This window comes from Nipponia nippon, unplaced genomic scaffold, assembly GCF_047370975.1.
Source record: "Nipponia nippon isolate SJK-2023a ecotype South Korea unplaced genomic scaffold, ASM4737097v1 scaffold_20, whole genome shotgun sequence".
In the NCBI taxonomy this organism is placed as follows: Eukaryota; Metazoa; Chordata; class Aves; order Pelecaniformes; family Threskiornithidae; genus Nipponia; species Nipponia nippon.
In genome coordinates, this window is record NW_028262337.1 from 2745675 (window position 1) to 3034032 (window position 288358).

Genomic DNA, 288358 nt, shown 5'->3' on the forward strand with positions numbered 1-288358 from the left:
TAGTTTGTTTTAATTTTAGTGAAGCTGACATACCGATATGTTCATTAATTCAGTTCTGGGGCTGTTAAAAAAGGCATGAAATATCAGAAGACTCACAGCAAACTAGTGAGAACTGGTAACATTGTATCATAAGACAACTATATCATTGTTTGTATAAAAATTTTATAAGAACTTTCATTAACTATGATGTGCTTCACATCCTTTCAGATTGTTTAAATTAAAAAGGGATCCATTTAGGTATAAAAACAAGGCATATTCAGTTGGCACTAATTCTCTACGAAGATTCAAGATAGGAAAAGGTTTTGACTGAGCATGTAAGTTTGTTGTTTGTTGGGGGTTTCTTTTAGGTAAGTAATTACTTAACAATTTTCTGAACAGCTACTTATTCTCTTGTTGAAATAATGCTTTTTATCTTACTCTTTGCCAAAACGTCTTGCAGAGTGTGACCTAAAATGGGAACTATAAAAGCAAGACACAGAAGGGAAGCAACATATGCCTGGATGCTGCTAATAGTTTTGACATACCAGTTTAAGCCTATGAGTGATTCTTTTACCTGCATGCTCAGCAGGTAGCCTAACACCACAGCAGAGGCACACAACTGACAAGTGACACAGCAGAGCACTGGTGTGTGACTGAAGTGACACAAGCAGCTGAAAGGCAAGGAGATGTTTTCCCTATGCTTTGTTCATGTGCTTTCCTTTCATGTTGCTAGATCTCAAACACAGTTGATATATTCTCTGGTTAACAAGGAATCCTTGTAAAAGGGTCTTCAAGCAGCCAAGTTAATTTCAGAGAAAATAAAATACTACCTCCTAGTTCTCTTTTCTTCTATGCCTTTTGCCTTTTGAGCTGATTTTGAGTGGAGTCTAGTATATAAATCCTGAGGAGCACCTGGGCCCAAGGAGTTTGTTTTACTGTTTGAAGCAGGCCCACGTATTCTGGGAGAAATATTAAAAGATATTCCTTCCACTTAGCATTACTCCATAAAATACAGGGCACAAGTTGTACCCAATTGACATCAGACTCTGAATTTTCTAACATAAACTTTCTAGTTACATGGGCCTTAGTTTGATTAGGGGTGCACAACCACATCCATGAAGATAATTCTGGCTGCGTTTAAGTACATGTGCTCTAACAGGCACTGGAAATTTATTTCTTTATTGCAGTTCATAATGTATGCGCATGCAGTGAGTTATTCTTCCTTGTAGTGAGTTCGTGGAGTCCGGTGACTTCAAATTGAAGTGGCTCACAAAGCCATTTCTTTGCTGCTCAAATGAACTAATTCTTTGTGAGAGACTCCAACTTTATTCTTATTTTGCATCTCTGGGGTTTTGTATATCACCATTGCAATAGGCAGAACAATATTCAGGATTTACACCACTTGGACTTTGTTTTGGACAACAGCCTGAGTTCATGGGAGGTGTGTGATAAGGGTTAGAAAGACTTACAGTAAAAGCTGCATACACTGTCTGAGGCAGAGTGAACTTGGGGCTCTTTTAAAAGCAAAGATATGGTTTGACTCCTGACTGGCAATAATTTCTAGTCCTGTTACTCTGTTCCCCATCTGTAAATTGAGGATAATGACATTTCCTTGTCTCGCAGATTATTCCAAGAACTGGTTAGAAATTGTTAATATATTTGTTATGTTGACTAGCTAGGAAAATATTAATGTTACCTCTAAGACAAAAAGGACGTTTACAAAATACAAACTGTCTACAAAGAACTGTAGGATGAATTTTAGATGGAGTGGGTTTTTTAATCATCAGATATGTGATGCTGTACTATGTTCTTTCAATAGGACGAGTTAAGGATAAAATCCCCTATACTAGTAAAGAGATCCAGCAGAAAATAGATCTGGTGGGTAAGGAAGATCCCTTTCAACTCCTTCTTAGTATGTATGTATCTCATCAGCTCTCTTCCCCTCAAATTTCTAGGGCTGTGTAATGCATACCTTATACTTTTCTGTGCATATTTTAAAAACTGTTGTGCTGGGTTTGGCTGGGGTAGAGTTAATTTTCTTCATAGTAGCTAGTATAAGGCTATGTTTTGGATTTCTGCTGGAAACAGTGTTGATAACACAAGGACGTTTTCATTACTGCTGAGCAGTGCCTACACAGAGTCAAGGCCTTTTCTGCTTCTCACCCCACCCCACCAGCGAGGAGGCTGGGGGTGCACAAGCAGCTGGGAGGGGACAGAGCTGGGACAGCTGACCCCAACTGACCAAAGGGCTGTTCCATACCATATGAGGTCATGCTCAGCATATAAAGCTGGGGGAAGAAGGAGGAAGAGGGGGAAGTTCAGAGTGATGACATTTGTCTGCCCAAGTAACCGTTATGCATGATGGAGCCCTGCTTTCCTGGAGATGGCTGAACACCTCCCAGCCAGTGGGAAGTAGTGAATGAATTCCTTGTTTTGCTTTGCTTGTGCGCGTGGCTTTTGCTTTACCTATTAAACTGTCTTTATCTCAGCCTTGAGTTCTCTCACTTTTACTCTTCCGATTCTCTCCCCCATCCCACTGTGAGGGGAGCGAGCAAGTGGCTGTGTGGGGCTTAGCTGCCAGCTGGGGTTAAACCATGACAACTGTATTTCAAGATAGCTGACTGTATATCCCTGAAAAGAACCCTGGTTGATTTTAAGCTAATAGCTAATAAAATATTTTCTGAATGTAAAGAAATGTCTTATAGAAACCACAGTGCACAGTGCACGCTTTTGGCACTGTTGTAAGCTCCCTAAAGCAGCAGTTACATGTGCTGTGAAAAAAAGAGTGACTCTAAGATGAATAAAAGAAAATTAGTACCATTTCCTGGATTTTTCTTGGGTATGCAAACTGGAAATTATATCAGAAGATATGTGTTTTTGTCACACAGAGATCTTAATCAACTTTTTCTTCTGTTACTCTTTTACAGAGAAAAAATTTACTAAGAACTGAAAATAAATTCAGTTATCTCATTTTAACTCAGGTCTTGTCAGTTTTAGAAACGCCAAATCTAAATGCTGTCTGTCGTATCACTAAAGCCAGTGCCCATACTTGCTCCTGTAACAAGACTTACGATGTTACAAAAAACTTTGCAGATATGATCCATCTGTAATTCACAGAGAGGGCAACTAAGAGAAAGGACAGCAATCTTTTCTGAGCTAATCACACCCAACTTCTCAGTTTCCATTACACTAACAGGTCTTCGCTGACGCCGCCTTTTCAACACTGAACTATTCTGTCACCGATATGAACTGTGCCTGATATGTAATTAATTCATTGCTTGACTTCTATTTCACCTAGAATGAACACAACCACTATAACAAACACTCTAAGTTTGCTTTATATCATTATTTCCCTTTCTTTACAAAGCTGTATACAATTCTTACAACAAAGATTTCCAAGCCAGAGAAAAATAAAGCCTGACTCTTTTGGAAACAGACTATGCACATCTTCAGATCACAGATTAGCTCAGGAAATATTTTCTGCTGGAAAGTTGTGGTTGACTTCAAATGGTTGACTGAATTCAATGGTTTCTTCAAATGGTTGACTGAATTCAAATGCAGTTGCTAAAGCTGCATGTAACATTTGTTTCTTGAGCTTACACTACAGGATTCTGCTGCAACAAGAATATATGTAGTCCCTAAACTGCAGGATCCCTTCTGGACAAAAAATTGACCAGCAAAACTCTACTGTTAGCAGAGTTGCTCATTTCATTTGGAGGATGAACACACTGCAGACTGTATAGAAACTGTATCTTTCCCACTTAGAGCACTTATCTGGGAAACCACATTTACATTTCAGTGCATACATAGACAGCATCCACTCACATTTGTGTTAGAAAAAAAGTGACATTAGTCACACATTTCCTATTGCCTCTCAATTTTAGGAACTGATGGTGATCTCATAGTCTTACTACAGGAAAAAACAACAGTCTCAGTCCCTACATCAGTATAATCCATAGGACTTTCTTTCATCACATTGCATATGATAGAAACTAGGGAAGCAAACGTTGCAAGGCAGCTCGCACATCACAGGACAAATTGTTTCCTGCACATCATCAGTTAATGCAATTGGCTTTCCTTCTTGAACTTGGGTATAGACTCCGATTGTCTGCACATGGGCCAGCAGAGCTATTAAGATGTCTCTGTTTCAGCGTCAGTGCTCTGGCAATGTATTTAAGGCTGAGTAGAATCAGTAAACCTGATGGCAATGAACAAAATTGCCAGATTGACTTTACACTTTAATTAATTACAAGGGCTTTAAAATTATCTTTACAGATGTAAGACTAGCCATAAATAAAGTCAATCATTCATTAAATGTTAAGAAAAAGAGAACTTAATAACCAAAAGCACAGGTTTACAACAAAATAAAGCAATTAAAAGCAATAAAAGGAGACATTATTACTAACTTACAGAGTGGAGAAAGAAATTAATGCAAGGAAGACAGGCCAAGGGAGCACGGAAAAAGAAATTTTAAATAAGAGAGTGGCAGTGGCAGACACATATGTTAGTACTTTAATTTTCAGATTTTCTTAGATTTTTTATTGCTCAGAATAAATGATGCTGACTACTGTGGATTCTATGAAATGAAGCATTCCTACCTGGGACCAGAGAGTGTAACGCAACACTTTGCAATTTTTTAAGTCCTATGATAAATACGGGTTCCACACAGTCCAAGATGTAACTAACTGGGCAAAACCATCATTCTTGGAAAAGTACTTCCACTCTAAAAAAGTGACTGTAAAAGCTCATCTGTCTAAGGCTCTGCATCTTATGTGTCTCAGTGGCTGTAAATCACATTTGTTCAAAGCACAAGTTGTTTTTTTCTCTTCCAAAAACATGGCCAGAAGGCTTCCCTTGGGATAAGAGACTTCTACTGTGTTTCTTTTGACTTATGCATCATCCTCAGCAAGATGATTCATTTGAATCCATATTTCTGAGTATGATATGTGAGCCAAAATGAAAGTAGCAGAAGTTTCTTGTAAAACTGACTACTTGCAGAAATCTTTAGATATGGTGCAATGACTCAGAGCTGACTCTGAACGGTAGTGGAGCACCTCACCTGGCTACCTAGATCTGCTGAAGGCTAGTGTTAAAATGGTCACAGAGTTACGATGGTTATCTGCTCAGTAACTGCATACAGCCTTGAATTTTGCAGCATGTACCTAAAAATGCCTAAAGCCTCCTTTGACGTGGAGAGTCTACCACCAAACTTGAGATACATAATAAACTTGCAGCAGTATGCAGTATACCACAGCTTCATGTTAATATTTAATCTCCTAATTAAATAAGATACTACCAAAAGCAATCTGCAACTGCATCGGGCAGTGGTTCCTCTCTGGGGTTCTTCTTAGCCAGCTCAGGTAACTACCATATGCTTCTGGCTGCAAGGTCTGAGGACTGGAAGGAAATGTTTCAAAATGCCACGAGTCTGTCCTCTGAAATGAGAAAACAAACTCAGTAACTAAGACTACTTTGGCCTGTATAAACCTCTAGGATGCCACTCAGCCAGCAAAGCCAGAGAGGCCTGTCTACTGCTCAGATTTCAACCAGAAAGCACCTTTTATCCTCAAAAATGAAACAAAGCTGATAACCAGTTTTTTGAAGCCTAATTGAAGTCACTGCCTGAATGAAGAGCAACGGCTGTAACACAGTCTAGGCATGTCTGGAAGAAACACACAACCAGCTGAAGATTTGTCTCCTCATATAACAGCATTCACAGGTGTTAGTTCTCCTTCCTATGTTTAATTTTTCAGTATTATTGGGCCATAAACAATTATTGCACACACACAAAATCAGTTTGATTTGTAGCTGAACAAAATAGTTAAGCCCCTTCAACACAGAGTGAGCATGCAGGACCATGTTCAGCTTGTGTGCAAACAGTGGCAGTGCAGACAAAGTAAGTATACCCTGGTTTCTATATTACAGATGAGGATGCTGGGCTAAAAGCCACACAGAAACATAAGAAAGATGCTTATATCAGCTTTAATTTTGCCTGTTCCACTGCTGCCACAAATGAAGACTGAGTTTTGGCTATATAACCACAAGTTTGCTGACAGTTTTTGTTCTGGTTTATAGCAGGAGACAGAAGGGAGTGCAGCCCAGCCTGCTGGCACCATAGTGTTAAGTGCGAGAGAGAGTAAAGATACTTCTCAGTTGAGTGAACAGAAAAGGCTTGAGTGCATGCAGAAGTAACACTGCCTGAGGAAAGAATTGGCAGTTTTACTTAAGCATTTTCCAGCAGTAAGGACAATGTATTACCTGAGATATTTTATTGCCGTTTCCTTTTCTCCACTCCTTTGCATCCTTCTCTTTACCCTTTCTTTTAACTAGAGAAGCAATTTCATGAAACTCTGCTTCTCCTAAAGCTCCTTGTACAAGGGCTGCTTTACCACCTCCATGCCAGGAAAAGGCTCCATATTAACAACAAAGAAGTGGCGGCTGTGACTTTTGGCATAGACTAAGCTTGTTCAAACTAAGTAGCTGGTGCTGAGGGGGCAGGAGTGTTGGGCACAGATGGTGACGTTGCAATCATACAGTCATAGAATAATTTAGGTTGGAAGTGATCTCTGGGGTCTATTCAGTACAACACCCTGCTCAGAACAGGTCTAATTAGATCAGGTTGCTCAGGGCCATTCCTGGCTAAGTCTTGAACACCTCAAAGGATGGAGATCCTACAGCCTCACTTGGCTCCTTTTCCAGTGTTTGTCCACTCTATCAGTAAAAAACATTTTTCCTTTCTATCTAATTGGAACTTCCTATGTTTCAACTTACGTTTATCACCTCTCAACCTATTGCTGTGCACCAGCAAGAACAGTCTGGCTCCACCTCGTCTGTATCCTCCGATCAGGTATTCATAGACAGCAATAAGGACTCCCCAAGGCCCCCACTTCATCTTAAGGCTAAACAAGCCCAGCTTGTCAGCCTTTCCTTGTACCTTACTTGCTGCAGCCCCCTGGATATCGTGCTGATCCTTTGCTGGACTTGCTCCAGTTTCTCAATGTTTTTCTTGCATTGGGAAGCAATTGGAAGCTGGACACAATACTCCTGATTCAGTCCCACAAGTGCTGAATTGAGGGAAAGGATCATTTCCCTCAGCCTGCTGACTGCTGCCTTGCTAATACAGCCTGGCATGCCTATCACTGCCTTTGCTGCCAGAGCACAACATTGGCTCTGGCACCAGTGTTCACCTTGTAGTCCACAGGATCCCCAGGTCCCCCAGCTCTTTTGCAAAGCTGTTTGCTACACAGCCATCCCCCAGCCTGTAATGTTGACTAAGGTTATTCCATGCCAGATGCAAGACTTCACACTTGCTTTTCTTGACCTTCATGTGATCAATGTCAGCCCATTTCTCCAGCCTGTTGAGGGCCCATTGAACACCCTTGTCCTCCAGTGTATTAATTGCTCCCCCCTGCGGCATCCCCTGTCAATTGGGGGTGTTGGCAAACTTGCTGAGAGTGCACTTTTTACCACCATCAATGTTAATGAAGACATTAAACAGTATTGGCTTGAATAGTGATCCCAGAGGGATGTTGCTAGTTACTGACTGCCAACTGGACTGTGCACCAGCCCCACAACCCATGCAACGGGTGTATGCACCATTTAAACAACCTTAAAAGGTAGGTAATCACAGTAAATTGCCTGTGTTTGTCCTGGAGAAGAGAGTGAAAATTCAAGCTGGACTTGGGAAGACTAGAAAAAAGTATAGTGGATGAAGTGCTAAATGAATAATCCTGTGCAGAATAGATGCACCAAAGCTGAAGGGCTGGTGCTGCAGTGAGACTGTGGGAGCAGAGCTGAAGAATTTTTGTTCATAATGCTTGGTAGAGTGTGAGATTTCTTCACTCTGGCCCTTAAAGAAATCCCTCTGTTCAGTTCTATTGGTTTAGGGTTTATTTTGTTGCATTCAAACACTATTCCCTATACCAACAGGAAATATAAGAAATAAAGGTAATAATCAAAACTCATGCCTACTGATGGAACTTTAATTTTAGTATATGGTATAATCTTAATATAGGATATAAGTGAGGGTTCTAGATACTACTTGCTGAAAAAATCTAAACTAAAATGTCTTAAGTATTATAGTTAATATTTTCATAATTCATTAACAGTTTAAGATTAGGAAATACTTTTGGCTAAAACATTTCCCTGCATCTAAAGTTTGAAAGCAATAGGTTTGATTCCCAACATTCTTCTGCTGGCTGAAAAACTGTCCCATCAGCCGCTGAGAATGGTATTGCATCCACTTAGCAATGGCTGGAGACCACAGATAGTTGTAACTAACTTAACAACCAACGTGTATTCTTTGGATTCAAGGTGTAGAAGGCTAGGCTGCATTGCTGTCTCCATTAAAGCCCATGCAGGAGGTTTAGATATACGTAGATAACTGAATATGTTTCAGTCTTGTTATACTTTTTATCATTTAATTTATTCCTTTTCCTTTATACATTACTGAATAGCTTTCCACCATTTTGCTGTAAGGGCATATCTTCAAAGTGCTAGCACCAATAAACTTTTAACAAATTTACATGATATTTATTGAGATAAGATGTTCCATCACAAAATACAATTTGTACGAGTATTATTAGATGTTAAAGATTAAATGAGTTACACTTCTTTTCCTCCCAATACTCATTTGTTGTAGGGAGGTAAGCATAGTTACTAGGTAGTATATTTATTTATCCTAGACTTGCTGTTACTGTCTATAATGAGCTCACATTTCCTCAACTGTAATGTTAAAACCAAACAATGTACAAATAGAATTCGGTCATATTCTGGATGTTTTCTTATAGATGGAGTTCAAAATAATGCATGCCTCTGTTTACCCCCAATGTTTGCAGGACATACTATGAAGCAAACAAGTAACCTTTTCTCATTATAGTCTCTGGCTGCCAAAGACAGGTTTATCATAGTTTTGTGGGGTACTGTCGTGATTTGTTGCCTTTCACCACCAGTACAGTGATGTTCTGGCTTCACTCCCAGAAGCCAACAAATGACTTACAGGATGTGCAAAAAAAGAAATGGGAGATAAGCCACAGCAGATTGGCCACAGCAGATAAGGAAGATAGGGGAATGTGTGGGAGGGTAAGACTTGGTCTAAGTTAGAACAAATCTTTGGAAGAAACATCTCTGGAAATCTTATATGCTGGTTTTGCTGTGTCGCAGCCGCCACCAAGTCCTGATCAGCAGTATTTTTTTGTGGTTTCTATCTAAGTTATTTGGACCCACTCATAGTAAGCTTGCTTCAGCCTATTATGAAGTTTAATTAGCAATGTTGATGAAGTTTGTGCATACTTTCCACATACATAAAAGTAATTGTTAGACACAAAGTGCAATGCTATTATAACAAGACAAAAAAACTACTACAGCATTTTTAAATATACAGAAAGTGCTAAAAGGGGGCATGGGATCAGTGACAAAAAGTGCCCAAAATACCTACCAGTTTTGTGATTTTCCAGATGCTCTCTCATCGACTCTTCTAGGAGGCCCAGCTCTGATATCAACAGAAGCAACCACCAAAGTGGGTCTATCTGCTTTGAGTTCTCAAAATAAATGAAATAAGTTACCTAAAAGAAGTCATGTATTTGTGACAGAAACAAGAGAGATATTGGTTTCTCTGGCTCCTCCTGCTTTATCGCTACGCTCATGACAGAGCTGCTTGGCAGCCTGAAATAGGGCGTGACATGTTGTCATCTTTCCTCCCCTATCCCTTTTATGTCCTTCAGGGAATCTCAACACAAATGCCTTATTTCAAGGAAATAATTTTTTTCTGCCTCTGCACTTCTCTTTGCCTTTCTTCTAGCCATTGTTATTGCCACTTTTGCTCTTTTCATTGCTCCTTGGCAATGACATCAACATGTCCCATTACTATTGAGAAGCTCCCCCAAACATCTGAGAAAAAAAGAAAGACCCAGAGAACAATCATTCCACTTGACACAATGTATTTTACTACCTATCACAGCTGAGATTATGAAAAAGCTGTTCTAGAAGACAGAAGAATTTCTTTATGTTCCAGATATTCAGTCTCTCTGTCTTGCACAGGACTATTAGGATAAGAGAGCAAAAAGTGACCCAGAAAGAGTGCAGCAATAAACAACACATGACCCCATTGACAACCACGGACTTGAAACAGCCAGCATAACCGGGACCATGACATATGGTGCTCTGTGCTCAGTGCTATCTTCTGTAATAACACTGCCTACACTATGGAGGTTCACCCTAGATACGTCAGTTTTTGCCAGCTATTAACAATGCCAACTCTCTTTTTCTTAGCAAGCTGTAAAATAAATGGCAAAAGACCAGCTGAACACGTCTCCTCTTTCACAGAACACTGGAGCACCATGGACCCAAGCAAGAAAATAAAGGCCATAAAGTATTCACCTTCTCAAATTCCAAATCTGAGAGATGTCTTATGTGAGACATTTTCATTCAGATTAATTCAGCTCACAAAGAAACTGTAATGCTTACTTATAGAGGATCAAAACCTAAGGGATTCGTAAAGTCACAGATCCTTTTTTTTTTTTTTCGTATTGGGATTTGTTATTCTGGGAGATTTAAATGTATACAAATAAAACAAGAGATTAAAAACCCAAAGACACAGTTTCTCACTTTCTGGCTCAGAGATTATCTTTGATCTAACTGACACGGTAGATTACACAGTGTTTAGGGGCACATACCATCTTTAGTCATGTATACAGTGGTGAACAAATGAATTTTTTTCCACTGTCTAAAAGCTTGCTTTCTGATGTTATATGCCAGTTGACGTGAGATTATCATATGCTGTGTAAAGGAAGTTAATTTCTGTAATTTTCAGTCAAGATTGTGACTAGGAGTTCTGAACTGTGTCCACATCTTTTTGTGGAAGCAGACACAAAAAAGAGCAAAAGCCTTGAGCTGTCCTATGTAGAATCTGATTTGTCTGGTGGATCTGATGAACAACTTCTTGCTACTGGAGAAAAGAAAGGAGATGTCCAAACCATTCTCTTGGATTTTTCCACAGCATTCACCATTTCTGCCCAGGGCACCATTATCTGTGATATAATATGAAAGGTCAAAGTGAATCATTAAAATTACTTGAGCCCTTCCTGGAGGAAGGCACTAGCATAATACCAGTTGGTAAAATGCACACAATGCACTTCCTTTATCAGTTTGTTTGGTTTTTTTTTAATATTTCTTAATCTTTTTTGCATATGAATATACAGGTATCAGCTAAACTGAAATACAGTTGAGATACATCACTGCCTCCAAATGTTGGTACACATTTCTGTTGCCAAGATGACTTAGCACAGGATGAAGGCAAACCATTGGCAGATAAAAAAAAAAAAGCAAAGTTTGCAATGGCAGTATAATCTATTTTATCATAGAGGATTCAGATGTGTATTGGTCAGTCCAGGTCATATTTATGAACACTTATGGTTCTTTGTAAGAGCACCTCTAATATTGTTGTCCATCTTCTCTCCTACCTAGAAGATTTGCCTGTTGTAGTGGACAATGACCTGACATCAGTTATTGCTCACATTGCCTCTTGAGTGGACTAGAGGAACTGATATAATTGGACATAAATCCTCCAGCACTTAAAAAAACTAATTAATATAAAATGCTGCAGGCATCTCCTCAACAATGCAGACTATACCGCTGGTGTAACAAGCAGAGCAAACTCAATTTTTATGTTGACTGTGCAGAGAAATCAAGAATCCAATTCAAAAAGAGCCTGGTCTAGAACCCCAAAATGCCTAACTGTCCACAATGAAGACCGAGATCTGCAGTTATTGCCCTCTGATACACAGGAATTTTTCTTACTTCAAAACCAGATGTCTCCATTTAAAACCCCTACACTGCAGTGACAAAACAGGACACAGACTGCACATATTTTGCTCTCTAAAGGTGTAAGTAAAACCATTAGCAATGGTGACACTCAGTGTACCACCCAGAGAACATCTCAGATTTTGTGATGTCAAGTGCAATATGAAACCTATAAATAGTAGAGTAGTCATTATGTAGAAGACAGATAAGATGCTTTGCTGATGTTATAGGAACTGTTGCCTGTGTCTATGTAAACTTCTCAGTAACTGTGGAGTCCAGAAGCAGCTGATATTGGAGATGCATTTTCAGATTCGACCCTGGTTTTGTTGAGACCTACAGTTCAGTATCAGAGTCCCTGCAGGTGCTTGCTGACTTTCCAGAGAAATGGTTCAAATACCTGTTTCCTTTTTGTGCACAGGCTCGTTTGGACTGGTTATAGACTTGGCATTTGGCATCTTCTCTTCTCTTTTGGTCTGTGGTTCTACTTGATCCAAATTTGCCAATGACCTTTCAGCAAGAACTAACTCAGCACTGCATGCTGTCTTCAAAGCAGAGCGTAGGGGGAACCATACTGCAAATCTGACATGTAAAACTGGAGAATGGTAAAAACATGGTATCTTCTGCAAGTAGGTGAAATAACATCCCATAACTGGAACAGTTTCAAGGATGGGGCAAAGTTTAGTTTCAGCTCAAATGTGCACTTGAGTCTGTCAATTCATAGGCCAAGAATCACCTGAGCCATGGTGTACTTCTTAAATAATCTAATGGAGTTGGTAAATGTGGTTTTCATTCTCAAAACATATATATTTTTAAACTGGTTGCACATACATGTAGCAGTATTTTAAAATATATATAGAAGGTACTCTGCTTGTCTGCTATCACTGTGTTTCTCTTTCTAATGTTCCTATATCTTGACCTGAAAAATTCAGTGCTACTGTAAGTAAGTTCTTAAGATATTGCATGTCTTCACAGAGGTGAAGAAAATGTAACCATGGACCAGAAATTTCGCTATTTGCCTGTATGACCCACCACACCAATCAAGCAGGTGATTCAAATTGCTAAGTATGCAAAGGAGCAACGGGTACTGACTGTTGGTAAAAATGTATAGATTCAAGATTCACAACGTGTTTCTCAGAGGATATGGTATAGGGCAATTTTAATGCTTCTACTCTTTCCTGATTAAAAAAAAAAGAAGGGAGGGGAAAGGCCAAATCCACTAAACAAATAAATTTGCACACCCAAAACTTATAGCATGTTTCAGACTACTAGATAATGCTTGTAGCTCAGACCCATGATTTCTAAACAAACACTTTCTGTTCCTATCTTGTAACATTTTGTGTGAACAGAGGACTTTGGAACAGCAGAAAGTACTAATGTCACTGTGTATTCCCAGACCAGTTGACTTGCAGACTTGTTTAAAAATCAAAAGTCTTATTTTTAAAACAAAACATTTTTCTTCACTGGACAATATAATCTATGCAGTAGAAAAGAACTCACATGGATAGACTCTGAAGTCAATGTGAGAATTTGTGAGAAATTTTGAAAATAGATTAACCTTAACTCTTAATGACATGCATCAAGACATGGAAGTTTGCTGTTTAAAATAAAATTTCCTTTGGTTCCAGTTCTGCTGCTGCTCTTTAAATTAAAATTAAGGTAAGGTAGGAAGTAAGCTAAGGTATTAGAAAAGGACAAGTTTTAAAAATATATACATTCATGTGTAGGTACATATCAATATCATATATAGTGATATGAAATATAACTTAAAAACACCACTTTCTTTCATTTGGTTCTGTACACAAACTTATGAAATAATAAGACTGGACCAAACAGCAAAGTATACCCTGTGCAGTGGTCAAATGCAGACAGGAGAACCAAATTTTCCTGCTAAACAAGAATTTTCTAGTACAATGCTGGTCCTTTTGGAAATCATTTCATTTACTACAGTTGGATTGGAGCTATATCTTAGTAATGCAAAATAAATAAAATAATTAAATACCACTAAAAAGAATTCACTTTAGGGTGCAATTTGAAAATGCAACTACTCATGCTTGCTTAAAATCACAGTTTATCAATCTAGGATTATACTGATCCTGCTGAAGTTAAGGCAAAAAAAAAAAAAATCTACTATTGGTTTGAATGGACTATGCTTTTTCATTTACAATGACCTGAAATGTAATTAATGAACACCACTTCCACATTGATATTCCCTTGAAATCTCAGCTATTATACACAAGTTCAGAGGTACATCATCTGGGATTGGCACACATAGGAAGATAAAGTGAAAATATGATAAAATACAGTTTCCTTAAGTTACACTAACAACTACTTGGGATTGTCCCTCAGGATATTTAAAATTTTATACATAAATAAACTTCAGTTTCAAATATTTGTACTCAAGAAATATTTCAGGTTAGTGGTAATGGCTTAAATGAGAGTTTTGTGGGGAAAATGTTTTTAGCACAATGAATTCCTCTAATCTACACAGGACATATAGCTTAGGAATTGCTTGAGTAAATCAGGTAGTACGCTCGAATTTCTAAGCCCTCTTTTTCCTACAGTACACGTAATTACTCAGGCAGTTTTCTCCCCACCTCCCCATACTTAGTGCATACCAATTCTGGGGCTCAGACTAAAGAAAAGAGAAAAGCAAACAGTTCTTTCATGGTAAAGCAAAACTTGCTCAGTTATAAAGATATTGAAACCAAAAAATATTCATGGCTTTATTTTTTATATTTTCTTCAATTTATTAATAATCTTTTATATATCTTTATTTATGGCTTTGAGCAAAGACAAAAGAAAAAATCTAACTCATCCCTGATCATACAGTTATTGTAAGAATCAGATCTATAGTCTCCCCAGCAGCAGTAAAATCCAACCGTTTTCATTAATACATTTCATCCTGTACAGATGTGAGATTTCATACTTATGGGCTTACTTATGTACAGAGAAAACAGGTCAGTTCTGAAACTAGCAATGGACCTTTATATTACAGGAATGTGAGTCATTTGTTTCTTAATCTAAGTATATATACATTCATACATACATATATATATACGTATATAATTTTATACCCTGTACCATTTTTTTTAATTAACATACAAATCCTAGATATTGTCCACTCTATTACAAAGTCATTAAAAATTATTTATGGTTTCACTGAAAGACCATGTGAATTAATATTTCTTCATAGTGCTTAAAATAAAATAAAAATATATATAAAAATATTTAGCTACTAACCCCATTTCTCCTGTTAAATGTAAACCTTAAACAGTTTGAAAGATCAGTATATGATCTTAATTAACTGACAGAATTTGTTAGTATTAAAACAATATAAGGGGTATTGTACTGATAAATAAATGGTCTTGCAGCGTATCCATAATGTTCCAAACACTTTTAAACAATCACTTCCCCATATACTACTCTGGGCCACTTAAGTTAATGGCAGCAGCATGTTAATGGGTTAATTACATCGATTTTTACCGGTTAGTGGGAGCCAGCAAAAACTGGAAGATTTTTTAAAATTTTTATTTGATGTACCACTTTAGTAAACGGGATAACAGGCAGTATGGATTCAAGCTCTGTTAGCTTTAGAATATTTACTTGGCTCTCAAGTACATCTGGATTCACTGCATTACGTAGTTTGTGATGTTCTTTAATTTTTCCATGCATCATTAAACTCAGCATTAATGGGAAAAGAAGAACTCCTTTGCATTCACATCCTTAACATAAGTTCAGTTGGGTTTTAAGGAATAGAATATATGCTTGTATCATATCCATAATGCTGATTTTTCAATGAGTTAAATTATGACACATTTAGTTTCAATCTCTATTTAATGTGACAAATCAGGCACAAATGATTACGAAAGAACTTTTTTTTGTGGATAACGTGAAGGTTTGAGCAAACAAAACACAACATTCACAAAACAGTATGCTTTAACCCTGCTTTCTGTCACCATTTCCTTTCTGTTTTGAAGACATAAAAAATAATAAACCTTGTACCTATGGGCTATGTTTGACACTACATGCCTTAGGATATACTATCCATTTAATTACAGTATACACAGAGCAAATCGTGCATTTCCAGACAGACTTGATGCTATATCATATTTATTTTTGTAAATTAACACCACAGTCAACTACAAAACTACAGTGAAGACACAGAAAGCACCTGAAAGCCTAAATCAAGCTGTGGTTTACAAATAATCCTTTAAATGAAAAAACTCACTTCTAGACTTAAACCAGAGATTCAAAGTCAGCATTATAGGAATTTTAAGGTAGACACAATTAATGAATGGTTATTATTTTCTAAGATACCGTAAAGCCTTTTCCTACAATGGCTGACCAAACCTATTTTTATCGTCTTTTTTTTTTTTTCCAAAGCATGCATGGAATATTCTCAGATGCTACTGAGGGCAAGGAGAAGAAAAGTGATGGTATTGGTGAAATACAAGCGGTTTGCAGGATCAAGCGTACAATTTTGCATAAAACATTGCATGTAAAAGTAACATTGTAGGTTTTAAGCCATTGCATTACAATTCAACAGTTGTGTTGCACTTAGCTTTAACAAATTTTAAAACTGTAAATTCTGAAGTGAAGAGCGGAACCTAAATTCCTAAACAAAGACCTTGCAATGGTACACCACACAGCAGCTATTTTTGTTTGGGTCTAAAAAGTTATTTACAATGGCAATATAGTCTTTGTAAAAGTCTTTTGCAATGTGAAGATCGAAGTCCACCCAGTTTTCTGAAACAACAGAAGGGTTGACATGTCGTGAGGTTACAACCTGTCCAGAGGAGCACTAGTGCCAGCCTTTCGACTGCAGGTTTTTGCAATTTTTGTCTTTTTCAGTCTAATCCCCAATGGAAAGTGCTAACATATGAAATGCAATCGGACATAACAATTGAATTCTTCACGAGAAAGTAACAACATGTATGCAATAAATGAAATAATAAAGGTTTAGAATATCACTCCGTCAGTGCTATGTGTTAGATTGATATTCCTCTTTTTTGTTTAATATACTTGTTTGAAGTTTGTTATTGTGTTAACAATTTTCCAATGAAAATAGCAAACCTCATAAACAGAGAAATCTGTTAGACTGATTTTAAAGCTGACACATTAAAAATAAGTAATATTACAGCTGAATTTAGACTTCTTTAATGGTTGCAAGAAAGGAAGACATGAATTCAAACAAGTTTTTTTAATTCTTTTTTCTTTTTTGATATATATATATTTTATATATATATATATAATTTTTACATTCGTTATGTAGGGCAAAGCTGTCTAAAGTATTTTTCTCATAGTAGACTGCTGGGATACATTAGGAAACAGGCTAAAACAGTTCCGGGAACGGTGACGGGTTTGTTAGAAGTCTGTTGCTTGCAGTTACCAGGGTTCATAAGTTTGACGCGAACCGTGGTTTGTCTCCCTCGGGCTCTGTGCTTAAGACTGTGGAAGAATCCCTTTGCAGGGGGGCTGGGGGTGGCATGGCCCCCCTGTTTGGGGGGATGGCTCCCGAGGACATTTGTCGGAAGAGCGAGACCCGCTGGGGGACAGTGGCCCGGCCAGCCGGGGGCACGCTGGGGCCGGGGGCAGGCTGCGGGAGGGAGGCGAGGGACTCCCCCACGGTGGGGTGAGGCCTGGCGATCAGCGTGGAGATCTCGTGGGGCAGGGAAGGCTGCGAGGCGGAGAGGGGCCGCACCTCCCGGGTCAGGTTGGTGTTGTGGAGGGCCTGGGTGCTCTTGTGGACCTCGTTCTTCTGCGCGGCCCCAGGGGGCTGCTGGGGCGCCTGCGGCTGCTGCTGCATGAGGGAGAGCTGCGAGGCCGTCGGCGAGGCGTACTGGAAAGTTCGGCCGGCCAGAGGGCTCTGTACAGGAGGGCTGCAGACGGCCGTGGTGTAGGAGCAGGGCGAGAGGATGACGGCCTGCTGGGGCGTCTGCGTGCTGGGCGAGGGGGAGTGCAGGTTTCCGTGGGACAGGCTGCTGGCAGTGTACACGGGAGGGGACTGTGTCCTGACGCGCGACGATGAGGTGGAGGTGCTGGAGTTCAAGGCGGGCATCTGCTGCAAGCTCACTGGGGCTATGGTCTGCACCATCTCCCTGTCGTGCTTCACGATCTGCTTCAGGATCTCATTCTCCTGGTTGTTGAAAACCCCAGTGTTGAGGTCCTTCTGGAACTTCTGCAGGAGGATCGAGTTCTTCTTCCCTTCACAGAGAGGCAGAAGAGTTAGTGAGCCTGACACACAGGGGCAGACCCCTGCTCTGACTTTGCTTTCCCCCCCCCACCCCTCCCCGCCACGGGCTGTATATTGTAAAAGCCTCAGCAAACATCAGGCTGAGCAGGGCCCATAGTTCGGTGGAGAGCCCACTGCCAGTAGGCTGTGCCACACCGGGCACTGCCAGAGTGACTCACACTGGCAGGCAGCTCCTGACGGCCAGCCTCCGCACACAGCCGGTCCCCCCTCTCTCTGTACCAGCACGGCAGGCTTTCATAACACCACTGTGCTCAAAGACACCTGGACTTTCTGTGCCTCTTCACTTGTAGTGTATTGCTATTACTACAATCATTCTGAAAATGTAACCATGGTAATACACTGAACAACAGGGTGGAAAAAGCCATTGGGCTCTGCATATATACCATCTTTCTCTTTTGTTACCAAACTGCCCTAATTTCCACTAAACTGTTACGTAAGTTACAAATACACCTGCCATTTAGCACATTCCCTGGAACTAATTATTACACATTAGTTACCAGTGAGCTCTAGCTTGCAAGAAATCATCTTTTTAAATGTTTGTGAATTAATATGAACTCATGGATAATGTGACAGCTGCTTGCACAATAAAGACTGCTGTACACTGTGTCCTGCTGTCTGCTTGGTGGCTCCCAGTGTCCGCAATATATAGACACTATTCTGTGTCATCAGATGCACAGGAACAGAACTGCACTCAATTGTCCCTTTTTTTGATAAAATGGTTCACATTTTATCTTTTGTCTTGTGTAGATTTCCTATTGTAAACACAGTACTTCAGACAGGTTTGCAAGACCAGACTGGACTTTACTACTAATATTTTTTAAGCACATATTACTTAGAGTTGGACTATATTTCCAGAGAGTCTTGAGAGACAAATTGTAAGAGTTTGAAAAGTCTTGACAAGATAAATTAATGCACTGAATGCTCACAATCTGCAAAATACTAAAACAGGTCTATTAAATACTAGAAACCTGTATACCTGCATTTCATTACTCTTGCTATATTAAAGAAAACATGCTTTCTTCCAAATTACATCTTCAGCTTAGAACAGACAGCACAATGACACTGCCCTGCAATTCCTCCTGTATTCACTCTGAAGAAACTGTAGACATAACTGTATTGAGAAATAGTAATGTGGGAAAATCCTTACACTGGAGTTTTCTTGTAAAGTTGAGGAAACACCGCCAGACATGATAAATGATTTTTTATGCATAGCTGCATTTTAAAAGCAACGTCAATAATAATGGTCAGAGTGCAATTCTCCCAACGAAAGACCATATATTTTATCTAATATGTTCTATTAGAGAGGTCCAGAATGTCTGGGTGCACAACAGCAGACTTTGCACACCCTATTTTGATAATCTGCCATATCCTTGTGCCTTTCACGTGGATATCATTGGCCTGCTTTTCTGATTGCAAGTGGATCTGAGTCATGCCAGTGTGCGGCCATCAATGCTAGCAGTGCCCATGTTGTGAGGAAAATGAGAGCCCTGCTGCACAGCATTAATTCACTTCAACAAACAAGGGTTTTGTGAGTGCTGAGAGGCTTCAGCTCTTCCCATAAACAATTTATGCAGGAAAATGTCATCTACTGCTCATGAAACAGCATAAACCCTATCAAGTGCTGAGGGCAGCAAAAGAAATATACAGGATTAATAAATAATACTAATGATAATTAAAGCATACAAAATAATCCTCAGAGGAGTATGAGAGCTTTCTAAAATTCAAAGTTTTCTAGTATTTAGAAGTGAGATGATTGCAGAATTTCTAGTACGGACACATGTCTTATTCATAGATCAACAGAACATATACTGCAGTGTAACAGGAATAAAACTTTTAAGAAGGGTTTAATCTGGGCAACTCAAGGAAAAGAAAAGGTAGAAAGGTTTTAGGAATTCCTAATATGGGAAAAAAAAAAATACCTATTCTGTCAAGTCTATCAATTGCCACCGTTTCAAAGGCCCTTCTCATCATGGGGTACTCTTCCAGAACCTCATTGAAGTTGTCCACTGAGAGGGAATACAGGCGACAGTACGTGTCTGCTCGTACACTGGCAGTTCGACGGCCTTTGGTCAAAAGGCAAATCTCTGGGAAGACAAAAATTCAACACACACAGAAAACAAAGTTAGTGAATTAGTATGTGAAACTAAAAAGCTAGGAAGTGACTCAGTGCTAACAAGTAATAATTTAGTACTCAGCAGCAATTTTTATATTGCTGTTTATGCAGGTTGCAGGGACAATTCTGAAGGTCTTTGATTCTATTTTTGCTACTCTGAAAAAATAACTAATGTCCTTTAAGAGCCCTGATTATAGGTTTTCTCAGTCTGGACACTGATTTTATCAAGTCTTTTTCAAAAAATTCTTCAAGTTGTAAGAAATGATCCATCAGCTGTCAAATACAACTTGCTGACTTAATTAACCCAAGTGATTCTATTGATTTTTTTAAAATATCCAGCCGACATAGAGGACTAATTCTTTTAATCATTCACCAGATTTACTAAACTAATTTACTACATGATATGATGGTATTTGAATATAAGAGCTGTTCTAAGAAAAAATTCTTCAAGCATGAAAATGCCTTCTGTTTCCTTGAGTTCCATGTCCTAGGCATTTTGGGAGAGTAAACTTATGATTTTAGACTTTTGTTTCTCATTGGGCTAAAAACCAGGACCTCTTTTAACCTCTGCTTACTCCGTTTGATTAGTCTAGTAGCCTTTCTCTGCAGGTGCCTCCAACAGGAATTCATCATTCTGGAACAGAGGAGACCAAAGCCATAGGCAGAGTCCCATGAAACAGCCCCAAACTTGCGACTGCTGATTCCCAAACCCACAGGAAGAGGGTTACTGGATAAAGGCCGAAGTCAATGTCTGAGGCTTGTAACAGCAAAACATGTGGGGTAGAATATTTATTTATTTATATTAAAATACAAAAAATTTAAAAGTCAATTGCAAAAAGAAGTGTTTGAGTTGACCCCATTTTCAAGCTGAGAAATAAGAACACACTTGGAAATATCATGAATTCTTGGGCTCAGGCAGGGTGAGTGGTAGTTTCCCTACCCAGTTCTAGCAGTCAAATGCAGTGAGTTCATATTTGTTCATATTTAAATACTAGCTAGGAAACTGTTTCCTACCCTACTTGTGTGTCATCACAAATGATCATTCTCAATCTCAATCAACTATCATTCTCAAGTGTGGAAAACCAAATATTCTTCATTAACAAAAATAAAGAATTCTTAAGGCTTTACTTCAGATCTATAAAGCACTAGCATAGTTCTTTTTTTTTTTTACGTCTTTAACAAAATACATATTTTATTAATCTGAAATGTAAAGAACCTTGAAGTTTTTTTGTCTCATACTTCTTGTTGAAGAATTTCCACATGCCACCTAATCCTGAAGGCTTAGGAGCTAAAATGCTTAAATAATAGTGGATAAATCAAAGCAAATTAACGTGGGACTAGTATTAGCATAGAATGTACTTAAAACCCAACAGCTTTGCAGAGAATTTATAGAGACTAATGGGTGTCGTAAGAGTCTTGACCTAATGTTCCTCACAAAACTTGATGGCCATGAAATAATGACAGTTTACTGTAAAAAACCAGCCAGGTCAAATAGAAGTCAGTCCTTTCCTCTTCTATCCCTTAGCTCACCCTAGCCCCATCTCCTTTGATTGAACCCACTGCATTTTAGTTACAAGAATGAGAAGAACATTTTGCCCAAAGGGAGCAGTTAAATGCAGTGAATGCCTGCTCCATTTCCTAAGATATTTTTTAGATCTCACACAGAATAAAGTTTTACAATACTTGGTTGAATTTAGAGATAACTTAACTAGCTGGAAAATCTGTGTGACTAATGATCACCTCCTGATTTTCAGCTTTCTTCACTTAAAATTGCTGCAAACAGTACTAGATACATAAGGAGGTGTCTTCTGCTACATGCAACAAATAAAAGTTCTTGAGTTTAAAAAACATGACATGCCCAAAACAAAACAAATGTTGACTATGGATCCCAACCATTCCGAAGAGTGTAAGAAAAAAAAATTGAGAAAGTACTGTTTTCAACATTATTAATTGAGAACACTGTATTTTAGATTACTTCAAAGAGACAGATGGGAAGAAACCATAAAAGACAATGTTAGATTTCATTACAGGACAATGGGACCATGGAATTAACGGATATTACTGCAATAAATATAATTATTTTTTCCCCTTCTTTCATCTTCTATTATTCTTGTCAAGTAAGGGGAATGGAAAGAATCACTGAAAACTGTACATTGTATTCTGCAAACCCTGTCAGCCCACAACTTCTGCTTGAAGAACATGTTTTTGGAAGGCTCTTAATAACCATAATAGAGTCTTCTAGTTAGATAAGATAATAAAGGATGGGACAGAAAATCATAGAATCGTAGAATACCAGGTTGGAAGGGACCTCAAGGATCATCTTTCTAGCACAATCTAGATGAGATGGCCCAGCACCATGTCCAGCCGAGTCTTAAATGTGTTCAGCGTAGCAGAGTCAACCACTTCCCTGGGGAGATTGTTCCAATGATTGACTGTTCTCATTGTGAAAAATTTTACTCTCATGTCCAGTCAGAATCTCCCTGGGAGTAACTTGTACCCACTACCCCTTGTCCTCACCATGTGACTCCTTGTAAAAAGGAAGTCTCCATCTTCTTTGTGTCTACCCTTTAAGTACTGGTACATGGTGATGAGATCACCTCTAAGCCTCCTTTTCTCAAGGCTGAACAAACCCAGCTCTCTCAGCCTATCCTCATATGGCAGGCTTCCCAGACCCTTGATCATCTTGGTGGCCCTTCTCTGGACCCACTCCAGCCTGTCCACATCTTTTTTGTATAACGGCGACCAGAACTGTAAACAGCATTCCAGGTGTGGCCTGACAAGTGCTGAGTAGAAAGGGATAATGACTTCTTTATCTCTGCTGGTGATGCCCTTTTTGATGCAACCCAGCATCTTATTGGCCTTCTTGGCCACAGCAGCACACTGTTCACTCATGTTGAGCTTCCTGTCCACCAGGACCCCAGGTCCCTTTCCACAGAGCTGCACTCCAGCCAGGTGGATCCCAGTCTGAGTTGCACTCCTGGATTATGTTTTCTCAGGTGCAAGACTTTACGCCTGTCTTTGTTAAACTTCATCAGGTTCTTGTTAGCCCACTCTTCCAGCCTATCCAGATCTTCCTGCAGGCTGGCTCTCCCTTCCAGAGTGTCTACTTCCCCACTCAATTTGGTGTCATCTGCAAACTTCATCAGGCTACACTTGATCCCGTTACCCAGATCACGTACGAAGATATTGAATAATGTTGGGCCCAATGTCAATCCCTGGGGGACCCCACTTGTGACAGGTTGCCAGTTTGAAAAAGAGCCATTTACCACCACCCTTTGGGTGCGGCCTGTCAACCAATTCCTCACCCACTGCACAGACCACTTGTCCAGGCCATAACGCATCAGTTTCCCCGGGAGAAGGCCGTGGGGAACAGTATCGAAGGCCTTGGAGACGTCCAAGTAGACAACGTCAACCGCGTGCCCCATGTCAACCGAGCAAGTCACTTTATCATAGAAGGCCACCAGATTTGTCAGACACAATCTGCCCTTAGTGAAGCCCTGTTGGCTTTTCCCAATCACGTGCTTCATTTGACCTGTGATGGCCCCCAGGAGGATCCGTTCCATGACTTTCCTGGGGATTGAAGTAAGACTGATGGGTCTATAATTACCCAGATCCTCTCTTGAGCCCTTCTTGTAGATACGGGTAACATTCACCTTCCTCCAGTCCTCTGGGTCATCCCCCGATCTCCACGACTTCTCGAAGATTATACAGAGTGGCCCCACAATGACACCAGCCAGCTCTCTCAAAACCCTCGGGTGGATGGCGTCAGGGCCCATTGATTTGTAGGGGTCAAAAGAAAAGATATGACAAATGTCCCAGCACCTAGAAACTGACCAGGGAGTGCCACCATGGAGCCTGCCTGCTCAGGAAGCAGGGAAAGCTTCGTGTTCTCAGCTCCAGTTGAGTGATCTCATTCAAAAGATGAACTACAGTCTTCTGAGAGAAAAAGTACCATGTGATGAATACCCATGTAATTCATTTTCAGCTATGTTTCTTGACTGATTACTGTTGTATTATAGTCACTGACACATCATCTATATTGCTTTGTTGTATGTACCAATAGCATCATTTGTACTCTGGCCGCAAGACTAATGTCCTTGTTAATTGTATGTGTTCTGCATTTAAGTTCATTTTATCTATTAGCTATTTGTTTGGAACAAACTCTCAAGCATAATAAAACATAATATATAAAATCTTATTTACTTGGACCGGAGAGGAAGAATACAGAATGTCAAAATGTGTTCCCATCAAACACTTGTGTTCTTTTAAATAAATCAAAGTAATTATGTATTTTTACAAATAAATAAACAATAGATTTCATGAAGAGAACAACATAATGAAAATATCCATGATATATTTAATGTGAGTCTTAGTGGCATCAAGTACACCAGGTGCCCTCAACAATTATGCTCTCCTTGATGTTCAATTGATTTGAACAGACTATGAAATACAAACAATAGCACAGGAGTGTGCAGTGAAACAAAAAGGGCACAGACTATTTTCAAACAGCTTGGACAAACAAGATTCTCTACTAGCATAAAAAGAAAGCAGCGGCAGCACATTACTTACTAATATTCCCATCTGCGGTTGGCATGGTGTATTGTCTTCATGCTGACACTTTCAAAGTGTCAAATACTTTTATCTTTCCTTTCCAAACAAAAGAATGTCTTCAATTCCAATTAATAATTATGTATTAGGCTACAATGAGCCTGTAATTCAACTCTTAATGCAAGTTTTACTTTAATTATTTAATCTCTTTGGACAACTGTTCCTCAGAACATTCTGAAACAACTGACTATTTGAAAGCACTAAACAATGTTAAAAACATTTATTTGTTCTTGCAGTCCATATTTAATACAAATGTAATTAATTTGTCTGTGAAAATCACAATTTGTGTTCTGCTAGCATCAGATCTTTCCCACAGAACAATGCAGCTCTCACAAGAACATGGAAATGGGCTCAAATACAATGTACTTTCTGCTGTTACGACATTGACTAAAAAGCCCAATGATAAAAATTTAAAGCTAAGCCTGTTCTGAAGGTTATAATGATAATAATCAAAACTGATCACCAATATATCAGTTGCACGCATACACGAGACATGGTTTAGTGGTGGACTTGGCAGTATTACATTACCGGTTGGACTCAGTGATCTTAAAGGTCTTTTCCAACCTAAATGATTCTATGATTCTGTGATTCTATGGCAGTATTTCAGCAAAAGAATCAGGTTCATTTTTTGGAATACCATGAATTTCTAAAGGAGCTTGCCCATATCTGTATCTCGTGAAACAGGGGATGTGTAGATCATATTTTATTATTGCATTAGTGTGACAGAACACTCTGGATAGGAAATTCTACATACCTGGAAGACAGCACTAAGGAAGACTGATTTGGGGAAACCCGAATGAATTAAGGTGAATGGCACAACCCATAGGATGACCTTTAAAGAATTAGGATTAGTAGGCCTTTTGTAAGGGCCACAGTTTTGATTCCAACTGAGATGAGGTTCATCGTTCTTGTGGACAGTATCAATATGTCACTGTAGGTGATAATTTTCCCCCTCCCCTGTTGCTATGTGATTCCTAAACATTTTTTTTCTTCAAGGAAATAACTGCTGGGGTTATGGGAGCGGTTCACCTCTAGCACTATTTGTGATGTTGCATTGCTTTCTTAGTCTTTGCTGGATGGGTACACAGACTGGCTACCCTAGCAATAATTTCCTGTTTCCACCCTATACAGACCTAGGAAAAACCTTTTTACTCTGAAAGGCAGTGCAGTTTATCTGACAGTGTGGCATCTATCCATTAACCATCAGTTCATTTTCCATATAAATTATACTCCAGATGTAATTACTCAACTTTCTATGTCATGTTAACATTTGACTAGAGATTGAAAAACTTCATAAATCAAAATAACAATATAAAGTTGCCTTGCAGACAAAATGTGTCCACCAACAGATAAACTGTGTTGATAAAGGAAAAAGTTATGACTCCAGCAATTAACTGGTTCATTAAAGGACAGTAAACTGGCCCTGTCTCTATGAAACATATTTCTTAGCTTAGGATGGTATATAGTAATATATAGAAAATTAACACAATGAATTATTGTTTTATGCACAGCTGTTTTGCAAGGACACAAAGAGCAGAATTAAAACAAAAGTTCACTTTACTAGGTGCAGGAATTAATTTTTTGTAGTTATGAATAAATGAGTTAACTAGTATTTTAGCCGTATAGTGCTCTCCATATTAAAATTAAGTAAAAATAATTAGCAGTTTCTATGCATTTCTGAACTACAGCAGTTTATTAAGTGCTCAGTCCCCTTCCAATGCTGTAACAAGTTTCTCATCATCTGTCAGATTTAACATTACAGGACCTAATGAAGTGTCCTTCCAGCTGAGGACAGCTGACTATTGCTTCAGTTCCTCAGCAGGAAACTTGTTTCGTCTTGTAGCAGGCATATACATTGCTGTGCAAATGGGCAAGTAGCTATTCAGACCATCTGGTTACTTTCAGCAGCAGAAGAAAGATGGAAAATCAAAGCAATTCAAAGGCTTGGGTCAGTCAGCTTAACGTATTTGGGAATATTTTATGAGAACAGGACAGTGGATTAGAATATTGTTTATTTTATAGAGAGCAATGAGTTACTAAACTATTATAGACAAAACTTGGATGTATAAAAGCTCTTTCCATCCACCCATATTGTAAGTCTTCAAAGTTTCCCAGATCTACCAGGTTTAGGTTATTCTTCTTTTCTAACATAAATCTTCGTAACAGCAACTCTTTGGCATGGTGCAAAGATCAATAGTTCTTCATTTCCTTCAAGCTACTTAAGTTATCCACTGACCAGAAACTAGGTAATGGGCACTTTCTTGGTGTGCCTGTCACAGGAAAGGACCTTCAGCTCGGGACACTGCTCCCAGCTTTACTACCGGTAATGTGAGTGATATTTTTTTCTTTAGGATAGGACTATATAAACATCAAGCAATTAAAAAAAAATCAGTTATCTTCTAGACACCCCATTCTTTCAGATATAGAGTGATTTCCCAGTTCCATGTTGACTTAACCATCTCTAATACAGAAAACAGGGAGAAGCTGTTTCATATGACAAAAATGTCATTGCTTTAACACATACTTTGGCATTTCTGTCTCCTTTTTCGTTATTAAACTCTGGAAAACATCAAATGCATCTATCTACAATTTTTTTTTCCTAACTTTGTAATGTATTCTTTTTATCTTTCAATATATTATCACTAGTGCACAAAATGGAAAACCCAGGGATACGCTGCTTTTTGTTATAGATACTAAAATGACAGGCACCGGGTCTCATGATTAGTCAGAATGTAGCTTACACCAATTAAATGAGTTTCAGTAATCTGTTTTCTAAAAAAAAAAAAAAAAAAAAAAGATTAAATGCTATGCCATATAGCAATGCAGATTTTATTTTGCAGTTGCTTTGTAAAACAGTATTTACATTCACATTAGTCACGACTGTGGAGGAAAATAAAAAAGGAAGTCACATACCCAAAATCCAGATCTATGGAGTGGATGGAAATGAAAAGGCTCAGGTAAAATTTAGCTCTGAATTCAGTCCTATATTTAAGAAACCTTAAAATATAGTCACTGCTCAACAGGAACATCCCTGCAGCAAAAGAGAGAACTTAAGGAGGAAGGAAATTGGAAACAATTACTGCCTTTTACAGCCAGGTTTGTAATCTAGACTGTGCAAAAGAAAGCTACACAAAAACTACACCTTTTCCCACCTTATTTACACTAAATGTGGCATTGCAGGCAAGGCAGTTTGAGTTCGCCAGAGTGAGCAATAGCAGACACTGCCTGCATGAGCTCTTCCTTTAAAAAATGCTAACAGTGATTGTCTGTAAAGTTGCTTTCAGATATCTGGGTTCATCAACTGGAGAGAAGATTCATGAAGGAGGCCTGGATACACTGCTGAGTAGTTAGAATTTTGAAGAGGGACTGAAAATGGCCAATTACAACTAAGGGTCCAAAACAACTTCCTTAATACCTCAGTTTCAATCTCCTGTCACTTTTTGAACTATTTACCTAAACCTAATTCAAATTTATCTATTTGTGGTATCTGTTGACCTTATATAGTCATCCTACTAAAAAGAAAAAAAAAAAAAAGAAACAAAAAAGCAACAGCAACAGGTTAGTTTATTTCACATTTTTATTGCCTGTTTGTAGTCATTTGAAATTTCTAGCTCTGAAGACCCTGACACATGAGCTCTCAGCATGATCATTGTTTATTTTATTTTATTTTATTTTATTTTATTTTATTTTATGGAATAAACAAAAGAAATAGAAAATGTGCCCTAACCAGCAAGGTTGAAATTGTCACTTTTTTAAATAGAAAAAGATTAGCAAAAAGTGAATTACACCTCTATTAATATAGCAATTAAAAATGCAGAAACATATTTCATTCAATAAGCTAGAGACTCATGCTTACTGACTTATGGAATTGTCCCCTCATTGCAAGTTAGGAACACAATTCTTGTTTGCAAATATCTGTCCCTGCTTGCCAGCACTCTTACCAGCTGAGATAATTTCTCCATCATGAAGATGTCCCACATGTATCATGTCATATATCTAAAGAGAGGAAGAGAATGCAATGGGGACTGAAAAGAATATTTGTTTCTATGTTTGAGGATGACATGATGCGATGGTGTAATAGATAATAATAATAATAATAATAATAATAATAATAATAATAATAATAATAATAATAATAATAATATGAGTTTTAGTCTTCTTGAGGCAGGAAATGGGCAGTAGGAAAAAGAAGCAGATGAAAAGGGATATCAGCACCCGCCACAAACAGTATTTTGCCAGTCCTTTTCATCCAGAATGTTAACCCTGGGACACATCCCCCACATTTGGAAAAACAAGGGTTTGTCTCCAAAGCTACTGCAAGACAAGAAGGAACCTTCAAAACAGACGCATTAGAAGCAGCTGCAGACAGGTACCCATGATGAGCATTTTATAATCATTTCCTGACCTAAAATACAGGTGAAAAATGATTAGTTCTTTTACTATATTTCTTTCCATTACTCTCTTTCTTAAATGTCTCCCTCCCAAGCCTTCATTTGCTTAAGGTTTGTGTATGTATGTCAAATGTTTGGTACAGTAAGTGGTCTAATTAGAGAGGTTCTAGTCTTATTTTTTTCTAATAGTATTTCTAATTGGCAGAGAGGTACATTTATTTCATTGGAGATAGCACAAATTTCCTAGGGGAAACATTTTTCTTCCAAAAATAATTGCCTAACTTTCATTGAGGCAAATTTGATAGGATTTATAGTGAAATATTTATTTTAAAAAAAATTTCATATTTATCTAGGGGTTGTCAACAAGCCTGAAAGTATGCTCCTTTCTTTAGTTTGCTCCAAATTTGTCTTTTATGCCACCTACCTATGAGAAGCCTGTTTCTTGAAACAACTCTTGTTCTTATCAGTCCATTTCCTTGAATAAAGCTTAATAACCTACTTTATAGAAGCTCTGAGAAAAGCAGTGTGATAACATGCTACTAATTCAGATGTTTGGAGACTTACTCAGAGCAGGTGTCTTATTGTTTCCATGTGAAATTCATTAAAACAACTTGGCAGAGCCTTTAAAATATTATCTACTGTGATATAAGTAAATGTTGATATGGAAAAAGACACTTTGGGCATATATTAATTTTCAAGGTACATTTGGATGCAACAAGCCAATCCATTTTAGCCATTGTCTAATGACTTTTGTCATTTTTTACAAGATTGATATATAACTGGATGTTTTTAAGTCCTCATATTTCCTGTAAAGTTAATGCTGATACACTATTAAGCATATTTCAATGTACTAGGCTTAATCTATATTGACATTATAATGTAATTCTTTTCAGAAAGGTTGTTAGTCATAATTGTTTTTACATCAACAAAGACAGCCAAAAACACATGGTTAGAATACAATTGCTGTTATAAAACATGGCATGTTATCTGACCAGAGACATTTTATGTTCCATCCTGACCTGTCTTTTCTTTTTTCTATCTGAAGGTACTAAAAAATAGCTGTGGCCAAGTTTTCACGACTAGAGCAAACAGAGGCCAGTACCATTTCTTACATCCTGCCTATTTTCTATTGTTAACTCAAATTCTTCTAAGAAAGCTCTGTTTGATAGAACAGAAGATTAGAATCATTATATAAAATAGAAATGCAAGTCCTTATTTTATCTTCAGTGCTATTTACAACAGAGCATCCATACATTTTTATTCTACTTTAATGAAGTGTTCTTTCTATCAGGGGAGATTAAGATAGTCTATTTATTATCTTTTAAAAGCTCATAATTTGACTGATATTAATTTTATTTTCTTAAAAAAACCCAATAATTAAGCTTAGATTCTAAGATAATGTGCCTAAGTACAGATTTAGCTTTCACACTGGCTGGGTGAAAGGCCAAAAGTGATTTTGTGTAATTCATTTATGCCTATTTTTGTTCAGATGGATGCGTATTCCCTGTTGAAAAAAGCCATTTCGTTCCTTATGCATTCAGTGTTTCGCTCTTGTCATCTTGAGTTTGGCAAACAATAACAGTTACAAATTAAACTATTCAACTTGAATTTAAGTGGACCGTAAAAATATTGCACTTCATTTTTTTCCCATTAAATTATTAAACAAATGATCAGAGACTGTCAGTTCTGAATTAAATATTTAGATTAAATATTTAATCTAAACTCAAATATTTAGTTTAAATTCTACTGTGTAAAATTGAAGGTACTTGTAAAATTTTCTTATGGTTTATCTGTGTTGGCCACCTCAGATTTCCAAGCTATGCTGATATGATATTTTGCTTGTGTCTAGCTCTTCTATGTATAAAGTCTAAATTAAAAATTCATACTGTTCATGAATTTGCAGAATTAGTATTATAATTTGTTTTGAAGACGATGTTATTTAGATAGTTAGAATTATTACTAGCACTACTATTATTATATTATTAAATTTATAGTTACATTTGCTAATTAGTAAAACTCCTAAAACCGAACCCACTTCTACCTTTTAGCATCACACAGTTATTTTCATTCTATCTTATTAAAAAGCCTCTTAGATTTTTAAAAATAATATTCTGTCTAAATAGCAAGAAGTTCTTCTGACTGCACAGTATTTTCTATATAAAATATGGTTTCAAAAGAAGAACATAATGCAGAACAGGAAATTATGCTATATCATGAGGAAATGTATCCTCAAAATGGCAGACCAGTCTGTACCAAAAAGTCATTTCATTTTTAGTATGTCTTGCAGACAACACTTTTAGAAAAATGTTCTATACTGTTCACCTGAAAAGTATTTTATGAATTAGTTGGTATGGAGATCTGGAGATCTTGCTCCCTTAAATCATTTAACTGTGTATTTGCCATTAAGAATGTGAATAATCACATCTCATGGAGGCTACTTACAATTAATTATTTGGATTGAAGTGCGAATACAGAGAGACTTAATTCACCACTACCTTGAATAAGGAGTAGTCATATGCAGTATTTTTGCAAAATGTAAAACTGTATATGATATCATATTGTCCAGGTGTAAAGAAGTGAGCAGTCAGGCACTTTAATAGCACTTTCTCTATTTATAATCAGTATTATACTGCAAATCTTTAAAAGTAGTCTATCAATCAAAAGGAAGCACCTAGAGTGCACCCAGAAAAAAAAAAAAAAAGTGGCAAAATATAATCTAAAGTGACTCAACATTTCCCATGGTATTATTTTCCACTACACTGGTCTAAAATATACTGACAGTTGCTGTTCTGAAATGGGGAAGAGCTCCATAAATAATAGGTAGGTCGAAGAAGTTCTGTCTAATTGGCCTACTACAAGCTGAAGCAAATGCAAGACACAATTTACTAGAATTTCAAGTGTGGAAGGATAACTGTTAAAACAGTATTAAATAATTTAAGTGAAATAAAACAGTTAAAAATATGAAGTATTCCATGAACGACGTTGTAAAAAAAAAAAAAAAAAAAAAGAAAAAGAAAAGATGCCATAACATGTCTCTGGGACATATCCTGGGAAGATGGGGATGAGAATCTGATTTATATACAATTTTGCTAGATGAATGATGATATTCAGCACAGTTAGTGATATCTGCCTTTGAATAAGTAAAATAAAACATGTATTTGTCTCTTATTACAACGCAAGAGGTAGACCATTACATTTTCATATTCATATTTACACACAGCAAGGCTCATAGATATATCATACAAAGAGCTTTAAAAAATCACATGCACTTCTTCATGTTCAACATACCTGGAAGCTCATAGCAAAAATTATTTTTAAGCAATACGAGTTTTAGTTAGTCTACAAATTGATTTATTGAATGACTCCAACTGGCATGATACCACTGGGATTCTCAATGGGGGAAAAAAGCAGAAAAAACAATGGGGAGGGGGAACTGCAATTGACACATGACAAATAGGGTACAATGAATTACTACACCCTTACCTACTGGAACTAGGAACTCCCAACTGCAAACACAATGAAACCTCCATGGGGCCCCCAGACCTAGTTCATAAAAATATACCTACACTTCCTACTCACTCAGTTTGGATTTCCCTAGCAATATCGGCATTCCTTCAGCTCTAACACAGTATCTGTTAAAAACAGAAAAAAAGGGTTATAATTTCCTGGAACATACGTCTGGGTTGCTGAAGGAAAGCCTGTGTAAACACAGGTGGGAAAACAGATGGAGAAAGGAAAAGATAGCAGGGACACAAGTCTTATCTTGTGTCCTTTGAGGTTGAGAGAAATTTTGCCAGTGACTACAGCAAGAGCAGGATGAGACCACAGTGAATAATCAGTCCTCTGTCCACCAGAAGAAAGCAAATGAAGTAACAGCAGAGTCCTGAATGTGTTCCAAGAAATCCTCCATTTAGTAAGCTGTGCTCAGCCCTACTGGTTGGGTAGTGCTGGGTTTATTCCTTTCTTTTTCTCTTCGCAGGCATGTCAGCCCCACTCTTAACACACCGGTTAAGCACAAAGACAGTTCAGCACGTGCTTAGCTGGATCAGGACTGCACATCCAGAGTATTTCCTCTGACTTCAGGGGGCTGGCAGCTGGAGGGGAACAGGACATCATGAAACCACTCCTGCTCATCAATGTGCTCTGCAGTAGCTTTGGGACGGCTTTAACCTTTATGTTTGCAGGGCTAACAACCTGAGGCGAGTTATAAAATGGCAAAATGGTGCTTTTCTCTTTTGTTCCCGAAGCAGGAGCTTGCAGTCCGTAGCGGAGTGCATGTGAACACCAGCAGACTGGGGCTGGGGTCAGAGGTATGCAGACAAGTGGAGGGTCACAAGGCATCAGGGAACAAAAGGCCTTTCCAGAAGCGAAAGAGAACTTGCAAAGCCACATCTTATTGTGATGACTAAAGGAGCCCTAAGAGCCACATGTGGAGACAACTGAGTAAGAGGAAGAAAATTGTTGGAAAGGAGTTCTTTTACTAAAGCAAACTTCTCTTTAGTTTATTACACTCCTGCATGTTTGTTGTTGTTATTAATCATGAGACATTTTGAATCACCAACATATATAATATTATTATGGAGTGATTCTGATATCATTTACTCCAGCAAAAATCAGAATTGCCTCGTAGCAATGGTATTACACTAGTTTTTACCAATGTATATTGGTATATTGTAAATTAAATTAGTGTTAGGCTCATGAGATACATTATTATTTCTGCTCTGTAAAGCCTCAGTAAATGATGAACTATGCTTCTCTATAAGCAAAATACTCATATTTTTGTGCTTCACTTGTAAAGACTTCAAAATCTTTGCTTTTTACGATTTTAAGAGTCTAGTGAGGAAGAAATATGCTATCTGTTCAGTAATTCTTTCTATCACAAGAAGCTTTTGAGTAATTTCTAATACAATCACCTGGTATCAGGAAAAAGTTTAGTAGGACTGAAACCTGACAATTTCATCCCCACTATTTACTACTGGGATTATAACATAAATGAGTTTGAACTACCGAAGTATTAAAGAAGAGAAACAAAAATATACACTGAGACAGACAAAAAAATCAGGGACCTCTCATTCTCCACTGCTGTGTACCTAAAAAAGACTTTACATTTTCAGTATTGTAAACTGCAGATACTCAAAAACACAGACAAGATGACAAAAAATTAGATAATTTAGCCATCATAACATCCTCAAAATACAATTGCTTAAATTTTTCACTTGCCTCCTGATTCTTATTCTCCATCCCAGGAAGGTTGAATTCAAGTGTGTGTGTCTCAAGCTTGCAGTTCAACTTAGGTGCAAACACAACTGCAGTCAGATTCTCCTACTTGCTGTTCAAAAGGCATAGGTGTAAGCACCTTCCTACTCCTTTCCAACTTCTGAAGGTTGCTTTAGTCTTGTTCAGATATGCTTTTGCCACTTGCATTTTCTTCCCTTTCCCATCAATCTTATGACCACGACATTCCCCTGCACTCAGAGTTCCTCCCTCTCATATTTCTTTGCACTACTCACAACCTGACTGCTACCCACACAGTCCTCTCTCTGTTGACCTCCACCTCACTCCTCACACTCTTCTGACTTCCCCTATGGTTTTGTCCTGCGTGTTAACACAGCCCTGACCATCCACTCTGTCCTGGCCTTCTTCATTCACATTTTACTCTCCCTGCCCATCTTACAGAAGCAGCTACAAGGAGAAGGTCATAATTTTCATTGAGGGCAACCTTGCTTACCCTCATATGAAAACTGTGTCAGTCTCAGTGGGAGAAGTTTCTCTTTTATTTGTTATGAGAAAAGATGCATTTACTGCTTTGCTGAAAGTAGCACCAATCCCATTCCTAATAACAGGGAACTGGAAGACATTTTAGAAAACAGGGGGAAGAAGTGAAGGAAGACATAAAAAATCCATAGACATTTAGGAAAAATCAGTATTGCTGTATTTCCTCAAAAATAACAAGATATGGTCCTGGAGAATCCAATGAAAGCAGCTATAGACTATTAAAATCCTGGAATTCTCCACTGGTAACTGTGGCTTACGTCATTTCACTGATGTACAAATTACTATATAACTGTGAAATATAGCAAAAATTATCTTCATGTATTCTTCATTGCCTAATTCCTATTCCTTCCATAAAAACTCACAGAAGCATGCCATGTGAGCACAGGGATTCTAAGTTAAGGCAATAAAAAGTTACTGTTTTCTTTAAATGTCAGTAAAAGGCAAATGAGAATGGATTGTCCAGAATCTTTATGAAACAATCCTTCCATTGATCCATGTCTGTTCAAGACATAATTTATGGCACTCTCTTTAAAACATTTCTTTTGTGGTCATTACTGAAAGGTTTGAAAGAACATAGTAAACCTCAAATCACACTTTTCACCTAATAATTGGGGGATATTGTTTTTTAGTATGCAGATCTGAGGGAGCATAGACCAGCCACCATTTCTTACCCACTCCCTTACACATTTTGTGTATTCCCTTGAAGGGGAACTGGGGGCGAGAGTGGAGGGGGTACATGGCCTAGGGAAAAGGATAGTACTAGAAATTACTTTCAAATTCCTACTAGTACTTGGACTAGATACATAGGACGATAATATCCTTCAATCAGCAGTCCAAAACAAGACTTTTGGGATGAAAATTAGGATCCTGTGTGCTGCTGGGCTAAGTAATGTTCCGGCACACAAAGTTCAAGAAGATGAGATTTATGAACACACATGAAGGTTAAGGAATAGGATGCTCTTCCCACGGGAATACCAATGAACGAATCACAAGATCTCTGTAGTTATTGTCTTGTACTTACTCTTGTCTTGCAGAAAGGAGAAACCAGTGAGCACAGATGAGGAAAGAGGCAGACAGTAATCAAGCCCAGATCTATGAATGGCTCTCTAGAGTCACCACTCTGCACCTCCCTCAAAAATCAACAAAGAATGTAAAGCAGAGGTGAAGTATAGTTTGACTAATCTATTCCATTGACAGTTATCCAGGCACACTCATTTTGAGAAGAATTTCCAAGCAATTGTAAGGTTTATCTATTTTCATGTGAGACTTACAACACCCAGACCCATAGGAAAACCTGTTTTTTAATTAAGAGCAAAGATCAGGCAAGAGAATTTAAATGTTCAACAGCATCTCAGTATTCAAACCTCCAGCTATTTCCTCTCTTTATTACTGCCACTTCTGGTGTTCCAGGCTCTCACTCTCCCAACAGTCTCCATTCAAGCCTCTCCCAAATACTGGTGAGATTGCTTTGACTCTTAAATATTGGCTTTCAAATTAACCTCCAGTTCTCCAACAACCCCAGGGTATCAGAAGCTTTCTACTGATACAATGTTGTCAATACCCAAACATTTAACATATTGTAAGTTTGATAAATGTTTTCCAAATCCAAGGTAGGATGTTGGTGAAACCCTCCATGAGTTCTGGAGGCAAGCCAGCCTCTCCAGGGACTCCTCCCAAATCTCCCCAGAGCCAGGGCGCACCGGAAACTCAGCTTTGGGACATAACCTGAAATCCAACAGTTAGTATCTCTGATCTGGGACTGGGAACTTCCAATTCATAAGACATGTAAAAATTGAAAAAGGATCCATTTAGGTATGGCACAACTCTCCCACCTGTGTGTCCTTCCCTTGCTTGTGAGAGCACAAGTGTTGATATTGATTTATTGTGTCAGACCTGGGAGCTATACAGTTGAAGTTATAAGTTGCAGCTTCTTAAATGATATCTCAGTCTCAGATTCTGCATGTCTCCATTAGGCAAAAAAGGGGTTATTGGTCTTAGGATTTGAACACAGGCTTATTCTTCCAGCTTGTTATTGTTCCACTGTACCACACTTCTTGTGTCTGCTTTGGTCAGGAAGCTTTACTCAGATTCTGATACACATTTCAGGGCAAGGGTGTCTTCTCCAAAGAGAATAGAATATTATAATTTTTTTTTTTCTGCTTTGACAAATCAAACCTTTTCAATTCACAGTTTTCCAATAAGCAGTTTGTTTCCTCTCTTTTCAGCTGCAGTCAAACAGGTCGTTCTTCTCCAGGGTCTGAAATCCCCTTCTGGGAATTCACAATGCTATATGATATTTTGTTAAAACTGATCTGAATCACAACACTTTGGATCTTAGGGCACTTCCTTTCTCAGGTTCAGGTTCTGTCTCCCTGTGTGCTTGCCCTTCCTCTTCTCTCCTCTCCAGGCTACATCCAGCAGCAGCTATTATCTCCCACTTGCCCCAACAGCTGTTAGGCTTTGGATGCATTTCCCCCATTTTTCCACCCTTGTCTCATCCCAGCTGCAGTTTGGATGATCAAAACTGCTTTGGTATGCAGTGTAATAAGTTCTTGCGGTGTCTGGATATTGCAAATAGCTTATTTTTTGTCTGCATTCCTGCTAAGAAGGGTAGCGGATGAACAGGATGAGCTAAGTAGTCGTTTGCACTGCAACAACAGGCTGACAGTTATGTAAAATACTTTCATGTGCAATCTCCTCTGATCCTCTGCTGGTTCAGAGAAGTATTATGGTCAGATCCAGCACGCAGGCTCTTGCAAACTCATTTTCATAAACTGGGGCACTGCTAAGCATAGAGAAGACCAAGACAAAGATTGCTCTGTTTCTTCATCCTCAGCATTTACCTTTTCTTTCTCCTTAATCTCCTGTCTTCAGCATCTACAGTTTAACCCCGTGGGATAAGCACAAGACCTCTTTACTGAAGTGCTTCTACAAATATAAAGGTACAAATCACCTTGCAGAGGCTACTGCAGAGTGACAAGGCCTGCTTGTCAGATCAGTAGGAGTTGCTTTAGCGTATTATTTTAAAATGGGATTAGTTAAGTAACTCTGTAGCCCAATTCAAACACTGAGCCCAATTCACTTTTCTAAGCTTCCCACTTCTATATACCAGCTAAATGCCACTGATTAGGCTTTCAGTTGAACATTTTCTGAAACGCTTTTGATTCATTTCTGGGATGATTCATGGGATTCCATAGAAAATTAATACAATGACTAACTAACTGTAACCATCATGGTCAGCAGTGCTACACACAAATATTCAATCAGCTTCTGGAAACCAGCCTTGCTGCTGCTCACAGAAGCAGACACCTATTCCATTGCACAAAGACAATTTACAGTCACAAGGAACCACATTTTCATACCAGTCAATTATTATATGTAAAAAAATAGATTGCTTTCATCCAAATATAAATATTCAGATGCCTTCATCAAAATGAAACCCTATTTTTCATTAGGATTACCAGATGAACTTAATTTGGATTAAAATTCATGTCTGGTTTTTATTAATATACATCTGTTAGAGAGCTATCTAGTCATATAGGGAATCCAGTTTCTCATGGTGTTTACTGGAAAGATAAACATTGCTGTGTGCTAAAATTCAGTGAAAAAGCACTAATAGCAGCTTGACATATTCAGGAATATCAAAATATCCCATATAAATAATGGTCTTTTATGCACTGCCCAATTTTGTAGTTCTTACAGTGATTTTTACCTTTTAGAAGTACTTTACATTTATGACTCAAAAATTGTATCCCTAGAACAAAACATGTTCAGATATCAGACACATAGAGACATCAGAATAAGTCTATGGAGTGTCTTTTGCCTAGATAATTTCACTCCAATGTTATCATTCATTTTTTTCCCACTCACCTCCAAAGTAAGAGCCATCTGTCAGCTTCAGCTCCTTGTTGGATTTGGTGATGACACCAGCAACACCGTGCTGAATGAAATACATCTTTTTACCCACAGCCCCTTCTCGGATAATATAATCTCCAGGTTGGAACACCTCAAATCGCAGTTTGCTTAGCATGGCAGTCACAAAATTTGGGTCTGCATTAGCAAAAAGAGGCATTGTAGCAACCAACTTCCGACAGTTGAAGTTGACAATCTCCTAAATGGGAAGAAAACATAATGACAATAATAGTCAGCAAATATATACAATATGATGGGCATTGAAAAAAAGACTTTTTGCTTTCTTCACAAAGAATTTCTTATGCTCATATTGGACTTTTCTGTGTTTCCTTCTGTGCCTAATTTTTTAATATTTGCATTATATTTTCCTGTGTTTCTAGTGAAGTGATTGAAACAACAGTGCAGTCTGATTCGTGTTTCTGAGGTGAAAGGTTGTCTTCTTCAGGCAATTTTTCACATGTTATTTATTCTTCCCTGTGGATTTTAAGGGGAAAAATATGACAGGAAGATAAAAATTAAATAGGAATTACACTACCTGACAACAAAATTAGCTGCTGCAATAACTGTATTAAGTGCTAAAATTATGCAAGCCCTGTGTTTTCCAATATTACACCAGTAACACCTTTCTGATCAGAACAACTCCAGTGGTAATATAAATGTACATTACAGTTAGCTGCAGGACTAGCTGAAGTCAACAGGAAAATTTCCTTCCCAGAATTTAATTCATTTTATAAACATAGAGGCATACATTCCTGCCCTTCAAAGAAATGCATATACAGTAGACCCCTATATGCAGAAAGCACTGCTATTTTCCTAAGACTGCTATAGGCCTTAAGGGCATCTCCCACCAAGAATATTTACATTTATAGACCCAACTATGAGCACATCTACATTAAAGTATTAGTACCAAAAAGCTACAAATGTCCTACTTGCTTCAAATTTTAAAAAATGAAAAATTTGTGAACGAGTTTCAAGCTTACTCTTGCAGACCTTACTTTGTCTTAGGAAAATTAACATGGTCAGTTGTCATACAGATTTAACAGTGTATTGAAGAGCTGAGACTAATCAGTATTACACATGGAGAGGGGCTCAGGCTGGCAACATCTACTGAGTTAGCAACCCAAACATGACATGAAGAGCAATATGATCATCTGTATATAAATGAACACAGAGCAAATAAAAGAAAAACACAACCAACAGTCACCTAACTGCTTTGGAAAACTAAATATAATTTCATTGTCAGTGGAGTATCCCTAGCATTTCTTATACTAAGCCAAGGCTTTGTGATTGATGTAAAAGAGACATCCCACCTACCAGTGCTCTCACCCCCTTGACTGAGGCCCATTGCACTCCTGCTGGAAGTTGCTTTTTCAACCTCCCATGCATCTACGATCTCATATTTATATATCATCTCACACATCTCATGCAGCCAGCTCTCTGGGCAGCAAGCTCAGATATTCTTGTCCACAGTTTAGACAAATTCCTTTCTTCTCCTCCCATCCTCACCATATGATATCCTGCTTGCAGACATGATGGGAAAGTTCAGCTAATTCCACAGTATAAGCAAAAAAAACATAATGGACTCTTCAAATCAGTCCCCTTGCATCTGGGAAGGAGGTGGGAATCTCCATCTGAAGGGAAGCCACTAGCTACTGAGGCAATTAAGAAGCACGGAAATGATCTAAAAGCAAAGAAACAAACACCTTTCCCGGAGAAATTACATCCTTTCAAAATAAATCCAGTGGAACTTGGAAAAATAATGTGAAACAAAATGTCTCACCAGGCACCTGGGAAGCAGAAAGCTGTTATTTCCAGCAATGTCTTATTTTCCATTAAAGAAAGAAAAAACAGGGCAAAATTACTTCCTAGTGCTACTCCTAGGATAGACTTATGATACTTTCTGACAATCCCACAAGAAAGTGTCATTATATAATGGGAAGGTGGAAATAGAAGTGTCTCTAAGCAGAAATGAACGTTGATTCTTAACAACAGGCAGCACAGTGATTCTCTTTACCCTGGTCTCAATAGCATCACATCTATATACTTAGATAAGCAGTATATAAGTCTTTTTTCCCCCTCCTCTTTCTTTCCTCTGGAATGGGCCAAGGAGATATAAAAAGTGTATAATTTTATATAATTATAATTTAATGCAGATTGAATTCCAGAATTATTGGGTTAAAGATAGAGTGAATGAAGAGTAAGATGCTACATCTTTGAAGTCAAACACTAAACTCCAATTGAATTCAGCGGGGATATGATTCCACCAAGAACATTTTATCTGAGAATTATTTATAAGTGATGGAAATAAAACAACACACCTCTTCCATCACCTTTTCTCTGTACTGCCTCACTCTCCTCCACCCTATCTGACTGCCATAACTTCCTCTTCTTATGAGTGTTTTGGCATGCCTGAAACACTGCATCATGTATGGACTCCATGGCTAAGCATAAACGGGCTGGATTAAGACAGGAGGAGACAGATCTGAGACCAAGAGCAGACTTCTTCATGGTTGCATTAAACTTCAAATCTAAAGGAATACATAGCAGGAATGGAAGCACTAAAGATGTGAGAAAAAGAGCACTGAGATTTGTAATGACTGGGGGACTCATACCTACAGAAAGGAACAGCAGTTTGGCTATGACTCCTACCCAGCACAAGCAAAAACATGGATGCTACTGGTGCAACACTATGGGACAATACTATCTATGCAACACTATGGGACATCAGAATCAGAGCTTAAAAAAACCCCACAAACTAGTCTTGCTTTTAAAAACACATGGAAAAGTTGATGCAAGATGTGGTTCAGTTTGCCTGAATCAGAAAATTATCTCAAGCAACAGCACTGCAAGGTGTGAACTACCAGATAGGTGTCATTGGCATTCAAGGTCAGTGAATCCTGCTGAGTCATTAAGTCAAGAGGAGTAATCCCAGGCTACTCCTTCCAGTATATTCTGTATGAGGGAATAAATATTTGAAAGAGATTCCAGCTGACTGTCTTTCTAAAGGATGAGAAAAAGCCTGTTTTCTTTCTTGTCTAAATACTTCTCAGTAAAGCTTCAGCCACCACGTCCCTCCCAAGGGAAAGTTATTCTCTGCTCCCACTGCTCACAGTATGGTGGCATCATGCAAGGAGTTCCAGACTACATCCTCAGCACAGTATGAAACTACCTTACTGCAATCTCAACTGATGCTGGAACACTGGCAATAACTATTGTCTTGCCTTGCTCAGGGACTTTTCAGTAGACTTGTTGCTTGTTTTCTGTTTCTGAAAGTGAATAGCTTGTCTTGCATGCCCAGGAGGCAGAGAAAGGAAATTACTACAGGAAGGAAAAATTGACGGGAAATTATATAGAAGCTGGTGGGGAAGCACAGAAAAGGCTAGGAGAGTGCAAAGTTCAACTCCAGTCATGATCAGGAAGAAAGAGTAAAACAGACCTAGATGGAGCAGTATTAAGAAACAGAGAATAGGAGGAAAAAAAAAAGAAGGAACACAGAGACCTAGAAGAAAGGGAAAAAAGAAGGCAGGAAGGTTGATTTTAAAAACAGATTATGAAACTGAGAATCCTGTAAAGTGAGAGCAAGGGAGCACAAAACCTGGAGAAAAGATGTCTAGAGTGAAAGCTGAGATGTAGGGCAGATGAAGTACACAAAAGGGAAATTGGAAAAAAAAGACAAGTGATCAGTAATGTATCTTAGTAGCATCATAGAAGAGCATGATATAGACAGAGGGGAGAATTCAGATCTGCATGATTCCTCAGCGCAGAGCCAGTCCAGCCCAACCAGAAAGGAATTCATCTCGCCTTGGGAACCCCAACAAAACACACCCTTGTCACATGATTTTCACCCTTGGAATGTCATGTCCTCTTATGGCTCCATCTTCTGCCCATCTTCCTCTCTCAATATGTGATTTATATCTGGGTGTATCCATGTATACACACACTTTACCTGCTCAGCCTGAGTTGCCTAATGAAGGTACAAACATAGCTACAAAACCACCCTGCTGTGGTAATTTCAGCCGTTATATCCTAGTAATACATTCATTTTGTTGATTATGTTTCTGTGAAAGTTTATGCTAAAGTACAAACTTTCCTTATTTAAGATGTTAGAAGGTGGAAAATTACTGAGGGAGAAAGAAATGTGTCATTTTTAAGTGCTTTGTTTTTCTTTAGTGCTCTTTTATTTAAATATGAGATCATTCAGAGCAAGTAAAAATACATTTCCCTGAGTCTTAATCACAGGCAGTGCTACAATTTCAGATTCTTGTGTATTACTTTAAATATCATCTTGGGGAGAAAGAAACAGTAAAGATTATGAACATGTTTTATGTAACTTGGAAAGTATTAGGAGAAATAGTTCTGAGTTTTAAAAGAAAGGTAAGAACAAACTGCCAAATTAAAAGCTGACATTTTGTGCAGAGAAAAATCTTTCACTCATATTTTCTGAGTTAATTCTTTGGAGTCAGTCTGGAAACAGATTATGCTGCCCAATATGATATCTTAATTAAATGAAATAATAATGATTTTGTCTCACCTCTACATGAAGAAAATAGCAAGTGAAGCCTGTGGAAAGGATTAGGAGTGTATTACAAACCTGAAGTGGTTAAAGGGCAAGACTGATTCAGACCTACACGGAGCAAGTGTTGATCTAGTTCAAATATTGGTCTCTGTTACACAAGAACTAAGCTGCAATGGTCTGCTTTATATAAGAGATTGGTTAGGTAATAATTACACTGTGTCCTGCTCCTTTATATTGTACTGGTGGTGTTACTCATCTTGGCCTTCCTGGCTATTTTTTCAAACTGATGTTAAAGCATCAGATATTATCATTTTGCATGGGTTCAATATTTCTGGATGACTGCTCCAATGCATCTCAAGATGTCACATCTACAGAGGCAGCTGCAAGGGTGTCCTATACGTGACCTGGGCACTACAGTGGCCAGCTTCTCCAATGGCATCTGTAAGAGTTTTTAGGACCTGTTCTCCAGGAGAAGATTTTTAGATAGAGGTAGTGCTTTTAGTTAGACTGACTGGAAAAAGCTGTTGCTTGAGTCAAAGTTCTTGAAAGACTTCTATGCCTGAAAGGTTCTTTGATTTTTCCCACTAATCCAATTGAGTTAATAAAAGGCACTACTTCCATCTACAAACTATGTCCTTCTTATGTGTAGGGCACCAAAGTCTGTTCATGACTACATCAAAAAACAGCTTAGTTTCATTAGGTCACTTCTACATACTATTGTAAAAATCTAATGCATAACTTTAACAATGCACATTTTTTTTCTGAGTGTCCCTCCTTTACACTCTGCTTTCAAAGGATGAAAAACTAAATTGGTCTTAATTTCCTGGCCATTGAAAGGAAGAAACCACTTTACCGAGAAAGCTATTTTTTCTCTTAGAAATAACTCACAGAAGAAAAACTACTCAACAAGTGATTAAGAGAGAACTATAGGAAAAAGCATGATATTTAGGGATTTGGGGGTGTATGAGCAGGTTAAATATATTTAAGCCGCATTTTAAGGAGTCGTATTCTATATGTGTTCATGATTTCCTGTTATTTTTTAACCCATTGGTCAATTATAGTCAACTTTGGCAGAAAGGAGGAATCTCACCAGTATTAAGTTCTCATAGGTTTTATGACAGCCGGCAATCAGGAGGAGTAGGATTAGTACCCCACTGAGGGAATGACTACATCATTAGCTCACAACTTGTTCAATGCCAGAAAATCTACATGTGGCAACGGGATGCAATATTCTTCATTTCTGGTCCACCTGAAATTGTTCAAATTGCTTTGACACATTCTGTTTAATCATCTGTACAGAGTGTATGACTTTTAAAAGTAAATTTTGCTCAGAGACTTCCTTATAAGTAATAATGACTATGTACATTTTTCTCTTTGAATGGGATTTCCATGATTTTCCATTTTTCAATTACATTGATCAATTTTAACACAGAGACTCTGCTTACTTACAAATAGGGTAACTCTTGGATGCCATCATTTATGTTTAGAGCTGCATTGAGAAACATAATTCTTTTTTCTTCAGGACTTTAATATTTTGCTATTCTGTTAACATAGCTGGATATCATGGGTGTGTGTGTTTTAGAAAACCTCACTGTCTAGCCCCTTTGACTATATATTTTAAAGCCCAAGAATGCTCTGATCTGATGTAACCTATGTTTTTGACCTACAGACAAAGCACAAAACCTGAAAAAACTCTGATTTCTAAGGCAAAGACAGTCCACATGATCTCAGTTGCCTTGAAAACCAGTGGCCAGCCTGTGTATTTACATTTTCAAAGCCCGCAGGTCCCCAAGACCTCCAGCATACCTGCATACACGTTGCTCAGATGCAGAAAATTTTCCAGCCAGCTGTGAGATAAGCTTAGGCAGGCAAAAAGAACGGAGGAATAAATATTCTTTCCAGTCAAATGATGAATGAAATCCCCTGCTTGGATTCTACCAGGACTGAGCTGAAGCAGTCTTGGGTTTTTTTTTGTCTAGCTCTGTTCAACTCAGTTTAAGACAAGTCAGTCTTAAAGAGTGCATATGGTAGCTAGTATTGCTGTCTCCTAAGAGAAAGAAATCTTTTTTATGCATTTGCAAGCAGAAGGGATATAGATTTGACCAATTATGATTTCCTGGCTTTGTTGATTAAGTGTTGGCCTTCTGCATACTTTTCTATCATTCCCTACTTGATTAGAATTTTCTATTAAACTCCTTATATGCATTTTTATGCTTCAGAATTATTATTGCATTAAATTCAAATGCAGACAGGATAATCCTTTTGAGGATGTATGGTTCAACCAAGACTCCAATAAAGTCAGTCTGATGAAGGATATCCATCTTTTTCCCAGCTTGCTAATTGATTTAATGGAGCTCAAGGGAGAGCAGTTCTGTGCATCTCATGCTTCTCTTCTAGATCTTCCATTATACTTAGAAGATTAAAAAAGAGCAAAAGAAAGTAGAAAACAAAGAAAAGACACTATCTATCTACCCTTTCGACTCACCCAACTGTTCATCCATTCCTTAACTGGGCTATTTTTAAAGGGAATTTAGCTTTCAGCTTCTTCAATGTTCTGAAATGTTCTATGCCTCTTAAGTTTCATTTCCAGCTGGCAAAAGGATGAGAAGCATCAAAATGAGAACAGTGATACAGACAATGTTTTAAGGCAGTCTGTAATTGTGAGATAGCCAGTCTAATTTCAAAAGCCTGAGAAGTCCTGATAATCCAGATAATTGGGCCAGTTGACCAATCTCTACTTCTTGCAGGTTTTCCCTTCTGAACTGTACTGCTGAACAAATTTCCTGAATGGTCTTAGTAAAAAAAAAACACTCATAGTTCATTACAGAAGGTAATATGGAATTAGTGCTGTACAATACAGCAGTTGCTGTAGAGACTGTTACCTTTTATTAACTGAATAAACAAACTGAAATTTGCAAATGTATTTAACAATCACTATTTCAGTTTTCTGCTCCTGAGTAACCAAATATCTTCATTCCCATTTGTGTGTGTGTGTATGTTTGCATGTTATACTCGCTAATACTATAGTATTTACGAAATAATGTCTTGGGCAGGGGGCACTTAAGACTGAAATCTTGGTTTAGTAAGGCATTTTAAATATTGAAGTTGTCCCATTATGCCAATGAGACTACACATTTAAACACATATATTGTCAAATTGTGGCAGAAAGGTGAATCCTAAGAGATGTGAAGTTTAAAAAATCCTATTGGTATCCATATCCTATTGGTACCCCTATCAGAATTTTGTGTTAGTACATGGAAGAGTGGCGTGAATTAGTCATCATGTTTATTGTACAAATGAATGAAGCACACGTCATGTTTTTCTAAAACAGTGATTAAGAAACGGGGGAAATCTGGTTTTGCTAGTAATTACAAAACTTTGTCTAGTCTGCTTGCTCACAGGTTCATATCTACTGTAGCGCTGCTTTTCCACTGTCTTTGGAGCATCCAGTCACCTCCTCTGTCTGATAATCTGATGATTCTGGAAACCATATTTGTTCTTGTGCATTTGTACTGAAACTCCAGTGATACCACTTGCTAACACCGATCAATCTGTGGTTGACCTTGTATGTGATCTGTGTGGCAGCTACTATATTTTTCTACTGTATCCTTCAAAAAAAAGCTCAAATGCTACTTAAAGCTTTTCTGAATGAAGAGTACTTCTTATATTCACCAAAGTCAGTAAGATTTCACCTGGTTGCCAGAAAAAAAAAATGTTTTTGTTTTAGAATAGTGTTGGAAAGAGAGCTGCTGTTCACAGGACAGTGCTTGATTCACCCGATTGCAAGGAAGAGTAGATGCACATGAGAGAAAGAAAAAGAGGAAGAGAGAGTGGAGTTTCACAAAGGCAACCTGAGTTACACTTACATCTGTGTGACTTATTAGGTAAAATATATTGATTTGGGTGCTTTGTTGTGTAAAATATGTAAGTCAGAATGCAGAACAGCATGTGATGCCTGAACAATACACTAAAGAAAGGGAAGGCCATGAAGAGAATAACTTGTGGATGAAAGCAGGAAGGAAAAAAATCTGTGTTTGAAGCTTGCATGGGGCTGACTGGGGGCTAAAACAAAACACTGAAGCTAAGAACTAGGCGGCAGGAAAAAATCAACATGCTTTAAGAGAAATAGAAAGCTATGGCTTGGATATAAATTTCTGTGTTAAATTATTTCTGATTTGCACCTGTTTGATCAAGATCAGAAATTGAAGCTAGGAATGCTTCCATGAAGAGTTTATTGTGAGCTCTGCAACAGGCAAGAAATTCCTTCTGCCATCCCATCACTCCCTCATTGTCCCCTCCTTCCATCTCTAGTCCCCTGTGTACTGCAACCCAAATGGCCAAAACAACTGAGTCAGCAAGGAGGTAGTTCTCAAGAGAATGTGTTTTATCTACAACCTATGTGTACGGTTTAGCTGACACAGTAACAACAACAACCAGGAAAACAGTTATTTAAAAATCAGTGGTGATTTTTTGACTGAGTTATTTTAAAGATCTCCAAGAGCTCTGGATCAGAAATACTGTTATCTTGTTAATTGCTAGGTTAACACTTACTTATTCTTATGAATTAAAAGCCCATTGGTTCAAAGCCTCTCTCTATAAAATTATTAAGTGGCTTAAATTAAATCTTACTGATTATACTGGATAAACCCCAGTTAGCTGAGCTTGAAATATCCACACTGAAATTATGTTTAGAGTTTTTAAGTACATTTCTGTTTGCATCTAATTTGATTTGTAACTATTCAGTGAAGGCCTACTCTATATTATGATATGGGAGAAACAGCAGATGCCTAACTTTATCTAACACACAAAATCTAAACATTGCCACATTATGTATAATCTGCACCTTAAAGTGGTGAAAAAGAGCATTTGTAAAAAATGAGGAGTTTTATTTAGATTTCTTAGACAAATGTGTGACAGAACCCTGAATGCCTGTGTGTGTATGTGCTAGAATATTTACAACGTCAGCTATAGATGTACACATCTATATATAACAGAAGAATATAAAAAGAAAGATAAGAATGCACAATCCGTTTCTAATTCTGAATCAGCCTTCATCACTGCTTTGCTATGTGAACTGGGACAACCTAATTATGAGACCATTTGAATTTGCCTTCTAAAGGAAACTACTGAAAAGGGTGCTGGAGTGGGATCAGGTGCAAGGGCTCAGTGATGTTATGTTGTGAGTAGCAACTTGCAACATGGGTGTAAGGAGACCATGACCCACATTCAGGTCGCTACACTGGAGTGCAAGCATGCAGAAGTAGAAAAATACTGAAGGCGCTGAGTCTAGAGCCCAGTGTTACAGTGAAACATGAGGACGATGCTCAGTTGTGAGGGTGAGACATGGAGAGCTGGCTCCAGAAGACATATCATCAGACAGTAAAAACGAAGTTGAAGTCTCCCGGAATAACTTAGTAGAGTGACAGCCAGACAGCCCTGAAGACAGAATTTGCTAGAGAGTGCCACTTAGGCTAATATTGGTAGTGGCAGGGGAAAGAGATGCATAAATGGCACAGGAGGTGTAAAGAGTGGAAGAAATTCTGAGGAGTGCAAGTAGTCATGGTGACAGCAAGAACAGCTTCGATAGCAGATCATGTGGAGGAAAGACAAGGCAAACTGGCAGGAGTAGACTAGTCAATGTGGATTAGTAATAACAGCTGGAGTAAAAGTAATGCATCAGCCTCTGAACATCCAGTAGGCAGACACGCTTAATAATGGCATGCTATTAGAGCAACAAAGAAAGAGTCACATTACAACTAGGAGCCAAATCATGGTCAAGACTTGACAGACAAAAGATGCATGGGACATCCTCAGCATTCGTACATCCTGAAAATTTTTGTTCTAGGGATCACGGGGAGGAAGCGGCTATGTAAATAATAAACAAGAAACCAGGGGAGATACCTGCAGCCTTCTGTCATCTACATTTAGTAATTATGCTGTGCTTGCTCTCTCCATGCAATCACTGAGGCCTTAAATATTTGTGCTTGTTCTTTCTTTCCAGGACTAGACATGTACTAAAAGCAATGGGGCCTGATGACAGCAGGGCACTTGAGAACTGCCATTAGCATCTGTGCGTGAGACCTGGCAGCCACAGGATGCAGGTACATAGGCAGTGCCATGTTCTTTACATCAGTTAAATATACTTTTTCAAAACAATTTCAGTTCATCTGCTTGTCCAAAGTTTTAAATTTATTTAACCATTAATAGCAGTTAAGCATGATTACATTACTCACTTAATGAATTAAATACAGGCTGAGGATTATTTCTGTAAGAAATATGTTCCTATAATTTATTCAGAAAGATTTTCAAATGATCTTAAGACTATATCTTAATCTCTACTTTTATGACTAAATTTATCTATATTGATTTTATATCATAGGAGAGCCCTTAAAACCCTTGTCATTACAGTTCATTTTAAGGTAATATATTATAAACATAGACTGGTGGCATAAGAAATATGTGTTGAGATATACTGTAACAGTGAGAAACACAAAAACCATATTGGAGCATATAATGCGATGTATGTACTTAGTACTATGCACAGATATCAACAGAGTATTATATAGTATTTTTCTCACACATACATCTTGGACACATGCATTTGCATGTATGTGCCTGAAAGTCTGTGTATGTGTGTATATATATGCATATATATGCTTTCCCACACATATATTTGTATGCGTACATGGACATATCTATATGTGTACAAATGTACATTTGTACATTTCATGTAAAAAAATCAAAGTTCAACTAATTTGTGTCCCATTAGAACTGTATTTCAAATTAGTTTTAGTTAAATATTTAGAGGTTAATATAATTCATGCAAGAGTGTAACTGAAGTTATAATCTACAAGCAAAAAGGTGAGAGGAAAGAAGATTCTGCCCCCAGTCCCAATTATGTTCTTTGGAAATGAAATGTCCTGATGTTCTATATTCTGCAAGGACACATGATCTGTACCTATTTTCAGCTAACATCTTCTCACATGGTGGCCTAAAAATAGGCCAGCCATGAACTTTAAACAATGGCTCAGGATGGGTATCAACCTCTTTCTCACATTCTAAGTTTATCCCATTGCTGCAAGTATCAACATTATGAAGAACGTATCTGGTGTTAGAGAATGACAAAGCAAGATACATACACCTCCATTTCTGCTTCTCTGCAGATGTCATTGCCTCTTAATTCCTCTCAAGGTCTGTTATATATTAGGCAGTCCACACATAATATTGACAGCATTTCTCTTCCTCTCAGTAATGAATCTATTTTGTGCCAGATGCTAAAAAGCATGAACTATTTCACTTCCAGCCCCTACTGATGGAAGACTTTCTGCTCTTGGTGAAATGTGGATGACTATGAAAGCTCACATTTTCATAAATACACAAGTGTTTATACAATGTATGGCAATGAGTGGTACAATGAGTAGCTAGATTTTTGTTTGGGGGAATGTGGATGTCTGTACTAGCTATTATATTTCCCAAATAATGTTACAACTCCCATAGCATAATGCTCTCATCAGGTATATTTTTCAAATGATTCTCAGTAGTTCTACTCTTTTCTTACTTTTTTAATAGACACAGACCCGTCTTTGCTTCCTGATTTTCAATTTATTACAAGAAAAAACTCTTGACTATGAAATAGACTTATTTTTAATACATGAGATCACAGAAATAAATACTAAGTAGTGTTCAGTTGCACAGTTAACTAATGACTGCAATCCAGGCTAAAATGAAAACTATTAATTAGAAAGAATGTGGCTTTTCTGTAAGATATATATAACCACACAGGTATTTATTTTATCTACAAAATAGTTTAGTCTTCTAGCAAGACACCATCCATTGCTTCAAATGTACTATAATGATCAGAGCACACAAACATGCAACGATCAGCTCATAAAACTTTCAACTGTATGTGCTTTAGGGCACCTTATTAGTATCCCTTCAACCAACCAGAGTTTTTGCTTTTCACAAATGAAGGAAAAGAAACATGGATTTATTCAGAAGAAAATTAACAAACATGGGTTCCACAGAACAAGCTGGGAGATTAAAATCCACTTAGGGGAACTTCTTGCCAGTCAGTGCTCTACTTCTGCTGAAGCTGGCTTAGGATCCAGTGCTACCACTGAGCAGGACTGTGTGAAGGTATCATGAAAGAGGCAAAGACAACAGATAAAATCCATTGCCTTGAACTCAGCCCAGGAGCTACTGGGAAGTCTGTACCTGTACTCACAGTGTCAGACTCCACATTTTGCACCAGCTTTTAACTCCACTCATGTCTAACAATCTTGTATCACAGTAGTTTTGTCCTAAGGGGAGGAAGACTCTTGTTAATCGCTACAAATATCAGACACTAAGTTCCTTCAGTACTAGACACTTATCTTTAAATTGAACAAGTGTAATTCAACACCTTGTGCATCCATATCTCTGCTAAATTTCATTAGCTGTCCATTTATAAGTAATTTCAGAAATTTGTTTTCAATTCCAATTTCCATTTAATATCTCATATAAAGGCTCTTCATCGAAAGAGATTATGCTTTTAAAAGATTATTTTGCAACTGAGGAGGAGACCCCTGATTTTTCAGGTACTAAGACTTTAGGAAAAAAAACAGTATTTCACCGTTGGCTTACCTGCAAGACAGTTTTTGAAGAAAAGATAATAAGTATTTGCTTATTGTGTTTGCTAGATAACAGCAACAGTCCAAAACTACAGATTAGACAGAGTTTTGTGCAGGTTTCAAAATAACATACTTTTTTTTTTGTTCGAGTGCACTAGAAAAAAGCAAAATAATGATCTAGCATTGCCATGATGTGCAGAGTTTAACTTGGATACTTCCCCCAGCTTTAACAAGATTTACCTTCTTAAATAACCAGTGTACCAACTGGAAATTAAGTTCACAAACGTGCATTCAGAATTTTGTGCTCTGTTGTTTTTTTTTCTCCTTATCTGTGCCTTTGAGATCCCATGTTTTTAAAAGGCATGGGAAATGCTGTGTACCCTTCTGTATGCTGTTCCTACCATAATCATAATGTGCAACTGAGTGCATAAAAATAGGCACACGCATTTGCTTCTGCATCAAACAGTTCATGGCATATTTATCTACTCTTGCTGGTGGTGAGTCACGACGCTAATATTTATTTGTAGTGACTTTCATGGACGCTGGCACATTTAAAGGGTGCCCAGTGAACACGGAAACTTTTGTATTACATGACCCCCAAAGTACTTTTACTGATTCCAAACAAATATGCTTCAAAAGACTTCAGCCTGCTTCTGGATCCAGAATTTAAATTCCACAGTGAAAACTGAAGGAAAAGATGCTCCTTTTTACCACCTCCAAGGATGAGATTTACAGGAAAGGGACATGGGCACGTCCATACCATGCATCCCTGTCTTGTCTGCACCACATTTTCTATTGGGATCAGGGCTGAATCCTGCCCTCTGCTTCCCCTCTTCCCCTTCCCATGCTCCCTTTATGTGAGTGCCATGACTTTTTACTGCAGAAGCCCATGATGGGAAAATGGAGAACACTGGCAGGCACTAGATTGCTTTTCTGTAGCCAGACACTGCATCTCCTATTCTTGAATTAAAACAGATTGTGTAGTTTCCCACACTGCATGAAGAATTTTAATTTATTTATTTTTCGCTTATCATCAGTTATTCTGTAAAAGGTTCAAAGGAACATGTGTTAACTTTTGCTGTTTTAATGTAAAGGACTCATAGCCACAATTCAGGGAATGAGGGCGAAAGATCATTTGGTTTTAGCTAAATAAACCAAAACTTTCCAAATCCTGCTAGAGAGGACACCAGCCAAGCCAAAGCAAGCACAGTGTTAAAAGAATGTGTTTACATAAGGAGAGCTAACTCAGAAGTCATCTGAAGTACTTTGTTATCATTTTTAACCTCCCAAAAATCATCAATGCCATCTATAATTGCAATAGCATGTTCAGACCTAGTAGGAACAAACATGCTGTGGTAAGCATTGTTTAATATATAGTAATCTTTCCTGGCTTTCAGCAGAAGTTGCATGAATTAAAAAAAAAAAAAAAATGCTTGATTCTTTTCACCCGCTGTCCCTAGCACTGCCTGGGTATCAGCTAGCTGAACAATCCTTCACTCCATTAAAAATTGAGACATGACAGACACTTGGAAGCATGATCTTGGACTGAGTAAGGCAGTAGTGCGAAATTCTCCTCTGCGGGACAGCACTCCTGTTGCATTAGCTGCTGTTCTTTCCATGCACTGGACATGGTGCCCACGAAAACCTTTCTAATTCTGCTCTTCCGATGCCTGAACAGCAGTTCAGACAGGAGCAGGCACAGACTGGATTTACTATTCTATAATGGGATTTGACATCTCTCACAGCATTTAGTTTGCATCTAGTCTGGTACTTTTCCCAAATAACTTATCTTTCTATGAAAGGCAACTACTGCACTAAAATTTGGGGATTTGATTTGGATTAGTATCTTTGAAGAGCTCACAAAAGAACTATCATGTCTGAAATATTTATTAAACAATTATGACAAAGGAATCTCATAGATGCAGTAACAAGACTGTTCAAGATCATAATTACTGAGAACTGCTGGTGTATTATTATCTGTATTATTGGAAGCAAATAGATCTTGGACTTGCCGAAGCATGTCTCAACTTAGGATGGATTTGCTAACAAATCATGTCAAACATAGGAGGGACTGTGATCAAAGTTTCTTGAGTATGTGCAACTACAATGAAAGTGGTTGACAATTCAAAAGCTGTGTCTCGACTGCAGCATGTACACTCGTGTATGTGCATACTTTGAGGAGCAAACATAGTTCCCCATAGTTCAGGAAATCAAACTACATTGTCTTAGGTCCCTGGGAAACAGATTTGAGTGTGCACACAGTTGGTTACCATGTCATACCTGCTGGGGAAAAGCATCTTAAAACACAATAATTCAATCACCTGGTGACTTTCTGCTCATTTCCAACATTAAAATGGCCCTTTGTTACTATTTTTAACTTTAAAAACTTAATTATAGCCCTTCCTAAGAGGTTTTCAGGGCTTTGCTTAAGCCTTTTATACTTAGACTAAAGCCTTGTATACTTAGACATTTAGGTATGCCTTACACAGATCTTTGAAAAATACCGATACTTTTTTTTTCAGCATTTGTCAAATAAATGATGCTGTGGTATATCAGCATTTATTCTGCAAGACTGACATGCTGCATAATTTATTCATGACTTCAGTACTCCAGAGTACCAACTAAAGTTATGTTTTATTTGTGTCTATGTGAAAAAATCCTTTAATGCACTAGATAAAGAGGTATTCACTCTCTCCATATAGCTATATAAGGAGATACTTAAATGAGTTGCAGTATGACTACATCTATAATTCTCATGCATTTTCCCTAGTTCCCCTCTTTAAGCTTCATACTAAGGTTCACTGCATATAAAAATGAATAAAAATACAGTGGATTATAATGAAAGAATTACCTCTCTGTCTTTTATGAACTACATTTATGGACCTAAGTTGTTATAGAAGCAAAATGTTTGGAATCTCCAATAATTTAATACTGACCCTGATACTTTATTGTTTTTTAATAAGCTCATTTGATTTTCTACCATTATTTTAATGTTTGATGGCCTGTATCCAAAAATCATAATAACTACACTATTAAAAAGGATTGAAACATACTGTGGTCTAATCACACCACATTTTGGCCTCATACTATTAACTCTAGAGATGTTTCATCCTTTGTGTATAGGATTATAGTATAGTTTAAATGAGAATATAATTTTTTGTGATTTCTAAAGACAAATATCAAATAGAAGGAAAGATATTATAAAAGGCAGTAAGTTTTAATGGGAAAAAGGAGAACGTTAACAACTGGGAAAAAAATAGTGAAGTTACTAAATTGATAATTTTAAAATTAATTTTGAAAGGATCAAATACTTTCTCTAAAAATATACTTAATTTGTCTACATGTACCAAACTGATCTGGTTTTAGTCCTGTTTTCACTTAGATACAATTACTATTATCAATTATAGATCCAGTAATGGAAGCTTTCCATTATTTTGTTGTGAGACTACCTCCAAGAACTGTCACAAAATGCCACCCTTGATGCAACACAACACCGTGCAGGATCTTTTTCAGAATCTTACACCTGACTCGTTAGCCTGTAATAGGTCCATAATGTACTTACACTCACTATCCCTATGGGAACAACAAAGGCCAAGGACTTCACACAGTTCTGCTCAATTTCAGAAACAGTACCGTGTAAAGATGAAGCAGCTTGTTAAAAAGAAACTAAAACCATCTTCTTACAGGCTGGTTAGAAATTACTGATGGAAAGCAATGTTAAGTGATACACCGAGACAAATACATAAACTAAGGTAGCCAATACCTCTTAGGAGTTAGCTCTTACAGTTATAATTAAAAAAACAGTAAACTCAATGCTAGGCAGTGATTAAGAGCAAATCAGTGTTAGGAATTATAAGGAAAGGAATTATTCGTATTACTATAACGTCAGTATGCTGGCAGCAGATCTGGTGCTTTCATCTCTGAAGGGCCAGGAAAAAATTTTGAGAATGGGAAGAAGGATGATCATGGGAGTTAGCTGGCTTCCATGCAGGAAAGAATTAAGTAGAATAGGTCTCTTTACCTTCAAAAAAATACAGTTTAAGGATGTTGTCATAGAAGTCTATAAATTTATAGCATGTGAAGGGTGGGTAGGGATTGACTGTACTATCACTTTTGCTACAAGAATTAATGGCCATCAAAACCAAAAGACAGTAGGAGCCAGGTTCAGTCCCAAAATGAGGAGGTGGTTTCTCATGCATCAGGGTATAGGTCTGTGCTCCTTGCCAAAAGATGGTGTGGTTGTACAGAAAGTATGTGGACTCAAGAGTGTAAATAAGTAATTGGAAGAGATATGTATTAAGGATTACCCAGTAGACAAATCACATCAGTCTCAGAGACTCCCTTGAACTGAAAATATTGAGTCTAAGCGAGTCATTAAGGGAAATACTGTACTTGCCCTGTTCTCATTCTTCTATGGGCATCCACCTACAGCCACTGCTGACAAGGCTGGTGGCTTAGATAAATGCCAGAGCTGAGCCACGTTGACATTTCTTACATTCTGTTCTTAGATGAAACTGCTTATGTATATGTCTTTAAACTTTCATAATTCAAATGTCCTTTTGGAAGAGACTTCTCTTTGCTGTGTTTTCTTTTTTTTTTTTTCCTTGTTGTCTCTACCATCTCCATTTCATGTCATGACAGTTATAAAGACCACTTTTGGGACTAGGGCCTTCTGATGCCAAGTGATGTATGGCAAGTATGTAGGTGGCAAGAACTCCGAGTTAAAAAAAGTGAACTTTAGAAAACTTCACAAGTATATCTGTCTGTTGAAGAACGAGACATCATATTTACATAAGGGAAACATGCTAATTGCTACCAATTGCTAATTACTACCTCAAGAAATGAGGAAGGGAGATAGTTAACTGCAAATGCTATTAAAGGCAGAATTTATTTCACATGTCAACTGCTGTTTGAAGATGTAGCTTTTTTTCTAAGCTAGTCAGCTAGGTTTTCTTTACAGAGACTCTGTGTGTGTATGGGGTGGGGGTGGTACGTGCAGAGAGATCCCGATGATTAGCTCAGTCTTGTTGCAGAACTTGTGCAGAGCTACAGATAGGTTTGATGAATCCAACCCTGCATGGCCTGGAAGAAGAAATTTAAAATCATCCATCTGTACTGAAATTGTACCTGCCAGGAGTCTCCTGACTATCTGATTCTCAGGAAGGCTGGACAGTTACAATCAGATAAGTCTAACTGTGAAAAAGGAGATATGCTGTTCAGTAAGAGTGAAATTTCTGAATTTAATGAAAAGAAACTTTTAATTCTTTGCTTTCATCAGAAAGCACCTTTCTTTACGAGCAGGTAGTAGCACACCACATATGGGAACACATGGTTAATTCAGTCTGAGTGTGTACAGCTGAGGATAACCACTTAACTACACTACTATGGGAGTAATATACCCAAACTGTGCAACTAACAACCGTGGAGAAGATAAAGTTTTTATCTCCCATTTTCTAATAAGTGTCTACCTTCATTTCCAGTTATTGAAAGGGATCTCTTTATTAATACAAGTTTATCCTTGAATGATACAGGTCAGCTACCAGTTGCTTTACTCAGCTATGAAGCACCAAGAGAGAACCTTGTAAAATTTAAAAATGTTCAGGATTCTTTTTTCCCTTTTTATTATGAAGCTCTAGTTAATTCCCCACAATAAACATGACTCTATTTCTGTTACCCAACAAAGTTAGCCACTCACACATATGCATCAAAGCTTTTCTTAGCTTTTCATTATTTTAATCATCCAAGCTACTATGAATGTTCCATATGTAATTTTCAGAAGCCCAGTAAAATGAACATCCATCCTCTTTTACCAAAAAAGTCTTACCTCTACTATAAGCACATACGGCTTTATTAGTAGTATTTATTATGTAAGAAATAATTTTACACCAGATTTTTACTGCTAATTCTATGTCCTTTAGCTATTGTTAATGGTTGAATGATCATATTCATATAATGCATAATAACTTTTCTGCTAAAAAAGTGAGCCAAAATTTTAAAGCATGGACCAAAAAAAGGTCATCACTCCTAAAGAGAGCCTAGTGGTGGAAAATTTCAGTCCATGCAGTAAACTTGAATGGCTGAGAACAAGGAGAACTGAAAACACTGCAATTTTCTTTATAACATTTGATGATATTAATGGTATAATTATGCAGTAGTTGGTGTGGTTTCTTTTGTTCTGCTTACTGTAAGTGAGGAAATAATGGTTTCAGTTGCATGTCTTCATCAGAAGTTTCTTTCATTAAGCTGAGTATGCCCTGTGGAGACGCTGAATGTTTAATTCTTACCCTATGCTAAACTCGAAGTATAATAAAATGCAGGATTCATTAAAAACTTAAGAAATGCAGTAAATATTTATTCTTGAATGATGCAGCTAGGGTATCTGTGCTATCACCTGGACATTTCAGCCTTGTGCAGTTATTGGCACTTAAGATGGTATATCCCATCCATTATACGAACAATTGTGTTCTGCCTTTAAACGACTCTAATATATAATCCATTAATAACATCAAAAAGTGACTACCTGCACTACCAAACTGCACATACTGAAGTGGTAGCTAAAATAGAATTTGAAACTGCTAAACTAAGCAAACACCCAAGTGGTGTTTTCAGGGCACAGTGTGTGAGCTGCCACTAGAATTCGGACAGATTCATTAGGAAACCTGTTCTGGCATTTCCACTGTCCAGTTCTCACTTTTTCTTTTTTTTAAATCTTTTTCTGGAACAACTACTATGTTGTCATCAGGGCAGTGTGCAACCTGATTGTAGCTGAGTAAATAAATTTTTCTTATATAATACAGAGAACAAAGAAGACATGCTAAGTACAGCATGATCATAGCAAAACCAGAAGCCACTCCTTCTGTGAAATTCTATTCTTGCTCCACATTTTTAGTGGCTCATTAATTTTTGAAATTTTCCATGCTTGAGCTCTCCCCAGAAGTGCTTTTTGTTTTTTGTGCTTGACTAAATTTGCCTTGCCGCTCTTAAGCAAGAAGAAAAAGGAAGGGAAGGGGACAGGACTAAGTGAGGGAGGGAGAAAGGAAGGAAACAATGAGGGAGGGAGGGAAGGAGGACAAGACAGGTAATTAGAGTGCCATAACTGCAAATTGTTATTATTAAAAGAAGATTTTGCAATGGAAGGGTATTAGACTTCATTTATGGAGAAATGCTTCTCTTAAAAGTGGAAATAGAAGAAACCATTTCTGATGTCAGTGACCGATGCATCTGTACATGCTTCTGTTCTTTTAACAAAACGAAAGCTCCATACTGGCCAAGATTCATGTTTTGATGGTGACCGTACTCTAGGGATAATTCCCACACTTTTCCTGTCCTATGTGATAGATTTTTATAGTACATTCTTTTCATGACATTTAAAAATCTACCAAGTGGAGCCACAGGGTAAACTGGCAGAGGCAGTGCAGAAGCCAGAGCCCTCCACCTGCCCTCCAAAACACTAACAAAGTCACAATATAAGGGAAGGACTCAGGCTACATCTATGTTAGGGAATTACATGGGCCCAGGCCCTGGAATTCAGTCATCTGTACCGTTAAATTTTTAGAACAATCATGGTTTGGCCTGATTTTGACTTGAACCATCTAGCAATGACCCAGCAATTTTGCGCACCGTTCACCATTTCCCAGTTGGCAGGAAGGAGGCCACTATCAGACTTTCATAACACAGATGTGGCGAAACTGCCAGCTGCCCTCAGAGCCCATGAACTGGCAAGGCATTGTTTCTTATAACTATTTTAAATATGGAACTTGATTGATTTTGGCAATGGGTTGTATGACATATTTTCCCTTCACAAAAAAGAGCAGGATTCAATGGTACAGACAATCCATCAAAGACCTATGCTCTTCTTATGCCACAAAACTTGTTAAAAAAAGCCAGCCTTCACAAATCTTTCCAAAAGTACATATGTCATCCTATTCTCTGTTAGGTGTTATATATACATTATATATACGCAGACATATATTCAGCACCAATCCTCCCATGCCAGAGGATACTAAAAGGCGTTACTTGGTATCACTGAAAATTACACAGGTTTCATCACGTTTCAGACTGCTCCTTCTTTATTCTCCCTTTTTCTTGTTTCTTTTCTTTTTTCCCCGTTTGTGCTTTCTTCTCTCTGAATTTTTCAACTTCATTCTTTTCCTCTGTTTTTTTTTTCCTCCTTTCAGTAGAGGGTATCAGCCAACTGATAACACAAACATCCTTGAGTAGGTCAGGCATGAGCACCACCCAACAGAAGACAGTCAGATTTATATTCCCATTAAGTAGCTACCTCTGTTACAGCAAGATGAATGCTGCCTTCTTCCCACACCAGCACCTTGCCAAACAAAATTCCAACTGCTTCCACACATATAACATAACATAACATTATAAAAACCCCAAAACTGGAATATTGACTAGAGTTTTAACAAAAGAGATTTTTTTAATGGCTTATATATCATATTCCAGCTTCCTTAGCTCAAGTAAAGACCATCTTAACCAAGGATGCTACTTCACAGGATGAAACAAAGCAGCCCTCCCTTTACTGATGGCTTTCAGTGGTTTCATCTGCACAGATGCATGGTTAGCAAGCAGGGAGAGCAGAAAAAAACTTTCACCCAGGACCATTCTAGTCCAGCCCCTCTCTATTTTAAAGAATGGCAGAAAACCATGAGTTTCTCTCAACAATTAAGGATGGGATTTTACTCTTTGACATCCATGTGTAGCAGTAACTCTGACTGACTGGTTCAGAATAGAGTATAAATCTTATTTCTTTGTGTTGATCTAATATAAAATTAATTCTCATGGTCATTCATTGACTAGGTCAAATGAGATTAAATGTTACAGAATAGAATCAGAAAGACCATTTCAACACAGAAACAGCAATGACAGGAAAGTTTTCCATACCATGAAGAACTACTCAAATACTTTTATCTTACCTCCCTGAGGGGATCATTGAGCTCATTCAAAATGTTTTCTTCATCAAAGATCTTGCCTTGGTAGCGGTGCTCATAGTAATCATGGATCTTCTGGCGCATTTCAGCAGGTAACTTGTGGAATGACATGTACTGTTCCACTTGTTTGTACTGTCAGGACGATAACAGGAAGAATCAGAAAAAAATAAACCCACATTTTTACTATCTAAAGGCATCTACAAAATGAAAATTCATTCATGTATCCATTTAAGCTTTACGTATTTTATAAAGATAAAATTTTATTCGTATGTCAGAGAACCCTCACACCAATATTAGTTAATTTAGTATTACTCACATGACAGCACAACTATAAATTACAGAAACTGCCTTTAGTTGCGATGCTAATATCCACATTAATATATAAATTTTAGAAGCCAAATCCTCACACTTGTCATGTGTTCCCTAAATTCCCAGCTATACAGAAGTTGTGAAAGTACACCAACACCATTTTTAGCTCATTCCATGCAAGAGACAAGGAAACTGTACAGAGTGTGCATCTACGTCTCTAGTGCTGCATTTGGAGAGAGTTTTAGGTGTGAAATTTCAGAAACTGGCTATGCTGTATTAATATACAACATATTAATGTTGTGTATGCTTATAAAATGACTGAAGAACAAAGTTAAAATCTGTGGAGATAATGAAGTAGAAAGCATTCCTCAGGAGGAATGAAGAGAAGAGAGAAATGAACTGGAAAAATAGGCATGGCATCAGAAATAGAAAGTGGGGGAAGAGAGAGATGCCAGGACTCAGAAGGCTCAGAGGACCTCACTTCATTTACCTTGTGCAGTTGGTTTCCGTGTTTCTACTAGTCCTCTGTCCTGTCTTCTGCTTTGTTTGCTTCCCTCCTTCAGAAGCCTTTTTGGATAGCATAACTTTCAGAAAAGAAAGTCCCAAACTAACATACTCAGAGTGGTACTGTACTAAACTGCACGATACATCTGAGACCCACAAAATGGAGAAGTTGAGTAAACTGCAAATGGACAAGTATCACCTGATCAAGGCTTTGCCCCTCAGAATCCCCCATCCTTGTCTCAGTTGAAGAGGACAAGGCACTGAGATACAGAAGGATAAAACGGCTCCAGGCTTATTGGTGAGTTAAAACTTGGCAGAAACTTAGTTTACTTATGTAAAGAGTCTTAATTTTTTTTTTTCATTTTTTCATGCTTAATTAGGCAATTTTAACTGTTTTCAATGAAAAAGCCAATGAAGCCTTAATTAGGATCAGCGTTACTGTAGAGCAATTAAATGAATTTATAATGTACGTGCACTCCTTATGAACTGCAGCACGTATCCTTTAACTTGTATAATTGAAGGCTGCTCCATCCTCTGGAATTAAAATTAGTTTTTGCTTTGCAAAGTGGCACAAGATTAGACGAGGCCACGTGTACAACATGCATTCCACAAGCAAGAGGAAAATAATTTTGCATGGGACTATTTAACAATGTATGATGAATATGTAAGAAGTCTGATTTAACCTCTGTACAGCTATTGTGCACCCCTGAAGCAAGAATTCTTCACCCTCATCCTTTAGAAGTGATATTTAAATTTGCATGCTCATCACTGGGTTCTGTTCTGATATGGAGAAATTTATCCATACATTGTGAGTTTGAATCAGAGTTCTGGGTCACCAGAAGACAGACATGCTCTAGCATAAACAAAGTATCGCTTCTAAAATTATCCTACTAATCAGCAACTAATCTAGGGAGATTTACTTAGAGGGAAGGGACATGAGATCGCCCAGTGTTCTATATATCTCACCAGGGCGGTCACACAGTCCTAGCTGTTGTGCAGAGCTCCAGCTTTTCTGCATCAAAGCCAAGGAGAAGATACTGCACTGCACAGTGTCCCCTTCGTGTGTGTGTCCAGCCTTCCATTGCTGTGGCCTCATGTAAGGATACGTAGCATGTGTCATAGCACACATGGACAGGGAAAGGACTTCACTATGCTTCCTAGCACAGTGGCTGCACCCCTGTACCCTATCTTATTTGCATACAAATGTGCTTGAGCAACGCTAATAAAGAGTAATCCTTGCTAATAAAAAACATACATTCATTGAGAGGTATAATGCAAGAGACCTGCAAAGGACTTCTGTACCAGAATGACCTTGAAGAAGAGAACATTCATGCTAAAAGCAATTTGCTTTGCCAGCAATTTACACTGCTCCCTTTCATTAGTGGTGTTATTTGAATAGGTGCTTTCTCCCACACAAGTGAGTTCTTTTCTCTGCCGGGGTTTATGCTTACACACGAGAATTTTAGGGAAACAGAAAAAATAAAACCAGTAGGAATGTAGTGCTTATCACTGGTGTGTCTCAAAATGTTTCCAAATTAATAACACATAGAATAATAGGGACAGCTGCATATTAGCAACATTTTCTTAAAAAAATCTACAACAAGGAAGTTAAAGTCTCCCACGATTCCCAGAAATACTTAAGCATCTAAAATACTGTCAAGGTCTCTTTCCATGTCAAAATATCTGACCCTGTGAGTGTACAGTATACTATCGCTATCAGCCTGTAACAAATCTTTCCCTAATCTTTCTCAGTGTGATTTTGACTCATATTCTGTATCATTCATACTGGTACTACTCCCTTCTTGACATTCTGTCATAGCACTCATGTGAAGTGTTCCCTCAAAACTTTTCACTTATTCTTTTCTTCAGCAACTGATATCTTTCACTAGCTCAGTCCAAGCAATGATTGTTTTGTTTCTTTTTTTCTCAGAAAAGCAAGTTCATTTTTTCAGCCTGCTACACATTATTGGCAATTTTGAGGGTTTCCCAGATTAGTTGTTGCTGTGGTGTGTCACATGCCAGTTGCAAAAAAGTGTGCTAAAATGAAGATACAAAGAGAGCAAAATTAATATAGTCTTGTTCATTCTTGTAGTAAAACACTAATTTGTCCAAGTTAATTTTGAAGAATGTTTTCTCTGTAGGTACCACAGATATCAATAATGGTTAAAAACTGAGACATTTTTCACTTTTAGATAAGTATACTGATTTTTGATGTTTTTTTTTATTCATGAAAAAATGCAAATAACTTAAAGAGACCAGAACTATTTTCTGCGAAAAAAATTACATGTCAAAAAGGTTTAAAAATTCTCATTAGCACTGTGAATCCCTTGAATGAATATGAAAATTCAGTAGCTTCTTCCTGTGATTTTACATATGAAGTTGATAAAATTGTCAGTGAAGCTAAATTCTGTCAAAACTTTGTATGTTAATCATATCTAAAAGAGCTGTAACTGATCGTGAGTCATCCATCAGACCTGACACTTGAACCTGCATCTTCATATGAGTGGAATCATTTTTCTCTAGTGACTCTTCTCATCACACTGTTTCCTGTATCTTTTCCCTTCTAGATTGAAAATTTTGGGTTGCTTGGGGGTTTGTTTGTTTGTTTGTTTGTGTGTTTTTTCTTGTTTGTTTTGGTTTATTCAGAAAAGACATGTCTTAATTCCGCATTCAGAATCTTACATCTGTGTGAAATAACTTTCAGAGCCACAGCATGTTCCCTGAAAACTGACCTTAATTTCTTTTTCTTTTTTTTCTCTTACGCCACATGAGAAGCATCAGATGCCATGTAAAATATAAATAAAAACTCTTCTTTTTAATTTCAAATTGCCTTTCCATCCTTGCTCCTGCCTGACACCAAGGAGCACTTGATTTTTCCAGGGAGGACTATTTAGTAACGGAATCCATGTGTGCTCATCTAGGGATGTCAGAGGCCTCTAAAGGCAACGGCAAACTAACTCAGATTCCAGGGTTCTGAGGAGAGAAAGAATAGGCATCCAGGCTATGCAGCAGAGCCTGTGCTGGATGAAGACACAGCAAGGCAAAGGAAAGCTAAGATAAACTTTTTAAAATGAGAATACTATTGTTTTGGTTAACATTACTACACCCAAGTAAGAGTTTATTTCCATAGAACCCTAAACATGGTCCAGTTAACCTCAATATGTTTTCTGATAATGAAATGCTTTCAAACTGCTTTAAAAAACTTCTTAATGTGTAATGCTCTAACTGACTGCAAATAAATAAAAAGATTGCAATCTTTCTTTCTTTACCTGGATCAGCTGGCTTATACTCTGAAATAAGAGTTCACAAGCCTTCTGATTCTACTTGATGCACTTTAAATACTTTTATTATCCATACAAATACCTATTTTTGTATCCTGCTGTGCTTCTGTACTATCTCCACTGGTTTTGGCCTGTACAAAGAATATATTCTTTTTGCATTTCAATTTTCCTCTCTCAAATTCTTTACATGTTGTCTTATATTTTCATAAAAGTAAACAGTATTTTGAATGCTGATGCTGTTTTTCATACCTGTTACAACTATGTATTCCTGGTCTTTTCAATATCTCACTGAATGGAAGAAATACTGTGTTACTGACCACTCCACACCTATCTCTTTTTTAAGATGAACATTGAATTGTTTGTCCTAACATGAGTATGTATATTAATGTGATTTATATATTGCACTGCCATAATTTCAGTAATTTCTATCCCAGTGTTTTATATTCATCACTTAAATGAAAATGCCCATAAATGCTACACAAATAAGGAAATAAAATTGCTGAAATAGGCAAGAGCTAAGTGGACTTCAAAGTTAAGTAATATTTCACAGATTTTCACTGCAAAGCACTGTCCAGTAATAACTGTTTCTTGTCATTTCAGCCATAATCTTATTCTTGGGTTCCTTGTATGTAGCAAAATTCTGCTGTGTTCCTCCAGCAAAAGGTGAATAGTATGACTTTGATCATATGACGTCCTTAGTAGAGTTGGTTAGGAAAATACAGTTATCCTTAAAAAAATAGGTATGGAAAAAGGAAAAGGAGAGGAGTGAGGATTTTTTCATAATGATTTGCAACTGAAGCAGGGAAAATATTTTAAAATTAAGACAGTATCCCAATACAGGCAATATTCCAATAAAACCAGTGAAACAGGAAACTGAATGTTGATCTCTCACAAGATATTTTAGTACATAAGTTGAGCCTACCAGGTCCTTTCCTCATAATATTTCATAACTAGCAAGTTGCCCTTTTTAGATGAAAAAATCCTCAGAGTCCTAACAATCTTTACAGCTCAACATTCAGTCCTTGATACAATAAACCATATAAACATATGAAATACATGAATAGTATCAGTTAAAAACCATGAAACTAATGACGTTCACATATGGCACCTGGACCTGGACCTGGTCACACCCAAACTATCTGAATACCTTTCCAGAACAAGTGGCAATATCAGATTTTTCCAAAATGTCAACACTCAACAACTTTGATTACTGACTAGTTTTTCAAAGGACCTAGGTCCCTGTACCTTCTCTTGAAAATCCAGCTTGAACAATATGTTTTTTGCACTTTGTACAATGATTTTGTCCTTGGCAATAGAGCCTCACTTCTAGGAAAGTTCCCCCAAAAAACTATAAGCATCTGTAAAAATCTTTATGTTCAAGTTCTCTTTCCTTTTACCACAGATGTAATCCTGACCCTTAAAGTACATTAATAAAATACTTTAATTGTATTTTTAATGTACTGTATAAGATGTTAATATAAAATTAATCACATATAGACAGGCTAGAAAAAAGAGGAAATAGCACTTAACTTTATTGGAGTTTTATATCCAGTGAAAGCCACAGCCTTACGAATACAAACTTTTCAATGAGATGTGTAAAAAAAATAAATCCTATGTACTGATTACAAATGTAAAAAGAAAGCAGAATCATTTGTAAAATCCTTCTGCTGAATTAAGCAAATTCTGTCCTACAATTTAGATGCAATAAATTCATCAGTATTCTTTAAATGGTTTGAAAACGCTTGCCTGTCATGTATAAAAGAAGAATCTAACCAGCATTATAATATGCAGGAGATTTAACTCACTGAGAAGGAGCAGCAAGTTGAGAGGAGGCAATTTGATCAAGATGAAGCCTTTCTAAATAATGAACATCAAGTGAAGAACCATCACAATTCTGCATGGTTTCTAATCTGTTAGGAAAAATAGGTCTCCTGAGTTACTGACTTCATTCCCCCGCTATTGCAAAACCTCACATCATGTAACTCCTTATAAAGAAATCAAGCCATCTCAAAAACAGTTAGATATTCTGTCTCCACCAATCCTTTAAGAATATTGTTTCAAGAAACTCACTGGTCCTATATATAGTTCTGAGCCATATTTTAAATTTCAGTCTAAATGTATGCAGATGCAGTTTAAATCAACTAATGCTTAGTAGAAAATTATCCAGCATCTCCAAAAGCTCCTGTCCCTTGGTATTTCTCTCTGGAGTGTTTACAGATGCAAATCAAAAGGCAGCAAACTTGACTATCACCAAAATTGGACTTTGAACAGAAACTTTTACCATTTTAAACTTAAGACTGCTCTTTTTCTGTGCTAAACAGTCTTGAAGAATATGAACTGCCAATAAAGACTGGAAAGTTATTAATGCGATACCTTAGTTCAGCTTTCTAAAAGTCAAATATCTAATTTAAACCAGTTATCCTGACTCTCTCGCTCTCTCATAACCAGAGAGAGATAACAAGGGGCAATTAATCTCATTCTAAAATTCATGTCTTGCATAGATGGAATAAACTTGCCTTGTCATCCTTATCTCTCTCCATTGTGCCTAGGAAAGGTCTAAATGACTATCACTGACCAATTAGCTAAACATCAACTGTACCCATGTATTTTAAAATAACGATTTATTTAAGGATTCTAAAATATAAACCTTTCTATTGTGATACAGATATATATAGCATTTGATCCAATAGGAAAATACTAAAGGATTACTTTTGAGTTCTATCATTTGCCCTTATAACTGTACTTCTAAAATTTTAGACTTAAAGGAAGAAATTTTATAAATTTGGTTATCAAAAGAAGAAAGTGAATGCTACAGGGAGGCACTGATGAATCTTTAGTTATCAAATGCCAGGTGAGGATTTTATATTCGTGTTTCAGATTCCTTATGGAAAAAAGCAGATGGGTGCTTTGCATTGGAAGGGCAATAAATGAGGTTCTCTCTGAATCAAAGTAAGGGAAAGGTAGGTATTATGCCAACACATCACTGAATAACAAGTGACAAAATGCACTGAACTACAGAACCATCTGATGTATAAAGGATTTAATTCTAATAAAACAATATAATTATAAAATTTCTCCCCTGTCTACCTTTTTAGCAATGACTAGACCCATGATTCAGGTGACCCATGACTGTCAGTTATCTTACCTGGCAGAGCATATGACATTTCAAAAACCAGCTCATCTTAATAGGTTTTCAAGTAAGTGTTGAATAAAAAGGCACAGCCCAAATATTTTCATATTATTCAAATAGCTTTTTCTTGGTAGAGTGTTTCTATAAACACACAGTTTACAATGTTATAAAACAATTTTCCAGTATTTTTTAATCACTTCGAAAGTTCACTGAGTTTACACCTCAGGACTCAATATGTAATTCCTGCACTTTCTACAAAATATAAGCAGGCATCATTGATGTCAAAATCCTTTTTCTGTGTGCTATTGTGCTGTAAGGCTCTAAAACAAGTGGAAGGAACCCAGGAGCTTTGCCTCTCCTCCTGTCCTTCACTTTCCTGGACATAAGATTTATTTTCTACTTACAGATTTTTTTTTTCCCCAGTGAAGAAAAGGGTGAAAAACTTTCTGAAATAGTTTGGGAAGGGGAGGGAAGGAGAGGGGAGAGGGAATTGTTTCAAAGCATCTAAACACTTAATGTTGTCTCAGTTTAACATTAATTTGCTTATTCATGGAGTTTTACACCCCTCACATCTCTGCAGGAGGTACCAGACAGACAACAGGAGAGGTTCAACAGGGATCCCGAGATACAGAACAGGAGGGATGGCATTAGCAATGGTTTTTTAAGCAAATATAGTTTATATTGAAGCTACCCAAAACAAAATGTAAAATGTTTTAAGCTAAAACAAAATTATGCATTTTGTTCTTCTTTTTTGATGGAAAATTGATATAATTTTCTTGGAGTGAGGAAAGGTTAATGGTTTTGGTGAAAAATTTTACTTTGTGGAAAGTGTGTTTGGCATTAAAAATACCCACCTCCCCCTCAGGCAGCACTAATACATAGCTCTGGAGAGCTGTATGGACATCGACAGAACTGAATGATGATCACACATTTGCAAAGAATCGCAGCTGGGGAGAGACTTTGCCACAATAACTACTTGAGAGGTTTTGTTGCCTCTTTCTCAAAATTATTCAAATGCATAAGTGGATTTGGAAAGCAAATAATCATGGATTTACACAAAATATTAAATATGCAGGAAACTTCAATTCCTAAAAAAATGAAACATATCAAAATAACTTTCTGGTTTACAATTCATGGAAATATCTGTAATGTCTACTATGCTTAAAATTGGTATTCAACTGAATGTTGACTTATGACTCAAATTACATTGGTGAAGGAATTTAAAAAATGCAAACTGAAGTTTCATCTGACCAAAAATTCACAGGCAATTAATTTTTAAGCAGTATATCTATATTTCATTTGTTGAGATTTCATTCTGCAGCAGAAGGATAACTGCAAGTGCAATGAATGAGTACTGAAAGAATACAAAGGGGAACAGTTTTTATCCTTATGGAAAAGGAGTAACATCACTTCTTAAAAACAATCTTTCAGCAAAATATACTTCTTAAGATTAAAGGGATAAGATTTGCAAAATTCTGTGCAAAGACCACATAATGTAAATACATAACTTCCATTTAAAGATACTATTTTGAATGAAAACATTATGTATTTTAAAGCAGCGACTTTGCTAAAACACTTCATAAACTGTTTTAATTAATTCCATATATTCTATTATGCAATGCTATCAAAATAGTATGTACAAATTACATGTCCGTCCTTCCCCCCCAAAAAGGAATGTGTAATTTCATATGGCACATTTCCCCCTTTTTATGATATCTATCTCCCTCTCATAAGAAATAAGAAATTAATTTGCTTTTTTCTCTCAATCATTTGATAAATTAGGTAATAATTGTTTACAAGCTTTTAAAATGATCTCTTAACCCAGTGTTCAATAGTTCCAATGCACTAGCTAGGCTGTGCAGTTTTATGTCTAAGTATCACATGATGTTGCTTCTGTTTGCTGAATGAATAATCTAATTTGTATAAATAAAAATAATGTCTGAAAAAAATCCCTGAGGCTTGATCCTTCCAGGAAGAATTTGAACAACATGAGACAATCATAGACAGCAGCCTACACTTTTTTTCCTTTTGCAAGAACTTCCAGTCTAAATTCATAAATGGGTTCTATGTTAAAATAATAACAAAAGACATTAAATTATAGATTAATGGGAAAGGAATGAGAAGAATTGTATAGCTTATATTTATTAATGGCTATTTAACAGATTTTTGATTCAATTTTCTCTTGTCACATTTATTCTGAGAACTTGGTATTTTTCCCCTCTTTAACTCCTTAATGTGTCACTAGCTGCAAGCATTACTCCTGACACACAGTAGTGTAAATGATGTAGATCCAGTATTCCAGCTCACAAAAGATGGGGAACCTCTATTTTTGGCCCAGCCATTATTTGACTGTGGTAGTCTGGGCAGGGCATGTAGGTACTGCAGGATACTGTTACGTGCATCTTTTCCATCTCAGACTGCAAACAATGCTATTTAATGAACCTGTCAGCTGGGTGACACTAATGAGTATTCCTCATTTCTGCAAGGCCCTCAAACACAGCATAGGTCTAAGCTTTTACCTACTGCCCTTGGTTGAGGACCTGAATGGTTTTTAGATTAGTGGAAGACAGAAAGGAAAGAAAGGTCAAAAACACCTTCCCAAGCTGTAAAGAACTCTGGATAAATATTCCTAAAGTGTTTAAACTCAACTTCTATTCAGTCTCACCCAATATTTAAAAGCATTATCTTCAGTGGCTGCTACTATGTATTTGCTATTTGGAGTGCTCATCCTCTTCCATATGGCAACAGTTTTTTAATCTGTATAGGAGTGGACTCATTGATTCTGTCCTAATATTAAAAATAATCTCTTTAGGCTTCTGCTTCATACTCACTAGAGGGCTGCAGCTGGTTTCCATGCGCTTTGCCAAAGGGGACTCTCGTCCTCCACTGGAAATTCAACCAGTGATCAAGAAACATTGCTGTACCCCTTGCAAGGGTTACTGTACATCTGGTGTTTGTACAGTTCATCCTTTTAAAAATCTTTTTCATCCTAGCTTTGGCTGGGATTATTAGGAAAAGAAAGAAAGGGTTTTCATGTTGAAATATCTGCATGTTTCAAATGGGGACAAGACTCAACTCCTTGTCCCTTTTTTTGTATATGATCCCCCACCCACACTGGAAAAAGGAATAACTTCCATTTCACAAACACCTCTCATTTACGTGTAGTCCTCTGGCCTACAATGGCAGGTTATTTCATGAGCCAGCTGAACTTTTGATCTGACTTTCAAGGCACCGAGGGACAATTTCTAAATGAATATTTGGTCAAACTTGAAGTTAGCACTAACCTTAACATTTAGTCATAGGATGATTATCTTTGATGGTAACTGTATATACCAAAAATGAGTAAGCACAGATGGTTCTCAAATGACTAGAGATCTGGTTGTATTCTGAAAAGACACCAAATAGTGAACCTGCCAATCAACCATCTGGTTATCTTATTTCAGTACTGGCAAAGTAATAAGCTCACCTGTCCATCCTACAGTCACTGAATGGCTGAATTCACTATGAATCCAGAGGTATTTCTAAAATCTGTTTTCTTCACTGCTACTCTGCTTAGCATAAAGATATTTTCACAGACAAAAAAAAAAAAAAACACCACAACAGTTTATAATCAACCATAGATCAAAATAAAAAGTTTCCTGCTGAATGGTGTGATAGGTTCACTTTTATAATTCTTTATCATGAGATGGAACTGAAGTGATTTGTTTAGCCCAAAAGCTATCATCTGTTTACTATCTATTTTTCACTAATTACCCCCCAAAGAGTACTGTTGCTTGAAAGAATGCTTTAAGCTGTCATTTTACTTACACACGGTAATTAAACATTTCCTTTCAATTGCCACAAAATACACAATCTCTTACTATTGTTCTTTTCAATTAGTGTAATTGAGAAATTAATTAAGTTATAGGGAATTTTCTGAATAGGATTTGTTTTCTTAGCTTGTTCTTTATCTTGTGCAAATTTGCTTTTTACCATTTTAAAAAGGGGAGGGGAGGGAAGGAGCATGAAAACCAGGCTCACTTCCTCTCTTCACAGAGGAAATGACAGAGCTCTGATTTAATGAAACAACTATCAAAGCCCCGAGGCATGAAAAGAAAAGCATCTCTTCTCCATGCTACTATAGGTGAAATAGTATCAAGTCTAAGGCAGGATGATTTTCTTTTTTAATGAGAAAAATACTGTGCAGATGACAGCTTATTTAAAAATATCAGATATGCTGTAACGGTCTCCTTAAAGTTGCCAGTTTCAAAATGAAATTTAATACCTATCCAGTCATCTTGTACAATTTCCCCTATCTTTTGAATGCTTTGGATTTCTTTTTTTTTTCTTTTCAATTTGCCTGTGCCAGTAAAAGAGAATATACATTTTAGAAAATGCCTGGAGTGGGAGGGGGAAAAGGCAGAAGGAGTTATTCCCTACCTGCACTCTAGGTGAAGCGCGGTTGAGGGAGATCAGCTTATCTCTGCTTGGTCACTCCTTCAGTTCCGTTCTGGGCATGAGCAGCAGCTTGTGCAGCTCAAGGACCTGTGATGGGGACATCTGTCCCTAGGCACTGAACGCACGCTACAGCTACCTTTGGCACTGACTCTGAATACAGAGTGACAAGTGTTAATCCCCTATTTTCTTTTGAATAAAATTTTTTAGAATGGGTGTTGGGTCTGCCTATCAGAAGCAGTGGTTTCCTGTGGCATGAGCTTCACCTTACCCCATTGATCCTGCAATACAGAAACATTGCATAATGCTAAATTTGGCACGTGCTACATTTCCTTTAGCTAAATGGGCATGCCTAGTTGTTAGCATCTCACCCACAGGAAATCCAGTTATTTCAAGGAGCAATTTGAAGTAGTAATTTAGAAAAGGAATATAGAAAAAGGTATAATTAGGTTGAAATTATGTTGCTTTATATCTATTGTTTAACAGTTGCAATGAGAAGAAGAAGAAAAAAAGTTTTGTTAGCGCCATAATTGTTACATCTGCTTGGTGTTATGCCAACATCTATACTACTAGCAGCACCAGCATAAGCAAGACAGAAACACTGGCACGACGCAGCTGCTGATCCTGGAAATTCTGGCTCTGATAAGACCTAATTACGGTTTGCCAGTTCTTTTTGTATTAATTAGTGGAAAATGCCAATTCATCGAAAAGAACTTGCTTTTTAAATGCATCTATTTCAAAGACACTTGCATGGCAATAAGTTTATCATTCATGGGAAGGTCTGTCCAAAGCTAAAGGGAGAGACAAAGAGATTCTTCAGTAAACAAAGATGGTCCAGTTGCTCATTTATAGGATGTATTGCTTTTCTTGACCTCTGATCAGAGACCTGAAACTGGCCTTCCCTCATTTCACAGCAGTGTCCTAAAGATGAGGAAATGTTTCTTCTACTCTGGGCATCTCCCAGTGTCTTTTCTGCTTTGCTTAATAAAAATGTATCAAGGTAGAGAGAGACAGAAAGGGATTTCTGTTTTTCATAGGGATAGAAATAGTGATGTAGAGGATCATATTTCACCTTGCTTTTCCAATAAAGTATAATCACTTACACAGAATTGAGGTGGTGGAAAACACTGACAAAGACTCATCCCATGCAGATGCTACTCATGGGAAAGAAGGATCTGCACAGGGCCCTTGGCTGCAATTAATCCACCTCCTTGTAGGCATTTCACATGTAAACACCTGAGTCAGTGTCAGACAGCTGCAGTACTAAGACTTTTTCAGAACTGCAGGAGCTTAGAGGACACCAGAAAACCTCTGCTCTGAGTAGGTAACCTCATTAATACTATTATTACTTTATGATCTATTGTTTAACATATACAGTCTGAAACCTTGCATATTCTATTTGACCACAGAGCTTGTCACTGCATGATGCAAAGAGCCTTTTCACTTATAAAAGAGACTTGGAGACGATAAATTTTTTTTTTTAGATAATCTAAAATTGTTTTTGTCAGACTGTTCAAATCTCCAACTTCACCTGAATCACTGAGGCTGACACACAACATCACACAATATTAATGATTCTGAGCCATCTGTACCAACAACTGCAACAGTCTGACAAACTGCTCCTCTTCTTCATGTTCCCAGCCATTGTGTTGCACTCATTCTTACAAAATACTCATAATCTTCTTATCTTCTTTTCCTCCTTACCTTGTCTTTATCTAGTCTTGAAGTATAAACACATCAGAGACACCCTTAGGGAAACTTAGGGAAAATTTATGGCACCTGGAGGCTTCTCTGATAAATGACAGCCATGACAGTAAAGTAATACTCCAAGCAACCTTTTGTACTCCCTTGAAAAGCATCATTATAGACCTCATGGTTCCAGAGGAATGCCTGTGAGCGACAGGATGTATCCGCTTGTATTCCAGAATTATGCAACTTATTCACTAGGTACAGAAAAAACTTTAAAAGTTTTAATAAGACTTAATGATAATTCTTTAATTACAATAAAAAATGAGATATAAGAGAGCTAGAGAGCCTATCAGGGATAGAAAAGCCAATGGAGCACATACTGCAAAGAACATATTTTAAGGCAATTTATAGCTTTCTTTGAACAAATAGACTAACAATTTTTGTGATATTTCTGGTTGCGAAAACAATCATCAAAATGCATTAAATAAAGAGTATGCCTTATTTTCTATTCTCCAAAAAGACAGACAAAAAGTTCTTAGTAATAGTGGACTACTTCCCACATCTCTATGGAGATTTAACTCTGAAACAAATGATGATACTCTATTTCTGTGTTGATCATTTCTGCAGAAACACTCAGGGAAAGTGTTTTATTCAATATAGCTGGGTTCATTCAAAGGTAAAGTCAAAAAGCTGTAACTGATAAAGAGAAATAATGGAACTTCTGTCAAAAATACTTTTATTTTCTTTTCTTCTTTCTTCCAGAAGAAGAAGGAGAAATATAGAGAGCTTTGGAGAAGTGGGAAAAACATCTATAAGAGACTATGAAAAAAAGTGAAGGTAGTGAAAGGCTAGAAAAGAGTTCTTAAAAAATTCTACAAACAATTCTAAATTTAGAAGACCTAAGGCTTACTTACATTTTCTTTGACTTAACGGAAATCAGATTTATAAAATATATATGTATTTCTTCCCATGTTAAGTATTTTTAGGAGCACTCTGTTCAGCATCTGAAATTTTAGCAAAATTTACCTTAGTTTTAGAGTAGAATAAAGCAGCCTTTGTTTCCATGGCAAGAGAAGCAATTTGCACTATAGTACCACTGGCTGTGAGTATGATAGCCTCCAATGGCTATTGTTTCACATGTGCAATTGATAATCTAAGTCCACTTTTATTTTGAACTAGTACTCCAAACACCATTACCAGCACCGACAATGGCAACCCATCAAAAGGCTGCAGTGCAGGATCCCTGGTGAAGCCAACCTGGAACCTGCATAGCCCTGTCAAGGAGGCTCCTTCCAGGTGGGCAATGCAAATTTAAATGTCACATGCAACGGGGCATACACCTAACGTTAATGGAAATGCCACAGTACAATGCTTGCATTATTCACTTTTTTCTCCTTTTTTTCTGCTTTGTCATATTATTCAATGTAATTACACTGCTGCAGCCTCCCTTGGGAAGCTCTCACTTTGTTGGCATAAGTGGCACAGCAGCCTTCAGAAAATGAAAGCTTTCTTTTCCTGTCACGACAAGACTGGTGGAAGGTTTAGGTGACAGTTTCTGTGGAGGGTTTTGAGGAAAAAGAGGATAAATGTTCTCTGCCAAATGGAGGGACTGCCTTGGACACGGGTGTAGGGATTGGGGAGCAGGTTGGTAGACCGAGAAACTATGAAAGAAAATAAAGCTGAGGTAAAACCAAGGAAGAGTTGAGGTTAATGTCTCACAAATAATTTCTGGGTTTGGCACTGTTTTGCAAGGTTACACTGTTCTTTGATATCTTCCCCAAACCATGAAGTCTGCAGAGGAAGAGCCAGTTTCTTAAATATTTTCAAAATAGAAATTCAAAACATGCTCTTTCAGCCATAAAGAATAACATTTTAATTCCCTGAGTCACATATACTAGTGGTTTTACTGTGCCATTGCTTTACAGTCATAGTCACTGATTTTTATAGTTTTGCTTTAAAATCAATGGCCTAAGATAGTCCATTAGAGTTTTTAATCTCTTTTTCCCTTTTTATAGTAGTTAGTTTACTTCCTTTCAGAATTTTTTTCTAGCAAAACTGTTTGAACAGTAATACTGTGTCTGCCTTACAGGTGTACCTGATGTAGCAGGGACTATCAGCTGCTATCTTCTCTCTGCCCATTCAACCCAGAATCTTGTGGCTGGCTGACCGGGTGATGTGAGATGGTGTCCAAGTAACTGCTACCATTGATCATTCTCACTTTGAGTCTCTTCTGTTATTTTATTTGCACTGTGCAGTTATAGAAGCTGCTGCTGCTCAAAGTAAGTGGGAGAAATGCAGGTGGAAATAAAAAGGCTCATCTCTATCCCTTTGCCCAAAAATCAGAGGGCATGCCAAATAATTTCTGAATTTCTTCCAGATAAGGTCATGTACTGCCCAATGGGAGGCTCTTCTCAGAAGATGAATTCAAGGGCCATCAAGAAATCCCCCATTATAAGCTCCTATGTCTATCACAGTTTTTCCCTAAAACAAGCCAACAGACTCTCCCCTGGTGCAGTCCTGGTTCTTTCTCCTCTTCATCCCTCCCTGCCTCCAACCTCACATATCCTTTGGCTCCTGCTACTTTCAGCTGCTTTTTTCCTTGCAGGCATACCACAGGAAAAAGTCACAGATCCCTTTCCACTAACTTTGTTACACTGCTCAGTCACCTTTTGGGGCTCTCTGCCTCAATTTTCCTTTGTGTTAGCCTTTTGGGCTGCCTCTGGTGTCGGTGGTACTCCTGGCTGAGGTGAGGCCATGTCCATCTTCTGATGCTGCCTGATGCTGCCCAAACAAGGGCTGAAAAACTCCTGAAGCTGTGCAGGGGTGAAGCAACAACAAAGAGAGCTAAACTCTTCTGCCAGGTGATCGCCCACTCCTGTCACTTATATTCTCTACAAAGTCAGGGGAAAAGAAAGGCCTATGCCAAAAAAAAGTTGTTGAAAAAGGAAAAAGGATAGGGAGCTATGTATCTTAATTAGGAGAATTAACTCCATTAAACTCTGGCTACTAGCTCCTATCAAATGTCTCATAAGAAACACCCAAAGGCTTGCCTTCACTTTTGATTTAAAAATTGCTCAGTGTTTTCTTCTAAACTTTATAAAATTCTTTTTACATTTACATCACATTCTGCAGTGAAGAAATACGTTGAGCCAGCTCTGCCTGAACATATGTAGGCATTCAGCACTGCCCATAACAAAAGGCAGCTGATGAACAAATATCTTGCCTAGAAAGAGATTGTATAGATGTTTATGTGAAAATTACATTTTCCTAACCCCAAACTGTACAATGTGAACACATAGCATTGTGCTTTTTATGAAAAAATTTGCTTTCATTATGCTTGTAGTAAATATTTAGTGTTTAGAAAAATGTGTTCTAAAAGTTTTGTTAATTTTTTTTTTCTTTGGTTGCAGAAATCTGCTGGAAAGGTAAGTCTAGCGCATTTTATGAAAACACATGGAGATAAAAACATTTTACTTCTATATTCATTACTGAATCTCTGTTCTAATAGAGGTTTCTGGAATTAGTGATACAATATTTTTTCAAGGTTAGTAACCACTTGGATGAAACTGTTAATTTAGCATACAATAAAACACAAAGGACTGTTTAAAACATTCTTTTGCAGAGAAAAGGTTTCAGTCCTACTGCTATCCTATGCATTCCAAAGCCTTTATAAATCTATATTGCATGTCTTAGTTATACAGATTATTATGTTTTCAAGACAGACATGCTTTAATTACTCAAACCTCAAGAACCAGGGTGAGGTTGGGAGAGAATTATGATTTAAAAGTCAAGATAAAACTAATCAATCCTTCTTTCTTCCCTTCCTCCCTAACAAGGCAAAGGAAACAAATGAATCTGCACAGCAAGGATTATTTTCTCACTCACAATATTATATTAGATAATATTGAGTGCTCTTTCCCTTTACACATGCAGGACACAAGCATAATCATTCTAGTGTAATGGGTATAATTGCTACCAGTTATATCTATCTGGTGTGAATCACAGAATTTTCTCTTGTTAAAAGGTAATTTGTGCTATATTCAAACAGAGATTTTGAAAAACAAAAGTTAGCTCCTTGTTGTTTCTTTCCTTTTCTTTTTTTTCTTTTTTTTATTATTGCCTTAATATGTAATCTATCCTATGATAATCACTGTGAAAAGAAAGCAGGTTGCTTGTAAAATCTGGCTCTGGTATAACTTCATGTCTTCACAGCTGATTTTATATAGTCATCATAAACATGGTTGAAATTGTAATGAGCTTGCTCTGCAATTTCATATGGAAAACTGTTAGAAACCTAATCCATAATGCAAGACAGCAGAACACTTTATAGGTAAATTACCCACAACACAGCAATAAATCAAAGTAAGTCCCATCTGTCATTTTAGAAGCAGTGGGAGTCTCTTACAATCTGGCACAGGTATGATGCAGCCAGGTGGATAGCACTTGGCTTGCACAGTACCTGCTACTGGGAGGAACCAATCGCCTTTTTAGAGATACAGGGCAAAAATAACCAACATGATTAACCCAGCAAGATCGACTGTAAGAAGAAGCTGAAACACAATAATGAAGTAGCAGGACAAAAGAGGAGGGCAATCTAGTGAGAACGTTCTGACTGATTTATATTCACCTCCTGAAGTCTTACCCTTGAACTGAGCGTACTGTTCAGTTCCTCTTGAAAAGAAACAAACACGTTTATTTTGTTATTGCTCTGTTGTTAAAGGTGAGTAACTTCTGATTTTTTTATTAGGAGGAGAGGGGAAATAGTTTTTGTCCTTACTTGTTGCAACAGTATCTGTCGTTCTTTCCCATTTCAAAACATGGGAAGATCAAGGTCAAAGTAAATACCACAAGTATGTGCAGCAAAAATTCAAGTAATTACAATATATGCAAATTGATAAAGATGAGCTTACAGAAAGAGAAAGTAAGTGATGCCAGTAGAGGCCCTATCCTGACACAACAAATATTTTCATGTTCAATGAATAAGTCTCTGTCAGTGCAGTCCACACTGGCTCTAGTGGCTGTATTTACATATTCATTTATATGTCTGAGGGTTGAGTTCACAATGGTCTTAATTATACCTGAAAATATTTAAAAGAAAGCACACAAATAAAAGAATTGACATTTCTACAAATTCTTTTATGTTCATGTTCTTTCAAATAACAGTATGCACCCTGTGAAACAGAATATCTGAAAAGTTTTTTCTGAGCTGCAGCCATGTGTTTTTTCCCTTTCAGAATGTTTTGTAATTCAGTTATACCAAATATCTTTTAATAACCTGCTTTATTATAAGAAATCTCAGTGCTTTCTACAAGGATCAGTAAGGTTTGCAGAAGACCGGAATACTACATCTATCTATTTAGCAGCCTGTCACCTGTTGTTTGCCAAAACAGCAGAAGATGGTAAGATGATTCAGAAATAATCCAAATGACAAGAATTCCAGACCCTTTTCTAACTATAAGACACCCTGGACTTCCAAATAAAATCACAAACCCAAGACATAACTACCAGAAACAATCCACAGATACTGGCTCAGGCAATGACTCTCAGTTATGCCTAAATATTTAGGGAATAATTAATTTCTACTTTGCAATGCTATGATGACTATAATGCTTTTGGCACAGTCAATACTCGGTCCTGAAGGTCCAGGACTGTACGAAACTTTTAGCAACTCTTGTACCTGATCATTCCTAACACATTTCAAAAGTTTGTTACTATTTAAAGTAATGCACTATGGAAAACCTAAAGAGGATATATATCTGTGCAAGCAGATAAGATTTTTATAAAAACTTGCAAAATTACAGGCTGATAGTCAGTGACAAGATTTTGCTTTATTTTCTTTTTTTTTTTCCTTGCGAGTAGATATAACTACAGCATAAGGTAAACCATCCCTCATTCTCTGTAATAAGTAATTCCTTTTCGGTGGCATATATACTGTAGCACAACTGCACAGAAAAGATAAGATTTATCTGCCAAGTGGCTCACCTCCTCCAGCAATCTGAACATGACATGACCTATTGCTGAAATTATGCTGTATAAGTGAAAATGGGCTATTGTTAAGAAAGGAAAAGGAGTTGAGACTAGTCACAGAACATTTTTGTGTTAAACTATTTTCAGCCTGTCTAAAAATCACTAGCAGCATCAGAAAAGCAAGAGGTCCATTTTTTAAAAGACTGTGAACACCATGAAAACCTACTGAACTTAGAAATCAGTATTTCATGAGAAACATTGCTGACCAGATCAGATCAGATCCAGGAATTACATGCTAAAATTCCAGTATTGCAAGTTCAGCTGGGTGTCTAAAACTCAAGTTCAAAATCTGTATTTTGAGCATCTGTCCAGTTTAAGCAAAAGAAGCCGGAACAACTAGATTTTTCAAAGATCTTTATGAATGGTATATATAATATGTAGGCAACAGAAACTCTTCTTTATCTGTATCACTCTGTCTCATCTGACTCTGGACTCCAGCAAGGACAAGCTGACAAAAATTTATATTTACATTTACATTTATATGGATATTTATATTGAGTTTAATAAAAAGTATACCACAAGTTGGTACAAGCCTAGTTAAACAGTGATGTCATCCTGAGCTTGCCATAGCTCTTCCTTTCCTACCCATTTGCATCATGACCAGAATTGCCATTTCCCAGACTCCTGTGGAAATACACAAGTCCCTGATACTTCCAGATATCTAAGATTTTCCAGAAAAGTCTCCTCGGCACCAAAGCTGTACTAACAAGCATGCCAGGAACTTGGTATCTGCCTTGTTGCACCTTTAGTTTAACAACGAAGTGCTTGAAACAGGAAAACATGGAAGAGCTGTCTCCTATTCCACAGAAGAAAATCCAGAGGCATCACTGGCTGAATGAGTGGCTACCAAGTCTTGATTTACTCTATGGCAGATACCCTTCACCACACCCTAAATTAACCGCTCAGAGAAAGAAGCACAAAGAGTTGGTCCCCCTTCCCAGTTTTTGAAGGAAGGACTTCTCTGAGAGATTTCTCACTGCACAAGGTGCTCGACTATGTACCGCAGCCTCGTGGAGGGGAAGGGAAATGGAAACACACTTCTGCCACTGCTGCCCCAAAACTGCCCGAGAGCTTGGTGCCTCTTGCAAGTGCATGTTGAGTGTCTCCCATGGACTACAGGGACAATGTAGATATCCAAACTGGAGCTGTGAAGAGCAGACTCGAAAAGCTGGTGCAAGGCCTCATGCTGGAAAATCTAGAGCTGTCCTCCTGCCCTAACCCCATTATTCATTTGTAAATATTTCTTTGCATGCTTAAATGAAAAATGAGCAATCTGTGCTTCAAATCCCGATGCTGTCTATGTAAAAATACCCAATGCCAATTAGTAAGTTGCTTTTAAATTATCTTTATATGCAATTATTGCTTTTTCTCTGTAGAAAAGTACGTTTAGGTCCTTTTCTCCCTTTGAACTAGCCTGATTTAACTGAAGATGTGCTAAAAGACCATAAATTAAGAGATAAGATAAAAGCAGAATATAGGGTTAGAAGATGTCCTTTGGGACATTTGAAGTTGATGTCAAGCCCAGAATTCTTTCACAGCTTTAATAATGCTTTAACATATCTTCCCATGACTAGGACAGCATCCACTGTATGGAGATAGTTGTCATTTTTTTTTCCATTTCCTATGATATGTATATGGTTGAATTAAATATATTTTATGCCTCTTTACTACTTGCAATTTTATCAATTGCAATTGGTAAAATTGCTTTGATTGCTTTTTCTATTTTTGAAACCTTGTGTAATTGAGAAAAACCAAAACATACAAAATGATAGCATAATGAAAATGAATCTAATAGTTGTCATTTTATCAAACCAATTTAAAAATCTTTATGAGCATGAAACAATCTGTATGGTAGTACAAATCTTGCCTCTATTAGCTTGTTGTGACTTTGTTCCTGGATGTTTCATGCCCACGACAGACTGGAACAGAGGAAATATCAACCTGTCTTCAATCAAGATTATTCAATGACATCCACAGCATTAGGTGAACATCTTCCTATTAAAAACTGCCAACATCTAAAGAAAGAAATATTTTACTAACTATCTTTAACTCCTGGTCAAGTGACTGTTAATTTGGCTGCTTTGTTTCACACTAGTTTGTTAACAAGTTCTGCATATGCATTTCTGGTTGCTTCAAATAAATGTTGCCTTTGCAAAGGCAAACATCTTTGAGGTGTGGTGACTTCCTAGATACTAGAAAATGTGAAAGCAGATATCACTTAAAATATTACTTTTATTTAGTACTGCATCCATCTTTGACTTATACCAAAGATGGGAAGGAGAGTGCTAATATGCCATTGATTCATTGATTTATGCTGTCCTTTTATAAGGTACAGTGGTTTGTAAGACTTTCTTACTGAAAAAGGAATATGGATTCGGTATACCTAGCTTGGATATGTCTTTCTCCTTTATCAGGTATTGGGCCTTCACTCACTGATACCGGGATCTGATGTATATATTCAATCTGAGAGGTATTTTTTCTTTGAGAACAGTTCCACTCACTTCAGCAGAAAAACATCCAAACTTCCTCAAAGTGACTAGAATGTACCAATGCATTCTTTTCTGTAGGATTTCTTGGTATATGATTTTATTATCCACCTTCTACATTTGACAGCTTATAATGACTGTTATTTTCCTCTGATAAATTATGTCTTCGGTCCATAACAGTAAACACATGGAGCAATATTTGCTTTCTTAACCATACTTTTTGATTTCTCTCAGCATGAAATGCTTGGCAGAGGTCAAATTCTTAGCTGTTTCTCTTAGATGGTGTTTGACGTATCTGGCTTAATGAAAGCTCTCTCTTGTCTTCCTGTGTTTATTTCTTCCATTTTGAATTATGCCTCTTCTACTTTTGCATACCCTGAGCTTTGGGAGGATCTGAATGAGGAAGATTCTGAATGAGGTGATTTCAGCAAATATGTCACTTCTGGCTGCTTTCAGTGTGAGAAGGACCAGAACTCTCCTTCTATTAGTTGCATTTCACAGATACATTTATTAAACATTATTTTAGCTACAGCAGAAAAAACAGTCAGAAAAAACAGGGGGATAAGATTTTGGCATGATGTTACTCAGAGAAGAACCAAAGAACAACCTCTTTCTTCATCTCTGCTACGTTGCCTAGCAATTCCTGTTAATTAAATTTTCCGTAACGCTTATAAAGAAAACAATGGAGCCAAGAAATACACAATCCCATATATGTAAGACTAAAAAAGGAAGTTGATCCTAGCATTTAAGCCCAAAAAATCAAACCAAGTCAGAGCCTCCTGATTTTTCCAATTTTTTAATTCCAGAAGAAAAAAAAAGCAATGCACTGGGCAAAAATAGATATTGCAGTCTATGTATTAAAACTCTGAAACCTGTGGGTGCAGATTTGATTTGGCCTTTTTCTCAAGTCTCAGTTAAGTGAAATATAAGCTATTTTTATCTGCTAATAATTTAGAAAATATGCTGACAAAATGGGTAGCACAAGCTGATCTTTGAAATACCCATTTATCTAGTTTGCAGAGTAAAGAAAAATATACAATATTCATTAGCAGTATATAGTAATGGCTTATAATTCTTATGCTATAAAAACCCAATTATTTTAAAATATATTATTAAACTACAATAAAGCAATGGGCAAGAATATACAAACATGTCAGTATAGTTGTTATAGCTGATAATATACGCATGATTTCAGGGTCTCAGAAATCAGTAGAAAAAAAATTCCTAAATTAAGGCATCCTTTAGCTCTAGCCCATAATAACTGGCATACAAATGGCTGCCAGAAAGAGAGAAACATTTTTCTAAAGCATAGAAACATGCAATTTCTGGCTCATTTCTTCCATTCCTGATTGTCAGTGCCATGCTATGCTTTTGCCTCTGATGTCAGGAAACAAATAAGAAGTAAAAACAAAAAGAATTAAAATATTGAGAACTGCAGGAACTGAAAAATGCCAGACATTTCTATGCTAATGTTTAATAAAGTGTGTGCATAAAAAACAGAGAAAAAAAAAAAAAAAAAGCTTTGTTTGCTGTTATGAGAAAACATGAGAAATGCAATACCACTTGACTGCTGCTGGGTTTTAATTTACACCAAAACTGCAAATGAAACTGGCTTTACTCAAAGCAGTTTGAAATATATGAATATCTTTACACATACACTCTATTTCTGATGCACAAAACATTGTGATATCATGCTGCAGCCAGCAAGGTCTGAGGATAATGATTAAGATGAGGTTTCAGGTGGATGGTGACATTTCTGCTGATTTCATACAATTGTGTATGTCTGTGTATATGGGTTGACCCTAACCTCTAATGAAACTGCAGTTATACCAGGTTTAGGGTTTACTTCTCTACGTCTTCCTTCATGTCCATGGTTAAGATGTTTGTGCCCCACAGCTCCCTACAAGTGTTCTATTTTGATAAAACAACTTCCCTTTCATCTGGCAGAACAGAGCCAACAACCCAGTTAGTTTGGGTTACATGACCTACCAGGATTAGCCCCATGACTTTATACTGAGATAGATTACGGGGTTTCACATGGTCACTAACAGAGCTCAAATTTTTAGAGGTTTTAATGCGCACTCTTCCTCTCCTTCTAAAACTCTCATTCTCACTTATGTTTCAAGATAACACTGTGTGGGCTTTCTTGCTTGCAACCTTCTGTTTTAAACAGCAGTGAGATTAAAGTGTCAGCCATTGGCTAATTTTTCTGTTACTGGACTTAGAACTCATCCCATACCTCTCCCCATTTCTGATATATTGAACCTATTGTCTTGTTGCAACTCGAGCTTAACAAAACTGAACATAAACTTTTTCTCCCACACACTCGTTTCCTCCCGCTTTGCCTACTTGTAAAGAAAACACCCCAGTCCTTCCTACTCAAATCTTTTTGGAGCACTTGGAGGTAGTTGCAAACAAAACTAATTGATTTGGTCTGGTCCTCATTTAAAGGCCATTCTTTTGACATGTTCAAGTTATCCCTAAACTGCAATCCAAAGGAATGACAGGAAATTGTAGCTTGGACTGGTCCAAGCTACAAGGCCCTTGTTCAAGCTACCTAGATCAAGTACCTACAAAGTCTAGCACAGGGGTACAAAGTACAGTGTCAACCAGGGAACGGAGGTTTCGCAGAAGATTTTACAGAGTTTAAAGCAAGTTTCACATCCAAGGTTTCATTCAATGCATGTAACATGCAGAACCGTCTGCTCCCTAAGGAAAGTGGGTTCACGTAGGAATATGTTGAGCCTATGGCATGTTCTGAATTCCTTCATGTTCAATGAAATCTGCTGCAGGATTCAGATGTTACTAGATTATTTCATGTAAAGTCATATGGCCTTTTCCACAATTAAAACATCCCATTAATTTATTTTAAAACTTAAGGAGTTATATTAAAATGAGTTACCTTTTCTTGATATTGTCGCCGTGAGGAATCGAGAGACTGAATGAGGGCAGTGGCATGACCAACAAACATGGCGTAACAAGTTGCCCCCACAATCATACTCAACATGGTTATCCAGAGGTCGGACATGCTGACGGGGGCACGGGCTCCATAACCAATGCAGAGCATATGGCTCATGGCTTTGAAGAGTGCATATGAGTACTGCTTTCCCCAGGAATCATTCTGCAAGAAAAGAGACAAGTGACTGAGCCAGCAAGCAGCTGAAGGGAAAAATACATTTGTACCTGTACAGTGGGATCATAGATTACTGGATCTGAAAGAGCAGTCTCCTAATGTATCCTCTGTGCATGAGAAGAGATTTTCCTTCTAAATTAATTGTTAGATAAAGCGTCAGAGATTCTGTCAGATAATACTTAGCACAGTGAGATGAAATAAAATTGACTATTTTTAATAAGTGATTGTATTCTTAAATGTGGTATTAACCTAATTACAAGCAGACTAAAGGTCAATTTTATTTTACAGTCCATGGCAGACAGATTAGAAAGAACTGAGCACACAGACTTATCAAGCGCAAGAAGGTAGTATTTTGTTTTAATATGCATGAACATACTCCTACAGCCTCATTTCTTTCTTTTCAGTGTTGTCCATTTTAACATATAACCACATTTCCTCTTACCAGCTGTTTCACTTCTCAAGGACAGAAAAAAACGTATTTGTTGTAATCATAGAATCATATCATAGAATCATATCATAGAATGCTTTGGGATGGAAGGGACCTTTAAAGGTCATCTAGTCCAACCCCCTGCAATGGGCAGGGACATCTTCAACTAGATCAGGTTGCTCAGAGCCCCATCCAGCCTGGCCTTGAATGTTTCCAAGGATGGGGCATCTACCACCTCTCTGGGCAACCCGTTCCAGTGTTTCACTACGCTCATTGCAAAAAATTTCTTCCTTATATCCAGTCTGAATCTTCCCTCTTTTAGTTTAAAACCATTACCCCTTGTCTTATCGCTACTGGCCCTGCTAAAAAGTCCCTCTCCATCTTTCTTATAAGCCCCCTTTAAGTACTGAGAGGCTGCAACAAGGTCACCCTGCAGCCTGCTCTTCTCCAGGCTGAACAGCCCCAGCTCTTTCAGCCTTTCCTCATAAGAGAGGTGCTACATCCCTCTGACCATTTTTGTGGCCCTTCGCTGGAACCTCTCCAACAGGTCTACATCCCCAGAGCTGGACGCAGTACTCCAGGTGGGGTCACACCAGAGCAGAGTAGAGGGGCAGAATCACCTCCCTCGACCTGCTGGCCACACTTCTTTTGATGTAGCCCAGGATACAGTTGGCCTTCTGGGCCGCGAGAGCACATTGCTGGCTCACGTCCAGCTTTTCGTCTATCGGTACCCCCAAGTCCTCGGCAGGGCTGCACACAATCCCTTCATCCCCCAGCCTGTACGATAACTGGGCATTACCCCGACCCTCGTGAGGACCCTGCACTTGTCCTTGTTGAACCTCATGAGGTTCACACAGGCCCACCTCTCCAGCCTGTCCAGATCCCTCTGGATGACATCCCGTCCCTCAGGCATGTCGACTGCAGCACACAGCTTGGTGTCATCTGCAAACTTGCTGAGGGTGCACTCGATCCCGCTATCTATGTCATTGATGAAGATATTGAACAGCACTGGCCCTAGTACAGACCCCTGAGGGACACCACTCATCACTCTTCTCCATCTGGACACCGAGCCATTGACCATTACCCTCTGGATGCGACCATCCAGCCAATTCCTTATCCACCGAACAGTTCACCCATCAAATCCGTACCCTTCCAATTTAGAGAAGAGGATATTGTGGGGGACCGTGTCAAAGGCCTTACAGAAGTCCAGATAGACGACATCCGTAGCTCGTCCCTCGTCCACTGATGTAGTTAGTTACTCCATCATGGAGGGCCACTAGGCTGGTCAGGCAGGACTTGCCCTTGGTGAAGCCGTGCTGGCTGTCCCGAATCACCTCCCTGTCTGCCATGTGCCTTAGCATAGATTCCAGGAGGGTCTGTTCCAGGATCTTCCCAGGCACAGAGGTGAGGCTGACAGGTCAGTAGTTCCCAGGGTCCTCCTTTTTACCCTTTTTAAAAACGGCTGCAATATTTCCCTTTTTCCAGTCCCCAGGGACTTCACCTGACTGTCACGACTTTTCGAATATCATGGAGAGTGTCTTGTCAACTACAACAGCCAACTCCCTCAGGACTCTGGGATGCATCTCATCAGGACCCATAGACTTATGTACGTTCAGGTTCCTCAGGTGGTCACGAACCTGATCTTCACTTACAGTGGGAGGACCTCTGTCCTCCCGATCCCCGTCAAGTGGCCCATTGACTTGGGAGGTGTGAGGAGAGAGATTGCCAGTGACGGCTGCGGCAAAAAAGTTGTTGAGTACCTCAGCCTTCTCCTCGTCTGTTGTTATCAGCTCGCCACAGCTGCTCATCAGAGGGGGTATGCTTTCCTTAACCTTCCTTTTCTGGCTGACGTACCTGTAGAAGCCCTTCTTCTTATTCTTTCCATCCCTCGCCAGGTTCAGCTCCAGCCAAGCCTTGGCCTTCCTGATCCCATCCTTACACAACCGGGCAGTGTCCCTGTACTCTTCCCAAGATACCAGTCCCTTCTTCCACTGCTTGTGCAGTCTCTTCTTGGCCTTTAGTTGGACCAACAGGTCATGGCTCAGCCATGCCGGCCCCTTCCCTTCCTTGCTTGATTTCTTGCGCCTGGTGATCGAGAGCTCTTGTGCCCTATGGAAAGCTTTCTTGAAGACCTGCCAGCTCTGTTCTGCTCCCTTGTTCCTGAGGGCCATTTCCCAGGAGGTCCTGTTGATTATCTCCTCCAAGAGCTGGAAGTTTGCTTTCCTAAAATTCAGGGTCCCGACTATACTCTTCACCTGATGCTTATCTCTCAGGACTGTGAACTCCACCAGTGTGTGATCACTGCAGCTGAGGCTGCCTCCAATCCTGACATCACCAATGAGATCACTTGCACTGGTGACCACCAGATCCAGTACTGCGTCCCCTCTGGTAGGGCTATCTATTACCTGACTTAAGAAGTTGTCCTCCATGCACTCCAGGAGTCTCCTAGATTGCCTACTGCCTGCCGTGTTACTTTCCCAGCAGATGTCAGGGTGGCTGAAATCCCCCAGCAGGACAAGAGCCTGTGAGTGCAAAACTTCCTGTAGCTGGAGAAAAAAGGCTTCATCAGCAGGCTCCCCTTGATCAGGCAGCCTGTAGTAGGGACACTTCTTCACACTCTACCCATTTCTTGACGTAGAGGGCAACGCCTCCACCCCTCCTACCTCTCCTGTCCCTTCTGAACAGCCTGTAGCCTTCGATAGCTGAACTCCCGTCATGGGATTCATCCCACCAAGTTTCAGTAATGGCATCTAGGTCATAACTTTCTAGCAGCACAGTGGCTTCCAGCTCCTCCTGTTTGTTGCCCATGCTGCGTGCGTTGGTATAGAGGCACTTCAGCCCCATCCCCCACTAATACCCTGTCCCACTAACCATGTCATGTCATCCCACCCCTTATCACAGGCAAGTCTGATATCGACCCTCCCACCCCCCTTCAAATCTACTTTAAAGCCCTGTCAATGAGCCCCGCAAGCTCCTGAGCAAGGACCCTCTTCCCCCTTTGAGAAAGGTGAATGGATGCCAGCAAGCCTGGTGCCATGTAGGCCATCCCATTGTTGAAAAACCCAAAACTGTGACAATGACACCAGCCACGGAGCCATGTATTAATGGACTGGATCCGTCTGTTCCTTTCAACGTTCCTGCCCACAGCTGGAAGCATGGAGGAAAAAATAACCTGTGCTCCCGATTCCTTCCCCAACCGTCCCAAGGCCCTGAAGTCTCTCTTGATAGCTTTTGGACTACGTGTTGCAGCTTGCTCTCCACCTACATGGAAGATCAATAACGGGTAATAGTCCGAGGGCCGTACCAGGCTGGGAAGTTTCCTGGTGACGTCCTTAACCCGGGCCCCAGGGAGGCAGCAGACTTCCCTATGAGGAGGGTTTGCCCAGCATATTGGGCCCTCTGTCCCCTTCAGAAGGGAGTCACCTGCAACTATAACCCTTCTTTCCTTCCTCGTGGAGGTCGTTGTGATACTGTGGGTAGGCCTTTCTGACCTTGGTGACACCTCTGGTGCAGATGGACTGTCAACCACATCATCCATGGACTGGCTTTTCACATCCAGAGCCTCATGCCTGTTGTACAGAGGCACCTGGGAAGGCAAGGTGGGCAAGGGAGGGGTTTGCCTGCCGCCCCGAGTGTGGACTTGCCTCCATTCACTTCTTTCCTTTAGGCTGCTGCCTTCAGCCTGGCAGTGGGAGGATACGATAAGCCGGATGCCTGCTTATCCTGTTTTTTCTTGTAAGCATCTCAATTCAAAAGAATTCGGCATTCATAACAAACCCATGTTCATAGCCACGGTCTGTGAAACACAGCTCAAAAGAAAAGGTGAATACCTCTGTCCTGCATTTCTGATGTGTAGCTACCCCTTCCCATTCTCTGTGGGAGATTAGGAGGACCCAACAGCTCACTCACAAGCTTTTAAAATTGCAAAGGTGTTGTCAGCATCCTCCCTTTAGCTTTACATAGAGACAGTTAAAGGGTCTGTTCCCAGAGAAAAACAGGCACTTTAACACATTCCAAAAAGCCCTGCAACTCCTTGTCAGATTTTTCTATTTTCCTTGCCAAAGGAATGAAACAAGAACAGTTTTATAGCTATTGATCATCCAGTGCCCAGGAAAACAAATTGTGCTTGGAGGCACACAGCATACATGAGAAAACACAGTATTTACCAGAAAGAACTGAGAATAATTTCAGAAACGAAGAAGTGAAGAAGGAAGAACTAGGATGACATTAGTATGATTAGGCAGTTATCCAGTATAGTGTCTAAGATACAGGACCAAAAACAATAATCTTGTTAATATAAACAAATCTCCAGTAGAATTTACATATAAAATTTACATATGAAATACCAATATTTCTGTCTCTCTTCCACACATACAAGCTTTGCTCAAATGCTCTTGTTTCTCAAAGAGCTTCAGACTTGCTCTCTTGCCATTTAAATGCCAAGGTTACTAACTACTCTTGTGCTTTTCATCTATTAAAATGCTTTTTCTAGACCCTCTATTCACTAATATAACTGGTAACAGGAAATAAGTGAACAATTCTTGGATTCCAGATAACAAAGGTACTATTTATTCACTAATGTAACAACTTACAAATTAATGGTTCATCTGTATTTACACTTATTTCACTTTCTAAGTTAAAGCTTTTCAGATTTGTGAGCTGTTTCTGTCTTCACAAGTGAAAATTTTGTGTTGTAAATACTGCTAAGGAATAGGTTTTCAATGTTTGTACTTAAAAAACACAACAAAAAAGAGCACTATCTTAGACTGCTGGAAATTGGGGGGGTTCACTGAGTAATGAGGAAATAAGTTTCCTTTTGTTTTGGGGCTTTAAAAAATACTTTAAAAATGGAAGAACTGAAGAAGCTTCCCTGAAAAATCTCCAGTTCAGCATTCAAATACCCAGCTGGAGAGCACAGAAACTCCTTCCTGTCTGAGTCAGTGCAGGTATTTTAATGCAAGTTCCCTGTCTCTCGAGAAAGCAACTTACAGCAATTAAGGCACTGTCTATTTTGAAGGACTTTCCTTCCAGCTGGTATCAATCTCCTTTGGGTGGAAATAATTAATAAGGGAATTGTTAGAGACCCATACCAAATTCTTTAGCAATTGCGGCTTTATATAGACTACATTGGGGAAACCAATAAACTGCTTTCTGGAAAAAAATATATCTGCTTTTTAAGGCTACAAGTAGCATTATTAAAGCCACAGTATTCAAGAGGATGTAAGATCAAAACTTCAGTTCTTGCGGGGCTCAATATAGTGGATCTTACTCCTAAGCTGTATTTTTTAGCATAACTATTATAAATATTAAATAAGAATAAAAGCTGATCTTGACCTTGTCTATGAATCTTTTCTATCATATCCTTGGTGTGATAAACCTCAATTAAAGTTCTTTCAGTAAAATGATATTTTTACATCAAAGTCTTTGAGTTAATCCAAAAGCTGGCTGATTTTATTTCTTGACTGAGATCCTTTCCAAGTTGGTGAATTACAGTTTTAAGTAAAATACCATTGTTTTTAAGAATAAGAAAATAGAAGTGACTAGAAGCAAGAAGAAAGAAAATACAAGGAGGGCTTTCTACTGAGTATCTAACTGTCCGAGTGAAAAATAAATTAAATACTACTTGAGAAGTAGTACCATGAGGGAATAAGTGACCTGTAATGACAGAAGAGAAATAACTAAAAATGTACAACAAAATAAACAAATATATATTTAACCACATATCTACCTTTATAAATAAGCCAAAGTAGTATCCAACACCTCAAACAGTCATGATTGCATCTGAATCCAGACTGGAGGTCAAGGCCATTTCAAATGGCCATTTTGTTATACAAGATATTATTATGTAGCTTGTGACAGACCTTGTTTACAGGCTAGGCACATTTCAGACATTTGTGAATGGATGGTCCTCAGGATCTGGTCCTCAGATGGGTAGAAAGAGTTTAGCAGAAGAAGAAAAAGACCTGGTGAAAAAGCCTGACAAAACATTTGAATTCAACTTGGATTTGTCTGAGGATTTTGTTGCTGAAAATACTTGCCAATGCTTTTTTATTTTTTTCTTTTCCTTAATAATCAATCAGTTCTTGTAGAATCAGTTGCAAATGTTGGTCTTTTTAGTTTTTGTGGGGATTTTTTTTTAAGACATATATAAATTCATGTTATATATAAATACATGTTAAATGTTTCCCTAAATGGTCATATTCTGTTTTTAATGTATAGATTTAAAAAATTCCAAAACATAAGTCTCTATAAGCTGAAAAAATCTCCTACCAATCAGTGAAAAAGGGCATTTAATTTCTTAGTTGACAATGAGTTGATCACTGTTTCCAGATTAGCTGTAATCGGTTTAAAATGTTTTAAATGAAATGACATTAATTTGGAAAAACTATTGAAGACTGTAATTGTGAGAAATACCAAAGCTGTTTATCCAAGGATTGATTACATAATCTAGCTTGATGACATTAGGAAATCCTCACATTTGTGAAAGGAATGATCACTGATCATTTGCAATTAGTTCTGTAAGTATATACATTAACTTAGCAGTTATCCTGAAGAATACATTAATCACAGGGCATTTCTGATTTTTAAAAGTCTGTTTCCAAGCCTCTTCCTTTGCCGCAGGATGCTATCCTTTGTCTCATAATTTCACATGAACCTGCTACAAATATCTTTTTGTAATATTAACTTTTCAGCTCATAAGAAATGAATTACAGAAAGGTCATACAGCACCTTCGAAGGGACAACAATAAAAGGCAAATTATTTTTTTCAGTGGATTAAGAAAGGGGTTCTATTTTACTGGAATGTATGGAGGTCTTCAACAGGAGATTTTTGTCATCAGACAAATCAATTCCACTCCCATATTGTAGTCATTCCCTCAGGCACACCTTATCTTCCCTCAGCCATACCCTTGCACTAAGATATAAATTGATTTAGAAATCTCGTGACAAGCAGACTATTGCACAGAAAGTAGTGGTTTCCACATTTTTTACTTCTTCCTTTCACATCATGGTCATTGCGTGAGTCACAGAAATGGTTCTTTCAGTTTGCAAGGGCACGCTTTACAATCATGGAACAAAGATTGACTTAGGAATTAAGTGAAATAGTTTCTACAAGGATCTTGAACTCACACTCCTGATTCTCCCTTTCAAAATTGCAGTAGGAGTGGGAAAGTAGCCTGTCCCTACCCCAGAGAGCTTGCCTTGTAATCAATCACACACACCCAGTCATGCTCACCACTGCCTTTAGGTTCTTCTGAAAGTAAGTGATATCTGAAGGAGGGAAGATGGATACAAATCTTGATAGGATATAGATGGTTCGTGTCTATCCCAGTAAATTAAAAATTATCAGAAAGCATTTCCAAGCTCTAGAACTTGGTTCACATGGGTATACTGTTAGAAATGCCCCCGGTGTGGCACTGGCCACATAGCACTCTCCCAAGCAATAGCAGGTCTACTTTGGAGCTGGTGTGGGTGAGGAAGCATTCCATCCAAGCAGCTGGCATGACATGGTCCTGTGCTGAAACCCAGATGAGATCAATACTATGGACACAGTAGGTAGCTCCTATTCCAGCCCTACCCCAGTGCCCATTAAAGGTGGGCACTTTTAATTTATGAGCATGGAGGCAGCTAGACAGTGCATAAGTAAGCCCTCTGGTTTTAGCGTTGTCACAGAAAGTTATTGCACAAAATGAATGTAAAGTTCAGGGTGGGACTTCAAAGGCTGAAAAAAGCACAAAGCATCCTTGCTCACATGGCAGAACATACTGTAATGCAGTAGCAGCCCCAAGGAAACATCTGCCTAAAATCAGAGGACATGAGCCACTGATGGTCAAAGTTACTGTAAAAATTACAGTATTTTCCAATGGGAATTCAGTTAAACTGTATTTGTGTCTTCTATAGCCATAATATCCATTTTTTGTATATATTTATTTGCAAGCCATTATTTCCAACAGTTTCTTAAAGACTTCTTAAATTTAAGAATTATTTAAAATATAATTTAACTAATCAAAAAGGTGTTCCAAGAAAGGCTATACCTGCATGTTAATCACATTTCTAATAGGTATGTCAGACGGAACTAGGAAAAAAGACACATTTCTTACCAAATCCTGCATCATCTAAATTCAATGGCCAAATCCTCCCAACTGTTAGACTTAACTTTCCATAAACGTTTTATTGTCCTCAAAAGTTTCTCACGCTTTCGATTCGGTATCTACACGTCTGCAAATTCTGGCTCTGCTTTCATATTTCTAGACTATAAGCTGTATCCATTAGCAGTAATTTCCTGGTGTCAACCAGTTATATACGCATAACGCTATGAGACTAGAATTGGGCCTCTATATGAAATCTAGCATTTCAACAGTAATCCATATATACATTTTGATGTAGGTATATAGCTTACATACTTGTCCATCAGTCAGTTGCATAATTTACTGCCTCTCGCTTCACACAGTACCTTAGAATGACACATTAGTTAAAATCTCAGACAGGAAATTACAGCGAAATACCATCTTAGGATTTCAGCTTTCAAAGAAATTAATTGAATACCTCAGTGAGTAACCAAGTTGGCCGATGGAAAAGTTGTGCAATATTTACTGTTTCAAAATGCACACAATGATGAATGTACTATCATGCAAAACCTCTACTTCTTATCACTGCTATTATTACTAAGAATCTGTTGTTTTCTAAAACTGTTAAATAAAGGCAAGGTGGGATCAGACTTGGACAACTAAAAATTCTGCTGTTATTCTAAAAATCTTAAGAAGCACAAGGAAGAAGAGTATATTTCAGGAAGCGTGTAAGTACATATGATTTAAGGAAAAAAGCCTGAACTGGTAAGCTTAATGGAACAAGCAGGTGTCTTCAGAAACTTCTCAACATTTTTCTCTGCTGATACGTATACACAGATAACAGATGGTGCAAATGACTCAGCAGATACTTTCAAGACCAATACTGGCAGAAAAATTTTAGAAAGTGTTTGGCATTGCATTCCACAGGAAAAGAGGTTTGACAGGAGGGGCAATGACTAAATATTATATATTTACTCTGTTCAGAGTCGTTACATGACTTTGCTGTCATTACAGCTTATTCATGTTTTGGTGCTATGTCTTTCTCACTAGCCATCAAACAAAAACAATGTAGCATAGCAGGTATTTCTTTTACTTTTGATTATTTTTCCTGATGCAGAAAGATTTGAATATTTATTGGCTAATACATTCTCCCATTAAAAGCAAGCAGCAGCCTCGTCGGCTAAGTTGCGTGGCTGAGCGTGAGACGACGAGGATAAGGGGGGGTTCCTGGAGCCCAGGAAACCCACAGACATGCTGAGAGACCTGCAGGGAGCCACCAGCTCTCGTGAGCGAAGCTGACGCAGCCAGGGCTGTAGCCAGGAGCCACCGCGGGAGATTTAAACAGTCCCTAGGGAGCGCGACGGACCAGGAGCGTGGCGAACAGGACGGGCAAACAGCGCGTGGCACAACAGCCGGGGTGTGGCACGGCAGTTCGCGCAGGCAGGATGTGCAGACAGGCTGCCAAAGCTCTGCCAGATCAAAAGGTAAGTTCATCCCATAGTCATCACCCTCTCAGAAGGAGCTCAGCTACGGTCTCCACCTGGCAGAAGGCCATGTCCTCTACAACATCAGAATGCATGTGGCAACCCAAACTGTGCTTCCAGCAAACCATGCAGCCATACAGGTCTCAGGCTGCAGGGAGTGCCAGAGCCTTTCACTGGTAACCGTTGGCAGCAGTGAGGACAGCTGTGTGAGGCATGAAGAGGTGGACGATCTGGTAAGCTCGGTGGCAGAGCTATGAGAGGAAGTAGAAAGGTTAAGGAGCATCAGGGAGGCTGAGCAAAAGATGGAGCCAAGCTCTGCTCTCCCTGGAACAGAAGCAGGACCACCAAGTAGAAAATACTCAAGATCAAGGGGAAACTGTACCCTCCCACTGCCAGGCTGAAGGCAGCAGCCTAAAGGAAAGAAGTGAATGGAGGCAAGTCCACACTCGGGGCGGCAGGCAAACCCCTCCCTTGCCCACCTTGCCTTCCCAGGTGCCTCTGTACAACAGGCATGAGGCTCTGGATGTGAAAAGCCAGTCCATGGATGATGTGGTTGACAATCCATCTGCACCAGAGGTGTCACCAAGGTCAGAAAGGCCTACCCACAGTATCACAACGACCTCCACGAGGAAGGAAAGAAGGGTTATAGTTGCAGGTGACTCCCTTCTGAAGGGGACAGAGGGCCCAATATGCTGGGCAAACCCTCCTCATAGGGAAGTCTGCTGCCTCCCTGGGGCCCGGGTTAAGGACGTCACCAGGAAACTTCCCAGCCTGGTACGGCCCTCGGACTATTACCCGTTATTGATCTTCCATGTAGGTGGAGAGCAAGCTGCAACACGTAGTCCAAAAGCTATCAAGAGAGACTTCAGGGCCTTGGGACGGTTGGGGAAGGAATCGGGAGCACAGGTTATTTTTTCCTCCATGCTTCCAGCTGTGGGCAGGAACGTTGAAAGGAACAGACGGATCCAGTCCATTAATACATGGCTCCGTGGCTGGTGTCATTGTCACAGTTTTGGGTTTTTCAACAATGGGATGGCCTACATGGCACCAGGCTTGCTGGCATCCATTCACCTTTCTCAAAGGGGGAAGAGGGTCCTTGCTCAGGAGCTTGCGGGGCTCATTGACAGGGCTTTAAAGTAGATTTGAAGGGGGGTGGGAGGGTCGATATCAGACTTGCCTGTGATAAGGGGTGGGATGACATGACATGGTTAGTGGGACAGGGTATTAGTGGGGGATGGGGCTGAAGTGCCTCTATACCAACGCACGCAGCATGGGCAACAAACAGGAGGAGCTGGAAGCCACTGTGCTGCTAGAAAGTTATGACCTAGATGCCATTACTGAAACTTGGTGGGATGAATCCCATGACGGGAGTTCAGCTATCGAAGGCTACAGGCTGTTCAGAAGGGACAGGAGAGGTAGGAGGGGTGGAGGCGTTGCCCTCTACGTCAAGAAATGGGTAGAGTGTGAAGAAGTGTCCCTACTACAGGCTGCCTGATCAAGGGGAGCCTGCTGATGAAGCCTTTTTTCTCCAGCTACAGGAAGTTTTGCACTCACAGGCTCTTGTCCTGCTGGGGGATTTCAGCCACCCTGACATCTGCTGGGAAAGTAACACGGCAGGCAGTAGGCAATCTAGGAGACTCCTGGAGTGCATGGAGGACAACTTCTTAAGTCAGGTAATAGATAGCCCTACCAGAGGGGACGCAGTACTGGATCTGGTGGTCACCAGTGCAAGTGATCTCATTGGTGATGTCAGGATTGGAGGCAGCCTCAGCTGCAGTGATCACACACTGGTGGAGTTCACAGTCCTGAGAGATAAGCATCAGGTGAAGAGTATAGTCGGGACCCTGAATTTTAGGAAAGCAAACTTCCAGCTCTTGGAGGAGATAATCAACAGGACCTCCTGGGAAATGGCCCTCAGGAACAAGGGAGCAGAACAGAGCTGGCAGGTCTTCAAGAAAGCTTTCCATAGGGCACAAGAGCTCTCGATCACCAGGCGCAAGAAATCAAGCAAGGAAGGGAAGGGGCCGGCATGGCTGAGCCATGACCTGTTGGTCCAACTAAAGGCCAAGAAGAGACTGCACAAGCAGTGGAAGAAGGGACTGGTATCTTGGGAAGAGTACAGGGACACTGCCCGGTTGTGTAAGGATGGGATCAGGAAGGCCAAGGCTTGGCTGGAGCTGAACCTGGCGAGGGATGGAAAGAATAAGAAGAAGGGCTTCTACAGGTACGTCAGCCAGAAAAGGAAGGTTAAGGAAAGCATACCCCCTCTGATGAGCAGCTGTGGCGAGCTGATAACAACAGACGAGGAGAAGGCTGAGGTACTCAACAACTTTTTTGCCGCAGCCGTCACTGGCAATCTCTCTCCTCACACCTCCCAAGTCAATGGGCCACTTGACGGGGATCGGGAGGACAGAGGTCCTCCCACTGTAAGTGAAGATCAGGTTCGTGACCACCTGAGGAACCTGAACGTACATAAGTCTATGGGTCCTGATGAGATGCATCCCAGAGTCCTGAGGGAGTTGGCTGTTGTAGTTGACAAGACACTCTCCATGATATTCGAAAAGTCGTGACAGTCAGGTGAAGTCCCTGGGGACTGGAAAAAGGGAAATATTGCAGCCGTTTTTAAAAAGGGTAAAAAGGAGGACCCTGGGAACTACTGACCTGTCAGCCTCACCTCTGTGCCTGGGAAGATCCTGGAACAGACCCTCCTGGAATCTATGCTAAGGCACATGGCAGACAGGGAGGTGATTCGGGACAGCCAGCACGGCTTCACCAAGGGCAAGTCCTGCCTGACCAGCCTAGTGGCCCTCCATGATGGAGTAACTAACTACATCAGTGGACGAGGGACGAGCTACGGATGTCGTCTATCTGGACTTCTGTAAGGCCTTTGACACGGTCCCCCACAATATCCTCTTCTCTAAATTGGAAGGGTACGGATTTGATGGGTGAACTGTTCGGTGGATAAGGAATTGGCTGGATGGTCGCATCCAGAGGGTAATGGTCAATGGCTCGGTGTCCAGATGGAGAAGAGTGATGAGTGGTGTCCCTCAGGGGTCTGTACTAGGGCCAGTGCTGTTCAATATCTTCATCAATGACATAGATAGCGGGATCGAGTGCACCCTCAGCAAGTTTGCAGATGACACCAAGCTGTGTGCTGCAGTCGACATGCCTGAGGGACGGGATGTCATCCAGAGGGATCTGGACAGGCTGGAGAGGTGGGCCTGTGTGAACCTCATGAGGTTCAACAAGGACAAGTGCAGGGTCCTCACGAGGGTCGGGGTAATGCCCAGTTATCGTACAGGCTGGGGGATGAAGGGATTGTGTGCAGCCCTGCCGAGGACTTGGGGGTACCGATAGACGAAAAGCTGGACGTGAGCCAGCAATGTGCTCTCGCGGCCCAGAAGGCCAACTGTATCCTGGGCTACATCAAAAGAAGTGTGGCCAGCAGGTCGAGGGAGGTGATTCTGCCCCTCTACTCTGCTCTGGTGTGACCCCACCTGGAGTACTGCGTCCAGCTCTGGGGATGTAGACCTGTTGGAGAGGTTCCAGCGAAGGGCCACAAAAATGGTCAGAGGGATGTAGCACCTCTCTTATGAGGAAAGGCTGAAAGAGCTGGGGCTGTTCAGCCTGGAGAAGAGCAGGCTGCAGGGTGACCTTGTTGCAGCCTCTCAGTACTTAAAGGGGGCTTATAAGAAAGATGGAGAGGGACTTTTTAGCAGGGCCAGTAGCGATAAGACAAGGGGTAATGGTTTTAAACTAAAAGAGGGAAGATTCAGACTGGATATAAGGAAGAAATTTTTTGCAATGAGCGTAGTGAAACACTGGAACGGGTTGCCCAGAGAGGTGGTAGATGCCCCATCCTTGGAAACATTCAAGGCCAGGCTGGATGGGGCTCTGAGCAACCTGATCTAGTTGAAGATGTCCCTGCCCATTGCAGGGGGTTGGACTAGATGACCTTTAAAGGTCCCTTCCATCCCAAAGCATTCTATGATTCTATGAATATCTACCTGTGATCACCTTTTCATGGTAAGGATGAATACTTTTCATTGTAGAATCAGTGTGGCAATTCATAAACTGCAACAAAAGTGCAGATATTTGGCTTATGCACACAGCCTGGTCTTTCACATATATTTGAGTTATTATGTTCATATGAATAGGCCCATTTCATTGAAAAGGATGGTTCACATAAGAAGATATGCTCACAATCTCAGAGAGGAGGCTTCCCTGTATGCAGCTCAGTACTGTTCTTTGTTCTGTGTATCTGTACCTAATCAGAGATACAATCATGAATTTCTACAGCTGTATATATAAAGTTACAAAATAATAAATTAAAGCTTATGGGAAAAATACTTTTTCTATTCTTTTGCCTATGAATCAGCCTGCTCTGACTCATCCTTTTATCTGGTCACTGTGCTCCTTTAACTGAACCCAGAAGACTGACGAAAGTTTGTAATGCATGAATCCCATTTAAAATAACATTCCATTCCAAAGGATTATTTAAAAAGAATTTTTAAGGAATTACAGCTTACAAAGTTGTTAAAAAGCTTTTTTAAAGTTTAGAGTAAAATGCTAAAAGTACAGACTGTCTATTTTTCCCATGTGAAAATTTAATGGTGCTAGGAAACATTCTCCCACCATGGAATTTGATTGTCTCTACTTGCAATTTTTCAGAAAGCGGTGGGTTTGGCTCATGCCAATTAATACTCTCCAAAACAACTTCTGAACACAGCCTGAGAGTCAGCACAAGTTCACTTGAGGTCACCTCACCCTGGTAATGAAGAAGTCCAGTTGTTTGGAAGCAGGCTGTTGACTTCCAGGAGAGAAAACAGACCTAAGCATGTTTAATCTACCAGTACTAATACAGCCCCCATGTCAATCAGTCAGTGACAAACTAAGAGACGAATACTGGTGAAGGAATTTTCCAAAATGTACCTGTTGCTTCATCTCATGCCCATCTGCTGGAAAAGCGAGATCAGAATGCAGTGAAGCAGTCAGGCATTTTTAAAAGGTTTGTGTTTCAGTTCCGTAAAGAACTCTCACAGGATGCAAACTTCTTCTGCAAGGGCAACATTGGGGGACTCTAGACTTTGCCTACCAGTTGTGACTATTCTTCTATACATCTGTTTTCAAACTTATTAGATGGTATCATCTTTAGTAACAATTACTACCACTGGAGAGCATTCCTTCTCCCCTCCTTTGAAATTAATTTCATTTTAATGAAAATGAATTAATAAAGTTTTTACAAATACATATCAGTGAAACTGCAGATGCTACCATGCCATTCTATGCTGAACTTTGTTCTTTGAAATCCTTTTATTGAAATTTATCAAATAATCTAAATATCTGATAAAGACATTTGGCTTTTGTTCTCCTTGCTCATAGTGCACTCGAAACTTGATGAACTTCAAATCACACTGGTTTTTGATCCTGAAATAAAATTAAGTGCCATTGTTTACAAGGGACTGACTGGAACAGATACACATTGTCCAACAAAGGGAAAATATGTTGTAATCACAGTCAGTATCGTGTGGCTACAATAAGTGATTACAACAGGTAAGTACATTTACAGGTTTTTAGTAAACATAATTTGACTGGGCAAAAAACGCATCCCAGAGAGAAATACTTTCTTACAAGAAAAGAAAAAAAAAGGGTCAAAACAATGGCATGTCTAATAAAAGAATACATAAATCCTGCAAGGAAGCATTTTCGATGAGAAACTGAAGTTCATGAAATAGCACTGTTCAGGAGACGTGAAAAATCTGAGTGCGTTAAAGACGTATCTTTTTTTCTGCTCTTTTCAGTTGGTGAAAGAAGCTGGATATGATGCAAAACAGTTTACTTAACATGCCTCAAGCATTGAATCAAACCATTTATGAAATGCTTTTATAGTGCAACCATCGAGAAAAGCTTTGAATTTTCAACAGTAGCTATCTGATAGTCAAGGACAGGCAGACGATAATACGGGCTTAATATAGTACAGTTCTGGGAGACGGCTGAAGGAGTGAAGTGACATAAACCTGACTCGTGACTCCACAGCGTACTGCTTTACTGAAAACTGTTGGGAAGAATCTCCACCATCATAGACAATATCTGCAACCAATTTAGAGAAGAGAACTTGGTAGAAGGAACTGTATCTCTCTATTCTGTCAACAACTCAGACTAGACAGCATATTATGTGAAGCATCTGATCCCAAATACAATGACAAATGAAAATGATATGTTTTTGGCAGTGGACATTTAGCTTTCTGAGTGCTATCTCCATTCTCTTTGAATTGAGCTGATTTTGAAGCTGCATAAAAACAAGGAAGGAAACAACTAACTTAGCAAGTGGTAGAAAAGGCTATTATTAGGAAAAGGCTAGGCAAACAATACATAAATTGAAAGGTACATAGACAGACATGCACAAAATCATAGTATCACAAAGCTTTCTGACTAAGAACATCTCAAAACATTCAAAGCTTCATTTTCCAAGAAATACTTTCATCCTTGTTCTATATATGTACATACTCTAGCAAAATATTTTTTCTTTGTGTTTGTAGGTATATGTCCTTAGGAAAAAAAAAATGCAGATTACAGTAGATTAAAACAGTCTAGTATAATCCACTCATAAAGGCAAATGTGTCTACATAGGGTCTGAATATGTTTTAATCTGGTTAAAAATGAATCCAGGTGAGCCAATGCTACTTTCACACAGACAATCAGCGTAAAGGTTGGGACTGGGATTCAGGGGTTCCAGTGCTTTATAAAACAGATTCTTTCCCTGTTAAGGTGATGCTTGGTACCACATAGGCAAATTCAAATATTTTTCTCCTTAGTGTAAAGATACAATTTTGTCATGTTCTATTTTCTCTTTAAGTAACATAGTTTTTAAGGCAGAGGTTCAGTGCTGGTTTTAAGCATTCTGCTTCACTAAGGTGGTATTGAAGGCAGCATTTTTCTTGTCAGTTTTTCGATTTATTCCCTAACCTGATGCCTTTGAGAGTTTAGGTTACATCTGGTTAGCTTACAGTTCTTCAGGAAACAAACTTACTAAATATCTGAGCCCTCAAGAGGCTGGTCTGCTTTTTTGGTAAATCACAGTCCTTCATCAAATACTATGTCCTACAAAAAGCTGTGCATTATTTTATTAGGCAGTGACAGCAGGAAGCAAAGGAGTTTTGCAGCTGAAATCCTATTTTGGCTCTATGAAAAGAACAAACCCCAGTGTCAAAGCAAGTATGCTGGATCTAGGTCAGAGGCTTTCCTTTTTCTGAGAACTCATCTGAGTTTTGCTGATGACCTGTTCTTAAATTCAGACACCCTAAAACTGCAGGTGCTTACCAGAGTCTGCAAGACTTTCAAGGTAATAAAGTCATACAAAGAAAAAATAATTTAGCAGCCTAAACGCTGCCCACAAAATAATGTCTAGGCATTAAAAAAAAAAATAAGACTGAGTGACTCATAAAAAATTCATTTCCCTCCTCTACCAGAGGGAGGTTAACTTAAATACCTAAACTGTAGAATAATGTCCTAACTTTTGGGGTACCAACTTCATATTCTGAGGGGAAAGAAGAGGAACATGCTCCTCTTCTCTTTTAATGCCCTTGAGGGAGTTGACAGAGCACCCAAGTGACCCTGTAGCATTCACCTAAGATGTGAGCAGCACCCAGGTCCCAGTTCCAGGTCTAAAGACAGGAATGCCCCTGTACAACAAGCACCCCATGCTCACTTGGTCACTCTGGGCCCTCTCAGGTAAAGTCATCCCAGCACGGGGTACAGCACCAAGGACAGCCAGCAAGGCCAGCTTCAAAACCTCAGCAGCATGGCAGAGTCACGATGCTATGACACCATGCCCATGCTTCTGGCCTAATCACAAAATTCACATGGACTCAAAAAGTGATTGGACAAACTACTGGAAGAAACACACAGCGATGGCTATTAAACACATGGGTACCAGCTCTGGATCCAGAAGTCCTTCAGACACATATTTCTTAAAGTTTGTAGGATATGTTAAAGGACCCATCACTCCTTGCTTGCTGTGGTTTGATCTTCCCTGGGCATCCTCTCCTTGCCACTCTTGGAAAGGGGCCAGACAGATCGTGGACTAGACTTCACACAGCTACTCTGTCGGTCCTGTGGTCCCACCTGAATGAACTCTCAACTGCTGAATCATTAACTTGGATGCAGCCATGCATTCATTTTGTCTTCAGTTTAATCTTCTCTTTCCTCTACCCACCTTCCTACCTCTTCTCCAAAACCTCTTTTATTCTTCACCTGAAAGTGAGGTGCACTAAAGCCATTGATGCATAATTCTAATTTCATGCTCAGTCTTTTGTATAGACTATTTCATTGCATTATTTTTACATGATCAGTGATCATGTGGCATATAACCTCTCTTACTATCACGTGCAGTTTTCAAACAAATAGATTTCTTGCTGATCAGATAAACAGCAGTTCAAAGATATTCATTCCTTCTTCTCAACTATCTACCTCCACTAAGATTTTTATTATCTAAAAAAGAGGGGAAAAAACATACTTTGAATAAGTCAAATTTGGAAAGACGTATGGCCAAATCATAAATAGGCTTCATTGTTCTATGCTTTGTTTCCCCAGACTACTGAATACAGAAAAGGACTGTCATAAATTACCTGCTTCTCATGGGTCCAACTTTTCTTTAGCCAACTTGGCTTCTCACAGCTCCATAGTACATATTTATGAGACACCCGTTCTGTCCATATAGCAATGGTAATGTCATTTAACCATACAGAAATGCTTGGAAAGCATATGGGATACTTTCATAGCTGCAACACAAAAAGTAAGAAAGTCTCTTGCTGCATTTAAGAATTAAATTGCCTGCTTTGATTACAGGAAGATCCACAAAATTGTCCTGCAGAGCAACTATAGCATCCACCTGCTGAGTAGTTTAAAGGAATTCAGGTTCCTCAGTCTAGATACCGAGGATGAAAATGCTCTGAGTCAAATTGGTAAGGCTGAGGTAGATGGCTCAGCCCAGAGGACAAACCTTCAGGAGAGGCCAGTCATGGGCGGTCTAGCATTGATGTTTGAGGGAGCGAGGAACAGGAGGAACACCATGATCCTGAGCGATGGAGGATGAACAAGTAACAGTGCATTTCATTTTGTATTATTTAGACATGGGTATCTACAATGACAAGTAGCCCAACTTGTCCTGAGTTTTGTTTGTGAGAATGGGCAAGAATGGAGGAAGGCATAATAAAATTTCACATCAGCTGATTTCAGGAACTTCAGTTTGATGGCTGAGTTGGCAGGTCTCCCTAGGCTCCCTACACAGTCAGCAAAAATCAAGCTCCTGCAGATGGTGATTCAGAGCAGAAGTTTAATGTAGGTGCTCTTTATCACCTCCAGGGGAGAGCTTCTGTCTCCATCAGTTGCAGCAGGATTCTATTCACCTAAAGCCACCTCCATTAGCTCCCTGAGCTACCCTGCTGAGTGGGCCTGTGTTTTGGTGGATGGACATGCCTTCCCATTTCTTCCTTGCTCCTATCCAGTGGAGAAAATAAAATTCCTAAGGACAGTCTCTTCTTTCAAGCTGTGATTTTATTTTATGATCCATGGTTTTAGTCTTGCAATTGAATCTGACATTCAGATTAGGATATGGGTTTGCCAATGCAAAGGCTGAGAAAAGTCAGTGGGGCTCTGTAAGGGGTGCTGGAGATCTGACTAGGTGAATTCAGTTCCAGCGCAGTGGCTTTAATGTAAGCATACTACAGCGAAATGGTATTATAAACCACAGATAGGAGCAAGAGAGAAACAAAAAAAAGATACCTAATGAGAACACAGGAATGCTCAGAATGCAAACTTCATAATTATTCAATTATATGGATAAAGCTATACAGCAGAGAGCACACAGTGAGAGTAAGAGTTCTTGGATTCAGGGCACATATTTGAATATCCACATTTTGAAAGCATGGCATTTACTTTACTTGAAAAAGGTTGTGAAGGCTGTTAAATTGGAAATATTTTAAAGGACTCAGATTCTAATGAAAATACCATGTATTTACCAAAACATTGTGGTATTTTACTTGCAGATGGTTGGACAACTTTCTCAACTAGAAGCTTCATATTTACTGGGCATGGGCTAAATGACAAGATTGATCTTAAAAATCTGATATCTATTATATGTTTAGTATAATCAAAAGAATAGGGTTTTTTACTATTAGTTGGTCCATCGAAACAAAGTAATCAAACCATTCACTTAAGAGAACTTCAGTTAAGTTTGCCTTGACACCAGTACCATGTCAATGTTTGATTATGTCAATAAATCTGGCCACCCACAGCATTATGTGTGGCACTAAGTATGAATATGTGATAAACAACAATCATTTACTTTTATTGCAACCATGTTTTACATCCTCCAAGCACATAGGTACAGACAATTTTTAGCTGACTTACAAACAGAAACAGTTTCATAATTCCCACCAAACAGTTACAGACTGAAGTTCTCATTTCATTGCAATTAGGTTTAAAATGGTCGGGAATCAAACCTAATTTCACAGAATCATAGAATCACAGAATAGTTTGGGTTGGAAGGGACTTCTAAAGGTCATCTAGTCCAACCCCCTGCAATGAACATCTTCAACTAGATCAGGTTGCTCAGAGCCCCATCCAGCCTGGCCTTGAATGTTTCCAGGGATGGGGCATCTACCACCTCTCTGGGCAACCTGTGCCAGTGTTTCACCACCCTCATTGTAAAAAAGTTTCTTCCTTATATCTAGTCTGAATCTACCCTCTTTTAGTTTAAAACCATTACCCCTTGTCCTATCTCTACAGGCCCTAAAAAGTCTGTCCCCATCTTTCTTATAAGCCCCCTTTAAGTATTGAAAGACCACAATAAGGTCTCCCCACAGCCTTCTCCAGGCTGAACAACCCCAACTCTCTCAGCCTTTCCTCATAGCAGAGGTGTTCCATCCCTCTGATCATTTTTGTGGCCCTCCTCTGGACCTGCTCCAACAGGTCCATGCCTTTCCTGAACTGAGGACCCCAGAGCTGGACGCAGTACTCCAGGTGGGGTCACACCAGAGCAGAGTAGAGGGGCAGAATCACCTCCCTAGACCTGCTGGCCCTGCGTCTTTTTTCAGATCACATGGCTATTTCTTCCTTCTGAAGTTTACATTAAAAATACCAGAATCCTTGATAAAAAAAGAAAATATATTAAAATATGTTTCAGATCCAACCTTTAGATTAAACCTGAGAAAAGGAACAAAATCACTTTACGGGAGAAAGTCCATCAGAGGAAGTATATCAAAGGAGCTTTCATTCTTCAAAACTGCAAAATGCCATGTTTTTCCAGTATCTTTTAAAATAAAATTGAGAGTAGTTATTAATTACAAATATGGGTTTTATTGTATTTGGGTGAGTTTTCACTGATACCATACATATTTAGTTGTTCATTTAGATTATGGATTCAGTGTCACCACCGTAAGTCAATAATTTAAGTAGTATTTTTTCTGTCTTGAAGTCTGAAAGATTTTAAAGGCAAATGAGTAAAACCAACAAGGTTTTTTAAACCCTAGAAATCCTTCATCATTTATTTATTTGTACACATGCCAACTTTATGTTTCCTCAAATCATATTGAGATGGATGAGTGCACTGGCTCCTACTTTTTCTAAAAAAAAAGAGACTTCATCTTCAGATGTTATATTTCTATTTAAACTGCCTCATTCCTTCTTTCTCCTCTCCACGTTATTTTTGTGTGTGTGTGTGTGTGTTTTGCCTTCACAATTCAACTAAGCTGGTTTAGAGTTAATATATTTTATTGATCTGCAAAACACATTCAGTTAGGAGTAGTGCAGTTATACTGTTATTTCTGAGGGCACGTGGCATTTCCAGGATGCACTTCCTGTCAGCATTTATATGTTGTCCTTTCCATAAACATCTGCTTTGTAAAGATACTGATTGCAAAAGCCTAAGGGAACTTCATCCTTGAATATTCCCACAACTCAGAAATAAACTCATTTCTTTTAGAGTATGTTTTATACTACTCCATCTAGGCACACAAAAGTACGTAGCAGCAGGAAGGTCTTGCAAGAGTAAAGCCATGACAATCGGTGTTAGAGAACAGCAAGAAAGTAAAGGCACATTTTATATATTCTGTATTGCATCTGTGTTTTATATACAGAGATGAGGGTGAGGGACAGGCAGCCTTTAGGTGAATGGTATGGGTTATGAGAGCTCATAAAGAGACATCCACATAGGTCCAAAAATTCCAGAGCCAAATCTGCCCTCACCTACTGGAAATGTAGCACGCCTGCCCACTGCCCTTGAGTATACCTTTCCAGGGTGAGCTCTTGCATCTTCTCTTCCCACAAATCTGAGCTAAATTTATATTTTGCTCCCACCAAAGGTTTTTATCATGCACCATAAACTTTATTTCTGAACATCTGGAAAAAGCTATTCAAAATAAATAGAAAACTCCCTCAAATATTCTTCTGTCAGTGTTGTTTTAGCAACACTTAACTGAGTTTAGATTTGGCATAACTTTTCTAGTTGCAGCTAAGAGATAATTTTAAAAGGTTTTTTACTATTATTAGAGATAAGCATAGGGATATTATGTGTTACTGCAAAGAGTGCCAAATGACTGGTGCTATGCCTTTATTCCTAACCAGTACTAAATTACTCTGTAAAACTGAACTAGCAGTCTGAATAGACTCTGCTTGAAGATATCACTTCTAAGCAGAAAGTTGTTCAAAAAAAGTTATGCAAGTCCCTCCCTATCTATATCAATATAGATAATCCTTTTCTGATTATATGTACTACTGTCAAAGTGCTAGGCTACCCTCAAATGCAAGCTAACTTCATCCTCTTCCAACTTTAAAAGATCAAATACAGTGAGTACACTTTAATGTATTTTTGCCTAAAAAATACAGAAAAGGACAAAAATATTTTATGGAAATCCAAGATAAATTACATTATCTTATTTTATTACAGACTAAGGCATATTTGGTGCACTAAAATTATACAAAAGATGGATTGGAAAAAGTACGAGTCATCTGTGAAGAATATGGGAACTATTTTCTTGTCTCATTCAAATGCCAATTGATGATTTTCAAAGAGATTGTTTCAAAGCATCTCTCTCATTGTGTTAGCAGTAGTGCAAAATGTAGGTAAAATTGTGTTATTCAACTAGATCTGGTAGTGTACATCTCTCTCTGCTCCAATCCTAGTCATAAGAGATTGTCATGAACCTTTTGTAATAAACCCCAGCCATTCAAAACAGAGAGAAAAAAAATTAAAGTAATGTCAATAATGCTATTTGGAAATTTAGGGAAAACTTTTTTATTTTTACAGGTAGATTAAATAGATTAGTACATGATTTAGAGCATTTTTTAAAAAGAGATACTTGGCAACCTTTTAATGCTAAGATTGCTGTTCCTCCCACATGAGAAAAAAACCCCTACTGCAAATTATTAAAAACGGTATATGGACCAGAGAAAGTCTCACTACAGGACTTTATTCTTTTATGTTATCAATAGTATCTTCTAAACAGTAAATGAAATGAACATAAAAATCCAGACAGCAGAAAGAAAACAAAATATATTTAAGAGGCATTTAATGTTTAAAGTAATTGATAAAATAAAGTGCTCACTGCTGCTCCTACAAGTAATATGTAGACATCTCTACACAGACCCTCTAGAAGATATTCTTTAAAATTTACTCATTAATAATAATGTTAAATAAGATCCTGCACATTTCAGATAATGTAAAAATTGTGAAATATTACTGTATTTCTCCTACAGGAAATAATTTCCATCATTTCTATTAAATTACATTATTTTCTGAACGTTTTATACCTCTATTTGAATTACTTCAGGTTGAGTCTGCTCGAATGAGTGCATGTGCAGAAAGCAGGAAGAGCAGGCAAGGGGAGGGAAGGGAACAATGTTAAAGAAAATTACCCTAGTCTTTTAGAACAGGCAAGATGTGTGTGCAGACTAAATCTGAATAAGTTGTGTACATCCCTGGCTTATATGTATAAAAAGTATGAGCAAAAACAGTTCAGACATTAAGAAAAATCAGTAGATTAAAAAAATGAAAGAAAACAATAATGCCATTTATTTCCTGCTTTTCTCATGTTTTGGTAACCAGAACTGGATGCAAATCAAGACTTCCAGTTCTACAGGGAATGCTCCTCATTTAGCTTTTAGCTTCATTCTGAATTAAAGTGAAAATATGAAATATTAAAATTTCCATGGAAGGAGAAGTTCAGAAATAAACAGATTTAAAAACATTGTTATGATACCCTCCTGCCTCCCTTTGGGGTTTTGGGAATCCAGATTACAGATCCTACAGACTACTCATGTAGGTCTGGTGGACACAGGTCAACAGAACCAAAAATGCCTCAAGTATCTGATGTATGAAAGTGCCTCAGTTCAGAATTACATGACCCAGAAACAAAGTATCTTGCTTTGATTTTTTCTAATGTGAAATGTAAGCATTCTGAACACACAATTTCAGGTGGCCAATTTTTATGTCTAATTGCATCTCAACAGAGACTTCTCACCAGATGTACTTTCGATATTAGGATGAGTCAGGTGCTGAATAGCCATGTGTAGAAAGTTCAAATTTGATATGGCAAAATCCCTCAGTTAAAAGCAGTAAAATCGGTGCTCTTGAGAAAATCTGATTGTGATATGGCTCATAATGACCCCTTGGCAATAATATGCAGCTTGTGCAAAGCCAATTATCTTTATATAGTCTTAAAGCATACAGATCAAGAATTAGACTGTGCTTATTAATATAGGTTTGCAATGCAAAAGAGAAAGATTTGCTGAGGAACAGGTGTATATGAATGGTATTCATCTGGATGTATCTACAACTGGATTTATGCTGAGAAACCTGCTATGGCATAAATATTCCAAGGATTCAGTTTTTGGATAATCCACTCACAGGAGAAAAGGCCACCCATAGAGAGCTACTTCAGAATAATTCTTCCACATTGATATCCCAGTTCAACCTGGAATACCACCACAGGCAGATAAACACTTATTGTTAAATTTATAGAGGCAGAGCAAAATAGACTGATCCAGCTCCCCCAGAACAAAGGGAACACTCTCTTCCACAACAGAGAAGCTGCATTTGGCCATGAGGTGCTTATAACTCCTTCTGAATATTCATTCTAAGGCAAATGAGGGATACAAGGTTGCAAAATATGACGGGTTCAACTTATGTTTCTGCTTTAGTTCACATTTTTTATTAAAGAAATGGCTTAAGGCATGCTTTATGATGTCTGTTATTTTTCCCTAGAATGTCTATCAAACACAACATTAGACTTAACCATATTATGTGCAGTTTCTTGTATTCTTTCAAGTTTAAGGCTTACATAAAATATTTTGTAATTTACAGTTACCAGAAAACCCTTCAAAATATACTGCAGTATAAGCATTTATGAGTTGGGTTGATTCTTGAGGGGTAAACATGGAAATTAAATTTTGATGATAAATTGGCAAGTCCCTCCTTGCACCCTCATCTCGACAATTTCCTCCTAGGTCTTACAATAACAAAGAAAAAGTGTGGAAATAAGTCATTATCTATTAGGTACATCAATTTGCTTTTGCACGCTTCCTCTAACTAATTGTTTCATTATTCTTATCCCATATAAGGAAGACAAGCTTTCTATCTGAAAGAAACAGAAGCATGCCAGGCAGCCAACTAATTCATTACGGAAGTCATCCTCTTTAGCACCTATTATCACATCAGTAACACAGTGCTACAATCAACGCTCACCAACACAGGTGTCCTAATTTAGATGCTTTCTCTGCAGCACTGAGCACCAATATCTACTGAAATAACTGTCACCATCAGCATTAAATAATTGTATCAATACTGCAACATTGAATTTAAAGTATCTTAGTGAAAGTAAAGTAAGGTAGCAGGGTTTATGACAGTAGTTAAGTTCATAATGCTAAACAATTTCCAAAATCGGTGGAGTTGTGGGATTACAACTGGGAATACCTTCTTTGAGGGACTGTTTTCACTTTTGTCTCAGTTGTAATCCAAATAGTCAAGGATAATGTGAATACTTTCACTAATGTTAAACTTCTTGGAAGTTTTAAACCTACCTGTAAATGATTTTGCACCTTTATTTTTTAACTTTGGAGGTTCTACGTCTTAAGTAGCTTGTGGTATTAATGTAATGAGCTCAAAATGATAACCCAAGAACACATCAAGTCATGAAGATGAATGCATTTGTCATTGTTTTAGGTTAGGGAACCAGTGAGGCCTGACTTCCACAGAATCTAAAACAGTTACTGCTATATTTCAGATTTTTAGAAAGAATAAGAAAAACACTGCTCTGCACCAGTGTTTCATGATTTGAAAGAGACAAATAATAGAATCTCAACCAGAAAACATAAAAGAAACAGTAAGAAAATAGTACAGAACAAATGAAAACAATTTTTAGGACAAGAAACAGTAGCCATGATGGAAATAACTTTTAAAGCACACTGTATAGATGCTGGGTTTGATCACAGGAGCTTCCTTATTATTTGGAATCAAGTTCCTGTTGGCAGAAATCAAGACACAGAAAAAAATATAAATAATAAAATATTTTCAATAAATATGAGGCACAGGAAATCTAATAACTGTTTTTATGTAAGCACATCAGAAATCTGCTGTCAAAAATACACAATCCAAAAGTACAGGAGACATCAGCAAAATTGTACAGAATATTACACAAAAGGCAAGAAGGTAGGAAGAAAAAGTTATTATTACTTCCCTTTCTAGCCCTGCAATAGTGGATGACCTGCTAACCTGTAAAAGAACAGAAAAAAGAATAAGCCAAAACCTATGTGGTCTTCCTTAAGCCTCAGCAACTGTTGTAAAAATGAGAACTTGATTTGTTTTCCTCTTCACTGATCATGACACACCGAGTTAAATCAACAGTGTCCTCAGCTACCCCATTTCTCTGGTCCTTGCTAGCTTGGCATAAAACTCTGGTATTGCAATTAACACGTCCTCAGTCTACATTAAACATACCTTGTCATTTAGTACTGAACATCTACAAAATTTTCCTCTGCAGTTTCTTATAGTGTCAAATCACATGAACTAATATATTCTCCTGAGCTAATATATTTTTAGGCCTAACACTTCATCCCAATCCAGGACTGAAACAGGTCATTACTTCATCATCCTGATGCAGGGGGAAATGGACTGACCTCATTGACTAGGTCAGTGCTATGTGCAAGACAGAGCAATAACTGAGTTCTGAACAGCTGTACATACTAGAAGGCATATTATTATTTGCTGTAGATTCCCAAAATATGGGTACCTTAGTCCTAAGAATGTCAGTTACATAATATTGTTATTGGTATTACCATATTTCCAAATTGTGTTGTAAATAGAGCACTTATCTGAGTCGGGCAATTCCCCGTATTTTGATTACAGTCCTTCTCTGATAGGTAATTTCAATCTTTTATCTGTTCCTGGAAGCTGTTTGCTATAACTAAATAGACATACCTCAATATAAATACATAAGTATAAAATATGTCAGAGTAGTAGTATACCTCATGAGATCCTCAGTGCTGCTAGTAATCAGATGATTCCCATATGTTCCATATTTTCTAAGCACACAATTTAAGATTGTGGGATTTGATTTACATAAGCATTCATTGCTCAGCACTGCAAATAAAGTCAGAGGAATCTAATCCTTCAACCACGGCTCCACAATATCTTGCCATATAATAAAAAGGTACTTAAAAACATTTTGAAACTCTAAATGATGATTATCACATAATGATCAAACGCAGAAAAATCTCATGAGAAAATTAGCTGTCCTAATGGCCAGCTATAGGGAATAAGGAGCTGGGTTGATGCATTACAAAAAGGAGAAAACCCAATGCTGAATAACACATCAAATTACTATAATGCATTCCTTAAGCTCCATTGAGTAAAGCAGAGATCTTATTGAAAAAACCATGTGAAAAATCACATTGAAATTGAAGATGGTCTTCACTACTAAGAAATGTTGAGAATTAAAATTAAAGTTCTGTTTGTTATTACGATATAGTTTTTGTGCATATTATATATGTGTTAGCATAGTTCTTAGTGCATTATAAATTCTCACCATCTCCTGCATTTCTGAGTTTCCTTATCAAGTACTCATTTAAGTCCTTCATTTTATAATGAGTGGGAGTTTCAGACTCCACAGAAGAAATTCCCAAATTCTTTTCCTAGCAATGCTGATACTGTCAGAGATGAAGATCTGAAGTCTCATGTCTGATTTCCTTTGCCCCTGAGGAAACGATGTGATACAAAGGGGAGCTAATATAATGCAAAATCTCACTTCAACAAATCCAAAACCTAAAAATCCCCAAGAGCTGCCAACCACCCAACTGCAAGGATGGTAAGGAAAAGCCAAAACAAAGAAACCAGAGTACCTGAAGGGTTCTTGCTGAGCAAACATTGGCTGACTGCCATGAGAAATGCCAGCAAAGCAAACCCTTTCCAAAAGCTTTACAATCCATTTTGGCTTTTAAAAAACTCACCCTTCAGGTTAAATTCAATACTTCTCTGCTTGATTTTTATCTCGCGAAGGGAACATTATACATGAAAAATCTGGAAATGTCGGGTAAATACCTTGCTTAAAGGACCATATGTTTTCCTAACCATACAACCAACTATTGCAAATTCAGACCAGGAAAATATAGGTTAGGGATCTTCAGATACGGTTACTTCAAGGACTAACATGCCTTTAAGTCATTGCCATAGGTGATATGAAAAGCCAGAGCAAACTTCCAACACAAAAAACCCTAATCATCTGCTGCAAGGGATGCTTTATTGCAGGCAGTCATGCTTAGATGGCCAGATGGCATCAGTGGCAAAAATGTCATCTCTCATCTTTACTTGTCTAGAAACTCTGTCCCATAAAAGACCTGGCTATAACTGTTCATCAGTTGGGACTTACACACTGTTTTTGTAATTCACTGCAGCTGAAACCGAATGCAAAATGTAGAATCTCAGTTTGCACAGACTGACTATAGGAGAGGATCACTGTGCTTTTCTGTCCTTGTGCCTCCCCTAGTTTCAGCTGCAAGTTTTACTCCTAATTTTCTCAAGAGCTACTGGCTCAAACTTTGAGGTATAATAAAGATGTTTGGTCTATGAGTCATTATGGAAGTATACTAGTCTGAAGAAATGTAGATCAGAAAGCTGAGGATAAATCACACAAGGAGCTGTGGATAATAGGCTTTCTGAGCCAAGGAGAAATTAGGCAGCATCATTAGGAAAGTCTATGAAACTTCTTCAGAAAAGACCTTTTTTAGGAATCAAACTCACAATCCAAGTGTTAAAAAAAAAATAGGAACGGCATCAGAGAGCCATATACCCTTGCAGAAGTAATTGACTGTTATTTTGTCTATAATGGATCGGTTGGAACATAACTCAAAGGGAGCAGAAAAAAACAGCTGCTGCTTACTTTCATATTGTATTTACTGGTTTTCTTATTTTTAAAGAGAAGTGCATTGATATTCTGGAAGAGCACAAGATCCTTCCTGTCAATAGTAATTCAGCATTAATAAAGTCAGTGCAATCAAATGGCAGTGAAGATACAGAAGTGGGCAAGTGGGATCACATTTAGAAAAATTCAAGGAAGATGCCAGCTCTAGCTTTCACTTCATAGCAACATGAAGGTCAATGTTAGGAACTGGCCAAGGCAGTCAATCTGAGAGTACAGATACAATATGGGTTCATTATTATTATTACTGAAGATAATATCCCAATGTGATCTGAAAATTTTTGTTGAACTACTTAGGCTGTAGGTTGGTGCAATATTAACCAGTGGTGATCTTATTCCCTTTTACAGAGAAGGCTTTCCATTTCATTTCATAGTCTACTTCATGACGCACTATGACGTTTTTATCATCCTTTCAAAGATGAAAATCTAGCCGATTTATTTTGCTTTAATTGCATTGTCACATTGTTCAGAGAGGCAGTAAGCAAAATGCAGCTTAGTTTCATTAACCTATTCCTTTGTGACATTAAGTTTAATCTATGTTATTTTTCTTAACAGTATTAATAAAGTAAAACCATGAGCATGCCTGTGGAATTTGTAGACTTTCACATATCAGCTCGTACAGAAGAAACAGCTTTCAGGAGGATGCTTTTAGAAGAAGTTCTTGCACTCTGCAGCCTGAAGCAACTAATGTGCAAGACAGAAGGGAACTATGAGCTGGAAGAGTACGCTGGGCTGTGTCAATTGAGGAGACAGCACGTCATCCTCATGGCATCCTTACTTCCTTTAGCATTAGGTTATCTGCAAATGCTCTGGCTTGTAACTGACTTGCACACTGGAAAATTAACTTTTTCTGGCTGAGCACACATTGGCTTGAATAATTCTTCAAGCTAATGATCACCATGAATAAGTGTTAAAATTTTACTTCAAAGCAAAATTGGTGTATTAGCCTGAGGTTAGCCCTTGCAACAATGTCGTTTTGAGGAATGTATGTTGGATCCACAGTATGAAACCCAGGAAATGCTCACACAAAACCTCCCCTACTCAAAAAAATAATGAAATTCAAAAGAGGGGCAATTTTGCCTTTCATTCAGTTGTATTTCAGAATTATTTGACTCAGAAATTTGAACAAAACTCCAAATGAATGCAGGTGCAACGAGTTATCTTTACCTACGAATCTGCTAAAATCTCTGACTCAAATCTGAGTAGAAGAGAATACTTTGACAGACAGGTTCATTAGCTGGGGCTACGGAAAGACCTCTTCCTGACAATATTGGCCTTTTGCTATGGCAATCACTACACATTCACAGATAATGAAGTTAAGGGCAGAAAAAATAATAACATTCTTATCTGACTTCCTGTCTCAACAGCATTTGAGTCCAAATCCTAGTATTAGGTGCAGTCATTTCAGTTACAAAAGTTTTAAAATTCAGCGTAGATTAAATTGTTATATGCTACAGTATACTGGGGGAGTAAGGTATCCCGCTTCCCAAAGCTCTTGAAGTATCAGGAACCTGAAGCCCTTCCAAAGTCCAAAGTCTGTAGTTGGTTAGACTCTGAATACACCAGCAAAGCATATAACCATCATCACCATCACCATCGTCATCCTTCTATTCCCTCTGTCATTTCAGAGGACTGATATTCCATGATGGCTTCTCTGTCTGTATTCAGTGCTAAAGAATTCACTTCCAGAGCCTGGAAAGCAATGGGGAAATGTCTCATAACACCATGATGGGGTCAGAAGAAAGGTCTAGTTGTTTCCCTCAACAGTGGCCTTAGATATGCACCTGATTCTAGTCTGGCAGTCCACAACTCTTTCTCTTGCCATAGGACTAGAAGTCTGCCTATGCTGTGAACATAATCTTGCCTAATTTTCAGATCTCCCCACAATGTTCATTAACAGCAACCGATTCAGTTGCCAGACAAAAAAAAAAAAAAAGGATCCTTCCAAGAGTATGTGGCCAGTAAGGATAAAGTATTGTTTCCATAAAAAAACCTGAGTGTGGGCAGGCAGAAAGAAGGGTCTCCCTGAGCATGTGCAAAGTGTGTGCACAGCCTTCTTGGATTAAATGTAGCTCTTGTTACAGAAGAGAAAGAATTTAGTAGTTCGGTGTTCTTTAAAAGTTAAATACTCCAATTAAGTGTAATCCAAGGCTTCCTTTCACTCGCTAGCATGGTTTTCATCCAGATCTTTAACAAGCTGGTAGAAAATGTACCCTTTCTAAACGTGAATGGAAGATGTTACAAAGCAGAACCCAGAATGCAGCAGAATGCAAAGACGTGCCAGTCAGCATCCTGGTGACCTACTTTTACTGTAGCAATCCCATTTTTGCAGATATGTCACTATTTTTTTTAGGAAAGCTGCACAATGAGGTGTCAGCAAACATGCTGCTTATCGTTAAAGATGTTGCCTGATGACTGCAAATACTTGTCTGTATGACTGACAATCTTAGTCAACGAGCTCCCACAGTAATGTGCAGTATCACATTCCTAAAGGAACAAATACTGTTATGTTTCTACAATAGAAATACGTGGGACTGAACAAGATGCTCATCTACAGTAAAGGTGCAGTTTTATGGATTCTAAAATTGTAAAAACTAGACAGACACGTTTTCAGATGGCCAAGAGAGTTGCTTGGGGCTTTTTCAACAGGCACATTTCAACAACTTTTTCAGTATATTTCCTATGAAAATTACCTCCTATGTATTACCTTATTATCTGAGTTGATAAAAACTATCCAATTTTTCACAGCCATTGATTTTTAAGGCACATGTCAAGCAAGCAGAACATCATTACCCTTCCTTACAAATAAGGCATAGCCACATTCCATCTTTGAATAGTTTGTTCACACATACAAAAGCATAATAGAAATAAATCTATTTCTCTCATTTTACTTAGAAAAAACTCATGTCGACTGTGAAGTTGGGAACAATTTGGTAAAGGGACCATGAGATGACCCAGAAGTTATTTACGAAACAAACTGAGGGCAACATTAGATGAAACAACCAATAATATACCTTCAGGAGCTTTCTGAAACTGCAGCCTAAATTGAAAGCACTGGTGAACTGAGTGTTTCCAAATTTCTTTTGGTGGCTTTTTTGAGGGAATGAGGGTTAATAAATGAAAGTGATCTTAAAACTGAAAGTATTTTCTGGCTCATTTACTGACAATAAGTCAGTATCATTTTATCAGTGATGAGGGCTACAAAACAAACTTTAGGTCATTAGCAAGCCAGTCAACAAAACCCAAAAGTAACCTTGAATAAATTGCAGGGCAGTGTATTACTAGGCATGTATTTTTACACTTAAGTCTGAAGCTAAAGGTTTAGAAAAATAATGTTTAGAAAGCACAATGAAAAATGAACAATACTTACAACCATACCGTTTAGGGACACCCAGCAATCTGGTGGGAAATCCTGGAGTAACGGTACTAAAAACTGCAGACAACCATCCCAGTGGCACAGCAACAGCATCATTCCAATCAGATTAAAGATTCTCACCACAGCACTGGCCAAATCGTACGTCATGTGGAAAATCTGTGGGCAAAAATTACAGGTGATGTATGTGAGGCGAATCAGAAATGCAAATAATTTACTTGTCAACAGGCAGGTTAAAGGCAAAGAAGTATTATCCTGAACTTCTAAAAAAGCTGAGATTTCTCAACAAGGACCATTAACTTGGGCACGCTAATTTGGGCAGAGAGCTGTGCTATCACACCTGACTCTTGGCTGCACGCCAATGTTATATAAGCTGCTGAAAAAGGCATATTTTGGATAAGAAGTCACAAACTAAAGTGTTTTCTTAAAGCCCACAACTCCTTTCAATTGAAGCAAGTCTCACAAATTAAAAAAGCTTGGTAAAGGTACTGAGACCATTACTTGTCTGTGAACTTGGTGTCTAACTACTCACAAAGCTGTGGGAGATACAAATTCAATGACCCATTCAGAAAAGATTCACCTCCGCATTTCTTACCTCCTTAAAAGCACCAAAATCTGAGTGAAGAAACAATATAAGTAATTCTACATATTTTTTTATTTCTATTTCTTTACTATTAATCCCATATGCATATACCAGTTCACCAAGCAAAATGACAAAAAGGTAGTTCATCACTCTTAATCATTAGCAATTTTCCTAAAATACTGAGAATCTGGTGGCTACTACCTCTGTAGTAGCTAAGTTTATATCAAACAAATATAATCATTTGGATTTCAACATGTTCCTCTATTCTTAAACAAAAATGTTTGCATCTAAAACGTGTCTTACAGCAAATCACACATATACTCTTAAAAACAACATAGACATTTTCAGATTTGCCATGGGCAATTTGTTGGACAGAATTAGCATGAACAGCAGCAGTGAGCTGCCAAATAGTATGGAGGAAAAGACTGTATTTAGGACTTTTCTGCTATACTGGTTTTAAAGCACTTCCAAACTACAAATACAGGCATATTCAATTCACAGTTCAGTCAACTCAAGATAAATATGTTACATTTTAATACGCATAATTATCACTATGCAGGAGTTCCATTTAGAGGATGAAGAATGTCCAGTTGGTATTTCATGGAATTTTAAGTAGAAAATATTATTTAATTGATAGACATAGAAATCAGAGGCTTTAGTGCTGAAAACATGAGATTGCTAGAGGTGTACACGCATATTGGCACATGACATTTTGCATTTGTAAATAAAATAATTCACATATGAAAGAGGGAATCTTTGTATCATAACTTTTACGTATCTGAACTAAAAGCAGAGATTAAGTACCCACACTGTAAATGAGTGCAAGTGCAAATATGAAGAGTGTGTTATGGTGTCTTTCAACATCATTTTCTGTTAGTGGGAGTTTGTCTTTGTTTGAAAATGATGGTGTATGTTTTCAGTCCCAAGATGCAAAACCTGCATAATAGAAACATACCTCGACATTAACTTTATGTGCAAAACATTTTTCAATCTAGGGCATTTTAAGAGAATATATTCCAAATCCCAATTTGACAGACATTGGAAACAGATGCTTGTAACATTATTCAGAATGTCATGCCTTATCCAAATACCATCTAGCTCCTGTCAAAATTGAGGAGATGACACTAATATTTAGGAGATACTGTCAATGGGAATAAACAGAAAAGTGTCACCGTTACACAGTTGTCTTGATAAGAAACGTATTTACGTTACAGCTATTTCAATAGCTACAGTTTCAGTAGCATGAACTCATACGAACTGAGAGAGTAGTTGCGTGAACTGAAATAATTTTATTTTAAAGAACTGGAAAAAATAGCAAGGCAAGGCTTACTACTGGTTTTGAACACTAACACTCATTCAGGTTACATTTTATCCACATGGTTATTATACTATAACCACAAAGTGCAGATGAATTCCTGATCACGTGAAAAGTTGCAATTTTGTCAGAGAAAGTATGATTTCCCCTAGAATATTTGTGTGAAAAAGTGCACAAGATCAGACAGAAACAATACATATTTTACACAGAGATCACAGCTTCCCCAGGAACTTTCTATTGCTCCAGAAAAGCAAGTTATCACATCTCTACACTAGGGCTGGACAAAAATCAAAGTTCCCACCCACACTGTTTTCATATTGCCTCAAGCTTCCCATTAGGCTTTACTGTAAGTGACCAGAGTTTCAGAATAATTCACTGTATTGGATACTGAGTTTTTTTTTAAAAAATGGGTCACCAATATGACAATCAGAGCGAAACCAAGCACAAACATCTTCATTTCTATACTTAGAACTCTTCCGAAAACATGCACGTAGGTATATGTGATGAACAAGGGAAGATCTGGTTCTCCAAAACTCTCCAGAGTCCAAAAAACAGCACTTGCTGTTGTTCAGCACCCAAGGATCCTGAATCCTTATCCTGCCTCTGCAACTATGGGCTTAGGCACCGTGACAGATTGTGCATGTATCCTGTGATCATAGCTGCATAAAAATGATAGTTCTATGGCTCTTTCACTTGGATGGAGCCCATTTTTGGGCATCAATTCAGATTACAGACATGGTCGGCAAATCTCATATCCTGATATAGAATTTCCAAGATTTTAGAGCATTTTGTGCTGGTACATTTTAATTTCAAATTTTAAAAGTATATAATTGGGTAATGTGCACTGCAAAAAAAAAAAAAAAAGAATATGCAGTAGGATAGATTTGCCAAGGTATTTATTTCAGCATTTCCAAGATCTTCCCTAGCTCTTATGGATGTATCACTCCCTGCCTATCCCATGAGACTGTGCGATGGCTCAGTAAGGCTTCCCAAATGAGCCAGAAGAACCAGGACACAGAAAGAGATGTCACAAAGGGAGACTAAAATTCAAACCAAACAGCTGGAGCAGTGAGTTCAAACCAAAGGGCCTTGCTGAACCGAAGAGATCTGCTCTTGGGTTTGGGCTCCGCAAGGACTATTCTATCTTGTCACAGGGGTATGACTGTGTAACTATTATTTTTCTTCAAAGCCTCATTATTAGTGTGCCTCTGCAGAAATGGTCACGTACTGCAAGAACAATAACATGTTGAAATTTTTATGTGAAACCAAATCCAGCAAAGGAAATGATTGCAACAGTTTGTATACAACAGTGCAACCTTACATCATTTCTGAGACCTTTCACTCCAGAAATAGCTCCCATGCAGCTCAGCATTCAGGGTCAGTATTATTAAAAATGCATTAACATATTCTGGATAGTATCTGGATTGCTTAACATGGTAACATTGCATCAGCATTTCAACCATACCATACTATACCATACTTTAATTGCTCATCTTTTGCTTATATAGTTTAATATTTGTGCAGCCTATTCTAATAACAGTGATAACCCTGTATTAAAGAAAATAACTTCATAAGAAAAATTTCAAGCAAACATTGAAAAAACCTTTTAAACCTGCGTATTGTCTCTCCACTAAATAAAAGCTGAGGTTTTTTTCTCCTAAAAGGAACTTATCATGGAAATATGTGGTTGGTTATATTTAAATACCCAAAGCATACATTGTAAGTGAACAATAATATTTGTTCATGGTACTGTATTGACGTATTTACATTTGTAAGAGTGGGGTGTTGTTTTTTTAAAACTAATAGCCAAACTACCCTGTGGACTGAAGGCATATATTGCATGTTTAATATTTTATGTTCTTCCATTCAGGAACTGACGGTGATACATTGAAACAAGAGCAGTATGAGAAGTCATATTTTTATAGCATTTTCTTTTTGTAATCACAAAGTACAGTTTCTGTATTAATGAACTAAACCTTTTTAAAACTCATAGGAGATGTGTGAAATGTTTGTTAAGAGAGGAACTGAAGGACAGAAAGCTAATACCACTCATTTCAGCAGATAGTGGCTTGCTCATCAGCCAGTCCTCCAGTGGGATAGGAAGAAATACAGGAAGCCCACAAATGGATTTACCTTGATTTTGCAGAACAGATGTGTTATCAAATCTTGCTGTTTTAATGGATGTCTTATCAAGATAATATTCATACTAAAAATAATTCAAACACTTCAATGCAACTAAAGTTAGGCTCCTAAACCTGTTACTCAGGTAGTTAAATATAAATAGCCTGATTATCATTAAACACTTATCATCCACAAATGCCGTGCAAATAAGCAGGAATTGCAGATGTAAAACTGATTTGAAAATTGGGACACTTTATTTAGACTCCTAATTTCATACCTAAATATTCAGCTTAACCAGCAAGAAGTGCAAATTTTGGACAACACATTTAAAAAAAAATTACTAGAGTGACAAGAGATTACTGCAACTGAGAAAAAATTAATTCCCTTGAGAACTAACTCTTTCCACATTTCTATTTCACATAATAGGAAAGATTTAATAGATATCTCTCCTTTTTGCTTACTACTTAGTTTCATTTCAATTACGCATGAAACTTTTTATTATTATCAAGTTTCTTTGGGGGGGGGTTGGCTATAATACCTTCATTTTTCATAGTTGCCATATACTTCAAAATCGTGTTTAATAATAAATTTAGTTTATGACCTCACTTCTGAGAACTCATAATTTCTTCCTATATTATTTTCATAACCTTTTCTCAATACCCTGGAAACCTTAAATTTTTGCCTAAAGAGCTGACAATGCCTCTGACAATGCCTGAAATGTAACCACAGATTAATAGTTTCTAATATTTTGGCAAATCATTGCTCACAGAGCATAAGAAATTGCTGAAGATGTCAAGAGTTCACATGCTTTTACTCACACTTTATTAATGACTTTTTATTCCCACGTGTGAAGCAGGAAGCAGACTATTCCTTCTTCACATTTATAATGGAGAGTATACTTTAAGTTGGTCCTGCTAACTGATTTCTGAGCCTGAGAGAGAAAAACTGTTCCAGTCTTACCAATCCACTTGCTTAATAGTATTTGAGGGCTGTCGTATTAAGTTAATAGTGCACATATAATTTAACTAAATGAACACAAAATTTGTTGAACTGCTGTTGTGAAATGCATAGGTTATCTCTTCTGCCTTCTGATAATTGGCATGTAATATTTGTTCAGTTATGATTTTTAGTTCAGTTTGATTTTTAGGTTCAGCTTATATAAAAATTGATTTACATAAATTATCAGAATTTAATTCTGGTTTAAAAAAAAAAAAAAAAGAGAAAAAGTAAGTCTTAGGACTTCCTAGAAAATTTATACAAATCTCACATCACTGAGTTCATCCAGACACCTCTTCTCTTCCACCCCTCAGAAGTACTAAAGGTGCTCAGTATCACAAAGCTAGCTTGGGTTTAATCTTCAAATTATGATTTGCATCATGCCTTGGGCAATATTAAATGATGCACGTACTAAGAAAGCTGTGTGGAGTCTGGAATATTAAATAGCCACAGCGGGGAGACAGAAAGAGCTGTATATGTGCATGGAGGCTCTGGAAAGCATGCTGAAAGCTGTACCAAGAGCATCAGTGGAACTTCAGGCTAGACTGCAGGGCAAAATAAGAGTTATAAAAATGACAAGGTGTTTTCAGTTCAATCTCTGGGTCAGTCCAGAATTATTAGGTTTATCCCCCAGAGCACCAACTAGACAAAGATTATAAACCATAGGATCCAAAATTTCCTAGCCAAGCTAAATGTTCACTTTTAAGATAATGGTTGTAACAAAGCTCCCCAGGAAATAAAATTATATAAAATGGGAGGAGAGCACAATGCCTCTCTTTGAGTATCTGTCTCTCAATCTACTTCAAACAATGAAAGGTGACCATGGCTTTCGTTTAGCCATTTCATAATCTACAAATCGATTTCAAAAGACATTCTTCGTAAATACCACTTGGGATGCTATGGGTCTGATCCAACTCCTACCAAAGCCAATTTCTTTGGGAGTTGCAGGTTACTACACTCTACACTGGAAATACATCTGCACAAGTAGATGTAAACATGCATTGATTGAAATGCCTGGCTATGCCCTCAGGGTAACATTTTATACTCAACTGACTCCTGATGTGTGTGTTTAATTTTATGATAAATAATTAACAATTGATAATTCAGTAGTGGGGAAAGGTATATAGTACTATTTAATCTAGTTGTATTTGTGACCTTAAGCTGATGACAAACGCAAAGATCTGCTTCTGATTTAGTTGGCCCTGAAAAGAAAACACCAGTGATTTAAAAAACAGAACACACTATTTTTAATCAAACATATCTGGAAAAAAGAGCTGAGAACAGCCTATTTTATGTGACCTTTAAAAATTGTTATTTTCTAGATGGAGTCAATCTGACATTAGGTTTTATAATAGAAGTCGCATTTATTCCAATTCAAGGCATGTACAAACGGAAGCCAGCTTCTGTGGAGCAAAAAGAGCAGCACAACATATAAATGTGACAGAGTGCTACATCCAAGTTAAACCTGAAAGCATTAATAAAACTACTTTGCTGAAGGAAGGTTTAGGCAGGCCTTGGAAAGGTCACATATAACCAGGAAGCAAAATTTATTTACTATATATAAATACTGCAGTGTATATTTTCTACTGTAAATTGGCCAATGCCATACTAATATATTACCTCTCACACAGAGGGCTTGACTTCGCTGCCAAAACATGTGGTTTTATTATCCTGTTGTGATTCATGTGTGTGACCTGTCTTGACATCTAAATAGAGAGGAGCAGTCACTTTAGTTCTATGATGAAGAAAACAAGCCAAGAATGACAAACCTCAGGATCCTGAAACAAAAAATACAGTGCTAATTTTCACTGTCTTTTTACAGAGGTGGAGGTCTCGTTCACCACTTATATGATGACAGAAAGTACCTTATTAGACTAAGCTTTTATCTTCATTAACTGAAGCAAAGTAAAACCAACCAAACAAAAAACACTTCAGAGCTGTCAGAAATACACAAACATGGAATACTAACAGCCTGCCTCTGTGACAAAATTTAGCTGAAGCTCTTCTGCTTAAGTCATAGTACCAAACTGAGAGTGACCATATGGAAAAAATACTTGAACTGTACATGAGCACAGAGACCGAGTTTTGTCAGCTTGACGTATAGCTCCGTTTCTATTTCAGCATTATTTCAAGCATCAGCATCGCCTGACCTTCAGCTCAACCTTCTTGATGGGCCAAGTCTCTCAAGTGACAGCACTACTGAACTCAAGCTGGGGACCTCTGTGGGCAGAGCTGAGATAGAAGGAATATTTCATTTATTATCTTTTATAATTATTTATATCTTACAAAGAAGGCAACTTGAAGATACAGCCAGTCTCTAAATGGCCTGAAATATTATTTATGATTTTTCTTACTAGCTGAGTGAGAGGAACTGTTTCTCATATTAATGTGCAGATGTAGTCTGGCTGCAACAAGAGAAAAGAACTGTTATTCACTGTCACTTATCTGCCTGCAGAAAAGCCAAGGCAGGGACCCCCACAGCACTGAAAAGGGCAGCAGAGTGAGCAATGTGAATCCTGAAAAATATCACTGCCTACAACATTTCAAATATAAGGGCATAATGTCAGATACCTCACTGCATTTTTAGAAATTAATATCAGCTTCTGAAGCCTATGTTCCCCAGTTTTAATATACTTACACAAGCAGTTTTCTTCCTTAATGAATGCAAAATAAAGCAATAAATATCAGACATATATTTATAAAAAAATCTACTATAAAATGTGTCCAAAATGCTGAGACTATTTAGAGAGAACCTTAGGAAGTACCAAAGTCTTCACAAAGAGTGTCATGTCTGATAAAACTGGTTTACAACGTTATTGATTACTCAAGTCTTACAAGCGCTGAATCTTTTTGATTTCCATTTTTAAAGCATAACTTTAGAGATAATCACACTCTACCCCCGGCATGCTAGGTCTTTTCCTCTGAGCCACCTATTTAAAAGAGAGGAACAGGGCAGTGCCCTGGCTGCACCTGCCATTGAAACTGGCAGGATGTGACCTGGACTACCAGACTCTGGGATCCAACAGTGAAATTCAATAAAAATTAATAAACACAAAGCAGATACACTGCAAGAAGTATTTATAAATACATACAAAGTAATAGCATATCCCAGAACAATATATTTTCACAGTCAACATTGTACAAATGGGACACATGTAACCAACCTCTTTCAACCCCAGTATTTTCTTTTTGTTTTTTTAAGGTAGCCATGTTTTAACTTCCAAACTCTGTGAATTTGAAATGAAATCAGATACTTTCTTATAGTAGGAGAAGCACCAGAAGGTTGAAGTGCACAGAAGCTTGAAAGTTTGCACGTTTACAAAAACTGTATCTGAAACTATTGTTTCTGTGAAACAATTCCCTTGGTGTTTTTTCTTTTCACTAGATTTGTATGTCATGATGGGCTGCAAATAGTCCAAGGAGCTTCTCTTTTCTCAGCCAGAATCAGGCTTCAGAAGCAAATGAAAGTGTGTGAATAAAAGGAAAAGCAAGTTTTCTTTTACATCATCCTAAACCCCTAAAAGAATCAGTTTCAGATTTAAGGGGATGGTTCATTAATGTTATTAAATCACCAGTTCTTTTTACATTATGCCTACCCCCAAAGTCACGCTGCCGCATATCTGAGCTTCAAACTAATTGTCCTAATTATAATACAGCTACATAATGATCTAATAGCAAACAACTGAAATAATGAGCAATATTTCTCCTGGGGAATTTAAGTTGGTGTCTTACTGAAGCTGTTGAGGTTAATCTTCCAAACATGGAAATAACGGGCAAGGAATTGACAATGAAAGCTGTTATGTTAAATTTCCTGTGGAATAAAAGTTCTGAGACCAAATTGATTCACAGTGCTTTCTTTTAATAGCATGTGATACCTTCATTTTAAAAAGCCCAAAAACGTTGTTTTATGAGGCACAATTGTTACATTTTAATGTTTACATATTTGGGTTGTTAAGATTAAATATAAGCTGTGAATAAAATATGTAAAATTCCATACTGTATTAGAATCAAAATTTTGCTTTTTATAGTAATCTAAAAGAAGAGTTCATAGGCCAATCGTTATAAAAAAAACAAGACTGTCAAAAGACGTCAAGGCAGATGACTAGTGCACAATACTGTGGAAAGTTAGAACTCTTCATCAGCTGGATGCTTAACGCCCAAAACACAGAAAATCCATTTATTCCTTTGAAAATCTTGGTAATAGCAAATATGATAAAGTCACATATAATCACATACACACACAAAAATCAAAGAAATAACATCTAAAAGTATATATGTGAATAAATTATTGTGCTAATTACATATCGATTTGAGGTCTAAATCAATGTTTCACAATATTGACAAATGATTTTTAAAATTATATGGCTATTAAACTGCATTATAGAAAAATTTTTTCTGGGAAGTGCAAATGAAGTCTACAGTTAAAATCTTACTGTCACTCAAAATCATGTAGAAGACCTCTTTAAGGATTTTAGAAGTTAAAGACCAGAAAAGAACTAATGCCTGAGCAAGTAGAAGGAACACACCAGAATCATAGTCTTAACAATTAGCCTGAAAAATTGCAAGCAGAAATTAAGAATTCAGTTGTCTGATAAAAACTTCATGTAGTCAGAAAAATATTACCAGTTTAAAGAAATTACTTTGGAGGTTTGCATACAATACTGCCTCTTGTAAAATATTATGTTTACTTGGTTTAGTACATAAAACTACCTTGAGCAGAAATTTCAGATGCTAAATTATTCTGTTTTTGTAACTGTGTTCAACATTTGGTAAGCACATGACTATCATTATTATGAAAAGTGAGCGTATGCTTGCATACCCACAAACATGATTTGCACTGAGTTCTGAATACTCAAAAGTCTCTACAGATCTCTAAAGATAGTCTATGAAAAACTGAGAGATTGGAAAAAAAAAAAAAAAGGACAAAAAAGACATGCGAGTAATATCAGAAAAGAGGAACTACAGTAAGAAGAAAGAAGTGTTCTTTTATGGTCCGATTTGGATTATTTGATTTTTGCCTATTTCCAAAATATTATTTAAAATAATACTTGCTTCTGATGGGTAAAATTTTTAAGGATTCAATACACAATAATCTTAGACTTTGTGTTTTAATGCTATCAGTTATAATGATGAAAAGCTGATGAGGGGACATTGTGCTTGGACTGATTTTTTCCCATTATTTTTTGAGCAAATAAATTATTATTAACTAATTAATTAATTAACTATATTTTAACATAGTCATTTTACTATGTTAAAGTATTGTGAAAAAGAAAACTGTTAGTGCACAGCAAGCCTAATGTGTAATACCACGGTACCTCTCACAGTACTTAGTATTCTATAGTCTCCCCAAGAAGAGTTTACATTTAGTAATTTTTTATTTTTTAACCAGTACCTCATTAAACACAATGCCTAGCTGTAGTTCACCATATAAATAATGGAACAAGACAGATTACTTTATAAATGACGCAACATGCCAGCCTATGAATTTGAAACGTATACTAAAATGTGAGTAATACAATTGAAATAGTTATTTACTAAAACTCATCGACAGCAAATCATAAACTATACAAAGATGTGGTTAGTCTTCTCAGATTCAGAAGGCTCCACTGAAAAATAACAATACCACGTTAATTTCTTTTCACTCTAAATTAACATTCCTACACCCCCTCTCCCTTTTTTGGCTTTGTTTTGTATCATTCTTGCACTTTTTCTAGCATGCCAGTAAGAGAAGTGCAGGATGTGCACCAAGTCCCTGGCCAGCCCAACACGACACCTCTCCTCTCACCTCACACTCTCCCATACATTAATTTTGTCAGTGCTTTCCACACCACTCAGTCGCTGGGCACAGAGGTGCTCCTGCATGCTCCTTGTCCTGGCCCATTTGCACAGCAAGCTGCCCACTGAACCAGCCTTGCCCAATGTCTCTGCTGGGCCATGGCACACCATCTTTCCCGGGAAGGTTGCTCTCAGCTTAGCAATCGCCGCGTTAGGTTTATTCCTGCTGAGGGTGTAATGCGACAGCCCAGCCTTTCCAGATACAGATCTGTACTTGTCTCTGTGCCTTTCATTTCTTGCCTGTCTTAGCAGTGCCTTTCTACAGTTTTCTAGCTGATCTGATTAACATGTCTTGTTTTCAAATTGCCCTTCGGCTATAAATCACTTAAACTTTGCTGTAGATTATTTTGCCCCATTTTCTAAGTATAAAATATCCACTAAGTTGCATTTTGCAAAGGCTGGCTCTGGTTCCCTACTGTAGCTCTTGCTGACACTGGAGTCACCCCAGGTGATCATCTATGGTCTACCTTCAGAGGTTTGATCTGAACATTTTATCATTTCATTCAGATTTTATGAGACTACTAGTTCTTGAGTGATCTGTTGTTGAACGCTATACAAATAAACACCTTTTGCACAATTACTGCTATTTATGTGTATGCTCTCAACTGGCTATTCATGTTGTGGTAGACAATACACCTCCTTATTTGTCCCAGAAAAACCTCTGTCCTCTCATGTATTTTGATTTAGCATATCAGCATTTCTGCTAGCTAGATGCTATTGTCAGATCTCCTTCAGAGCAGTGTTACAGTCCATCCTGCACTTGGTAACAGGAACAATCTTCTGTGCACTTATTCCTTGCAATCTTGCACTGATTTACTGCCAGGACTTACAGAAGCAAAAGTGACAGAATTTTGTCTTTTCTCAAGAGCATTTCATGCAATCTTTTAGTGTCTGACTCCCATCTCCAGCAATTAAAGCAGTCTCACAGCATGGTAGTCAGCGCAGGCTGGTGCTAGCGTTACCTCTTCCTTGACATCACAGACTATGGATCAACGTTGTGTTGCAATACTAAGCAACACTGCGCAATACTCACATTCGTCAACAGTGCAAATCAAAAACATCTCTCATTTCATATTTTCCTATGAACAGACCATATTCACTTGTTGGTTTCTCAGTGGGTTTAGTATATGCTAGACCCCACACAGACTTTTTCCAGTCTTCTGTTTCTGCTTTCTCTGTCTGCTGACACCACAGTCCAGCTGGAATCAAACTGGCTATTGAGCAACAACATAACTCATATATGACAGCCAAATAATTGGCAGCCAGTGAAGAGGACACATAGTGAAGCAAAACTTGAGGCTAAGAACTTGAAGCAAACATGCTCTTCTTCTTTGAATTATCCCATGTACTCCTGCTTTTTTAATTCTTCCTTAAGGAAGAAGGAAAACTTCGGGACATTTCCTTTGGGATATTTAGTAGTTTTATCTTCCATTCCCTTTACGTTGCTGTTAAAAGATGGAGATTTGTCTTCTTGCTGTTTAAGTGCACTTGTCTGCCATACAGGCTGCAATCTACTGCTTTCCTTCTCCATCAGTCTGTTTCTGTCTAGCCCTTATTTTGTACACCTGTAACCTCCCGACGTTTTCCTTTTCTGCTTTCTATATATAGCTCACATTTAAAATGAAAGATTGCTAAAGCAGTATAATGTAATTTTTTTAAAGAAAAGTGTGTCCTTACTTTCTCTTTGTGGATTATAAGCAATTCCAAATTGGTGTTGATATTTTGACTCACTTGTATTTCTAAAGGCAGGCTCTTCTGCTACTAAACATCTGGAGGAAAAGGACTTACTTTCAGTAAGTAGACCAGAATTTCCCTCTGGTTTCTGTGCTTTCTCTTATTCTTGTTCCCCAGAGCATCCCTGCAGTACATTTTCAGTTGATCCATTCCAAATGTTCTAATTTTTCTAGACACTGTCCCTGTGCCATACCCTCTTTTGTTTTTCATTTCTTTCATACACTCCCACAGAAACATGAACATTACCTCCAAAAAACATCCAGAAAAGTTTCTCCAACTTAGAGCAACTAACTCTGTCCATCCTTTTTCAGAGTGATTGTATCCAATGGCTGCCATGAAAAGGTTAGTATTTCAACTACAACATAGTGGCAATATTGCCAGCTCCAAGCCAATATAATTGTGATTTAGGTGACCCCACAAAACTTGAGATTAATTTACAAATATGCTTTGGGTTGTTCATATTTGCGTGCCCATCAGACTTCCCTCAGAAATTGAGAGGAGGCCAAAAATAGCTATAAAAAAAGAAAACAGTAATAAATCTGAGTTGTTTACAAAATCACACAACTCCAGGAACCAGGACATAGAGAGAAATGCAATACTGTAAGGCCTACAGTAAAATTGGAAGAGTTTGCAAGTTTGCAATGATATTTCAATCATCCTACTTTCACTAACTTAGTCCTAAATTACATAAATTCTTTGTTTCCAGAAGGCTAAATCCTGGAAATGTTTATCCTGTGTGCTCTCAGTGCTGCAGTTAGCATCTTTGGGACAGTGCTGTGACAGAGACTGAATAGCAAGAACATTATTTACGCAATTGCAGAGTGACAGTGAAATGGAGAGTTATTTTTATCATTGAGTTTGGCAGCACCAGCTAAGCACTAGGTGCTTCGAGTGTTTCAAAAGGCCTCGTTTGCACATGGTAGAGCTAATAGTCCAGGAAGAGAAAGATAAAAATGCAGACGTGGTGGTAGGGAGGAGGGCAATTGTAACCAGTACTTGCAAAAACCAACGCAGCATGCATGGAAATGGGCTCAGTAAGATTGCACACTGTTCAGGTAGTGCCATCAGGAGCACTGAGTGATGGTGTCTCACACATGGTCAACGAGGATGGAAAAACCAGCAGCGCTGAAGCGTGTCCCTGAGCAGCAAAGGTGGTGAGTGCTGGGAGGAGCACCGGCCCACCGCCATCAGGGCTGCAGCTGCTCCTTCCCCATCCACCTCTTCTGACATAGTCTAATACAGTAATAATGCCAGGACATTTGGGTTTTGTCATTGTTTTCCAGTTGACTAGGTTTGCCCATGTGCCATGATTAGGCACATAAGCTGAGCTCTTTACACAGAGAGTCAGAGTGTCCTGAAGCATTTGTGTTGGGATGGTGGCAGACCCTCTTATTTACCAGCCCCTCTTATTTCTAATGAGGCAGTGAAAATAGAATATGAGGAGCTCCCAAGCAACCCCATCCCACAAGCCAGATACTGTTTTATCTCCAAATGCTTTTCCAGCTGCATAACTGTTGTGTGCCTGTGGAGTGTGCATGTGTGTGGCATCACTCGAGGAAGGAAAAATGGCAGGAGAGCAGGAAGGAGAAGCTGTGGTGTTACAGAGCTGTGGAAACTATTTGCCTACCCAGTCCTGGCCCTGCAGACACAAGCCATAAGAAATGAAAACAGGCTGCAGGGAGTTTTCTGAAAGACTGCTGAATGTGGAGTAGCACTTACTCAATTCTCTTCCCTGAAGTACAATTTTGAAATTACTCTGGACAATTTATCACCTGCCCAAATGACCCTGTCACTTGGCTAGTCCATCTCCCTGGAACTTGCTCTAATATTCCCAGACCCAGAAGCAGCAATAAACAACTGCCATTTTTTATAAATCAATCTGCCAAATACAGTTTTTTCTTCCCTGTCTGATGCCCAGAACAAATAATAGTCATTCCTGGGTCACCCACATGTTTTCTAGACATTAAAATGCCACAATTTTAATTGCTAAATAGAAGAAGGAAAAAAGAACCAACCCACAATCACAATCATTCTGGGAAATCCTTTATGGACTGACCAGCTACCATCTGACTTCTATTTCTGGAATAAACACATTAAAAATAAATAAAGAGGTTGTCTTACTTTTTTAACATGCCTCATGTTAAATATTCAGACTGTGCTCGGCACAAGACCTCCACTTACTTGCACGTCTTTACAATGCTAACTGCAGAATGGCTCATTGTTAAGAAGTAGGAGACACGGACACAACGGCTCGTCCCTGGCTCTCTACCAGCTGTCTGGACAAAGAGCGGCTGCACAGCAGAGGACCCCTCTGGGGTTGCTACACCCTTTCTTGTGCATGCAGCACAAGGAGGTCGTACATTTCCCGCATATAATGCTCATCCTGTTTGCTCCCCTGAGATTATGGAGTGAGAGCACTCAGTGTCTTTACAGTTATCACGAAGAGAAACAGTGGTAAATATTATTTATATAAAAAAAGTCTAAATAATTAATTACACTCTTTTTTTTTTTCAAGAACAAAGGAGTTCATTGCATCATGGTAACAATAAAGTGAATGTTAGCTCTGAAAGTCAAAACAAAACAACTAACGTACATCATTATTCTCAAAAGATGGAAAAGGTTTTCTAATCACAGACTAAATCCTCCTTAAACCGGTCAGGTCTCTCCAACATCTTCCTTTCAAACTTTTTAGTTTTCCTCTCAATTGATTCATCTTCCCTTTGCACTTCAGTGATTATTGATTCTTCCCTTCTGAAGGAGCACAATTATAAAACAATTATCTCCTCTCTCAGTATTTCCCTGTCAGCTACTGCTTGTTACTCCATTAGTGTACTGTTAGATCTTTTCTCTTCATTCAAGTACAACTGTTAAAATGGGAAAACAGTGTACAATTTGTTTCCTGATGCTGGATATAATGTACTAACATGTATGTGATATCATCTGTATATATGTGTGTGTATATATATGCATACATAAATATATACAGACATATGACAGTGATGGATACAGAAGTAACATTGGGCTTTTGATACATGCCTGAAGCCCTTAAGCAGTCAAAACCCCATCTTCTACCTTAGCCACACTCTCCTCAACAGTGTTTCACTACCAAATGTACCATTTCTGTGTATAAACACAGCACCAACCGATGCCACGGTCAACACACAATTCTTTTCCACCTGCCCCATTTCTTCTTCACTTTCAAAAAGCTCTTTACTTAGGAATGAACGGAGCTCCTGTGGAGGATGTATATATACCTTCAGGTATGTTAGGGAAATTCTTCTCTCCCAGAAGTCAGTAGGAGTTTGGTATTGCCTTCAGTAGATCCAGCATTTCACGTAATTTTCCCTGTCCTCTTGTGGCTGAATTAAATTAAATGGCAGTTAGTATGTCCCAACCATAAGAGGAGAAAGGATTTGGGAGGCATGAATCCAACAGACGGCCAAGAGGGAGAGACAACTGTGTCGTAAAGATAGCAGACACATAAGAGCTGTGGTTCTTAAGGATTTCTGTACGTTTCAGGTATTATTCCCTGTTTTATTAGATGTCACACATTTTGTTTTTATGCCTGAAATAGCAAAAGGATCCATTAACATTTCCTCATATATCTTCTAAATCAAAATAAATATAAGTTCAAGTTTTATTTCTGTGTCTGTACTCCTGGCACTGACAACAGGCACGTCGCTCTGTTATCAACAAACAGTAACATTATACCAGTCTGTATTACATGTTCTTGCATTTATTTTATCTGTAGCAGTAAAATTGGCCATGCTGGTCAACATGCTCATTTCTGAAAAAGTAAGCTAGAGACAAATTTGTAGATTTTGCATCTTTTGCAGTTTACATAGGATTGACACGGAAACTGGATCTTATCTAACCAACTGAAGACTACTGTCATGTGGGTATTTACTACTCTTGTATCTTCACCTGATGATCTAAGAGAAAATACACTGATACTGTTCTATATGTGTTGCTGACTTAAACGCTACTTAGCAGGAAAGTGAGAGGAAAGGGCCACCATTGTCTGTTAAATTTGTGTACAGAAATGCAAACTGCAGCCCAAATCACCCAGCACTGAAAACCAGCATAGAGGACATGCACAACCCCATCACAAAGTTTCCTTGCTATTCCTATTATTATTATTATTATTATTATTATTATTACTTACTTACTTACTTACTTACTTTACACCAACTTTAAAAAAGGTACAAAACCTGCCCTTCTAAGCAACTTGCAACATCACCTAGACCTGGCTAATTAAGGATTCTGAAAAAATGCCATGAAGCTTAATGCATAAAATGAACACCCAGGATGTCTGAACATTTTGTTCTTCTCCAACACATAGCCTATTTCATTTTAATCCACTAGGTTTTTGAGTGCCTTTTTAAATTTTTTTCTCCAATCGCTTCAGCTTTCAGACTTATTTTTCCATTACTGCATTTGGTGTGACAAAGGTCCCACATACACTATTCTGAAACACAGCATTAGTTGTAAAAGTGCCTTGTGACTAATATTAACCATTTTAGGATGCAGTTAAAGGTTTTTTGTGTTTTTCAGCTTTGGTTACTTCAGTTCTTCTGCACCAGATGGCACAGAAACGATTATCCCCACGCCAACAGGACTGAAGCCACCTTCCCCAGTGCTACTTCAGCAATGGCCCAGGTGTCACCACTGCTAATGACTCCTAAGAAATGCTACCACAAAGATTCCTCTTTGGTATCAGTAACAGCTCAGCTGTCATGCTTTACCTTTTGAAGCTTATTAATACAGCTGATATTTGTGATCACACTGAAAAGCCTACAAGTAAATATATATAGACCTATACCTGTATATATCATTTACCAATTGGAGCACAGTGATAATGGCAATTCATATGGAGGACAGCTCTGTATAAAAAGCCAAGAGAAAGAACCAGAGAAGACTTTTCTTATCTGTTTCTCTTCTCATACCAACCCTAAGTTCCTCACTAAAAGTACTCAAGAGGTGAAAAAGAAGAACATAGTAATTAACATACTGCAACTCTAACTGGTCACCAGAAAGGTTTAATCCATGCACAATGTGCTAATTTCCATTTAAAAAGCCTAAATATAGATGTAAAGAAATACATAAGCAAAAAAAAACAAAATTGGGATCATTTATTCTAGATTAACAGTTTAACATTTTGCCAATTTCCTATTGATTTTAATATAGTATGACTAACCTTGCCTTACATAACTCCTGTTATCTACCTTTAAAAAGTCTACATTTTTTCAAATCCTGCTGAATGTGTTAACTCCTTAGTATCTTGAGACACATGGCTGTCACCTGATGTAGAAAAAACACTATTTCTTTATAATGTGTTCAATTCGTTATACCTGAATTTTATTGTAAGAGCCTGTATTCTTATCAAACAGGCTCAGTTTGATAAGACTCAGTCTCAGTCTCAGTCCACTCAGACTCAGTCCACTCCTGTTTGTCCCTTCTCTCACTGTTGGCATGGCTTTACCAGGGAAGTTTTAAAACATGTTGAAATCTAAATAAAAATACACAAACATATTTTAGTGAAATAATTATACTTTTTTAAAGAAAAATCTGTATTCAAGCCCTTGTAGATATTTTTCACCACAGAATTCTAAATAAACTCTAGTATATCAGACAATCCTCACACAAGAATGGTTTTACTCCATGAGTTATAAGAAGACTTGTTACCCAGCTTTATTAGAGAAAATATGGAATCTATTATACAATTGACATTTTAGAGATCATCATGTGTATTAAGCTGTTATGATTTTCCTTTTATTTACATATAAAGTATTTGATTACATTTGAACAGAAAAAGCATGTAGTGCCACCTAGGGGTACTCATAAGCTTATGAATTTGAATTTTTGACAGCTCAAATATTCTGAATTAGGTTTATTTTTCATAACTGCATTTCCAGGAATAAAAATATGTATTAAAGGAGGTTTACACAATTTAGTTTTGCCAGCCTGACAGTAGGGCATATGCTAATTCCAAAAATACCATGAAATTAAGTTTTTTTCTGTTTCAGCTAGTAACTCTAAAGTAACCAGCTCTCAGAGCAAATTACAAAATAAATAATCTGTGTATTAGATGGAAATAAATAATTGGGAAAAAACGCTCTTCTCCTGCCTCAAAACTCCCACCTTACCAAAACAGTGGAAAACTAAGAATGATGCTAAGTGCCTGTATCGGATGTGTGAAACACCATTTCACATGCTTGAGTTTGCATTTAGTTTCCTTCAGTCCAACAAAAGATGGGCCAGGTGGAAGGATTTCTCGGCAGCGGCATGAAGACGAAGGGGAAGTCAGTTGCAGCATCTACTTAGTCACTTCAGTTTTTATTTCTTTGTTTTCCTTTGTTTTGCTTTGCCCCTTGCTTGTTAGTTTTTGTCAATGAGGGATATATTGGCGTTATTCTGGAAAGACTGTGGATAAAAAAGTGGATTAAGCTATTACAGACTACTTTCAGACACACTTAATTGATCAAAAGTGGACTGCTACCAAAAGGACCCTTGAAGGTACCACACTGATTACAGATAAGGATTGCTGCATTTTTCAGGCAGATTTTGTATAGAAAATACCGCAGCAAATATAATATAAGCAGAGAACTAATCCTTGCTATTGTTTTTCACAGCAAACTCAGAACAACCAAACTAACCACATGCTGAAAACTTAATCAGGCTGCCTTAGCAATGAAAATGCCTCACCACCTCCTGCGTACATGGCATGGACGCACCCCACGACAGTACCCCAGCACTTCACCAAGCCAGAACTTTATACAGTAATTTGTTCAATAACGAAATACATATTTGCAGGTGATGCGGTGTGAGCTTTTTCTGCCTAACCCAGCAAAGCGCTTGGCAAGTACCTTATTTTAAGCACATGAGCAGTTGTCTTGATTCAGTGGGAAAAAAAAACCAACCAACCAAACAGGGGTCTTTCCATCATTTTAACTTTGTATAGGAAGGTTGGCATCACTGGAAAGTGTGCAGTTATCGGTCTCTCTCAACCCTGCCTCTTTTGTCAGACACCAAACAGGGCAGTGCTGCTCTCAGTCCAACCTGCCACAGGCTCTATGAAACACCCTGATACCACTTTTACAAATACCACAGAAGCAAGAAAGGCTGGTTTTAATATTCTGAATTACTTTATCATCGACTTTCAGTCTACCTCATTTTTCAGTCATATTGGATCATAGTGTCATAGTAATCATTCAGTTTTACTGGATATAATCTAAAAAAAAAAAACCACCTAAGTGCAGAAATGGTAGAGTCTATTCAGTGTAAGAAAACCAGACAAATCATTTAACAAACGATCTATGTTCCACATAGCAGAGGTTTTTTTCACAGCTTCCTCCTCTCTATCGAGCACACCCACTCATTTCCACGCTCAAGTAATTCGAAGATTTTACCAGAATGTCTGTGAGGTTTGAAGAATCTGGGAAATTATATGGATTATTTAGAAAGCACTGCTCAGAAACACTGTATTATAATGGATTTTACCAAGGAAGTTGTTCAACATTTCCCTTAGAAATCTGCAGGAACTAAAAACATAATCACAAAAGAGAGGATTTAATTCTTACTTTAAAGTACTAATGTCAATGCAAATATGGACTTTGGAATCTTCATATTCTATTAAGCATTCAGATGATACAACAACATTAACATAATAAAATTCTATTAATCATGATAGTGCTAAAAAGAAGGAAAAAAAAGGCTAGTAAACTGATAGTACCTGCAATATTAGATTTTTCATGGACTATATGGGAGATCAACCCTGCAAAATGCTGGGTGGGTTCCCTGGTCCCAATCCGGGAAAGCACTTAGCAAGTACCTTATTTTAAGCATATTAGCAGTTGTCTTGACTCAATAGGAAAAAAACCCAAACCAACCAAACAGGGGTCCGTCATCATTTTAACTTTGTTAAAAAATTAATTACTGGCTTCATTTACCCAAAGTGAAATTTTTATGAGTCAGGAACAATCTAGGCCAGTCTATCTCCACCACATTCCCAACCTATTCTATTTTTCAGTCTGTCCAAAAAAGTTATACAATGGTCCAGTTAAATCCTGTGTTCTGTAGTAGATCTGCTTAGTACACTGTTTACCCCTTCTTCTGCTCTGTACAGGCAATGTAGCACACTGAGTGATGGTTTCTGAAGCAGTGCTTTTAGCCACCTCTTATTCCCTTTTGACTATTATTTGAGACATTTTATGCATTTATGCGTTTAGTTTTTCAGTGCCTGTACTCTGAGACCACATGGCACTGATCACATCAGAAATTCAAACTGGAATTTCTTCTTCTGCATAAAAAGAGAAAAAAAACCCAACCCCTTGTTATAAGCTTTGTGGGCTTTCTTATATAAAGCAATTCTTATCTCTCTCAAAGGGATCCACACTCAGACCAAACTGAGAACCAACAGGAGGCAATGCAAAAGTTAGCATGAGAATCTTGCAAATCAGCATGGACTAAACAACAAATGCCTATAAATAACAGCTATGGAGAGCCTAGTAAAAACATCAGTACAGTAAGACAGGATGGGGTAAAACATCTGAGGAGTCAAGATAAGCTCCTCCAAATAAGATTTTGAAGGATTGGTGGTAGTAGGCAGGGGTTTTCTTAATTCTTCCTGCAGCGACATGAAGAGTTAGTGAGCAAGTTGTCCCACCTGAGCGCCAGCCAACGTCCCAGATCTAGATTCACTGCTCCAGAGGTACCTAGTAATCTGCTGAGACCTAACAGTAGAGCAAGCAAAGACACTTGATGTTTGATATGTGGCTAAAGGCCTATTTTACTATTTTGTGAAGCCAGCTGTAACAATTTTAGGATTCTCTGTCCAAAATAACAGCTCTAGCACCAAATTTCAGCCAAATATTGCTTTTCTACATCTCATACAGAGATCCAGGCTGTCCCTCTCCAGCCACAATGCAAATAAGGACTTAGTATGCTCTTGGCAATTCACACATTTACCCCTGATATTAGGTGGTGGAAGACAGTACTGAATGATCCTCCCATCCAAGTCCAAGAGAATTAACAAAGTACAAATCTCAGAATACAAGGGAAAGAAAAAATAATTGACTTCTTTTGGTTCTTAGCTCATTACTGCTACAGTTAAATGAGCCTGTCAATGCTTATGAAACGTTTCTCACAGATTCATACTCCCTGTGTTCAAAAATTATTCAGAAATCTAATCCATACGTGTCCTTCTTGTGCCTTGCCTGGACAACTGCAATGCTTTCTCAGCAGGTCTACCAGTAAAGCCGATTAGTAGACTCCAAGCAATTCAAAATCCAATTGCTAGACATATAGCTAAAGAGAAAAGGGTATTTCTCAACTGTAACCCCAGCATAAATCTTTCAAACAGACTTTTAGTTTGCACTTGGAAACATATCATTTTGCACAGAACACAGTAAAATTCTAAATTACATTACTAAGTTGCTCACCACATACTTCATTCACTCCTCACTTTCCCTCATATGTAATATGGAAAACAAGATATCAGCAGTCTGTTTCACTGAAACAGGACACTATTATAATCTGTATTATCACAGAACCTCACTGCAATACATTAATCAGAGTAAACTTCTGATCCAGAAGGTTTACCCTTTGCAGGACAAATTAGAGTGGAGAATAGAGACAAATACAGGACTTTTCTTATCACGCAAGGAAATAGGTGACTGCAAGAGAAACCCTCAAATTATCCCCAGCCAAGTCATGCAGGCAGCAGTGCTGTTCACTGCTCTCCTGCGAGCAAACCAACAAAGAGGAGTAGAGAAGAGGAAACTGGGGCAGGCAGCAGAGACACCCACATGAAATGTTAGGTAACTCGTGCTCACAATGTATGCTCCAGCTACGGTACAGCTATACCAACACACACCCTGAAACAGAGCAGAGCTTACAACGGAGGGCATATGTGCGTGCCTGTGTCTTCCCATATGATGTACTACCACTGTGAGACACTAGAACATGCTTTTCAGGCAGGGATATGCACAAAATGACCTTTGGACCTATTTCTTACCTTTCATAACTGTGATGCTATAAAATAGCCTAATGGCTAATGGCTTTTAAGCAAATTCATATGCATCTGACACAGCAGAGCAAACTGATTTGAGATGGGATTGGGATAAGACATTCCTATACATCTGCTGGTACTTTTTAGACTCTCTTGCATTTTCTACATTAGAAGCTATAGTTACAGGGTAAAGTTCATTTCTAGGATAGGAGAATATGCATTCCAATCTACAGAAATTAAGACTGTCAGGAAAATGGAATTTAGATTTTTAAGAAATCATAAAATATACTGAATTTTGCTATCACTTGTATGGCATTCAAGATCACACACACCCCTACTCTCACTTGAACAATCACTGCCTGGTATTTTATGTTCTGCCTTTCTCTAAATCCCTTCTGTAAGTTGAAAATGACACTTTTTATGATGTCTCATTATTCTGAACTCACAATCAGCTCATGTTAAGGTACCAAAATGGTTACACTGCTATCATCTTTCTGTGCATGAGAGATAATTTTGCACTAAAATTTGACTGTAATTTATTCATGCTTGACATTAAGGTATTAACTAATGGAGTCCAATTTCTCAGGAACAACCATGTGAATAATGTTGCAACCATTCATTTTAAGTATTATTTACTAAAATCCAGTTTTGAATATATTTACATTATTATTCACTGAGTATTCCACGGGTATTTTTTTCCCTGTGGCTCTTTAGCATTTTTCATTTCAGTTACACAACCTCCTGCTTCCTCTTTTCAGTCATCAGAGAAGAGGATAAGAAGATTCCTCTTGACACCCCATTCATTACCATCCTTGGGAAGGCTGCAGAGGACACCATGACAATGAGGACACGTGCAGGCACATTTAATTTGGATTTGTGTATTTGTGGAAAATTTAACTGTAAGGCTAAAGCGAGAGAAAGGAAGCAGCATCCTCAGAGTTTAGTGACCACCAGGGTAAGTGAAGAGGGTAGAGAAATCTTTTTCACTCTTTCAATTTCCAACTGTCTTCTCTTCCCAAGAGGCCAACAGAGAAAGCAGGTAAAGATTCTCCCACTACTGTTGGGAATTCCAAATAATTTTTCGGAAAGCAGTGGCAGTTTTATGAAAGAATACATCTTTCACTACTACTAACCAGGTACTCATTTCTTTAAACTACATGTCTAATCCTTGTAAGTGGCTTCAGAGGCACGTGTGCATGTGTGTGCATGGAGGTCTAAGTGCCAGCAACTGGAGTTGGAGCACAGGTGGGTCCATGGTGCCAGCAGTACGAGAGCCAGCATGCGTGCATAGCACATGGGTGTGTATGTCAGTGGGCAATCGCTAGTAAACACCAAGCTGGAACAACTGGTGAGCAGGGTAAGAGGCTGGGGAGCAAAGTATCAATGGGGCCCTAAGTCTGGGCTGGATACTGGAGAGACTGGAGGGTCTGTGAGTTAGCTTCTGGAGGTGCCAGGGGTCCAAGCCAGCTACTGGAGGGACTATGGTGTCTGTGTTTTGGGTAAGGTCATATGCCTGGACCAGCTACTGAGCAAACATGTGCGTCTATCTGCATGTCTGTGCACAAGATAACATGGAGATGGAGATCCAAGGGCAACTACTGGGCAGACTGAGTTTCTAAGCCCAGTTCCACATAGGTAGAAGTAGATGTGGATGTATTGTGTGTATGTGTAACCTACTGCGAATACATGTTCAGTCTTGCTACTGGCTGGGCCTGGGTACATGGAGCTGCAACAGCCTTGACTTTTTTGGGCTACCAGATTTGGCAACTTCATACAGATTCTCAAAACAGTATTATGCACTACTCCAATTGAATTAGAAGAGCTTAATATGTCTGTTGCTGTAGCTATGCTACAATATACAATGATACAATAAATACAAGGCTTGCAGACTAGTTGATAACAGCTGGGAAAGTGCACAAGCTTTTGGACATGTGGTTCTGTCGTTACCTATATTTGTATTCCTTAAAAGAACAATATTATCTATGTAGAGAAGCTGTTTCTCCAGGTAATACATACCATAAATGTGTAAAGCTGTCAATGTGACACAGAAACTAATTGCATTCTGAGGCCAGTATTACAGCTCAAGACAACAGCAGCAACAGAGAGGCTTAGGGAGGCTAAGCATGGAGAACAGATTTTCTGCGAGAAAGCCAAAGGAACCAAGTATCTGTGTGGTCTGGAAGGATTTTATGGAATGACAATAAATCCCCATTAACAATCTCTAAATCTAAAAATGGTTACATGTCCTAAGATTAATCTACACTGCTAAGGTCTCTCAACGGTGCAGATACTTCCTTTCCTCTCAGCATTTGGGATGCCAGTATTTTAACTTTTTTACATGACTAACATCCCAAGGTGTATTGCAGCAGGTAAACGAGATTACATTAAAAGTGCAAAAGTGCCGATGTCTCTATCCTGATTCCATTTTTTGTTATGCCAGTGGATCTCCTGCTTGACCTTAGTGAATAAAAGATAATTCTGTACAGATAAGTAAAATCGCCAACTAAAGGACCTTATTATGGAAGCGGTGCATCTGACGGTTCTTGAATCAATTGCATTTCTAAGCTCCACCTGGCCTCCCCAAGGGCACTTGCTTCATTTCCCAGGCTGCCCGCTGTCACCTTCCCAGGGGCAGCGTCCCCCAGGCTGCTCCCTCCAGAGCCGGGGCTTAGGCACCAGCATCCTGCCACCCGCCAAGATCTGCTTAGCCGGTCTGTACAGAGATCAGCGCCTCTCGTCACAGAAATGACAAGGTCACTTACTGCTCTAGACCAGCAGAGGAGCATTTGCTCAGAACATGAAGATTTGTGGAGGAGGGGGAAATCTGTCTCAAACCAGCAAAGAGTTTACATACCTACTGGGTTTACTGGGCAATAACTGATCATCTTCCACAAACAGCCCTCAGGTATTGGGAGCACCAGAGTCTTCAGAGCTGTTGAGGTCTTTGAATAAAGTCCAGGTTGGTTATGTGAAATTTGTTACTTAATTGTTTCATTATTCATAATTTACATTAATTATACTTCTTGGCTTTGCTTTCTCCAGAAAGTATTCCATAATTTACCCATTAAAACATGTCACCCACTAAAAATACCTAAAATAGTGTCTGAATATTCCCAGGCTCCAAACTATACTGAGGGACAACAAACCATGTCTTTACTTCTTCTAAACCAGAGAATTTCCATTTACTTCATTGAAGTTCAGAAATTTATACCAAAGAAGGGATGCAATTGTTAAAATGCTTTTACATTATTGAACATGACACAACCTCTGACAAAAGTAAAACATTTCTCACCTTAAACTAAGGTGAACTTAATTGTTGTCTTCTAGACCCTACTTCAAAGGGCTGCTTAAATTAAGAAAAGGTTTTGCTTCCAATCTGAGTGCACTTCAGAGACTTTAATTAAATAATCCAACATCACTGTTACAAGTAAGCCCATACTAACCTGACCTATAGGTAGGCTCAGCTTTAAATAGATAGTACTGATACTGCCCAGAAAAGATTTCCAATTCAGCCACAAAATTTGCCCCCTGCTATAAAGGAGGGAAAAAAAATTACTTCTGCCTTTGAAAGGAACATTCTCCATCCTTCCCCAAAACTTCATCCTGTGTAACATTTTTTCTCAAAACATCAGCTTCTAGAATTGTGTGATAATAATCAAATTTCACTTTAGCTTGATTTCTTAAGGGAAAAATAGAAAAAAAACCCTGTGAATCTCTTAGTGCCCCTTTATCACCACACTTTTAAATGAAATCCAACAAAAGGGAGCAAAAGGGCAATTTTTAGTACATCTCTTTCCTACAACTTTCAGTAAAGTAGCTAGCTGGAAAGAGAAGACAGTTCACCTTTCCTGTCCCATCTCTCCTCCTCATCCAAGAGGAAGGCCACAAAGTCAGCTCAAACATTATTAGATAGTAGCAAATCCATAAAGGAGAAGTCCTCACCCCAAAAGCAGTTCACAGAGATTACACCTTATTAAGTGTAGAAGGATTCACATGGAAGAAAGGCACAGGAAAACAGGTTAATAAATACCACCATTTCCCAAACTACAACCTGAAAAATGCAAGTCACTTGCTCTAATGATTGCCCTGAAAAGCTCAGAAATGCAGAACCTGGGGGCTCATAAACCTGACATAAACCCCAAACAGTTTCTTTTTGTAATGTTACGATCACGACATGAAAAATAATTGTTTCTAATGCTTCCGCTTGTATTTAAATCCTTGAATCAGTTATATGCGGTTTCATGCAGCTGTGTAACCACAAGTAAAATCTGTCCTGAAGGCTCTGAATGCTTTCCTCAGGAGGACGCTAATGGCACAGCTGAAATGAGTTCCTCAGGATGCTGTGAGCTTTACAAAAGCCTCTAACCATACTATCTGGCAGAGCTTTTATTGTGATAACATCATACTTCTTTACTGTTTTGCAGCATATTGAGTGAAAAACATAAAAATGCTATACATTCTCTAAAAATTGGTGGAAAATGGAACTATTTTTTAAGGAAAATTGCTTTCATGATATTGTGGAAAGCAGGAGAGTCAGCGAGTGAATGTACACAAACACATTTCAGCATTTATTTTTCTTTTGGAAATGAGAAGGAAAAAAAATCTATACAGAAGAATTTTCTGGAATCAGAGGGGTTTTTTGTTTCTGCATCTTGCATCTGAATTTTATTTTGTTACAAATATAATTACCACACAGCGATGCACAGGAGTAGCCATTCGCTTTCCTTTGTCTTCTCAATACAAAGAGGAAATATAGGAGAAGAAATTTTACCCCAGTGAAAACTTACTTTTAGTGATTTTAAAAAGTATTTTTATAGTCACAGAGTACTAACTACACAGAAATATTCCTGAGTGTTCTGGCAAGTCTTCTTTTCATTGCAGTTGTTTCTTCATTACCCTTCTTACCCTTTCTTGCAGCAGGGACCCAGATATCAAAAGGAGGAATATGGTATATGATCTTAAAGCCAGGCTTTTCAAAATTGGGTGCCATATTTAGGCACCTATATATAAATGGCCTGGTTTTCAAAAGAACTGAGCACTCATCAGTTCCCATTGATTGCAACAGGACGTAGAATTGATCACACCTCTGCAAATCAGGCCTTTCTGTTTAGGCACAGGCATGTGAATATACCAGAACCACTCTAAGCATCTGTGTTTAAAAGCAATAGCCAAAAGTTCTACCACAGATTTTTTAGATAACGATTGTAATCTGCAAATGAACTCACAGCAACACAAAGAGTTTAAATGGACACACCTGAGCAGTGACACTTCCTATTACCCAAAGGGAGCTGGTGACAATTTTGCTACCAAGAACAACTTCTCCTCAGAGCTCTTCAAAATACAGAACTTTTCTATTTGTAAATAAAGTGGATCTGAATAATCTCACATATTCGTTTTCTTTCCTAACTAAAATAACCCAGTTCTCAGGTTCCATTTCGCTAGCTGCCTGCTCTGACACTGAAAATTATGTTAGTTATGTAACAACATGCTCTTTGTAGCTGCAGAATAAGAGAATAGTGACAGGGACTGGGACAGCAAAGTCCCCATGATGTTTCAGCTTTAGCTCTTTAATGACAGCAGGTTGCAAAGGCACTTGGCTGAGCTGGAAGTAATTTGCTCCTTTATTTGACAGAACTAGAGAGTTTCAAGGAAAAAAAAAAGGTATAAATTGCATGAACAAGAGGCATGAAATTCACTTTTAAAGATAGTAATTGTTGCGAATTAAGAGACCACACACAAATGAATTTTATGTGCAATTTCAGAAACAGAGAAGCAATAAAAGCAACCTTATCATTTTACAGAAAATGTCAGATTTTCTTTAGAAACTATAAAAATTACACACTGTGATGCAAACTGCACTCCTTAAAGTTTCTGTTACCTTAAAGGTACTCTTTTACAGACTTTAATAAATGCACAGGGGCACAGATCTTGACAGCAGCATTGACTCAAGCCAGTGAACTCACAAAACACTGAGCTGTGCTATGCAAATACAGAAGCTTGTATCTGGAAGCAACACAGGTTTGTGTGACGTTGCACCCAACCTCATACATCCCTATAAGGCTTATCTGTTAGGTTATGTGATAAAAGCTGCACAACCTCAAAGGTGCACAGAAGGACAAGGGCAGAAGGGGGTGGGCTGGAGAAGCCCAAGTAATGCCTTGCTAAGCTGCTTGCAGGGCTGCCCCAGGAGAGCCTCAGCCCCCATGTCCAGGTGTGAAACCCATCAAGCCAAGTCAACGCTACCACAGCTTTTGACTGAGGGGGGTGGCTGCCTAGGAGGCAAGGGACATGTGATAGGATGCAGGTGAAAAGCCAGCTCAGACACCTCTGTATCACTCTCCTCAGCAAATCTAATTCCAACATGACTCTGTGCAATTTGATAGCCTTGCAATCAGGATAGGTGAGGCAGCGATGAAAATAGCTGCCAGTGATGAGCTCACAGCAAGAACTTCCACATGGTAAGTTTGTAAATATACAAACTCTATCAGCAGAGAAATTACCAACCACTCTCTTTAGCTCCTAAAGGACTGCTCCTAAACCACAGCAACGGGGGCACCACAGCACTCTGCATATGCCTTTGCTCTTCAGGGACTTTAATGAGTATCCTTTATCACTCCTCTCTCCCCACTTCAGGGAGATGCTTATACCAAAACTGATCCTTTCTCCCTGACCATAAGACATGAACATTATGGTGTCTTCTCTTTTTGGCAGTTACATATTTATATTATGAAGCAAGTTTTTTGTCACATTTCTTTTCCTTATCACAAGCTCAGTGAATCTTAATGCCTTTGCAATAAACAAGCCTTGTAAACTGAGAAAAAGGAGAGGGTTCAGGAGTGAGGCTGTTTTGTTTCAAGCTGGCAGCTAGCATGGACACTGCTGCTCTTTTATGGAGGTGTTTTGGGATGAATGTTACTTAGGTGACAGTGACAGACAAGCAGCAGCAGAAAAAAGTTGTCTTGTGACCCTGTAACTCTGATTTGGAGGTTTACTTTAAGAACTCAGAAAAGTATTGTACCTCAAAGACACGTTAAAGGAGCGGTTAAAAGCGGGATGCAACTGCATTGTGTATGAATGGGGGAGAAAACCAGGCATCTGTGACGGCAAATTGATCTGCTGCTTTTCACTGAATTTCATGCCATAATGGGCAGTTCCAAAAACGGCAAGGGAGCTTCTGCAACCTGAGACCCTACTGCTCCTTATAACGCTGTAATTTCTTATTCTGTCTAAGTGAAAGTGTGCCAGGGATACTTTACCTCTGCTATAAGGAAGGAAGTTTCACTGAGACACAGAACATGCTGTACATAAGCACAAAAAGCCAAAGTGTAAAAAATTTAAACAGTAAGAGGGCTGGGGAAGCTGTAGCCTGGTTCCACTTTGAGGCTAGACTGAAATACAAACTGCTGAGACAGCTTGCTGACTTGCACCAAAGCAGAACTAAGTGTCCAGGAACATACAGAAATCTTTCCGGAAGAGTACAAAACATATAGATCCTTGCATTGTGCCAGAAAAAAAGTGCATTTCAGTAGTCCAGACAAAACAGTGAATCCATTCAGACAGTTGTTGGGGGGGAGAGTTGTGAGTGTTTTCCTTTTTGTGCACAATGTATAGCTCATGTAAATTCCGTTCATCATTTTTCCCTACTGTTAGATACAAATATTCCCTTGTTAGAACTAATTGACAGCACTTTCACATACTCCTAGAAAAGGGCTGTAGCGTCATGTATCTATTCTGAGGCTCCTTGCACTTTCGACTCGCACAAATTGCTGCCTTTGTGATTGTTCTACTTATAAATAATTTCTGCATTATTGTATATATACACAAAGAAACGCGTGATCACATTATTCTAAACTCCCAAGTCTAAGGAGGCAAAAGATAATAATAAAATGAGAGACTGATCCTGGAGTCCTAAAAGAAATGTGGTTCATAAATAACGGGATAAGACAAAAATTACAAATGATGCAACTATCTACAAATGAGGCTGATATCAAGAAAATACCTATCTATCATACCAAACCTGATTTCTTTAGACCTTCTTATCAGTTCCCAGCTATCTGACTTGACATCTTTATTCAATGCCTTCCTTTTTTTTCTATTATTTACATACTTATCATTAATATACATGTATCATTGATTTCATATCTCTTTTTGACCTGGATGTTTTCTGACCAGGGTCAGAAAAAAGTATGTCAGAAAGAGATATTATAGATGCTTTCACCCCAAACGTAATGTTTTTTATTTAAATAAGAATTGGAGGAAAGAAATACATAATTGCACAGGTACACTATTAACCAAAGATTTCCCAATAGCTCAAGGAGTCTTCCCATCCTTTCCTGTCCTGGGCTGTACGGAGTAAATGGAGGGCTTTTTACAGTACTTACATGTTCCTGCTGTTTTTTTCCAAGACACCTGGTAGGCATTGCCATAAAATGAATTGGGGAAATGATTAGGTTAAAAAAAAAAAGTCTGTTTTGGTTTTGAGCTTAGATCTTCTCCCTGATCTGCTTTACAGAGTGACCTGACAAACACCCACACTGGTGCAACCAAAGGGCTGAATTCAGGTAAAAGAGGTCAAGACAGGCACTTCAAACTAGTTTTTCTAACAAAGCATATTCTCTGAACTACACCATCAGCTACAGCTTTTGAGAAAGAGTCCTTCCATAACACAGAGGTATAGCCTGGGCTCTTTGTCTCCAGGTCTGTTACGTTCCTTACTGCTGGATTAAAATGACTGATAAGTTTTCTTTCAAGATCAAGTTTTATAAGCAAAAGTTTTATATTTTCATTCAAGTTACTGATAAATATATCAAGGAGCACTGGACAATGAGCAGATTCTTCTAATAACCTGCTAATTTTCTGAGTTATATTGGTTTTCTTTTTCTTAATTTTCAGTGTGTATTCAATATGTTAATCCCTATTAGCCTTGGTTTCCTTAGCCATTCTTATCAGTTCCCAGCTACCTGGCTTGACATTTTTATTCAATGTCTTCCTATTTCCTTTCATTTATGTACTTATTAGAAATATACATGTATTACTGATTTCATATCTCCTTTTGACCTGGATGTTTTCTGACTGGTTCAGGTCTGAATAAATGTGGATCCAATGCATTCTGGGCATTCAGAAGGATTTTTTGGTTTTTGTTAAGACTTAGTCTAACTAAAATGCATAGTTCTGCTCAGGATAGTGACAGAGTGTTTTTTTGGAAGCCTACTCTCATATAGGCCTAATTCTGATCATCCTATTTGCATATTGAAAATGCAGCTAAATGATAATCACTGCAATCTGCACAGTGACTGTTCTTCCGCTTCCACAATTCACTGTTCAGAACAATGTCCAGCATTGGGTTTGACCTGTTTTTTCACACAGGACTTTCTGGTCTAAGACAGTAATTCTGAATTCTGAGAAATTCTGAGAAGGTTTTCTTGGGTCATGTATTAATCAGAGAATCAATGAGGTGGGATGGCACCTCTGGAGATCACCTAGTTCAACCCCTTGCTCAAAGCAGGGTCACCTACAGCAGGTTGTTTAGGGTTGTGTCCAGCCAGGTTTTTAATATCTTCAAGGATGAAGACACCATTGCTTCTCTGGGCAACCTGATCTATTGATTATAGATTAACATCACTGACTAATTACAAATTAATATATTCTATTTACTCTGGAGTAACCTGCTGAACTTGGGATTATTGGGTTACTGCGTTATGAATCTCTGCAGCATCCACCTGTGCATGGAGCCTTCCTTTTTTATTGCTAAGACTGAGATAGAAGACATTTATTTTCTGATAGATTTTAATTTGGTATTTTGATGAGAATAGTAGAAAGCAGCTCTTCAGGAACAAAAATGGAACTAAAAAATTTCTGGTATTTTAGCGGTTTGAACCCTAAGAGGATGTGGAATTTCAGGCCAGCCAACATCAACCCACGTGAGATGGATCAGATCAATTCAAGTGAAAATTTGGCTGAGAACACAAAGACAAGCTGCTGCTCCTCTGAGTTTATGAACTGCCATTACAGCCACAGTTTTGAAAAATAACTCAACCCTACCTATTCAGTTCAACAGGTGATAATCCTTGGTACATAAACTGGAATTGCATTTGGCTTTGTAAGAATAAAGATCTAGACTTTAGTGTTGAACTTGTTTAGTAGGGGTGTTCATGTTTAATGCTTTGTACCCTCAACCATCCAGAACAGGTAGTAATGAAATATGTCTTTCCTACAAGACTTCAAAAATCACTGTTTATTTTCCATTAGAACAAGCAGCTGAAACCTCCTTCCTTAAACGTGTAACTAGGCCTCCTAACTCTTCTTCCTTAAAAGAATATTAATATTTATTTATACTCTAAAAATGAGGAAACATTAAGTCTGATTGCTAAAGGACACTCCTTTTGCTCTGGTGACGTAATTCTCTGCCATAATGTACATTATTGACAATTATATTTTCTTTTGGTACCATTCAGTAACTCAAAGACGATTAGGAATGTTGGCCACTACAGATTTAAGCTGTAACAAAAGTCTCTTCAGGCTTACTCTGAAAAGCTTGCTAACAGCTGTTTGTCTTTCAGATTTCAAATGGAAAACAAATCATAAAGCAGCCAATATTTAATGTAGAGTCTTGCTAAATTTGTCTTTTCCCCATGCATTTTCCCAAATTTGACACTATTCTAGGGATGGCATATAAAAGCATAAAGCAGGTGATGTTGCTAGAAGGGAGACTGCAAGGAAGACAAAGAGATTACCAAATCAAATAAGACATTCATTATGAGTTTAATTCCCCTTTCTTTGACATTTCTTCCTCAATTTAATTAGTCTCTCATGAGGCTCACAGTCTTAGAGGTCTTCCTATGCAAAGGAAAACTTGCTTGCCAAGGAAAATATGGCCGAAACTCTCCCAACTCTGCATCAGTGAGACTGGATTCTATAAATAACCGCTGTGAAATCTATCACGTTCTCAGCCTGCAAAGTCAAATTATTAAACCTGACATTTCCATTATATCCAGCTGTGGCACAATTCCTCTCTTCTATCTGAGATCTGCTACTTTACCTTGCAGACAACAGAAACACTGCAGCTGTGGATGGCTAGTGTTTCCTACAAGATACTTAAAGGAATACTATCAACTTAGATTAACAGACGTAACAGATTGTATAAGAGTACCCCGGACTTTATAAACCCTAGATTTTCAGCACAATAGGTTTGTGGGTTTTTTTTTAACAAGGGGATAGAATTTTTTTTTAATTCAAAGTTTAAATTTGATTATATTATTAACCCTAACATCCTACTTCAGCAGTTTACTGCTCTTCAGTAGACAGTGATCCTTTTCAAAACAACAGACGACTAGTGAAGTTTATCAAGCTCATGAAGGGCCTGATTCTGCAGAGCTTCTCCCGAGGAACTTTGCACTGCAAGAAGTCACAAAGTCATTGTGAGTCTAATGGTTCCTGCCCTTTTAAACCTCATACCCTAACAGCATATGCTGGAAATGTCTCATTTTTAGTGTCTCAGTTTCTACAGAGACTAGGAAAACCTTGAAAAATACTTGTCTCAGAGGCTCAAATTCTAAATGCAACCATTGTTTCGCAAGGAAAATATTATGATCTCTGAGGGACATAATTCACAAATTTTTAACTCCTGGCAATACTTCTGTATTTTGAGCCATGCAGTCATATTGGCTTCCAGGAGATACTTCCAAGAGGTATAGAAGGATTTATAAACTCAGCCCCTGATGACAGGTATCTAAGGCAGAAGGAGTGAAATACAGACCAGTTATTACTGCCCTGAATGTTCTCAGTTTTAGGCAAGGTAACCAGCCGCAAAATTTTGTTGCTGCTTCTAAAATCAAGATGCTGCTTTGCTCACATTAACTTAACCAGTGGTCCTGTCTTCTTTAGGACCTGTTTATCTGCAATAATTTTTTCAATGCATTTTTACTTCTGTTCATCAGTTTATACATGTTACCAGCTATGTTACCAATCTTTTTTGTCATACATTCTTCTGTGCTGGACACTTTCAAATATGGTGTTGCTGTCTTTATTTCTCACTTTCCCTCCATGAAAAATGTATAACAGTGCTAAGCAGAAGCAACAACGAACAAGTAAGGACTTTAAAATGGAATTTTATTTTCTCTTTATGTCTACCTTAAAGAAACAAAAGAGGAATACTCAATTTTCTATTTCATGTCTGCAAAAGAACAGACTATTGTATCTGTCACCAAACCAGTAATGAAAGAGTCTGCATTAGTAAATAATCTTTCCACTTTACTTCTCCATATGGCTATGTCCTGAGCATCTGAAAGCTTCCAAGTATTTTCTACCAAGCACTCCATTGAACCTTGTTTGTTAGTTTTCTAAGCAGGCAAAAAAATCAGCTAACTCTCCCTTGCTCCAGTCTTTCCAAAGTGCATAAAATACTTGCAGTTACAATTACATAGCCCTCTTAATATATTTGTCTTCCACGGATGCTAAAGCTGTAGGCATTACAGCAGTTTACCAAGAAGACACCCTATCACTTTGGGCATTTTCCCTAGAAGTCCATTATGTCATGACCCAGTTATCTATCCCTCTCTGGATCTGCTCTTAAATTGTTCACAGAACTTTCCTTTTTGCCTGAACCCTCACTCATCAAGCTCATTCATCTCCCTGCAGGAGAAATATACTAGCTCAAGTAAGAGTAATGAACCAGTTTCACACAACAGCTATACACCTAGAGCCACTCAGAACATTACCACAGAGGGGTTTCCAAATCACAATCCCTGCTGGATTATTTGGATCCATGACAGATTTAAGAACAGGGATGCTGCCCACAGCATTTCCCTTCTCCAGCCTCAAAGCAGAAGACATTTAATGCGAAGGGAGGGAATCTGTATTCCCATCAAGTACTCTCTCTACCCCACAAGCACCATAATCATTCAGGAAAGGAACACAGGTTCAAGATAATTTTTTTTCACCGCTATTATGCTACCCAGCCAGAAGCAGAAGGAGAAACCATTCATCTTGCCACATGCCTCTGTTAATAACTCTGACGTGCAATCTTTGCATTTCAAGACCAGAATTTAATGCTAACAGCTCTCCATAGCATTGTTCTTATTGATTTGCATTTTAACAGTCTACAACTGTCAGCAGAAAGAACAAAGCACAGATATAGAAATCTATCTACTTCCTTGTCATCATCATTAAAGTAGTTGAGCTGGTCCCAAGTATTTGTAAACAAACATATTTGTCTTCATAGACAACCTATAAAAAGCATAGTTCAATTATTTTATCATTTCAGAGTCCTAACTGATCTTAGGAGGAATTTCTTTTTCATCAGTATATGCTGACAAATTCCTCAGTATTTCCATATACTGACAAATACAAGCACTTTGAGAATATATTCAGCCAAATTGTTACCAATGTGTACAGTAAAAATGGTTGTTTCAAATACGTAACCCCACATTGAAGGAACAGTGACTTGCTTTCTAAACTGACCTTGACTTACTGTCTGTCTTTCTGTGAACAAAGTGGAGAAAAAAAGATGTTTACATAATTGTCCTGGCATTACACACACAGAAGTAACTGTTTGTCCTGTTCTATAGCATAAAAAAAGAAACTTCAGGCTTCTTAAGTAGTCAGATCCTCTTGCAGTGAACAGATGCTTTGGACTGAAATTGAAGTTTAAAACTTTCATCTTCCTTTAATCTTCCATGGTTTTATTCTCTGTGTGGCTCACTTTCTCCATGACACTTGGGCTGACCTAGAATCCCAAGTCTATAAAAGCTTTACTATAATGTATAGATCAGCACACAGCTAAGCCGGCATAAAACCACACTTCTGGCCCCTGTATCAGCAAAAAGGTTTAGGTTGTTTTTTTTTTTGCAGTTTTACCAACTGTGTCTCTTCTATTCTTCACTATTGGGATAAAATGATAATCTTTGCTTCTTTTTAGCTCTTATCTTTTCTTCTTTGTGCTTTATCCCTTCCTACAGAAGTGACTACAGTATCTCACATCGGCAGGGAGCAGCATTGTCAGGCCATGTATCCTTTTGGTCAGAAAAATCTAGTTAACAGACAGTTTTTTGAATTTTTATCTTTGGAGTAGTGTTTTCAGAAATGTTTAAGATGCTGTTCATTGTACAGAAATATTTATATTAGTGTCTATCCTCTATTTCTAGTTTTTAATTTGCAGACTGCAAAGTCAGATGGTCCTAGACAGCCTTCCTCACTATTTGTCAACCAGTGGCATATTTCTTGGACTGGCATGGCTACATGCTACTGTTGTGACAATAAAAGTCATCAACAACCAGTGAAAAAGTTGTCTTTTATGCGCAAGTTCACGATCTCATAAACACAAGTTGTTAACATAGCCCAGACCCCTGAGACACGCTTTTTTGTTGCCCTTACCACACCCTTCTTCTTTTTAATAACCATTTTGTACATTTAGTTTTGACACAGATTTCTTTCATCCTCACTTTTCAACTTCTGTCAGTGACAGTCTCATTTGGCTAACTCCTCTGTCCTATACCAGTACTAGGTTTGTTTCGAAGTTATCCAAATTAACTTGTGGAGTGGTTAAGAGGCCTTTGCATGTTTCAAACTTCTTGTAGTAGTAGCGACACTGACAGGTCCTTTTATTATGTTTTTGGAGATGAAAACAGTGTGGTTCAGTCTGGAGTAAAGAAGTGGTCAGGAAATTCCTGGTCTTGAAGTATGCGTATTTGAAAAAACCAAAAAAGTTTAGACCCCAGAGAAATCTGTTTGTTTGAGGCAGGATGAAGACAGCATACAAGAAATCAGAATTCAATAGTCATGGATCTACACATTAAACAAAATACAAGTTAAAAAATAAAAAAATAAAATTAAAAAAACCAACAAAAAACAACCACACGAAAAAAAACCCAAATTCTCAGCTGAAAGATATCTATTGTGATATCTCACCAGCACAGCTACAGCATTTTCTAATAGGTTTTGAATCTGTATTGGAATGCATTCCAACAATAATTGAAATTATGTATAATTCTGTTGTGGAACAGTTTTTATCATCAAAATGTTGAGTCATTTTATTCTCACCAAAATATTCAAGTAACAAAAATGGTACACTAGTAATTCTTGACTCCTACAAATCCTCTTTAAAGGTTATTAATTCCATATCAATTAAGTTTTTGGAAATGCTTGTCAATTACCTTCTTGTAAATCACCAAACCAATATCTTATCACCACATATCTACTGCACTCAACAAATTCTAGGTATGACAACCTTAAAGCTTGAGAAACTTGAATGCTAACTTAAAAGCTTGATTTAAACTGGTCAGCTGGGTCAAAGAAATCTGTCCTAACTCCTGGTGTTCCAAAACTTCATATTTTTAGGGAGTCTAAAACAAGGATTTGTACTTGACTGACAGCGATTATTCCATTTTCTTTCTTCAGGGCATGCATAATTGCTAATTCTTGCATGATTTATTTTTGAATAAGCAAACCATGAAAGAATGAGAAGGACAAGAAACTCCATGACCCCATGCCACTGCTCTTCCAATGCAGAGCAGGAGAAAGTGCTGTTTTTGCTTTCCCTCTTCTGATACGAATCGCAAGATGCCTCCTTCACTTTCCTACTTTCTAGAGAAGAAAGCTAGTGACTATAGATGATTCATGCAAGAATAAAATGGGCAGATATAGGGGGGTGGTGATGGTGTTTCTCATTTGGAAAATATTTTAGCTACTTCAGCATCTTTTGTATGTTGATATTTTATCTTTGAGCTTCTGAGGAATTCAGACTATAAACTTCCCTTAATCTTGGTTGAGCAAGTTTTTAATCTGTAAATTTATGTTGTCAAATGGTGTTTGTTTCACTTGCTTTTTCAGTCTTGAATGATATTCTGACCTCACTGAAATCATTAGCAAAGTCACTAGCAACATCTGTGGAGCTGTGATTTTATTCTTCATGTTTAGTTGTTAGTGCTAAATTAGTAAGTTTGTTTGCATATTAAGCTCCATTAAATCCACTAGGAAGCATATGTTTCATTTGTGGAAGAGTTTAGGACAATTTCACATCTTCAGCACTAAGATGCTGCTCTTATTTTCTCTATTATAAATAAAAAGGTTGGACCTGAAAGAAGCCAAATGCCTACTCAAGCTGTACATATCTCAGCCTGACAGGATCAGGGCCATCAATCTGGCAGTCCTAACTATGCAACATATTCCCCTGTCAAAATTTCTTTTTATTAACTAATTTCGACAGCTATCACAAAATAAATCCAGACAAATACTTGGCATTAGGAAGGAGGAGTGTGAATATTATTTTTGTAAAAACTCATTAATAGAATTGCAAGACTACAGTGTTTGACATCAAACTAGCATTTTATCCAAGCACCGACTGTTCAAGATGCTTCAATAAATATTGTTTAAAGTGAAAATGCGTATATCAGTTGAGAAATGTTTTTCAATTAATGCTTAGTTATAAAATTCTTTATATAGTTGCATGTTTAGCAACTGGATTTATGTTGACATAGTCTAAAGGAATGTAAAAGGTAATTAACACTAGGTCATTTTATAGCTTCAGGAGCTTGAGGGGGGACTGAATACTGGCCCAGGAGAAAAGAGGTTGCATCATGACTGCATCAAAGTCATTAGCAGTATACCTACTGATTCCAGCAGGACCAGAATTTCACCACAGGAATACAAATTTAAAACTGAGGTGAGAAGCGTAACAAGGGCATTCAAGAGAGGAGGAAAACAGCAGCATTCTTCAGTTTAGACTGTAACTATCTCACATTAAAAAAAATAATAAAGAATATGCCAAGTGATTCACAGTGCTTGAACTTTATGTAGTTAATTATATTCTGTCAACACAGAGTAAGAAATGTTCAAGAATTCATTAACCCCTGTATGAAGCCTTTATAAAGTAGAGATTTTTAAACAGAATTAGTTTAAAATAAACAGTTGTTACTAGAAAATATTATTCCTTATTTATGTACATGTGTATGCATATATCCATAACCACTGGACAAAAGCGCCCAAATCTAAAACAATCACTGCAATTTACACAAAGACTAATAAATATTTTAAATGAAAAGAAAATGTAGCAATTTCTAATCAAATTATAGTGATATGCTTTGCGTGTGTCATAAAATGACAGTTTGCAAGACTGAGTGACAATCTAAAAATGAATCAAAATTCTTTTATCGTTTTTAGTTATCATAAAATCAGTATATGCATGACATGCTACACAAAGAATAAGGGAACATTAATGTGCATTCTCAAAATCCTGGAAAGTACCAAGGGTACAAAAGCCAGCCTGCTTTTAAAATAGGACACATGGGACATATTATTTAACCTGCAGCAAGGAACACAAGAGAAGAAATAAAGGACGATCTGGTATTGAATAAACATGGAACAGGCAGCAGGTTCACTCCGAGCTCCTATTAGGCTGTCTTGGAAAAAAAAGGACAATGGAGAAAGTTGTATGGATTTGTGGGGACTAGAGGACTTTTAAAACTACGGTTATAACTATTGGTTTTTCTCCTATGTAAAAGAAACAGTTAAATACTTTCTACAATATGGCCCTGAGTAATTTTTCTGTCAATATGTTTCACCCCGCCCCCTGCCCAGACATTGATCAAAGAGCAGTCCAGCTTGTCCCTCGGAGTCATTACTGAAAATACAAGGGAAGGAAATAGCATATCAAAAGGCAGCTGAATATTAGATAGTGGAGTTCCCAGTGCAGATGGAATTACCGTACCAAGCAAGATATAATGCATAGTAGAAAATCTTTCTTCTTTTAGAGATGATTCTGTCACAAAAGTAGCTTATATGGTATCAGACTATCTGTCCTAGTTGTGGACTCTCATTTTCCAAATATATTTGAGGGTCGGCCTAAATGCAAGCTGGGGATGCGCTGCATTTTTTTCCATCAGGATTCTCATACAAAGCTAAATTTCATTAAAACTTAAATCAGTTTAACTTCCAATTCAGGCTATCTTATATTTTATCTCAGGTAATTTTTCTAGAAATTCTGAAATACTATCACTGCTGCAATACTGTTCATTTCCACTGGCACTCTTGAATGGTCTTTCATTTATGCCAGACTGCTTGCTAAAATATCCTCAGTTACGTCTTCCAGATTTGTATCTGTGGCATTGAAAGAGTCTTGAATTATAAAGCAGTCACAACAAACCTTCCCATCATACTAAAAAAAAAAAAAAACAAAACACAAAAAACTTATTTTTTTTTAAGAATATTGAAAAACTGTAGACTTTCCTCAAAGAACTGAAAGATGAAGGGGGTTTTGTATAATTTGACCTGCAAACTGCTCTCCTTATTCTTCCAGTAAAACTATGTTTTAATACAATCGTGTAATGCTTTGTACAATCTACGCATACAATACCATAACTATTCAAGTATTTTAATCTTTGTGATTTTGAACAAGCTTTCTGTTACAACTGAGAGACCAGTGAGGACTTTGCGATTTCTGTTCTGGGCTCACCAAGTCATCACTTCTGTCTGCTCCTGCTTTCACTCTCTCAGACACAGTGATTGACACTTTAATGGTATATGCAACAGCAGTCAGCTTCAAGTCTACTCTTTAGTGGAAGGCAGTATATAAAAACAAAACTTATATAAAACTTATATAAAACTTTATATAAACTTATATAAAACTTATATAAAAACTTACTGTAACAAATCTAGAGGAGGTACAACCTACTGCAATCTTAGCTCAGTTCTACTACTGACAATTAGAGGAGCAGTATAGATAAAAAAGTAATGTCTTAGCCTAGAATACTTTCTTCTCATTTTGAAGTTATTTTGCCTAAGGAGGGGAGAAGGGGGGAAATTATCTTTATTTGTTAAGACTTTTGTTTCTAAACACAAAATATATTTACTGCTTTCCATTTTAAGCAGCATGTTATAATCCAGCTAGAAAACTTGATCAAAAAGGAAACAAAACTCTCAGTCAGGCAAGTAAATAGGTGAAACCCTCCCAATAAAACCTCTTCTGTGCCATGCACGTGCATATGCATACTCTGTCAAATTACCCAAGAATTACATTAAAAAATGGGCTCTTTTCTCACTATCGTAACTATGAATACATGAAAACAAAAAATTTTTCCAACACATTTAAAAATTGGAACTGATGAGGTCAAATCTATCAGATCACCTAGCATGTAAAGCTTTGAAAAATCAAAGGAGAGTTGTTGGTTTTTTGAATGGACTGCTACAAAGCAGTAATCAGCTGTCAAGCTGAGGGAGAAAAAGGTTCCCAATACTCAATGACAGTTGCAGAAGTTTTAAGCTTTTTTATGGCATCCTCGATACCTAAAAAAAATTAAGCCATAAGTACAGGACATTTCTATTTAAAAGAAGGCTCTACTAGTGGAAAAAGTAGCATTCAAACTATAAAAAAAACAGGCATTGGTATATGGCTGAAATGCATTTAAGAGCTCAGCTATGCTTGCTGACCAAAGAAACTGAAGTTGCATGCTGTTTTATATGACGGACATGTGTCACACCAGTCAGAGGGAACAGCATGAGAGAGAACAGTTGGGGACAAGGCTTTCCAGGCTGCTGGGGCAAAGCTGGCTCTGTGCAGAGACAAGAGTGGCAGTTCAGAAGCCTGAAAAGCAGAAAATCTATCTTGCAACAAACCAATTTGAGAAAGATTAATACCAATGACAAATTATTATTTTGAGCAGATCCTGTGAATACTTGTGCCAAGGAACCTCTAAGAATGATGAGCAAAAGACAAAAACAGGAGAAAGATTACAGAAGGCAGCCTGGCAAGGATGCAATTAACAAATTAGTTCGCATTTTATAACAAATAGTGTTTTGAGTTAGTTCTGCTTTCACGTATTTCAGCATTTGTATCGGATAAGCATGGATCAGCTACTCTTTCAATCCCATCTTATTTATTTATGATGTATTTTCAAAACAGGATGCTTTTTAAAGCATTTTATAAGAAGAGCTTAAATTAATACTGTATATCAGAAAGAAGTAAGTCATTACTAATGGGCTTGAGGTATTTTGTGACAATATGGGGACAGAAGCTGGTGAAAGGTATTATTCTGACCAGAGACACCTCTACTTTACAAAGATATTTGGTCTACTAATTAGCACAAATGTTAGATCCTGTGCAAATATGAAAGCAGAGATAAAAAGGCACTCTAACAGTTATTCTACTGCTTGCTAATCATTTCCTAAGTTTTGCCTATCTCTAGTTCAGAACCATTTTGCTTATCACTCTTATCCTTCATTTCAAATAGTCTTCATATACTGCATCTAGAGGTTTTTAAGTATTCAAATATCCTAAATACATACCTTTTTATACTGGCTAACCAAAGAACTGAGCAATCAAAGGATGAATTTTGCAGCACCTCTGAGGATTTCAATAGCACAATATGTTGCTGTTACTTGTGGTTGGAAAACAGTGTAGAATCAGCAAGAAAATGGGAAATTTTAGTGCTTTACAATTCTGGATCAGCTCCAGCCTCAAGAATGATACTCATAAGAGGATAAAGAAGAAATTTCATGGCATTTTGACATATGCTTGCTCCTGACATAAGCATTCACAAAATGAAAACTTAATTAACCTGAATTACCTTATTTAAAAGAAAAACAGTGGTGGAAAGGATTGATACTTGAGAAAAACAAGACCAACCCCAATCAACCCCACCTATGTAAATGAAGATGCAGCTCTTATATAATTTGGTATTGAGGATGATATAAAAATCCAGATGCAGTCTCAGAGAACATAATATTTTTAGAGTTTCCTTATACTATCCAGCAGAAAGTGACAGGCACAGAAATTGTGATAGTCATTATTTTCAGATTTGAATTCTAAAAGCTAACCACCTAACAAAAAGTAAATCAAACTGAGCATTAGGCAGAATTGATACCCCTCTGTACTTCACGCCTGAGTCATCAATACGCCAGAATACTGTTTTGAGAAGTGATAGTCATCAACATGAACCTCTTCAGACCTTAAGTTACATCTTCTCAATTCCAGGTGAGATCTCCAACCATTAGGCTATTGCTCAAAAGTACTGGCACCACAGTCTCCTGTGGCCTCAATTTAAAAGAACATAGTGAGTCCTATTCTTATTTTGAAGGAAACAACTTCCATCCTGTACTCTAGGAGAATACTAAAATCCTTTCACTACATTCATTAGGAAATTTCAAGCCAACATCATTCAGTGTTAAAACACAATATTAATAAAGATATAATTTCTTTCAACTTTTTACATTCTCAATACAAGCACTTACTTTTTACAGTACTCAGATTTTGGACATGCATTATCTGCTAATTGTTATTGTACAAAAGTATAGCTTGCTTTCTAATTTACATCCATTTTCCTTCAGAATATGCCATTCAGTCCACTAACCTGATTCATGTCCTATCTCTCCCCTGTGGTTTCAGATAGCAAGGAGGGATCATTTCATACCACAATTATTCCAATTTCTCAAACTTATTTATTCTATATCTGATCTAGACAGAAAATGTTAAAGTAAAAAGGATGCAGCAGGAGTTCTACTGTCAGACTAACCAACAATTTTCTGCTCTTATTAACCTTCAGTCAACAATACAGTTTGCTTCTGGGTCCATTAAAATCAACCGTTCAACTTTTGATAATTTCAATGTGCATTGCAGTCAGGAGAAATTTTACACGCAATTTTACTTGAAATGCAAATTTAGAGGTCATAAGATCATAAGAAAAATAAGTAAAATGATTAATATTTTTGTATGTGTGCTATTTTCTCTTCTTTGTGGAATAAATTATCTTGGTTATTTCATTTTGAGAATTCAGGTAAAGCACATAGTCTAGTAAAGTTAGTCAGCAATAAGTCTGAACGCAAACCTTTAATTAATTACATTTTTTTAAAAAGTGCCAATATGTATATGACTATTTTAAGATAAGCATTTGAGATTTAACTGGTGATTCCCACATGTTACTAAGATATATAGACATTACTAAGATTGTGAAACTACGCTTTAGCATCTTAATGGCAATATGATACTACAGCCTAGTGCTTCAGGCTGTAGCTCTCCTTCCCTTAAGCTATATTTCACACAGAAGAATGTTGAAGAAAAGAGAGTCTGTGATGTGTAGAAAAAGTGAAATATGAGTTACAAGAGTAAAGAAGGGCAAGAAGTGCCCCTTCGTTCAAGCTGAATAAGCAAGAAAAACTGTAAGGACATATAGATCCATGACTGTTATGCACTGTATGAGAGCCCATTTGGGATCATCCCTGAAAATTCAAAGGGACATTTTGAGCTCATACAAACAAATTCCTAAGCTGTATCAGCTGGCTTTTCATGGATGGTGTCCTGTCCCCCATAATACTCAAATGCAGAGGGAAATAATGGGGAGGAAGATATCCTGAATTAGAAATCTCTGAAGCAGCTACTCATGGGGGGAAAACAGTTGTGAATTACCTTGCCACTTCCTCTGCTATTTCTTTTCTAGAACAGTGGATGAGGGAAAAGCAATTTCATAGTTCTGAAAAATTCTGCTAAAGGCAGATATTTCTGTTTGATACTTTGTTTGGCACTAGTCCTCAACCAAGCATACAGTTTCTGTACCTAAGTCAGGCTGGGCACCCCTGTTAATAGCATGGATTTTAGGAGAAGTGCCGTCTCATCCTGATACTCAAAAGCTGAAGCTCACAGGTTGAGAAAACAAGTGTTCTTCTTTCCAGGAACAAATACAGAATTCTGATCACTTTTTTTGGATTCAGTTACTTGTAGCAACATCAAAATCAGCGAAAAGCCCTAAAATCCTTCTCCAAGCTTAGGTCAGGTGAGCTAACACATCTTCTTTTCTTATAGCATCAAAACTGAAAAAATAACTGTTCAATAATTAATCTTTTCTTCATGAGCGCCATCATCATTCTCCATTTCTGAGCACAGTTATTCTATATATTTATGTGGTTTTTTATAAATAAACAGAGCTTTTCAGACTCAGGAAACCTTCCTATTAGGGAAGAAAATACTGAACTGATTTTAGTAATTATAATATACACATGCATCTATTACAGGTATGAAAAGCTGATTCTCTAATTGCAGTCCCATCTCAAAACTGCAGTGCTTTGATGTTTAGATATTTCCTTCAACTGTCAACTGGATATTTATTGTTGCAGATTTCTAAGTATATTTAATTTAAAATGGTTAAAGTAGTGTCAGGAGGCTTCAAGAACTTTTTATACAATAACTGAAAAAAAATAGGAATTCATTTTATAAAAGCATGCAATGTATAAATTAAAACTCTGAAATGGTGAAGTGCAATAAAAAACATGAAAGAATACAGATGAACATTAACAGTGAGAAAGCAGTAGACATAATGTCTCTGAAACGACTAATGCTTATTTGTCCCCAAAGCATTATTACATGAAGAATTACAATGGAATAACACTTAAAAACATTTTTAAATTGTATTGTTCATATTAATCAATTATTAAAATAATATTATCTTGATTACAGATAATTTTCCGTTATTATATTCTCCAATTTACTGCATCTGGACCAGTACCATCATTGTTGCTAATAATTCAGCTTAAATTCTATCATCTTGTTTAGCATTGAGTTAAAGTCATTGAAAATAATCTTAAAGAACAAACCCTGTATAGAATTTAATAACATAGTTTTAACAGGTCTGTATTTTGCTGTAGAAAACCTAAATTCAGCAGATCTTTACTTCCTGAAAGCCCTGTGTCACCATAGTTAAGAAATGCTGAGCCACAGGCTGATCAAATGAAGCACTGATGGAATAAGGGTCCCTTTCTCTGATATAGAGTACCTTGCTTTAGAATCGACATGGAGTGGGTGGGCACTTAGATGCACTCAGTGAATACAAGGTAATTCTTAATTGCTATGACTTGTATAAGGTAATGCAGTGAAGAAATACAGGACAGGAAATAAGAGAGAGAGGGCAGACAAACTGCCAATGACAGTGACAATTGCACATCTATTTGAACAGCAGAAATGAACAACAAGGATTCAATATTAAATTCTTTTAGAAACGCACGAGTTCAAAATATACTGAATGAGCACAAGTTAAGGAGCAAAGAAAGACACAAACAGATTAGTCTCTCTTTTTCTGCAGCCAACCTTTATAAAGAACTTATCCCATTAAATATCAAGATTTGTGGCAGCTGAAATTCAAGAAATATATTGCTCAATGGTAGTGAAATATGAATGGGTAATATAATGCAGTCCAATCCGTTCTGGTTTAGCCAAAAGCAATGCTGTGGCATCACCACAGTAACAAAGTCCTACTTGTATAAAAAGCTGAGTTGAGGGGAGTACTGACTGTTCTGCATACCAATGCTAAATTGCTGTTGTGGAAATATCTTACAGGTATCACTTTACAATGGTTATCTTTTGCCACTGCTTAAATTGAAGGTATCCAAACACAGGAAATGTGCAAAAGTGGCATATCGTATACCATATACTCTTTTCTTTGCTACACAGGTTCTGGTCTCAAGTAACTAGTTATTTATAATAGTATATTATTTATTGCAACATGAATCCGACACATTTAATTTTTTTATCATAGTCAGGGAAAAAAATCTTCTCTTTAATCCAAACTACTGCTTATTAATAACTTTCACCCAAGTTTCAAGCTTGCTTTCTGTCACATGATATTAACACCTCCGAATAGAAGCCTGAAATCTGGAAAAAAGAAAATGTACTCAGGTAGTAAATACCTTTTTTTTGTTAATGGACATTTGTTGACTTGATGTATTTTGAGGGTTTTTTTGTAGCTTGTTGAAATGACACTAACAAATGCCACAACTGTCATTTTTCTAAACGGACACTACGCCATAATGTAACAGAACTAAACTTCGTAAGCTATTTCAGATTACTAAGCCCAACCTTCCTACAATGAAAGAAACAGGAAGAACATGCAAAAAAATGTTTGTCATTCACTAGACATGAACTGGTGCATGATCTCAGATCTGGTACAATCCTCTCAGAAATAGGAAGTCTGAAGAAAATTTATTAAACACTGTGTTAAAATGATTAATTCTTGAATACGAGGCATAGCATGGACTAGTAAAGGTCTGGTCTGGCCAGAAACAATGACCACGAATATTATATTTAATGAAAAATGTTGAGATTTTAAAAAATATTTTCATTTTATATTGAAAGAAAAATTATACCTTGTGTAAAAACAAAACAAAACAAAACAAAACAAAACAAAACAAAACAAAACAAAACAAAACCCACAACAAGCATTGAAAAGAAAATACAACCAGATAGAGTAGGTGAGGCTGGAATATTAACAGCCCAATATTAGGTTACTCAATTGCTATATGAAAGTACAGTTTTGAGCTGAAGCTTGGAAAACAAAATAACAGTTTTCATCATCTTTCCTTTACAGTTCTATTTAGAAATACTTTGCTTTTATTATACTGCTCTTCATTGTCTCATGTTTCTGCATATTGAGGAAATGTTTAATTACTCTAGCATTATCCTTCTTGTATCTGCTGTGTGATGACAAAGAGTCCATGCAGCTCAAGAGACTTACAGGCAGGTAGATACTGTGATGAATACCAGCTGAGTTAGCCATTTCAAGCTGTATCTGTCTTCAACACTGACTTCAGAATGTTATCTAAACAATTTCTCTTTAAAAGTACAATTAGCTGCAACAGATACCAGCAGAAGGTCAGACATGCAGAAAAATATTTCTCAGTAGCCATTTCTGAGCTTGGTAATGCTTTTTATAATTTTAAGTTAACTTGGGAAGAAGAGGCCAATCTAAAGCTGTACAGGAGACATTTGAGATACACTGCACTCAGCATAAAAATGAAATGTGATCAATACGCTCTTTAAAAGAGAATGCAAAAAGAATGGGAACATAAAGGAGTTTATGATTAGTTAAAAGCTGAAGAACAAGTCCAGTATATTTTTGAAGGAGTGGGAGAGAGGAGGCTTATGATGTGTGGGCAGTGTTCTGACATAAATAGACATTTTAAAGAATCCAAAAGAATAAGAGAGAAAGGCCTCCGGAATACAAAATTGAAATCTACCCAAAACCACAAAACTGCATACACAGTTGTGGCAACCAACGCAGTATAAAAAATGATGCTTATCTTACATGAAAAGATGCAAGAAAGGGAAAAAATAATATTGCTTTGTGAATTTGCAAGCAGGGACAAGAAATACAAATTACATGATTTGCCATAATGTCATCTGTTGCATTAGTGAAGATAAATTGCTATCAGTCTGACAGCACAAAACATTTTTTAATTTAAATGGGACAGAGATGTATAAGCAAATATTTTGCCAGGGCAAATTTAACTGGATATTAAGACAGCAAATAGGTGAAACTGTGGGAATGTACTAATGGCATATAAATGAAAAACAAACTAGAAAAATAGAATTCATAAAATCACATCAGTTGGAAGGTACCTCTAGAAGCCATCTTGTCCAACTCCTTGCTCAAAGAAAGGTCACCTTCCATCAGGTTGCTCGGGTCCACGTCCAGTGAAGTTCTGAATACCTCCAGGGCTGGAAACGCCACAAGTTTCCTGGGCCCCTGTTCCAGTATTTCACCAGTCTTACAGTAAAAATACAGATATATCTGAATATGTAATCCAAGTTTGTTATTGCAATAAACCTCCTTTTATTTGGCACCTCTGAGAAAAGTCATCTTCCCAAAGGCACCTAAAGTTAGGCAGTTGTAGACAATAATAAGATCCCCCAAAGCCTTAAATAAGTCGTGGTCTCTCAGCTGCTTCTTGTACATCTTGTGCTCTGGCCCGTCAAGCATCTTGATAGCCATCCTCTGGACTTGCTCCAGGTATGTCAATGTCTGTCTGGTACTGGGGAGCCCAAAACTGCACCCAAATTCACTCTCACAGGTGTCAAATAGAGAAGAATTACTTCCCTTCATCTCCTAGTTGTGCCCCTGCTCCTGTGTAGCTCGCTGTCCCTCAGGGCCATTTCTGCAGAGCTGCTGCCCAGGCAGGCAGAGCACAGTGTGGACTTTTCCTAGCAATACGAGGAAAAAATTAGATATCACTGCACTAACTTGTGTCTTCTAAAAGGCAAGATTAAACAGCTGAGGGACAAGTTTAAGTACATCTTGCAATGCATAAAGACTCTGTCAACAGAGGAGCCCCATATTTCAAAATCAACAGATTCAGCAATTGAAAGATCAAAACTGTATCAACATTGGCAACTAAAAATACTAGAGGTGAACCCATAGCTTACGAACAGACCCAACTGAAGAAGGAAGATATTTTTGGAGAGAATTGAAGCAAAGATCAATAAATGGAGAGAGCAAATATTTACTCCTATGAGCTGATGAAGCAAGTGCCAAGAGTAAAACAGAGGAAACATTTGTGCTCGATTAACCCCTTTTACAGAGAACGCTCTTCTTGAAGCTATGACTGCCATCTGAGGTCCTCAGCAGTGGGTTGGGAGAAGAACCTGACCAGCAAAAGACTCAGCAGAATGACTGAGGGTTTATTGTTTTCAGGTTTGTTTACTGCAATGAACACATCAAGGGAGTACATCCTTTATTCCTGGCATCCTTTACTTTTACATTTGTAAAACACTTGCGTGTTAACTATTCAGAATGTACCAGCTGTTATGAGACCAGCAGGCAAATGACCCTCTAGAGCTTGCTGTGTGTCTCCAAGATCATGTTCAGAGGCAAACTGCCAGACAGCCAGAGAGGAATGGTTTGCCATACGTTTACAGTGACACCTTGAATTGGACTGGGTACAAAATCCGTCTTAATTCTAAGTTTGAACTGGAAGCGGAAAAGCACTACTCTTGCCAATAGTCAAGGAAAACCCCAGCCACGTCCTCCCTTTACTCAGATAAAAAGTTCTGAAGATATTTTTTGAGGAAAGGATGGCAAAATTACTTCCAAATATGCCTGAAGTGATGTTTACTTTTTGCATTTATTTTCTCCATGGTAACGTAGACAGAACAGACAGTACTACATGTTAGGTCAAAAGCCTTGAACATTTTCCTGTCAAGCCTGAGTCTAATATCAACTCATTGCCAAAAAGAATCAGCTGTAATCACCATCTGGAATGTGCTTTCGGTTTAACTGTGACATCCTTAACACATTGCTGAGAAATGTATGAGCTCATACTTAGGATCTTCCTCATGCTTGTTATTACTGTATTTGTAAGTCATTGTGCTGGTTTTGGTTGCGGTAGAGTTCATTTTCTTCATGGTAGCTAGTATCGGGCTATGTTTTGGATTTGTGCTGGAAACAGTGTTGATAACACAGGGATGTTTTGGTTACTGCTGAGCAGTGCTTACACGGAGTCAAGGCCTTTCCTGCCTCTCACCCCACCCTACCAGCAAGGAGGCTGGGGGTGCACAAGAAGCTGGGAGGGGACACAGCTGGGACAGCTGACTCCAACTGACCAAAGGGATGCTCCGTACCATATGAGGTCATGCTCAGCATATAAAGCTGGGGGAAGAAGAAGGAACAGGAAGGGGCGTTCAAAGTGATGGCGTTTTTCTTCCCAAGTAACTGTTATGTGTGATGGAGCCCTGCTTTCCTGGAGATGGCTGAACACCTGCCCGCCAATGAGAAGGAGCGAAGGAATTCCTTGTTTTGCTTTGCTTGTGTGTGCAGCTTTTACTTTACCTATTAAACTGTCTTTACCTCAGCCCACGAGTTTTCTCACTTTTACCCTTCTGATTCTCTCCCCATCCCACCGGGGGGGAGTGAGCAAGCAGCTGTGCAGGGCTCAGTTGCTGGTTAGGGCTAAACCGCAACAGTCATGTAGCCAAAACTGAAATAATTTCAATTAAATTCTTTTTGCATTTGAAGGTGTCATTCATTTGACAGATTCAGAGTAAGGATGATTAAAGTGTTCATTCATCTATTTGAATATATTTGCATATGCAAAATAAAAATGAACAAAGTCTCTAGCCATATGATTTGTGAAGAAAGACTTTCCATATTTTATTTACCAACTCCTTTTGAGTCTTTATTTTCCACTTAAATCTGGGGTAAGGAAACAGAGTGTGATATACTCTGGGTAACTTTCAGGTTCTTGATGACACATTTTCTCAGGTGTTTCCAAGACCAAAAAAGCCCAGGATATCTCCACTAAGTATTAGCAATTTTAGTAATTAATATTCATGCATTTCAAAAAGTATCTAGCTGTCTTGCTGTGCTGCCATTCTGGCTTATCAATAGTCCATGAAATTGTATTTCATCTCTGTAAAATCTAGAGCAGCTCCTCAAGCTTAAAATAATGTCATAGTAGTATTCTTCATCTTAAAAAAAATTACCAAACAACCCTCCAAAACTGAATTAATAAACATAAATGTAATACATTATTTTTTAGTTTGAAAAAAATCCTATCAGTCCATCATATGCAACCTCATGTTGAGTTCCTTTTTCACTTTTCACTGGAGGGTTGCTTCCCACTCAGCTAGTTTTTACAGGGACAGTTTTAACAGAAGAGTGGCACTCACACCCAGATAAGCAGCAGTGTGGTCACATTAGCAAGTTTCAAGTTCAGTTTTCATCAGAAGTTCACTGAGCCTTGATGGAGATGTATATTAATGAGACACTAAGGCTGGAAAATCTTTGCAGCTGCTGAGCAACTTTCTAAGGAACTGGACAGTGTGCTGAGAGAAAATTCTTTAAATCCTGTTTGACTGGTACCTCTCAAGTAAAATATAGCATGCTCAAAAAATCAGAGGAAAATGCTTTAGTTTAATTATTGAAATACTTCTTACAGTGCCACATTCCAAATAAAATACAGTCATATGCAGAACAATATTTATTCTTTTGATGGGCATCAAGAACAACATTGCTTCAAATAAACTGGTTTGGGAAAATTATAAAAGAAGAAAGAGTTTTAAGTATTTTCTGTCTTAGAAAAAAGGGAAATGAATGAAGGGATAGAGTTAAGGGGTAGAGAAAAGCAAGTAATTTTAAATACTTTGCAATTGTATTTCAAAATACTAAAACAAGACTTCAGCTAGTTCATCAGTATGATGATGTCAAAAAATTTTTGACCAGGAAGCTATTTGAAAATATCGACCACTCCATGTCAAGTTACTCATGAGTCAGAAAAACTGTGAAGAGCTGTATTATTATGTTAAATAAAAAAGCAGAAACACCACACATGAAGTATCACATCTTAAACAACTGCACAATGTTCTCCTTTTGCTAAGAGGTCTGAGACTGAATTCTGATGCTCAGTTGTTTGCAGCTTATTGCTTCATAATGGAGTTAATAAAAGTATAGGAGAGAAAAAGTGTTCCTGGTGTAAAAAGACTGACTCAGCTCCCTTGATTTCATCTGAGTTCAATTCATTTGCCTCCAAATGAAATCAGTCCAATATTCTTAAAAGAAATGATAATGAGATCATTAGTCTTTATCCAGCAGATGTTGATAATTCAACAGTGACTATTTTTTAAAACAGCATGTTTAAGTTTCAGAAGCTCCCTCTTTCCAGGAAGGTTAATTACTCTAATGTGTTTATCTAGTTCTATAACAGTAATACCCTATGTCACATGGCAATATCACTTTAAAAATAGGGCAGATTAAACAAATCTCTTTACTTGTCCTGTAAAAATATTGGTTGTGGTTTAAAATGCACTTTTGTAAGTATGCCATTAATGGCTTGTCTTCTAAAACATTAAGGCATATGTAACTACAGTATTATGTTCTTCATAAACCCTGAGGCAATGTTGAAAGAAGATAAACAATAACTTAATTCTAACTGCTATTGGTTAAATCTAAATGTGCACTGAACAGATAAGATCAAAATTAAGCAACACTGAAGATCTGCTTATGCAAAGCAATGTGCACTTGCTAAATTCTACTGCAGATTATTGCTGCAGTTCTCATGTTTAACATCTTTAAACAGGAAAAAAGCATATTGGTATGAAAAACGAGACAATTTACACTATGCGTTTAATATTTAGTTCTGTTCTGCAAAGTGCTATATGGTCTTATCTTAACAAAACACAAATTTTTGCAGGATCAAGCCCAAACTTAACATCTAAGTAACCCAATGATTAACATGCATGCCAGCTTTTTCTTCAGTGCCTTGAAGCTGGATGGAACTAATTCATGTGCGTAATTTTAAGCACAGTCCACAGGCTGGGAAGTGGCTGCCCACCACACTAGCGCCTTCTTGTGAGAAATGCTCAGTTCTCTCAGTGGAGAGGGACTACTGCCTCTGCTGGGGCTGTGCTGATCCCTGTACTCATGAACAGCCTGGAAAGGGGGTAAGAACATTTGCTGATAATAATTAGTTAGGGTAATAAGGGCAAGGACTGGTTGAGAAGAACTGCAAAAAGACATTATAAAAATGAGGAAAAAAAATGACAGAGGAATTTCTATTTAAGTGTAAAGTGACACATAAGGTTAAAAAAAACCCCTTAACTTCATATCCAAGATATGTACTCAGCTAACTATTTTATCAGGAGCAAGCTCTTGTGGGTGATAACAGTCCCATGAAAAGAACAGCTTAATGCTCAGCTCTGGTCGAAAAAGTAAATATATGTTGGAAGTTATTGAGAAAGAAATAGAGATCAAAATAAAGATCACTGTGCTGTGGTATATAACCTGTGGCTTTCTTGCATCTGAAATAGATATTTTTGCCTAAATTGGAGACAGAGTACTCAGCACCCAGCAAGAGTTGCTTTCTAACATCTGTTGTCCACTATTATTCATAATCAGACAAGTCAGACTTACTAAATAAAATACTGAATTGCTGTTAGCAACACGGGAAAAAAATTAACTATGAGACTCTCACTGAAAAATTGCTTTGAAACAGAGTATCTTTACCTTAAAAACTCAGTGATTACACCTCACATTTTCCATTTCAAATAGCAAACTTCATTAGTTTTCTTTCAGAAATAACTAAATGAAAGCAAATGTTCTCATGAGAAGGAGAGAGAAGTTACGCTTAAAAAAAAAAAAAAAAGACCAATAGATTAAGAGTAGTGACTTTGACAAGGGACAAACAGCAAAATCTCAACTATTTTGCTATCATAATTTTAATTATGTAGAAAGCTGAAGGTTTCCCAGAAGTAGACATCTACATTTCATCAAATTAATTTTATCCCATGTGTCCATACAGCTTTGATCTTGGCTTGAGTCTCTAGGCATGAGAAGGAATGGAAAATAAATAGTAACAACTATTAACCTTGGAGGTTACAGTGACATCTCAGTGAGTGAGCTATCAGAACGCAGATCAAGTTATTAACAGCAGTTATTAATTATATTATGGTAGTCCCTGCAAACCCCAGTTGAACATCAGTACACAACTGTGCTGGCATTTTACAAACAGCAAAAGAAAACAGTCCCCACTCCAAAGAATTCAAAATCCAAAATTTAGATAAGGCAGAATAAATGGCCAAAACAGACTTACTGGATCGAAGGTGAGCCGAATGGTAAGTCAGCAATAAAACATAAAATTTAGCAGAGTGAGTGGAGACTCAGGTTTCTACTTACATAAACAAATCAGCAAGAACAGAAAACCTGTCAGGGAAATGGAGTCAAACCAGAAAAAAATATGGGAATTATCCCGTTCCTTAAAACCTGTGTGCCCTTTGGTAGTGCCAGTAGTCTTCGATGCACAGATTGCCTTTGTTTTCCCCCAACTGCCTCATGACATCCTTGCAATAACCTCCTTGGCGACACAGCCTGTGTGGTTTCAGGGTATGATGCTGCAGCAAGAGAAGCACGAATTGTATAGCATACCTCTAAGTACTCTTCTCAAAGAATGCCTTGGGAAGGACGCGTCAGAGTAGGGATATTGGAAGCAGTTTTTATTTTTTTATTCCTGATTTCAAAAATTGAAGTGGTTCTGAAAAGGTTAGTGAAGTGACTATATTAATGTGGTGTTACAGGGATTAAAAAGACAAGTACAAATGAATGGCTAGAACAACATTTATAAGCAGGTGAATACTGACAATTTCAGGGAATATTAAGGTTGCTTTTCCATCAAATCCATTTCACTTCTATTCACAACCATCTCTCTGCATTGTAGGAATAATTTGCCAAATCAGGGCATTTTAAATTCATACTAGAGAACACTAGAAAACAGAATTGTTATTTATAGCTGGGAATACTTGTACCACAAATATGACTGATTTTTTTCTGGCCAGGGAACGCAAAAGCACATGACCCGTTTGTTCAGTCAAAATCATCTGAAATTTGAAGACCGGCTTCACTTTCCATCCCAGCAGATGAATAATTGCTTTCGGAAATAATCCAGCAAACAGTTTCTACTCAATAAATTTGGAAAAATGCCATGTAAATAGTGAACAGGGAAGATTAGTTTTGACTGCTTAATATTAATCTAGAGGAAAAATCGACTAATCTCTGTGTCAGAATTGTTAAGTGAGCAGACATGCTTATACTGTAACAAGACTGTTCTTCAAATAGTAGCAGGTCCCATCTCATCTATTAGTTGTGTATCTCGGTAACTTCAAATTTGCACTGAGTGTAACCAAGCACAGTCAGGTATTAAATAAAGAAACCAGCATTTCTGGAATCATTTAGAAATGAGGAAATTAGCATTTCTACAATCAACTACATTTACTTGAGGAAGCAATAAAGAACCCATGAATTATTCCACATGAAAAGAGAGTTTCTAATAAAATGTATCCGAGGTAATAACAGACTATGATATAAAAACACAACGGTAGGGATTAAAAGTAATTTATAGCTCTGTAACTTGGAAATCTACGCTGCTGCTACTAAGGCATGCTGTAAGTCTGGCTGGAAGAGGAGTTTTGGCTTGTCTCAGGCAGAGGAAAGCAGATGGACACCACACAAGGCTCTCCCTACATCTTGCACAGCTTTTTCCTGTGATACATACAAGCCTCATCTTTTTTAATTATAAACTCAGCATTGTTTAGGGAATTACCTATGTCTACTTTCAAAATCATAAAAACTTGTTTCCTTTCTCAGAATAAAATAATGTACATTTTAGAGTCACATATTTGTTGTTCAAAAACTTTGCAAGTAGTAAGTGCAAAATAAACACCAATAGTATAAGTTCACATGTGATTTGAAATATTAATTAATAAGAGCAAACTCAGTGCATACACTACAAAAAGTGAGAGCGTTCAGCAAAATTCTGAGATAAAATTTACATATTTATGCATTTTAAATGGAGCCTATACTATTTAAATAGTTACAAAAAATAACAGAAGCTTCATTTTGTAAATTCTGATGTGCCATAGATTAGATATGTGTTAGACAGACTAATCTAACAAAACTCTTTTGCCTACAGAATGATACCTACTTTTCCCTTTTCCTCTCTCTTCTAAGAAAACCACAGTAGTTCCTGGCTTGAAGATAAATTAATAGTCACAGTCATATTCCTTATGTTTCTTTTGTTGTTAGACTAGAAAAACAGAAGTCCACATTTTTCTAACACACTAGTAAAGCAGAATATTGGTGGAAAAAAATAACTTTGACAGAGTAAATTACTGGTGATGCTCCTTCAAAGTTGTTGCCAGAACCTGACCTTGTGTTTCTTATTCCATATTAAAAATGTGCATACAATTAGTACATAATTTCTCTATTTCCACTGAGAGGCAATAAGCCTTATCTGTGCCATTCCATTGACTCTACAAGTACAATTATCAGGAAGCATGTATTTCAGCTGCTGGTACACTGGGATATGTTTTCTGTTAATTTTTCTGTACTGCTTTATAATTATGCTTGGTTTATTTAGTTTTGCCTGTAATTAGTAATTTTTAATAGACAAGATACATTCAGTCTAGCTTGCAATACTGTATATAAATAGAAATATCGTAAGTATATTACAGGAAAAGTTTGGATGTATTGAAAAACTCCTTTACGGTGAAATAAATAGGCCAAAACGATACCCTCCATTTGCCTCTCTAGCAGCTAACAACATTGGGCTGCATCTGAAATAATGTGTCTTCCAACATCAAATAAAGTATTTCAGGTAGCACTATAGTGCAATTAATGAACAAATATAGAATGCCATTTGATGCAGGATTTCTTAAGAACTTATCAATGGATGTATATAATGTGAATGTCTTTGTCCTACTTAGCCAAGGCAAGGGCATAGATTGCATTATCCATTATAATATGAAAACTGAAGTAAGTCTTTGTTGCCTGCTCTTGCAATTTAACTGTACTGCTTGTGATATTAGCTTTTTTTCATCTTGCAGTCTTGTGATACTGTATTTAAATCCATTATTAGACTAGAATATCATCATCTGGGGGCTTAGATTTTGTTTAGGTAATACAAAAACTAGATAATATGATTCTCTCCAATGTCTTTTAATGAGCTAATGTAACTTTTTTAGTTACTTCTGTGAAAATACTGATGAATATGCTCGGTTTATTCATTTCCATTTCACTTCCTCCTCCACAAGATCAAAACGTATAGATTTTATTCCATTTATTGGAAAACTGATGAATGATGAAGTTCATGACCCAAGTAATGGATGTGACGAAATTTGGCTTTATATATTGTCTAACAATACCAAATTGGTTACTGTGGAGAAATCAAGACAATGTATTTTCCCCAAAGCTTTCATGTTGCTATCTTCATTAACAGCTTCCATTTTATTAATTAGAAAATATCAATCTTTAGTTACTGCATTTCAGGATTAGTTTAGCAACTCAATAGAGAAATGAATGGAGCTGAATGTTAAATGAATATTGAACTACTAAAAAAAGTTCTTACAACCAGTAACTGGTCCATTTACAAAAGCTCTTTATAGACGCAGTCAAACAGGCTTACCCTCTCTCACTGACTCTTATCAGTTGTAAGCCAAAGATCATATGCTTCCACCCTGTCCCACAGCCCACAGCCTCACAGCAAGGTGAGATGTCACATCAGTGGAGCTCGTGCAAAACGTCGCCGGAAGATGAGCCAACAGTAGCTCCTACCTTCCAATGCAATGGACATCCTGGTGAAAGTCAATGAGAGAGTAGAGAGAACAAAGGAAAATGGAAAAAAAAAAAAAAAACCAAACAGAATGGCATAAAAACATTAAAATTCTTATTCCTACTATAATAATGAAAAAATGACATTTAAAACAGTAAAAGCATGAAGATTCAAAACCAACCTCGGATTAACAGCGAAGAGATAAAGAGATAAAATAAAAGCTCAGGCTGAGGACACGATTCTCATTTCTCCCCTGCAAGCACGGGCTGGAAGCACTCCAAGAGATCAGACTGTCTGAAGGTAGGATTACCTACACCTACAGAATTTACCTGACCTGGATAGACCCAGGACAGGATCCCATGGAATACTACTGGTTCTGCATGTACATCTTTGAAGCAGTATTTATTTCCTAAGGCATTTTTTTCCAGCCAGTTTAGTTCCCATACAATCACTGTTTGCTCACCTAATAGTGTGACCTCCTGTTCCATGCAGATAAAGTGTGCTCAAATGCAATTTAAAGGACAATCTAAAATAATACCTAGATGATGGGATATCTAGAGTCAAGCAGAATATGGGAAAGTAGAAATTAACTGAATTTAAAGCAAGGTGGGTTAATAAATACATCATTTAACCTTAGCTAAACACATACCTTAATTTTGCAGCTTTACATCATTTTCATTCTTATTTGCAATCAAGTCAAAACTAACAACAGAGCAGACAGCACACTCCAGCATGCTCCAGAAACACCATACAGTCATGGGGTGGCAGGGTTGTGTCAATTTAAATGAAATAAAATTCAGTATGGTTGTGGACATGATATAAAACCTAAACTGCTGTATAAATTTATGATGGATAAAGTCCCACTAAAGCTGCTGCCTATTTCCTTAGGTTCTTTGAAAGTGATAATAAAATGCCAAGATATGTAAGGTTTTGAGACAGCCCATACAGCTTAATGCTGACTTTCAACTTGAAACAGTTTGAGTATTTTAAATAAATGCTACCTATTTCTTCTCCTAATTCTCTGAAGACCACTTTGACAGGTCTTCTCAAAGCAGCCTAATAGAAACCATCAGGAGTCGGCACCTCACAGAATAAGGAACTATTAATGGCACTAGTTTTAATGACAATACAACTAGCTTTTATATAATAGTTTAGTAAATTTATTACTTCATGATGATGGAATGGGCCCCTATTTCAGGCTGAAAAACCTGCCTCCAACTCACAGGACATATGCCTGAACCACCACAGTACAGACTGTATTGAGTGGTAGAGTCCAATACTACTTTGGCCTCTGTGTTTTGTGTTATTTACCCCACCACATCTGGGTCAAGGTGAATGTATGTATTTGGGGGCACAGCTTTTAGGATGGGTTTGAATCCTGTTCTAAAACAAATGCCTTGGCACATGTAATGGCATAAATATTAGGTATCACAAGTTCTCCCTGAACATCATTTCCATGGTAATTTTTGTGTTTTCCATATTATTAGCTTTTTACTGTTGCAAAGAGCAGAGAAGGTATATAGACCTCAAGATGAGAAAAGCATTAAATAATGTATGCTGTAATTGAAAAGTAAAAGCCAGCATCAAAAGTGTTCCAGGCAGTATAATGGTTTTATCTGTTCCTGAAAATGAGTCATTATATTTCAGCAAATGCGTGGTCACCAATCTTAGTCTGCATAAAAGTCTTTTTTTGTTTATGTCACTCAGTACTAGATCTAATAAAAAATTTAAAAAAAAAATCATATTGGGAAACATATTTCTTTAGAAATGAAAGAACATCACTTCTTCCAACATTTTCTGGAGGAGGAGCAAGGAGGAAGTTAAGGAGTTGACAATATTGAAATATCCTGTCTCTGAATTAAAACTCAAATTGTAACAACTGTATATGTAATAATGCAAATGAAAAATAAAGGTGAAATCAAATGTTTTTATTTTGTCAAGCTAAAATATTCTAGCTTAACTGAAGAATATTCTTCTTGATTCTTCCTGTTGGTAAACTTGACATTACTATATTTTGTTCTTTACTGAAGCAAAGATGTCAAAATCATAAAATCCTTCATAAAACAGAATTGCTGAACAAGAGATTCTCATGCAACTGTAGCTGCTGTCTCTTAAAGTCACATCCTGAACATTTAAAATTGTAGTGTTACATTCATTGAGGTTTCTTTGCCATCATACTCTAAATAAAAAAAAAACAACGGCTTCGAGAAGTGAAAGTGAGTAACTTCATTCAGAGTGTACTGTACTAATAAATAATCAGAAATCTGCATTGGGAAATTAATCAATATTAAAGAGTCATAAATAAATTGTTCTTATATTCTCCTTCCTCATGGTTAGACTGCACTCTAGATCTACATGAACATATACACACAACATACATATATGTCTCTTACCTGTAGATAAATAAAAATAAATAAATTCCACTAATTTATTTTTCCAAGCTAATAAAATGACCTTTGAGCTCAAAAATTACAAAAATGAGCTTTGAGCTAACAAAATAGCATTGACTTCTATCGGGGTGGGGGGTGAAGGGGGGAGAAAAGAAGGCAATAACTGGAAAGTGGTGGCAGGGAGAAAAAGGAAATCGGAACAGTCAAAGCTGCTCTAAGGATGGTGGTTCTGTGTCCTGTTATTTTTATGACAAAAGACATATTTCCCAATAATAGCAGTTGAAGCAAGTCTCCTGATTCTTTTTTCTAGCTGCAGGCTGAATAAAGCAGATCGACTCTTTTCTGACTTTTCAATGTTACGTATATACTTATATGCTATATCTCTCTTGGACCAGCAATCAAATAATATCAAGCTCAATGGAACTGAGAACACTTCTGAAAATACAATTATTAAATTTATCTGGAGATCAATTTGCTTAGATATGAAGGGCTATTAGTAAGCAAGCATTCCATTACAACATATATCAAAAAGCCTGGTCACTTTACAGAGTTCACTAATAATAGAGAGAAACAGAATTATTACAGTGCATCAGCATTGACCATTTTCTCAGCAATGAGCTGCTGTTTCATAGCACTGTTAATATTATCCTTTCATGAGCTGCCAGCACTGACACTTTAAAAGCAACTGCTTCCACCTCTTCTGTCACCAATGGTTATAAACATCTTAGAGTAATGTGACAACTGGCAAGGCTCAGGAAGGCAAATGGAGAAAAGTTAATTTTCAATGGAAATAAGATGGCAACACCAGTGCAGAAAAATTATTAAACATATTAGTTTCAATTTGATACTGAAATTCTGGAATAAGATGCAGACATACCATTTGCTTATCTTCAGGAATAAGCAGGAAATGTTCTCATTGCAAAAGCCTCTACAACTTCAAACAAAACACAGACATTTCTATGTGCACTGTAACAGGTCCAAGGCATTTTTGCAATATAACAAAAAACAAATAGGCAGGCACTTCTCACTGTACAGCCTGGAGGCCAGACCACTTATCTGAGATAAGGAATAGATGAATTATTTCCTAAATAGTTGCCTAGTGAACAAAATGGAACTGCTTCAACAGATCAAAAAGGGAGTAGATAGTCATCTGATAATTCGGACTGCTCACTAGGGAGCATAGGAACATAGCCAGGCAGGGATTTTATCTGATTTCTGCTGTGCTTTAGATGACTTATCTCATTTACCAAATATTAGTCTTTTTGGCATATCTCTCTCTATATTCCCTCCCCCCCCCAACTCTGATGAAAAATATTCCACTCTGAGGTTCTTCCTCACTAAAGAGCTGTCATTGGTAGCATCACACTTTCTTTTTTAAAAATTGTCATTATTATTATTATTTTTGGCAACCGTGAATTGGCATCCTCTGTTGAAAGCTCGTATTTGCAGAAAATGCCAGCTCTAATTATCCCAGAGTCTTAACTTATCACTGCCAAAACGAAGGCAAGATTGGCATGCCGCTTGGGTGTGTTACAACACAAGGTCAGACATTGCTACTGCTGTTACTGGAATTGTCTGCTGTACGTAAAAATAGCAGAACAAGAAAAGAAAATCCCTACTAAAGGGTAAGGAATATTTAATAGTCTAACAGTGGAATTTTCCTTTTGTTGATTGCAGTAACCTCCCTACTGCCTTCCCCCAAAGAAATTAAAAAGGTGGACAAAATAACATCCAGGCATAAACAAGTTATACACATGGAACATGCCATTCATAACAGACCAAAAATATTATTAATTTTAAATATGTTTTTCCAAGAAACTGAAGCTTGCTGGTCTTATAGCTACCCAGCACAGTTGCATTTTTCATTATTTTTATATCACTCCTGGAACTGGAAAGAAAAATTCCTATCATGAAGCATCTTCAAGGAAATCCTGGAGTTGCCCCACTCTAGTAGAAGGCATTACAGCAGACAGACCCTTGTGAGTTTCCCAGATTCCTCTCCCTCTCTGTAAACTTATTCATAGGATTCCCTCATACCTGTATCTTGAATATAAAGAATCACTGAATTTAAGACATTATGAAGAAAAAAGAGCTCAGACCCAACAAAACTTTGCTTGTGTTGGAAAACTCTGAAAAAGTTCTTCTTGAAATAGTACATGGCGGGTGGTATTTCTCAGAAATACAGGTTATTAAAAGCACATGAAGCCTATCTTCTCTTTAGAATTTGCTATATTCAAATTCAAGCCTTCAAACTGTCTTCAAAGTATTCCATGTTTTAGCCCTGAAAGTCTGTAAAGTGCTCCAAAATGGAAACTATAGGAAACAACAATGCTCCCCAGCAGAACTGAACGTTTCACAACATCAATAAAACTTGCATTTCTTTAAAAGGTCTTTAACAAATAATAAGAAACCATACCAAAATAAGACAATTCATGTTACATACTACTTCAGGAGGAAAAAAAAAAATATCAAAGAAATCAGCTAAGTAGCTTGAGAAATAAGACTTAAGAAACAATGTTCAATCAGCTATCATTAGATAGTGCTCACGGAAAAGTTAATAGAAAGGAACAGGTGATCTGCGAGGCATACAGTGGTTCCCTACCAGCTGCACTCAAATGCAACAGAGTATAAGTCTACCTGCCTAAGAACTGCAGCAATCTCAAATCCATAGTAGACGCAGGGTACATTTAACACAGGGCTTGGCATGGGCACAAGGGAGCAAGACCAGCAGAGCATCAAAAAGGGCTTGTCTCTAAGAGCCTATTCAAGTTCTTAAAGACCTGCTCCCTGTTAGGTATAGAGATTGCTATAAACCCCATTGATCTTACAGGAATAAACAGGATAAAAGGATACAGACGTGTGAATACTGATGGATCAAGGATCTGTGATAGCTAATCTGCACTATAAAGAAAAAGAACGTTTTAGCAATCCTTTTTGGCCACTGCTGAGTCTTACAACCTCTTACCTATGGCATACCTAAAAGGCATAGAACAAAGTGAATTTGTAACGCTTTGTTGAAGAATAGTGCTATAGCACCAGGGAAATCACTGACAATTAAACGTAAGCATTGGAATATATTAAATATCATTCTGGATTGCTATCAACTATGTCAAGGTTATAAGCCTATCTGCATTACCCTGAAAATGCCAAACCCCAACTGGTTCCCAATTTAAAAAGTGCTGACTGTCTAGAAATTGGCTGAGACAGGACAATATAACCTTGTACCTTTTGATGTATTTTTATATGCCGAGGACACCACAGCAAACAAGCATCTGTGAAGGCAGGGGAATCTTCAGCTGTCTACTGATTTTAGAAATCTCAGATTTGGAAGTTCACTTTGAGATAACTCATACCTCACTCCTTCAAGGAATCAAGGAAAGACGTGGCAAACCAGGAACCCTGAAGAGATGTCATTCTGGGGGGAAAAAACCTTAAAACTTCTTGATGGTACAGGCAAAATCACCTAAGCACACTGGAGAGGTGCATAATCACAATGCAACAGAAACGGTATTTGAAACTGCATTTCAGTGAAAGAAATTGTAAACAGTGAAAGAAACATTAACTTACAACAGACAGAATAGCAGCCTTTACTGATGCTGGTCCACTTAGCATGACTAAAAGGCAGAGTGCAATATTTTTACATGCCAGCACATTTTTACAAGGCAGCACTATGAATTACAAAGCTGTTTTTTAGGGTAGAAATAAATTTTGAAGAACAGTATAAAATAAAAGATATGCCATGTCAGGCATTGCTCTGAAGGTATGCAGATTTTTACCTTAGCCTTTTTAATATAATACTCCATTTTTCTGAGCCATTTTGGCTCACTTTCTTCTTATACTGATTAGTTATTAGTTATCAGCAGATCTGTGTCAGTGGTAAACCACCTTTTATCATTTTTCAATTACCAATAGTTTATCTGATCACACTTTCAACCAGGAGGTAGATTAAGTCACCAAGCTCCTACAGAGACATGCTTTTTTATGCATTATCATAAAACTTCACATTGAGGTCTTAAGGATAAATGGCTTATTAAAATGTGCTTTTTTCATTGGTAGAAATAATATTTTTTCTAAACTAGAAATAGTAAGTAGAAGATTGAAAGACTAGTAATGGGCCAAATCATCTGATGGTTTTGAAACATCTCTATCCATTTAAGAGTTCTTATAATTGATTTTGTTCTACTACATAGTAGTGTTCATCAACTAACACTAGTGAGCTGATGAACTCTTCTCCCCATATCCAAGAAACCCATGATAATTCTTTCAAAGTGCATAGCACAGAATACATAACTGTTTTTCAAGTACAAATGCTTGATCTGCCATGGAAAACATTGTGAAGAGGTAGAATCCTACTTAATCATTCTTTGCCTGCTATGTTAGAAATACTCTGAGAACATTATCTAAGGTAACTGAAGGTAGCACTATCCCTGCGAAGCTCTGGCACAGTCTGAGAACTGGAACAGACTATGCCAGTTACATGCATTACACTTAAACTCAAGAGCAACTTAAAAAGAAAAGTTCAAAATGGTTAGATTTGTTCTTCTGATCCACATTTCAAAGAGTTTTTCAGCAGACATATCTAGTTTTCCTCTTGCAAATGAACGAAATGGATCAGCAAGTGTAAGTCTTGAGAAGACTCCACAGTTTCCATTGGTAACACGGAAAATTCTCGAATTTTCACCAGTGCAGCCTCACTGAATTCAGTTGAGATGAACAGACTGGATCATTGAATTCAAAATACTACAAGGCAAAACTAAATGCGCTTCACCTTTTCATTCTCGCCAGGTCATACACCTTATTTCTTCTGTACACAAGTAAATTCTCAATGTTATCACTGGCTACGAGCTTGAGAGTAGCTCTAATAGACAAGTCTAAGAAGGCCCCTAGGTAACATATTTTGAAGTGTTTGCTCTCCAGTGCTTAATGGGTGTCTGGGCTCCCTGCCCAATTTTTCGAGAGAGATGGACACTTCAGATGGTGCTGCTAAGAGTCATAACGGGGAGCGCAGATCTGCTGACAGCTAGTCGATGGGAAATGTCAGGACTGAGGCATTGCCCTTTCTGTGTGTGTCATGAAACAGTCATTCCACAAAACCCACACATACCCACGCGGCCTCTCCATCAGTATGAGCGCTCCCACCATGAGCAGAGCCACGCGCTCTATTAGGCGTTTGGTCCAGCATAAGAAATCATGTCTGGTCAGGAAGGCCAGTGTGCCAGTGCAAACCTTGTCCCACACCAACCCTGCCTGAAGCCTTTCAGACCAAGGGATTCTTCAAGACATTAGTGGACGATATGGTAGACTTTCTTGGGTTTGTTTCCCTTTATAAAATAAAGCACTGCTACCATAGGGGAAAATTTTTAACAGGGTATAAGCTTGATAATTGGAACAACTCTACATTCATCTGGGACAGCTTGCAAAAATACTCTATTTAACTCAGCAAATATGACAAGTTTAGAAAACTAGTTTTCTCTCTTTTATTTCCAACTGTAAGAAAAGAAACTGAAGCATATGTCTTCTTGGTATGCTTATTTGTACTAGTCTAAGTAAAAACTGTCACTAAAACCTCTCGTGTTTTGCATCTTCAGCTATGGAAACAGACTTGTGGGACTCAGAGCTATGACTCTGGTAACAGGCTCTGACCGTCTACAGCCACAGCCTGCGAGCACAGAGCACAGGCTTTCTGTCTTTCCAAGACACTTAGATGACATAAAGCAAGATGTGTGGGTCTGAAAAGATGTTGGAAGAGAAATGCCTAAGGGCATATTTCTCAGTGTGAAAAAACAGCTGAAGGTCACTGAAGTACATTTGTAGCTCGATTTAAAAATAAACTACTGTTTGATAAACTTTACCCAGGTAAAACATCAGAAATGTGAAAATGCTAAAAAATATTGAACAGATTTATATCTCCATATTCCTAAATCAGATTTTCAAGTATGAATCATCCAGTGAAAAGAACAATGTCAGGCCCCAAAATAGTATCTACCTACTCTGCTAACCAACTGGAATACTGCACATGCAAAATGTTACATACGTGCAAACAGAGAGGAGAAATGGTGCAAATACTGCACTTGTGACACTTCAGTCCCATGTATAGTGATCACAACAGTCCCGTTCAGCTGCTGCCTACCTGTGACGGGGTCCGCATGTGTCTGACCCTACTTAAGTCCTCTAGGTAGCTAGAAACCTGCTTCTACACCTGTTCCAAACTGCCCTAAACAGCCCAGATGACCAAAGACTGATGGACATCCAAGAATTAGAACAATGCAATTAACTGGCTGATGATCATCAAGTATATTCCTTTGTAATTTACTAATCAATTAAATTATTACATGATAATAATATTACTGCAAACCTGGAGATGCCAGTCAAAACTGGAGTCCCAAAACATAAGCACAGATTAAAAGATGGTGGCTGTTAAGGAAAATGGAGGAAACCTAAGCTAAGCCTAGTTGAAGGCTAGTAAGTCTTCAAGAAGTCTTGAGAGAAAATATCAGACATTGTGATGTGCAGTATAAGTTCCCTCAGTGTCCTAAACTGCCTAAACTGACCAGACATAGTTATGATTTCGATGAAGATCAGTCATTCTTTCCATAATAACAAATGTGAAAATATATTTTTAAAAATTGCACATAAAATTAATAAAAGCACTATTTAGCAGATTAAGAAGAAGTTATATTGAATATACTTTCTCTCTTAGGAATTCAGGGAGACATTTTATTGTGAGGTGCCACCAGTCTTGTTTCTTTTTCATTGGACTGATTCTGCTGAGTATTTGCAATGACAAGAACACAGTCGGGGAGAAACAAATGGATTTCTCAGCTTCCATCCACAAACTGGACGTCAGGCTAGTGGACGTGATTCAAACAGGTCTGTGTTACCACCAGCCATATCACTTTTACAATTTTCTAATAGCTTAAACTAAAAGATTGTAGTCAAGGAAAATATCACAGATGAGCTTTTTGGTACTAGTTTTCTAGACAGCAGCAGCTAACGAGAAGCACCAGTTATAGAGAAAAAAGTCATTTATGAGCATGAGGTTGCTTGCCCCTTCTTTTGTCAGATTTTCTTTTTTTCACCTCCTCTCCTCTCCCCTAAGTTTAGCATGCATAATGATTAATATAGTATTACATTTTTTGAGTATATTTAGCACTGGAACACAGAGCTAGAGCTGCATTGCTACTCCAAAAAGCTTACTGTCAAAAGATCAAAAAAGGAGGACTAAGGAAAATGAGCCTCCTCAAACATGTATAATAATCCTGAAATTCAAGCTTTAAATATCTGAAGCTATACCTCTTCGATGACTTAGCAAAAAGTTATAGTTTTTTATTGGTGGGGAATTATTTTGCACTGCTCAGATAACAATCCACTACTGGGCTAAATTTTCTAATTCTGAATGAGATAATCACTACTTCTAAAGAGCATCATGATATTCTTCACATCAGAGAAAAACTTTTAGAGAAAGTGGAAGGAAATCCACAGGACCATGGTCATGACTCATGTCAGACTGTAAGTTTCAAAACTGTTTAAATGAGGGGAGGAACAAAATTCTGTACTAACAAAGGACTAAAAATTTTAATTTTAGATGCTTCCTTTTGCATGTCAGTGTTGTATTCATAAACCAAATATTTAACTTATTATCTTTCTTTCATTGCCTGTTCAAAAATATTAGAAAGAAACTGATTCACTAGATGACTCATTTTAAAATAGCTGGAGGTCAAATAAAAAGATGTGCACACATCTCTGTAATAAATAATACCCCAAATTTATGCTACTGTACAGTCACAACAATTTTAAATTCTTAGCTCTAACTAGGTTGTTCAACACAGACACTTTTAGTTTTAAAACTACTATGTAACTGAAGAGGTCATGCCTTCAGCTGGTATTCAGACCATGTTCACTTTACACAAAGGATCCATAGACATCTAAAAAGGGGAAGAGAGAGTTTCCCAAAGGCAGAATCCAAAGTTGCCAAAACTCCTTTCTCACCCTGAAGAGCACTAGTAATTGACTGAAGCAGACAGCATGGGAATTGCTGTGTCACAGGAAACCATCCACTATAGCTGCTGTCAAATGCTACTAATTCTAAACAACCTGCTGAGGTAAAAAAAAAAAAAAATGCTTCTACCTCAAATATAAACTTACTTAACTTTTAAACAAGAGTTGACAAGAACTAGCGAGTCAATCAGTTACATTACAAACAGAAGAATAGTATATGTAAAAATCCTGTTGTCAATTAATTTAATTTTCACTAGCTTCCATGGGAATAACAATGGGAAGGTTAAATGAAAAGGAAGAAAGCATGTAAAGTTCTACCAGAATTTGTTTTATAATTATTTTAAAAATAAGCTCTCTCCTCATGCATTTACTTGTTAAAAAAGTTACACTGTCGATTAATTCTATTCATGTAAAGTATTTTGACACCTTCATTTTCAGTGCCTGGCAGTTACTCTGCCAATTAAGAGCTCCAATAAACAGACTGCTTTTTTTAAAACTATTTTTACAAGATCAATAAACATACACAAATATCATATGCAAACATTAATGGAAATATATATAAAAATCCACCTAGGGTTACATTACTAAAATTGTCACATAATAAAAAGGACAAAGACAAAACCACATTTATGTTATAGGTTGGTTTTGCCATGGGCAAAATAAGTGATGGGAAAAAGAGTGTTTATATGATTGATGCTGCAGGAAAACCAGTGTTTTGCTTAGTTCATTGGAAAGTCTCTGCAAGAAAAATGTAAGCTACTTGTTTGGGTTGAATATCTTAAAATTTCTTGCTGGCTAAAACAATGCAGCAGTTCTAGAAATTACCCCTTGCCTTGAAATTACATTTTAGTTGCTTTTTTTTTTTTTCCATTTCCTTGTTAAAACATATCTGACCTTAAATTTCTCCAGCTGGAAAGCAATTCTCATGTGGGATGCACAGTCATTTTTGAGAGAGATGAAGATATAATTCTTTTCTTTGGTTGAGGGAAGAATTGATCATCCTGAAGCGAACTACTACACCTTTTCAATAATGTGCTTTGGAAATCCCACAGGAAGGTACTCTTATAAAAACAGATTCATTTTAATTTGCACAGGAATATTATCTCTCCAGGTTCAGGTTTTGGCCATAAATCTTGTATGCTACTATCTTAAAAGTATGAACAGAAGTATCAACTCAGCAGCGAAACTTACAGTTTTTAGTGGAGATAAAAGATTGTTTGTCATGAGCCTTTGAATAATGCCAGTCACTTAAGGTAAACTGAGCATATGATGCATAGAGAATTAATCTGGAGAGATAAAAATTGTAGATAGGATCATTTTCTTTGGTTTCTGTTCAGAGGTACAGAGATGCTGTTAGGAAAATTCACATTTGGAGACATATTCACATAAATATGTAGGTGCATATTTGTTTGAATTACTGTTATTTTCTCACTTTTTTTTTTTTTGACAATCGCATCTTTCCTCTCTTCTATGGGCAGTCCAACTGTACAAGACCCACGGCTCTGGCAAAGATTACAGCAGCTATATGCCAATAGCATCCTGGCTTGCATCAGGAATAGTGTGGCCAGCAGGACTAGGAAAGTGATTATCAGCACTGGTGAGGCTGCACCTCGAATGCTGTGTTCAGTTTTGAGCCCCTGACTACAAGAAGGACATGGAGGTGCTGGAGCGTGTCCAGAGAAGGGCAATGAAGCTGGTGAAGGGTCTGGAGCACAAGCCTTATGAGGAGCGGCTGAGGGAGCTGGGGTTGTTTAGCCTGGAGAAGAGGAGGCTGAGGGGAGACCCTGTTGCTCTCTACAACTACCTGAAAGGAGGCTGTAGCGAGGTGGGGGTCTGTCTCTTCTCCCAAGTAACAAGTGATAGGACCAGAGGAAATGGCCTTGAGTTGTGCCAGGGCAAGTTTAGGTTGGATATTAGGAAAAACTTCTTCACTGAAAGGTTAGTCAGGCACTGGACCAGGCTACCCAGGGAAGTGGTTGAGTCCCCATCCCTGAAGATATTTAAAAGATGGGTAGATGTAGTGCTTCAGGACATGGTTTAGTGGTGGACTTGACAGTGCTAGGTTAACGGTTGGACTTGATGATCTTAAAGGTCTTTTCCAACCTAAATGATTCTATGATTCTATATCACAATTAGCCATTCAGCCGATTTCAGCTTTTTACAGATGGTTTCTCCCATGTATATGCAGGGACAATATACACAACCTATACAGAGCTCTACTGTCACAGCTCCTTACCTGCAAGTGCCCACTTGGATGCAAAGCAGGATCTCCAATGTTGCATATCATTTTGTCACACAAAACCAAGGCTGAAATGATACCGAATACACTGCATAGCAGCAGTTCCTGCCAGATCAATAACAAGTTGCAACATTTACTGGAAAGAATGGCAGTGCAACTATGAGGCATCATACCAAGGTAAGCAGATGTATAGTTAAGCTTGTTGCTATTGGTTCTGAAAGCAGAGAGGCTGGAAGGAAAGAGCTGTTTTAAGATAACAATAAGTAACAAAGAGGAAAACACTATGAGCCTAGACACATGGAAAGGCTATTGCAAAGCCTGTGTCTGGGTTAAGAAAGATGAAAAACGGTGAGAAAGAGCATGTTCTCAGTGCACTATGGTGAGGAGAGCCTAACAGTTCAATCACAGCATTCATTTCTGCTTGGAAGCAACGAGCACAGCTCTGACAACCTCTGAATTAGGTTATTTTCCCCTTCTTTTCAGGTCACAACTATATTTAAATCATACATTACACATGTGGGATAATGTCATCGTTATTTGAAATAAACTCCATGAGATTCAGGTTAGAAATAACTAATTATATATAACTTGCAGCTGAAAAAGCCATTTCTACACAGCCATCTCAGTTCCTCGGCGCTCTCTAAATAGGTTTATACAATTGCATCTTACTCCCAAAGTGGTTAATTCAGACCGTTTTATCCTTATAAAGCAGAACTTTGTTCCTAATTAACTATTAAACTCCATTGTCCTCAATGGAAGCCATAACAACAGAAACAAGCAGTGTCCCAGGTATTTTATTTTATTGTATTAGAAGGTAGTCAAATTTGATTAAAATCAGAACATGATCCTCAACCCATTGACGTGGTAAATTCTGCATCATTTCAGTCCTGGTCTTATTCAACAGAAAGCCCAGATGAGCTAAAGAACATGACAGACTGGGAGAATAAGTAAAGGCAACAGTGCACGGATGGTCTACCCAGCACAGCCCAGCACAAGTTCTCCACATATCTCCCTTTTCTACCTTTCAGACCTTTCTGAGATAACTGAGGCAATGCTCTCCCACAAAATTTACCAGCACACTGTTCTCCACGAGAGAATACATTGGTGGGCTTTGGTTTTTTTTTATTTAAAAAGCTGTTCACAGCAACTGACAACTTTCTCCTTAAAGTAGAACATAGAATTGTATAAACTTGAAATCTAGTGAATTCTTTCCACTCTTTAATACATGATTACTTAATTTAAAAATGAAATGCTCCGTGTAGCCAAATGTTAGGAAAGGGTTAAAACTGTTCATACCCAGCTCCTACTTGTATACTTTCCTGATTTATTTTTCCTGTATAACTTGTTCCTCGGCTTTCAATTAGTAATGACAAACTGTAAGGACACCTTGTTGCCTTTTTTAATAAATAAATAATGTATTAAACATTATTACAGTGGATTATAAGTCTCCCATTTCAATTGATAACTGGGCATATTTTACCATGTAGACTAGCAACCCAGCTTCAAATTTGTCTTCTAAAAATTTATTTTGAAAGTAAGTCTATTTAAGATAGCATAAAATGGCCATAATGTATCCCTAACAATCTCTGAAGATGACTTGCCCTAGCAGCTACATAAAGAGAATATCAAGACAAATTAAAATCTATGTGTAAATCTAAGGTATTTATTCAACTGGCTTCTTTACATGCAAAGCTTTATTGGTATTATGCAAACACACACAGAGAGGAAGGATCTTACAAGGCATTAGTGACAAGCTGAGAATATCTTTTAGTTAAATTACTGTTGCTGAGTAATTTAGAAATGTAAACAGTCATTCTGAACTGGTCACTATTAATACAAAGTTGAAAATGCAGAAATACCTGAATGGATTGTGCTTAGCCTGCAAAGAGCAAACACTGAAATTGTCATTCTTGTTAAAATACATTGGAAAAAAATGAGAAATCCAATTCGTAAGTTCCTCTTCTGTCTCATCACTGCAGGAATGAAAGGCAGCTTGTAACACATACGCTCACTGCAATATCACAGTGTCCGAACACTGAACCATGCTCCAGACTGGGGGCTGCCCAACAGCACTTTGCCTGTCATCACCTTCTCTGACAGCTCTTCAGCTTCAGGGAGAGAGCAGGACAACATGGTGAGTGGCCAGCACCTCTGTCTCACAAGAGGACTAAACGTCCCTGACCTCCCCCCTTGCCTGACATGGGGTATATCCATCAGGCCATTACCCTGTGAAAGCAAACCAGGCTTTCTTCTTGTGTTAAAAGCTTAGGATTGAAGAACAAGAGGCTTTTTTCCAAATCTGCAGCCAGGAGTAATGTGTGTAAGCTCTAGCAGGTGCAAAACAAGGAATTATCTCCAGAATGGTTTAAAAAATAATGAACAACAAATTAGACTGTAAAAAATTCTTCTAAAAAACCTGTGTTACTCTTCAGTGTCAAAAACAGGCTGACACACTTCTGATAATTTTCAAAACTGATTGACTAGCATCACCCAGAAATGCTACTACAGGGGTGAACACACCTTCTTGGGTCTACAGCCAAGACTCCCAGCAACAGGCCCATTACCACAGAAGCAGACAAAACTCATATAAAGAAGAAAACATTATCTTCCAACATTTGAGTTCAGGGAAATTTATCTTGGGCTAAATTCCCTATGGTTCATGTCCCAGGGAAAACATCATTGCCACACAATTACTCTCTTGGTGTAGGCACACAAGAAAGGCAGCTCAGTTTGCACAGTCTTAAAAAGGGGGTAAAAAGATGAAGCAAGAAACTTTACACTCATAACATTTCCTATTTACTCTGTAGAGGGATGGATTGTTCTTTCCATGATAGCGATTATGCATAGACCATAATGTAGGAAATTAAAAAACAGAATACTCTATGTCTTGCTTGCATTTCAGTAATTGCCTGCTCTACAAATGTGCTGTTCTTTTTCGGCAGTTAGTATTCTATTATTAGGAAACCATGGATTACAATGCCTTCTAATTGTCTCTTATCAGTTATGTGTATTTTCCTACTGTTGCACAGAACTTAAAAGAGTGAAAAATAAAAACTTGAGAGCATGCTGCATCATCTATGTCAGTGATATTTCATGGATGTATGCTTTAGCTGCAATCATACATACCTTTCTCAAATAAATACTTCTCATTGAAATAAATGAAAAAGCACTGGCACAACTGAGCACAATTTACCCATCTAATGTTAAAATATGGATAGTTCCATGTAAACAAAAAGGTTTACATGAAACGAGATCCATTATAATTTCCCATTTAGAATACTATCAATTTAGTAAAGATTGTATTAGGTGCTCTGTTTAGCAAAACACAGACAATAGGCTTGTAAGTTAAGTGACAGAGAGGAAAAATTATTTAACAGCACTGAGGCTTGCATATCTATATATTACAAGACTGATTTTTGCTCTTATGAAAATGTTTCAATTCACATGTTCTTTCATATTATATAATGCTTTATTTTGGAATTTAGGTATTATTTATGTATCTTTTCTATCATTTCAGTTCTACCCATATAAGCAAATTATATTTAGTAAACTAGAACTACACTATCAAGACATAGTATCAACAGCCTCAACAGTATCAAAGAAACTGCCTTTACACTCTCTGATTTTAAGTGGAGAAAGAAAAGGGCTAGTAGTCAGAGTTCTGGCTCTATAGGATCAGAGTCTGCAGATAAAATACCTTAATCTCAACTGCTGTCATAGAGACAGACTATCCATTAGCCAACATCCCAATTGAATTAGGGAGGAATACCAGCACTGTGAATCCTATCCAGTAATGAACTGACAGCTAGTGCAACTCTCAGGCACAAGGGGAATGCAATCCCCCTGGGGAACAGGGCTGAGCAACCCTCTGCTCTGATGAAGCTAGAGAGCTTATCTACCATAGCTATGTTGAGCAAGGACCACTCAGATTTTGTAATTCAAACTGTGAGCAAACAGCATGGGTTTTTTTCTCTCTAGATTACACAAGAGGTGGAGCTGGTCAGCACATCAAGCACACATGACAACAGCTTCATCTGTAGGGAAGACTGCAGAACAAGGAGGAAGCCCCAGGCAAACCTCGCAGGTGTCTGAGATACAGCCCAGCACAAAATGGAAGTCAGCTGTGTAAGATATACATACGCAAGCAAGTATCTGCACAGTAAACAACAACATGACTAACTGGTTTGAATATTTACTTAGTCCTTCTAGGGAACACTTCTTAGGAAAACAAACAAAAAAAACAAAAAAAGTGCCAAACAGCTCAGGTTTTAATATTTCTCATCGATCCACACAACCTGCCCCCAGACATAGACTTTATGTGGGAGGATACAAATTCACATAAGAGGCATTTTCCAAGAACAACTTTCCAAAAGAATGCAAAACTTGCTCTTCTGTTTCCTTCCTGCAGAAATTGGCAAGAAATAGGGATTTTCTCCTACTTCAATCTTCTTAATGGTAGGAAGGCAGAAGACACAAATACATGGTGGCTTTGTTGCAGAATTCACAGACTTTGTGCCTGTAAGAGAAGGTGGGCTCTCCTACATCTGCTTTCCCCCAGAGTTATTTAACAAATTTCCTCCCCTCACTCCCTATGAGCTAGACAACTTATATTTGATTCATTCATCTGTAATAGGCAATAAAAAAGTGTGTCCTGCTTTAAACATGCCACTCAACCTGTACTGGTATGCATATTTGCAGTACTTCACCAACCGACACAACTTTATAGGGCCTAAAAAATACATTTTAAACTATCTCCTTGGAGGACAGGAATTAAAACTGAATGAAAAGAAAGAAAAAAAGTATTATGTCACCTCCCATTTCCATGGGACCATTAATTTAACAAGTAAGTTAAACTGTATAATACCATCATTGACAGGAAAACTCCACGTCTTGTAGACACAGTCCTGTTAAAATAAATAAAATTAATAATGCAATCAGTAAAGCTACGTGTTTTCATCCAACACTACGAACTACCCACCTAACTCACCATCTCTCCCTTCCCACACAATTCCCCAGTCAGCGATCAAAAGGAGAGACAAAAAATCTCGACTTCTCACCTGGCTGTAGGGGAAAGAAAAAGTGGTTTGATTTTCTATAGGGGAAAAAAGTCATCTGTATACCTACCACAGAAACAGCAGGCTACTCAAGTAACGCTTGTCTTCTGTTGTCTGGATAAGACAAGTGTTCTTTTACAATACTTCTATTTAGGCAACAATAATGACTCAACATCATATACATATAATATGTATTTTTGTACTGTTGGCAACAAGCAGAATAAGGAGAGGACACCTAGTGGTAATCTGTGATAATTAGGGTTGGTAGCATGGAAGCAACAGATGAAACTGTTAATGCAGGACCTGATTTGGCAAAGCTCTTACTTAATTTTAAGCACTTTAGTAAGCCTTAGCATTCAGGCAAGCTTGTATTTATGAGCTTTTCTGGATCAGCACTACTGTGATTATTAGAAATAAAACAGTAAAAAGTAGAACAAGACACGTCTGTGTGATATGCTCAAAAATATGTTTCATTAAACACCTGAGCTTTAGCAACAGCTAGAATGGATACCAACACTTATGTAGGTTCATGAACCTTGAAAAGGTTTGGCAAATTGAAAACCAGATTTCCGTACAAGTCAAGTCAAAATAAAACATGGCTGCAATTTACAATTATCACGTATTTTACTAGATGATTTTTTGCAAAACATCATAACCTTTATTGCATATCTTGCAATAAGCATTCTGTCACTTTAAAATGGGTTCTAATTCTACATAATGAGACATCTCAGAGCAAGAAAGACTTAGGTTACAGTTTTAGAAGTACCACTTCTATTTACTCATACATCTACTAGGTCTTGTCCTGTGATTAGAACAGTTTTAAACACAGCTATTAAAGTCTGGTTTTTAAGCAGCTTTTGGAAAACATTGTTATTTGAAAGAATCAGTAAATTTATATCATAGACAAATGTGGCATATCGTTTGACATGTAACAATGTATTTATTCCTAATTGTTCCTATCTTTTATTTTGAATTGTTCAGTTATCTATGAGCATATTTAACTAAGAATAACTTAATAGCTCCATGCAAACCTATGTAAAATGTTCAGGGATCAGCAGCTTAGGCAGTCTCATAAAATAAGTTAAAGTAAATAAGAATTAGGTCCAGTATGTCCTGTTTGGTATTTTTAGGAACTTATGCTAAAAAAACAAAAAAAAAAAAAAAACAAAAAAAACCCAAACAAACAAACAGAAAAAAAAACACTGTCAGAAATTACTGCAAAAGTATAATTTCTGCAATCACCAATTTAAAATAACAACTTTTTTCTTACATGTTATAGGATATAATTTTGTTTAAGTATATGATCTATTTGTCAACATCTAAGCTGTAAAGGACTGGAATATTAGATATTGTAGCTAAAAAGCAGTTTTAGGACAGTGTGAATTTGCAAATTCAGTAAATTAATTCCTGCCAACATATCTCCTGTCCCTTTGTTAAAGTGTTTCTTCCCATTTCCACTGAGTCATTCGTTTGGATATGCTATTAACATCAGACTGATATGAATATATCAATCAGATTTCATATATATTGCATCACAGGCTATAGCTCTGTTCCCTCCTAACAGTTAAGGAGAAAGCTTCTGCAATGCATACATTATTTACCTCAATATTATTCTATGTAGCTGTTAGCATCTTGATGTTGATTTAATTGATTTAAATGATGTGGAAATAAATAAAGAAAAGGAACTGTGTTTCACTAGTATCATATAAAAATCTTTAAAATTTTTGCTTACTCAAAGTTCAGGATACTGGCCAACTAAAGTTCAGGTATGTGATACCAAAAACGGAAAAGCTCAAACAATTTCAACCTGCCTTTTTTGTTGGAGAATGTATATACCTCAATGGGATAACAGCCTTATTATACAACCTGGTTTGCTCATCAGTCAGTTTTCCATCAAGTATCCTCTTGGCAGGTTAAGAAGAATGAATTTGCTGGCTGTCCTCTCAATATTTTTGACATAATGCTCATTATTCTGGATCCAAATACATAGTATTTCAGATTTATCTGCACCACATTTAAAACCAACGTCAGCCCATATGCAAAAACTATTAAATCCTTTTAACCACACACAAACAGCCTCCAGTTCTGTGTCATAAAAATTAGTTAACGGTTGCTCCCTGTTGTGCATGTGCAAACATACACAATACAGAAAAGATTAAGATCAGCAGCAAAGATCTCACTGACTAGCCCCTATGGGATCATCCAGCTATTGTCTCCTAATTCAGCGAAGTTCATCCCTACCCAGTTTTTTTGTTTTAAAACATAACAATGCTATAACACACAATTTCTCCAAAGTGGTAATTTCTGATACCTGTAAAATACTAAACAAAAAAAAAAAAGAACTTTTTTTCTTGCACGCATTTCATTTTGGGATTTATCAGAACCTGATTTGGTCTACATATTTATCACTGTTACCGCATGTTCTCACAGTCATCAGAAATCTTTTTTAAAAGCAGCCAATGAGCTTCTTCCTGCTTTATTGCAGTCTCAAAAAAAAAACCAGAAAAAAATCAGACTCTCTTTCACCTTCCTGACAACATTCAGGGAGCACTATAATGTGTTATCAAACACAAAAAGATGCAATCCACTTATTTTTCAATACTTGTCAAATAAAGTATCATAAAAGAAATATTTCACAAGTTCTACTAGTGAAATCAAAGGTGAATTTGCAATCAAGCAGCCATTAGCTAAAGATTAAATGGACCAAACAACAGCTATTGCTCATTTGGACCACATCCTCTGGTCACTTCTGGTCCCACATAGTGGCCGATTCAACTATTTTTGATTTAGAATACCTGATTTATCTTTGACAACAGACGGAAGGGGAAAAAAAAAAGGTATTAATTTCTCTGCTTAGTGGGGCTTTATAGCAGCAAGCTATTAACTCAAGCTGCCAGCAAATAATGTCATTGAACGCATTTCAGAAGGTTGTCTTTCTGTAAAGCACAGAAGAGACAAAAGCACAGCTTTATGGTAGAACTGAAAAATATGCTTAATCATTTGCCTTAGTTAAATTGAGTACAAAACTGCAGTGCTCTATTTCTGTGTCAAAAACATAGTTACACTGCATTACAGGGAGGCAAAAAGAAGTAGAATTTACAAAATACAGTAATAAAAAATAATGACCCATTTCAGGAGCTTTTTGAGAAGTAACTATAAATTTATTAGACTTTTGATACTTAGTATCATCCAGCATCAAGCCATTTTTACATATAATCTGATTTTAATTGTGACATGGCTTCGCATTTAGGTTTCTGTTAAACCAGAAAGTGAATATAAAACTGGTCATAACGAGCAGAAAAAGCACCAGAAATGGTACCAAATCATCCTTCAATGTTCATTTAATTAAAAAAATCTTTATCAAAGAGGGTAAATAAATTTATGCAAATCTACTTTAACAGTGCTTCCACGAAAATGCTTTACAAAATAATTCTTATTACACTTGCTGCAAGAAAAGTTTAGAAAACAGTAGTTATTCCTCCCATGTTTTTAGCACTTCTTTTTTAAAATATATTATGATATTTAGAACTACAGAAATGGGGACAAGCAAGAAATGAAATGACTGAATCATGGTAGTATGTGCCAAAGCACTAAACACTTCCTCACCATGAGCATGCCAAATTAGGGAATGCCATAATTCCCTGGAAATGTCACCATGCCAAATTGGCAGGTAGCATAAGGTCACATCTGGAAATAGTGGAGTTGACAGTTTAGAAAGCAATGACTCAAAATTTGAACTACCCATTTTTTATAAAGAAGGTCAGTTTTTCATATATTCTGCCTCCATACAGCCTTCAAACAATGAGCATTCTAGGAAATCTACTCAATTATAAACGGTTTCAATTTCTCCTGAAATAGAAAAATATGAACATGTATTTTAAGTTCTCTGTGATTACAAGAGTATTAACTTCATAAGTTTAAGTGCTAGTCACCAAACTCAAATGCAGACTTAGGTGGTTGCTAAAATTTCTAATATTCTCAATAGAAGCCCATCCATGCTTATTGTGCTGATGGTCCCAGACATATTTTTGGTCTCTGTTGTTAGCAGAGAGAAGATGGCTACTCTGTAGCCATCTTTTTTTCCCAAAAAGGCTTTTCTACTAGCACCTGTATGTAACTACACTAATTGATGAGTAAAAACTCTTTATTCCATTCTGATTCTTATGTAGCTCTTCGGAGAGTCTGTCTAGTTTTTTTGTAGGGAATGATGTTATAACCATATAGATCTTACCTCTTCCCACTGGTGTATGTATCTAATCAGTCTTGAAAGGCGTAATAAACGTAACAGGCTGAGGATTTTTGTAAATCTCACAATGCGAAGTGCTCTTGCTGTCTTGTAAACCTCCGAATCCATTCCTTTTTCTACAATGAGAAAGATATAATCCACTGGTATTGATGAGATGAAGTCAACTACAAACCAGCTTTTTAAGTAATTCATCTTAATGATTTTAGGGTCCAGTATTATTTCAGAGCTGTCTTCATTTACAGTCCCAGTTCTAAAATTCATGATCAAGTCCAATAGAAAAACAGTGTCTGATGCCACATTGAAAATAATCCATGGTGTTGTTGTTTGTTCTGTGAAGAATGTGATTCCAACTGGTATAATGACAAGGTTTCCAACCATCATTATGAGCATGATTAAGTCCCAGTAAAACCTAAAAAAAAAGGAAGAAACAGAATGGTTGATGTGCTGTGGTAAAATACACTTATAAAAATGGTCTGTATCATGCCACCAACTTCACCTCAAGATGTTTAAACATTTTGTTAATGCTAAGAAAACTCTCATTGTTTTAACTCATTGAATATATTCACAGTCAACAGAGAAGACAAAGTAATTAATACATTTCATTATGTGCCATCCTCCTCAAGAATATGCATCTAGAATAAAGACAGTACTACGGCTTATCACTCCATGGCATATCTGAAAGGTGTGCATGTGTGGTACTCAGTAGACTTACCCAGACTCCTGTCAAAACCTATTAGAGGGTTAAGAGAACTAAAACTGATGTCTGGTGCCAATCAGGAGTGTTTTAGCAATGCAATATTTTTTAAAGGCTTCTCTCCAAATGTAAACCCAAATATCTAACAGCTAACATATTAAATGTAAGTACTACTTTGCAAATGTACTCATACCATTACAGTGCTGGAACAAAATTACGGGAAAAGAAAAAAGCACTGAAGCAAAAAATAGAAACAAAAATTACATAACATCAAAACCTTCATCCACTTTTACAGCCTGAATTGAACTTTCATGCATTTTTACAACCTCATAGTCTGTCTTCTTTCAGAGCTAGCTAAGAAGTCCAGGAAATTCTAATAGCTGCAACTTGCATAGTACAAAATGCGTACTGCATTTCACCATTTTGCCCCAGAAGTATCTAAAGGCTCTCCTCTAACACTGTTAGAATGCTGCTACCAGTGCTTGATACAGATGGTAGAAAGCCAGACTCATAACTTTAGTATCTATTATAGAAATGGTGAGTAAACCCACCTGTTACCTAGAATATACATCTATCCTGATGGAAGATTTCCAGAGGTAGTATATACCCAACAGATTTTAATAAAATTATGATAACTTCTAAATGTTACATTGTCAAAGGAAGTTATTCTTGTTCGATAAAAGAACTGAAACTGAACTTGAGAAAGCCTGAACCCAACCCATGACCTCTTGTTCTGATTGAGAACATGATCTATTCAACTAAACTTGGTTTGGAGAGGCACAGAAACCAGTCAACAACAGTTCCCCATGGACTCATTAGACTTTCTAGGAGACTAGAGGCAGCAAAGGCTCCACAACTATCTCCCTGCTCCAGCCCTCCATCACAGTGGGGCACCGTGCAGTAGACATGTGATGGACATGCCACTAGCACACCACTCCAGCACTGACTTCCAGGCCACTTCCATCATACCAGCACCAGCCTCCTGGCATGCAACAAACACCCTCATCTTGGTAAATATTCATGGCAATCAACAATAATAATAGCTTGACTGGCCACACAACATTTCAGAACCATGAGTTTAGTTTTTGCTAGACTTGCACAGAGCATATGATTACATTAGATTTCAGAGATTGCTTCTTGTATTTGCCATATGATCCAGGTTTATAAATTCCCTTTGTTTCACATTTATCCATGAAAACACTTCTGAGTTTACAAATTGCTGATCTGAGAATATAAATAATAAACTTTAACTGTAAAACACACTAAAGGAAGAGTAGCATAGGATTGAGAGTGGCATGAGAATTCCCAGTTTTAAAATTCTTTATTCCAAGATAAAGCTACAGAGATTAGGCTTGACTATCATTTGAGAGAGTAGGTGGTAAAGTACCTTTAACTGGTAGTTAGAAATTGCATGAAATAGACTTTACAAGTAATTCCCTGTGTACCACAATGTGATTTATGGCTTACACATTTTCAGTCTTACAATTAATGTGAATACTAAGTGCTATAAATATTCAGTTTTATCCAGGCTGTATGTATTTTTGCTTAGCATGTCATGGTATTCACCATATCTGTACCATATCTGGCAAAAACTTTCATGTTTCTCTTATCTTTCTAAATTCACGTAATCGGCTTCTTGCTGTGCTAGATTCCTTTTCAATAATCTAGAATTACCATACAGAAGGAACCACTAAATTCATATATCACTGCTACTACAATCTGCAGGTACAATTACCACAAACACTTTTACAATGCTATCAACCAAAATATTTCACAAAACTGTTCACGGAGAATAAAGGTCTCCAAGGAATCCTGAAAATGAGTGGAAAACAAGTAGGAAATAATCACAAGAGGTGTACTTGTATCTGTGGCTCACTTCTAAGCAAAGCTTTTCTTGATTTCAGATTGACCTTTACGTTTCACCAGCACAGGGAGCCGTTATGCAATGAAGGCTAACCAAAGTCGCACAACAACCAGCCACCCAGCCAACATAAAATATAATACCGAACCAGGTGTTTTTATCCTACAGTAATCCGCAGTTTAAAAGGATTGTTATGTACTGTGATTAAGCAAAATACACTGGTGCTCCTGATGTTGAATGTCAGCAAAAGTGGTAGTGTTAGGACTTCAGTAATAAAATAAGACTGAATGCTAAGGACTATGAGATTTTACCAGTTTTGTATTTTGATTCTAGCCCACTACATAGTATAAACTGACAAGTTAGTAAGAAAAACTCTTATTATATTATGATTTATTTTTCATTTAGAAATGAATCAGACATTTTTGGTTAGGAAAATATTTCCAAATGCATTCTGTTGGCCATGTTATACGATATTTTTCTTTCAGGTGAGAAAAACTAGATGCAACTCCCTGTATTGCCCTTCTGTGACCTATACAGAGAAAGTAATACAATGCGTTCCTTGCCTACCGGTTCAGAACATCCTACTATTCATGTAACCAAGAGCGAGCTGAAAAGCTTCATGAGACAGTGCAGGGAGCCGCTATTGAGACACAGAGGTAGCCCTTTGTTTCAAACTATTTTTAGAATTATTTATTTATATTTCCTACTTCTCCCCCCTCCCCAGTAAGGATGGTTATAAATTAAAATTTAAAGTCTCAGAGTTCTAGATTTATATAAGGTATTATTAAATGTTGACAATAAACAAGGAAGACATAGGCTTATGCCACAAAATTTTTGAGAATGAGGAAAAAAAAATAAGAGCCTGGGGGTAATGAGATTTTTCAGAGCTTATAATGAGAAGCAAGAACTGACCTTAGCCCACAGCAAACAGCTATAGAGCTTATTGCTCCTCTGAAGCTAACTCAGTACAGCTACTACTAGTTGCCATTAACTGAAGGTACAGAGATCAGCACCGCGCTGCACTGAATTATTCCTGAAACTTTTTATATGCTTCTAAATGACTCGGAGGTTTAATATCTGTAGGTGAAAAAAGTCTTCAAGTATTAAAAAAGTATAAAAAAACAGTTTTAAGGCATATTTTTTTCTAAATTCTAAAGAATTATTTTATACAGAAATTTAAAAAATCACGCTAATTATTACTTTCGTATTCTCAAATAAAACTAGTTGGATTCATAGCCCTCTTTCAGTGATTCACGCATAATTTTTCTACTATACTTTCAAAACTTACAACAATAACACGCTGTTTTTTACAGCTCTGGAACATGGTGCTGATGCTTTGGTGGTTTATTTATTGCCGCAGGCTATTCTGGATAGGATGAACAGTCTGTTCAAAATGAGTGCCTACCCAAGCAGCAATAAAGAACTACTTAGTATTATTAATCAATGTTTGTACTAAGCTTAATAATGTAAGGCACTATGAATTCTAACAGGCATTTTATTTTCCACTTTATATATCCAACCCAAAGCAAACTGAGTCTTAAAGAAGGAAATTTCAGCTCTACGTTAGTTGATTTGCTGCATAATTTTCTGTATATACAACTGTGTAAAAAGTCATTCAGATTTGCTTTCTGTATTATTTCCTGATTGCTGCCCATTAACACAGCAGTCTCAATGTCCTTGAATCAGTGTAGTTTGATATATGATTATCCTTATGGTACAGCCAGATTGACCCAGCAGAAGTTGTCAGTGGTCTCACAAACCACACAGCAGAGTGAACAGCATCTCTAAGGCATTGGGTGTTGTGACTTGATGCTACAGAGCAGTCAGGGCTTTGCTTAAGATTAAGCTTTCCAAGTTTCCAGAAAGATCATAGAAATCTGATTATTTAATAAAAAAGAGCAAAACATATCAGTAAAACTTCATGAAATTCAATCACAAATACTCATCAGCCACATTATAAAGTGGAAGGTCTTTGAAAAAGATATCCATTCAAATTGCTTATAAAATATCTATCAAACCTGATGCATCTCAGACATGATTTTGCTCTACACATTCAGAGAATCAAGAACTGTAAAAAATTTTCACAAGCTTTCCATGGAAAACTTCCCTCTTCTTTATTTAAATAATTTATTGACTAGCAGATGCTTAGTGAAATGAACACTGACTTTTTTTTTATCTCACCTTCAAACACAGCTTTATTTCTTTTGCTTTCATGGATCATCAGTTCACCTAACAGAGAAATCAATGTCCTATATAGAACAAAACAATCTTAGCAGAAATAACAGTAATTTAAAAGTTTATTACAACATACTGTAACAAGCACTAAACTTGGTATTATCCATGTCAGAATTTGATTCTCACAGAACATGCCATCCTTCTCTTGCTGTGCAACTATATCATTCTTTTAGTAAGGGAGAGCAAAACTAGATATGCCTGAAAACATCTGCAGTTTGCAGATAATTACTGGGATGTGTTGGAAAGGACAGGAGGGTGAGGAAAGGAGGGTTTTCTTCAGGGGACCCAAACTCTTTTCATGATTGCACAGGTGTCTGTGCTTGAAAACTTTCTGAAAAATCATCACCATTTTTTTCACAACCTGAAAGTGAGGATATCCCCTTCTGCCCAGCTATCCATTTTCATTCTGCCCATCTGTCTCTCTCTTACACATACACACACCTAGAGGAAAACATGCTTCTTCTGGGAAAAAGGCATACAAGTTGAATATGAAATTCCTTCTATTTTAACAAGAAATATTGCATTCAACATCCTCCATGGAACAAATTCTGTTTAAATGTTGCAATCTGTTGTGGAGTGCTTCCATGATTTTGGCTCGCTGCAATATTTTATTTTAAAATCTCCAAACTTAGAATTTAATGTAATCTATCTGTGCAATCACATTAATACAAATGCATTAAAATGACTAGTGAAGCGTCACTTCTTTACATTAGCCAGTTTTCTACTAGGAAACAGGTTACTTCTGCAGTTTTGTTATCCTTCTGTATGGATAAAACTTTCCTCATCTGAATGTAATTAATTTTGCAAAGCTTTAGGAAGACAAAAGGTTGAGTTTGGGTTTTTGTTTTGTTTTGAAAATATAAACTATTCTCCTGAAATTGTTGATTTATATTCTTTATTCTCCTCTATTTCCACTCTGACAGCTTTTAGCTTATGTTAAGTAAATACAAATGAGGAATCTTGCAAGGCTGAAACAAGAGTCCCTTCCGTGGCTCACCGCTTTTGAATGTAAAGCACACACTACAGTAAAGTGCTAACAGCATCTCCTACACTTCAAGTGCTGAGGTTGAAGGGCAGAAATATTACCAAGTAAAAGCCTGTGACACTTTCTCAGGTGAAAATTTCATCAATATTTAATATTATTTTTAAATTTAAAACATATCACGCTTAATGAACTTTCACTGACTTAGCTAGGTAACCTCCTGAAGCAGCAGAATGGCTTTCTCTACCTGCCTGAGACTGGTCAGTCTGGGATGAGGCAGAGGCTGATGTTCTGAAAACTCAGTTTCCCTGCCCGAATTATGAGCAGGGCTGGACCTGGGAATCTTCCAGCTTAATGATTTCATTCTGATTCAGGCTAAAAGTGAATTAAAAAAATAAAATAATAAAGAAGTTTTCAGACCACTAGAAACCTTAATTTGATTTCAGACTAACACTGAAGTCTTTCACTTCAAGGTTAGCCATACATACTTAGAGATCCAATTTATGTGCCTGGCTGGTTTTTTTTTTTTTAAATATTGATGCAACTTACTACCTGGTAGCAGAAAAGCAATTCAAAGAGAGATTAATAAAATTCAGCAATACTGAGTCGTCATTTTTATATAGCCATAGAATGTATCTAAAAATTACAAACTTCCGCAATTCCAAACAGATTTCATGAGTTTTATCTGATAACTAAACACACTTAGCAGTGGAGATTTGCAGTTTGTCACTCAGTTGTGATTCTATGCACAAGGCAGATGATTAGATGAATGCAGCTCTCAGGGGAACTGATCAGAGCTCAGTGAAGCCAATGAACAGCAATTTACTACTTTCAAAAGGCTTTCATTACAGCATTTGGTTAGGGTTAAAGCTTGAGTGTTTCAAAGGCTTGATTACTAGAAAAGAAAATCACAGTACTGCCCATGGAAACTGACTATAAAATTGACTAATTAACATTACACTAATATATATATATATGTATATTTTCAGTAAATTCAACTAATATTTAAGCAATGGACATTTCATCAAAAGATTTTAAATTCTTGGTACGCATGCAATAGCTTCTGTCTCAAGTTTTTATAGTATTTTACATGCATTAACAATTAAGTCTCAGATTTCTCAGAAATAAAAGTAAGGAGTAATGTTGCCCTCATTGCATATGGGAGAGGAGGAAGGAGAGGACAAACAGAAATTTATATAATACGGCAATATTATTTAATAATGAGTCTCTTTGGTTTTAGGCAACAATACTCTACCACAAGTGCTTGAATACATCTGATATTTGCAGTTGCTTTTCCTCCAGAGAAACTTATTAAACTACAGTAGAAAGAATTAAAGCCTGACTTCCACTTAACCTTGGGCAAGAACAGTGCACTACTGTCAGTGGAGCTCTAATACTGCTTTTGCACTCCCCCATCTTTACACAGTTCCTCCTTTCTTCAGACCCATTCCTTGGTTAAAAAGCAGGGTAGTGTTCCTGTCCAGAAAGCTACCAGTTAGGAAAAAGCACTGATGAAGAGTCAGGACTCACAAATGAGCTTTCTCCTGGAATAAGCTGAATCTGTCTATGATGACCTGTATGCTGATCAAAACAGACATATTTCAGACCATCAAGATTGCTTCTGCATCAACACGCATCACAGTACGAGTAATGTATCTTCCTCAAATTCACCCTCCCTGTTCAAACTGTTAAGACCATAGTCTCTCAGAATCAGGCAACATTTTGTGTAGGGACTCCAAGTGATTTGTTTCAGTTTCATATTACCAGCCCTTAAACCAATTGCAAATTGCCACATAGTGATTCTTTAAGTGTCAGCAAATTTCTGTAGCAGATCACTGTAAAATACGCATTCACATTCTCAAATTAGAAATGACCATTTTACAGGCATAAGAAAAAGTTTGAAAGAGACAGATCTAAAAATATTTCAGCTGCAAAATAATCTCATATCTCATGTTGGAACACTTGCATTAATTAAGAATTTTGTAGTGACAGTAATTTTAAGAGTGCCATTTAGAAACATGACATTTAGGATGCCTCCATACTAAGTAAAAATTCAGAGGCTTAAACTGGGAGAAGCCTTCTATAATTCTTCTCAACAAAGTGTCATGTGAAAAGGAAGGTAACTTAACCCACACCCCCTCGCAAAACCAAGAAAGCCAGGCAATATCACCTAATATTCTTCTTTAATAGAACTTTTTTTAACCAATTCAAACTCTCAATTATCAGTATAATATTTAAAGTTTCTGTTCATGGAGAAAAGTCCATTTTCTCTACTTATCTTCAGAGAAGTGGGTGATGGGGAAGACATTGCTCAGTAGCTATTGATAGACCTCTGTCATGGGGTTTGGTGAGGAAACTGGCCTGTGACCATCAAATGAGTTGGGACAATTAGTTTTTTGAGGTGAATACCTCTGACAAAAAAAAACAAGACTAGGACCATCAACTTGGTTCACATCAGACACCAAGATTTCTGGTATTTGACGTATATGCTACTACTAACAAATTCATTCTGATAATCATAGGTAAAACTAACTTTGTGCATATGACTGTACAAAGATACAGTACGTTTGGACAAGCAGCTTCAAACACGAATTTTCACTTACTAGAATTTGGTGTATCATTTCTTGAAAAAGTTCATTGAAGGCAAGGCTGGGCACTATGTTTAAACTAAAAAAAAAAAAGAGGTAGTCTTCAAATTCATGAAGGGAAAAAAAATCAGAGATGTGAAAAATTGTAAAAGGACTATAGATAGGTATGAAACAAGTTGATGGATTATACATGCAGACTTTGTACTCCTACGTCGTAAGTGAAAACAAATATACATGACTGAATATTTATACACCTCTTATGTATCTACACAGATGTACAAGATTCTAAAGCAAGAACAAGTAATCGAGATAGCATAAATATATCAAGTTAAATTATTATTCCCTTTTACAACTATTCATGGCTGATCTTTGGCTCCAAAGCCTATGTTTCTTTGAATGTAAAAATAAGTACTGAGATTCCAACCCTTTAAAATAAGTGGAAGTACTGTTTTAAGAATCAGTAAGTTGGTTTACTGTAATCCATGAATATCACATTGCAGTAAATCATTTGCTTCAAAAGGTAATTAAATGTAATTAAAACATTTACGTATTTTAAAAATATATTAATAACGTGTTTGTTGTGAAAATAACATGAAAAACAGAGGAACTGGGGTTCAAATCAAATAACAATTATAATTTTCTCCATTTTTACTTATACTTCAGTGAAAAAGGATTAAAATATATTTCAGACTTTTTAGAAAAGCAAAGGAAAAAGAAAGATCAAATTCACAACAGAGCCACATATGTAGCTAGGGTCATGTCACACACATCCCCCTTTTGCAAAACAGCGCAATAGCTAGAGCTCTCACCAACACCTAGGGAAATCCATTTGACTGTCCCCATCTCTCTGTGGGGAGCTGAGCCCAGGATCTTCCACCTCTCAGGGAAACTCATTACCCGCAAGTCATACTGTGTCTCCTGAAGTGAGGTACACTGCTGACCTGTTCTCTTTCCCTAAAAAAATATAAACAAGAGCAGGAACTAAAACCTTCTTCCCAGGGAAGGCAACCACTAGACCAGAGATGGTCTCACTTTTTTGCTCTGCCAAAGCAGAACAACTCCGAGAGGTGATATTGTTATTGAAAGTATCCATGCCAGAAGTGCTATGCAAAGTAAATGTACAGGTTTAAATTCTCTTCAGCAGAAGACGGAAATTACCCTGCACTCCCAACATCTGGGCTCAATGGTTGTGATTCCCGAGTGGATACAGGAGACATCCATGTACACGCTCAAAAATACACACTGAAAATTGTGTTAGTGTGATTATTGAATTGTTATTTTATTAATTTTATTAACTGAATTCATTGTATTAATTTATCTATCTAAAATATCAATTAATTGAAAATACAATGCACACAAGACAAAATATTTTAAGAAATTAAAGAAGTAATCTTCCACAAGCCTGCTTATACCTTTCCCCATGTGTATTTATTATGATTCCCATTTTACAGGGTAACATATCGTAGGAGCTCTGCACTAATGAGCAGATAGGAAGGAGAATGCTCAGCTAGCAAGTTCAATATTCAGTTTTACCATTATCTTTCAAAACAAAAATTCATACTTCATACACTAAAACACCTTTCCCTACCAGAAATAAAATGCAGCTCTTGCAGGTTTCTCCTCTTTACACCAACTATACTCAGAGATCTCCATTTTTTTCCATTATTCAGCTTGTATTCAGATGTCTCTGCTGGCCATTTGCCTTCCACAGTATTTAAGCAGATGCAATGTAATTTTAACATTTCTTTAAAATTTCCCAATTTATACACTGCACACTCCAGTCTTATAATCCTTTATACAACATAGTGCTCTGCCTGCATTGCCAAAACAAATCTGCTAATTGTGCAGCTAGACAACGCAGTAATCGGATAGACCTGTTATTTACTTGTTTAAAACAGAAAGGAAAATCCAGAAAAACAAACAAGAAAGAGAATACATGATGTTCAAAGATGTTCTAGTTATTCGCCTAAGTAACTGTGATCTTATTAGTTTTACCTCTGCTCCTCTCACCATCTTTTCATTCTATTTACCCTCTAATGCTCCAGCAAGCTCCACGGAAGCAGGCCAGAGCAAAGCCTCACATATAGCCGTCGCAAGCAGCTCAGTGAAGGGTGGAGGTTTGGAATACAAACCATGTTCCTGGGAATGTAAAATCCACCTCTGACATTTATGAACATTGGTCAGTGTAATGGAATGCGATTGCTGAATAGCCCTTTTGCAATTTAATATAAGGAAACAAAGAAGTTTTTTTTTCAATGAAAACGGCTTTGGTTATTCTTAAGGAAGCAAACAATCAAATGCCTTCCAAAAAAACCCCAACAGAACAACCTATGTATACTTATTTATTAAATGTTTTTTTGATCTGCAAAACAGGAGATAACCTGCAATATCAAGCACTCCAAGAGATTGCCTTTACATGCAATGAAGCCGTTTCTCCTTCCAGTACACTTTTGTCAGCAGCAGTACTGCAGGTCATATCCATTGCTTGGTTGTAATTAAAAAACAAGGTTCCATTACATTTTGTCACAGGTATGCACAACACTGAAAGAGATGGTTGAGATTCATTTCTAAAAACAATATGTATTAAAATTAAAGACTATGTGTTGAAACTATTTATTGAATGATGGCAGATTACAGGCTTGAAATACATTTGTTAATTATTGTTTTAATTTAGTCATATGACATGGTTGTTGAGCCACAGGAAGATATTTGTTCCCAATATAGAGATTAATTTAGAATTCTAGTCTATCTTCATTGAGACAGAACCATCCGAAGGAAAATTGTTATATAAAATATGTATATTAGATAAAGGTTTTTTCCTCCACAATTGCCTTTATTTAAAAAAAAACCAAACAGAGAAAGTCACTTTGAGCTTCAGAAAAACATGTCAGTTTTCAGCCTGAAAAATAAAAGATTGATAAAGATATTAAGATCTGAAAATTTATTCAAACTTAACCACAGGCTTTGTTACATGCTTCACCTATAAATATTTATCAGAAAAAATATAAAAGGGAATTATTTAATAATCTACTTCTCCACTTTATATTTTGGTAGGGTGTTTTATTTTTCACAGTTGACTTTGAAGTCTCTTGGTACAAAGATTCTCTTTCTCCGATCTTCAGGCGTTCAAACAAAGCAGTCCGTATTCCTTAACAATGGCACAGCTCCCATGCTGCTCTTGCGATCAGCCACACTGTACAGGTTAAGGGTGACAGGGGAAAGTGTTTGCCTGCAAGTAAAGTTGCCTATAATCGTAGCCACTGATAAGCGGCTCTAAAATAAGCACTTAGAAACTTTGGTCAGGGACCTATGACCTGAACTATAAACAACAGCAAAAGTATCAAGGAAGCTATTTACTCCCATACAGACAGATGACGGTTGCTTTGATACAGCAAAATAAAAAGAGCTTCCCTTTACCATGGTGAATAAAACACCAGATGTCCATCTTTATCTTCCATCCATATTCACTCAAAATGAAGTGGTCTAAATATAATAAATAGGTTTCTGGCTTTCAGCAAATGAAAACATTTTACTTTGGAGATCTCAGAAGAGGTCTTAGCCACAAGCCAATATTCCCCAGAAAGACAAAATTTAATTTAGCCAAATATTTATGTTTCATTTTTGGAGGACAGTGAGTTATGAACTATTCAAACATGTTTAAGATGTGTAATAATTAGAACAGCCAAATAGATGTTATTAATTCATTGGTGGAGAACAGCAAGGAATTGAGGGCGAAAAATGATTAACAGAAATTTTCATCATAATCTTAGAAAAGATATTGATCTGTAAACTGCAAATCAAAATATATAATATGACAGAAATGGAACATGAAGCATATGCAAATTATTCTGATATACTAGTTCTGCAAATGCAGAGCTCCCATGGGTGACATTTTTTAAACATCAGTTTTACCATTTACGGCTCCTTATGGCTAGAATTCTGAAAGATGTTCAGGCAGAGTCCAGATGCTTACAAGTATCTAGGTCCCTAGCTCATTCTGAAATCCAAAGATAGACAGGCTCCTGACTTCCATCTTGTATCTTCATCTAACATCCTATAGATTTGCACACTCTGTGCAGAGCACTGGGTGAAACCGACTTTTTCAAAGCCATTGCAGAAATGGAAACGTTTGTACTGGAAACATGAAACCACGTTAAATATCATATTCCGTTTGCTCATTTTACCAGTGGCATAAAATCAGTATGTATATTCAATGTTAAGATAAGCTGCTATTCAATGACACTTCATGGAATTACAAATCAGTAGCCCCAGCAGGAACGTCTGCTACCATTTCAGGCAGATTCATGGTACCTGCGTTCCTGGGCTATAAAGCTACCTCTCCTTCCCTGAAGCAAGTCTGAACTCTGTTGCACTGTGAGGAACAAGTGTGGGAGTGGAAGTTCACTGCAGCTCTCCCATCCCTTTCACAGAAAGATAAATTTGGTCTAGCCTGTGGAGAACGTAGAAGTTGGCTGTGGCTTAGCTATGGTAGAAACAAACATGGGCACATCGAGCAATGGTCATACAGTCCTGGGGAATGGGGTGGGGAGGGTGGGGGGGTGGAAACTGCTGAATAACACTGACAGGTTGTATAATACTGAAGGAGTATTCCTCAGACCTGTCTTAACGAGAATTGTCTCTCCACAAAAGAAAATTAGCCTGCATGTGAATGACAGAGCAGAGCATACAGGCAGACTACAGGAAAATCTACCTTTAGGAAACAAGAACAGAGGACAGTTTAAAGGGAAGCAAGAAATTTTAAACTCATAGCAAATACCTTTAAATAGCAAACTAAAACCAAAGACATTTAATTGGATTCAGTCATCATTTGTGTCGTATTTCATTCACATCTAGCGAAGTAATATGCATATGAAATAATACAATTATTAGGTCCTGGATTTAATTCTTTTCAACATCAAAAACCTTGAAATTGTTTTAGATTTCTTCTTCCATTTCGGTGAGATCAGCCATCATAATAAATTCACTACTTCAATAATTACACAGTAAGAACAGGTACAAATCCTACTCAACTTTTCAACACCCAGCAGTATATCACTGCATTTAATATTCTGTTCCAAATTTCAAAAAACACCTTTAAGTTACTAAAAACATGTATTTCAGCTATTTACTGCAGAATGCATGGAATTAAAAGTCAACTTTGGTCATGTGGGCACCTAAATTAGGTTACTTATCTCTCACTTGTCCCACACATGCAACGTCTATTGCTTAATAAGCCACTGGATTTCAGACATTTTCGATTTTGACCCTTTTAAAATGCTCTGTTAGATTGCCTACCATCTGGCAGTGCTTACTCTTGATACCACACTCCCTTTGCATTACAGAAGTGTGTTTCTTATAATTATATCTTTAATGCGATAGATGTATGCAACACTAGAATTCCCAAGCTGGCAATAAACAGGCTGAGGGGACAATTTCGGCAAAGTATCTTGTTACTAGGTCTATGGTAACAGCATGTTCAATTGCATCAGGTTATAATTCTCAACAGAAAGATGCCAATCTGCCCAAGTCATGGGAAATAGAAAATGTGCATACAAATATTTTTTTTTAATTATTACAAGGTATTTATTTACAAACTCCAAGACACTATGAAGAATACCTAGGCTAACTTCTCACTGCTAGTTTGAACAAACAGCTCAGTATCTCCCAGCTAACAGACTCAGTAAGAAGGGAAAACTACATAGCAGAGCTAACAAATTAAAAAAAAAAAAATCAATGCATCATTTCCATTTATATAAAGGAATTCATTATATCTTCAGGAAGAAATGTAGGAGGGAGAAGGAAAAACAGAATGAGAGAAAAGAGAAGTTGTTTAAAAAAAAAAAATCTGTCACGGACTACATCACCATGCTCTTGCTAACTTTCAAATGAGAACTACGAGTTGCCTATAGCAGGATTTCACTACCTGAAAATTAGACCATAAGAAATGCTATAAATAAAAGACAGAAAAAGCAGGATTCAGTATTCAGGGAGTCACCTAGATAACAGTTTCCATGAACACTGGACACACAGCTCTGAAAAACAGGACATCTCTGAAGTATACTTGGTAAGGTGGGTTAACGAGAAAGGTACCCAATTATTAAATGAAGCTTGAGGTATATGCTTGATTTATTTTACTACTTATGTTTTGTTTCCAAGTTTGTGTTTAACAGACTAATCCTTAGTTGGAAAAGAAAATCTTTGTGTTACTACTGAGCTTGTCTGGCACTAAAGACAAGGTGAACCAGAGTGACAGGCAAGCTTGGCTGTTACCTTTACTAAGAAATCAAGTGCAAACAAGCCCCTATGCAGCCATGCCAAGGAACCTGTAGCCCAGGATGTGTTTGGAGAACCCAGAAGCTTGCAGGTGTGTACTGTCAGGCAGTAATATGTTTTACGGGGTAGTATTACCTACTACTGGTTTCATAGTAATTTCTCTACCAGACAGAAATCGTAAGTCCTCCTGGAATGAAAAAATAGACCGAAGTCACTCAAGAGCCTGACAGAAAACCTCTTAGTAGTCATGTGAAAACTTGATTGAATCCCCATGGTTTTGCAGCCATACATTTATTCCATCTCCTGGGTAGAGTTGGATAGATCTCGTTCTATGTATCTTATAAAAGTTCTGTATGTTTTCCATAGCTTTGACTAAAGCAAGTTAGAATAATCATTTATCACTAGGATCCTATGGTAAATTACCCTAAATTTACTGCAATCTACAGATTTGCTTAATGTCAGATCATATCAGAACCACACTGCCTATTGCTGCAGCCATGCCATAAAGAGAGGTGCTTCTTAGAGGATCTGATAAGTTATTGTAGCATACAACAGAACCAGCCAAGGAAAGAGCAATACTTCCATACTTTAGTCTGCTGACAGGAGAGAAAAAAAATGGAGGCAACCAGAGTATGCTACGTATAGTATTAGAAGATTTGATATTGTGAGGGCACATTTTACTTCTGTGGGGCTCTTTACACACTGGAGCTTTAGTGCAAGTGTAAGCTTCAGTGGATTTCAGACTGAGAATTGGATGAAAAAGAGCAATACTGCCTTAAAAAAAACCCTGCAGTCAAAACAATTTTTATGTATTTTGGCTATTTAAAATTACATCATTTAAAAAACAAAAACAAAACAAAACAAAACAAAAAACCTAGCTTTGACTGTGAGCATAAAGCAACCTGTGCTTTTTCAGTTGAAAACAAAATACCTGAATAAGAATTTTTAATAAATATGACATTTTTAGAGATAGAAAATTTATCAATATCAGCAGCACGCTAAATTCCAATAGTGTATCAAATTATTTGTTAAACCACGTACTTCATTAGATAAGATATCCACAAAAACAACATAGAAGTTAATAAAATAAGAACAAAATCCTAGTCTTAGCTATATGATGCAACTCCAGTTGTGGGAACTTCACTGGAATAAATAAAACAGGGTCTGGGGGTTGTTTTGGGTTTTTAAAAATATTTAATAGAAACAGATTGCATTTCTTTTGTAATTAAATAAACATTTTCTGAACACAAGTTCGCTCCAGACTTATTCCAGCTGCACTGCAAACGAAGGCAATAAGATTATTGCAAAATATCATGCAGCTTGCCTGAATCTGGCTATCATCAGCTTAAAAGATATTAGCAGAGATTTTATGGAAGCTAAATGACAGTGTCCTTGAGGTAGTACTGACTTTGACTCCAGCTGATACAGTTTTTGGTCATTAACATACCTTCCTATCTGTCTAGAACGAGCCCTCCAATAATTAGAGCTGAATACACTATGATTTTTAAAATTAAATCATGCCTCTGGGAAAGAATCAGGGAATAGACAGCTAAAGGACTTTCAAGCAATTAACGAGAACTGTACTGTCAGGTTAAAAATTAAACATTGCAAAGTAGGTTAAAAGTTTCCTCTCTCTCAAAAATTGCATGTTGGCACAGAAGACAGCTCTCAGGCATGCTGTTGAGTGAAAGCAGAGGTGAGAATGGATACCTCTTATTTAAAACCAAATGAATTTATCTACTAATTTTCATGTTCTTCCCTCCTCTCTAAAAATAGTATTTTGCCTTCTAGTACCTTCAAACCAAGCCTCTCAAAAAAAGCTGTCAAAGTTTAATTAAATATTACAATGTCACCAATCTTAGATAGGGAGGCAGAGATGCAGAGGTAAAGATTCATACTTTTTAAGTGACATCCGATTTCATACGTCTCTATTTCTGCTACCCAACGCTGAACAATCAGAAACTGAGCCACTCAAATTTTAACTTGATTATATAACCATAAAAAAGCCCAAGCAACTTATCAAACGTTACGCATTTTTAATTTAGCTTTGCAGCCACCAAAACCCTCAAACAAAATCCTAAGTCCAGACCTTTCTTTAATATTCCATGCTTTTACATAGTATTCCAATTCACAGTTCCCTCCATATATTCAAGTCCAAGAAACCTAGTACAATGAAAAAACTTTTACTGACTCGATTATAAGCATTGCTTATTTTGATAAGCTAACAAATAAAGCACCAGTACACATTCAAAAATGTGTAGTCTTGCTAAAATAATCAATGGGAATAACAGAATTAGTACTTTTTCCCACAGGCCCAAGCATGATGCTGATCTTCTGAGATCTAAATTTTGATAAGTTCATATATAAATAATATTAATCAAGCACTTTTTTTCTCACTGCAGTCAAAACAAAAAAATCAGAGAACTGAAGAACCAGTCTCATGATATTGAGCATCCCAGGTTGAAGTTTGAAGACTCACATATAATTCCTCCAAAACATCATCTTTTCAATTACTTAAAAGAATTCTGTAATATTTTGGTTTGATTTTGGTTTAGGTTTTTTTTTAAACATATCTCAAAATCATGTTGAACATATTTTCCTTCATTTAGATTGTGAAGAAGGTGAATATTCTAAAATTAAGCATCTTGCAGAAAAAAAATGTACTTGTGTACTTCTTCATAGGTGCTCCCAGTGATCTTCAAAACATCCCAAGTTAAATTAAAAGTGCCTCAGAGAACTGAGGAATTATTTGAGTTATGCTTACTGAGCCCTTTCTCTGCTGTAAATTTTATTCTATGTTCAAGTATATAACATGTCAAAAGTGTGAAAGAAAATGCAATGAATGGGCTGTTACTCCAGGACTAGAATGGACATCATGAAAATTGGGAAATGTTCAACATATATGTGAGCTCAGACTATGCATTAGTAGTCTACATTATCTAGAGACAGGAGGATGTCTTATCAATAAAATTAATTGCTTTCCTTGAACAAACAAAGGCATAATCCTCCCCACATTCCTTAGAGGTCTGGAAAGTGAGTGGCTGCTGCACCAACCTCAGGTGGACTCAGTTGGCTTGCTTTTGTGTTTCTCGAAGAAAATCTCAAAGGGGACAAGAGCACATGCCCCTCATGAGCCCAAAAGCACAACGTACACCTCTACATATTCATTTTCACTCATACATGCCTACAGCTGGTACAAAAAGAAATGCCAGTACCTAGCTTTAGTCAACTAGACTTCATAACAAATGAATCAGTGACAGCCAATGACGAGACATTATTCAATATTAAAAATAATAGGAACTGAAGATGAAAAACAATCTAATGCATTTCTGGCCCATATTCCACATCAAAGCATTTCCAATAGAATATCTCATTGCTTATTTTTGGTCCTGCTTCCTAAATGTCTAATTTAGATATTTGCTGTTGCAATTTCACCCTATTACTTCTACATAATTTCTTTCCTCTTTGTAACATCCATTTATGCATTTGAGGACTGTTAACATATTTCTCTTCAGCTTACCTTTATGGGAGTTGCATTTTACCGGGGAAACTATTATAAAGCTTAATATATAGCTTAATGTCAGAAAGACTTTTCAGACATTATAAATGCATTATTTAGATTAAAGCTACAATTTTGTCATTTTATCCTTTGGAGCATTTACAGAAGTAAAGTGCAAAAATTGTTGGAATGCAGTAAATAAAAAGCCAAGCACTACTAATAATCTTTTTAATACTAAATGGTTCTCTATGTTTAGTCACATACAAAGAGTGAATGTTCAAGTAATAGGAATAGTTTAACTGTATGATGTTTTTCTTTAATAGAAATAAAAATTATAATCGCCACAACAGTATTTGAAAATGATACATGAAAGATAGCCCTAGTAAAACCGTGCTTCAGTCATAAAAACTTAAATAATTTTAAAAAAAAAATTGTCTGTGCAAAGAATGTATACAGTATAATTATGAATCCCTGATTATCAGTTTATTAGCAAATAATTCAAAAGTCTCAATACTGTAAGAGAACCTCATGACAAATCCTGAGCAACAAGACTGAAATGACTACCTTGAGAATCCAAAACTACAGACATTTCATACTCCCACACTACCAGTGACATAACGTATCCATTAAAACCCACACTAATTTCTATCTGATCTATTTAATATAAACCAACATGATTTATATACTTAATTTTGAATACATATATATATATATATATCAATTACACTTAAGTATGATACAACACATTTTGTCTTCATCACATATAGCATTACCTTCCAACTCTACTGCTCTGTATAAACCTAGGTACGCAACAGCTCGCAAAAAGATAAATCCCATTAGCTTCAACTGAGACATTACAGACATGTGACAAAAGAGAGGGACAAAGTGCTTACCCTAAGCTTCTTAAAATATAAATGATAGGTATAACACGTGGAGTGAAGATCAGTCCCAAAGAAGAACAGGTTTTAAACCAATGCATGCACAAATTTTAGAAATACGTATGTGAGCTGTACATATAAGATGCACAGTCTACCATGATAGAGTGACTGATGTGGTCAAAGGCAGGTCCAAAAGATAGGTACAAATTAAAAAGAAAATTGATTCATAAGGCAAATGTAAGTTCAAAATGGAGAGAAGTACAATAAAAAACATGAGGCACACTACTACATTGCAATTATGACTTAGAGTTTGGCACATACTTAATTGAAAAATTAAACTGCATGTGTGCATGACAACATGAATGGGGTGCATAGAACTGCACAAAATAACAGAATGGGTTTTAACAGCAACAGACATAAGTTGCTATTCTTCCATAAGTACCTAGATGTACTCCCGCAAATATTATTGCCTTTCACCCTGATTAAAACCCATTGAAACCTGACAATAAATTTACTTACAAGGTAGCATCAACAGAGCTTTCTATGATTTATAAAGATTTATATGATAAACCTCATATGTTTACATGATAACCCTTAAATGTATATACAAAAAGGTTTTGAAACTGGAATGCCACACATGAAGAAAATCTGCTATACCTTTACTATTCACTACGCTCTGAAATTTTCTGTTCACATTTTAGAATTAACTCTGCTTTGACTTTTCTATTATCCTTAAAATAAGGCTTTGTGCTCCTTGAACAGGTAAGAAGTTACCCAGAGAGATTATCTTGACATAAAATGTCAATAGTTTTTTGCTATTGTTGCAAATCAGTTTGTACTTTGTATTCATCTACACAGGAAGAAGACCTTCAGCACTGCCTGCACCGCACCTCCTTGTCCACTACTCTGCCAGACAACTCCACATCACAGTCTTACTTCACTTCATTTTGAAGCCAATTAAAATTTTTCTCCCCACTTCCAGTCAAAGGCTGTTCTCAAACATCAAACTAAGAACTGCAACCATCAGAGTGCAAAGGCTACATTTACTCATACACGTATTATTCCCACTCAGTCTTTCTCACACATTGCTATTTCTGGTCAAAAGATGCCTCTCCCGTGTGACTCTGGAGGTAGTAACTGTTTTCCTTCTAGATTGCTGACTACAGATGCCCTAGCTGACGTGGTAATAAAACCAAGATTTCCATGACAGCGCAAGTTTCTCTGTGTACCCATATACAGGGAGAGAGGGAGATGCTACAGGGCCAGACCAACAGCCCGGGTACGTGCAAGCAAGCCCTCTGAGCATTAAAGAAACTCATGATGTGCCAAAGGACACCGAGTAATTAATTGGCTGAAAAATCAGCCACGTACATTTCCGCTAATACCAGAAGGCCGTAACATATAAAAGTCACCCAAAGCCCATGTCCACCGCAACTCTGCTCTGAAATGAGCGGAACGCGTACAGCAGCCGCAGAACCATGTGCAGTTGCTCCCATCTCCCGTTGGCTTTGTGCTGCTCTCATCCAGCGGCTGCGAGGCCACGGCGCTGGACCGGCGATGCACTCCCGCGGGTTTGTTCCTCCGCAGGAGAGACGGGACAGCCAGAGGCACTCGGTGTCTCACAGAAAGCATGCAGGACTTCAATAAACTCTAACCAAAACACTGATGATAAATTCACTTTTGTGAGTCATGCTATTATACAGAACTGTTGTACAAGTTTAGAGACACAGTAAGCACAGCTGCAAAGTGATAAACAGAGGTCTTGTGCTGGGTTTGATGTGCATTAGGTGCTCGGTTTACATAACAGCTTCCAAATTAGACATTAACCTCAGAAGACTGGGAAAAGACAACCAGGAATAAAATGGTCCCCTTGTGGAAAAATTATGTAATACTTATTGAATTTAATTCTCCAAGGGTGTATCTGCCTGATGAAGAGTCAGTTCCTCCCTGAAACACAGGCAGGAAGGAGAGCCATAAAACTAGAGACCAAGCCCCACAGGGACCCAAGTAACCAATTCACAGAGCACCAAGTTTATAGACACAGCTTCCACACTCTGTTCATACCCAAAAAGGGGGGTGGGAGGGCACAGGGATGCTGCCCACCCACCCCCAAACAACGCAGCAAAATATCGCTTGGTGCAGATAAACATACAAAGTTTTATAACAATCATAAGAATGAGGTCAAGAAATGTGACCAAATGCATCAAAGTATCCCAGCAAATGCATACAAGCATCCAGAACTAGAAAAACAAAAATAAATGAGAGTCCACAGGAACCTGTACCAGAATTTTCCCATGTCTTACAGGGTTAACCCAATATTCTCCTAAGTGTGCCTAAATTTAAAATTTACTTTTTTACACATACGTTTTCATATGTGCTACAAGCATCCTAATAATAGCTAAATTTACAAACTTATTCTTCCCACTTGGATACCACAAAATGTTCTGCTTTCACCTTTTTCTTGTTATTTTGGTAGAAAATTTAGTTCCTTGCCTTGGTGGTATCAGCATTAACACGGTGAAATTAGAATACCCCTGTCTCTTTGGATGCTTTAAGACTTGTCTACATACAAGCATTATGTTATTACAAAATCACATGCAAAAATAAATCAGAGCAACTCCATCGTTACATATGCATTTGTTCCAGTACAGAAACACTGCTAGGAGACATTACTAGCATTTCCGCGATTCCCATACAGGAAGGTGAATATACCTTATAGTACAACTTCGTCACCCATTTCTATAAACACTGCCACCCAAAAGGAGTAGTACCATTATACAGTTGCAATTATTTCAGGAGAAACAACACAAACATCTCACATTTCTCACTGAAATGGTCCTACTGGCTTAAAAATTGGGTCCTCATGCAGCCACATCATCCCAAGACTAATGAAAGACTATGAACTTTATTTAAAAAAACAAACACCTCTATTCTAATAAAATAAAGATGTAATAAAACCCTCAGAAAATACAGTTAATTTAAGAATGTGCAGACAACAGGCCTGAAAAGGATGCAGTGTTGTTTACTCCTACCGAAAAAAATAAGTAAACACATGCTATGATCTCTAAACCTTCCCACAGGAAGAATTAGGACAGAATTAGAAGATATTTCTATATTGAAAGAGAACCACCACACCTATCACCTGTTTCATGTGTCAGCTTAAAAAGTTACATGCTGCACAAGAGGATGCATAACCTCCTATCGCCCAAGACATCGTTGGGCTGTGCATCTCACTCAGAAACTAAGCTTACAACAAAACAAGGAAATTTACTTGCAAGAATGATCTCATTCATTTTAAAAGAATCCTTACATGAATAAAGTTACTCATGCACACACACGGGTAAGTAAGAGGCTATCAGACCCCCCTAATCCCCTACGCATGCTACCACAGCACCAGATGTGACCTGCTATGTCCCTCTCCGGCTGGCAGAAAGGGAGCGGGTGGACTCTTGGCTCTCTCCCCCCTTAATGCACCTGCTAGTGCAGCTGAGCTGGCATGCAAGGGGAAAAAGATACTCCAGGAAAAGAACGAGTGCAGCTTATTGCCTCCAGGGAGCCAGGAAAAAAGCAGGGATTTGAAGCATGATTTAGAGTCATAACTGAGTGCTGCCCTGCTCCTCCGCTCTTGTAGCTGTACCACTCTCAGGCTCGACTGCAAGGTGCTAGCACAGCTCACTGTGTAACATCTCACTCTGAACAGTCCTGCAGAAACTTGGACTTTGGAAGTATTTCCTCCTGTTTCCACTGGAAGCATGTTCTATTTAACCTACTTTTTCTTAGAAGATCCATGCAACTATTGAACATTCTGGATTTTCCTTTTTTAAACATGGTCTCCAGTGCAATTCACTTATTGTGTACGCACAGGCTGTTCAATTCAAGCTGTTGATTAAATATGCTTAACGACACCAATAGTTCTTCAGCAGATATCGTAGAAAGTGTTAAATTTACAAAGGCATACAGCCAGCTGGCATAGAGAATACAATGAAATAATCCTTCACTTAAAAGGTAATTTTAAAGGGAAATATCTCTTCCCAGGAATTTCTTTGCACTGCTTGTCATATGAATTTTCCAATTTGGCGTACGTTCAACTTACTGTGAAAGCAATGCTAATTTAGCATCACCTTTACCCGTCTACCTATGAAAACGTAGTTTCCCACACAGCGTTAGCTTGAAGAAAGTTATTTTGCTGCAACTCTGACTGAGATGTGCTTCTTTCACGCGACCCCTTGAACAAGTCCTTACGCCGGGCGCTCAGGCTGCGCCCAGCGCGGACCCCGGGGATTTTATTTCTGTCTGAGGCCCCGGCGAGCTCTCCCACCCCGGGGCAGGGCCACGTCCCGCTCCGGCGGCGCCCCTCGCCCGCTCCCCGCCTGAGGGACGCCGCCAAGCCCGGGACGGACTCGCAGGCGGGGGACCTGCGAGCCGGTCCCGGGTGCAGCACGCTGGAGAGCGCCGGGCCGGGCCAAGCGCCGGGCCGGGCCAAGCCCCGCGGCCGCCCCAGCGGCGGCGCCCGGCCCGCGGGGGAAGCCCCTCACCTCCGCGGGTCGCGGCCCTCCCCACCCCAGGCCGCAGCCCGCCGAAGTTGGCGCCGGGCGAGGTGCGAGGCGGCGGGAGCGACGCTCCTGCCTCCCGCGGCGGGGCCACCCGCCGTGCGGCGGCGGGAGCCCGGCGCTCACCTGAAGTCGCTGTAGGGGTGGATGATCCAGAACCCCGCAGTTTTAACCCTTTCCTGCTCCTTCTCCACCGCCTTCTGGCTGCCGAACATGCGGAGGGAGAATTTGTTGACCCCCGGCTGCAGCATGGAGGTGAACTGCCGCTGCATGAAGCCGTACTGCCGCCGGGGCCCCTCGGCATCCTCGAAGCCCACCACGGGCTCCTCGCCCCCGCCGCCGTCCACTTTGAAGCACACCGAGTTGCCATGCTCCTTCACGCCGCCGCTGCCCCCGCCGCCGGGGCTGCTCTGGGCTTTCTCCGCCGGGGCCGCCGGCTTGGCTGGGAAGGCGTTAGCGCTGCCATCGTCCCGGCTGCCGGCAGAGGAGCTGCGCTTCCCAGCCTCCATGCTGCGGGGCGGGCGCGCCCCAGCCGCGGGAGAGCGCGGGGAAGCCTCGCCGCCGCCGGTGCCCTTCAGCGGCGCGGCTGGGCTCGGCCGCCCTGGGCTGGGCTGGGCTGGGCTCAGCTCCGCGCCGCCGCGCCGCCCGGCATGGCCAGCGCCGCCGACTCCCAGCCGCGCTCCCGCGCAGGGCTGGCACCGCTTCCCCTCGCCCGCCCCCTGCCGGCGGCCGCGCCGCGCCGCCCGCCTGACATTGACCGCCCCGGAGTCCTTGAGGGGGCCGAGGCGCCCGGGCCGAGGGGAGGGGAGGAGCCGGCGGGGCGGGCGAGGGAGGCGGGCTCTGCCCGGGCCTGGCGGCGGCTCCACGCGTGGGTGTGGGTGTGGGTGCGAGTGCGGTGGCCCGCGGGGCGGGGTGGAGCGGGGCGGGGGACCCGGCCCGGCCGCGCTCCCGCATCAGGGCGGCGGGTGTCGCACGGGGCGGCCTGAGGCGGCGGCCGCCGGGCGGAGCGGAGCGGTGGGGAGGGGAGGAGGGGGCTCCCCGGCGGCCCTGTCCGCGCTTCCCCCGGCGATGCAGTAACACGGGTGGGTTTGTATTTCACCTTGGGCGAAGCGAGGGGCGAGGCGCGGGGTGGTAGCGTGCTTCCACACCCGGAGCGGGCAGCGGTGGCTGGGAACGAAGCTGTGGAGCGGTCCCACGGGCTCGCCTGTCTCCTGCGAAGCCTTTCTGTTGCTTCCCAGGGAGCAGACTGGCAGGAAGAGAGCAAGAGGCGGGGGTCTGCCAGGTCATGGAGCCGAGTGACGGCACTGGAGGTAGCAGAGGCATTTTGGGTTCATACTGCTGACAATGAAGTCAGAACCTGCCCTTCGCTGGTGCGCGGCGGGCACGACGGCGAGGAAGCAGGAGGGGGTGTGCGGGAGGAGGGAAGGCCGGGTTTTGAGCGACATTCATTTTCACACACAAAACGTTTTGCTCCAGTTAGACAGCATCTCCCTACTTCCGAGCGGCTCTTTTCCCGCTCACAAACCTTAGGCTGACTGAAAACCTGCGGCCGGGTGCGCGAGTGTAGGGGCGCATGATGTGCGGGCTGCTGGGCACGGGGCTGGAACGCACCGGGGTGCAATTCCTGCCGGGAGGGCCCTGCTGCCGTGGGCACCTGCCTGTGTCGCTGTAAGGCGTAAAATGGCAGGTGTACCCAAGTGCGGAGACAAGCTTTTCACATATGCCAAGAGGTGATTTTGGTTTTGTTTGTGTGTAAACAGGGATCTGGAGTCCGCGTTCAGCTCGCTCCACCTGACGTTGAAGTATGTCAGTTATAGTTAAGAAGCCTCCAGGAGACAGAGAAAAGGCTGTTGGACAGAAAGGAAGCAGGAGGTATTTCTTGCTCCCAGTACTCTGAGTACACTCAAAGGAAATAGCATATGTATTGCCTTGGGTAGCTCTACACACATTATCCTAATGATTCTATATAGTATTTGGGGAGCTGGGGGGCGAGGTAGGATCTGAGAGAGCAGTTCTGCCCATGGTAAGCAGCTGTTTACAAGCCATGAGTGAGGAGGAGGGCCTTGGTCTCTGCTCTGAAAACTGAAAGAGGCTGCTATTTACCCCTCAAGGAAGTTAGTTTGTTTGGGTTACAGAATGATGGAGAATCAATATCTGCAGATTATATCACAGGAGCTATAGCATTATGCGTACCTGCAAAAGCATAAAGGCATATATTACAGCACGTATGCATAGGTCCTGGGACTCTGCTTGGCTTGATATAGGTTTGGTTTTCATGCATTCTCAACACGCTTTTCATTTTGCACATTAAAGATATAGTAAGAAAGAATTAGTAAAGTCTCCCAAGCTTGGATCTGGTATTTTCAATGGTATTTGTCACTTCACTGTTAGCCACTTCATCCTTTACAAAACAGATGCTTAAAACAAACCTGATAGAGAAACAGATGTGCAAATTTGCACACAACGATTTGCACAGTGCAAATCAGGTGCATTGGGGAGCTGTGTTTCAAAACTGATCTAAGGGCTTTTCTTAGCAATTCCAGCTCTAACAGAATGTTTATGCCTACTGCATTCAAACACACAAGGTTCGGATGATGTTAATATGTTAGTGTGGAAGAAGTTAACATGATGTTAGTGTGGAAGAAGATGGCAAGTGTAGATGCACCGGGATGGATTGCTGGAGGCTGGGCAGTGACCAGCATAGGAAGGAATATGCTCGCAGTGTGATTGGTTGAGAGCTGACATACATAAATCTTCCCCATCTGGAGTGATACTTTTCTGTATGATTTTGTCCTAAAACAGTGAAGAGTGTGTGCACAGCTGCTGATGGCTCATGCACAGCTGCTGATAGACAAAACCCTTTTACTGGTTTATCCCCAGATGATGTCCGCCTCCTTCCCTCATCCAATGTCTGTCACCAAATGATAATGAAAAAGTTAGAAATTATTATTGTTTTGCAGCTTTGTGAAAGAATTAGCTCACATCATATTTGACAGAAACCATCAAATGCAAAGGATGAAAAGGCTAAGTCACACTGTGCTGTTCCACGTACTCACACAGTTTACCACATCAGCGTCACTGGAACTGACACTTTCCGCACTTCAGTCCTGTATATGTTGCGACCTTACCTTTCCTCTCTGAAAGCAAGCAATTTTTCAACCTCTTTACTCCTTATTTCACAGGAGTTTTGCATGCAGCCCTTGACCTGAATAGTCTCTTCCAGCATAAGCTAAACAACAGCTAGTCATATACAGGAGAAAATAGGCTTGTGATGGAGTAAATCAGAACAGTGAAATGGAGACATTTACAGCTGCAGTAAGCAGATTCTGATGTACATTCCTTCAGCTGGAGAAGCGGTGACATTGTATTTATGGTGATGGTCCTTCATTTCTTGATGATGAAAATTGTGCACAACAAGACAACCCAATTTCTTATTTTATGAAACTTTGCTTTTGCTTGTATTTAATGTCTCATTTTGTCGATGTTTATCTATCCTTATTTAGCATGGACTACAGACCTACCAGAATGACTACCCCAGCCTAGCTTCCCCCTCTTTCTACAGTACAAGAATCTGGAAATACTCTGTTTCCTTTGGTGGCATTATATAGTTCCGAAAGTGGTTTATTGCATCAAAATGTCATAAGATTTAAGAGAAGTTGTTAATGAGAAAAAATAACCTGAAATATATGTAACACATTCTCTGCATGCTTCTTAAACACAGCGTGTGTATAAACTACACTATCAATCACTATATATATATAAAATATATATAATATATATTTCGATATTTTGCGCTTCCTGTGATTAAATATTAGATTTTTATAATTTGTTCTATGTAGAAGAAATGTATACTTATTTGTGCATGTTCGAGTACTATTTGTCTTAAGTATTTGCATGGCCTAAATGGCCTTAACATCTCAGCATCTTGCAATTTTTAATAGTAATCCTGAGATTGTAAGGGTAAGAAAGGATTTTCATAATCTGTAGTTTTTACGTGGGAGAATGGGTTCTTCTCCAGGTCAAAACAATTTGCATTGTTTTCAGCCAGGAAATTGACCACTCCTGAGGCCCAGGCCAATATGTTGGTTTAGATGAGAGCGTTTTGGTTTCACAAGTGAAGTAAGAAGACCGCATCAGGGCTACATATGGTAGAAAGGTCACAGACTCACTTTAGCTAAAGGTATATCTTGTGTTCTGTCAAATTTGGTATTGATTTTGTGAATATGTCAGGAGAGACACTGAAAAAAATGAAATTGATAGATAAAATTTCCAGGAAATCAGCGTTAGCAGAACAAGGAAAATAAAACCTTTTTCTTTTGTATCTCTTTGCTATGTCCTAGGTTAATGGATAACTACTAAAAATTTAGTAGGCTCTTTTATTTGTTTATATTGAATTATTTTGATTACTTACTGGACTCCATCAAACTATTATAACATCATTAATTCCAGTGCTTTATATGGCTATGTAACTGTAATACTAACGTATACCTCAAGATTAATTTCCTTCTCTTCTGCCAAACATAGTGAATCTTTATGCCTGTAGTAAATACAGTCCCACTTCTCTTATTTTCTCATATTTTCTCCTATTTTCTCATATTTTCTTATCTTGATATAACCTGAACATATCCAGAACAGCTCAGCTGTAGAAATGAAAAAAATAACAGCCTATGTATTGAAGCATATGTAGTTTGTTCCAGTGAAGAAACTGGAGCACAGAGAAGTAACAGGTCTTCTATGAGATGACATAGTAGGATGCGCCTGACTGCAGAACAAAGCTCTTCTGTCTCAAGTTTTAGTTTCATGCCCTGTGATATTTTTTTAAGATTATTTCTCAACAGAAGATCACAATCAAGTCAAATGCTAAAGCAGGATTAGCAAGGAAGGAAAATGATATTTACAATTATAGGACTAACTGTGCAAGCTAAATTGAGAATTAATCCAAATTCATAATATGTGCCATTTTCTGCGTCTGGTCTCTTGAAGTTCGCAATAAAATAATTTGGTTTGTTCCCACCCTGCTTACGTTACTTTCCGTGAATATTCAGTCATACGTAATTACTGGCAACAAATGTTTGCCAATAAATTTTAGATTGATATTGCATAGTATTTATGAAGAAGGAAGAATCTTACTTTTGCAATCATTAATATTCCTTTAAGAAAACAAGAAAGTGCACCTACAAGAGTGAATGTTAGGTGGTAGCCATCCATGTATTTATGTGATTTTTTACCTTGTTGTAGAGTTTGAATATCCACAGTGAGCACTGATGTAAATGTGATCTTGGTGGTTTCTATAAAGATCAACAGGAGCAGATGTGCTCAACTTGTAGAAGTTTCAAGTCCTAAATTTGCCTGACCAGGCAATTGACACCTAAGTTTGCTGCAAAGTGTGAAACGCAGCTTCTTCCCTGTTGCCTGTTCCCAAAAGCAGTGATCTGATGTTTTCCAGAAAAATGTTTTGTGAGAAATAAGTCTCTTACAGAGAGAGTTAAAAGCGTGACTTAAAAGAAACCCCAAGCAATGGTGTATGTTCTGTGGAACAAAAACTAGGGTAGACACTAGTGTGAATAGGAAATGGCTCTGAGACATGACCTAGGGTGCAAGGCACACTCGTGTACAGACAGGAACACACCGTGGTATGTGTGAACAGAAGCATAGTCTTCCTGTGGATAATCTACTGGGTCATATGAAAGTCTGGTAGCCAAGAAAAATTACAGGGCACTGAGATCTACTAAGTTGTCTACTCAGTTACATTTACTCTACAGAAATACATGCTTATTTATTTACTACATGCCACAGCTGTCTTTTACCTCTTGGAAAATCTTGGTGTTCAGCCCTGGCCTGGTGCTGAATGCTGGAAGCCCTACTACAGCATCCGAGTGTGGTGCTTCAGAACAACAACTGGTAAGGTGAGAGAGGAAGGTTTTATTGTTGCCTGAGTGAAATTAAAGCACAGAAAATTCCTACCTTTTTTTACCAATGCTCTGGAGCATCTTTTACTTATGCAAATCACTTCTAAATTTGGTAGAATATTTGTGTGCTCCAAGTGCTTATCTTTTTTGAAGAACAGTATTTTAATGCTAGTGTTTATTATCTGTTTAATAACCTGCCAGGTCTTTATCCAATCTTTATAGAGACACCACCACCACAAAAGGGAAGTAAAAGATGGAAAACAAATTCTAATTTGATTTTTTTTGGAGTTGTTGGTGTCTAGGTAATTGTTCATTAATCTTTGCTACTGTCTTCATTGTTGGGTACTTGCAGCACTTCAGAAATCATTCAGAAATCACTTTCTCTGACAAATGTTCAACTGATCAGCTAAATAGCTTTGACAATGCACTTTCAATTTTTGCTGGGATAAAAATAATTCTTTTTTCATTTAGTTCACATGCAGTTGGACTCCATATACATTTTTATCTTTCTTTAAAATAATATTTATCTTATGATTGTGTTGAAGAACTATGATTTGACACAACAAAGATGTAGACATTTCTGAATAATTTCTATATAAAACATGATACCTGTTTAATACAAAGCCTGATCCTGTGAACATTTCTAAAATTAGTGTATACGGCTGTGAAAGGCCACATGACACTATTCAGAGTGCTAAATAGTATGCTGGGCACCAGGTGTATTCAGGCTTCTTGGATCCTTTCTCTGTAATATGAGAAAAATATACCACTTGTCTAAAAATGCAAATACCTTTAATTCCTCTGGAGTGCAACTTCACATTAACAATAGCTTTTTCCTCCTGTTGCACACAGTGTTCCTACATAATTTTCTACTCACTCCACAAAAACAAGTTCTTGTGATTTAAAATCTCTTCCCTCTGGAAGTTCCAGGACCAAGTAAAGAAATGCTTTTTTACAGTTGTATATTTCAATAATGTGAGGACATCAGCATAAAACAGAATGACTAAGGATATGTTGTCAAATATTTGGCTGTGATATGCATGTATTATGACAGATACTACACTACCTTTTAAGTAATTTTCTTTCCATTGTTCTGATTTTCCAGAAATCAACAATCTTGTTCACCTTCTCATCCTAAATTTGCTCAGGTTATCAGAACTGGTAGGGTGCTTTTAGAGATAGCTGGAAAGTGCCCTCTTACTGGCTCTCAAGTTCATTAGTTAAGGTTTTAATTGTAGTCAGTTTTAATCCTGCAAGCTACTCTTGTGTGTTGATTGACTTAGTTTAAGTACTTAAAATCCGTCACTTCACCATCATATTCTAATGGATGTAAACGCAACTGGCAAGCAATATGCATAAGTTATGTCTTGTATTCCGTTCCTTACACAGAGTAATGTCTTGCAGGACTAATATCTGTCTTCAGTGTAATATTCATAAAGTTAAATAAACTGCTTTTGAAAAGTTTCTTGGAATCTTTCTTGAAGGAATAACCTAAAATCTTGAAAGCTGATGGTTGCTAAGTGCTTACAAAAAGGAAGGCCTGCTCCAGTGTTTTCTAGGTTGTAGGAAGATCTGCTGAAGAGCAAAATCTTCAAGTTATTGAAATCAAGAAATTTCAGCTATTAAGCCAACAATGGGGAAAAAAAAAAGCACTGAAGACTTTCAAAACAATTATTTAGATCTACACTGCTTTTTACAGCTTTCCATAATATTTTTTAAATTAAAAATGTGGAAAATTGTTTTTATTTTTAATGAGTACATTGAGGAAAACAGTGTGAATGTATAAATCTTTTCAATGTTGATTTAAATCTTCAGTTTTACCATCAACCAAAAAGGAGTCTGGAGGAGTTCAGAGATGGTCCCAGCACTAACCTAGAACTGTATGTCACTTGCTGTCTTTGAGATACCTATTTATGTCATCATTTTTCAGAGGTACTTTGTATTACTCATAGCTACCTGTGCTGGTGGTGGGCACATTTGAATTACTAGCATGTGTAATTAGAGGAACGGACACCGCTATTCCGTGTTGATTGCATTACCAGAGACATGCAGTCTACATGGTGACATTGAATAGATGACTCCAGAAGGATTGTCCCAGTTTTTGCTGTCAGACTTTCTGTTCCCCAGTTCACACCAGCACCTTTCTTTCAGCCGAAGGCATCTGTACTGCAGAGGAGGGGAATAAGCTATCACAACTGGCAGAAGCAAACAGTACAATGTGCACAGCTGAACAAATGTAACATCCTGAATTGCCATAAATACTTGGAGGTAAGTACTGCTACTGCAGACACTGGCTGTATAGGTTTGAAAGCAGATTTCCATACTACTTGACTTCTGCTTGGAAAGTACATGAATTAGTGATTATAAAGGATTTCCACCTATGAGATGATTTTTCCCCTTTCTAGTTGTGATATCAATACATGAGGAAATGGTAACTGCCATAATGGAGACATGCCTGTTACAGGCTTAGTATCCTTTTGTTAAAGAGAAATATTAATAAAATAACAATCTAAATCATTAGCAGCAAGAATGGAAAATGAAAAGTGGATGCTCTTTTCTTTCCATAGGCCACTGCTGGGAGAAAACACATATGACCTTAGATATACACCCTAAAATTAGATGGTTGGATAGCTGATGGGAAGTTGTTTTTTAGCAATAGTGGTACTATGGCAGTTGCGTGACAGATGGCTGTATGGCCAATAAATCTTGTGGACAGGGAACACAGGCATCCTTTGCTGTGCTCTGTAAATGAACTGTTGGATGTGAATTCCATGCCCATGGGAGCCTTACACACAAGACTCCACAGAACTGTAAGGGACCATGTGTGTTTGTAGCAAATTCAGATCTTCTGAAAAGTAAGACTGGATAGAAAACCCAGACTTTATGAACTGAATGATGCAAGTTAGTGACTTCCCCAGGGCTGTTGCAGTGGAAGCATTAGGAACACGAAGTGTAAGGAGGCTGTTCACCACTATAACATCCAAGCCAGCTCAAAGGACTTCAAAGTTTAATGCTGGCAATAATTATCAATGTACTTGTAACCAAAGTATTGCTGAACTAGTGGTGGCAACTGTGGAGAATGAAGGGAAAGATGATTACAGACATTCCATCTAAGTCATAACAGAAAAAGATATGAAGACTTTGTCATTTTAAAAGGAAAGTAAGTGGAAACAATGCATAAAAGTTGTAACTTTTATGAAAGGGTATACATAGTAGGTGTCCTCAACACTAAAGATAAGTATACATAAAGCTTCAGTAAATGAAGGCACTTTCAACATTTATTTGCTACAGTCTTTTCTATATATTTATTCTTTTATTTAAGAGTATTTTTTTAGAAGACTGTGTTCTCCCAAGTGACTTTCAGTTCAGTAAAAATTGCTGCTAAAGTCTACTTTGCATAGAAGTCAGATAGACACAAACACTTATGGATGGAATTGCCAGACAACCATTCATCTTTGTGCCTATGTTTGACACACAGAACAGCGGAGATTGTTGTGCGTGTATAAGTGTCTTTTTCATCTGTGTGAGTGATGGAAGAACTGGACTCAAAGGTTAACCAGAAAAAAAAAATACATGGGCAGCCTTTCTATGGTATTTAATTTATTTTAACAAAATTCAGAGGACATTGATATGTAATTTTTTTTTTTTTTGGTCGGTGGTTTTTTTTTTTAGTGAAAGGAGAGGGCAGATCAACAATGAACAATTTCAAGTTGAAAATAAGATGATGCAACAGAGAGAAAAGGGGAAAATAAGAAAGAATGTATATTTGCCTTCGAACTTTACTTGAAAAATTGTGGATATTACTTGGGAATGAAAAAGAACTTTATCAGATCTATTGGGTAAAGGTAAGAATCAGGGGAAGCAAGCTATTATAAAAAGGATAAAAAATTGAAAATGTCTTCAGAGAAATAGGGATAACAGTCTGTGCAAGGTGTGATCTTTCAAAGTGGTTGCAACAAGGTATACTTGACATAGAAGGAGCATAAATTGAAGGTGAAGAATATCCTCAAAGACTTTCAAAGCTTGTGAGAAAATACATGCCACGTGCAGCAATCGCAGATAAACATAGGGAATGGGTATCTGGCACTTTATTAACAGAGAGTTCTCCTATCTTGCTTGTTTGTAGTGAGATTCAAAAGCACAACAGCCTTCTCTGACAGTAATGCTCTACAGATGGTAGATGATGTTGATCTTAGATGATACAACGTTATCTCAATTCCTTTTGTAAGACATGGAATTCCACAGTATAATATTTCACACTGGAAAGTCAAATCTGATAAGTAGAAGACTGTAATACAACATGAAACTAGGTAGTGATACCAATAGAAAAAAGGTCTGGAAAGCTCTGTATCTAAAACTTGCTTTTTCTGAAATGCTTGAATAACCTCTTTATACACTAGGTGGCAAGTTGCAAAGGATATGAATGATTTTGCTGGTGAGCTATTATGTCCTAAACTTGGGTTTGTTTTTTTTGGCTCATCTTTTTTCTTGTCTTTAAGAAGTATAGCCTCTCTGAGCAGGGACTATAATAGAGTCTTCTTGTGCTGTTCTCATTTTGTGTCCACAAAAGAGCAAGGCTTTTACTCCAGTATAATTACAAAACTGATGAAGCTGAATATATCTAATCAAATGAGAATCCTGGCACTTTTTATCATCTTATAGGTGATCTAGTAATACATTCTTTGAATGTCACTTGTGTGAAGAATCACTTCCCAGTTAATGTTCTGTAAGGTAGCGTCTTGGTAGATTGTATTCTTGGATTCTGTATTTTCAGCAACCTGGATAGATTTGTAATCTATGTCTTGATTGATATTGGCTATTCACTAACCATTCTTTTAGTTCTCTACTGCTATTTAGTACTGCTGTATTTGAGCACTTCCTATTTAACATGAATAAGAAGATCCCCAAAGTGCTACACATGTCTGTCTTTCTCCATCTAAAAATTATTAGATGTTTGTGATGGATCCCTTCTATGCATTGAAACACTGAAGTAAAAATCATGTTGTAATTTATATTTTTCATTCAGAGTTTCATTCTTCTAAATATTATAAGCTTAATAGATTTTTTTTTAAATCCATGTATCACTGATATGCTTATCTATGTTTGCATGAGAGAGACTTCCTAGACATCATGCAGTTTGCAAGAACTATGGCTTCTGAAAATCACAGTAAGCAGTCTATAAATCTTTAAAATATGCTATGCCATCATTTATAAAAAAAATCTAGGCTTTTCTCTCGGCTTTGTATGTTGTGCGTTGTGAGAGATGTGTTTAGTGTAGACATGAGTTTATTCATATGTATACATTTCAAAAATTGCCTATGATCAAAGCACACGTGAACTAATATCTTAAAACCATATATATTTACTACTAAGAATTCATCAGTAAGGATGTGTTTGAGAATGATGGACTCATATACTCTCTACTCCTTTTTACTTTGAAAACTGTGGCAAATATCCCAGTAACAAAAACACAGGAGAATAGGAGACATTACTTCAGGCACTCCCTAATTTTAAAATTCATGATTGACAATGTCAGTTGTTTTGTTGTAGTATGTATTCTTTACTTTTTTTTTTTTTTTCAGTCAAACACTTTTCCTATCTTTGCCTCACAGTTATGTTCATCTGTAACTCTGAAAGGTTTAGGTCTATCACCAAATCTCTCCAGCTAAGAGAGGGGGAGGTAACTCCTACATAGAGGTAGAATCATAGAATCATAACATCTTTTAGGTTGGAAAAGACCTTTAAGATCATCGAGTCCAAACTTTAACATAACACTACCAAGTCCACCACTAGACCATGTCCTGCAGCGTCACATCTACTTGTCTTTTAAATACCTCCACAGATGGAGACTCAACCACTTCCCTGGGCAGCCTGGTCCAGTGCCCGACTACCCTTTCGGCAAAGAAGTTTTTCCTAATATCCAACCTAAACTTCCCCTGGCGCAGCTTGAGGCTGTTTCCTTTCGTCCTATCGCTTGTTACTTCGGAGAAGAGACTGACCCCCACCTCGCTACAGCCTCCTGTCAGGTAGTTGTAGAGAGCAATAAGGTCTCCTCAGCCTCCTTTTCTCCAGGCTAAACAACCCCAGTTCCCTCAGCTGATCCTTATAAGACTTGTGCTCCAGACCCTTCACCAACTTCATTGCCCTTCTTTGAACACGCTCCAGCACCTCCATGTCCTTCTTGTAGTCAGGGGCCCAAAACTGAACACAGTACTCGAGGTGCAGCCTCACCAGTGCCGAGTACAGGGGCACTATCACCTCCCTGGTCCTGCTGGCCACACTATTCCTGATGCAAGCCAGGATGCTATTGGCCGCCTTAGCCACCTGAGCACACTGCTGGCTCATGTTCAGCTGACTGTCGACCAACACCCTCAGGTCCTTTTCCTCTGAGCAGCTCTCCAGCCACTCTTCCCCAAGCCTGTAGCGTTGCATGGGGTTGTTGTGACCCAAGTGCAGGACCTGGCACTTGGCCTTGTTGAACCTCATACAGTTGGCCTCAGCCCATTGATCCAGCCGGTGCAGATCCCTCTGTAGAGCCTTCCTACCCTCCATTAGATCAACATTCCCGTCCAACTTGGTGTTGTCTGTGGAGTTGGTGCTAGACAGGGAGGAGAGACATTTTGCTAATGGATTTAATAAATATTTGCTGGCAACAGGAGAATAGTGAGTTCAGTGGGTTCTATTCTTGACTCTGGACTCAAACTAGAAAAATTTGCATACATATTTGGAAGAAAGACCAGGGCTTATTTTCTGCCCAAAATACCCTTCAGCAAATGGTAATTTTTTCTTGAAATCTTGTATATTCTTGAAATTCTAAAAAAAAGTTACCACAACTGGATACAAGAGAAATATATTTTGTTTCGTCTAACCCTTTTTAAAAAAATATCTGAGCTGTTTTGTCCATCTGCTAAAACCCAGTCTAAGGCAGATTCCTGGCACAGGAAAAATATAAAATTTAAAATCTGTGGTTTTGTGCAGCTGGCAAAATTTGTGCCCCCTTTTTTCAGCAATTCAAATGGATTTCACTGTTGGACAATCTTAATTAAAGAAGGAGGTGTTAGTCCCGTCTACAATGTGATTATGTTGTCACTATTGTTGTCAGATAAAATGCCAGCAGCAGGTTCTCTGGTGAGAGAAAACGTAAAAAAGAAAATGGCAACACTGCTGAACTGGACCTTCACTTTTATTTGCTCAGCCACCTGCCATTTCACATCTATATAAGGAACATGACTGCCCTGCAGCCAACAGAAAAGTATAGAGATAGTCAAGCTATCTGCACAGTTGAGCTTGTTTATATGAAGCAATCTAGTAGCAGCAGCATGGAGCCCTATGTAAGTCAAGGTCTTCAGGTGAGAAACGAGAGTTGATTAGCTTATGTGCAAATACTTTTAGACCTATTCCGTTGCCTCTGTTGTCTCTTTTAAAGCTGGTTTGTGCATCCCTGTATTGAACTGCAGGCACACTTTAAAAGGAGGTGGTATTATACTTGAGAGGAAATCAAGTAAGTTATAACTTGCTAAATTTTCCAAAAGTATTTAGTTAAAAATATTTTATATTTCTTGCATTCTGTCTTCAAGTATTCAAGTAGTACAACCTTTACCATATTAATGTTTCATATACCGTAAATATCTGAACTGCTCAAGCAGAAAAGGTAATATTTTTTTACAGTGATCGTGCATTTTTTTCATATTTCTTGGTTTCTAAATCACTGAACAGTTTATCCTTACACTAATCAACTCTACTTTATAGAGATACTTTTTCATTAGCAGAGAGACAGATTGTCTTTTCCTCAGCACTGCTGCCCACTCCAAGCAGATGACTAAAGAACCATGGAGAGCATATGCTCAGCTATGCCAGTGCATGCTACACAAGCACTTTTTCTACTGCTGTGAAATGTGGCTGTTACCATCTCTCCATTTTTCTCAGTACACTCAAAGGCTTATTCAGTTGCTAATGCTGTTTGAGTCATGGAATATCTTTGCCTACCACATGGAAACAGGAGGAGGAAAAACATGGAACACACACTTTTAAAAGGAGACTGTAAGAGAAAATACAAATAGCAATGGTGGAACTCTAGCAATACCCACAGGACTGTGGAAAAAATCTTTCAGAGGGAAAAAACGTTCATTAAAATTCTCTTCTGACTTTTAGAGTTCAAATGTTAAATCCACAGCTTGAATTTTAATCTACAGAAGGAATCTAACAGGTCAGAACTTCTACTGTTAATCATACTAAAGGATTTTATATAATCCTGTTTTTAAAATAGTGCGTCTTTAAAAATGTGGGTCCATTCATTTTGCATAAAGAGACTTGGATACTTGCACTTACGGTGAGTCATCTATGCTGCTTTTATTTTGAAATATGATACTGGTTTGAGACTACATATATAGAAATGCTGAGTGAACAGCTAGTATCTCAGAAAACAGTAGAAATTAATTATTTTAACTTGTAAATATGGATAAATGGACTATTGGTAATCCTTAAGGCTGAATGTTATTAATATAGAAGTCATGCAGGCTATGTTGTGTAAGCACTGAGTGTTGATATTGCACTGTATTACCTCCGGGATCCAATGATCACTGGAAACAAGGCAAAGACTTCGTTTGACTGTAAAAGTTAGAGCAGGTCTGGCAGTCATCTAATAAAGGAAAATAACCTGGCAACAGTTTTAACCATCTTTAAGAATGCTGTTATGATAGCAATTCATATATTTCCGATGTTTAAGTGAGATCCCACTAGTTTCAGTTCTGTAGGATAGGCCATGTCTAAATCCTACATATGTGCTAATCTTTCTGAAGCAAATCTGTATGGTTCCCTGACCCTGAGTGTCCGACAGGACAAACACATCAGAAGGTAAATCACCTTTGTGGAGTGTGATGGGAATCAAATCAACTGTTTGACCACTGACCTGTTTGGTAGTGCTTTTTACACCGTAAATGTTCTTCTGCTTTTATCATATGATGCCTTGATCTGTGGTCATCAAGATAAAAAGTGATCTTTTTTTGTGAAACTCTGAAAGAGAATGCAGTCATGCAGGTCACCTCACTTTTAGTCATAAATCAAACAAAGCGTTCTCTGACGAAAATAAAAAAAATCTGATACTGCACAAGATTATTTATCTTGCTTATACAAGATAATCAATTCAAACCTCAGAGGGAGGTCACTGTCTGTGGTCATACTCTTAAAGATATTATACTGGCATCTAGCAGGAACATGTAACACTGCAGAGCTTGCAGGATTATTTCTGTAACTTTTAGAAATAAGCACTAAAGCCCATTTTAGCCATGTTATTTTAAAACAAATTTTTACAACCTAATAAATGATTAAAGCCTAATCTATCTGCACTGGTAAGCAGTTTCTTGAAATTTTTAGGTGACTATCACATACTTAATTTTGCATACCTATAGTAATTTACTCTGTGATTCAGCAAAATGATTAAGCTGACGTAGTCTTGTTGACTTCACAGAGAGCGTGCACATGCTCAGGTTTTGATACACACCTCAATAATTTGGGGAACTGAGATCCAAATATTAATCTTACAATATTGCATCCATCCAGATAGATCTTGGGTTTGGGTTAGGCTTCTGAGTACAAACACTTTGGCATGTTTTTCCCCACAGAATTAATTTTAGAAAGATCATATCAAAAGGTGTCAATTTAACAATTTCTATTCAACAAAGGAAAGAAAAACAAACTAAAACATTTTTCAGGAACTCTTTTCCAGTAAATTAGAGACACATCAGGACATGGTGAAATCTAAGCAGGATATCTGATGCCAGTCAGTCCTTTCTGATTGTTCAGAAGATTCATCTAGTCATTCTTGTTCCCCAAACTCTTTTTTCTAAAGACTCAGAGGTGAGATGATGAATGGAAAAATATCCCACTCTCCGTAGAACTACTTTGCAGTACAAGAGAGCTACAGTTTTCTGAGTTTAACCTCTGTGTTACTTCAGATCAATATACAGCCCTTTGCCTGTTCATCATAGTGACCATCTTCGTATATCGTGATGCCCATTGTATGGAAATCTCTTCAATCTTCTGCTTTCATCTTGCTTCCAAACTTTCCTTCAAAGTGTGCTAAATTGCAATTTTGATAAAAATTAAAATTCCAGTCACTTTCTAAGGGGACTGATAGAAATATTTGAAAAAGAGGATTGCACATTCCCTTTGCTGGTCTGGGTTACCTATATAGCTTACATATCCTGTCTCATGTAACCTTATCAAAGGCAGCTAATGAGCTGCCAAAGCTGTTGATAACAATTAGTTAATGAATTCAGTGTTGACATTTTAAATTTTCACTTTTCTCAACTAACTCAGCACACCCCACTGGCTAATCTGAAAGTTGCATACAATTACATACTGTAAAGTGTGATTTTAGGATTATGCTAAATATATCAACCACAAATCCAGAGGTTTCTCCTTGACTATCTGTAATATAAAACCTGCAGTGTTTTGTCTTAAATGTAAATATATATATATATATTAGAAATTATTGTATTGAAATCAATGGAATTAATGGCCTCATTTCAATACAAATGGCGGGAGAATCTAATTCTGACATGTTTTCATTGTGTCTCTCAGGCATGTGTCTTACTTAAATTGTACAAAGTACAGAGTCAAATTCAAATGGATAGTAAATTCTATATGCTACATTCTATATATAAACTAGGATGAAAATCTTTGAGCTAGTACTCTTGCATGCAGATTGAATTCAATCTAGGCAGAATAGCATTGCCAAAAATTATCCAAAGAAATATTGCAGTCTTCGAGTTTCAGTCTTTACTAATAAGATTAAAAGCTTTTTTTGTTTTATTTTACAGGAGATAATTCAAATGTCACTGAGTTTTTTGAGTTATGCAAAATGATAACATCTGCATGGTTCAGTTGCAGTGGCATTGATAGGTCTTCCTTTTAGGGTTGCCAAATGGAAGTTTCCTGCTATAACAAAAGAGACTATAACTTTCACTCCTACTTCAGTAAAACTATGCCAAAATATGAAGAAATGCCCCTAAAATCTTTCTTCTGTCCTATTTGGTAAATCTCAAATTTCAGCTCAGTGTGTGCCGTTGTTGCCTTGACCTCACATCAATGATAGCAGAATATGTATGATTGTTATAGGAACTGTAGAGGGCTCATGGTACAGAGTTCACAGCCTTAACATAGCTTTTTGTATGTTCCACAAACTCTTTTCAACCTAATAAAACTGGATGTAGCTGAGGGCATTGGCTTGAGAATGAACTCTGAAAAGGGACTGAACAGAGCTGTGTGGCTTCATACTCTCATAGACTGAATAAATCATTCAGCTTTTCCTCGGCCTCTCTTACAAAGCATTTCCTTGAGGATAAATGGAAGCTGATGTGCCAGTTGGCACCGAGTTTCCAAAGTGAATAAAACACTACCTGGTATTCTTTTAACATCTTCTAGTCTGTTTTATCAACTGCTAGTAAATGTTTCAAATTAGCGTGTCACATTCTATAGACAGCTGAGAGACAAATTCTCTCAAACACAGTGTATTAGGCTAAATAATGTAACATATTATTTGAAAAATCAATACATCAAAGTGAGTGGGTTTGGTGTCTCATAGATCCAAACAAAAAATACATTATAAATCAAATTCAGCACTAGAACTCTGTGAGAAAAGTCCACTACATAATTATTCATTTACTCGCTTTGTCCTCTCTTGCCAGTATTCCCCATTTGAAGATTATACCAGCAAGAAATAATGCTGATGGTTGTTTTCAAAGCCTTTTTGGCATAACTTCTTTCTAAATCTTAAGCAAATCATAAAATTCACAGGAAGTGAATGTCAGCGCCTTTCTAAAATCTAAGTATAGAAAAAAATGATTTATAGTCATACTGTTTTTCAATAAAACGTTCACTCTTGTTATGGCAAGATGTTTTCAGTATTGATCACATAATTACCAAAAATAGTTTTGAAACATAATAAAATTGCAGTGTCATCTGCATTCCACCACAAATTCCTCTGCAGAAGGGATTGAATTCACCATCATAGCTGTTCACAAAAAAAAGTAAGACTTACTTTTTCGCAAATCAAATAGTCTCTTGCTCTATCATTCCCCTAATAGTTCTGTCCTCAGAACTACATCAGTGAAGGCGACTCCACCCTGTGATGAGATCTTCAGTGATGAAGTGAATTCTGTGCAGATCTTGCACTACTGTCAAGAAAGCTTTTTGGATTTCCTAGGTATGAAATGAATTGAGTTGTAAAAATCCACAGGCAAGCTAGTAATAAAACAGTGGATGATATGGAGATTAAATAAATTAAAAGAAAGGCTTGGGCTTTCACCCTTTACCTTCTTCACTTCATTTGAATGGAAAATTGGCCGGGTCTTCTTGGAAGTATAATACTAGAAGGTCAGTGGATGAAACAAAGGTCTAATTCTGTGAATAATAATAGAACACAGACTTTTTTTCTCCCTCAGGAATGACAGCCCTAATCACTGAGCTCCAGCTTCCTTCTTTCCGGCTTAATAAATCTTAAATTCCTTTTTTGGAAAACAGGTGTTGCTATCCTACTTTCCAGGCAGGTGGCAGAGCTTAAGGGGTTAAAATCCTTATCAGGCTGAGAAAATAATTTGACTCAGATCTCATTTTATTATACAGAGGCAGATATCACCACATTTGCTAAGCAGCCACGCTTAAAAAAAAAATCAGTTGATGAAAATTGATTGGTTTTCAAGAATGGATATTTGGTGAAGCTTTTGATTTAAGAAGAATTCTAGAGGAACTTTTAAAATCTATTTGATGTTTCTGGATTTTTAGAATCTGACATTATTAAGCAATGTTCTTATCAACATTTCCACACCTCTTAATTAAATAAAGAAATAAAGAAATAAATAAAAATTTAGAAAGACTACTAAAATAAGTAAAGAAAGAGGTTTATTTTATTGTATAGCTGTGTGTTTTGTCTGATATCATACAAGACTGATTTTCACCAAGAATACAGCACACCTTTGAGGTGTTACTTAGGGTTCAACACTTTACAATAGAACTTCAAGGGAAAATAAGAGAGAAGAGAGAGCCAAATTACAGAGGGAGAAAGATTTTCCAGAGCATTGCCCAGTGTTGGAGTCTACTAAAACAGAAAGACTTTGAATTTTTAATCTGATTAAGTTAAAACTATGAGACTAAAAAAATAATCATCAAACCTCTAAGGTAAAGCTTTTAAAGATTTTCTGTTTATTAGTTTCCCAGGTTCACCTAGAATTGAAAATGGAAATTACAAAATTAAATCCATAAATTACTTTGGAACTATATTCTGTTTTGTTTCTTTGTGAACTCAGGAAGCTCTGAAATTATTCTGTAATTCTAGTTCTAGCTTGTCACCAAAACATTTTAGATAAATTTAAATAAATTGTGCATAAGCACCTAGCTGAGAAAAGTAATATTGTTCTAAAAACATTTATTTATGTTGAACAATAACTTTACACCTATTTGAGCAATAATGAAATATGAGATTTGTAAGTAGTAGTGTCTGAAATCATATAAAGCTAGCCTGATTAAAATTCAGACTAGGTATTTGGCTTTTGATGCAGCCTTTATTACTGAATGTTAGCATAAACATAGGCAGATTTTAACTCAGAATCATTATTTTGTTGATAGTCAAAACTGTATACAATAAAAACATAGTTTCATAATAATGGCATCACTTAAACTACTGACAGTGTGAGTGGTAACTCAAAGTGCAATGTGAAGCACACTGAAGTCTTAGAAGGAGGACAACAGAACTTCAAAGTATTTTTTTGAAGCAAAACCCAGTTTGTTTTAAGCTCAGTTTGAAATGAGAGAATATATATAAAATCAAGTGGGAAGAAATGTCCTTCTAAAATTTTCTGTTGTCCAGCAATATATATTGTGGGCAAGTGAGGGATAGTAACATATAGCATGCAATTAACTTTAGATTTATTTAATAAATACATTGAGTAGGGAAAATAATTACAGGTTTTCTTAGGGGAAAGGAGAAGGTATGAAGACAGGCTACATTGCTATTTTAAGTTGATAAGAATTAGCATCTTGAAAGAGAATTACACATTCCTATTTGTAACTCCCCCTTACTCCCATACATAAGTGTGTAATTCAAGTCTTGGGCATTACCAGCTCAGGATGTAACCCTAAATTACTGTCTGGTTATAGCATCTCTTGTTCATCTTGCTGTCCTTACTGAGCAGAGTAAATTAAGTCAGTGGAGCTGCTCACATGATCTTATTCAAGGGATAACAAAATCCAGCCACATTTTTGGTATGACACATTTTTTCCATTCTTATCCATAATTCATTTGTGCAAGTGGGCTTTTTTACATTTTAATAAACAATATGAAAGAAAGAGCTATTCTCATGATATTTGCAGAACAACAAAGAAGTGTTGAAATCTTTACAGTAGCCCTTTCTTGTGACATGTTTAGACTAATTTCTCTGATTAAGGTGTTTAGTCACCCAGTAAACACTAATTATTTAATGTTACAGCAGTATTGTTTTTTTATTCTCTAAAAAAGCAAATACAAAGAAAAATATTTTATCAGGATAGTGTTTGAATTGCTGATTTTTTTAATTGTTTGTGTACGTTTCACTAAATAAAATGGCAAGATCTGTAGTGCCCAGAAATTCTCTCTCATCTGAAAAGTGATGTTCATACAAAACAAGAGCAAGAAAAGAGAACAGCTACCATGTTGTAGAGATAACCCTATGTGGAATCCAAATCATTGAATCATTTTTCCAACAGATGTTGCAAACAAATTTCAAAAAGCAACTTGTTTGCTAACATTTTCAGTAGTAGCTGTTCAAAGCTTTCTTGTAGAGATGTTGACCACCATATCTAAGTTTATATATATAATATTTGAGAGTCTTTTAGTTGTACTGCATCTAATGTACCGTTTTCAACAAAACTAAGTAAGTCTAAAGAGAACAGAAACATCCTTAGGCAGCATGGATCAACAGGGTTATATATTAGGTGATGTACCAAGCGCAGTTCTAGAGACCTCTAAATAATGAATGCACAGTGCATCTGCCACCTCCCAGTGGTTAGAATGGGAATTGTCCCACTTACGAGCATTGACGTGAAGCTATACTTGAAAACCAAAGGCTAACCAATTATTTGAACTTGATAATATTATAAAACCACTATTTTTATGCTTACTGTAATTGACTGGACTTGAAGATAGGAGGGTGGGAATTCTTTATGCCAAGATACATCAGTACAAATTAAATGTTTGTGTCTGTTAAAAAGACCAGAAAGGCAAATAACTAAAGGCAACTTTTCTACTGCCATTTGGTTAATGAAGATTGCCTGCAGATTTAGCACTGATATTTTGCACTCTGGCTCAGATCCTCGAATGCACTTCAACCTCTACTGAAATCACTGGAAGTTCAATGCCTGAATGAGTCTGGGATCATCAAAGCAGTTAGAAGTGTTGAAACTGATGGCTCTTGTAATTGCTGGAAGTTACTTGAACATCCACCTCTTTTCTGGGTTTCTTGTAAATTACAGGTAGGTATTCAGAGTCATGAGTAGGATTGAGATGCTTGCCAAGGTGTGCTTGCCATTTATATTGTCACAGTGGGAACTGTGTATCCAGATACAGAAAGCAAAAGTTGTAGTAATTTATAAACAAGCAGAAATGCTCATGTCCAATGTGAACTTATTTTCTGATCATACAGTTCCAAAAGCAGCCAGAATAACCTTTTCATTATGCTGTTGAAACTTAGCTGTTCAGTAATCTTGAAATGCAATTGCTAGATGCTCAAAAAGATTTCCCAGCATCAAGTAAATTCCCAGTGATAGCATATAATATTGCATAAACAAGTCTGTCTCACATAGCTGATTATTTTAGCACAGGAATAATGCATCAGTTGTTACTGTGGATAAACAAAATTCCACTTTGCTTTTGCTGTCAACTTTCTGAATACTAAACATAAAGGATTTAGCTTAGTTGAAATGATTCTTTGAGATACAGTGATAAATTACCTCTATTGTGTAATACTTCAAATACCATGCTTCCTTCTTAATGTCCCTTTAATTTCCACCTTTGGCTTGAGAAAGTTATTGCCGGATAACTGTCAGTGTGGCTTTGGGTTAAGGTTTGGGGCTATTTAGGTATGTTTAGATAAGTTCTGTTTGCGCCCAGCTTTTTTTTGCTTTTCTTTTTTTTTTTTTTTGGCTTTTCTTTTTTTTGTCCAGAAAGCCACAAATCTGTTTCAGATTAAGAGATACAATTTAGAACTGTCACAGACAACTTCAGTTTGGTACCTTTATAACAGTAAGATAAGAGAGCTTAGTTTTTCAGGCTAAATGAACTGCAAGACTACTTAATAATAACTTAATAATTAACAAAAATAACTTAATAATTAATAAAAAATAACTTTTTATTTCTGCTTTTGCTGACCATTGCTTTCACAGTGCTTGCACTAAATATTTTCATGGTAGGTCTCTTCCTGATATTCAGAAGGCTAAACATAAGAAGTATGACATTACATACATAAGCAAAAAATAGTATTTTCTGATTTTTTGAGGCCCATGCTGCAGTCCTGAAAACACTGGAGAGTGAATCTGTAGGTATGCTCCCCTTCTGCCACCTTTCTCAGTACTAGAAGCTGGATGCGAGATACGTAAATGAAAGCATCTTTTTAATTGAATGGTTATTCATCAAATGCAAGAGTATCATGAACTGTGTTTGTGTATTTCTGTTGTAATACCTCCTCCCTATCTACCACCCAGACTTTTATAATTTGTGAACTTGCTTATCCAAATTTCATGCAGACTTTTTTACTGCATGAGCATAGAATGGTAATTTCACTGAAATGAATATTCTTTCTGAGAAAGTGTTAGTGGGACAGTAGCATCTCTGTGAATTATTTGCTTTGATATCCTACTCTGCTAATACAGGCTTCATCCACTCTTGCTATTCTTATCCCTTAAGCCTGAGTGCCTTCAAGTAATGCATTAAGCAAATTGATTACCATTTCTTACGTGCTTATTTTTTCTTTTTTTTCCCCTGAGAAGGAAGTGCATGCAGTTGGAAAGTGTCTTCTGTATTTTTATGTACTATTGATGTGCACAAATAGATATATCAATCTGACTGACCTATATGTCAGTCTGTCTGACTTAAAGCCAGATTGCGAGAACACATTTTACAGTCGGGGCAGGAACTGGTGAGGTTTGTGACAGTCCATAGTTCCTATGGTCGTTTCCTCCATAGTCATGGGCCAGTCTGTGGGAGTACATCTTCTGAAAAGGCAAGCTCTGTCTTTACTTCTAGCACCCCACTGTGCTAGCAGAATGAAGTTGTTGAACATGCTCCTTAGGAGGACCCAAAGATAAGAATTAATCAGTGAAATTCTACAAAATTCAAAGTTGCAAATATGACTTAGAGGTCAGTTTCCAAATGGGGCTATTTAATAAGACTTATTTTTGGATTCTAGGTTCTGAGGTTTTAATTTAAATATCTATATGTTGATTTTTAAATCTCTATTTCTAAATCAGAGTACAGACATGCAGCTGGCATTCATGCATTTAAATATGGGATTAATTAATTTACTCTCAGTACTATATTTTGTCACTTAATTGGATTCTTAATCATGTAAAATCACTGTAAGATTAAAGTTCTTATACCTTCTGAAAGTATAGATCCTCTTATTTTGATAGAGGAAAGTATTTGGATCTCCAGTATACCTTTACCTTTCAAGCCATTTCTGTTTCCCCAAATACATCTCCCTATTTCTCTTCTGCCTTGAAACATAAGGCTAGATATTCCTCGCTCATCCTCCAGTGTAATTGTCCCTATCATTCTCCCTTAATGAAACAAGTTAAACTAAGTGAATTGAAAATACAGTTCTTTTCTACCTGAACTTTTTTTTGAGAGGAGGAAACAGCTGGAAGTGATTGTTTGTGGTCACTCTGTTGTTGCCCTGGTAATGACATACAAATATTCTACCCTTATTAGATCCTCCTCTCTATTTCAGTGTAGCTACAGAGCTGACTGTCACAACAATTTAAATGAAACAACATGAAACCATGAGTCATAAGACTGACAAATGCACAGGAATTCCTTGAAGTAATTAGTTGTATTTAATTTTTAAGTTTTAAATCAAAGTCTTCCCATCACATCTGATGATAATATTTTTAAAGAATTAGAATATTTTTAGTTTGAAGGCAGTATATACTGAAATGCTAAAAAGTGGAAGTAAATAGTATCAAATAGCATACACCTGCTAAGAAATGCATTAAATTGTAGTTGGAGATAACCTTTCCCTGAAATACATCATACCAATAAAGATAAAAGGTGTTAAACCTGATAGGATTATTTTTTTGCTGAGGCACAAATTTGTAGAAGCTGTAAATCATTTATACCATGCCTTAGAGATACAGCCTGCAATCAGTTTAGGCCCCCAGGACTAACCATCTTTTGTATTGTATTTTCTTTCCTTTTCTGGTGTGTTGGTTTTCTACGCTTACATGACCACTCATTGGGATTCTTGTTCAGAGTCTCCAGTCAAGCACTGAAACGATGGTTGCCAGACAAGATGACTGTCCATCATGAGTCATGACACCTTTCCTTCCCCTTCCTGGTCTATGCCATGGAGACCTATTTTGTTTAGTCATTCCTTTTATTCTTGTTTTTGATCATCCTTTTTGCTCTCTCTCTTCTTTTTTCCAGTTCTACTGTAATCTGCTTGAGACAGAAGAACCAAACCACAGGCACTGTTTGCAGGTGCTATACAGATTTGTATAGTACCATAATGATGCTCTCTGTTCTACTTTCTATTCCTTCCCTAATTATTCCTAACTTTTTATTTGCTTTTTCACTGCTGCTGCACACTGAGCTGACGTCTTTATGAACTTTTTCATAAAACTGCTTTTTCATAAGCCTTTTATAATTCTAAAATTTCTTTTTCTGAGTGGTAGCAGCTAGCTCATAAACCTATCACTGTGTCATACCCTAGCTTCCCAATCATTGCTATGGCTCGTATTACTTTTTAGAAACTATGTCACTGGCAGTGATACACTTATTTATTAGACTGACCATCTTACCGTGCTGCTAACAGGGAGACTGTTAGGATTCAGCCCTGTAAAAGAGCACTGGCAAGGAAAATGATAGTCACTGTAACTTGGATATCAATGGGGCAATGAAGCTCAGGGCAATCAAACAGTACAGAGAACTTACAGCCAATAAGCCCTTTCCTTAATCAGCAATGCCCTTTGATGATACCTTAGCAAATAACTGCCTGTCAGTCACAATTAAAGAGACCTGATTCCCTCACACCTCAACCAAAAGCCCCACCTCTTATATAACACATAGTCTCAACAATCTGCAACTGCAAATTACACTGGAGAACAGGTCATTCCAATTGCAAACACAAAACACAGTTACTGCAAGAAAGAAATGTACAAGCAGCTGAGCTAGAAATAATGAATCCTTCTTCTTTACAGAGAATGGGTTTCATGAATCCTCTCCTATTGACTGCTGTCTATGTCCTGTTTTTGAGACCAAACTGTTCCTTGTTTATGCTGAAATGAAATCATTTGATAGACAGATGACAGGCATACTGTGTACTAGAAGAGCAGCTGTTTGCAATATTATAAAAAATCCTGGCAAAACCAAGGATATTGAAAGCAGCTGCTAGACACTTTCCAAAGTAATGTTGTTATGTTTCTATATGAATTCTTGAAAGCACAAGCCAATTTCTTAAGAGTAAATCTTTGCATTTTATTTCATAGCAGCTGAATTAGGCTCCTACTTCTTAACCGACTTGTAAGAGAACCTTCATTTTTCTGTGAATTTAGAAAATTATACCAAGTCCTGAAAATTTATTAATGTCTCCAATATAATTTCCCAATGCTTAAAAAAAAAACAACAGTGTGAACTTTTGGGCTAATTTACTACTTTTGTGTCTGTTTGCTTGTTGCATGTGTTTCTCATTAATAACTAAATGGACTAGATTATTATTTTGTGTACTTACTTCCTTGAGATTCCTCTGTGATTGGTAGCAAAACATCTTTCCTGCTTTGTTAGAAAAGTAATTACATACTCAAAACCTCACTTTAAAAGATTTGAAACAAAATTTAATGAACAGATTGGAAAGGCTCCAAAAGGAAAACTCCTTTAAATATTGCATGTGCATGATAACTATGTGTCACTAAAAGGATGAATACAAATAGGAAGCATAGTTTGACAGATCTAGAATTGTCTTTGCATCTTTCTAGAAAAATAAAAAGCAGATGCTGAAATACTCCTTATCCAGGTCCCACAGCCAAGTTGTCATTCAGAAAATCTAGGATGATCACCTCTAGACAATAAAGGAATTAATTCCTTGTGGCTGAAATTCATTCGTTTTTTCACATTTTGTATGCCAAAGTTGTGTAAGGCTTTTGCCCTTTAGTAAATGTTACCCGGCACGTAATGTCTCCAGTCTTCTGAGGCTGCCAATAAGGTTACTAATTAGTGCCAGTGAAAATGATGATTTGTGAAAGTGTCCATTGAGAATGTCAGTTGTGCCATTCAGCTCAATTTACATGTGCCACAGAGTACTGCTAAAATATCCTGACAATTTGTGGTCATTTACTTGAGGTTGAATATTAAATTTTCTAACATGGCAGAAAACCTGGGAAGACTTCTGCAGTAAGATTTCTTCCAAAGTTTCCTTCTGGAATCCTAACATGTATAATTGTGCAATAACTGTTATTTGTGTAGTTTTATTTGTAAATAAAAATGTCAGACATATGCTTGGAACTTTCGACTTCTACCAAACTAACTTTATAGATGCAGATTACATATCCATTGCTGGGATATTAAACAGTTTCATGTTTATGTAAAATGTTTTATATTATTCTTGCTTTCTTGGCGTGTATCCCCTGCCATATTAAAAGGTGCATCATACAGTGAGCAATGTAGTGAGCACACTCCAGACTGGTCCCATAGACTGTGCATCTCTTAGCCCTTAGAGCTCATCTCCTGAGAGGAATTCAGTTGCTCCCCTCAGAGGCTGCTCTGTAATGCATACAGCAGCAAGGATAACTGACAGATTGCTTCAACATCATACCTAATCTGAACTAAAATGCTAATGTATCCCATGTACAGTCAGCGCTTTAAATCAACTTTCCCTCTGTTCTTTCCTTGAGAGGACAAGCAGAGTCCCCATCACTCCCAAGGCTACTGTCAGGGAGCACCAAGGGCTGCTTGCTCCAGAAGGTACAGGGAACCAAACCCAGCAATGCAGCTGGCAGAGCGTCACCAAGCAGGGCCCAATCCCCCAGTACCCAAACACAGTGAGCAGGGCAGGTCTGGTAGCATCTGGGTTCAGCTGAGAGTCCAAATTGCTGGGCAAGTTCATAGTGATCTGGGAGGTCCAAGGTCAGGTCACCAACCCAAATGTGCAGGTCAGGCTTTGTCCAGCCCAATGCACACCACAGGACAGCCCAAGCAAGGACTGAGGGCACATGCCGTAGCTTAAATGCATCTCCTGAGCAAAGAGGTGCATGGGGTGGGTAGTCTCACGCTTCTCACAGCAGTGTTTTACACGGTTACACAGGTGTGCAGTACCACTGACCCTGACCACATGCAGCAAAGCACCTGACAGCCTCTTCAATTTCCAGTGTTTTCTGCTGCTCATGTGCAAGTAGAAGCATGCTCAGACTCTGCATGTATTGTGGCAAGACAGAATCAGTTTGTGACCTTTATTTTGGAAACAGAAGAATGTGCACTGAAACTTTCAAGCACTGTTCCTTCTTTTTACTTGGGCTGAAAGATAGTTGGAGGTACAGAAATATGTTGTTTGTTTTGTTTTATTCCAGTGAAATATAGGTGCTATTACAAACGTGTACATATTAGGTATGACTTAATTTTTACTTCTCAAAGGTGTACTGTTGTTTTGGGCTAGGAAGTGAGTAATTTACTGTGATCCAAACTTTAGGTGAGAGATCTAGTCATAGCAATCTTACAGAAATTTGAAGTCTGTTTCTTTTGTAAAACTGGTCTTTAAAGACAATAACTAAAATATAATATTAATCAGAGTTGCTGTGTTTGTTAGCTCTCTCTTCTCATGTTGTTCTGTCTTGAACCAGCCCTTCTGCTCTGGGTTTTTTAGGTATTTCCAGAGCTTTATATTTTGTTGTAGTTGGCACGTAGGTCAGTAAGGCTGTGCTTCAAATGCCCTTAATTTAACTTCTACTTGGCTCATTTTACCTCTCAACTTATGCCTTCTGCAGAGTTATTTTCTCTAGTTTGGCACCACATTAACTGCCCTTCCACGACGGGTTTGAGGTCAGTTCTTCTCTATTTACAACAGGTTATGCAAGCATATCTTAAAAGGACTGACCTTGAAAAACTATTTTTTTCCATGGATATCATGTTGTACTTGCAAATGATTGTATTCATGATTATTCATGGTGTTATACTTGCCAGCTATCAAACCTATATGCCTGTGAAATCTCTGCTACAGCTTGCTTTCTTAAAAGAGCACCTGCAAATCAGAACTGATCTTTAGTGTCATCTCAAATCCTTCTCCTTTTCTTTTTTACTGCATGGAATTTATCTTCACTTATCTTTAACCTTGTGAAGTGGGTGTCTGGTTTGTTAGCTCTCTGGGCTCGCTCAGTGGTCTATTATGGTTCACATTTCAAAACAGGTGGAATTGCTCTCTGGAGGTACCTTTCCCAGTGACTGTAGAGGGGGAGTCTAGGTAACTACCGTACACTACATTGCTACTGTGTAGACAGCAAAGATGAGGAAGGATGAAGCCCCCACTTCAGATTTATAGCTAAATGTACTTCCCAATGGATAAAGACTTTGTTTTTGAACATGGGGATAAGCATTGAGAGTTAGATGAAACTGATATGGTTGAAGATTTTTTTTTTCCTTTTTTTAATAAGGGGATGCTCACTTTAAACCTGCAGATGTTTGGTAATGAGGTAAACTGGCATTCATGTGCTTTCCCAACATAATGAGCAAATTAAGTAGAATTTGCATCTCTCTCTGCTTGTTCGTAATGTTACCCTTCTAGATTTTTGTATCAAGGTGGTAATGAGTGGTAAATGAGTCTGTTTTGCATGGTGGTTACTCAGAATCCACATTAAAGCTTCCTTCCAAATCCAGCTATTTCTGAATGCTTTTTCAAGCAGATTTACAGACCTTGTTGCAACGTGAGTGAGATAAGTGACACAGTTGGAAGCACCCCAGTACAGTTTGACAGCTATTGCTCTCATGTGGAACTGTAACTGTTCATGTCTACTTAGAAGATAAATTATAATGTAAACCTGTTAGCATGGGAATAAAAAGCACTTAAGTTAAAATCATGATAACTACTTATGACATAAGCCTATGCTTAGTTAATACAATCTCCAGAATGGCCTGCAGTGGAGTCCCACGGCTACTCTGGACTGGGTAGCATAGCCTCTGTTGTTTTTCCTTTTTCCAAAATGCTGGAGTACTTTGAAATTGTCTTTATGACTGCATGAAGTTGCTGACCAGTATAAAGTAAAAACTCTCTCTAAACTGTAAACTCATAAATCCATGGAAAGCAAAATTAAAATTCTTAATAGATTTTAATGTCCTCAGCATAGTTTTTTAAATAGAAAATGCTTTTAAAGAAAGGAACTGTAGATAGGGAACTGCTCCACAATAACAGTAAATTCTTTAAATCAGCTGCTATGGAATACTGTATAAATAAAATCAACTTATTGGATTCCTGTATTAGATAACTTCTAAGCCGCACATAACAAATGAGGGAGGGAATGTTTTATTCATGTGATGTATGCAGTGCTCAGTTTTGGATAACAGGAAGGGAAAAAAAATTAAAACCTTCATTTGTTTCCAAAATGAACATGCGGATGTAGACAATTCTTGATGTAGTGTTTAGAAGCTGCTCAGATGACTTAATGCCATGGAAAAATTTCATAAGAAAAATCTCCTTTTCACTCTTTCTTGCATATGAGTTGTGTTTGAAGGATACTCCTGGATGAGTATCACCAGGTGTGTTACTAAAGGAGCATCAACAACACTACAGGCAGGAGAAGAAAGTAATCTTGCTAAATTTGTTTCTGGATTCACTGGTTTAAAGTAACTGACTGTTCCATAGCTTCTGGCAAAACACATTTTTCACTGCAGCTTCTTTTTGATGCTGTTTTCAGTGAGCAACAGCATCAAACTGAGCACTAAAAGTTGGCAGAGCTTTTGCATATCTCTCCCTCTCACGTTATGACAAGAGACTTTTTAAAGTAGTTTCAGGGAAGTCCATTCACATCTTACAGAATGCAAGAGAAATCATTCTTTTGCTAGTATGCAGATAAATGCTGTTCATGGTCCAATGTGTAATCAGCAGAGAGATTTCTCCTATTCCCCAGCTTGTCTAGCCAACGCAACTTCTGGTGATTTGGATTTCAGGAAGAGGAAAAGTTGAAGTCATGCTATGTAACCAGGACAGATAATGTGTGGAAAAAACAGCCCCCTGTACCTGCCCATACAACTCCCAACAGATTGTTTTTCCTCCTGGCTGCAATGCTACCTGCTCTTTCTTCATATTCTTCATATTTGAATTGCAAATCTGGATGCTTTTTGCATGATAACAGTAATGGGAAAGATATTCTTTGCAGCTTTCTCGATATTCTAGTCCATGTACTCAGAGGCACTTGCAATTTAAAGTAGTAAAGATTTGTATGAAAGGTATTAACCAGATCAGTGTGCCTGTTTGACATTTGTTACTGAAATTTGAAGATACGGCATTTTTGTTTATACGTGGGTCCATAAAAGAATAGAAAAGTTAGTTGAAAAGGACATGTGGGGCTATTGGACCTTAATTCTCCAAGCAGGACTAGCTTTGAAGTTGGATCAGGTTGCTCAAAGCCTTGCCGAGGTGAGATCTGAAAATCTCCAAGGGACGGAAATTACAGAAATCTTTTAGTGGACTTTTCTAACTGCTAGGTTACTATCCTAGTGAAGAACTTTTTTTTCTGATGTCCAACCTGAGCCTTCCAAGCAACAGTTTGTGACCTTGTCCCCTTTTAGCTCATCTGGCATTACCAAGAAAGACATTGTCTCTGACATCTTTGCAACTAGCTTTAAAATAGTTGCAGAGGCCTGTATGATTTACAAGAAGCTAGAATCCTGAAGGTTTCTATATCATTTTACACATGGCCATAGAGAATTTCAGAAAAAAACCAGAGAACTGATAAATGGAGAAAGGTGCAGAATTATTTTTGAAGAGAACTATTTTGATGGAATTTTTGTTGGAAGGGATATCCGCAACACCACGTAGAGATTCCTTTGTCTCATGGAATTAAAACTAATTAGAGTTATATAACTACAGCTAAAATCAGAGAAGAGATATTTCTTAAATTTTGGCTTTAATTTGAGGTTGCTATTGCATTTATTTTATTCATAGCAATCATGTATTACATAAGTTAACACATGATAAGGAACATCCTCAGAGTGTACTGTAAGCTTATGGCATGTTCCTGAGCAAAGGGGATTTAGGTGTAAAATTGAGGCCAAAGTTAAAAGAAACTGACTATTCTGAATGCTGTTTAAAGGAATTTAGAGAAATGAAGGCAACTCAAAATTTCAGATTGCTGGGTGCTGAGGATGTTATTTTTAGTGTGCTCTGGCAAATTGGTTTGGTGAAACTCATGGCAGCTGAATCTAGCTGTAATGAAAAGATACTAACAATATACAGAGCTGTGGGGTACAGCTGTGTACGCAATTCACTGTCTGAATGTATGGAGAAGACTTGCCTGCACAGAAAGTATGAAGTAAATGCCGTATGTGAAGAGCAAAAATATTCAACATTTGGAAGGCAGATGGATGGCCTCAGTGAGGTCAATATATATAATCAGCATAGAAATCAGCATTCAAGAAAAATATAGTCATTGCTCTGTGCGTACTACAAAATATAATGATGACAGCACAAAGCATTATGGCATTAAGTCACTTGAATATACATCCAACTCTAAGATCTTAATTTGATTTTTCTTAAATAGGTATCTTTTATAGGTTTTGTTTGGATGGAATGAAGCATTGCAATTTAGACTTGCTGAAATCTAAAGTTTTATAATTCGTTTTATTACCGTTTTTTGGTGTATTATCTTTAGCACAAATTTCAACAAAATGCTAGTTACAATCAACTATTTCTGTTAACAATATAGAGACAAACTGTCCTGTATTTGAAGCCCTCCAATTGAATTATTTAGATTTAAATTAGGATTTAAATTGGTACTCTTCTGCAAATCTTAAATGTGAAATATTAGGTGCCATGTTTTTCTAAAAGCTCTATAGTACTTTAACTTCTGCAGCTGCAATTATGAAAGTAATGATCAGCTATGATTACAGCTTTCTTTCATGGACTAGACTGGTCTTAAAATCAGAAGATGAAATCTACACGTAGCCTACAAAACTGGGTCTCATAAGACCCAGAAGGCTGTCGTTCAGGCAAACAGTGCTTTAACAAGAGAAAACTTCAAAAAGGTGCAGCAGTTGCCTAAAGCTTACATTTCTAGTTATAAGAAAGTACAGATGAAAATCAAAGCAAAATTACATACTGAAAATTTTTATGTTCTGTTTATTTTTTGCTGACTTTTTTCAAGAGCAAAGTATTTTGAGGAATTAAATGCATTAGTGCAGTATGGGATGAAAAAGTAATCTCGAAGTAATGAGTTAGCTGGCTACAAATGAGGCCATGTCTTTAAGATCTGCCCAAACATATGAAAACTACAATAGAGCCAACACTGCTAGCTGGTTGCCTTCTGCTGCAACAAGCATTTAAGTTCAAAACCATACTAATCTGAAAGTGAATCATGAATGTATTAGTGACATTTGCAATCTCTTCAGTCAATGTAATTAATGAAGATTTCAAACAGTGTAAACTAGGATTAGTTATATTTGGCCCAACGTAGTCTGTTAGATTTACCTAATATCTGTCACTTATGATTTATATTATATATAAGGAGAGGTAAGCTTTTTTGAAGAAAAATGCATCACTAACCAGTATGTTGAGGTAAAAGAAATATATTTACAGTCCAAACTTTCCATGTTTTAGTTAAATTTAAACCATTGTTACTTTACCTGTAATATGTTCCACTCAGCCATTAATTATGTTAGTTTAGTAGCACATTTAAAATATTATTTAAAATAAATGCTGCCTGTTGCAGATTATTGCGTAAAATATGTCAAATATTGAATGGAGAATGCCTGCATACCTGCTCCATATCGAATCATAGAATCGTTTAGTTTGGAAAAGACCTTTAGGATCATCAAGTCCAAACTTTAACCTAGCACTGTCAAGTCCACCTCTAAACCATGTCCCGAAGCACCACATCTACCTGTCTTTTAAATACCTCCACAGATGGAGACTCAACCACTTCCCTGGGCAGCCTGGTCCAGTGCCTGACTAATTTCAGTGAAGAAGTTTTTCCTAATATCCAACCTAAACCTCCCCTGGCACAACTCAAGGCCATTTCCTCTAGTCCTATCACTTGTTACTTGGGAGAAGAGACCGACCCCCACCTCGCTACAGCCTCCTGTCAGGTAGTTGTAGAGAGCAATAAGGTTTCTCCTCAGCCTCCATTTCTCCAGGCTAAACCACCCCAGCTCCCTCAGCTGATCCTCATACGACTTGTGCTCCAGACCCTTCACCAGCTTCATTGCCCTTCTTTGGACACACTCCAGCACCTCATTGTCTTTTCTTGTAGTGAGGGGCCCACTGTGATGCTTCTGGAAAGTACTGACACTCTTAGTGCTTGTACTACACAATGCATAAGCAAATATGGGAAAACCAAAGACAGAAATGCAGTGAACTACCTACTGCAGCTGTTTATCCTTCCACTCAAGATGAATAAATGCCCATGGGAGGGTGAACTGTAACTTGGGGCTGGAGAAAAGCTTTAGGGGAGTGGGAGCTGCCCAAGTCCATCTAAGATGGACACAAGGTAGGGTTTTTTTTAGGAGATGAAGCCTTTGGTTAGATATGATAAGAATTATTAAACAGGAGATTTGGGATGGGGTGGGGGAAATCAAGTTAGTCCTAGCTGGTTCAGAAGGCTGAAACTAGCAGGAAATAAAATTTATTGAAAAATGGGTCTGAAGATATTGCAAGTGCTAATGGTTTAGTGTTTTGAATATTTAGGGATTACTTGAAAATTTTTTCCTGATTTCTGATGGTCGAGTTATGTCCTTGCTGCTCTGCTGCAGAGCATGTATGAATTCTCCGGACCTAATCCAGTGAGAGTTTCCCCTCAGTAGCAGGTTCTGTATATCTCCTGGAGCTGTTGGCTCCCATTAGTGAATACAACAGTTTGGAGACCAGTTGTGAGCAGAATTATGACTTAATATGAGTTGCTTCTATCTTGGGATAATTTAAGTGTGCTTGTTAACATTGAAAATGGCTGTATGTAAACATAGGTAAATTGGTTCTTAATGCATTTGTAAAGAGCAGCTACTCTTTGAGAGAGACAGAACCTAAGAAAAAAGTCAGAGGAAATCTCTACGGTAAAGCCTATTTTAATTTCAGGTTTCTTAGATCAGTATAAGGAAACATCTGCTCAAGTTCTGGCAATGCCTCAAACGTCAGCTATCTGCCACAACAAGGTAAATACCTTTGAGCTCCATTTTAACTGAGTCCCTACCTCTTTGACTGTTCTGTGTCCTCCAGGATAACCAACTCCAGGGCAGAACTATAATTTTTATTGATAGAACTCATTATCTCCTTGTAACTGAATTTACATAAGTGTCCTGTAATTTGTGTTGCTCAGTCTCAGCATGCAATGAGAACTTTGAGGGTGTCTCTCAGAAAACACTGTTCTTTGTTTTCTAGAACATGTAACCCTGAAATTTCCTCTAGTCTCTGACCCATAGTAGTATAAATACTGATAAAATGAAGCTTAAATACTGCTGCTGTCCAAACTGAAGCAGCATCATGCTCTCTCACAACCTAGCTGTTTAAGTGTGTCACCTACAGTTTCCAATAACTCTAGCAGGTTTTGTGTGTTAGGAAAACTTACTTTGATTCAAGAAGGTCTAAGAACTTTTAATTGTAGGTATTGCTCATGAACAAATGAATCTGGCTGGGTAACAAGTCTGACATAACCCAAATGCATTGGGTTGGCTTGCATGTATGTTTATCCATGTTTTTTTTGTTTAGTTTAATAGTATACCTTTTAAATTATCCAGAAGACAGTTTCTAATGTAAATCAGTAGTGGTTAGTACCTCAACTACCAACCAAAATAAGATGTATTCTACAATTACTAGGGAAGGTGTTTTCCTGACAACATTTTAACAGGAGAGAAATTGTTAAATCAAGTCAAGTCATGCGCTTCGTGAATCAGTTGAGAAGAATAAAATAGGAAAATTCCTGTACAAATCCCAGAATGGGGTGGATGGGGAGACATAGTCAAGCTTCTCAGTCTGTGAGAAAGAACAATGAATTGCAAAAGAGGGATAAAACAGTGAGCTTAAGAGCATGACTGCTGTAGCAAAAATAAGCTTAGCTTTATTTGATAGATCTTGTTTGGGGATTTATTTTAATAAATAGAAGCAGAAGCTGTTATAACACTGTTGTACCTTTATTCTGTTCTTTTATTTTTGAATAGAAGTGCTTTAGGTATTGGTAATGTGTCCTAGAAGGACTAGGAGTCCTGAATCTCACTGACACCCTCTTTGTTGGTACTCCTAATATAGTAATAGTCCTGTCCTGTAAAGCTGCTAAAGATGTAGCAGCATGCAACAAGTAGGCTTAAGGAACAGCAGGGTGAGAATGGATAGCCAAGTTGGGGAAGAATGTCTCGCAAATTCCCTCTGGATTATTGCAAGCACCTACCATAACAGGAAGTGTCTGGTAAGGGAAAGGCATCTCACATTTGACCACTTTAAAAACTTAATGATCTTCAGTTCCGGTTCAAACATGGCACCTGTGTCTCATAGATATTTGCATGTAACCAATTTGACTGTCCTTTGCAGCCAGAGAGGATTCTCTTAAAAAAAAGTGAATTGCAGCCTTTTTAAACATGTTGTGCATTATGTAGATTAGTAGCCCACTCCATAAGGCTTTTACAATGGTGAGAAATACTCTGGAAAATGTAGTGTTTCAGGACCTGTACACTGTATAACAAGATGGTTTCTGCTACTTGTCGTGTCTGATATAGAACACAACGATGGAGATCAGGAAGGACAGTAGAAGCTGTGTTTCTTTCAGCAGCAACTTTTACCAGCTCTAATTTCTTTTCTGTGGTATGCTGGATATCCTCCTGTGTCTGACAACATCTCAAACTTGCTGATAAGGTCCAAGCTTTTGACACTTGCTGCCTCTGCAGGCAGCAGGTCAGTCTGGGCTGTGACCCTAAAAACCTGGGGCATGAGACATGCTAGATGTGATCAGGGTGCAAATGTGGCTGAAATGCAAAGGAAGGGTTTACTGGAGCTGGAACTGAAACCATCAGTGAGTGTGCTCCAGAGGGCAGCAGTGACAGACAGAAAGAAATGTGTAAGCTTTGAAGATCCAGGTCAGTCAGGCTGTAGTTACTGAAGCTGACAGATGTCACCATGGTATGTTTTTTTTGTTCCTTTTCTGTGAAAATTACAGAATGGTCTTAAAAATGCCAAAGCCATGTGGCTGACCACTGCAGTCCAAATTGGTGGCTCTAGAGCAAGACCCTAGAATGCCTCATCTTCAGCCATTCCAGTTTTATTAAAAATTATCAGGTTTTTGTATATTGAGAATTCAGTACAGCATGTTTCTGGATGAGTATGCTCCCATTAACTGAGTATGTCTCACCAGTGGATCTCTGAGATCAGCTGTAGACTAGAAGCAGCCAGCAGACTGTCATCGATGTGGATTTCGGGTTGAAAGATTTTCAGAAGGGAGATGACAGTGTTACCTTTCATGGGGCTGTGATCGAGGAAGTCTGCTGATGCTTGCAGGTATTCATGCAGTGAAGTGCAGGCTCTCTCCCATGCCATCTGCAAAGAAGAAGGTTTTGAGTTGGGGGAATTTTTTTTTTTTTTTGAAAAAGGAAAGTCCATTACCATGCGATATGATTCACAGAAGTTGAAGCAATTTGATCAGCTTTACAGATTTAGCCTGAATCCTGGTGAATACTTACTTGCCTGAAAGGACAGAGGAGAGATGTAAAGTCAACTTAATTTGACACCTATGAAATTTTTGTTCATCAATCTTGAATATAATAGTTTAAAATAAACCCTCCAAACCAAAATTTATTCTATGCAGAATGAAGTGTATAATTTCCATTCTGACAAGGAATGATTTAAAAAGGAATAACTTAAAATTATGGCTGTCAGTTATTTATAGGATGAAAACATTTTTTTTTTCTAGTAGCCCAGATATTTTGTTTGTAATGGATTATTTCATTAATGTTTGAGATCCTTCATGTCCCACATGTCAGAGAGACTTCCTTTGTCATGATGCAGAATATCCATGGTTCCAGCTAGACCAAACCTTCTCCACAAATTTCATTAAGTATGTGACATATGAAATGGGAACTTAGATGTGACATTAAAGCCACAGATATGAAATTATGTAGCATAAGTAGCATGATTATGCAGCTCTCAGATGTATAATAGATCACTATTAGCTTATAGTAGTAAAAAGAGGTTTTATCCCACAATATCTTCCTAAGGTAAATTTTAGAGGTTCTGACTTGTCTACAGTACTGGAGTACTAATGACTTTCAATGTGTGTTGGTTCCTAGTTTTTTAAGTTATATAACATAGCTGTGTAAATGCAAAATATTGCCAGACACTTGGGGCTTTGGTTTTAAGCAGCTCTAGAATCAATCAAAGCAGCCAGAATTAATGAACCTCTGGTCATGTGGTGAATTTTGCTTGTGACATACTCTAGTTACGTAATTCAATACAGTGAAATTCTAAAAGCTAGATTATAGGAAGAGATGTATGATTTAGCACTGCTGTAAAAATAATAGGCTCAGACTCTGCCTAATTTAAAGCTTGTGTGGAATGTTGATGAATCAATACTATAGTGTTTCCTGAGGCCATACCTATGCACTAGTTATACTCTACTCTTGACTAAAAGTATTAATCTGTTTTCTAGAGACTCACTAACTGCAACTCTTGTAACCTAAGTTAGTTTGAATTTTTAAATTGTTCAGCTCTTCTTCAACTTAACGTTCACCTTGATGTTTTTCATCTTCTTGCCATTTCCTGCTTTATATACCTTAAAAAATGTTACCTAATCTCTTAGTCTAGCAAACTTTAAGTCCCTGATTCAAAACATACTTTCTAGCAGTTGTCAGTGAAATTATTTTAATTCAGTACAGGCAAAATCTTTTTTTTCCAAAACACCTTCCACAGTTTTTTCCTCACAATTGTGACAAAACTCAATACATATAGACTTTATGGAACTGAATGAATCTGTTGAAATAGGGCTCCTATAATTTAAATGTCATTTGCAACTGGAGACTGCATTGAAAGTGAGATCTGAACTTCACACGTATCAATATATGAACATTAATTTATGTATGTTTTGATATACGTGACATTGGCTTGTAACACTGTACTTAGATGCACAGTCCATGTAAATCATATTTTAAATTTAGAATCATACAATTATAGAATCATTTAGGTTGGAAACGACCTTTAAGATCATCAAGTCCAAACTTTAACCTAGCACTGTCAAGTCCACCTCTAAACCATGTCCCGAAGCACCACATCTACCTGTCTTTTAAATACCTCCACAGATGGAGACTCAACCACTTCCCTGGGCAGCCTGGTCCAGTGCCTGACTAACCTTTCAGTGAAGAAGTTTTTCCTAATATCCAACCTAAACCTCCCCTGGCACAACTCAAGGCCATTTCCTCTAGTCCTATCACTTGTTACTTGGGAGAAGAGACAGACCCCCACCTCGCTACAGCCTCCTGTCAGGTAGTTGTAGAGAGCAATAAGGTCTCCCCTCAGCCTCCATTTCTCCAGGCTAAACCACCCCAGCTCCCTCAGCTGATCCTCATACGACTTGTGCTCCAGACCCTTCACCAGCTTCATTGCCCTTCTTTGGACATGCTCCAGCACCTCAATGTCCTTCTTGTAGTCAGGGGCCCAAAACTGAACACAGTACTCAAGGTACAGCCTCACCAGTGCCAAGTACAGGGGGACAATCACTTTCCTAGTCCTGCTGGCCACACTATTCCTGATGCAAGCCAGGATGCTATTGGCCGCCTTGGCTACCTGGGCACACTGCTGGCTCATATTCAGCTGGCTGTCGACTAACAACCCCAGGTCCTTTTCCGCCAGGCAGCTCTTCAGCCACTCTTCCCCAAGCCTGTAGCGTTGCATAGGGTTGTTGTGAGCCAAGTGCAGGACCTGGCACTTGGCCTTGTTGAACCTCATACAGTTGGCCTCAGCCCATCGATCCAGCCTGTGCAGATCCCTCTGTAGAGCCTTCCTACCCTCCAGCAGATCAACACTCCCAGCCAACTTGGTGTCGTCTGCAAACATACTGAGGGTGCCCTCAATCCCCTCGTCCAGTTCATTGATAAAGATACTAAACAGACCTGGCTCCGATACTGAGCCCTGGGGAACGCCACTTGTGACCGGCCGCCAACTGGAGTTAGCTCCATTCACCACAACTCTTTGGGCCCAGCCATCCAGTCAGTTTGTTACCCAGCAAAGAGTATGCCCGTCCAAGCCATGAGCAGCCAGTTTCTCCAGGAGAATGCTGTGGGGAAGGGTGTCAAAGGCTTTACTAAAGTCCAGGTAAACAACACCCACAGCCTTTCCCTCATCCAATAAGTGGGTCACCTTGTCATAGAAGGAGATCAGGTTAGTCAAGCAGGACCCATGCTGATTGGGCCTGATTACCTGATTGTCCTGTATGTGCCGCATGATAGCACTCAGGATGATCTGCTCCATAACCTTCCCTGGCACCAAGGTCAGGCCACAGGCCTGTAGTTCCCCACATCCTCCTCCCAGCCCTTCTTGTAGGTGGGTGTCACATTTGCTAACCTCCAGTCAACTGGGACCTCCCTGGTTAGGCAGGACTGCTGATAGATGATGGAAAGTGGCTTGGTGAGCACTTCCACCAGTTCCCTCAGCACCCTGAATGGATCCCAATTTGGAAAACCCAGATCTAGATGAGTAACTGTTTGAAGACATTTTTTTCCATCGAACATTTTTTCTTCATGTTCACCTTGTTGATCTTTCTCATTCTTGTATTGATTGCTGTAGTAGTAGAAAGCATTTGTAACAACAAAAATAACAGAATTATCTGAATTGAACTTCACCCCATTTATACACAGTCAAATCACATAATGTAATGGCTTTTTAAGCTTCCTTCTCAGATGTTTCCTGTCACACTTCATTTTGCAGTGCGTTCAGATAAGACCACTGCAGTTTACTGGAGGTGTCCTTCAAACTTGATCCAAGGCCATATTCTGTCACTTGTCGGAGTAAATCTGAACCTTGCTTCACATTTGCATGTGCTGTATGTTGTGGAATTCCACTGAAGCTTTTTTTTCTCTTTATGAAGAGATGTTAGCATATACAGGCTTGAGTTTAAGACCTCTGAAAGTCAGGTTTTGTCTGTTCAGTTCTCTTAAAAGTGAGTCTAGTCTTCTTTCAGCCTCCACACTGCAAGAGACCACCGAAAAGACTTGAGAGGAACACTTGGTGAAAACACTTTTTCTTTGCACTGCCACCAGCGTTTAATTTTTCTTAATACCTCTTGCTTATCATTTACTTCATCTGCTCTATGAAAATACTTATCATAAGAACTAATACCACTGTAAGGATCTGATCATATGTACAGAAAACAGTACTTAGTTGAAAAGCAGTTGACTTGATTGTAACTTGGACAAAACTAAAGTGATAACCAAGCTACTAATAAAAGAAAACAAGTTCATTGCATCCATGAGACTTCTGGTTTACTCATGTACTGTACTTTGAGGCTATTGAAGTGTTTTGATGTCCAAGGAAATAGATGAAATGAATATCAGAAGGACTAAGATAGCCTCCCTGGAGTCTATAAACTCTAAATGTCATGTTTCTCCCTATACTTTTGTAATATTCAGGCTGTAAACATTGTAAGTACTATTGACATCCCCATCCTGAATCAATTCAGGCTACTCGTCACAGAGTGCCCCAGTTATGAGAATCCTTACTTGGTTAGAAGAATATCCATAATATGATGGGTGGCAGATTTGCAGGCCAACAGATTAGGTTTGAAGTTTTTGGTTTTGAAATGGGAGTTGCTTTGTGTGGGTATAATAGAAGCATTATTCTCACCTTTTAACCCATTTGGGAAAAAAATGTAGTATTGTTTGTTCTGAATTCTGGTAACCTCATCTTTTAGTTTATTTGAAACAACTATTTACTTCCAATACTTGTCAGTGAAAATACTTCATTCATACTACCTCACACAAAGAGGCTTTATATTGATCTAATGGTTGCTTTTCATTTGTCATCTAGGATCAAAACAAAGTGTTCCTAGGAGTTATGTGGCTTGAGAAATTATTTAGTTTTGTCTATTGCCTATGATTTTTATTAGATTTGAGGTGTGTTTAGTTGATAAAATGGACTTAGTGTTTTCCAGATGTATTTCAATATGCTATTCAAACAGAAGAAAAAAGTAAGAAATGTTTATTTTATTAATCCATAAATCTAGTACTTCCTAATGTCAAATACTTGCCTTAAAGTAGTTACAAACCCTTTCTTGGCAATTTTACAATTTGCCAGAGAAGACTTATTTCAAGAATTGCCCAATAGCCCCTACGACTATTCCTATGGAGGTGTTGCATGAACTGCAACGTTACACTTCTAATTTTGACTAGGATGGTTTTATTCCTTATTTTGTTTCAAGAATTGTATTTGTTTGCTATGCATTTAAACATTATTTGTATTTTTTATTTAATAATTAATCTGTATGCTTTTATTTAATGTGACTTAGCATTCTTTACATTATATGTATTTTTCTGATATCAGTTTAGGTATTTGGTAAAATTGTATATATTAACTTTTGAGGATAACAGATTATAAAAGCAAAGATCTCTGGATTCACAGAATTCTTATGCTGGCAAAAATTCTATCAAAAAATATTTCCACTATCATATGTATATGTCACTTCTCTGCGTTACAAACCCCAAAGGATTAAATGGAGTTTCCTTTGGCATAGTTTGAAACAATGCTGCTATTTGTGTTATAATCCACTCTTGCAAAAAATTAAGTTGTTCTCTTCAGTGAAATTAAACCATGTGTAGATTATACAAACACAAAGTCAAACACATTTCCAAGCAAATACAATTAACTAGGATTGAGCCTCTTGGACCATTTAGGCCATATTAACTAGTTCCCTAACATAAAACATGTGTGAAATAGAATATTTCTGGGTGTTTTGCTCTCCTAGCTAATCATTTTGGTGCCTTCCAGTTCTCCATGATTATATAGGATTTTATCATTGCCCTTCTTGATATCTCCTTACAAAATGAAGAGCCCTGGTCTGTCTCTGTATGGAAGGCGTTCTTTATCCTTGAAGGCATTCTCTAAAACTTTTCCACTTTTACTTCTTATTTGATTTGGTGAGAGGTAGGGTCAGAAGGATTACAACTGAAAAGCTAAGAAAAATATTTATTTAAGTATCTTCTTTATTCAGTAAGGGTATTTTGTTTGTGTTTCTTTTAATTTATTTTAAGTGACTGAGCATCAGGGTGGCACTGGCATGATAATTCCAAAAATCTTTGAGTGGCAGCTTAAAATCCATAATTTGTGCCCCATTCCAACTTGATGTATGCATTCTGGTAGAAAAATGTTTTCTGTAGAAGTAGTTTGATCCTGGAAAGGCTGGCTTAATTTACAGAATTTGAAGCGTGGGCATAATGCTGTGACTTAACTCTACTCAAAAACTTCAAGTAAAAACTGTACAGATGGGCATAATTAGGGCACCTGACTCTCAGTGACATTACCAATGCCATCTGGTTTTACACATGCATATTATGCACCTTGAGACATGCTTGCATTTTTCTGAGGAAGGTATTCTCTTATTTTGCTAACCTTGGCCTTTACAGAAGGTGCATATACTACAAACAATTAAATGTTTCTGTCTTGTTTCTTCTTTGTATAATTACTTTCCTTGAGGAATATATCTGTAATAAAATATGATGCTCCATTTCCAAATGTCCTTTATTATTTGACCTGGAGCAATTTATTTTCCAAAATATTTCTCTTCTGAATTTCTTTTGTCTTCTGTGCCCTTATTTATTTTGTTCTGATTATAGATGATAGCCATTCACTTGCTTTGAGTGCAGAATGATGCAGAATGAAGCCCTCATAACCCAAGGGGAAATGGTCAGCGACCTGCTACACCACTTGGACACACACAAGTCTATGGGGCCAGATGGGATCCACCCAAGGGTACTGAGGGAGCTGGTGGAAGTGCTCACCAAGCCACTTTCCATCATCTATCAGCAGTCCTGCCTAACCAAGGAGGTCCCAGTTGACTGGAGGTTAGCAAATGTGACACCCACCTACAAGAAGGGCTGGGAGGAGGATGTGGGGAACTACAGGCCTGTGGCCTGACCTTGGTGCCAGGGAAGGTTATGGAGCAGATCATCCTGAGTGCTATCATGCGGCACATACAGGACAATCAGGTAATCAGGCCCAATCAGCATGGGTCCTGCTTGACTAACCTGATCTCCTTCTATGACAAGGTGACCCACTTATTGGATGAGGGAAAGGCTGTGGGTGTTGTTTACCTGGACTTTAGTAAAGCCTTTGACACCCTTCCCCACAGCATTCTCCTGGAGAAACTGGCTGCTCATGGCTTGGACGGGCATACTCTTTGCTGGGTAACAAACTGACTGGATGGCTGGGCCCAAAGAGTTGTGGTGAATGGAGCTAACTCCAGTTGGCGGCCGGTCACAAGTGGCGTTCCCCAGGGCTCAGTATCGGAGCCAGGTCTGTTTAGTATCTTTATCAATGAACTGGACGAGGGGGATTGAGGGCACCCTCAGTATGTTTGCAGACGACACCAAGTTGGCTGGGAGTGTTGATCTGCTGGAGGGTAGGAAGGCTCTACAGAGGGATCTGCACAGGCTGGATCGATGGGCTGAGGCCAACTGTATGAGGTTCAACAAGGCCAAGTGCCAGGTCCTGCACTTGGCTCACAACAACCCTATGCAACGCTACAGGCTTGGGGAAGAGTGGCTGAAGAGCTGCCTGGCGGAAAAGGACCTGGGGTTGTTAGTCGACAGCCAGCTGAATATGAGCCAGCAGTGTGCCCAGGTAGCCAAGGCGGCCAATAGCGTCCTGGCTTGCATCAGGAATAGTGTGGCCAGCAGGACTAGGAAAGTGATTGTCCCCCTGTACTTGGCACTGGTGAGGCTGTACCTTGAGTACTGTGTTCAGTTTTGGGCCCCTGACTACAAGAAGGACATTGAGGTGCTGGAGCATGTCCAAAGAAGGGCAATGAAGCTGGTGAAGGGTCTGGAGCACAAGTCGTATGAGGATCAGCTGAGGGAGCTGGGGTGGTTTAGCCTGGAGAAATGGAGGCTGAGGGGAGACCTTATTGCTCTCTACAACTACCTGAAAGGAGGCTGTAGCGAGGTGGGGGTCTGTCTCTTCTCCCAAGTAACAAGTGATAGGACTAGAGGAAATGGCCTTGAGTTGTGCCAGGGGAGGTTTAGGTTGGATATTAGGAAAAACTTCTTCACTGAAAGGTTAGTCAGGCACTGGACCAGGCTGCCCAGGGAAGTGGTTGAGTCTCCATCTGTGGAGGTATTTAAAAGACAGGTAGATGTGGTGCTTCGGGACATGGTTTAGAGGTGGACTTGACAGTGCTAGGTTAAAGTTTGGACTTGATGATCTTAAAGGTCGTTTCCAACCTAAACAATTCTATGATTCATACAGAATATGTAATTTAACTGTGATATTTCTGCGAAAGTCAGTATATTAAATACAGAACAAATCTTGTCATGTCCACAGCAAATTAAGTCTCTTGCAGAAGAGTACTGTGAAATACTTTATATGTTTATTTATGTATTTGTCAATTTATATAGGACACCTATCATGACAATGACAAATTCCTAGAGTAGGATTACTGAATACATTAAACCTTTTAGAAGCAAGTCTTACATCCTTCTGAACGTTAGCTGCTGAAGATGGCAGTACTGTCTCTGACAGAATGGGAATTGATCCAGGATGCTTGTATATCCATACAACTTAAATTGTAGTTTTCTTTGAAAAAAAACGTGTTCTATTTATGCTCAGGCTAAGGTTCTAGCCCATGATAGAGGTCTTGCATGGACTGGAGAAGCTTCTGAAAGTATTGCATAACTATTTTGCGGCTTATAAAATGTCAGCCTCACGTGGTTCTAAGGATTTTGGTATGCCTTTTATTTGTGATCTCAGAAGGATTTATTTTGTCTTTTGTTTTGATCTGTTTTGGTTTTGTTTTTTTAAATGGTATGTTGAAATGAGCAGATAATCCTGGCATAGCATCTCTGACAGGTTATCAGCTGGTAGGGCATTATTGTAGGTGGTGAATAAGAAGTAGTGAGATGCTACTTTATGCCTGTGACTGCCTTGATAGCAATAACCCTCTCAGAAAGACCTCAGGTCTTGAAAGACTCAAGAAGGTGGTAATTTGACTGTAGTTGGCTTAAGTTTGAGTGAAAGCTATTTGAGAACTTAGGTCCATATAAGTTTAGGTACTGATGAAAGCATTGCATGTGTGCCTAACACCTTCATCCCTCTGCCCACTACTCGTAGTCTTTTTTCGTGGATAGTATATGCATAGTCATGCAGTTAATGTTGTAAAGCCCATCTCAGATTTTTTTCCCTTCTGTTCTTTGCGATGAACAGAACTTTATCTTTTTTTTTAAATTATGTTTATGGATGTTGGGTCCTAGGGTAAATTGAAGTCTTCCCAAAAAGTGCATAGGAGAGACTGTTCCTGTCTGGTGAGCAGCTGAGCTTACTTAGAGAGGTGAGAGACTGCAGGGAGCAAACAGCCAGGCTTCAGAGGCAACAGGGGGGAACCCTCCAGGATTGAAAGGGACAGAGAAGTTTGTTGCTACTTGCTTACTGATTTAATGCTGAAAAAGCTTGAAAGGGAGGCTCTGCCTGCAAGTGCATAACAGGTAGGGTGCTGACTTGGCGTCCTGCAAAACTTGGATTTTAGCCCTTTGCAGGCAAGGTACTCTCTGTAAGCCAAGCCTCTAGTCCTCCTAGGAGTCTGACCATGGCTACCTTTCTCTGTATAGTGACAGCCACTTCCCCCAGCATGCTGTTTCTTCGTCTTGGCTACTGGAGTCTGGTCCTCCCTTCCAGCTCCCAGGGCCATGTGATGGGTTTTGAGGTCAGCAAACAGAACTGGAAACAAAGACTGATGCTTTGTGTAAAACAGCTTATTGGTTGTCCTCAGAAAGCCACCTGGTTTCCTGAGCACTGGATGTTTATGCAACCTCTTTGAAGTTCTCTTGCTGTTGCTTTTTTTTTGACAGAGCTATCTCCTCCTGCAGCTCATTAACTTCATCAGTAAATACCTCATACCATAGTGGTCTACTACCCTTTAAGCAGAATCATCCTAGAATCATAGAATATCCTGAGTTGGAAGGGACCCACAAGCATCATCGAGTCCAACTCCTGTCTCTGCATAGGACAACTCCAAAATTCACACCAAATGTCTGAGGGCGTTGTCTGAATGCTTCTTAAATATTGTCAGGCTTGGCACCGTGACTGCCTCCCGGGGGAGCCTATTCCAGTGCTCCACCACCCTCTGGGTGAAGAATCTTTTCCTAATGTCCAACCTAAACCTCCCCTGGCATATCTTCCTGCCGTTCCCTCAGGTCCTATTGTTGGTCACCATGATCAGCGCCTGCCCCTCCTCCTTCCCGTGTGAGGAAGCTGTAGATCACGATGAGGTCTCCCCTCGGTCTCCTCCTCTCTAGGCTGAACAGACCAAGTGACTTCAGCCGCTCCTCATACAGCTTCTCCTCTAAAGTAGCTCTGTAAATTCATAACAAGTCACACATAGTGAGCAGTAGGCTGAGATTCCAGGCTGAAATAACGGATTACTTGTAAGGCTGAAAAGTTCTACCGGTTTCCCAGTACAGAACCAGAGTACTGTATGCCTTAAGCCATTTAGTGGTGGTTGGATTGGCCTGTATCTGAACTCAATAGCTGAAAGATTCCTCTAGCTTACCAAAGATCTTAGAATTTTTTTCTTTTGTCAGCCATGTGTAATAATGATCACCAAATGAATATCCATCAAAAACACTAGCATAAAACCAAGATGATTCTGTCAATTTCAGAATGCTCAGTGAAGATACATCTTGGAAAAGAAATACAAAGTATTATCTAGTATTTGGGAACATGCTGTATTTTTAAATTAAAAACTTTATTAAATATTAGCAACAAGCTTCCCATTGAAATGAAATATTCTAATCAAATCCAAAGTATGATGTATTTTTCTTCATTGACTTTTCACTATGTAGGTGTTTTGGCATGCCTCACTTCGCACTGAAGCCTTTTTTTCTGGAATAAATATGATGTATCCCATATATTTTTTTTCCTAAATTTCTATTATAACTATATATTTTCTATATACAGATACATATGCTTTACATATATTTAGACGTAGACACTTAAATATTTTATAAAACTGTATGTATAGATATATCTATATATCTAAATTTATGTAGATATATCTAGATATATCTATGTACATATATAGATAGCTATATAGAAAAAAAGATACCCAATATATCCATTTGTATATGTATCTAATAAATATCTACTACATATCTAGTATCTCCTTTATATATAGACATCTCTAGTTATATATCAGTATATCTATGTATTTTCTGTTTATATTTATCTATATATAGTTAAATATATTATCTATATATAAATAGGTATATAGATAGTTTGCTATGCATAAATATATATATTTTTCCCCCCATAAAACTGATGTTGCAGTTAGCAATGTTTTTCATTCACTCTTGTTTTCAGTTAACACAGAACCATACGCCATAAAAAGAGACAGTGTGATAGGCTCATCAGTTTGTTATTGCTCTGAGATGCCTAGGCCAGCTGTAGACTTTGATTATTCACTGGAGAAGAAGATTTTGTAATTAAAACTGAGATTAATTTGCTCATTAGCATTAAACTCTTTCATTACAGTTCAAGCGCTGTTAGCCAGGTACAGTCTCTGGCGTCTTTTTTTGACTTGAGAGCTGATGTCCCCTAGACTGGTTATAGAGCACAGGCCAAACATGATGAGAAAGGGCCCTTCCTTAGTTGCACTACCCATGGTGAGGACCACACCTGAAGCCACAGCTACGGTGGGAACGTAACTGAGAAGCAGTTGCACCTTGCACGTCACAGCCGTGGAGTCAGCCTCAGACCAGGATGCTGCAGTGCAGTTAAGGTAGAGGGCACGGTGCTTAGAGGTGGCATGTTCCTCACCCTAACTGCAGCAAAGGGGCTGAAGCCCCTCCACTGTCAAGGGAGAGAAACACCTTCTACAATATGAGTTACACTTATCACCACAGGGCAGGAAGCAACAGAAGTCACTGCCCAAACCTGTGTTAGCTCTAATCTGGGCTTCCTATGGTGGGTCCAGTTTCTGCATGTTCTTAGTGTCATTAGTGCTACAAGCTAACATGGGGCTAGTGGGACACTAGCTAGTACTGTCATGAGTTGTGTTGTTTAAAGTAGAGTAATGTTGAAGGATATATACTTTAAAAATGAAAAATGAGGTGAGGAATTTATAAAGCGTTAAAAATTGAAAACTGCAATAAGGAAAAGCTAATTTTATTCATATAAAACTGCGTCTTCCTTCAAAGAAATGAATGATTTAGCTTGGTTTGTACTAATGATGAAAGCAGTCAAGACCAACCAAGAAAAATACAGCTTCCAATGCTGCAATGCAATAAATAGGATTGTTCTGTCACCTACTCAACAAGGTTGTGTTTAGATTTTCCAGCATGTAGCTCCCCCAAGCTGTGACATATTGAAGATGCAAGAAAATGTTTATTTTTTTTTTCCTTGTTAGGGTGATCTGCTCCTCATTCTTGGTCCTTCTGGTGGGTTGGGTGTAGATGAAGAGCCCTTTTCTTCTTTTCTAGGCCTGACAGAGCAGGCTCTTTCTTGTCTCTTAGATTCTTATAGAACACTGGAAGGATAAAACAATGTGAAAATCACTGAGTCACAATCTATAATTTAAACATAATTCACCATGACTCATTCATGAAATGCTTTTGCAGAGTTTCATGTGACAAAACAATAACCATAAGTGTAATCATCAGTGCCTACTCAATCCTCTCTTTACAGCTACGCAGTTCTGTGATTCAAATGATTCTGGAGAGTCTTAGCAGATATAAATCAGCATAGAACTGTCAGAGGCAAAAGAACTCAATGACTTAGAGCAGATGCAGGGTCATACTTTATTATGGGTATGGTAAGTTCAACTGGCACACACATCTTCAGTTTTACACAGGGTAAAAAAAAATCAAGGACTGTTATCAGTTTTTAATTGCATTTAAAGTGTGCTCTCTTAGTCTGGCAGAACAGATCATGACAGCTTTGTTAGCAATGATTTAATTCAGTTGTGTTTGTGGCTAGCTAGGGTAGTTCATACAGTCTTTCACTGATTGCACTTTTCCCAGGAGTCCCCTCAGAAAACAGGCTGCCACCGTTCCCATCCACTCTTTACGCAATCACCATGTTACCCAGACCCATTCCACTCCTTAAGCAAGAAGATGCTGAGAGCAAGTGATGGGAGTTGTCCTGGCAAGGGCGGCCTAATCCAGCCTACACTCTCAAGACCTGTCTGGGTGCTTCCAGAAGATAACAGACCTTCTGTAGTGTCACTCAGTATTGCAGCCATGGCTTATGTCTTATTCCAGAGGCAGGTTTGCCCGGGAATAAGATTTGTAGATCTGCCTGCTAACAGATGTTGGTGTTGTGGCTCCAGTGATGCCCGCAGAATAGGTAGCAGCTGCACAGCTTTTCTAATGAGTGTGTCCTTTGTTATAAGGCCTTGCTTTGGTGCTTCATGTTCTCAGTGCTTCTTGCATGAACTAGCTTAAAACACAAAAGACAAACTGAAAAAACTGAATAAACAGACTATCAATACAGGGAGAGTTGGAAGGGATTAAAATAAGGAGCCATACTATCTGCATGAGCAAATTCCTTTATCAGTGTTTCCACTAAATTAGGGGAGCTACAGCAAATTACTAAATCAGAAGCTTTTAGGTAAAAAGGTATGTATGAAAGAAACATGGAACATAAATCAAAACTCAGTGTTCCAGAAGAAGCCAAGGTAAAGACAGGCTTGTGAAATTGTGACATGGCTTTTTTTATTACTGGGAAGGGAAGACAAAGAATTTGTCCAGTCATCTACCATAAATCCAGAATGCTAGGCACTGGACAGAGCCTTCTCAGTAGTCGTTAGGAGTGCTGTCTTTATAAGGGAAATTTGCATATTGTGGCTTAGATTAACAATCTGATGTATTCAGTCATTGACACAAATATATTCCAATACATTAAATGGCACATAATTAATCATAGTTCCCAGCCTCTGTCACATGAAGATCTTCATCAATTATAGGAAGTAGCGTTCCCAGAAGGAGGTTTTTGAATTGATGTCGAATGATAAAATTAATCTGGCTTTAAAGGGTCTTTTTGTAAAAGGTTTCATCTGACCTTTCAAACTTGTTCAGAAGATTTTTAACAAGTTAACTTTGTATCGTAAACTTACTCTGTACACCAAAGAACCTAACAGTAATGTGGCTCTACACATTTCTGAATAAAATGTGTTGCTAAATAATATAGTGATTTAGGTTGGAAACGACCTTTAAGATCATCAAGTCCAAACTTTAACCTAGCACTGTCAAGTCCACCTCTAAACCATGTCCCGAAGCACCACATCTACCTGTCTTTTAAATACCTCCACAGATGGAGACTCAACCACTTCCCTGGGCAGCCTGGTCCAGTGCCTGACTAACCTTTCAGTGAAGAAGTTTTTCCTAATATCCAACCTAAACCTCCCCTGGCACAACTCAAGGCCATTTCCTCTAGTCCTATCACTTGTTACTTGGGAGAAGAGACAGACCCCCACCTCGCTACAGCCTCCTTTCAGGTAGTTGTAGAGAGCAATAAGGTCTCCCCTCAGCCTCCATTTCTCCAGGCTAAACCACCCCAGCTCCCTCAGCTGATCCTCATACGACTTGTGCTCCAGACCCTTCACCAGCTTCATTGCCCTTCTTTGGACATGCTCCAGCACCTCAATGTCCTTCTTGTAGTCAGGGGCCCAAAACTGAACACAGTACTCAAGGTACAGCCTCACCAGTGCCAAGTACAGGGGGACAATCACTTTCCTAGTCCTGCTGGCCACACTATTCCTGATGCAAGCCAGGATGCTATTGGCCGCCTTGGCTACCTGGGCACACTGCTGGCTCATATTCAGCTGGCTGTCGACTAACAACCCCAGGTCCTTTTCCGCCAGGCAGCTCTTCAGCCACTCTTCCCCAAGCCTGTAGCGTTGCATAGGGTTGTTGTGAGCCAAGTGCAGGACCTGGCACTTGGCCTTGTTGAACCTCATACAGTTGGCCTCAGCCCATCGATCCAGCCTGTGCAGATCCCTCTGTAGAGCCTTCCTACCCTCCAGCAGATCAACACTCCCAGCCAACTTGGTGTCGTCTGCAAACATACTGAGGGTGCCCTCAATCCCCTCGTCCAGTTCATTGATAAAGATACTAAACAGACCTGGCTCCGATACTGAGCCCTGGGGAACGCCACTTGTGACCGGCCGCCAACTGGAGTTAGCTCCATTCACCACAACTCTTTGGGCCCAGCCATCCAGTCAGTTTGTTACCCAGCAAAGAGTATGCCCGTCCAAGCCATGAGCAGCCAGTTTCTCCAGGAGAATGCTGTGGGGAAGGGTGTCAAAGGCTTTACTAAAGTCCAGGTAAACAACACCCACAGCCTTTCCCTCATCCAATAAGTGGGTCACCTTGTCATAGAAGGAGATCAGGTTAGTCAAGCAGGACCCATGCTGATTGGGCCTGATTACCTGATTGTCCTGTATGTGCCGCATGATAGCACTCAGGATGATCTGCTCCATAACCTTCCCTGGCACCAAGGTCAGGCCACAGGCCTGTAGTTCCCCACATCCTCCTCCCAGCCCTTCTTGTAGGTGGGTGTCACATTTGCTAACCTCCAGTCAACTGGGACCTCCCTGGTTAGGCAGGACTGCTGATAGATGATGGAAAGTGGCTTGGTGAGCACTTCCGTCAGCTCCCTCAGTACCCTTGGGTGGATCCCATCTGGCCCCATAGACTTGTGTGTGTCATTAACTCATTAGACTGCATTATTATGTATTCCTTGTTGTTTATGACATTATTTATTCTGGTGTCTTACTGTATAATCAGTCATTAATATAGGACAAATGGTTAAGCAAAGGAGTGTCAATAATTTAATATTTAGTCCTTAAAATTTATTCCAGCCCTTAAACATAATCTGCCATCATCATAACATAACATAACATAACATAACATAACATAACATAACATAACATAACATAACATATTTAATAAATATAATATAATATAACAAAATATAACATAATATAACATAACATAACATAGCATAACATAACCTAATATAATATAATATAATATAATATAATATAATATAATATAATATAATATAATATAATATAATATAATATAATATAATATAATATAATATAATATAATATAATATAATATAATATAATATAATATAATATAATATAATATAATATAATATAATATAATATAATATATAAACAGGGCTAATATTAAATCATTGGCTGAAAGTGATCCTAAGAAATTGTCTAATGCTTCCATACCCAATACCAACACTGAGTTATAATTCTCTCTTGATATCTGTGAAGTATCTCTGAGGTATTTAAGAAATTATGAATATTCCACAGTCTCTTCAGGCAGTCTGTTCCACTGGTCCTGTCTTGACAGAAACATTTCTAATATCTAGTCCGAATATTTCTAACTACTAAGTCCATTATTTCTTTTTGTCCTTCTGTGACCATGAACTGATTACTTCGTTTCTTCAGATACATAAAAACATGCTAAAAGAGGCTTATGTAAGGTTTGAATAGCCTGGGATGTTTCATTTAAAGAAGTGAACAATCTTTGATACAGGTTCTGCATCGGTCCTTGATCACTCTTACTGCTTTTCTCCTGTTTTCTAAAGTTGGCCTATACTTGTGAAAACCGTGACTGAGGTCTCACAGTTGTTGACTGGAGCACAGAGGTAAACCTGTGTGTGTTTCAGATCATGATTCTGATTATGGTCTTTTCTCTTTGGCAAATTTATTTTTATTTTGATAAAGACGGTAAAAGAGAAAATGCAAATTTCTGGTATAATAGACTTATTCTAATATATTTCTCCAGCTAAAAAGGATAACGTAAATGCACAGGGTATACTGATACATGTAAATCATGTGTCAAATAATCATGTGAAAACTTTTCATTTCAAAGGAAAGATATGGAAAAAGTACTTGTTTGGGTATTTTTTTTAGGAAAATGGCATTGATGATAAAGTCCTGATTATACCATCTTTATTAATTTTTCAGTACTGTAGGTATGAAAGCTTTTATGGAGCCCATGTCACAAGAACCACAAGCGTAGGTCATGCAATCTCTCTGCAACTAAAGTTGTTCCTGTAACTACTAGACATCTTGATCAGGCAGACCATGTCAGTTGTTGAGAAAACTTAATTTTCCCTAAATCTTTTTTCACTTCCTCTGATTTACTTGGGTCACTTCCACGTTGGCAGTTTTGCATTGTCAGAGGTGTGGTGTCAATTCGCTCTTCCGAAGAAAAACAAAGAGTTGTCCTGGAAAAGACAATATTCCTGAAGGAAACAGAAAATGAGCATAAGGTTTTCTGAGGTGGGCTAGGTTACTTTGTGTCTCTGAAAATCAGGCTGTAAGTGGATATTGTTTCAGTTGGAAAACAGATTTGGTTTTATAAGGCGGTTCCTTTTATATGATTGAATTAAGTATATGCTTCTTTGAGCTGTTTATATTGATGTACAAATCTTCTACTAGCAAAAAGAAAATACTTTCTGAGGATGTAATTAATTTGTCTTGATCTATTCTGTAGTTTAAATTGAAACAGAGCATATGCATCACACTTGAGTAGCTTGCTAAGACACCAGCTGAACTGATTAATAGCCTTCTGGATCAAATGTCAGTTTTATTCCTAAATAAAATAAATTCAAGTGAACATCTTAATATACAAATACAAAATATAAGTAGTGTGCTTCAATATGATCCATTAGGTGCAGCCCACAGTAATGAGAATTGAAGGTCCCAGCTGTTTTAAGTTTAACTGTAAGGCAAAGACTAAATAGCGCAATCAGTTTGTCCCAGATTCCTCGCAGCATAGTTCAGGATGCTCTGTGTAACACACAGAGGTTGTCATGCAGCTTTTCCTGAGGGAAAAATCAGATCCTGAAAAAGTCATTTAAAGAACTACAAGAACTATAGTTTGCAGGTCCATATAAGGCTTTGGTCTTTATATATTACTCCCATTGTATATTATTGTTTTATATTACAACTTGTATTGGGTTGTCTTCTCTATTTGAGAACAGACTGCCATGGCTTTTATTCATTGGGTTTTTTAGCTTTTTCTGATCCAGCAATTAAAATTGCTGTTACTTGATGTTAGTCATCATACAATGAGCTTGCAACCCTCTAGCTGTTTGAAGTTAACATATATGACTTCAGTGAGTAGAACAGGAGTATCCCATGCAAAACAGTGTTGAAAATTGTTTAAGTTGAAGTTTACAGTTGGTTTTCTTCATGTTTACTCTGGAAGTATCTGACACTATTCTGTTCCCATAAGCCTGAACAGTAGCCTCCAATAATGGAGGTGATTAAGGTGTTAAGAACCAGTTCTGTGCCAAGGTATGCTGACTATACTGCATATTCTCCGTTGCAGTGGGCTCTTCAGACTTCACTCACATACCAAATGAAGAGGTCTTGAATCTCCTTAATGTAGGCTGGGTATGGATGAAATGTAGGGGGGGCATAAATGATGATCTTTGGCTCTTCAGAGTTTATAAAAAGGCTGATTTTTGAGAAAGTGATCAAGAACTTTTTAGAAGCAGATAGCAGAACTTTGATCAAGATTATGTTTTGAGTTTGATACCAATACTATCTTGTACACTTTAAGTAGTCCTACTTTTGTTGGTTCTTCTTTTCCCTTTGACTTCAGTGACTGCTGTCTATGTCTGTGTTTTATGATTGACTTTTTTAATGCTTTTCTGATGGATGAAAGCTACATGGAAGACAAATGTTTCACATTGCTTTGATTGAGAATTTGGCTATCTACATCTGAATTCAATTATTGTTGCACTTAATTTTCAGGAACACCTGCTTGCACTACAATTTGGCAGAAAACCCCAGGCTTTTGGCTCTAGAAATGAAGCCTGCTGTGATCTAAGGGCGTAGAGTAGGTTAGATTGCAATCATTGATTACATACCTTTTGGACTGCTGAAATACCTCACACTGTAGTATTGTAAGGCCAGTGAAACTTCAATCTACAGAACATACTTAGTTTACATAAAACACTAGTTTTCTTGTGTTTGATTTAAAAAAACAATTATATGTACAGTTCCATTTGAGATTTCAATGTTGCTTTCTCTTTTCCCAACTCTAGTCACCATCTTCTTGAATCAGAATTATAGTTGGAGCTACCATGTTTGTTACGCATCTCAAATTTGGAGGTAATATCTGGTAACTTTTTGATTCCACTGTTTAATATTGGAGATGATGGCTTTTCCTGTTTTTTCTTGTACAATACTTTCAAAACAAAAATCTTTAAACATACATCATACTACAATTAAGCTGTAGTTCTATTCTGATTTTTTTCCTGTTTCTCTCCCTCAGGCTTTCTAGCACAAAGCTGTTCGTGACAAAAACCCATACTTCAGGGTAAAAAGATTGAAAACTACAAAATCTGTTAGGTGTTTTACATGCAAGTGCCCACACAGCATAGCAGGGTAAGAACCTGCAAGTTTATAGTGCACTTCCATGCTCCCTGGCTGTGCTTTCCTGCACTGGTGAATGCTATGGAGTCTTGTTCTCCCTTGTAATTTTAACTGCCAAAGTTTTAAGCTGTAAGTCTTCTCTCTTCTACAGCAGAGAAGTGTCTTGGAAATAGAGTAAATTAGAAGTCACTGCGACAAATTAATTAATCTTTAAAAATTTTATAATTGTGTAAATCAGTTATTGCACAAGTTAGTAACTATGTACTGACTTTTCTTTCCAGATCTTCTTTATACTCATTGCAAATAAACTTTTAAGTAAGCTGTGATTTATGGGCTAAAAATGCTTTGATCTTTCCCAGGAGTCTGTAGTAACCCTCCTTTTCCATGACTGAGTCATTCAACCAATATTTGAAGTATTACAGCCTGAGCCTAATGTAACTAACAGTGTAGCTAAACTTGCTTTATTTGCCCTGTATCAGTCTCCACTGCAATTATGAAGTTTTTGCATAACAACCTGAAGGACATCTGTTTGCGTACATCTTACTGTGAAGAAAGATATCGATAATACTGGATGCACTCCAGGCACTGTTATCACTTGCTGTTTCTTTTTCACTCTTTTATGTCAAGTAAAGCACCAAATATGTGTGAACTTGCTTAGCAGGAGAAAAAAACTAAACTGTCAAAGCTCTTAAGAACAAGAGAAGTCACTCCTAAGTCCTAATGTCATAATAAGCTATGGATTTTTCGCTTTTTCAGGAAGACAGTTTTGTCTAAAAGCTTATTCTGATTCACCTGCAGAATGAAACCTGAAATGAGAAATATCCAGTTCTACCCCCCATCGTGCTGCTTGTTAACAATTAATAAACATGAGACATCATAAAATATTCAAAATTTAAAAGGAAGCTGAAGACATTGGGCAAATTCAGGGCTTGCTGGACAGAATAATTGTGTATTGGGAATAAAAGTAGCAGAAGTAAAGATTTTGACGTGAAGTCTCCTTTTATATCACCTCATCCATAGAATTATCCTCAAAAGCATATTAGATGAAGAACAAAGACTGAACAGACATTCATCAGAGGCTCCATATCAAAAAAAGTTTGAGTCACCTGAATAATTCAGCAGGCTTCTAATGCATTTTGTCCATTAAGGCTTGCAATCATTTTGGACAGCTATGAAATTTTGTTGTGATTCTTGTGTTTACCAATATGATCATGAGATGAGTGCCAGTTGCTTTGTTTTGTTTTTAGAGCAAAGATAAATGTGATTACATGTCTAAGCATTTTCCTAGGTATAGGAATTACCTTGCATTTCTGAGAGCTTTCTATTAATCTCTCTTGTCTGCTTGAATCTGGTTAGGTGGTTGTTTTATGGTTGTTTTTTTCAAAATAAACTCATCCAGTTTTCTGTACCAGTTCATGACAATCTGAGCAAACAATCACCCTTATTTTGTGGGCAGGCATACCCACAGCTTAACAAAATCAGTAATTACTTCTGAGAAGTTAATGTGTACGTGACAAGCTACTTATTACAGAAGTGTAACACCAGTCCATGTATCTTGTGCTGTAAAGACCAAACTATTAAGGAGTAGTAATCACATGTGCTTCCTCTTGTGACTGTCACTACTAACAAAGATCTCTTCACCAACCTCGTGCACCCTGTTATCTCTCTGTTTGGTGCTTGCTGTTTGTGACTCTGCCCTATGTTTCTGAAGTGACAGGCTCCATTTATAAATTGGTAACTGTCACAGTAAACAAGCAGTTGATTATCTTTTTACTAGATACTTTTTCTGTGTATAGGGGTGTGCAGCTGGTGCCTCCCTGACACCATGTGGAGCTCAGCTCCATGGGATGATGGTGATGGCAGTGGAACAAACTCCAGGTGCCTGGAAACTTCATCGCTGCTCATGCTGGTTGCTAAAACTCAAGTGAACAGGAAGCTCTAACATCTAAACTAGGGAAAAATATCCAAAATATTGGACAGGACTGTGAAGACATATTCAGCCAGCTGTACTTTTATATATTATATTATATTATATTATATAATATTATATTATATTATATTATATTATATTATATTATATTATATTATATTATATTATATTATATTATATTATATTATATTATATTATATTATATTATATTATATTATATTATATTATATTATATTATAATGACAAATGTGATAGGAAAAAATATGTATTTCTTCATACTAACCAATTTTATATTTAAAAAAAAAAAAAGGCAACAGACAAGAAATCTGTTTCTCTCCCTGTCCTCAGATGTTTGAATAACATTTAGCTCATGTGATTAGCTGACATGGAATCACTTGTGACTGTTGGAGAAGAGAAGGCTATGAAGAACTCGAGGAGTATGACAAAGTTAGGTGCCTGCGAGGCGAATGACAGATGAGACTGACTATTGTCAGTTCAAGCTAATGCACAATAAAAGGCATAATTGTACTGTAAACATACCTTTGGGGGGGGGATCTAAATTAACTGTACCTTTAAGGGAAAAGGATCTGTGCATAAGTCCATAAAATTATTTGCCTAAAACATAGCTGTGCACTAGGAAAGCAAATAAGAAAATATGATTGGAAGAAGGAGAAATAATAAGGATTCCTGTGACCATATTAACCCTTTGTTGTGGTTTAACCCCAGCTGGCAACCAAGCACCACACAGCCACTCGCTCGCTCCCCCCTGGTGGGATGGGGGAGAGAATCGGAAGAGTAAAAGTGAGAAAACTGGTGGGTTGAGATAAAGACAGTTTAATAGGTAAAGCAAAAGCCGCACACACAAGCAAATCAAAGCAAAGCAAGGAATTCATTCACTACTTCCCATTGGCGGGCAGGTGTTCAGCCATTCCCAGGAAAGCAGGGCTCCATCACGCGTAACGGTTACTTGGGAAGACAAATGCCATCACTCTGAACGTTCCCCCCCTTCCTTCTTCTTCCCCCAGCTTATATACTGATGTCATACAGTATGGAACAGCCCTTTGGCCAGTCTGGGTCAGCTGTCCTGGCTGTGCCCCCTCCAAGCTTCTTGTGTACCCGGCAGAGCATGGGAAGCTGAAAAACCAGTGTAAGCACTACTTAGCAACAACTAAAACATCAGTGTGTTATCAACATTATTCTCAACCTAAATCCAAAACACAGCACTATTCCAGGTACTAAAAAGAAAATTAACTCTATCCCAGCTGTTACCAGGACACCCTTATATAACGAAGATTAGAATTAAATATTAAATACAGTATATTAGCTATAAAACTTGATTGATATCCTTTATGTCTGATCCTGGTTATCCTATTTAGAAAGAGAATATATATATAGCATAGAAGCATGGGTTTTATTTAGGCTTAAATTTACATATATTAACTTATATGAATTAAGCAGGACATTCTGTAGCTAAACAATCATCATTTTTAAAATATGTTTTATACTGATGAAAGAGTACCTATTTATTTGCAGAGAGAAATGTGGTTCCTGGGGAAATATAATGAGCTGAGGTGAGGGTAAAATAAAGTGAAGTTGTAGGGGAGAAAATTGATCCAGTGTTACTTCATTTCTGTAGTGTCATAGGAGAATTTGCATGGATGAGAACTTGCTGGTTATGGAGAAGATCATCCTGAGTGCCATCACGCAGCACATACAGGACAACCAGGGGATCAGGCCCAGTCAGCATGGGTTTATAAAAGGCAGGTCCTGCTTGACTAACCTGATCTCCTTCTATGACAAGGTGACTTGCTTAGTGGTTGAGGGAAAGGCTGTGGATGTTGTCTACCTGGACTTTAGTGTTGTCAAGCATTGGACCAGGCTGCCCAGGGAAGTGGCTGAGTCCCCATCCCTGGAGATATTTAAAAGATGTATAGGTGTGGTACTTCAGGACATGGTTTAGGGGTGGACTTGGCAGTGCTAGGTTAAAAGTTGGACTTGATCTTAAAGGTCTTTTCCAACCTACATGATTCTCTGATTCTCTGATTCTCTGATTCTCTTATTTGAAGGAAAATTCTGCAACTTCTTGGCTTTTGACTGAATGATGGAATCAACAATGTTACTAGACTCCAAAGTAATAACTAGTAGTACGGGACTGTCTGCATCTGGTCTGCATAGTCTCCTGGACTTTTTACTTGCAAACCATTTAAAAATATAAATTAACTTTTCAGACTTAGTAACTGGATATTTTCATATGTCAGTTTGCTCTCTAGAATTTGAACTACTTTACAATGTTCGGTTGAAGATATTGCTGTATTTGATATACTACCATGGAAAGAATTTGTGACTGCTTTATATTTTTGATATTTTACTTTGCTCAAAACAACTAGGAAAACCTTTAAGATAATGGTTGAATTTTAATGAGTATTCTTGGAGTCACAACAGTCGATGAAATCCAGCATTTGAATGTCAATTTCATCTTGATCAAACGTTACACCCGAAGACTGCAATTTGTTCTGTAACTCTGAAGCAATTATGTCAGCGTGATCACCATCTGCACTAGGCACAATTTCAAATCAATGCTATTCTTTTATATTTTTTCTTGAAAGGGAGAAGCCTTTGTTAATCTTATATCACACTGAAAATAAAATAATCTCCCTATGGAACTCCATCTATCATAAAAGGAAAACAAAATATGGACCTCTTACAATATGGCCTTAATTTGTCTATTGGTGCATTCATAAAGCAAATTGTTACAAGAGACAAAAATGCTTCGATTCTGTTCATACACTCAGCAAGTACCTAAATAACTTATGAAAATTCATCGTTTCAATTCAGACTAAAGAGGTCATCTTGAAAGAATTCAATATAGTCAGTGAACTGTCACAATTTTTGTAGGACCTGAGTCTGAAATTAGCAATGCGCTGGAGAACTTCTGTCCTCCTGTACTGTGTCAGAGAAATCAGTAGGGTTTCTAAGACTATAGGGCTCTGTTGTTCTGTATAAATTGCAGGGCTGGCATTTCAGAGTGGAAGACGTGCACTTAATGGTAATAATTTTGACGTGCCCCTACTCCAAACAATTTCTGAAGTGAGTGAAACAAAAATGCATGATACTAAGAGAACTATTTATGTAGTTTCCAAGTTCTAAACTAGAAAACCCATATCCACATTTGCATTCAACCTGTATTTGAATACTTTGTTAGATTTAGTGAGCAAACATAGAGAAATTGTTCTCTTGATGTGGCCTCCATTTGTAGGGTTTGGACCCTACATTAACACTGAGGGAAACTGCTATTTGACCCTGGCCTTTTGGGATACAACTACAGGAAGTATGAACACCTTTGTAGGCTGCAGTTTGTCTGTTTCAATTTTATACGAACAGCACAAAATCATAAAAACATAGGGGACACCATTAATAAACCAGGAGAAGCAGTCATTCAGCTCAGAACCTTATCTCTGACAGTGGCCAAATGTGAATTCCTGGGGCAGAATGAAAGAACAAGGAATTTTTTTATTACTTTGTCTCCCAGCACTGAAATAAAAGTATTTCAAGTAAGAGGCTTAGATAGTGTCTGTACTTTATAGATTTCTCTTCCAAACAGAGTTTCAGCATCCTATTAAACCTATTAAACGCTGTGTGTAACTTTCTAGCTCAGAATATCTGTAAATCACCGGTTATTTGAAGCTTGGAGGGCATGGCAGGAGAGCCATTTCTTCTTTGCTTTCTGCACGCATATGTGACGGATGTCACAACAGTACGTCCAGCTGACCCCTGTCAGTGGTGGGATCCTCGACCATGTAGGTGTCAGGTCTCACCCACTGTGACAATTCTTCTGTTCTTTAGTTGCATTCAGGTATTTGGGGAATCAGCTTTTGTTCATAAACCATTAGCAGAAGACAAAACCACATCCATGTATAAATGAACAGTTGTGGAAGGAATGACCCTAGAATGCCTTTGTGGACTATATATGAAGTTTTTTGTTTTATTCATGGATATAGTAAGCAGATGCAAATATTTGCAGGTAATACACTGTAATAAAAAAGAAATAAATTTCTTACACTAATCAAGTTCTTTCATTCAAATAGAAAAATACCATGCAGCTTAAGTCATCTGCTAATTGGCTCAAATAATCAATAAATGAACAGCAAATGTTCGATTTCGAGTTGGCAAACAATCCACGGCCTAAAATACTTACACAAACTTTTCACTGTGGAATGAGAACAATGACTAAAATTGGAGGGGTGGCAGGGAAGCAAAGTGCACCGTAGCAAAATTCTCTAATCTGTGTAATCTTCTTCCTTACATGTCTCAATGAGTCCTGTATGGCTGTGTAGGACTATTGCAGTAACTGTAATGTTTCTTTCTTTGTGTAGCTACCCTGTCTTCTTGATCTCACAGTCCCCCATGTAGAATTTGGATATAGAGGGCACATGGAAAAATGTGGATGTGCTATCAGGGATTAAATCTGTTTAGGTGGGTTTAGGCAATGTGAGAAGTAACAATGCAACAAAAAATTTAGATTTTGTTTGGTTTCTGTTTTTGTTGCAAGCAAAGGGAGGAACTGAGATGAGGCATAAAACCTGAAATATAGTCTAGGAGCTGCTTAAACAAATTTGTGCCTTGTTCTTTCAAGTGCTCTCATAAGGTTTTCTGTCTGGAGGAAAGCAGCCAGATTTATGGCTTCTTACATCAGTTTATATGATGTGACAGTACAAACAGCTATGTGCAGTGTTAAGTATTCACCATTACGGTTTTATTTTATATTTCTAGCTAAGTTGTTTAATGTACTGTTTAAAACACAGTTGGTTTATTGTTTTGTTTTGTTTTTTTTTTTTTTTAAAGAATTCTGCTTCTTGTGGCTTCTGTTCCTTGAATTACTTTATTTTATCATCAAGTCCTCAGATGGACTATAAATGACTATACTAATGCCTGCCTTGGTGTTATGTTTATTACCTGAGCAATACTTTTTTTACCTGATGGACTGTCATCCTCTGCTTTTTGGGTAGAATTGATAGGAACTTTGCACTTTATGCTTTATTTTATTTTAGTGCATTTATATGCTTTCTCACACAGTTAGGGACAAGTTCATATTTGTATATAGCAGTTCAATTAAGAAATAAGGTGACATATCTGTCTCTCCCTGTGTGTCATTGATTCAAGTTCAGTTTACATGGATAGTGACAAATTGCCAACTATGAAATTGAAAGCAGATACTTTCAATCGGAACAGTTTTAATATAAAATTTAGCATCACTACTTGACTGAGCAGACTGAGGCTTGAATGTGAGTTAAAGTGAATTTATATTTCCATCAGTGAGTTTGTCCCCTGGTACCAACATTGCATTACTATTTCATGGAGACACAATTTTAGACTCTTGAGGTACTAATAATACTGAAATTCACTTCCAGGTAAAAATTCATTGCTAAAATACCTCATGCCTTTGAGTCTGTCACCTGCAAAATGTTTGCTGGATTCTTGCTGTGGTACAGCGGACTGTTAAAGTTGAAAAGGTAAAGTCACAATCAAGAAGCCACACACTTTTAAGAGGACTTCATAGCACTGCACATTACTTGCAGACCCTTCTAGCTACATGGCATGTTTCGTGTTTAACGATCATCACCTTAAAAAATACCAAAAATGGCCTGGATAGCAACAAGAAGTGACCTAATTGTGAACTGCTGTACCCATAAGTCACCCACATACTACTGAATTTAATAATTTTATCAACTGATTTGGTATTTCCAGACTTATTCTCTGTTCATTATTGTTATCCCCAACATTCTAACAATTGTCGAAAAATTTAGCCTACCTATTTTTATTTGTCCTTTTTCCAAGCAAATAGCTATCAGTATGATGTTTCATCAAGCTCAATTAGGTAAACCTTGTGGGGGGCTGTCTAACTGTTAGAGCAGATACACCTACTTCATTCTGATGTATGTGGAATAGGAAATGAGCCCAAGTTTGTACTCTCTGAAAGGTATATGACTTCTGGGATTTAAAGCATGAGTCAACAGGGTGGATACAACCCGTTCCAGCCACCTGGAAGCTGGGCACTGCTAACAAAGACAAGCACATGTAGCCAATATCATGGTAGGGTACTTTAATTTATCACTGGGCTTTCTCCAGATGCAATTTTAGACTCGGAGCAATAATTCCATTTGATCATGGTGCATGACAAATCTCTTTTTCCCAGCTAGACCTTCTACCTGTGTTTCTTGACGATTATGCTGGATTCTCCAGGTATCCAAACTTGATACCATTTGCTCTGTATTTTTGGTTAAGCATGCTTTCCAATGTCTCTGCCTCTCTAGGAAAGTCCTCATATATTTCTCCTCAGGGTCCGTCTACCAATTACATATGACCTGCTCTGACATACAGCCTTGCAAGTAGCCAGAGTGCTGTCTCCAAAACTGTTCTGTGTATTATATGTTTTATGAACACTTTCTTGAGCTGTTTCATTTGTGGGCATAATGACATTTAAAACTGGATATGTTTTCACTCGCTTCTCTTGATTTGTCTGCTCTGAGGCTCTGATCCTTCTGTTCCAGTTTGACAGTTGTATAAATTCATTACATGGGTTCCTGATTATGATTTTTTTTTCCTCCTCATGCCCAAATTACTTCCGTTCTTTTTTGAAGTAAGTTAAGACTTTTTTAATACCTACCATGGCTGTGAGTATTAATTGATGTTCTCTACAGGGTGTTAATAACATTATAGGAATTCCTGCACTATTTCACTCTGTTAGCTGTATCTGGGGCAAGACCATAAAGCTGAGGCCTTTTTAGGATGGATTGCAAGTCCTCTAAGAAAAGCAAACTCTTGTTGGAGTATTCCTCCCACTAACGCTATCATCCCAAAGGTTTTAAGTAGTGTTATCTTCTATTTTTAGATATCGTATCTTGTTTCCTCGACAGAATAGTTGTGGATTACTGCCACATTGGATGACGTGCTTTAGAAAATGCTGTGATGTATTAAAGATTGCTAGCCCTCTTTAAGGCTGATTTATCTAAATGCCCGATTGCAAGTGTCACACTAGTCTGTGGAACAATTCAGGGGTTCAAACTACACGTTTCATTTTTTAGGTTCTTCAGCTTTCATAAAATGAAATGTTGAAATACAAAATGTGGATCAAATAGCATTCTCATACTAGGTGGAAGCTCAAGTTCGGACTTTGTTTTTCTTTCTCCTCTCTATCTACTATAATTACAGATTTCTACCAAACATAGACATATATCAACAGTAGAAATATAAAGGAGATCAACTTAGTCCTGAATCAAGTCATTCTGACCGCTAGAATTAGCTAGATTTCTTTCTGTGTTAAAACATGTTAAATTCCAAATGTTATCTCAACAGATTAGACTACAATGAAGTGAAACTATCTGTCTATGGCTTTCCCAAAAGAAGGGCCCAGATTCTACTGCTGGAAATCTTGGAAGCACCTATGGAGGTTGCTTCAGGAAGGAGTCACCTTTAGGGGTCTCAGGTTCTACTGATGCTCCTTGCTGTTTGTGCAAAACCTCTCAAACAGCCTCTGCAACTTGCTGACAAACTGCTCCTAATTCTGTCATATAGCTATTAAATGGAGCAAGACAGGAATCTTTCTTCCCCCTCCTCTCTTATTTTAAGTACTAAACACTATATATGCAAATTCTTTCTCGGCTTCTTAGCAGCAGAGGTAAGAATGAATCCCTCTTCCCTGCTCTTACCTTCCTAAGGAGGTGGAAAGTGGAACTGAGGGGATCGGGATGCTTGACTCACAGGGAGCAGCAAGTGTCGATGAGGCAAGTTACTTGTCTCCTTCTCACAGCAGGTGCAGTTTGCAGCAAGTCTGGTTGCCAGTTTTCTCACATAGTCACTGGAGCTGTTACCG

General features: G+C 37.9%; 1 protein-coding gene across 1 annotated transcript; it reads right to left on the reverse strand.

Annotated features, from left to right (window-relative positions):
• Nucleotides 1-14575: 14575 nt before the first annotated feature.
• On the reverse strand, nt 14576-223244 carry HCN1 (hyperpolarization activated cyclic nucleotide gated potassium channel 1). The gene is made up of 8 exons (XM_087759700.1): nt 222757-223244; nt 199056-199479; nt 118707-118868; nt 85660-85878; nt 60883-61029; nt 38789-39029; nt 19951-20115; nt 14576-17982 (listed from the first exon to the last, which is right to left on the reverse strand). The coding sequence occupies exons 1-8, from the start codon at nt 223137-223139 to the stop codon at nt 17174-17176; spliced, it is 2550 nt and encodes an 849-aa protein (XP_087615826.1). The 5' UTR covers nt 223140-223244; the 3' UTR covers nt 14576-17173.
• Nucleotides 223245-288358: the final 65114 nt, after the last annotated feature.

Bases quoted from the DNA above. Each gene is read 5' to 3' on its own strand.
- HCN1 (XM_087759700.1), bottom strand. From the start codon at position 223,139: ATGGAGGCTGGGAAGCGCAGCTCCTCTGCCGGCAGCCGGGACGATGGC. The intron at 61,030-85,659 runs GTAACTCATTTT...TCGTCCTGACAG, and splicing joins GGCGACAATATCAAGAAAAG to TACAAACAAGTGGAACAGTA. The intron at 20,116-38,788 runs GTGAGTGGGAAA...TTGTCTTCCCAG, and splicing joins AGATGGCTCTTACTTTGGAG to AGATTTGCCTTTTGACCAAA.